The sequence below is a fragment of the Daucus carota genome, chromosome 6, assembly GCF_001625215.2.
Source record: "Daucus carota subsp. sativus chromosome 6, DH1 v3.0, whole genome shotgun sequence".
Taxonomy (NCBI): domain Eukaryota; kingdom Viridiplantae; phylum Streptophyta; class Magnoliopsida; order Apiales; family Apiaceae; genus Daucus; species Daucus carota.
In genome coordinates this window covers 22,144,634-22,394,042 of record NC_030386.2, presented here as the reverse complement: position 1 = coordinate 22,394,042, position 249,409 = coordinate 22,144,634, and the positions used below count along the sequence as shown (strand labels likewise).

The 249,409-nt window shown below is 33.3% G+C and overlaps 27 protein-coding genes, 3 long non-coding RNA genes, 1 other non-coding gene and 1 pseudogene across 42 annotated transcripts; 21 read left to right on the top strand and 11 right to left on the bottom strand.

The window, feature by feature from the left end:
• Positions 1-12,319: 12,319 nt before the first annotated feature.
• Positions 12,320-16,715, top strand: LOC108224684 (uncharacterized). Its single transcript, XM_017399370.2, has 4 exons — positions 12,320-12,763; positions 14,017-14,240; positions 15,889-15,996; positions 16,336-16,715. Exons 1-4 carry the CDS (start codon positions 12,574-12,576, stop codon positions 16,453-16,455), a joined length of 642 nt encoding a protein of 213 aa, XP_017254859.1. The 5' UTR covers positions 12,320-12,573; the 3' UTR covers positions 16,456-16,715.
• A 925-nt stretch (positions 16,716-17,640) lies between these two features.
• Positions 17,641-25,457, top strand: LOC108227425 (uncharacterized; annotated as a pseudogene).
• Positions 25,458-30,377: 4,920 nt separating this feature from the next.
• On the top strand, positions 30,378-33,497 carry LOC108227517 (tubulin alpha-2 chain). 2 transcript variants are annotated; one of them, XM_017402704.2, is made up of 5 exons: positions 30,387-30,680; positions 31,803-32,037; positions 32,128-32,498; positions 32,614-33,074; positions 33,157-33,454. In XM_017402704.2, exons 1-5 carry the CDS (start codon positions 30,588-30,590, stop codon positions 33,347-33,349), a joined length of 1,353 nt encoding a protein of 450 aa, XP_017258193.1. In that variant the 5' UTR covers positions 30,387-30,587; the 3' UTR covers positions 33,350-33,454. The 2 variants fall into 2 exon arrangements, with proteins under 2 accessions (XP_017258192.1, XP_017258193.1); XM_017402703.2 differs by having other exon boundaries at positions 30,378-30,680; positions 32,614-33,497.
• A 1,092-nt stretch (positions 33,498-34,589) lies between these two features.
• Positions 34,590-38,281, bottom strand: LOC108225180 (protein SHORT HYPOCOTYL IN WHITE LIGHT 1). Its single transcript, XM_017400002.2, has 4 exons — positions 38,056-38,281; positions 37,608-37,829; positions 36,069-36,134; positions 34,590-35,126 (listed from the first exon to the last, which is right to left on the bottom strand). The coding sequence occupies exons 1-4, from the start codon at positions 38,239-38,241 to the stop codon at positions 34,980-34,982; spliced, it is 621 nt and encodes a 206-aa protein (XP_017255491.1). The 5' UTR covers positions 38,242-38,281; the 3' UTR covers positions 34,590-34,979.
• Positions 38,282-42,881: 4,600 nt separating this feature from the next.
• LOC108224571 (F-box protein SKIP22) lies at positions 42,882-44,736 on the bottom strand. The gene has a single exon (XM_017399235.2). The coding sequence runs from the start codon at positions 44,578-44,580 to the stop codon at positions 43,012-43,014; it is 1,569 nt and encodes a 522-aa protein (XP_017254724.1). The 5' UTR covers positions 44,581-44,736; the 3' UTR covers positions 42,882-43,011.
• A 722-nt stretch (positions 44,737-45,458) lies between these two features.
• LOC108224232 (probable zinc metallopeptidase EGY3, chloroplastic) lies at positions 45,459-49,280 on the top strand. Of its 2 annotated transcripts, none has more exons than XR_001807361.2 (6): positions 45,459-46,083; positions 46,749-46,946; positions 47,279-47,503; positions 47,953-48,191; positions 48,496-48,588; positions 48,754-48,941. XR_001807361.2 is itself a non-coding variant. In XM_017398745.2 (6 exons), the coding sequence occupies exons 1-6, from the start codon at positions 45,565-45,567 to the stop codon at positions 49,107-49,109; spliced, it is 1,692 nt and encodes a 563-aa protein (XP_017254234.1). In that variant the 5' UTR covers positions 45,459-45,564; the 3' UTR covers positions 49,110-49,280. The 2 variants fall into 2 exon arrangements, 1 of the variants encoding a protein (XP_017254234.1); XM_017398745.2 differs by having other exon boundaries at positions 48,434-48,588; positions 48,754-49,280.
• A 3,866-nt stretch (positions 49,281-53,146) lies between these two features.
• LOC108226080 (probable protein phosphatase 2C 75) lies at positions 53,147-55,322 on the bottom strand. The gene is made up of 4 exons (XM_017401033.2): positions 54,954-55,322; positions 54,445-54,798; positions 54,135-54,249; positions 53,147-53,505 (listed from the first exon to the last, which is right to left on the bottom strand). The coding sequence occupies exons 1-4, from the start codon at positions 55,320-55,322 to the stop codon at positions 53,147-53,149; spliced, it is 1,197 nt and encodes a 398-aa protein (XP_017256522.2).
• Positions 55,323-57,768: 2,446 nt separating this feature from the next.
• On the top strand, positions 57,769-58,925 carry LOC108226079 (probable zinc metallopeptidase EGY3, chloroplastic). The gene is made up of 3 exons (XM_064079813.1): positions 57,769-58,000; positions 58,236-58,390; positions 58,556-58,925. The coding sequence occupies exons 1-3, from the start codon at positions 57,852-57,854 to the stop codon at positions 58,909-58,911; spliced, it is 660 nt and encodes a 219-aa protein (XP_063935883.1). The 5' UTR covers positions 57,769-57,851; the 3' UTR covers positions 58,912-58,925.
• An 8,176-nt stretch (positions 58,926-67,101) lies between these two features.
• Positions 67,102-69,185, bottom strand: LOC108226078 (probable protein phosphatase 2C 75). The gene is made up of 4 exons (XM_017401032.2): positions 69,051-69,185; positions 68,295-68,651; positions 67,983-68,097; positions 67,102-67,460 (listed from the first exon to the last, which is right to left on the bottom strand). The coding sequence occupies exons 1-4, from the start codon at positions 69,183-69,185 to the stop codon at positions 67,102-67,104; spliced, it is 966 nt and encodes a 321-aa protein (XP_017256521.2).
• An 8,828-nt stretch (positions 69,186-78,013) lies between these two features.
• Positions 78,014-81,502, top strand: LOC135147008 (uncharacterized). The gene is made up of 3 exons (XR_010284281.1): positions 78,014-78,333; positions 80,119-80,313; positions 81,187-81,502. It is a non-coding gene; the product is annotated as an uncharacterized LOC135147008 (long non-coding RNA).
• A 1,015-nt stretch (positions 81,503-82,517) lies between these two features.
• Positions 82,518-84,710, bottom strand: LOC108226077 (probable protein phosphatase 2C 75). The gene is made up of 4 exons (XM_017401030.2): positions 84,342-84,710; positions 83,823-84,176; positions 83,512-83,626; positions 82,518-82,876 (listed from the first exon to the last, which is right to left on the bottom strand). Exons 1-4 carry the CDS (start codon positions 84,708-84,710, stop codon positions 82,518-82,520), a joined length of 1,197 nt encoding a protein of 398 aa, XP_017256519.2.
• A 2,247-nt stretch (positions 84,711-86,957) lies between these two features.
• Positions 86,958-90,779, bottom strand: LOC108225464 (uncharacterized). 4 transcript variants are annotated; one of them, XR_001807606.2, is made up of 5 exons: positions 90,650-90,779; positions 89,336-89,428; positions 89,149-89,235; positions 88,358-88,438; positions 86,958-87,227 (listed from the first exon to the last, which is right to left on the bottom strand). It is a non-coding gene; the product is annotated as an uncharacterized LOC108225464 (long non-coding RNA). The 4 variants fall into 4 exon arrangements; XR_010284240.1 differs by lacking the exon at positions 89,149-89,235; XR_010284242.1 differs by lacking the exon at positions 89,149-89,235 and having other exon boundaries at positions 90,646-90,765.
• Positions 90,780-95,448: 4,669 nt separating this feature from the next.
• On the bottom strand, positions 95,449-98,121 carry LOC108226076 (probable protein phosphatase 2C 75). The gene is made up of 4 exons (XM_064080137.1): positions 97,753-98,121; positions 97,228-97,589; positions 96,507-96,565; positions 95,449-95,807 (listed from the first exon to the last, which is right to left on the bottom strand). The coding sequence occupies exons 1-4, from the start codon at positions 98,119-98,121 to the stop codon at positions 95,449-95,451; spliced, it is 1,149 nt and encodes a 382-aa protein (XP_063936207.1).
• A 5,541-nt stretch (positions 98,122-103,662) lies between these two features.
• On the top strand, positions 103,663-104,171 carry LOC108226854 (uncharacterized). The gene has a single exon (XM_017401845.2). It carries the CDS (start codon positions 103,759-103,761, stop codon positions 103,960-103,962), a length of 204 nt encoding a protein of 67 aa, XP_017257334.1. The 5' UTR covers positions 103,663-103,758; the 3' UTR covers positions 103,963-104,171.
• A 3,566-nt stretch (positions 104,172-107,737) lies between these two features.
• LOC108226075 (uncharacterized) lies at positions 107,738-108,217 on the top strand. The gene has a single exon (XM_017401028.1). It carries the CDS (start codon positions 107,738-107,740, stop codon positions 108,215-108,217), a length of 480 nt encoding a protein of 159 aa, XP_017256517.1.
• A 4,161-nt stretch (positions 108,218-112,378) lies between these two features.
• Positions 112,379-122,629, top strand: LOC108192872 (serine carboxypeptidase-like 2). Its single transcript, XM_017359380.2, has 14 exons — positions 112,379-112,704; positions 112,780-112,925; positions 113,976-114,052; positions 114,189-114,308; positions 114,504-114,606; positions 114,689-114,726; positions 114,818-114,919; positions 116,071-116,157; positions 116,277-116,432; positions 121,559-121,630; positions 121,717-121,862; positions 121,999-122,112; positions 122,204-122,258; positions 122,358-122,629. The coding sequence occupies exons 1-14, from the start codon at positions 112,562-112,564 to the stop codon at positions 122,448-122,450; spliced, it is 1,452 nt and encodes a 483-aa protein (XP_017214869.1). The 5' UTR covers positions 112,379-112,561; the 3' UTR covers positions 122,451-122,629.
• A 1,839-nt stretch (positions 122,630-124,468) lies between these two features.
• LOC108224697 (serine carboxypeptidase-like 17) lies at positions 124,469-128,247 on the top strand. The gene is made up of 14 exons (XM_017399389.2): positions 124,469-124,781; positions 124,883-125,028; positions 125,159-125,235; positions 125,370-125,489; positions 126,209-126,311; positions 126,417-126,454; positions 126,540-126,641; positions 126,760-126,846; positions 127,004-127,153; positions 127,249-127,320; positions 127,420-127,562; positions 127,662-127,775; positions 127,864-127,918; positions 128,011-128,247. Exons 1-14 carry the CDS (start codon positions 124,636-124,638, stop codon positions 128,092-128,094), a joined length of 1,437 nt encoding a protein of 478 aa, XP_017254878.1. The 5' UTR covers positions 124,469-124,635; the 3' UTR covers positions 128,095-128,247.
• A 2,871-nt stretch (positions 128,248-131,118) lies between these two features.
• On the top strand, positions 131,119-135,746 carry LOC108224699 (serine carboxypeptidase-like 2). Its single transcript, XM_017399392.2, has 14 exons — positions 131,119-131,508; positions 131,585-131,730; positions 131,840-131,916; positions 132,044-132,163; positions 132,276-132,378; positions 132,461-132,498; positions 132,576-132,677; positions 134,067-134,153; positions 134,281-134,373; positions 134,567-134,638; positions 134,716-134,861; positions 134,995-135,108; positions 135,200-135,254; positions 135,416-135,746. The coding sequence occupies exons 1-14, from the start codon at positions 131,366-131,368 to the stop codon at positions 135,515-135,517; spliced, it is 1,398 nt and encodes a 465-aa protein (XP_017254881.1). The 5' UTR covers positions 131,119-131,365; the 3' UTR covers positions 135,518-135,746.
• Positions 135,747-136,879: 1,133 nt separating this feature from the next.
• On the top strand, positions 136,880-143,439 carry LOC108224698 (serine carboxypeptidase-like 17). The gene is made up of 14 exons (XM_017399390.2): positions 136,880-137,087; positions 137,195-137,340; positions 137,652-137,719; positions 137,839-137,958; positions 140,436-140,538; positions 140,639-140,676; positions 140,763-140,864; positions 140,969-141,055; positions 141,180-141,329; positions 142,231-142,302; positions 142,548-142,690; positions 142,792-142,905; positions 142,989-143,043; positions 143,141-143,439. Exons 1-14 carry the CDS (start codon positions 136,957-136,959, stop codon positions 143,222-143,224), a joined length of 1,413 nt encoding a protein of 470 aa, XP_017254879.1. The 5' UTR covers positions 136,880-136,956; the 3' UTR covers positions 143,225-143,439.
• A 4,547-nt stretch (positions 143,440-147,986) lies between these two features.
• LOC108226385 (serine carboxypeptidase-like 17) lies at positions 147,987-154,007 on the top strand. Of its 4 annotated transcripts, XM_064078859.1 has the most exons (15): positions 147,988-148,195; positions 148,299-148,444; positions 148,699-148,775; positions 148,913-149,032; positions 149,168-149,270; positions 149,366-149,403; positions 149,706-149,807; positions 149,901-149,987; positions 150,297-150,458; positions 150,583-150,654; positions 150,733-150,878; positions 150,952-151,065; positions 151,183-151,237; positions 151,364-151,422; positions 153,986-154,007. In XM_064078859.1, the coding sequence occupies exons 1-15, from the start codon at positions 148,059-148,061 to the stop codon at positions 153,990-153,992; spliced, it is 1,425 nt and encodes a 474-aa protein (XP_063934929.1). In that variant the 5' UTR covers positions 147,988-148,058; the 3' UTR covers positions 153,993-154,007. The 4 variants fall into 4 exon arrangements, 3 of the variants coding, with proteins under 3 accessions (XP_063934930.1, XP_063934929.1, XP_063934928.1); XM_064078858.1 differs by lacking the exon at positions 153,986-154,007 and having other exon boundaries at positions 151,364-151,545; XM_064078860.1 differs by lacking the exons at positions 148,913-149,032; positions 153,986-154,007 and having other exon boundaries at positions 147,987-148,195; positions 151,364-151,545.
• Positions 153,845-161,439, top strand: LOC108226768 (serine carboxypeptidase-like 17). The gene is made up of 14 exons (XM_017401761.2): positions 153,845-154,044; positions 154,124-154,269; positions 156,286-156,362; positions 157,159-157,278; positions 157,428-157,530; positions 157,639-157,676; positions 158,448-158,549; positions 158,636-158,722; positions 160,031-160,192; positions 160,319-160,390; positions 160,466-160,611; positions 160,686-160,799; positions 160,921-160,975; positions 161,106-161,439. The coding sequence occupies exons 1-14, from the start codon at positions 153,908-153,910 to the stop codon at positions 161,187-161,189; spliced, it is 1,443 nt and encodes a 480-aa protein (XP_017257250.1). The 5' UTR covers positions 153,845-153,907; the 3' UTR covers positions 161,190-161,439.
• Positions 161,440-170,955: 9,516 nt separating this feature from the next.
• On the top strand, positions 170,956-172,483 carry LOC108224947 (protein CYSTEINE-RICH TRANSMEMBRANE MODULE 13). The gene is made up of 3 exons (XM_017399716.2): positions 170,956-171,160; positions 171,254-171,428; positions 172,266-172,483. The coding sequence occupies exons 1-3, from the start codon at positions 171,109-171,111 to the stop codon at positions 172,309-172,311; spliced, it is 273 nt and encodes a 90-aa protein (XP_017255205.1). The 5' UTR covers positions 170,956-171,108; the 3' UTR covers positions 172,312-172,483.
• A 6,931-nt stretch (positions 172,484-179,414) lies between these two features.
• On the top strand, positions 179,415-185,485 carry LOC108192903 (telomere repeat-binding factor 1). 3 transcript variants are annotated; one of them, XM_017359436.2, is made up of 8 exons: positions 179,435-179,552; positions 180,083-180,198; positions 181,475-181,657; positions 181,764-181,984; positions 183,396-183,480; positions 183,670-183,753; positions 184,732-185,082; positions 185,163-185,485. In XM_017359436.2, the coding sequence occupies exons 3-8, from the start codon at positions 181,508-181,510 to the stop codon at positions 185,184-185,186; spliced, it is 915 nt and encodes a 304-aa protein (XP_017214925.1). In that variant the 5' UTR covers positions 179,435-179,552; positions 180,083-180,198; positions 181,475-181,507; the 3' UTR covers positions 185,187-185,485. The 3 variants fall into 3 exon arrangements, with proteins under 3 accessions (XP_017214924.1, XP_017214926.1, XP_017214925.1); XM_017359435.2 differs by lacking the exon at positions 180,083-180,198 and having other exon boundaries at positions 179,415-179,552; XM_017359437.2 differs by lacking the exon at positions 180,083-180,198 and having other exon boundaries at positions 179,415-179,552; positions 185,172-185,396.
• A 13,933-nt stretch (positions 185,486-199,418) lies between these two features.
• Positions 199,419-201,459, top strand: LOC108226072 (WAT1-related protein At5g40240). The gene is made up of 7 exons (XM_064080238.1): positions 199,419-199,666; positions 199,773-199,835; positions 199,932-200,048; positions 200,171-200,402; positions 200,550-200,708; positions 200,791-200,939; positions 201,036-201,459. The coding sequence occupies exons 1-7, from the start codon at positions 199,470-199,472 to the stop codon at positions 201,169-201,171; spliced, it is 1,053 nt and encodes a 350-aa protein (XP_063936308.1). The 5' UTR covers positions 199,419-199,469; the 3' UTR covers positions 201,172-201,459.
• LOC108226761 (LIM domain-containing protein WLIM1) lies at positions 201,235-202,600 on the bottom strand. Its single transcript, XM_017401756.2, has 5 exons — positions 202,428-202,600; positions 202,054-202,150; positions 201,921-201,964; positions 201,753-201,830; positions 201,235-201,670 (listed from the first exon to the last, which is right to left on the bottom strand). Exons 1-5 carry the CDS (start codon positions 202,563-202,565, stop codon positions 201,479-201,481), a joined length of 549 nt encoding a protein of 182 aa, XP_017257245.1. The 5' UTR covers positions 202,566-202,600; the 3' UTR covers positions 201,235-201,478.
• A 1,238-nt stretch (positions 202,601-203,838) lies between these two features.
• Positions 203,839-203,910, top strand: TRNAP-CGG (transfer RNA proline (anticodon CGG)). The gene has a single exon. It is a non-coding gene; the product is annotated as a tRNA-Pro (tRNA).
• On the top strand, positions 203,888-213,399 carry LOC108224801 (DNA polymerase kappa). 2 transcript variants are annotated; one of them, XM_017399528.2, is made up of 14 exons: positions 203,888-204,190; positions 204,430-204,602; positions 205,538-205,711; positions 205,928-206,051; positions 206,146-206,246; positions 206,350-206,436; positions 207,168-207,263; positions 207,451-207,571; positions 208,129-208,257; positions 210,293-210,384; positions 210,524-210,635; positions 210,803-211,128; positions 211,876-212,204; positions 213,049-213,399. In XM_017399528.2, exons 1-14 carry the CDS (start codon positions 204,103-204,105, stop codon positions 213,161-213,163), a joined length of 2,067 nt encoding a protein of 688 aa, XP_017255017.1. In that variant the 5' UTR covers positions 203,888-204,102; the 3' UTR covers positions 213,164-213,399. The 2 variants fall into 2 exon arrangements, with proteins under 2 accessions (XP_017255017.1, XP_063936517.1); XM_064080447.1 differs by having other exon boundaries at positions 203,971-204,190; positions 211,936-212,204; positions 213,049-213,305.
• Positions 213,400-215,106: 1,707 nt separating this feature from the next.
• On the bottom strand, positions 215,107-216,056 carry LOC108226494 (uncharacterized). Its single transcript, XR_001807671.2, has 2 exons — positions 215,617-216,056; positions 215,107-215,518 (listed from the first exon to the last, which is right to left on the bottom strand). It is a non-coding gene; the product is annotated as an uncharacterized LOC108226494 (long non-coding RNA).
• A 4,840-nt stretch (positions 216,057-220,896) lies between these two features.
• On the top strand, positions 220,897-226,655 carry LOC108228189 (vacuolar-sorting receptor 3). The gene is made up of 12 exons (XM_017403711.2): positions 220,897-221,414; positions 222,371-223,063; positions 223,148-223,236; positions 223,343-223,412; positions 223,477-223,560; positions 223,649-223,725; positions 223,796-223,877; positions 224,673-224,755; positions 224,839-224,905; positions 225,374-225,502; positions 225,591-225,700; positions 226,125-226,655. The coding sequence occupies exons 1-12, from the start codon at positions 221,108-221,110 to the stop codon at positions 226,221-226,223; spliced, it is 1,890 nt and encodes a 629-aa protein (XP_017259200.2). The 5' UTR covers positions 220,897-221,107; the 3' UTR covers positions 226,224-226,655.
• A 107-nt stretch (positions 226,656-226,762) lies between these two features.
• On the bottom strand, positions 226,763-228,422 carry LOC108226071 (transcription factor bHLH84). Its single transcript, XM_017401026.2, has 5 exons — positions 227,912-228,422; positions 227,563-227,829; positions 227,403-227,468; positions 227,251-227,316; positions 226,763-227,154 (listed from the first exon to the last, which is right to left on the bottom strand). Exons 1-5 carry the CDS (start codon positions 228,365-228,367, stop codon positions 227,059-227,061), a joined length of 951 nt encoding a protein of 316 aa, XP_017256515.1. The 5' UTR covers positions 228,368-228,422; the 3' UTR covers positions 226,763-227,058.
• An 8,147-nt stretch (positions 228,423-236,569) lies between these two features.
• LOC108226070 (aspartic proteinase CDR1) lies at positions 236,570-237,826 on the top strand. Its single transcript, XM_017401025.2, has one exon. The coding sequence runs from the start codon at positions 236,570-236,572 to the stop codon at positions 237,824-237,826; it is 1,257 nt and encodes a 418-aa protein (XP_017256514.1).
• A 4,261-nt stretch (positions 237,827-242,087) lies between these two features.
• Positions 242,088-248,066, bottom strand: LOC108192808 (ATP-dependent Clp protease proteolytic subunit-related protein 1, chloroplastic). Its single transcript, XM_017359302.2, has 9 exons — positions 247,786-248,066; positions 246,067-246,182; positions 245,451-245,663; positions 245,247-245,351; positions 245,040-245,102; positions 244,643-244,754; positions 242,800-242,861; positions 242,528-242,710; positions 242,088-242,442 (listed from the first exon to the last, which is right to left on the bottom strand). Exons 1-9 carry the CDS (start codon positions 248,018-248,020, stop codon positions 242,356-242,358), a joined length of 1,176 nt encoding a protein of 391 aa, XP_017214791.1. The 5' UTR covers positions 248,021-248,066; the 3' UTR covers positions 242,088-242,355.
• Between the last annotated feature and the right edge of the window lie 1,343 nt (positions 248,067-249,409).

Genomic DNA, 249,409 nt, shown 5'->3' with positions numbered 1-249,409 from the left:
ACATATGCACTTAAACTTTGTACTTATGTGTACACAAGGTTCCCTGTTTGATTTTCATACCCTCCCTTGAGAAATTCATGTAGCGTATATAGAGTTGAGAATCTTTGGTAAAGCCAGGAGAGTAGCTATGTCCTAACTCCTATGTGGCTGCGAGGGTTACCTTTTGCATACCATGAGATTTCAAAAAATGGCCTAGATTGTTATAGGTGCCAGATTACCAAGGGAACTCCACAACTTCATATCCCAGCCCGAACTATTACAGTATTATTACTGGGTTAATGTTTAGAGTACTGACAAAGTAGTTGTGGATAGTTACTTGTTTAAGAACTTAAGCTCCTCCAAACAGTGGATCACAAGTCTTGGACATCTGGCATGTAATGTTGTACACTGGAGTTTAATCAGTAACGTGGAGTTTATTTATCAATTCACTTTATCTTTTGTATTTATGGAAACATCATTATATATAAATATAAAGAGAAAAACTCATGGATGGACTTGGAGTTGAGAACATTTAGTTTTCAGTGGACAAAAGATGTTAGTAGAAGGTGAGAACTTGTTTGTGAACTAAAGGTGTAAAATTCTTGTAAAAAAAGAGTTTTAGCAATCTTAGAAGGCTATATATGAATACACAACTTAAGGGTTGATACAATCTCCTTGGAGAATCTGGTATTATTGCGTCCCTAGTAACAGCCACATCGAATGGTTCCGAATGGAGTTTAGCTGTCCTGGCTAAGTCATCAGACAACATATGTGAAAACAGAGGGGGACCATGTAACAAGGACTCAAGGAAATGCTCGTGCTGCTTATCTCCGACTTGTTCCAATTCACTTAACTACCATTCCTCACCAACCACTCCAGTTCAAATTCTTCTCTTACTTGGAGAGAACAAACCCCATAAATTGTACATGTAAGATAACATTTGCAACAAACTAATTTTTTTTTTTTTTTTTTGGAGTTTGGCAAAAATTTACACCCAGTTCCATAAACATGCTAGAGTTTCAGATAAGAAGATGCTAGATATCCCAAAAATTGTTCCCAAATTCTAGTTGACAATGTTTGATCGATTTTGTTCATATTAATAATAATGTGACTTCTTGTATGTACATAAATCATCAAATTAAAATTAAACATTTATTTATCATGTCATTTAAGAAAAAGATTTGGAGCATTACTCTTTCTTGTATGAATGTTAGTTTTATCGTTTTACAATTGTAAGTTTTATCCTGTTGTCATATAGATATTGTTCTTTGTAACAAGTCATTGTCATATTTATGGAAGGAAATGGGTGGCTTTTAGATGCATGAGGAGTTTGTTTTTTGGTTACCGACTCGCCATATATGAAGTGTACACATGTAAACTGCCAAGAGCCTCAATATTATTACTCGTACTTTTCACCTGCCTGTTAAAATTATACATTACTACTAAACATAGGGCTAAGCACGATTCGGTTTGGACGGTTTTGGAGGTCCAAACCGAGAAATTTTTCGGTTTTAAAAATTTATAAATCGTACTCAAACCGAATCTTATAAAATCCAATCCAAACCGAACTAATATTTAACGGATTAGTTCGGTTTGATTTTGGTTTAATACCAAAATATTAAAAAAAATTGTACATTTTTATGAAATTATAATGATTCTAGGTGCCTTTTTTTGTTGCTTAACAAAATAATTAATAAAAGATAAAGGTGAAACTTGTATAACTCTTCTCGATATAAATAAGTTTAGGTGCTACCTTTATACATTGTTATTTAAATAAATAATTCATTTTATTTTAAACCTAAACAAAATGTTTTATTTAAAAGAGAAAAAAAAAAGAAAAAAGGTTGATCATTAATGAATAGTAAATAAAATAAGGATAGAGAAAAATGGGAAAAATAATTTGAGACACGCATACTTGAAAGAGTGATAGAATATATATTTATATATATTCTATATGATTTTATTCCTATATTATATTATATTTTGCACTGATTTGGATATTTATTAATAGATTTTTATTGTTTTATTGTAGGAAATAAAGAATTCCAAGTTGAGAAGGATTTGGAGATAAATTAGCTATTTTGGAGCTAATTTCTATTAAAATTCGGATTAATTGGGTTCTGCCCGATTTCTGGCCCATAACTTGAGTTCTGGATGTCGGATTTGGACGATCTTACAGCCCACGCGAAGCTCTTGGAATTTCCTTTTATTTAGAAGTGGTCCAGTAAGCAAAGTCCAACTGAAAAAGCCCGAAAACTGGACAGAACAGAATCCTACGAATTTTGAGACTAAATCCTACTTGGTTTTGGAATTTTATTTGTATATTAGTTTTAAATATTAAAAGACTTTATATTATTAGAGATAGGATTAGTTTTTATCATTGGAGACTTTTAGAATAGAGTTAGGGTTAGGTAGTGAGGCTTATGGAAGAACTATGACTTTTCTTGGTGTGACAACAATGGAGGTTACAAGTTTTCTTCTCTAGTTTTCTTCTTTATTCTTGTTAGTTTAATTATGTCTCTTTATCATACTAGTTGCTTTAGTTGTTTTATCAGTATTGAGTAGTGTATTCTAGGGCTTAAGGGGAAGCCATGTTTGCACTATGATATTGGCATGATTTTACAATGATTTGATTTGTTGTGGTAATTTTGATTGATATGTTTTAATATTGATTTGTGTAATCGGCCGATATCATGAATTGATTCTATGCGAATAGGAGTATGATCGAGAGATATACTACTAGAGGCACACATACGATTAGCATATTTGAATTTGAGTGCGAGAGCATCATTGGATTTATGAAAGCGTTAATACTCGAGAGAGATTAACATTGCTTTAATTACCCGATTAATTGAATTACTAAAAGTGATTATACGTGTAATCATGTTTCGAGAGTGTTGATGCTTGAGAGAGATTAACATACTCTTGTTATTTGATCACTTTAATTGCTTCAGCTTAGAGCCAGTCATTGTGTAAGCATGGTGGACCTGATTGCCCTGGATTTTAAATATATTATTTACTGTCTTTTTAGTTAGTGTTAATTTAGTATATTAGTTACTTAAATATTTTTACTCATCGTTTGCTCTTGAAACAATTGACCGTAACTGAATAAAATTGATAGCATCTGTCTCCTTGAGGATACGACCCGCATTTGCCAGTCTGCACTACAACAGACACCGTGCGCTTGCGGTTAGTTATAAAATAACACATCAAGTTTTTGGCGCCGCTGCCGGGGAGACGGCTAGCTTCTATTGATTTTGTTTGGTTATTTAGATTGTTTCCTTCACCTCTTTGGGACTTAGTTCCAAGTGAGGTAGATTTTACTGTGTTTTCTTGGCTTGTGTTTTTCTTTCAGGTTTACAATGGAGGGAGCTGATAACTTTGCACGTCTATCTTCCCTGATCGAGGCATATACTCGTGGAAATGCCTCACTGAATGCTACAGAGCCTACTATGCGTCCGATGAGTATTAATGAGATGTCACAAGTTGCCCCGAAAACTTACAACTTTTGTCAAGTTTGTGGTGTTCAGGGTCATTATGCTTATGAATGCTCGTACAATGTCTTCAATTCTCAGAATGCTCAATTGGGACCGATGAATGATTATCGTGAAGAATATGAGTACAACCAGTATTCTAATTCTTGTGATCAAGAATGGATGGGTCAACCAAGTTTCTCTTACACGGACAATGATTTTCAGAATTTTTCATATAATGATCAACCTCAGTTTCAACAACAATATTATGAAGAGCAGTATGAGCCACTGCAACAATATCAATATTCTCTACCGGAAGAGCCACAATTTTCTCTAACTGATGTGGCTATGGAAGCTGAAAAAACTAACGAGATGTTGAAAGAAGTGATGCAGGAGATCAATGAGCTAAAAACTCAAAATCTAATGATGGAGGTTCAAATTGCACAGTTGGCTAGTTCTTCCACTACATGGCAAACCGAATCCCCCTCACCCTCTCCATCTATTCAACCAGAGATGGACATAAATAATGTCATACTTGCAAGTGATGAAGAGTGTGATAATTTATCGATCTGTGTTGATGATGTGCCTACTAATAAAGAGGAGGATCGTGCCATTTCTGATGGAATTGATGATGTTGTTGTTGTAGACCACGTGCTTGATGATGGGGTTAGCGAGGAAAGCAATGTAAAATTGGTTCTTGTGTCTATTCCAACATATGTGCCCGAAATACTATTGCCTACTCGGATGGATGACATGATTAAAGTGGATCAATGGTTTGATAATGATAAATTTGCTTTTACTCCAATCTCTACTCTTGTACATGAGAATACATGTTTCAAGGTTGAAGAGATGTCAAGAATTATTCTAGGAAATCTTTCTCAAAATTTGGTGGGTGATCTATTCCAAAAGGCTATTGTACTTCAATTCTCGGAAGATGGGGAAAGTGATACTGATCCCTTACTCATTGATGTGAGAAGCCAAGAAATTCAACTAGCTCCTGAGAAAGTGAGGAGTTTCGAAAAGCTGCCACTTGAGCCTCCACCTCCTGTGAATATTCAGGGAGTTTATTTTTCTGGCTGTGAATTTTATCGTTGTTTTGTCACAAATTTCTCCAAAATTTTGAAGTCTCTTGCTCAATTATTATTTTTCAATGTGACACTTAAATTTAATAATGCTTGTTTGGAGAATTTTTGCAGGATCAAAACAACTAATAATATTCACGATATTATTAGTGGTGGCGAGGTTTTGTTCGAGAAGGTGGATACTCCACGTTTATTTCTACATGGTTTGAAAAGGTCAAGCTAATGACTTAAAAAGAGCGCTTCTTGGGAGGCAACCCAATGTCTCCGTAAGTTTATATAATATATAATATATTATTGTAATTTTTTTTAGGAATTTAGAATTTTTATTTGTTTTTTTTCCCACTCCCACGAGATGCCTTGATGATTTTTTGTGAAGTGTTTCAGGTAATTTGTAGCCGAGAGAATAATTTATTTAAGACACTCAGTGTTTTATTTAAATTTTGAAAGAATTGTATTTGGAAAAAAGGAAAAAAAAAACAGGACGCATATTTTTGAGAAGCTGGTGGAGATACTACACCGGCGACCTCAATTTTGTGGTTGGCGGTTTGCACGTTCTGTTTTCCTCCCCGGCACGAGCGCGCAAGACAGACTACCAAGCATTCACTTTTTATCACACGGGCGTTCCGAACTTCTGCTCCCCGTGCAAATGCTACTGCTTTGTTTTTCTCGTGCAGATAAGCCCAATGAAGTAGTCCAGTGGAGGAGACCAGCCTACAGCCCAAGTTGAGTGCACAGATGCTGTTTTAAAAAGAAATGAAGCTGCTGGGAGTTGAACACAAGACCTGTAGTACATCCAGATTTTATGAGCCCACATCACACCACTACTTCAACGGCTACACTTGTTAAAGACGTGCATCGAGTTCAACAACAATCTAACGGCATTCTAGGGGAGTATTCCTTTTAACCATTATTATATAATTATATTATTATATTTATATATCTCTTTTATATTTCTTCATTGAGGACAATGAACCACTTTAGTGTGGGGATGGTTTCTCAATGATTTAAAAAAAAAAATTATATATTATAAAATTCAAAAAAATTGAAAAATTAGAAAATAAAAAATTTGTATATTGCCATGTTTTAAATTAGGAAATTCATGTTAGTTGCATTTAAATTAGAGCATGTAGTTATTAATTTTGTATGCATTTTTTTAGTAGTTTTTTTTATTTCTTTTATTTCATTTAGCTTGCATATTTCATGAAAGTAAATAATACCAAGTTAATTTCTCGTGATGATTTTATTTGCATAATTTCTTGGCTAGTAGTCTTGATCATATGATGTCTTGCATGCTTAAAAATTGTTTGTGCGGAAATTTTAATTACACTTATGCTCCAGAGACGAGACTTAGGCTAGCTTAATTCTTGAGTCTTAGCTATGAGTCGGGCGTAGAATTTTGACTATTCCCTTTTGAGTTTAGAGTATGTAAATCTTAAGTTTAGGGGAGCTTTAGGATGTATATGCCTTTCTTAAAAAAAGAAAAAAATAAATAAATATTGCAAATAAAGTATCGAGTACTCCTTTGAGATCAACGGGTGGTAAATTTTGAAAAGGACGATCCATGTACTTGTGCTGGTATTAAGTACAATTGTACTAGAAATAAATTTCTTGGTGACTTTTCACAACCCTTGGTTACTGGAGAATTACTTGACTTAAAAAAAAAAAATTAGAAAAAAGATGAGATAGCGAAGTCTTATGGTGGTCGTAACTCACTTACCCTGAGAAGCGTCCCGACCTTAGACCGAGCATGAAAAAAAAAGAAAAGAAAAAAATATATATATAGAAAAAAGTAAGAAAGGCATAGAAGTTCTTTTGCGACCCTGAGCTGTAGTTGACTCTAATGTAACGAAGCGTTTAAGCATTATTCTGATAAACGACTCATGGTTAAGACTCTGTTGAAGTTTGTTGGTCTCTGTTTTGTTTCACTAGAGAGCATGTTGAGCACACACGATGCACTCTGCACTTGCAGTGGAAGAGTTGTATGACTAACATGTGAGATAGATGAATGCCTTGAATGTTGCTTATTCTGAAAATTATCTATTGACGAGGTTGATGCTTTCATGATTTGTTTTTAGGCATATTCATTTAGTTTGCATTCATATTAGTTGCATATTAAAGACTTGGTAGAAAATAATGAATTTTGTGGGTAGATTCACTATAAACCCTCACGAGACAAAACTCGTCCTACTAGGGCTGCCTAGGGGTTTAACGGCTTGTTGCATACGCTCAATGCAATCGTATCATCTACGAAAAAGGTGTTAGTTAGTTAGGACTTGGATTTCATTTCGCTTATTTGCCCGAGGACGTGCAAAAGCTTAGTGTGGGGATGTTTGATAGAATATATATTTATATATATTCTATATGATTTTATTCCTATATTATATTATATTTTGCACTGATTTGGATATTTATTAATAGATTTTTATTGTTTTATTGTAGGAAATAAAGAATTCCAAGTTGAGAAGGATTTGGAGATAAATTAGCTATTTTGGAGCTAATTTCTATTAAAATTCGGATTAATTGGGTTCTGCCCGATTTCTGGCCCATAACTTGAGTTCTGGATGTCGGATTTGGACGATCTTACAGCCCACGCGAAGCTCTTGGAATTTCCTTTTATTTAGAAGTGGTCCAGTAAGCAAAGTCCAACTGAAAAAGCCCGAAAACTGGACAGAACAGAATCCTACGAATTTTGAGACTAAATCCTACTTGGTTTTGGAATTTTATTTGTATATTAGTTTTAAATATTAAAAGACTTTATATTATTAGAGATAGGATTAGTTTTTATCATTGGAGACTTTTAGAATAGAGTTAGGGTTAGGTAGTGAGGCTTATGGAAGAACTATGACTTTTCTTGGTGTGACAACAATGGAGGTTACAAGTTTTCTTCTCTAGTTTTCTTCTTTATTCTTGTTAGTTTAATTATGTCTCTTTATCATACTAGTTGCTTTAGTTGTTTTATCAGTATTGAGTAGTGTATTCTAGGGCTTAAGGGGAAGCCATGTTTGCACTATGATATTGGCATGATTTTACAATGATTTGATTTGTTGTGGTAATTTTGATTGATATGTTTTAATATTGATTTGTGTAATCGGCCGATATCATGAATTGATTCTATGCGAATAGGAGTATGATCGAGAGATATACTACTAGAGGCACACATACGATTAGCATATTTGAATTTGAGTGCGAGAGCATCATTGGATTTATGAAAGCGTTAATACTCGAGAGAGATTAACATTGCTTTAATTACCCGATTAATTGAATTACTAAAAGTGATTATACGTGTAATCATGTTTCGAGAGTGTTGATGCTTGAGAGAGATTAACATACTCTTGTTATTTGATCACTTTAATTGCTTCAGCTTAGAGCCAGTCATTGTGTAAGCATGGTGGACCTGATTGCCCTGGATTTTAAATATATTATTTACTGTCTTTTTAGTTAGTGTTAATTTAGTATATTAGTTACTTAAATATTTTTACTCATCGTTTGCTCTTGAAACAATTGACCGTAACTGAATAAAATTGATAGCATCTGTCTCCTTGAGGATACGACCCGCATTTGCCAGTCTGCACTACAACAGACACCGTGCGCTTGCGGTTAGTTATAAAATAACACATCAAAGAGAAAAAAAGAGGGTGATCAAAGTAGATTATGAGTTGCTAAATAGGTCTCTGTACAAAGACAGTTTGTAAAAAAACACGAATCAAACTTTATCAGTGAAAATACAGAGTAAAAATTAATTAGAAATTAGTTAATTGATTAATTAAATAATAAATGATTTAATCAATTTAGCAAGTTACGACAGTAATCACCGACATCTAAAACAATGACCATAAACATCAGATTAAAATATTATTGAAGTTAAGCCAAAAAAGTAAACCTCCTGGTTCCATATAATAATACCCCACAACTCTTCTTCTATACTGTAGTGGCTGTATATCGTATATGTAGAAGAATAACCTAGCTTGGAACCCTATCCAATTACTTTTATCATTTCTATAATCAAATTTTTTTTAATTCTAGTCATAACAATTTTATACTCATTAATTTTTAAAAAAATTCTTCCTATATTTAATATCTTTATTTATTATTTATTATCCGTTTGCATTCTCTCCAGACATAACATATTAATGTGTATTAGGTTAAAGTTTTGACGGATGTTGACCCTGACTACCTATATACTTATATATGCATCATTAATGTCTTAAATATCAGTATCTAGAAAACTAGCTCCCAAATATCATTTAGTAGCGTTATATCATGTAGCGTTTCGGTTATTTTATCAAAACACTGCATCGTAAAGTGTTCTGTTACTACATAGTGTAGCGTCTAATTAGGTTAACCCTAATTAGACACTGATGTAACGTCTAATTAGACGCTACACGATCTAGTGTTTTCAACCTAAAATTGGAAGCACTATATTATTAGAGTCTCTGACTATATTTACTTCAAAAATATGAGAGATTTGGGGCCAATTTTCAGTTTTGACAGAGAGTCTTTAAAAGTTAAAACTAACACATCAAAGCAGCCCACTGTTTATATTATTATTCGACAAATCTTTTTATAAGTAGTTATAGTTCTGCTTTCCAAACCTGATTTTTAATTCCAAGCTTCTGATCACTTGGTCAACTATATATTTATATAATTCAATATATTACCATGTATTGTGCTGATATTTTTATATAGGTACATGTACATGAATCGACTACACTCTTGGTCCCTTTTTTATTTTCCAATTTGCATGTCACATTATTTGGTATCTTTCCGGATAGCTACATATTAGAATTATTAGATTACATTAATATTGTTCATATTTATAATCTTTTATGTAATATATTATGGGGACATGGTCGTTTTGCACTCCACGACCAGTGGCGGCCGATCCGGGATCTAAAAGGAGATCGCCTTGATCAGGAGCAACAAAGGAGCATAGGCATAGAACAGTAGCACAATTTGTTTTAATTCAACAATTGGAAGCAGACTCGCAGTAGGTATAAGTGTATCACTGTGAATTTTTTGTTTAATGAGTGGGCTAGGGCGCTAGGCTACTAATATAAAAAAATGGGCTGAAATTGTTGGGTGAGCTCACTTTCAAAACCTAAAAATTTTATACTAAAATATGAAGTTGCTATGGGTTAGGGGTGGGCTTAAGCCCCTGAGCCCCGTGGTGTATCCTCCACTGTCTACAACATGAACGTTTTCGGATAGTAGCAACTCAGGAAGCAATGTTAACACTTCACTCTGTGATCAAGATTTATATATGAATTTCCTTCCTTGGTTACTCGTGTGATGAACTGATAATATTAGTATGTTCTGGAAAGTTGTGATGTTTTTCTTTCTTCTTCTGAAAAGCAGCATGCATTAAAAAACGAAGCTTCAGAGTACAGACATGATACCTCCATCTTTGACTGAAGCTTGATAGTAATAAAAAACAGGCCAACTACTCTCTGCAACTAGGAATGAGCAAAAATCAAACCGAAAACTGGAATCGAACAAAAACCGAAAAACCGTACAAAACAGCACCGAATAAAAATCGTACCATTACTTTGGTTGGTTGTGATTTTCAAAAATTTAAAAACCGAATACAAATCGAACCGACCCGCAATAATATTTATATTTATTTAATTATTTATTTTATATGTTTAAATATAATAAATAAATTATATGTATTATATACTCCCAGTCCCTGTGACTTCATTTGGTATAAATTTAAATATGTGATTTTATACACAACCTGCCCCCAGTCCCCTGTGACTTCATTTGGTATAACTCTGTGCCTCTGTCACTATTCTTAGGCAAAGGCGGCAAAATGATTATAATGATCTGGTGTGCATTTTAAATTGTCATTCATGCATGTAAATATGTAATAGAAAGCTAGAAATATTTACTTGTTCTAGTTATCTAGAAATAATTGTTTTCTTGTATATTGTTGTTTTCCCTCAAATAATCTAATATATCGATTATTAATTTATGGCCCTGTTTGGAGATTAGCTGTTAGCGGATTGAATTATATGTTTTGACTAGCGGATTGAAATAGATGTTTTGACTAGCGGATTGAATTAGCTGTTTCTCTGTTTGGTTAATAGCTGATTAATTAGCTTTTTCTGACACAAATCAAAACCTCTAACCCAAAAAGCTCCTCAAAATAGCTTTTTGGGTCCAAACCTCTATTTCAATCCGCTAACTACCAAACAGGCAAACACTTATATCAGCGGATTCCAGTGGTCAAACCTCTAAACCACCCCAAATCTCTAATTTTGCCCCAAACCTTTAAGGCTATATATCTTATTTCTTAATGCCAAAGATGAGAAGGAACTTGCTATGTGTGTCAAAGATTTGGATGCTCCCAGCTTTTATCCTTCAATGATATCTTATTTGCTATATGATTTCTCCTTTCATGTCTTGAAATCATGATTTTTAATATTTCAGACTTTTCATGGTTTGAAAACCGAACTGCACCATATGAAATCGGAACCGTTCATTTATAAACTGAACCGCACCAATAATGTTTGGTTTGGTTTCGGTTTTTAATTTTAAAAACCGCATATATATGGTTTCAGTTGCGGTTTAGATGCAAACCGTACTATGCACATCCTATCTGCAACCTTTTCAATAGATCCGTACTATTTATCAGTTGTTGATCCATTGCCAGTTCCCTCTTGTGCAATTTCATCCTTTTCAGCCTTTTTGGCCGACTATTTTTTTACATTCATTGCTCTATCACAAGCATAAAAATATTAGCGGAAGTTATACTTCCTCGGTGCCAGCCATTTGTTCACCAATAATATGAGCACATAAGTTAAGAAATATTTATAAAATAAAAAATTGAAAGAAAAATGGGTGAAGTGATATGACACTTCGATTTTTAATATATAAAAGGGAAATAGTAAAGTAAAGATATACTCCCTCTGTCTCGTTAAACTTTTCCTGTTTCAAATGTTGGGACTGTTCATAACATGAGACAAATTATTAATTTACGTCTAATCTATAAGACTAAATATACTCCCTCCGTTTCAAAATGTATGACGCTTTGACTTTTTGCACGTAGTTTAAAGTCCTTTGACCATGTACTTATATTTATTATTTTTAAAATTTTATTTTTTTAAATAAAAGTATATAGTCAAAATTTTAAAATATAAATTTTTTTAAAAAGAAATGATGATTCTAGATGCTTGGTCAAAACACTTTGAAATGTGTGTAAAAAGTCAAAGCGTCATATATTTTGAAACGGAGGGAGTAGTCATTAGTGATCTTGTTGGATTCGTATTTACGAGTACTTTAATACAGTGAAATTTTTATATTTAATACTAATACGAAATTAAAGATATTAACGATTAAAAATGTGCGTTGGCAAACGTGTCCGGTCAAAACAGGAAAAGTATTTAGAGACGGAGGGAGTAGTAAAAAGGAAAGAAAACAAATGGTGGGACCACCTATTATTAGAATTTTAAACTTTGAAATCGGGTCTTTAGTTGGGAATAAGCAGAAATATAGCCGGAAAAGGCTGAAATATTCTTTGAAAAATTAACAATGTTAATCCAAATTTACGAAGAAAAATTCAGAACTTCAATATTATAAACGATATACTGATTGAAAATTAGCGTTTCAAGAACATACAAAATGCGAATATACAAAATATAATGTACTCTCGTTATAAAAAAACTGCACAGTAACGGATTTAACTCGAGGCAAACAATATGGACCACCTCCACCTCTTAATTTTGTTGACAGAACCCCTGACAAACTTGAGTCCTATAAAAATCCTTTCCAAAGTAGTTCTAACTCCTACGCCACAAAATATAGAAAATCTAGAAAACAAAATCTAGCGCGCACAATAGAAAACATCGATCCTAAAATCTCTAAACTGCGCCTCGTTTTGCTACGACACTTAAAACTCCACTTGCTTTCTCTCTCCAAACTCCTGGTTCTCAGACTTGCACGCTTTGTGTTCTGTAATGAAACAATTCCAACTACTACTCCTGTTCTCTTTCTTTGTTTCTTTCTGACTTTCCCAATTCGTCTCTTATATTTCTAATAATATGGGCTCGACCCATTTGTTAAAAACCGGGTTATCTCCTCTTTGTGCCTCTCAATCGACCAAAACTAGCCTTTTCTGCTCTAAATTTACAAGTTTCAGAGGTTTTAAAAGCAGCCCATGTTTTAAATATGTTGTTCATAGAAGATTTAGTGTTTGTTCTAAGCTTCAAGAAGGGGACAGGCAAAGCAATGGTATGTTTGTGCTGTGTGTGTATTGTTTGTATTCTATTTCTTTTAGTTTGTGGAAGTGTTTCATTAATTGATTTGGTATGGAAATGTTTTTATTTTTGAGTGTGTTTATGAGTGAATTTGTGCTGATTTGAAGTAGTTTTGTGTATGAGATAGTGGTTTAGATTATATTATTAATATTGGATATTAAGAAAATAAAGATTAATGGTTAAAGGGCGAAGTAGGGTGAAGAAAGTTTATTGATTATTGATTTGGAGGGTTTGAATTTTGGAAGAGCTGAGGATCGACGGGGAGGTGGTGATGTGATGGATGTTTTAATCTGTAATGTAAAGGAAGCATTAGGTGAATTGTGAGAGTAAATAACATTTGATGGTTCTGACTTCTGAGAGTGGAAGACTGATAATTGTGGCGAAATATGAGAAGTTGAGAATTGAGTGAACTAGGTGATGAAGGATTGCTTGATAAATCAAAGGAGAATACTGGCAAGTGATGGAAGGCAATGATACAACAAGATTTTTTTTGACTGTTTGGTCATTGTCAGTGGAGACAAAGGAGTGTTTATTGTGCATTTAGATAGTTGGGCAAGGAAAGGAGGTGTCCACAATCGACTTTGGCGGCTGTCTATATCAATCTCAGTAGCAAGTGATGGACACATAACACTAGTCGTAGTCACTGAAAGTTATCAAAGCATTGGTCATATCTAATTTTTGGTGACAATTTTAAAATTTTCTTGTTGAAAAACATTAGACAAATTTGAATTGCACGAGGGGGGGGTTGGGGGGGGGGGGGGGATACAGCTGTAGAATGAGGGTATAAGTTTGACATGTAGGTTTGGGGTATAAGATGGATCATAACCTTGTCTGATATTAAGTAAAGTGAAGTTCCCACCTTTTTACCTTGACATGGGATTTGTTTTGTACAAGACTATTATGACAAACCAGATTACTACTACTACTCAGTACATGAACTATGTGGATATCTGATCGCTTATCATCTACAGCTGGATATAGTAGTTTAATCCTTTGCAGAAACTAATTGTCAAGAAACATAACAATGGAATTCAGTCTGGTCAGTTACATTAACTCATTGCAATTTGAAGTCTAACAGGCTTGTAATGTTACAACATCACGTAGTTTAGATATTGTGGATATTAAGTCCCCAGTTATACCCCTGTTTCCCATTTAAGTGGTACAATCTTTGTCATGTTTTTTGTGGATACACCGAAATTGTTTCTTCATGTCATTAGTATTTTCCAGGTGAAGAACCTACAGAGTCTTTGTTCATGAAAGAATTAAAAAGACGTGGTATGACCCCCACTTCCCTGCTCGAAGAAAGCAACAGGAGCTATGTTGATGATGAGATTAGATTTAAGGATGAAGATGGTGGATTTTCAAACAGAAATGCAGTGTCGACTGATATGGAGAAGAGTTTGCTAAATCAAAGGGAACGTTCCATTGCCTTGAATAGTGAAGGTCTTGAGGTTAGCTGATTTGAGTTCTTTTACTATTTACTTGTTTAGTTTTTCCTCTTCTATTCAATTAGATTCTTGTCTAAGAATTCCAATTTGTCGCAGGTTATTCTATACATATTTTTTGCTGCACCATATATTCTTGTTTTATATCTCTTTTCACTCATTAGTATTCCCAAAATAATTCACCTTTGCCCACTGTGTAGCAAGAGTTACAAAACTTGCAAGCGAATAGGGAGATTGAACCATATATATAGCATATATTTAAATCTGCAACAGATATACTAGATGAATAATGCGAATCTTCACAACTTTTATGTCTTTTTATTACTTTATTCTGATGTGACATAACATGTTAATTATACATAGATGCCCCGTATGACTTCACGCTTTCCTAGATGAGGCTAGTATTCCCCTAGTACTATTATCTGTGATAATATTGTAGGCATTACCTACTGTGCAGTTAGAAGTGCTTCTAAAGAAGGCATATAAACTAATTTTTTAGATGAATGTTTAATACTTTGTGAATTCTGTTTTGTATTTCTTGCAGCTATTTTTTCAGATGTAATCACAAAAAAAAATAACTGTAGAAACTTGTTCTTATGCTGAAATTTAAAGTGTAACATAAAACGTAAGATGGAATGAGCTTGTAAATTCTAATAAATGGAAAAAGAGTGAAATAAACAAATGTGAGTTTTATCTGAAAATTGAAATTTAACCAAGTCAGAGGATGCAGTAATCTAGATGGCCTGATTAATTTTCATATGACAGCTTTTCCCTTCTTTCAGAAAATGGTAACCATTTACTTTAAAAGAAAAAGTTTAATCTTATAGGAAAGAAGGATGACTTTATGATTGAATCCTTTTGTACTATCTTGAATCTTGATGATGAAACACTGATATGAAACTAAGATTGTCAATGTTTAGAATTTTTTTTTTCTTTTGAATAATGTTTAGAATTTTTAGATATATAATATATTGAAATGGTTAAATTTTGGTGTTGATTTATCGGTGTAAGGTCCTTCTGCCACCTAGTAAAAGTAATACGGCGTGCCTGCAAAAATCATACATCATATAACATATAACTATAGGACAAGAAATACAAATGATACTGTTCAAATTAGGATGATATGTCAAGGGGATTTTGAAATCGAATGATAAATTTGTGTAAATAATGGAAAACTGAATATTTGCTAAGAAATTAGCAAAAATGGGCTGTGGCTGTACTGTAGTTATTCTTTTATATAGCATTTGATACTTGTGATTTACCTCTGTCATGACAAACTATAAATTACATGGAGAATAGTATATATTCATGACATGGTTCACCGAGTTAAGTTCCATATTTTTGGAAAATATAGAAGTCTTCCGCTAACTATATTATGCATGATAGCTGACTTGTCTTGATTGTAAAGGCAAGACGAGTCAAAGGCTGATTTAAAATATGTGCATTGTCAACTGAGATCATGTTACAGTATTGCATATGATTCTGACCATTTTTTAGTTCATAAAGTCTGCAGTTTTCATCTTCTGTATATCTTAATATGTAAATAAATGAACAGTTAACCTACTGTATTCTAGTTTATCTTTTATCCTCTTCCCTTCATGTTTTTAGTATGTCATTGGTGCCAGAAAATTAGCCTAATGTCCTTTGATTTCAGGGATTATTTCCACGTGCGAAACTCTTGCTATCCCTTGGAGGAACATTTTTCTTGGCTTTTTGGCCATTGATCATCTTAACTGTTGCATCCTTCACTGCTGTATATCTTGTAAGTTCTCCTGGTCTTCAATACTTTGGCCAGAGATCCTCTGATATTGCAAGTGTGTTGCTTATTCGAAATATAAAAGAAAAAGTAATAATATGAAATCTCTACTGGTGACATTTTGTATGACATGTTTGAAGTGTGTCTTGTTCACGGGTCCCTTCTGCTATAAGCAGCATCATGCGAATGTGCTCAATATCGTGATATTATAAAACCACAGAGCAAACATGGCAAATACTATACAATTACTTTTTACTTGACTGATAGTGCAAGTGTGTTGCTTATTCGAAATATAAAAGAAAACATCACAAACATCTTATTCATCATCTTCATTTTTCTCTTCAGTATTTTGGATCTAGCTTTGTCCATGATGGCAAGGATCATGCGGCACTACCTCAATACATAGATCCGTATGCTCTTTTGGAGGAAGACAGGATATCTCAAACAGCACCGCGTCTAAAGTGAAGGACGTGCACACCAACTTCTCCGTACTTAAGTTATATAGGTTGCCGTTGCTCGTTTGCCTTCACCTGGATTCTTTCCCCGTAAAAATGTTAGTGACAGGTTCAATGTCTATAGCACTTTTCCCCCAGTTATGCCAGTCCTATTGGAGTGTGCTATATATAATCCTTTACAACGTGTAATGTGTACTTGTTTAATAGTAGCAAAATTATGAAATTAATATAATTTAACCAATGTTTCATTATATTTAGTTTCTTTTGGAACTTTTGTGGTTATCAGAATGTTGCTTATCTTGGTAAAAAAATAGCTAAGTATTTAATCCGGAATTAATTTTACTTGATACTATCTTTTACTGAAATTCATAGAACATTTTCTAAAAAGTTAAATAAACATATATTAAATCTTGGTACAAGTATCTTGTAGGATTCAACAAAACATGAATAGTTAAAAAGTTAAATTAAATAAAATATTTTTCGGAAAAACTTTTTCGCACTAACGAGCTTTGACATCTATACTATAATATAATAAGTCAACATGAGTATAATTTGTAGTTCAAGATTTTAGTTATACTAACCTTTAACCCGTGCGAAGCACGGGTGGGTATATAGTTCGTAATTTAACATTATTTTATTGGTATTTTAGTATTAATGGATTGAATTTTAATTAAATTATATTATTCATCTGACTAGATTACCGAATCTTTCAAAGGTATTACACGATCGGCTATGTTTGGAAAAGATTAGAATTTTCTGATTTTTTTTATTTTTAAATTTATGTGTACTAAATTCGGATTAAATGTATTAAAATCCTAATATATATATATATATATATATATATATATATATATATATATATTAGGGGTTGTCCAATTTTAAGTAATCGGGAGAAAATATAGTCAGTTGAATAATATAATTTAATTAAAATTCAATCCATTAATATTAAGATACTAATAAAATGATGTTAAAATTCAAATTATAAATAAGAAATTACGAACTATATACCCGCCCGTGTTTCGCACGGGTTAAAAGGCTAGTCCAATCTTAACCATAGAAATGAGCCTATCTCAAGTTTTCATTTTAAAGTACTGTTTCTGTTTTTTTTTTTTTTCGGTTTTTATTTTATTTTAATCTATCTACTATATCTATTATACGAGAACAGGTTAGTTTACTGAGCAAATTAATTCCCGCTTCGGTCGTTCCAACCCTCCTTCCAAACCTGCTCATTAAACCCCATGTATTACCCATCTACATACAAACAGACATCTCCCTTCAGTTGAAATCCACGGTCATCATTTCCGGCAAGTGATGGCCCGAACGAAGCACCCTGCCAAACGTACCTCCGGTCACCGCTCCCGAGGTCTCTCTCCCTCACACGCACTTATTTTATTAATTTAATTTGTACTGTTTTTCAATTGCTCTTTACAAGCCCTAAATTATCTTCCTCCTTTTTTGTTACAGGTCCCCCTCTCTCGGTCTCTCTCTCTCTCTCTCTCTCTCCCTCTCTCGGAAATTCGAGTTATATAAAATTTTGAATGCTGACGAGTTTTTTATACGGGGAACTCCGAGACGAAGAAGTACTGCTACCCCGAGTGAGTTTATCTTTATAATCTTCGTATTGTTCGAGTCAGGGATTCAGTTATTGTTAGTCAAATGAAACTGTTTTCGTTGATATAGGAGAGGCAGATGCACAGGAACAACAACAGCGAAAGCCCCATAGATTTAGGCCTGGTACTGTGGCTCTTCGTGAGATACGTAAGTTTCAGAAGACTTGGAACCTTCTAATTCCTGCTGCTCCGTTTATCCGCACTGTAAGTTATCTCTTGTTTAAATTTCTGTTTAATTTTGTATTTGGTTTGATTCGGATATAATTGCCCTTAGTAATGGATGGAAATTTGAATTATATCGATTGTGGAAGTGTGAACTGATAGTAATTAAAGTTTAAATGCTGTGAACCAGAATGGCATGGGATATTGTGGTATGATTTAATTGAAGTTGTACCTTATCGGGTTCTTATTTGTTTTGTACACTCAAGATCTCTAGCTACTTTATATAGTCAGATGCCCTGATTTATTTTCATTACTAACAATGTTAATGTAGGTATTATTTTTTAAAAATTTACCCCCCAAATCTGGTTCTCTTTTCTTGTATGATAGAAGTTATTTGGCAGAGTGTGTTATTATGTGAATATCAAACAACCTGAGCAACAGAATACTGATTTAAAATGAACTACGGATTATAAATCTATTTGAATTTGTCTGTAGTATCATGAGTGACTAGAATATATTGTGCAGAATTTTAGCCATTTTAGTAACCCCATTTTGTAGTCAGACGTGCCTGTCCAGAGACATCCCCAAACTTGGGTATTTAGAAGTTTCGAATAATTTACAAATTGGAAAGTCTTTTTTGCCTATACCCTTTAAATCTATTTATTTTTTTGATATCCAATGCAGCTGTATACTTTTTACAGGTTAGTAAAGCACATAGTTGGACATGTATGGATTTATACATTTTTGCAACTCCATATCGTGTGACATGGGACTACTACTTTATAGCTCGCGAACATACGCTTGAGTTTTCAGAGTGGGAAGGGAAAGCTGAGTATGAATATGTGAGTACAAATGTACAATAGCTTTACATCTTTAGGCTTACATGAGATGTTCAATCAGTTAAGAGCCTCACTTCTTTCTTCATTTTTCCTGTGAACAGGTTAAAAGAAAGGGAGTATCAATTTTCCTCATGCAAGCAGGGATGCTCGGAACACTTCAGGCGCTGTGGGAAGTGTACCCCCTTTTCACAAATACTCAATGGGATGAGAATTCTAATATTGCATTTCTTGAGAAGCATATGGAGGCTTCCTTTAAAGACCGTCCTCAACCGTGGTATACAAATATTAGTGTTGACGATGTACACTCTGGAGACTTCCTGGCCATATCAAAAATCCGAGGCAGGTGGGGCGCATTTGAGACTCTATAGAAGTGGGTATCAGGAGCTTATGCGGGTCACACTGCAGTCTGTTTAAAGGATCCTGAAGGCAAGCTATGGGTTGGGGAATCAGGACATGAAGATGAGAATGTATGTTTTAATAATTTTTCTGAACAATTTCACTTAAATGGTATTGTTAATATATAGTATCTGTCTTCATATGTGTGCTGCAGGATATGGAAATTGACACACTCCTAACCTATGTTGATGAAAATTATTTCACTTGCTGATATAAAATGTCTTATTTTTTGTTGAAGGTCTAATTTATTTATTTGTTTTTAAAAAAAATGACATGTGCCAGCTATTACACAATACAAATTTCTACTTCACTTTTAGATTTCCTTGGGAACATGACAGAATAGTGTGCATGACATTTTTTTAAAAAAAAATTGATCATGTCTTCATCGTTGAGTATAATTAGTGTTAATGCAAGCTTTTTATATTTTCTAGGGGGAGGATATTATCGTGATATTACCATGGGATGAATGGTGGGAATTTGAGCTGACTAAAGATGATTCCAATCCGCACATAGCATTACTTCCTTTGCATCCTGGTCTTCGTGCCAGGTTCAATGAGACTGCTGCATGGGAGTATGCTAGAAGCCTGACTGGTCAGCCATATGGTTATCATAATCTAATATTTAGCTGGATTGACACAATTGATCAAAACTATCCTCCTCCCTTGGACGCTCATTTGGTATTGCATCCTAAACATTATACCTTTACTAAAAAATTGCAAGCTGTGCATCCAATACTTTCTGGTGATTAATTCTTTACATTAGAAACAAGATTTTACAAGTTATAGAGCTTGTGGTGCTTAATAGAGTATAAAAAAATAAATAAATACTTATCCATATTGATTTAAGGAGAATGTTAGTATATTTTAAGTGATGTTGTAGATGTCAACATACTTACTAATAATAGGATAGATGTTTGTTACATGTCTTTTTGGTGGTTATTAATCATTATCTGCGTTTTGATACAGATTGCTTCTGTTATGACTGTGTGGAATCAGTTACAGCCCGAATATGCTGCTAACATGTGGAATGAAGCATTAAACAAGAGACTTGGTACAAAGGTAGTTAAAACCTTTGTTTGGCTCGCTTTTTATGCAATTGGGCTCTCTCTATCGATGAAAGTAGTTGATATCGTTAACTCTCTCACGAACTAATGATTGCTGCACTTTCATTTCATAAAATGTGTGATTTATATCACAGCTGTCAAAGAAGTTGACCTCAGATTTATCCCTCGACCTACTTGTAGCACACACGGAGCTTCTTTTTCTCAAAGCATAGTAATATTTTTTGGTGGTAGTTGTATTGTTGCCCACTACTACAAAATATTATATATGGATTCCTTGTAAAGTGGTTGGATTTCTGGAAGAACTGCATTCCTTGCTGCCGGCAGACCTTCCAAATTGGCTGTGAGAAGGAAGCCAAGAAAGCTTAGCGGAAAACCTTTGGGCAAGCCAAAGAAGGTAATTTCCTTAAAAAAATATATGGTTAATTTCAGGTTTGATAAATTGCATCTTACTTGCTTTCTTATCAGTCTTAATTATCTTCAAGATGTTGGATTTCAGTAAATGTTTTATGTTATACTAAATATCAAAACTCTATTGATATTATATTGTTGTCTTGCATGCCTACCTTTTAATTACTCCCTCTGTCCCATTTAATTGTATACGTTTCTTTTCAACTGCTCGACACGCATTTCAATGCTCTTATAAAACATAGTTCCGTAACTTATTTTTGAGATTTTCTTTTTCTGAATAAAAATATAACATTCAAACTTTAATTCAGAAAAAGAAATTTTTAAAAATAAATTACACAACTACATTTTACAGGAGCATTAAAGTCCGTGCCGCGTCCCCGTCCCCCAATGTATACTACTCAGGGGGACGGAGGGAGTATATTTTTACTGTAAGTTTTATGCATACAACTTCGGTGTCCAGTTTCCTACAAAACTTCCATCTCTCTTTTAGGGTTAGATTTCAAAACTGCGATTGTAAATTTTTGGATTCCTTTTTGAGGGCAGGAAATTTGAGTTTAAAATGTTAGCTCGTGATTACTTATGCACTACAGTGTTATTACTTTTTTGGCGCAAATGTTGCATCCACGACAAGTGTGCGGTAATTGCACGCAAACCAATTCAAATCTTAATCTAACCACTGAACACTATGGTTCCATTTTGTTTATATACAGTCAAAGCTACTTCATACCAACATTTAAAAACTTATACAAGATCTTGTTTTTCTCCCTGCCCTTTTATTTATCTTAAATTGACATTTGACATGGTTTTTTCCTCTTATTTTCCTGTTTTAGTTTAATGCACTTAAAACTTCCAAATATATATTTCACTTTGCACTTAGGTTTTTTGTGTGTGCTTCGTCATCAATTTCATTACTCGATTCTTTATTTTATCGGGTTTTATATCATAGTGCCCACCGTTCTTGCCAAAAACTATCAAATGACTACCCAATCTCCATGGAGACTCATTTTAGCCACTAGAATCACTATATATATATATATCACTGTGTTAACTCTTGAAAAATAATTAACAGAAAACTTAATGGAATCATGATCAGTAGATGATGTGTAGCCATATGGGTCACAAAAAGATCTAAAACTGAAGGTTACAAAGAAGTATAAAAAGATGGTAGCGAACACATCATATGTTTGTTAACTTTTTCATTAGTATTTTTTCAAGATTTAACAAGTGATATATATAGTGATTACAGTGGTTTAAATGAGTCCCCGTGGAGATCGCGTAGTCACTTGATAGTTTTTGATGAGAATGGTGGGCGCTTTGATATATCACCCTTATTTTATCTGCTAAAGTTCAGCTATAGCCTATAGCGCTATTCCTTCCAATATAATAATAACCAACTTTGTTTCTCACACATGAATTGAAAACTCATAATGTCTTTATTACTTGATAAATTTGAAATTATGTGAAGTTTGTGCATTTGGAACTTCATGATTATGTGATCCATTTGCATGCATCTGAAACTTCCAATAGGAAAGAAGTCGTCCCCTTTTGTAATTAAATAATCCCTTAAAGAACCGGATCAAATAGTGCAGGAGATTGTATGATCCTGAAAACTGAAATTTAGAGATAGTCAAAATAGCTAAAGATAAATATTAAGGAAAGCAGCAAGATTTTGTGGTAGTAGAACTTTAGAAGTCTATTATTAATTTATTATATTTGCTAGATGGTTGATACATTCCCTTTTGATGTTATGCATTAGGTGAATCTTACACACATACACACATTAGTTTTTATAAATTAGCATGGTTTATATTATTTCAAATTTTCAATAAATCATGTTATCCAACCTGTGTGAACATATTACTTTCATGGACATGGTTGTCAAGTAGTGCTCTTTAAAGAAACATTTGCTGATATTATTTACAAAGCATGTCTGGGGCTGATTCATTGACCCAGTGCAGTTTACGGACAGACTTTTCACCTTGCAGGTACATTTTTTATGTTTATTTCATGAATTACTGGAGTTCCACTAGAAGGATTTGCTACCTGAAATTACTTGATCCTTGCAGGTTCGGGCACGATTCAGGCCCCTGAAGCTATACCAGATAGAACGCCTGTTACACGCAAACAAGATCAAGGTGAGGCATTTTTAGCTACTTGTGCATACATTATATCTGATTTTCAGAAATTTTTAGTTTCGTTTTATTTGATTTTTATAGTGAATATGTTCTTTTAAGTTTTATATTTGTGAAATGGTTAAGACTCGGAGTAGAGGATTCACCTTAATTTTTATAAAATAACAGCCTGTTCATTGAAACCCATGTTGCTTTCCTGATGCCCTTGAGTACATAAATGGCAGTGATGTCTTATTTCAGGACAGACTTCTCCTAAGACGTTGCGGAGAATGTGGTACTGATGTCTGATGTCTTATTTCAGGACAGACTTTTCACCTTGCAGGTACATTTTTCATTCTTAGTTATAATTCACAAGATTGATACCAGGACACCTGAGCAATTAACGATTTTTTAGTGGAGACACGCATATGACATGATAATAGAAAAGAGGCGAAAAAGACTTGAAGTGTTTTTTTACCATTACAATTAGAGAGAAATAGAAAGCTATTGGTGACTACAATTATCTCATTAAATTTATTTTTCTTGCGTTGCTTATATGAAAAGTAGATTAATTTTTTTGTTTTATAGTCTGGCCTTTTAAAATATTTTACAAACTAATGCCGTGTTACTTATTGACAAAGGTTTTTACTACAATATGTATCATATATCAACAAATAACTCTTAGCTTTATAACTCTAAGAACAAGAGGAGCTATTTAGAAAGGAAAAGAAAAGAACAAGAAGAGTCACTCTAGCTAAAATAAGTTTATGTCTTCGCAGTTATGTCATTTTTCTAACCTCCAACCTTTTTCTTTACTTTTTTTCCTTATATATTTAAAAAGAAGAAGAAGAAGGGATAAGAGCCAAAGTTGGCTAAAATATTATACCTGAAGAAGTTGTTCGAGCAAAAACTGCTTGAATGTATTGTTTTGGTAGATTTCCCGAAGATTCTATCAAATTTCGTTTTATTAAGCCATCAGCCGAACCACAAGATATGACTTCGGTGACTACTAAATTAAAGTCAATAGCTGATCTCACTCTCTATTGCTTGCTGAACCAAGCCGGATATAATCGGACTTGCCATTACTGAAAGAATACACAATTACACATGGAAAATCCCATGTTCACTTGCAACTTGAAGGTCAGTTTTTTGCTCAAATTACTACCCCAACTTATCATCACCACTAAGACCAGTACAGATGAGCTTTGGACTGACATATTACTTGATCCTATGTGCATATTAAAAAGTGGAGGTGCTTTAGACTTGATCAATATAAGAAACATGTATAAAACTAATTAATACTAAATTAAAACAAGATAACATGGTAGTAGTATTTGTTTTTTTCCAGTATATGAGAGCATAATGTAGGATCTTAATTTTATAAACATAATACAATCGACTATGCAAAAAAAGAGAGGGAGCATAAATAGGAATCAGCTTATGTAAATGATATCTTTTAGCTCCCTATTTATTTATTATTTCAAAAATTCATTGTTATTTGAAAATAATCTAAATATGATTACTAAATTATTACCAATTAATCATTGTAAAGGAGAGTTAATCTTTTTGCACACATTTTTATGTTCTTAGACTATATAATTAAAATTAATATTATTAATTGATTTTTCGTTAATTAGAATTTAGATTAAATATGTTATTTGTAAAATAAAAATTCGAAATTTAGTTATTCAGCCAAAACATTTAATAATGTATGCATAAAAGTCAAAAAGCCGTACAAAATAAAAGATGAAACAAATAAAGTATTTGGCTATTTGCTAATTAGAAGCTTTATGACCATAAAAATCAATTAAGGTAATTTGTTTATAAGTAAGAAGATATTATATTGTTTAATTGTTTTAAGCTAAAAGGGGATTATCTTATTTAATTGGTTTTTGTTAAGGAGTAGGAGTTGATGGAGGAACCAGTTCATATGTGCAAATCTATTATTGCATAACATTTGGGTATCGTATCCATATGATTTTGTTTCCCTTTTTATGGCCATAGGATTTTACTTGGTTTATATTGAAGCGTAGAAGTTAAAATGTTTATAAATTTGTGAAATTTGTGTATATAAACGTTATTTGCGGGGAAATATAGGTGTATGAGTTATTGAATTAATATTCTATTAAGTACATATGCTAACAAGTCACAATTGTCTATTTCTCAAGCAGGTAAATGGAGCAAACTTTTAGGAAAAGAGGCCGACCAAGAGTTACAGAGGATGTAATATTATTATAGTTGAGGGATGGAAATATATAATTTGAACCCGGTATATATTGTCATGTATGCATGTTGTCCCTCCATTCTTCAGTGTTTTGACTTCTGAGGTATAATGTCGTATCATTGAAGATGAGAAACAATTTTGTATTTCAGAATTCAATCACTTAACTTAATTGTATCTCAGTTAATATCTGTTAATTCAATCAAGAATGGCTTGTGTCAACATCGAAGAATATGAGACTCATACTAGGCCCGTGCCTTGCACGGGCACCAATGCTAGTTATATATATAATGCTGCAACAAGAAGATTGGTCGAGCCATTTTAATCCATGTCATCGCCACATCAGCTTGGTGTAAGATATTTTAATCCAATCATATAGCCACGTCAGTCATAGACATTACGCATAGAATCTTTTGATCTCCCGGTTTCCAAAACCTCTGCCTCTTCAATTTCCTGTTATATCCCGACTCCTGCTACATGTTTCCTCTTATCTCATCACTCCTGCCAAGTGATGAATAAATTCTTGCTGGCCGCATTTTATTTGTTCTGGTTTTAGCGAATAATCGACATGTTCTTTGACAATCAGCAAAAAAGCGTGCCTTCAATGTGTTCGCATAAATGATTGAGTGCCTTCTATGTATCGGATGTCTTGCGGAGCTAATAAAATCAATCACACTGGTGAGTTTAGAGTTATGGCTGGCATTTTAATTCTATTTTCTTTTAGATTATGTTCATGTTGGAAATGATCGGATGTTTGAATGGTTGCGGACTTGCAGCGGACAAGTAGAGGTGGTTCTCTACATATGGGTATTACTAAGTAGAGGTTTCATTTCAACAGATTAACAATGATTTTATCGCTACTCAATTCTAGCAAGCATTCAGAACCAAAATTATCCCTAATTTGGAAATAGCATTTTTTTGGTGGATGTTTATCATCATTCAAATTCATTGATTAGTCTTTCAGGAATAACAAACATGTCACAAAAAGGTTTATGGATTCGAGCAATCTAGGTATGGTGGCATTACATCCTCTCTCACATGAATTTACATCTCAGCAGACAACACACTCTTATTGGTAAATCTCCAATGATTAAGACATTCTTAAACTTGGTTTCATGACATAGGATCACACAATATTTTTCAAAAAGTTTTAACCGAGCGTATGTGGTCAGTAATGATATCTCCCCCTAATTACTGTGTTTTTATGTCCAGACAAAGCTCGAGCCTTTCCACCTTTAATCACTTGTGAGTGGTTTGATATCAGATGGTGTTCTTGCATAAGACATCCAGGAAGTATCATCATTTCGACATCCGCGAGGTTTCTATTTTTCTACTTCTTCAGAGTTCTTTGAAATTTGTTTTCCTATTTTGTGTAGGAAGCCTGACAGAAAGTGCCTTTTAAATCTTTTTAATATCCTTTCCCCTTTCTCAACTAAAATTAAGGAATCTATTTCGGTGCCAAAATTTTGGATTAGGTTGTTTTTATGGTTAATTAGACAAACTTTAACTATAATTTATATCTTGGTGTTTTAGAATATTAAACCTTAGAGTAGAATACATATACTTTCTAATAATATGAATTTTATAATATTTTTCGATCCTACAATATATATGCAAAGTTTGGTCAAAATTTGGTCAATTTGACCATAAAAAATTAAACAAGCTGAAAAATTTGGGACATGGGGAGTATATTTAATAATTTCAATAAAAAGGTACATGTCATTTCTTATTTTATACAGGATGAGTAGAGGTTGCAAAGCCGAAGCTAATCACATAATTAGCGTATCTAATTTAGTTTTTCAGTCGATGAAACTTATCCTCATAATTTAGTTATATCAGATAAATAACACACCATTCAACACTTTTGCAGGGCTGTGCTGGGAAGTGTGAGTGATAACTGTGCTCATCGTGCTCATTGCATGGTGACAATCGTCAAGAAGCCTAAAACCAAGTACTAAGGTTCCTTGATCGAGGGCTATGATTCTTTAACCATACCCACTTCTATTGTGTACTCTCCTCATTTTAAGCCCCCAAAATTAGAGCCTATTTCAGGTGATTCTTAATGTGTATATAATGCTGCAACATGGGGGTTTGTTGAGCCATTTTATTCCATTTCACAATGCCATGTCAGAGCCTTGTCCGCAATTTAATCCACCTCAGCAACAGCCGCTTCAGGCTTCCTACCCTTTATTGCAACCGATTATAACTTGTTTTGATGCCCGACTGTCCCTATCCTCCGCACAGCTCTCAGTTCTGTTTTATAGTTCTCATATGAGTACTTGATGTCGCAGATAAGTCATATGAGGTATGGATGCTACAAATTCTGTTCATCCCTTGAAAGGTCCACCACGAAATACAAGCTGCAGTAGGATCTATGTCTCCAGCTTGGAGGGTCAGGATTTTAGAGCAAGTAAATGTGTAGTGGCAGGACTTTTATGATGGAAAGTTGAAGGCTAATGATTTCACTTTAGATTACTTTTTCTATGCTTTATAATATGGTTTCTTTTTATAAATGTGTCAGAAGTCTGTAGTTACTACATATTCAACATGAAGGTTCTATGCAGGCTTTCAACTATCATTAGTCCTCTATCTCTACATATTTCTGTATAGTTTAGATGACCACAGTGACAATCATTTGTATATACATGAAAAATTGTAAATTTTAAACTGCATTAATTTTTTGTTCATATACTGTTATAGGAAATAATCATATAAAAGACGTGCTTGTTAAACATATGGGAATCTCTGACAAGGATATAGTTACACTGTCTGCCCACTGGTAGATGCTGCTACGTACTATCTTTCTTTCTTCTCACTGTAATTCTTCTTTTGCAATTTATAAATGCAGAATGCTTAATATCTTTTCCTACCTTATTTCCAGGGAAGGGCTCACAAGGAGCGCTCTAGGTTTGAGGGACCCTAGACCATCAATCCTCTTTAAATTTGCTAGAGATCAGCGTGGCAAGTATAGCGTAGGTAAGGAGGCTGAAATTTTTTATAACTCCACTATCTTTTGGGATGAGTTTGTCTGGGGAGGTGCGTGGATGTATTATGCTACAGGAAATAATTCTTACCTCTCCCTTTCTACTAATATTAAAATGACCACACATGCTGGTGCTTTTTGGGGAGGCCAAGATTATGGTGTACTTAGTTGGGATAACAAGCTTGCGGGAGCTTAGGTAAGTTTTGTTAGTCTCGATATTTTGGTTTGAGATTTCCTCTTGCTGCATAATTGACAAGTTCATTGTGTGTACTACTACATTGTTGATGTTCTGCTATTTGGAGTAGTGATTGATATTTAATGTTAGGTTCCTAAGCTCAACGGCTAATCTTATTAGATTTTCTTACCCTATACAGGCATTTAAATCTTAAAAGAAGAATTAAAATCTACTAATCATTTTTTGATTTCTGAGCACTGTTACTACTAATAAAATGCATCACATTTCTCTACATTCTTTCTTAAGCTTGTTAGTTTGCTTATATATATTAAAGCTGTACACAGTGCATTTAAGTTGAAGGACTTATGATCCTCAGTACAGTGTTATGAACTACTTGTTTTGTATCATACACTGATCATTATAACATGAGGTTGTGTGTCATTCAGGTTCCAGCAGATTTATGTGACTACTTACTTAGAAATTTAGTTTTGTAGATGCTACGTACATTAGAATTCCTGAGGAGATAATTAGATGATATGTATAAAATGGATAGAATTATCTCTTCACATTAAAGTTGTTATAGTGCAGAACAGGTAAAGTGTCGAAACTTATCTGCATAACTTCTCAGATATGCCGTTTTGCACATTTAAGATGATTCTTTCGCAAATACCATTTTAAAGAAACTACTGATCTGATGCCTCAGCCTCTTCAATATCTTGTCAATGCTGCATTTTTGGCTACATTATTTAGTGACTATATGGATGCTGCGGATACACCTGGATGGTCCTGGGGACCAAATCTCTACTCAATGATATTCTCCGTTCATTTGCTCAGACCCAGGTATGTTAGACTTTCTGTGATTCTATCCAACTTTAGTTATAGAGCAATGCTTCTTTGCTTTTAGTATGATGGATCTCACCGTAGTTTATTAACTTTTCAGGACAATGTCATTGCTTAGTGATGCCAGTTGTTTATCTGTCTGCTCAAAATGTGGTGCAACAAAAAGCCACAGAAACTCCTACCAAGAGGTTGATCAATTGATTTTCACAATAATGATGCTAAAAGTAATTTAATGGATCTGCAGACTCTTCGCGTCGAGAAAATGACACATTCAAAAAGCGCTCTGACTACGTACAGGTACCAGCCTTCCAGTTAGTGCTGGCTACCTTGGTGATGATATGGTGGAAGAACCAAAAAAAACCTTGACGGAATGTTATTATGATTTTGTGTTTGATTCTCAATAATTTCTATGTAATTTATGATATTTATTCAAGAATTTCAATAACACTTTTCCTTTAGAGAGAGTAATAGTTGATCTAATCTATGTCTCTAGCAAAATATCGGTGGTCTTCTTTTCCTTATGATGTTGGAATGTCCAAAAACGTATGATATTGGATTCATCTTAAATATTATCGTTTCTTTCTATATATTTCTTTTTGAAAGTGAACGTGTAGGATATAATGTTCTCTCCTATCTCTGCAGACACAGAAAGCATTCCTCAATTTATTTTTATGTGTTTCTATAGAAGCTTGTGATAGGTTACAGCTAAGGCTGTCCTTGCCATGCATCTAAGAATACAAAAGTTACAAAAAAATCAATATATATTTTTGAACTTGGTACAACACAACATATAAGAATACAAAAATTGCAAAAACGTCTATATTCTTGAACTTGGTAAATTAGAGTATGCCCGTGCCTCGCACGGGCTATAAAGCTAGTTATTAAAAAAGTGTGAACAAAGTGCTACTAATAATTAATGTATGGGTCCGTTAGGTACATGCTTAAAAATGAAGACAAAACACTCAAATCTCAATTATCATAACGTGACATGTTAGCGCAAAAAGCAAAATCCAAACACGGCCTTGTGACAGCTAAGCGGCAACAAATAAAAAAATCAAAATTTAAACTCATCTAACTAACCAGGGTTAAAAACCAACCAAGCTAAATACCCACGACAGCTTATTAACCTAACCATGGTTAGAAATATATGTCCCATTTTTGTTATAAATAGTAGAGCCACGGCAGAGGCTTGATCTCATTCTCAACAGCTAATTCCGAAAGGCGTCTTAATAAACGCTTATTAGGGTTTCACCTTTGATTTCGTTGTTTCTCGATTCTCGTTTCATTTCCATTAGATTTGTATTTATATAGATTGTGATTTAATTGTATCGAAGATGAGAGAGTGCATCTCCATTCACATCGGTCAGGCTGGTATTCAGGTCGGAAATGCTTGCTGGGAACTCTATTGCCTTGAACACGGCATTCAGGTACTCTCTCTCTCTCTCTCGCTCTCTCTCTTCCCCTCCCTCTCTCTCTCTCCCTCTCTCGCGCTCTCCCCCCCTCTCCCTGATTCTCCCTCTCCCTCTCTCGCGCGCGCTCTCTCTCTCTCTCTCTCTCTCTCTCTGTCTCCCTCTCTCTCCCTCTCTCTCTGTCTCCCTCTCCCTCTCTCCCTCTGTCTCCCTCTCTCCCTCTGTCTCCCTCTCCCCCCTCTCTCCCTCTCCCCTCTCTCTCCCTCTCTCTCTCTCTCTCTCTCTCTGATTATATGTATTTTGTAGTTTGTTAATATCTGAAGATACTGAACGTAAATGATTATATCGTTTTGTTTTATTTTTGTATTAGTGTGTAATTTATACATATTTGTTGTCGCATTAGTTTGAATTTTGTTGTCAGTGATTAGATCTGAACAATTTAGTGTGAAATGATTAGATCTCTTGCACTTCATTTGAGATAGTTGTTGATGGTATTGCTTTCTTGTTATCTTTTGATCATATGTATGTGCACAGTATGTATTATGTAATCAGATTTGTGATTTTAGTATCTTCAACACTGTTATTGTATAAATGTCGATATGGTTAGATATGTGTCCTTTGATGTATGTACTATGCTCGTTTAGATGTGTATTGATATGGAACAAATATATTGTTTTAAATTTTTGTTTTAATTACATTTAGATTTAGATTTCTGTTTTGGTGGTTTATTGTATTTTAATTGTTAATCAGGGAAGATTTTAAATTTAATATTATTAAGGTTGTTTGTTTTTGGTCAAGTTTATCATTGTAACAGAAACAGAGCTTAATGTGACCTCGATGGCTCGATGCACTTGAAAACTGCTTGTTTGTTTTATATGTGAGATCTGATTTTTTTCACAAATGTTAATTTCATTATAGTGTTTAATATTGTGCAACAATCATGAAATGTTTGGAAAATTTTGTGTGTCTTGTAATTTTCTCTGAAACAGGTACATTTGTGATGCATTTCTCGTTGTTAATTTGTGGACTCGGTACCAAACGAGGAAACAGTACTAAAATGGAAACATATTTTTGTAGTTTCTCATACCTTAGTCAGATTTGCAAATCTTTATCTAAGCTTCTCTATCTATGTTTGTGCAGCCTGATGGCCAGATGCCAAGTGACAAGACTGTTGGCGGAGGTGATGATGCTTTCAACACCTTTTTCAGCGAAACTGGTGCAGGGAAGCATGTCCCGAGGGCTATTTTTGTGGATCTTGAACCCACAGTGATTGATGAAGTTAGGACTGGAACTTATCGCCAGCTCTTTCACCCAGAGCAATTGATCAGTGGCAAGGAGGATGCTGCAAACAACTTTGCCCGTGGTCACTACACAAGTAAGTACTTTTTTTTTGGGTACTGATGTAAGCTCCTTGTCTGTGCTATTTGTGTGTTTTGTCACTTAATCTCTTTGTTTCCTGTTTCAGTTGGAAAAGAAATTGTTGATCTCTGCCTGGATCGTATCAGAAAGCTTGCTGATAACTGCACTGGACTCCAGGGCTTCCTTGTTTTTAATGCTGTCGGTGGGGGCACTGGGTCAGGTCTTGGTTCCTTGCTTCTAGAGCGTCTGTCTGTTGACTATGGAAAGAAGTCTAAACTCGGGTTTACTGTGTACCCTTCACCACAGGTCTCAACTTCAGTTGTTGAGCCCTACAACAGTGTCCTCTCGACACACTCCCTTCTTGAGCACACAGATGTTGCTATACTTCTTGACAATGAAGCAATATATGACATCTGCAGGCGCTCACTTGACATTGAGCGCCCAACCTACACCAATCTTAACAGGCTTGTTTCTCAGGTAACATGTTTGCCGTCTTGCTGCTATTATGTGAAACTCTGCAGTGTATTTGTATCTTCAGTTTAAAAAGGGTGGAAAATTGGTTTAGTTGACTTCTTATCTTATATTGTTTTAGGTGATTTCCTCCCTGACTGCATCTCTGAGGTTTGATGGTGCCTTGAATGTGGATGTCACAGAATTTCAGACCAACTTGGTCCCCTATCCCAGGATTCACTTTATGCTTTCCTCCTATGCTCCTGTCATCTCAGCTGAGAAAGCATACCACGAGCAGCTTTCTGTGGCAGAAATCACGAACAGTGCATTTGAGCCTTCTTCTATGATGGCAAAGTGTGATCCCAGGCATGGAAAGTATATGGCTTGCTGCCTGATGTACCGTGGTGATGTTGTTCCCAAGGATGTGAATGCAGCTGTTGCTACTATTAAGACCAAGCGTACTATTCAGTTTGTTGACTGGTGCCCTACTGGTTTCAAGTGTGGTATCAACTACCAGCCACCCACTGTTGTTCCTGGTGGAGACCTTGCTAAGGTTCAAAGGGCTGTTTGCATGATCTCCAATTCAACCAGTGTCGCAGAGGTGTTCTCCCGAATTGATACCAAGTTTGATCTGATGTACTCAAAGCGTGCTTTTGTGCATTGGTACGTTGGTGAAGGAATGGAGGAAGGTGAGTTCTCGGAAGCTCGCGAGGATCTCGCTGCACTTGAGAAAGATTATGAAGAGGTTGGTGCTGAGGGTGGTGAGGATGAAGGTGATGAGGGAGAGGACTACTGAAGGAAACATGGACCATCATGATGTGACCTTTGTTTTGTTTGTTTCTTATGATGTTTTCAGATGTCCAGTCGCAGTACTGTGACTCACTTGCACTGTTCTATTCTATCCTTGCATTTAAACAACTGTTTTCGGTATTGATGTTGCTGTGTTTTTAAAACATGAAAGTCTTTTCTTGTTTGGGATGCAATTCTCTTTGTTTTGGAATGATAAATGAAATGTTCTTTGCTGCACAGCTGGGTTTCATTTCTCTGGTTCTTAAAGATAGACATTAGAGATTTAGAAATGTAACTGGATGTGCAAGCTAAACATACAATGTTAATTGAACTAACCTTTATTGATTGACTATATAATTTCTAAATTATTTTTCTGTTTATCTTAATTATAATAAGGAAGTATAATATCATGAATTTATATTCCAAATTATTATTCTATTTATCTTAATTATAATAAGGAATTATAATTTCATGAATTCATATTTCAAATTACCCCCTCTGTCCCTTTCATTTCTTAGCATTTCTTTTTCACTGCTCGATACGCATTTTAATGCGTCTATAAAACATAGTTCTATAACCTTTTTCTAAATTTTTTTTTTCTGAATAAAAATTTTAAACATCAAACTTTAATTCAGAAAAATAAAAATGTTAAAAAAAGTTACAAAATTATACTTTATAGGAGCATTAAAGTCCGTGCCACCCCCGTCCCCCAATGTTAAGAATTGAGAGGGACGGAGGGAGTATTATTTTAAATCATTTCTACGAGATTATAACGCCATATAAGAGAAGGTAATATAATCTTATGAAAATGTATCAAAAAAGTGATTGCAATATAATTCGATGGATTATAATCTCTTAAATTAAAGAAACTAATATAATCATTTCAGGATTATAATTCTTTTAGATAAATATGGCGAAGAATTAGAGATGAAGGATGTACCTATCACAATTCAATATCACAATGCAAGTAAATGTATTGTTAATATAACATTGTGTTTGGTTAGGTAAATGCATCTGGAAAGAATGGAATGAAATTTAGAAAGAATGGAATGAAATTCAGATTATATCATGGACAAATATTCATAAATTTCATTCCCTCAATTTCATTTCTTGAGATCAACACCCCAAGTTTGAAAAAAAAAATGCTCCATTCCCGTCTATATTCAATTTCTTCATAAATCTCATCATAAGATGCACTCACTCATTTTTTTCCAAAACTTCCTTCTGCCTCTATTATTTTCATTTATTTTTTGTCATTCCTTTCCCTTCTCCTCACCCAACCAAACACAGCGCAACAATACAAACACAACACAATAGTATACAAAGTAATGACATCTGAAAGGAGCTTCCATGAAGCTTTATTACATACTGTATTAAGGTATCCAAGAACATGCTGCAACATTATAAAAAGAAACAAAAATGTACAAGTGTAGAGCATTGTTGCTGGCCTAGGAGTCAGGTAAGATCATACAGCTTCCTGTCTTCTCGTCAATCTTAATAATTTTAGTATGCACCACCCAAACCTAACTCGGTGGAAACTAATAATCAGCTATATGTATAATTGTCAACGACTTGAAATGGACGATATAAATGACATTCATGAACAGAATGGCTTCGAGACCTCTTCTCAATAGGTTACTAATCATCACCGTCACAAGAGAAACCAGAATACGTTTCTCACAATCATGAAACGCTTCATCTTCCGACTTTTTTGTTTAATCAATTAACAGGTTGTGTATTAGTCCAGACATCATCAAATTCATCTGTCCTTTGTCCACGAGTATCTTGTAAATATGATATCCCAGTCCATAGGCAACGAACTAGTAAGATGCTAACAAATACTACAGTACCAAGAGTGCAGATAACCTGGAGACCAAAAAACAGAATGAAGTGTAGGAAAAAACATATTCAAAATAATCAATCCAGAACCAATAATGTCACAACTCACAACACAAATATTCTAACTTTACATATAGGCCAACGACTGGATCATTATATATCCATGATGCAACTATGTGTCCTCTCTCATAGCTGCAGTCACCAAAAAATATCTGCACTTAATACTTGTACCTTTTAAATTTCCACTTCTATAATTTCCAAGTAATGTTTCGGAAAACACTTTAAAAGCTTGATCGAATTTTAATAGTAGATCCCTCAGTTTCACAAAATTTAATTATTTGTACTAAAACCTTGGTAGAATTAACATCAGAAATAAAACATAAATAGGATATCAATCCGCAAAGCCATCTAACCATTTACCCTCTTAAAAAATTTTAACAGGGCTTTTCACAATCCATTATAAACTTTTTAAATAAATTTCCATGTAAATTTTCTGAGTTGGAAACAAATCATACTACATGTTACATGTGAACTTACACCAGAGAAGTAGCTTACAGACTTATACCAGAAGCAAACTTGCTCAGACTCGAGTGTGGAGTGTCAAACATGACACCAATTCCAAGGGTCTGACTCAGTATTGCAAAGATACCAAGTACCAACATGGGAACCTGTCCTTATTATGGGACAAACACCATACCGTGTAAAAAAGAGTGATACTGGATAAAACTATTGAAGAATAAATTAAACACAATTTTGTAGCAAATGACAATGGTTCTTCTAAAATAGCTTAACTTAGTATATTGGATTTCTATTATCAATAGACGCCGGGCATCAATACTAATTCATCATCGTCTTCTCCTTTTATTTATATAACACATTTTTTAAAACACCAATAGCATGCGTTTGGAAAATTTTATTTTTATGTCTAATAATAAACCATGACAATTTTGGAAAAATGAATAAGAGTACCTCAAGAAAGGCTTTCAGAATCCACAAAAATGCCAGGATTATGATGCCATTGACGGAAAATCCCACCTACGAGCAAAAACCACAAATTAAAAGCCAATTTAAAAGCAGAGTACAATTGCAAATGTTTCATAATAAAAGGTAGAATTATAAATTTACAAATCGAGGTATTGTACTCAATAAGAGTCTTGGTATACAATGACTTCACTTGATACATCTTGAATTTCTCATATTCGTCCTATAATCGTTGACGTTGTATCGCATTTCTTCAGTTCTTTTTTTTTTTTTTTAATTTTATAATTTGACAAAACAATTCTTCAAATCTATTATTTAATATATATACATTTCTTATCAGTTACAAGTTATAACTAAAATTTACTAAAATATTGACATATAATTACACAAATTAAGCTAAAATTCTTGACAAGGGCTCCACAGGTCTTGGACATGAACATTTAGAAGCCATAAATGTATATCACCTACATACTTCAGGTTATATACAACTATTCAATCTGACAATTCTAGGAAGCACGGACACTGCAAAAAGCCTGCCGTATGCATGTTGGACACGACTGATACAGTGACACGACACCGACACGGTTGAGTACGTATCCGATATGCCATGTGGCGTGTCGGAACGCAAATGCAACCGACATGCAACCAAAACCTCTGCCCAACTTTAAAAAAGGCCCAGTAATGTTTATAACCTAATACCAGTCGTCTTTTATATGTATACAGATCCTATATGTAAATGTTTAGCCATCTCCCTCCGTTTTTCATCTCTCAATCTGATACATATACACAAACACATATTTATACATACATTCTATATATCTATTTGCAGATCACTTGATTATATAAATATACGAGTGGGACAATGAGTTCAAGTGCGAAGTTGTTTAATATTCAATACATATAAATTATATATTTTATGTTACTATATTTTTTGCCGTGTCCTGTATCCAGGACTCTTTGTTAATTGGCGAATCCCCGTATCTCATGTCCCGTGTCGCCGTACCCAAGTCGGTGCTTCCTAGTCTGACATGAACTAAATAACATATGGATTGGTGATAGTAAATTAACATTATAAACCCTAAAAGAACTCTATTGATCCAGCAGTCACAAGTTCGATTTATCGGATCCCTTAAATTCACAAAATTAAATTTGGACAATTAGACTGATTATTGGCCCAAAGACTGGGTCCTGGTGAACCAATCTGTTTAAAATTCAAAAATTAGATACTGAATGAGGAACTTATCAACACGTAACATACATATAGTCAATCAAGCTGTGTGATTGACTTTGACATCCCATTCAGATATCAAATTAAAATCTCGAAATACTCTAATGCCTTCAAATTTAGCCAAGTCTCTTATTTTTTTTTCTGTACATACACATGACAATTGGTAATGAGAACATTATTGGCCATAGCTAAAGCACGTTCAAGCAATTACTAGAACGATTCTGTAAGAGTATAATTCTTCAAATTTGAGTACACATCAAAGAGAATAAAACCCATGAGTTGTTAACGAAGATACATACCAATTTAGTTGAAATGTTAACCGGCAAAACGGATCGAATAGCTTTCCGGGCTTTCCGAGAAATCTTCTTAAACACATTCTGAACAAACATAATCAAAAGATCCAAACTTCTATCTTCATCTTCTTCCTCCTCCCCCTCCTCATCCTCTTCATCATCATCATCTCCATAAAAATCCAAATTTTGCTTCCAATCACGGGGATCACCCGCATAATTATCACCTTTCTGAACAAAACACCCATAACCCAAATCATATCAAACAACTCCCAAGTCAAATAAATCCATCCCAGCAATACACACACACACACACACACACACACACACACACACATCACACACACACACACATACATACATGATTCACAACCCAAATCATATCACACACTTGCTAAGTCAAAAAAGTCCTCACAGTTAAAACACACACATAGATACATAAAGGAAAGAAAAGAACCTGGGGATGATTGCTGGTGGGGCGCCTTGAAGCCTGAAGAGGTAACAAAGAAAGGGTTCGATTAAGATTAAAGAAATGGGGATTACAACTATGGGAGAGCTTTAGTAGACGAGGTGATGATGAAGAAGAAGATAAAAACTGAGTAGCAGTAGTAGGTGTTAGAGATAGATTCACTGAGGATCCCATTTTTTCTCGCTGATTTCACAACGGATTGTTGGATACAGGTTTATGTAATCCATCTATTTATACTTTTTTTAGGCACGTATTTTCAATGAATGTTTTAGAGATAGATTTGTGAATAAAATTTGAATATATATAATAAAGCTCGGTTTTATTCGTGTACTTTTATTTATTGTGAATATGAATTTCATTTATTTAACAAATAAATTCGGGCAAAGTATGCTCTATTTTCTCTGGAGTTTAGTCTGCTTAGAGCATCTCCAACCATCTAAAACCCTTGGCTAAAAGATGAGTTGGCATACTTAAAATAAAAAAATTTAACCAACAGCTTCAAAAACTCAACTCCAACCATGCTCAGCTGTTGTCTATAAATTTAGCCAGCCTCCTATGAATGGCTAAATTTGTCGAACTCTGTAAGTAAATCTGTAGGAAGATTGTACATCATTTATTACCATATTGAACTGATATATTCTATTTTAACAATTTAAAATATTAATAACATACTATTTTTAAATTATAGCCAACCAATATAGCCAGTAACATTGAAGCAAAATGTCTTACAGGTTCAGCAAATTTTACATAATGTCTTAGAGCATCTCCAACGGTGTTGGCTATAATCGTTGGCTAAATTGGACCTGTAACACATTATGTAAAATTTGCTGAACCTGTAATACATTTTGCTTCAATGGTATTGGCTATATTGGTTGGCTATAATTTAAAAATAGTATGTTATTAATATTTTAAAATTTTAAAATAGAATATATCAGTTTAATATGGTAATAAATGATGTGCAATCTTCTTACAGATTTCTTACAGACCTGTAGAGGTTCGACAAATTTAGCCATCCATAAGAGGTTGGCTAAAATTATAGACAACAGGTTCACGTGGTTGGAGTACTATTTTTTCAGAACGTTGGCTATATTTTTTTAATTTTGGAATGCCAACTCATTTTTTAGCCAAGGACTTTGTATGGTTGGAGATGCTCTTACAGGTCCAATTTAGCCAACGATTATAGCCAACGCCGTTGGAGATGCTCTTAGAGCACAATATCTTAGTTAATTTCAATATAAAATATTGGATCCTGATAACTTCAAACATCAACACTTATTCACATATCTAATAACATTTTTTATATTTAATTTTTTAACATTCCTTATATTTGAAATGTAGAGTAAAGTTATATGGAGTACACAAAATATTGGAGTATTGGAGTACAAAGTTGGATAAAATGTAATCTATTCATCTAAATTTCAATTTTTTTTGTTCAATAATATTCGTAAACATTTAATAACATGCACATTATGTTCTACAACATAAATATTGTAATCGAAAGGTAGAATAATGACTTTTATAAATTACAGGACTCTATGTTCTGCAATATAACTAATAAGCAGAACAATAATGTTAATACTTGTTAAAGTTGAAAGATATTAACGATTGATAGACAATTATGTGCAAGACAACTTATAAATGATAGATTGGATATAAATTTGCATAATCAAATATATTATTTATGATTAAACTAAAAAATTAAGACTTGTACTCCAATACTCCAATGTTTTTGTGTACTCCATAGAACTTAACTCTGAAATGTATCATATTTTATCATTAAAATATATAATTATTTGAAAAGAGAGAGTTTTTACTGGGAAGAAGATGGATCTTGGTGTGGGAGTGGATTTTTTTGTTACTGTAATTTAAGAGGTGTATTCAATTGAGATTTTAAATGATTTTTTCATCCATGAAATTTGAGGATAATTAACTCGAATTTTAAAACATATAACAAAATATTGAGATATTCATTTGTCTAAAAACTCCTTACCAACATACAAGAGCTTGGGATGACGGGAGGGTAAAATATGCACTTAATCAATTATCACTCAACTCATTCTTGAGAACTAGTTATCTCAAATCCTCTCCCTGAATAATAACTATATCACATATCGGAATATAATTTCTCAAACATATAAGAGAAAACAGAAAAGGCAACACTATTTTCAATACGGGCACACACAGCAGGATTTTCTGGTACAACGAATGCCAAGTTCCAAGTACAAATTACTAGTAATTTTTTCAATACCATAAAGTGTCTTGGTATAATGGATAAGCAGAACCCTTTTCTTCCTAGATGTCAAGATTTATGGTGACCTTACATGAACAAAGATCGAATCGAGTGGTGAATCTCGTCAACAAACTCTTCAATCCCTTGGAGTTATACCAGGTGATCTTCTCTTTTCTCTATCAATTAATTTTTGTTCTGACCCGATTAAACAGGTATTACAGGGGTTGATGGAAATCTCAATTTCGTTTCATTGTTCAGACTTCTTTTGGCTCTCCCGTCCTTAAACAAATATTACAGTTATATGCAATTTGTTATGTTAGTTTCTTGATCAATTTCGATGTTATGTACCTGAATTATATTCATGGGGCCCTTGATATGGTTTGATGTACCCTTTGTGGTTTTGTACCTCTATGGCTATTGATGAATACCAAATTATATGTTGGTGAATATCAAATTATATTTTTCTTCTCCAAAACCTAGTCCACGATGGTTCACGACGGTCAGCGGTGGTGGTAACTCGACGGTGGTAACTCATGATATCTTTGTATAATATTTAGGCTTGATTTACGTTTTAGCTTTATTAATTTCAATTATTCTTTAATGCATGTTGTTTTCAAGATTGACCGAAAAATATTTTTGACTTATATTGTGCATGATTTATGCTTCAGTTTTATAAAAATTGATTGTTATTTGATGTATTGGGTAACAAATCGTGGTTTTAATGCTGATTTATCTCAATTTATTCCTCCTTTCTTTTTGTTATCCATTTTTAGTTAGTATTTTATATGATTTATCAGGATACATTTGTTTGCCAAAATTTTGTCTTATATTCAAATAGATATGGTTAGATATGTTTCCAGTTTTCAATTATACTTTCTTATTAAAATTTTAATATTTTTTGATTTTATCTGTTGAGATTTAAATTCAATTATGTATTATTTTATTAGGTATCTAACCCAAGAGATCTCACTATCTCCTTGGTGTAGATTTTTAAAGATTTATTTTAAATTACTTTTATTTTACTTTCCTTATTCTTTAATATTTATATTATATTTTAATTATGAGTTTGTTGACTCTTTTTCTCTTTTGCTTTAGATAGTTTTATTTTCTGTATGAACTTGTTATTTTCTTTTTTGTATTGTATTTTTTCAGGGTACGCAAGTGGAAAAATATTGATAGCGGGACCTCTTATGGGTGTTTTATTAAAGAACACATCTATTTTTAGTCTGTTTTATAATCGATGTAATTTTTGTAGGGTACTCTTTTTCCCCTTTGAGTTTTTTCCCACAGGGTTTTACTCTTGAGGGGTTTTAACGAGGCCTTTTTTTGTGGGTTATCTCTTCTGACTTGAAAGGCTATGTTATCTAAACGTCCGGAGTATTTACATACTTTCGGTTAGATGATATACCTTCTTGAACGAAGGAAACTCTGTCCATCCGGATTTGTAACTTTCGATTTGGTTTAATACAAACCGTTTTTATGACAAAAAAAAAAAAAAAAACTCCTTACCAACATAAGTGTTGTAAAGCCAGTAAGCCTAAAATTTCAAAGAAAAAGGTGTACAATTGAAAACAGTTGCTGGCTTCTACTTCCGGTTTCAAAAAATCTGTTAGAAAGTAGAAACACTTATTTTTATCTTTTTTACTTAAACAACTCGACATAAGCATAAGAACATCGTGCCCACGGGTGTTGCCTACAAACTCATTACAAGCATTTAGACTCTGTGCAAACACCCACTAATCTCCCATGAAAAATGTGCAAACATACAAGGACAGTTTACACCCTTGAGAATACTGGTGGGAGGTGATCGTAAAGAATAAAGATGAAAAATGAAGTATTTTTTTTTTTTTTGACAAACAAAGGATTTTATTAATACGAATCGCAAACCCAGCCGGGACAAACCCCCGAACTGTCAACTACAATCTGATTGTGAAACAAAAAACGAACTAAACAAATAGTCGTTTTGTTTTCAGATCGCTTAACAAATAGAATATTCATATTCTTTGATCTAAAAAGTGTTACAACAATATTTCGAGCAATCCAACCTACATCAGTTATGAAACTAGTAGTCTCGCAATTGACCTTCACGTAAGCATCATCTGTAGCCCAATGTTCAGAACTATCAGTCAAATCAACTGATCCTGGAGCACCAAACGTCCCCAAAACATGAACAATTATTTGTTGTGAAAGGTGAGCTCTTGCGGTATCCACCATCTTAAGCAGCAATATTGCATACATACCAATGCAAAAAAAAAAAAAAGTGAAAAATACCAACATAATTTGTATACTGGATATAGAATAACAAATTTCTCCTTTGGACAACTAAGTTCACACTCTACAGCCTTTAAGTACATCAATTTAGAACAGGCAGGCAAAGTTAAACACCCTTCTTCTTCTCATAATGGAGTATAAGAGAAGGAATTTAGTCTGCCAGATACCGTCTGCAGGTCCTTGGACATAATACCTTAACTATTCATCAGTTTAAAACAATGGAATAAGTGGATATATAATTTGCCTGAGACTAATATTTTATTGTAAGATAAATGCACAACATAACTATATACTAGTATCTAAAACACATAGGTAGCACAAAACTGCAAACAGAACAGTTTTAATATATTAAAGAGAAAAAATAAACAGTTTTAATACAACTTAGGTAGTATTGAACTATTAACATATTCCTGAAACATAATTCAGTCGAGTTGCCAGGCTAGTCAACCAAGTTCTCCCATATTACAGTGGGGCAACAAATTCCTAAACCTAGGATTTCCTCGCTCAGGTAGAAGCAGGGGCCTAAAGATACTGGCAGGTAACATGTCATGATCTCCACCAAGAATGCCAGGGATTCGACCCGGAAACGAACCTGGAAATTGTCCCGGAAATGAACCAGGAAACTGTCCTGGAAACGGACCAGGGATCACACCTGGGAAGGGATGACGATCCCTCCTCATTAAAGAAGTACTAGCAGCTATTCTCCTCCTTTTTCGCTTCTCGGAAGCCTTGGCAAACTTCTCTTTCCAAAGGGCCTCTCCCTCAGATGGTTCGGCATCTCCATATTGTTCCACAAACTTCTGCTTCCACAAATCATCACTTGAGCTTAAGTACCTTAACTCAGAACATGTACATCCAACCTTTGCTACATCCACACCAGGGAGACATGCCAATATCTGAAGCTTAAGATCAGTTGGAAGTCGGCTGAAGCATGGTGGAAGTTCCAAACCAGCCTTCTCACACAAATCAATCAATAGGGGCAACGCAAGTTTATCCTTCACAGTTCTCCAAAATGCAAAAACTTCACGAGCAGGGTCAGTAAAGAGAACTCCACCGTTCACATTAGTTTCACTCACAGACCCACAATTCGCCCATATAAGATTCAAGAACGGCACTAACTGATCTTCATTGATGCACACACAATGCGTCCCAGAACCCATAGAAAGTGATCCATAAACCTTAAAGAATTTTCCCAAGCTCTGAAACTTCAATACAACTGTCTTAACTCCATCAACTTTAAAACCATCACGAGTCACAATCTCAGGCAAAGTGTACCTCATAGACATCACAAACGCAGAAGACGGCCACTTCTCAGGAAATTTAAAACCCTTAATCACCAAATTGGTAACATGATCATAACAAACAAATCCAGACTCCAATAAAACTGCATGAACTGCAATCACCAATAACTTATGATGATCACCACCATCATTTCCTAATTCCTCTGTAAACACTTTCCTCAAAAAACCCGGAACAGACAATGACTTCCCAACATCAAAATAAAGCCCCTCATCATCAATTTCCATAAACTCCGCATTTTCCCCCATCCGGGTATCCCCCGAATCCAAATCTCCCTCATTCTTATCATCTAATTTTCCTAGGGTTTCTGAATCAACAAGCTTTTCATCACCATCCAAATTAACACAATTCCCTTCATGGGTATTCAAATTAACACTTTCATCTTTCATATTATCAACCCTATCAGACTCTACAACCGAAAAATTAACGGAATCTTGAATATTTTCACTACTGGGTCGGGTCGGGTCAGAAGAAAAACTTGAATTAACAGAAAAAAAGAGGAGATCACCTGATATAACTCCAAGGGATTGAAGGGTTTGTTGGGAAGATTCCCCAAGAAGCTCTTCTTTACGATTTAAAGAGAGATGTATTGCATCAGAAGATGAATTGATCTGCAAACAAAGGGCTTGTTTAAGATCTAAAAGAGAAGAAGAATTGGGGATTTCAAGTTTAAGGGTTTGATTTGTTTCAATTGATCTGAGCCTCAGCTTCATTGTGAATCAAATTAGATATTTTAAGGGCTAGGGTTTGGATTCTGAGGATGAAGATATATTTGTGTCGATGCCCAAATGTGTGTACGTTAATTTGGAGTACGCGAAAAGAAACAGAGAATACTTGGTGCCACTGGACAATGCGTCATGAAATTCTTTTTTATACAGTATTAATGAGAGAGCTTAGACTGAATTTCACAGTTTTTATCTGTTTAAATATTTTAGTTGCTCGATTTTTTTATATAATTTTAGGTATTTTAATTATATATTTAAAAAGATTATATTCAAATTATTTTATCAATGAAAATATGATATTAAATATTTTTATTCATAAGAAAAGTTAAAATAGTATTTTTAAACATATGATTAAAACTCTAAGTATTTTTTAAACCAAAAATATCTAAAATTTATATTCATATAATAAGTTAATGTTTTTATTTGTTTTTCACTTAATACTGCTCAATGTTCTCCATATTCAACTGATTAAGATTGCTTGTACTGAATCGATCACAAATAGCTGAATCAATCACCCGAAAATCCGTAAAACTTTTCCGATTCATATATACTCAAGTTACAACGCCCCCACAGCCCACGTGTTTCTTGATATTACTGTGAAGTGGTGTGATGTCTGTTAAAATAACACATCTTATAAAAGATTTATATTTTTGATTAATTTGTTGCAGTAATAAGTTTATCACAAATTTTGTTTTAAACAAGACCAGAGATATTATTTAAACAAGACCAGGAACGATCCCATTCATTTGCGATCAAATGAATTTGAATACGGACCAGAAAAATCTTATCCCATGCATGTCAACTTCAAGCTCAGAATCCATATATCCTTATGTTACCTCTGTTGCTATGATTGTCTTTATTTTGTTAATACATACTTGCCACTTCTCCAACTCTCTAGACCCTTCTCCATTTCCCCTTAATTTCACTTAAAAGCTTGTCATTGTTCTCCAATCATGCTCACACTCTCCTTCAATGGCTACTCTTTTCACCAGTTCATGCACTTGTTCTACACCAACCCAAAAGAACCACTTTTCTTATTCATTTTCCAAGAAGACCCACTCATCTACATTTCCCTCCAAAGCCCAAGTTAAAAGATTCAATTTTGCGGTGAAATATGAAAGAACAGAGGACTCTGATTCTCCTATTTCCTCATCATCTTCTGCTGTGATTTCGAAAGACGAAGAAAACAAAGATGCTCATGAGAAAGATTTGTCTGGGGATGGAGAGAGTGAAGTGGAGGTTGAGGAACAACAAGAAATGGATTGGAAAACGGACGAGGAGTTCAAGAAATTTATGGGGAATCCTTCGATTGAGGCAGCTATAAAGTTGGAGAAGAAAAGGGCTGATAGGAAGCTTAAAGAACTTGATAGAGAAAATGCTGATAATCCTGTTGTGGGGTTATTGAAGAAACTGGCTATTGACAGTTTGTCTAGGCAGAAAGAGAGGCTGGAGAAAGCTGAGGAGGCTTTTAAGGCTCTTGATCTTAATAAGGTTAGTCTGTGGTTTACTGCTTTCTAGCTAGTCCAAAATTTATTTATAAAGTTCTGCCTAATTCAGATTTTGCTTTGTTATCACTCTGGTGTCAAGTTTTCATTTAGGCAGCTTTATTGTTGAGAACCGGTCCATCCAAAATCTTAGGATGTCAGGCCCAAATGGATCTTATATTATATTTCAACACTCCCTCTCGCTCGAAATCCTATTTTTTGGGTTGAAGAAAGCTCTGATACCATATTGAGAACCGGTCCATCTAAAATCTTAAGGTGTTAGAGGAAGGCCAAATGGATCTTATGCTATATTTCAACATCTATTATGTGAAAAAATGGTTATAATTATACAATAGCAACACTTAAGTTCTATGTCTGACTATAATATCGTAATAAATCTGTTAATTAGAATAGAGGTTTAAAGGAACAAATTGATGAACATATAGAGATTGCAAGTAGATGATAGATTGTGCACTGCATAGAAAGAGTTAGCCAACTTGGGCAGGAGACTTGGCTGAGATATATAGCACATTGGTTTTCATTTGCATGCAGATTGCAGATGCTCTTGATTATTTTGGAATATGTTGAAATTCTAGTGTCTTGTATTTTTTCTCCTGAAATGAAGTGTACAATAGACACATCTTTAAATCTGTATGGTGTTTTAAATGGCAGTTAAAGGACTGTTTTGGATTCAATACATTTTTCGCTAGGGATGTGAGGAGATTTGGGGATGGAGGAATTTTTATCGGAAATCTAAGGAAACCTGTTGAAGAAGTTATTCCAGTATTGGAGCAAAAGCTATCTGAAGCTGCTGGGAGGGAGGTTGTAATCTGGCTTATGGAGGAAAAAACTGATGACATTACCAAACAGGTATATCCAAAAAATGATATGGTCGACTTTAGGATTACAATAGGTTTTGGTTGCATACATAGAACACAAATAACTAGACTCAGAAATTTAGATCTCATTTATGTTACAGAAGATCACATTACTATACAAAGATGATAACTGATAAAAGTTGAAAATTTGTTAAAGGCTTGATTAATAGTCCATTTTAGGGTCTCTGTTAATATCCTATTAGCAAAATAACTTCAAACACAATTGCAGTGAAAAGCAATTGTCGACTTAGTTTTAGATTTCCCCTGTAGCAAGTAGCAACTAAAGTTTTAAGTATTCTTACTACCTACCTATATGTCTTTAAGGTTTGCATGGTACAACCAAAAGCGGAAATTGACCTCCAGTTTGAGTCGACCAGGCTGAGCACTCCTTGGGGCTATATAAGTTCTGTACTTTTAGGTGTCACAACGTTTGGAACAATAGCCTTGATGAGTGGCTTCTTTCTTAAACCTGATGCTACATTCAACGACTACCTAGCTGATGTTGTTCCTCTCTTCGGTGGCTTCCTAACAATTCTGGGAGTTTCAGAGGTAAAATATCTGCTACTATGCTCTGTCCTGTAAGCTTTGGCAAACATGAGTAAATTAACTTCAGAGATGCCATAAGGTATAAAAGGGTGAGGGCAAACTTATTTATTAATGAATTTTCTAGTAAAGAACCATCGAGTCAAAGTCGACATTGTTAAACTATAAAGTTCATATACAAGCTTTTTGCTTAAATTTAGCTTTTTTAAACCCTGTAAATTCATATATCTCAGACAATTTGATGATAATATCAACAAGTTTTTTGTCGCATCTTTTATCTTCAAATGCAGTGACGAGTTTGTAACTTTCTCTCTCAAGAATGTAAAAAAGTATATTTGGCATTGGGAGTGAATGAAAACCAAACATTTCCCGTTAGCAGTATAATACTTTAGGTATCAAATCTTTTTCTGTGAAGATAAATTCTTGATTGCCTGGTGTGTATATATCTATTGCAGATAGCCACAAGGATAACCGCAGCACGTTGTGGTGTTAAATTGAGCCCGTCCTTTTTAGTGCCCTCCAATTGGACTGGATGCTTGGGAGTGATGAATAATTACGAGTCTTTGCTGCCAAACAAGAAGGCTCTTTTTGATATTCCTGTCGCAAGAACAGCCAGTGCATATCTAACATCCCTATTACTTGCAGTTGCCGCTTTTGTGGCTGATGGCAGCTTTAATGGAGGCGATAACGCATTGTAAGTACTTAGCTACCTCTTCATAGATGGTTCCTTCCTATAATAACTGACTCTAATAGTACAAAATGTGATTTATATGCATCTTCCATGTCATGGAGCTCTAATAGATCTTTTAAAACACATGCCCATTATGTTGATATTGGCATGCATCCATATTCCATGGTTTCCTAATCCATTTACTCTGCCTTTTATGGTTCAAAAGAGAAGAACATCTATAAAAGCTGATACTCATTCTTCTGCAGGTATATAAGGCCTCAATTTTTCTTCAATAACCCTTTGCTTTCGTTCATCCAATTCGTAATAGGCCCATACACCGATGACCTAGGGAACGTATTACCATATGCAGTTGAAGGTGTGGGAGTCCCTGTTGATCCACTTGCTTTTGCTGGACTCTTAGGTCAGTGCTTTAGAAATGTCAAACTGGTTCAGATTAAATCTCTGTATAGAACATAGATTTCAGTCCTTTGCAGCTGGAACTTTAGAGAACTGAATACAAAATTTAGATGCAACTCTGTTTTTAAAATTAAAAGGCTCTCATTGTAATTACATCTCATTGGTGAAGGAATGGTGGTAACATCATTGAACTTGTTGCCATGTGGAAGACTCGAAGGTGGGCGCATTGCTCAATCCATGTTCGGAAGAAGCACAGCCAGTGTCTTATCTTTCACGACTTCATTACTCCTTGGCATCGGTGGTCTAAGCGGGAGTGTCCTCTGTTTGGCATGGGGACTGTTTGCAACATTCTTCAGAGGCGGAGAAGAAATCCCGGCAAAGGATGAGATCACTCCGTTGGGAGATGATCGATATGCTTGGGGGCTCGTACTCTTTCTCATATGTTTTCTTACTCTCTTTCCAAACGGGGGAGGGACATTTTCTAGCTCATTCCTTAGTGCTCCTTATTTCAGGGATGGTTTGTGAACAGGAGTATAGAACTGTTTGTTGTTGGTGTGTGGCTATTAGTGTATTACTAGTACTTAGTAGTAAGATATGTGGTATAAAAACATCTCCAATTAGCTTGAAAAATCTTAGCAAACAATCTACATGACATACCAAAAAAATCTGAAGCAAGGTAAGAATCCAGTTCTTGAATTTTTGCACCCTCGTTGGCTCTAATCCACCTTGAAAATCCAATTATAAAAATCTTTTCTCAATTTTCTTTATGATTATGAACGTAGGTGACTCTAATTAGCTACTGCTAGCATCTTTATAACCTAATTTTACTCATATTACTCATATATTTTATGGATGATAATCTAATGCTTTTGCTCTCTTTTCTAATTATATTTATTTTTTAAAGAAATATAATTTTAGATTCTTTATTTGAACCAATATAATAATTATATCAAAGCGCCAAAAAAATATGTTAGTAATAGTTCTAAAATTAGTTCACCATAATAAAAATACTACCGAAAATTAATAGAAAAATATTATAACAATAATAGGCACTCGATCTTTGTAGAATCGTGATCATTTTTTTGAGTAATTATATAAATACACACATACATATATATATACATACATGTATGTATGTATATATTTGTGTATATATATATATGTGTGTGTATAATAGAATCACCTATTACATAGGTAAAATCTTTCTGCTCATAATTTATTAGAAAAATATTTTACTTTATGTCATTGAATCGTTAATAAAAATAATTACGAGACTGATATATATGCGATCGCAGAATTCTACGTCATATTTTCCAAAATATTAAAGGCTCTAGATAATTATACCACATTTTAGCGCAACGTACAAGACCTTAACTAGAATGGAAATAAACTAATAATCTATTAAAATTGTTGAAAGATAATATAATATTATTAAATCCATAACCTAATATGAAAACCTTGAACTTAACATAGTAGATATTAAAAAAAAGACTAAATCCCCACAACATAAATGCAAATTATATATGGGAAGCTAGGGTCAAACATGAAGCACTACTAATTGATGCGGTATTCATCACAATTTAATGGGATTTGAAGTGATTGGATTTTGATATATAACATGATTCGATATACAAAAAACTAATAATGAAAGATTTTTAGATGAAATGATCACTAAAAATTTCTAAACATCTTATTAAATCCTAAAAAGGTATCCAAAAGCCAAGGCTAAGCTGTGTAGATTAGTACACTAGAACTGTTTAATCTGGGTGAAAAGAACATTATGCAAATTATTTTAATTTTTCATTATTCAAAGGCCAAGGCTAAGTTTAGATTGCAACTTCAATCCAAAAAACATAATGCAAATTATTTTACTTTTTAAAAAAACTTCAGAAAGGTCTGTTTGAGTAAGGTACAAAATGAAAGAGAACGTTTCTATACCGCTGCTTCAAATAAAAGGTCACTTTAAATGTAATAACACAAGGCAATATAATTCAATTAAGTTCCTCGTCCAACATGTACTGGGCCACTCTCTTGTGATTCTCATTTAGCGCCTTTACTCCACAACCATAAAGAATATCAAGACTGATTGTTCATGAGATCAACAACAATAACGCTTATATTATCTTCACTTCCTCGTATACCAGCCAAAAGGGAAAGTATTGCGGCTGCTGTTGCAATTGGTGATGGATACATCAAGGACAGAGATGGTGTCTTTGGATTCAGGCCACTAGAGTTGATACATTGTACTCACAGGATGATGCATGTTAGAGCATTTCGGGAGTTCAGGGTTCAATTAATTGCAGGATGCCCAGGGGGCTCACAGGAATGCTTGAGGTAATGCAACAAGTATATGATGTCTGTTTAACAAGATTTTCTCTTTTTTAAGGAATTCAAGAGAGACATTTATGCATTTATCAGCATCACCAGCTTCCACATTGATGACCATCTCATTTGAACTGCAATGAATTCCATTTATCTTTTTGATCGTTGTGAAGGATTGACATAGTGGATGGTTCTGTTTAGTTTCTTAATATAGCGAAAATAGTTGTTACCCATAGGAACTACCAAACCATTCAACAATTGAGAGAATTCACAATCTTGATAAGCTCTTTCGAAAGCGGAGTTAGATTTGACTTTGTTGTTGTTGTAGATGCCGAGTTTGTCGGTGATTGAGAAGAAGATGGCATAGGCTGTTTCTTATCCCCTTAGTCTTGCAATAAGGCATGGCCGCATGGGCATGGGGGGATGAAAAGACACTTGATGAGCTCTGACATGGTCCAAAGTGTCAAGAGTTGGAATGTGTAAGGCATGCGTAATTAGTTTGAATGCAAGAATAGTTTTCATCTGAAAAGAGTGTTGGTAGTCAACTAGGTCTTTAAAATTGATAAAGTAAGGAGAAACTCTATAAAAATAGAGTGTTTTTATTATAATCTAAGAGAAAGGCTTATATAACCAACATCAAAACAATGAAAAACCAGACTAATATTACAAAGAAACTTATAAAATAATGCAACTAACCAATAATATTATATCTGGTAATATCCCCCAAAAATTATGATGCTGAATCGAGAGTTTTTAAAATAGAAAACGGAGCAATAAAATTCACAAAAGATCCACAATATGAAGACAATAAGAAGAATCCATATCATGCAATACTCTATCAACACAATATTAATATCTAAATTAATCTTCAATCTAAGAACACCCCACCAAAATCCAAATTAACAAAAATTAAAACTAAACCGGAATCCAAATCCAACTATAAACAATGTCAAAATCTAATATGAAAACCAAACCAAACAATATCTCCAATTCCACAAACTGAGTCAAAATCTAATACCTACTCAAAATCATATAATATATATACTCAACCAAGAAATCAAAACCAAATTCAAATTTCAATCAAAACTAAACTAGAATAGTAGAATTCATATCAACAAATTATATCCAATTCAAAAATCATCAAACCTTATTCAATGTAATATAAAATCAAAATATAACTAGAATGCAAATCGATATTCTAATTATAACCAAGAAACCAATTGACAATTTTAAACCAAGAAATGTACGTGAAAAAAGAGAAGAAATGGTATAAAGACACAATCCCATAAACTCAACTACTCAAAAGAACAAGAAAGAATATAGATGTACCTAGGGCTATCCCATCACAGCGCCCGAGAAAGAAAGATAGAAATATAGATGTGCCTACGACTACTCCTTTTTAGTGCATGACAAAAAAGAAATACTATAAATGTACCTATGGCCACTCCCATTATAACGCACGAAAAGTAAAAAACAATCTCACAAAGTGCCGACGTGCCTAGAGCATTAGACAAAAAGGACAATCCCTCGAAGGAAAAAAATAATAAATATGAGAAGGGCAACAAAAATCATTGAGAAAAAGTATATCTAAGAAAAAATTTAAAACAAACTCTATACGATGAGAGAATTTATCTTGTCCGATCCAAGAGTGGAAAAATCGTAACCCAATATAATCTTATTAAATCCATAACCTAATACGAAAATCGTTGACGTAACATAGTAGATATTAAAAATAATACTAAATCTCCACAAGATAAATGCAAATTATATACAGGAAGCTAAGGACAGACATGAATTACTGATTGATTCCGTCTTCAACACAATATAATGGGATTTGGAGTGATTCGATGTTGAAATATAATATGATTCAATATATGAAGAACAAACAACTGAAGATTTTTAGATGAAATGATCACTTAAAACTTCTAAACATCCCAATAAATTCTAAACAGGTATCAAAAAAGGTTAAACTCTAGATTAGTACTGAGAATCATTCAATATGTAAAAAGAACATGAGCTTACATTAAAATTTCAATTCACAAAACATAATGAAAATTATTTTATTTAAAAAAAACTTGAGTATAAGGACTTTTTAAGTAACAAGGTACAAAATTAAAGAGAATGTTTCAATTCGGCTCCTTCAAATAAAGATCATTTTAAATGTAATAACAGAAGGCAATATAACTCTGTTAAGCTCCTCAGTCAGTATGTATCACCTTTACTCCACAACCATAAAGATCTCAAGACCTATTGTTCATGAGATCAACAACAATAACGCTTATATTATCTTCACTTCCTCGTATACCAGCCATACGGGAAAGTATTGCGGCTGCTGTTGCACTTGGTGATGGATACATCAAGGACATAGATGGTACTAAAGTGTCAAAATGATGAGGCTCACCATTTGCATCGTCGGCATTAGCATAGTAAGGTGGATGGGAGTGGCGGAAACAACCCCTGGCCACATGACAAGCTGTGTGGGTTGAAACCACATCCCAGAACCCAGCACTAGCAATGATTAAGAACTCATCTTTAGAATCCCTCGTTCTCAAGGTAACGTCCGGGTCCGGAATGAGATACTTTTTTAGATGCCTATTTCCTGTCATAAGACAATAAGATGTTTTCTCACCCATTGAGTCAAAGTAGGGTTACTTTGGACTTATAAATTTCTATATTTCATAATATGATCCAACGAGTCATTTACATGGTGAAAAAGTAGAGTTTTGTTAATAAATAATATAAATATCATGTATAGTGAAAACATACATTTGTAAAAATTACTGTTGAAAAAATTTACTCATGTCTTATAGGTAATATAATTAAGCTTTCAGCATGTCAATAAATCAAAGTTTTATATCGACTATTCTAATATTTGCAATTATTTAAAATACTAACATAGACAAAGTTTGGTATCTGATCTTCTATAGCCAATTAAAAATTTTATTTGTTTTAGTGAGACCCAAAGTACAAAAGAATGAAGAGCTAACATAATTAGATCCACATATTTGACAATCCGTCTTTACTCATTCTGTCCAACTTTAACTCATGTTTAACATTTTAATCAAGTAAAAAATAATGTTTAAACTCAACAACCAATTTCCATTCTTATCACATATTAAAGTTTAAATTCTAAACTTTAATTTGATATGAAATTTATAAAATATAAATATGTGAGATGATTTTTAACACCTAAAAATAAAAATGAGAGTGGTGGAATATATAATTTACCAATTGCGCGAGTGGTGGTTAGCAAATGATCATCGATTCTGACTCTCCCATCAGTAGATCTACTTATTGGTCCTCCAAGTTCTTCAATCCTTGCCCATTCGTCCGGACGGTCAGGCTGCCACCACAAGGGCATAACATATCACGTATATATGTATATATGTATGTGTATATATAATTATAATTTGGAACTCCTAATATTTTATGTTAGTAATTTATTTTGAATAATACATGTAGAATTCAGCAAAAACAAAAGGAAAAACCAAACTGATATATGTATATATTGACATAGTCATAGGGTTCTTAACAATACCTTATGAGGATGGGTGAGTGGAACAGTATTTCCATTGTTAGCCAGAACAACACCCGAGTCTCCGCAATTAGCTACTATAATCTGATTATCTGACAGAAGCACCACTGCAGCTGTTGATCCGACAAACTCAGAATATTGTGACTGTGTTTGTGTGGAATGGTTTCCACAGTTAACCCCAAGTTCCCCACAAGGGCAAGTCCTAAGTACCAACCCATCCATATTTCTAAAGCTCCTCGTCATTAGTATGTCCCACCAGTCTACGGACGCAGTTGCTATTCCCTGTATTTCAGATGTTCGTGTCAGAAGTACTTCTAGCACCATTTGATGCATTTGAGCCTGACAAAAACCTGAAACCTGTGTACCAAAATGTATAAGCTAATTAGACATGTACAGGAAAAAATTCTAATTTCTTAAAGCTTTTCTTTTGAAGGCAAAATTCCTATTTCATGATATGTGTGTGTATTGAATATTTAAATAACTAATCTGAGATATCAATATAATGTTCTTACAAGACTTCCCCCATGTCCGTCAAAAACACCGTAAAAATGCAGATGATATGGTGCAGAAGGTATTAGTGACCCTAATATCTGGGGAATAATAGAGATGGCATCTTCCATATGTTGGCTCTTTCCAATAAGACACACACTTCCACAAAAAGGTTCCCTTGGGATTGGAGGTGACAACAATTGTGATGGAATTGTTTCTTGGGGTGATTGAGGCAGACTAAGAGGGGAAGTAGTAGAACCAGAATGATGGGCATCTGGCACCTCTACCGGAAATAGAGGCAGCAAACGTGGTTCAGATGAGGCTCTATCTTTATCTGGCGGACATTGACAGAAAGCGTTAGAATGGGGTGGAAAATCACAGTTCTCAGACATGATTTAGATGAGAATGAAGAAAAGACTCAAATTATGTATTGTCATGGGCATAACTCTTTATTTATATTCAAAAGAGCGGTATAAACCAGCTGGAACATATACAACATAGTAAATTTTTATTCCTTTTTGGTATATTTTCATCATTACTTTTTCTTGTCAGTATCTTTGGATAATGTAGGGTCCCTACAGGTCATTGGAATTTCTCATGCAACTTATTTACAATGGTATATCTCATTAAAATTTTTTGTACAAAATAAAGTTATGCACTCACTTTTTATAACTAATTAGTTCACTTTTGTTCTTATTACTACGTATATCATTTTTTCTTAAATCTAATAAATCTCCATTTAGTTGAAAAAATGAAATTTATCCATTTCCAAAAATTTATAAATTATATTGGTTAAATTGAAAAATATTTACTATTAATAGAAAATATTGTATATAACCAAAGAGTGTACAAGTGACTACTCAATTTTATTTATATATCAAAAAAAAAATTAAATATAATTTTATATTTAAATATTTTCATTTTTTATTAACTAAATCAATATAAAATAAAATTTAAATGAAAAAACACATGAACAAAACGAACATTATATAAATAACTAAAAGGAATGAAACTGTGTATGCAATTAAACTCGTAAAGTGAACAACTAATTGAACTATTTTATTAGATAATTTACATTTATCATCAATTAAATTGAAATCCAATATATAGTTCAAGAAAAAATGGAAGATAATTAATAATAAAAAAACATTGAACCTTTCTTTATAAAAAAAGACATTGAACCGATTAGTTACAAAAAGTGAGTGGGTGAATTTTATACCACATATTCGACTGAGATATATCATTTAAATAAGTTGTATCTGAAATTCGAATGAGATATATCATCTAAATAAGTTGTAACATAAATTCGAATAAGATATACCATTTGGATAAGTGACATCTTTTACAATCAAGTTAAAATCAACAAGAGTAAAAAAAATGTTGAAAAGATATTTTTTAATAAAACACATGAAATTGCAAGTTTAGCTAAATAAAAAGTATGCAATCAAGATAAGAACAAATTAGATTACGGAAAATATGTTTACAAAAGTAATACAAATTTAAGATATAAAATATTAAGAAGATTTTCATCAATACTTCATTATCTAAATAATACTAAAATTTTAGGATATTGTATGCTTGTGTGCCAGCTGATTTTATATATCACTACTAGAAAAGCAGTTAAAGGATTGTTTTGGATTCAATACATTTTTCGCTAGGGATGTGAGGAGATTTGGTGATGGAGGGATTTTTATCGGAAATCTAAGGAAACCTGTTGAAGAAGTTATTCCAGTGCTGGAGCAAAAGCTATCTGAAGCTGCTGGGAGGGAGGTTGTAATCTGGCTTATGGAGGAAAAAACTGATGACGTTACCAAACAGGTATATCCAGAAAATGATAATGTCATCTTTAGGATTGCAATAGGTTTTGGTTGCATACTGTACATAGAACATAAATAACTAGACTCAGAAATTTGGATCTCATTTATGTTACACAAGATCACATTACTATACAAGATGATATAACTGATAAAAGTTGAAATTTGTTAAAGACTTAATTAATAGTCCATTTTAAGGTCTATGTTAATATCCTATTAGCAAAATAACTCCAAACACAATTGCAGTGAAAAGCAATTGTCGACTTAGTTTTAGATTTCCCCTGTAGCAACTAAAGTTTGAAGTATTCTGACTACCTACCTATATGTCTTTAAGGTTTGCATGGTACAACCAAAAGCGGAAATTGATCTCCAGTTTGAGTCGACCAGGCTGAGCACTCCTTGGGGCTATATAAGTTCTGTACTTTTATGTGTCACAACGTTTGGAACAATAGCCTTGATGAGTGGCTTCTTTCTTAAACCTGATGCTACGTTTAACGACGACCTAGCTTATGTTGTTCCTCTCTTTGGTGGCTTCCTAACAATTCTGGGAGTTTCAGAGGTAAAATATTCTGCTACTATGCTCTGTCCTGTATGCTTTGGCAAACATGTGAAAATTAACTTCAGAGATGCCTTAAGGGATAAAAGGGTGAGGGCAAACTTATTTATTAATGAATTTTCTAGTAAAGAACCATTGAGTCAAAGTTGACATTGTTAAATTATAAAGTTTATTTACAAGCTTTTTGCTTAAATTTAGCTTTTTTAAATGCTGTAAATTCATATATCTCAGACAATTTGATGATATACATCATACCCGAGGATGCACTGATAATATCAACAAGTTTTTTGTCGCATCTTTTATCTCCAAATGCAGTGACGAGTTTGCAAGTTTCTCTCTGAAGAATGTGAATCAGTATATTTGGCATTGGGAGTGAATGAAAACCAAACATTTCTCATTAGCAGTATAATACTTTAGGTATCAATTCTTTTTCTGTGAAGAGAAACTCTTGATTACCTGGTGTATCCACAAGGATAACCGCAGCACGTTGTGGTGTGAATTTGAGCCCGTCCTTTTTAGTGCCCTCCAATTGGACTGGATGCTTGGGAGTGATGAATAATTATGAGCCTTTGCTGCCAAACAAGAAGGCGCTTTTTGATATTCCTGTCGCAAGAACAGCCAGTGCATATCTAACATCCCTATTTCTTGCAGTTGCAGCTTTTGTGGCTGATGGCAGCTTTAATGGATGCGATAACGCATTGTAAGTACTTAGCTACCTCTTCATAGATGGTTCCTTCCTATAATAACTGACTCTAATAGTACAAAATGTGATTTATATGCATCTTCCAAGTCATGGAGCTCTAATAGATCTTTTAAAACACATGCCCATTATGTAAATATTGGCATGCATCCATGGTTTCCTAATCTCTTTACTTTGCCTTTTAAGGTTCAAAAGAGAAGAACATCTATAAAAGCTGATACTCATTCTTCTGCAGGTATATAAGGCCTCAATTTTTCTTCAATAACCCTTTGCTTTCGTTCATCCAATTCGTAATAGGCCCATACACCGATGACCTAGGGAACGTATTACCATATGCAGTTGAAGGTGTGGGTGTCCCTGTTGATCCACTTGCTTTTGCTGGACTCTTAGGTCAGTGCTTTAGAAATGTCAAATTGGTTTACATTAAATCTCTGTATAGAACATAGATTTCAGTCCTTTGCAGCTGGAACTTTAGAGAACTGAATACAAAGGTTAGATGTAACTCTGTTTTTAAAATGAAAAGCCTCTTATTGTGATTACATTTCATTGGTGAAGGAATGGTGGTAACATCATTGAACTTGTTGCCATGTGGAAGACTTGAAGGTGGGCGCATTGCTCAATCCATGTTTGGAAGAAGCACAGCCAGTGTCTTATCTTTCACTACTTCATTACTCCTTGGCATCGGTGGTCTAAGCGGGAGTGTTCTCTGTTTGGCATGGGGACTGTTTGCAACATTCTTCAGAGGCGGAGAAGAAATACCGGCAAAGGATGAGATCACTCCGTTAGGAGATGATCGATATGCTTGGGGGCTCGTACTCTTTCTCATATGTTTTCTTACTCTCTTCCCAAACGGGGGAGGGACATTTTCTAGCTCATTCCTTAGTGCTCCTTATTTCAGGGATGGTTTGTGAACAGGAGTACAGAACTGTTTATCTTATTAGCTACTGCTAGCATTTTATGGCAACTCACCAAGACTCTAACTAGAATGGAAATAAAAGAGAGTCTATTAAAATTATTGAAAGATAATATAATCTTACTAATCCATAACCTAATACGAAAATGGTTAACTTAGATATTAAAAATAAGACCAAACCCCCACAAAATAATTGCAAATTAAATATAGGAAGTTAGGGCCAAACATGAAGTACTTTAGGTCACATAAAGATTAGTGTCGAGAATGGTTCATGATCATGATTTTTGGAAGTGATGTTTTTTTTGGAGAAACCAGATTCCAGCAATCTTAATCATAGCAACTTTAGGTTATATAGCAACTTCAATTCAGAAAACATAATGCTTATTTTATTTAATAAAACTCCGGCCAAAGGTCTTTTTAAATAACAAAGTACAAAATGAAAGAAAACGTTCTACGCCGCTGCTTCAAATAAAAGCCACTTTTAAATGTAATAACATTTTGCAATATAACTCAATATGTTATAACACAATGCAATATAACTCAATTAAGCTCCTCACTCCATCATGTACTGGGCCACTCTCTTGTTATTCTCATTTAGCCAGTATCACCTTTACTCCAACCATAAAGAATATGATCGAGACCAATTTTTCATAAGATCAACAACAATAAAGCTTATATTAAAGTGTTGCGGCTGCCGTTGCAGTGTCAAAATGATGAGACTCACCATATGGATCGTTTGCATTAGCGTAGAAAGGTGGATGGGAGTGTCGGAAACAACCTCGGCCACATGACAAGCCATGTAGAGAAAAAATGGGGGTAAGCAAAGAAAGATAACGGAGAGGAAACGGCTACTGGAAAGGAAAGGGGAAAGGCAACTTATTTTTTTGGGCGGCTAAATTCGACCGACTCTGGTCGAAATTAGCTTTCGACCAGACACGGTCGAAATTATTATTTTCGACCGACTCTGGTCGAAATAAGCTTTCGACCAGAAACGGTCGAAATTATTATTTTCGACTACATACGGTCGAAAATATACCTGCGACTAAATCTGGTCGAAATTACTTGGTCGACCGGGAACGGTCGAAATTATATTTTCGACCAGAAAAAGTCGAATGTTTATTTTCGATCAGAAACCCCTTAAAATATTCAAAAAACAAAGTGCGGGAAAATTCCCGCCACATGGATATTTTCGACCGGCTATTATTTTCGACCAAGTCCATGGGCGGGAAAAAGTTGGAGGGTTATTTTCGACAAATTAATTTCGACCGGCCTTAATTTCGACTGGTTTCGGTCGAATATATTAATTTCGACCGTTAACAGTCGAAATTAAGATCCGGTTGAAAATAACCGGTCGAAATTAGCCGCTTTTCTTGTAGTGCCAGAAGTCCAGAACCTAGCACTAGCAATGATCAAGAACTCATCTTTAGAATCTCTTGTTCTCAAGATAACGTCCGGTCTCGAATGAGATACCATTTTAGATGCCGATTTGCTCTATACAATAAGATGTTTTTTCATCCATTGAGTCACAAAGTAGGGTTGCTTTGGACCTTACAAGTTTTTGTATTTACTACTGTAGTATATATGATTAGACTCTAGAGTCATTTATATGGTGGAAAGTAGGGTTTTGTTAATAGATAATATGAATATGTTGAAAACAAACATTTGTATATATGAGTAAAATTTTATAGATACCACTTTTATTGGAGACCGTGGAGACCACTTATGTTCTGCAAGTGAAATATTGCATAAAAACATTGCAAAACGTATAGTTTTGCACATCATGTTGTATAAAATCATTATTTCACTTTAAAATCTTAAATATCATATAAGTTTCGCATGTAGAACATTACAAAATGTTATATTCTACGAAATATATTTAGTCTGCAGGACATTGTTCAACTTGCAGAACATACATTATATACTTATGAAACATAGATGATCTTTAATAATTTTAATGAATACATGATATTTGTTGAACATACTTCACAAAATAATGTATTTTATAGTATTTTGATTGCTGAACATAAGTGGTCTCCACAGTCTCCAATAAAAGTGGTCTCCATAGAACTTTACTATATATATATATATATATATATATATATATATATATTCAAGTCTAGAAAGTATGATTTAATGTCAAAAAAATTTAAGAGTTAACATAATTAGATATTGAGCTTATTGCACTTTGTAACCCCACACTTTGGCTGATTAGCAAATCAGACCCCACACTTTGAAACGTGACAGTTTGTAAACCTAAGTTTCATTTAGCTTTCGGTTTGTAACCCTGGCCCCACACATCCGTTAAAAACAGCCGTTAACTTTAACTGTTTGAGAGGTAACAGTGTGTATATTAGTTTCTAACAGCTACTTTACTCCACGTGACCCCTCAAAATTTATGTATCATATTTGGAAATTAAATTTGAACACACACAACAATATAAAACAATTTAAAATAATTTTTAAAATACGTATTAAGATTTAGAATCTGAAAATTTATTTATTTTTACATAAACGATGTAACTTATTTTAAAATTTTAAAATAAATACATATTTTAAAAATTATTTGTAATTTAATATTATATTGTTGTGTGTGTTCAGAAATAATATTAAAATATAATACATAAATTTTGAGAGGTCACAGGGGTAAAGTAGTTGTTATAAACTAATATACACACTGTTTCCTTTCAAATAGTTAAAGTTAACGATTGTTTTTAACGGATGTGTGGGCCAGGGTTACAAACCGAAAGGTAAATGAAACTTAGAGTTACAAACTGTTACGTTTCAAAGTGTGGGGTTACAAAGTGCAATAAGCTCTTAGATATTCACCATATTAAGGATTTGATAATCCCTCTCCCCTGCTTTTGTCTCATTTTAAATTTTTAACCAATTAAAAAAAATAATGGTTAATCTCAACAACACACTACGCCATATATGACCTATCGCAATGGTATAAACGCGAGTGTTGCCAGATTATGTTGCATTAGAGGCACTAATTGATATCTACCGCAACGATAACCATTCATGTCCGTTTGATGTTGCAAATTTCGATTCTTATCACAAATTAAAGTTTAGATTCTAAACTTTAATAATTTGATATAAAATCTCCTTAGATCTAGTTTTTTTTTTGAAAGAATCATTAGATCTAATTATTCGTCCTCCAAGTGCTTCCTTATAACCCATTGGTGGGGACAGTCAGGCGGTCAGCACAAGAACATAACATATCTCTCACACACATATAGATATGAAATTTGTCACTCCCATTATTTTATTTTAGGTAATTCATTTTGAATAATACACATAGAATATTTTAATAAAAACAAAACAAAAGAACCAGATTTAAACCAAACTGATATATGTATATATTGACATGGAGTCATGGTTTCTTAACAGTACCTTATGAGGATGGGTGATTGGAATAAAATTTCCATTGTTAGCCGGAACAACACCCGAGTCTCCGCAATTAGTTACTATAATCTGATAATGTGACAGAAGCACCACTGCATCTGTGGATCCTACGAACCCAGAATATTGTGACTGTGTTTGTGTGGAATGGTTTCCACAGTTAACCCCAAGTTCCCCACAAGGGTTAAGTACCAAACCATCCATATTTCTAAAGCTCCTCGTCATTAGTATGTCCCACCAGCCTGCGGACTCAGGTGTTAGTCCCCTGTCTTTCAGATGTTGGTGTCATAAGTACTTCTAGCACCATTTGATGCAATTGAGCCTGACACAAAGCTGAAACCTGTACCAAAATGTATAAGCTAATTAGACAAGTACAGTGAAAAAATTATATTTTCTTAAAGCTTTTCTTTTAATTGAAGGCAAAATTTCTATTTCAGCCCAGATATTATATATGTGTGTGTGTGTAGAATATTAAAATAACTAATATGAGATATCAATATAATGTTCTTCCAAGACTTCCCCAATGTCGGTCAAAAACACCATAAAAATGCAGAAAATATGGTGCACAAGCGGTGTTAGTGACCTAAATAGGTGGGGAAAAATAGAGATGGCATCTTCCATATGTTGGCTCTTTCCAATCACACACACACACTTCCACAAAAAGGTTCCCTTGGGATTGGAGGTAACAACATATTGTGATGGAATTGTTTCTTCGGGTGATTGAGACAGACTAGGACGGGAGGGAGAACCAGAATGATGGGCAGCTGGCACCTCTACCTGAAATAGAGGCAGCAAACGTTGTTCAGATGAGGATTTATCTGGGGGACGTTGAGAGAAAGTGTTAGAACGGGGTAAAGAGTCATAGTTCTGAGACATGATTTAGATGAGAATCAAGAAAAAACTGAAAATATCTATTGTCTTCTGCCTAACTCTATTTATATTCAAAAGAGCAGTATAATTAAACCAGCCGGAATATATACAATATAGTAAATATAGGTTGGTATTGGTGTATACCTCATTAAAATTTGTTTGTAGTGAGCAGGTGATATTTTACAATTATATAAGAAAAACAACTATATTTCACAATCATATAAGAAAAACAACATTATTTTCAAAAAATGATTGTGTTAAATAGACTTGGCCAATTAATGTATAAAATATATAAAATATTGTGTGATAGAAATGAAAACCAATGCTTATACTTCCATTGTACTTGTTCGTCAAGACAACAGTTGTTAAAGGGTGGAAGCTTGGCAGAGCTAAGATTTATGCGACCATTCTATATATAGCTAATAAATCATTGTATGAAAAGGTATTAACAATGTTATAGATAAAGGACAATAGTGAGACACTTCTAGCTATAATAACCAAATAATAATTGTGGTAAGACAATCATAACAATTATTATTATGAGCATATTGTGTTTATCAATTTCCAACAACATAACTAAAAAACAAAACACTTAATATTAGAAGAGGAATAATGGTTTTTAAATAGGTCGTTCTTGGTACAGGTCCTGAACCATAGCCTGATGATCCATATAACAGATGACGACGCCCAATAGTTAAGGGAAAATGAGAGAATCACACTGTGGGAAAAAAAATACTGTCTTAAACTATTTTTCTTGTAATGATTTTCTTTCTTTAAAGAAAGAAATTGTGCTTGTGAATATTGTTTAATACTGTCTTAAACTATTTTTCTTGTAATGACTTTCTTTCTTTAAAGAAAGAATTGTGCTTGTGAATATTGTTTGATTCATGTAATACGTTTGATAGTCAACAAAAGATAAGGTATGTAGTAAAAAAACACTTGTTTGAAAACTCTTTTTTCTTGTAGTGTCTTTCTTACATGAAATTCACATTTTATGTCTAACAAAGGTTTATTTCTGTGTTTTGTAAAATCATCAATAACAACTAGATGTTGCACAAATACTCTATATAGCAATTAATGATTATATCAGTTTCATTGTTTTCATGACTGACTGATCAATGATATATTCAATGATATATATATCCATGGCTCTCAATGATTCTTTTTCAATATTAGGACTCTGTTATTTTATTTGTTTTTTTTTTCCAGCTAAGTTCTAAATAAAAATAAAACAATTGTATATCATCGTCAATTTTAAAATTAAAAGTGAGTTTTCTTTATTTTCCAAGGACATGATTTTTAATATGTGTAATTTCATGATTAACTAAGTCAGAATAGAATATAATATAAGTTATAGTAATTAGTAAATAATGCTTTTTTATTAATAATAAAATAAAAAACGAATTACATATATATTTTGTGACGCTCTGAGACCTAGAGGATACCCCTCACACAGGTAAAGCCCGAGAAGGGGACCTCTTATACGCAGGTGCATGGTGTCTTTGGATTCAGGCCACTAGAGTTGATACATTGTACTCACAGGATGATGCATGTTAGAGCATTTCGGGAGTTCAGGGTTCAATTAATTGCAGGATGCCCAGGGGGCTCACAGGAATGCTTGAGGTAATGCAACAAGAGACTTCATCATAGTTCCTACACACTATTATGATTTTGCTGTATATGATGTCGGTTTAACAAGAATTTCTCTTTTTTAAGAAATTCAAGATCACTGTCTCATTTGAACAGCAATCAATTCCATTTATCTTTTTGATCATTGTGAAGGATTTGACATAACGGATGGTTCTATTTAGTTTCTTAATATAGCCAAAATAGTTGTTACTCATAGAAACTACCAAACCTTTTAACAATTGAGAGAATTCACAGTCTTGATAAGTTCTTTCAACAGCTATATATCTTCACCAGATTTCATTCTGTTAGTTGAGTTGCATCTTCAACTTATTTGGGAGTTAGATTTGACTTTGTTGTTGTTGTAGATGCCGAGATTGTCGGTGATTGAGAAGAAGATGCATGGCATAGGCTGTTTCTTATCCCCTTAGTCTTGCAATAAGGCATGGGCATGGTGGGATAAAAAGACACTTGAGCTCTGACATGGTCCAAAGTGTCAAGAGTTGGAATGTGTAAGGCATGCGTAATTGTCAAGAGTTTGAATGCAAGAATAGTTTTCATCTGAAAAGAGTGTTGGTAGTCAACTAGGTCTTTAAAATTGATAAATATGGAGAAACACTATAAAATAGAGTGTTTTTATTATATCCAAGAGAGAGGCTTATAAAGCCAACATCTAAAACATTAAAAAACCAAACTACTATTACAAAGAAACTTATAAAATAACACAAATATCCAATAACATTATATATAGTAACATCCTCTAAAAATCATGATAGTGAATCGAGAGTTTTTAAAACAAAAAAAGTAGTAACAAAATTCATCAAAGATCCACAATAAGAAGAATAATCCATATCATGCAATAGCCAACCGAAACAATATTGATATCCAAATTTATCTTCAACCCAAGAACACCCAAACAAAATCCAAATCAACAAAAATCAAAACTAAATCGGAATCTAAATCCAACTATAAACAATGTCAAAATCTAATATGAAAACAAAACCAAACAATATCTCCAATTTCACAAACTGCTTCGAAATCTAATATCAACTCAAAACATATAATATCTCCCACAACCAAAAAACCAAAACCAAATTCAACTTTTAATCTAAACTAAGCTTGAATAGAATTCAGATCAACAAATTATATCCAATTCGAAAATCATCGGACCGTATTCAAGTGTAATAGCAAATCAAAACCAAAATAGAATGCAAATCAATATCCTAATTATTACCAAGAAACCAATTTATGACGCTTTTAAACCAAGAAATGTGAAAAAAGAGAAGAAAGGTTAAAGACACAATCCCATAAACTAAACTAGTCAAAAGAACAAGAAAAAAATTATAAATGTAGCTAGGGCTACTCACATCACAATGCCCGAGAAAGAAAGAGAGAAAAAAGGAAAATCGATGTGCCTACGACTACTACTCCTATTTAGAGCATGACAAAAATGAAATAATACAAATGTACCTATGACTTTACTCCTATCATAATAACGCACTACTAGTAAAAAACAATCTCACAAAATGCCGACTTGCCTACAACACTAGACAAGGAAGGCAATCCTTCGAAGGAAAAAAAACAATTAACTATGAGGAGGGCAACAAAAATCATCAAGAAAAAGAAGATGAAAGAAAAAATTTAAAACAAACTCTAAACAATGAGAGAATTTATCTTGACTGATCTAAGAGGGAAAAAATCCATAAACTAATATAATCTTATTAAATCCATAACCTAATACGAAAACCGTTGACTTAACATAGTAGATATTAAAAATAATACTAAATCTCCACAAGATAAATGCAAATTATATATAAGAAGCTAGGGTCAGGCATGATGTACTAATTGATTCCGACTTCAACACAATATAATGGGATTTGGAGTGATTTCATGTTGAAATATAATATGATTCAATATACAAAGAACTAACCATTGAAGATTTTTAGATGAAATGTTCAGATGAAACTTCTAAACATCTCAACAAGTTCTAAAGAGGTATGAAGAAAGGCTCTAGATTAGTACTGAGAATCATGCAATATGAGTAAAAAGAACATTAGCTTACATTAAAATTTCAATTCACAAAACATAATGCAAATTATTTTAGTCAAAAAAAACTTGAGTAGAAGGTCTTTTTAAGTAACCAGGTACAAAATGAAAGAGAATATTTCTGTTGATCTGCTCCTTCAAATAAAGGTCATTTCAAATGTAATAACACAAGGCAATATAACTTAGTTAAGCTCCTCAGTCACTATATATATATATCACCTTTACTCCACAACCATAAAGAATATCAAGACCGATTGTTCATGAGATCAATAACAATAACGCTTATATTATCTTCACTTCCTCGTATACCAGCTATACGGGAAAGTATTGCGGTTGCTGTTGCACTTGGTGATGGATACATCAAGGACAGAGATGGTACTAGAGTGTCAAAATGATGAGGCTCACCATTTGCATCGTCGGCATTAGCATAGTAAGGTGGATGGGAGTGGCGGAAACAACCCCGAGCCACATGACAAGCCGTGTCGGTTGAAACAACATCCCAGAACCCAGCACTAGCAATGATTAAGAACTCATCTTTAGAATCCCTCGTTCTCAAGGTAACGTCCGGGTCCGGAATGAGATACTCTTTTAGATGCCTATTTCCTGTCATAAGACAATAAGATGTTTTGTTAATAAATAATATAAATATCATGTATAGTGAAAACATACATTTGTAAAAATTACAGTCGAAAAAATTTTCTCATGTCTTATAGGTAATATAATTAAGCTTTCAGCATGTCAATAAATAAAAGTTTTATATCGACTATTCTAATATTTGCAATTATTTAAAATACTAACATAGACAAAGTTTGGTATCTGATCTTCTTTAGCCAATTAAAAATTTTATTTGTTTTAGTGAGACCCAAAGTACAAAGGGAGCTAACATAATTAGATCCACATATTTGACAATCCGTCTTTCCTCATTCTGTCCAATTTTAACCCATGTTTAGCATTTTAATCAAGTAAAAAATAATGTTTGAACTCAACAACCAATTTCCATTCTGATTACAAATTAAAGTTTAGATTCTAAACTTTAATTTGATATGAAATTTATAAAATATAAATACGTGAGATGATTTTTAACATTTAAAAATATAAATGAGAGTGATGGAATATATAATTTACCAATTGCGCGAGTGGTGGTTAGCAAATGATCATCGATCTTGACTCTCCCATCAGTAGATCTACTTATTGGTCCTCCAAGTTCTTCAATCCTTGCCCATTCGTCCGGACGGTCAGGCTGCCACCAGAAGGGCATAACATATCACGCATATATGTATATATGTATGTGTATATATATTTATAATTTGTAACTCCTAATATTTTATGTTAGTAATTTATTTTGAATACTACATGTAGAATTCAGCAAAAACAAAAGGAAAAACCAAACTGATATATGTATATATTGACATGGAGTCATAGGGTTCTTAACAATACCTTATGAGGATGGGTGAGTGGAACAGTATTTCCATTGTTAGCCAGAACAACACCCGAGTCTCCGCAATTAGCTACTATAATCTGATTATCTGACAGAAGCACCACTGCAGCTGTCGATCCGACAAACTCAGAATATTGTGACGACTGTGTTTGTGTGGAATGGTTTCCACAGTTAACCCCAAGTTCCCCACAAGGGCAAGTCCTAAGTACCAACCCATCCATATTTCTAAAGCTCCTCGTCATTAGTATGTCCCACCAGTCTACGGACGCAGGTGCTATTCCCTGTATTTCAGATGTTCGTGTCAGAAGTACTTCTAGCACCATTTGATGCATTTGAGCCTGACAAAAACCTGAAACCTGTGTACCAAAATGTATAAGCTAATTAGACAAGTACAGGAAAAAATTCTAATTTCTTAAAGCTTTTCTTTTGAAGGCAAAAATCCTATTTCATGATATGTGTGTGTGTGTGTGTATTGAATATTTAAATAACTAATCTGAGATATCAATATAATGTTCTTACAAGACCTCCCCCATGTCCGTCAAAAACACCGTAAAAATGCAGATGATATGGTGCAGAAGGTCTTAGTGACCCTAATATCTGGGGAATAATAGAGATGGCATCTTCCATATGTTGGCTCTTTCCAATCAGACACACACTTCCACAAAAAGGTTCCCTTGGGATTGGAGGTAACAACAATTGTGATGGAATTGTTTCTTCTGGTGATTGAGGCAGACTAAGAGGGGAATTAGTAGAACCAGATCATGATGGGCATCTGGCACCTCTACCGGAAATAGAGGCAGCAAACGTGGTTCAGACGAGGCTCTATCTTTATCTGGCAGACATTGAGAGTAAGTGTTAGAATGGGGTGGAGAATCACAGTTCTCAGACATGATTTAGATGAGAATTAAGAAAAGACTGAAAATATGTATTGTCACTCATTCATGTAACTCTTTATTTATATTCAAAATAGCGGTATAAACCAGCTGGAACACATACAGTATAGTAAATTTTTATTCCATTGGTATATTTTCATTATTACTTTTCTTTGCTAGTATCTTTAGATAATGTAGGAGCCGGTGGGGGTGAATATCTCATTAGAATTTATGATACAACTTATTTAATGGTATTAAATGCTATATTTCACTGGAATTTCTCATGCATAACTAATCAGTTGAGTTTTGTTTTTTTACCAAATGTATTTAATTTTTTTTCAAATCTTTTTAATCTCCCGTTAGTTGAAAAATGTAAATCATCCATCTAAAAAAAATTGTATTCTTTATTAGTTAAATTGAAAAATATTTTTATTAATGGAAAATGCATATAACTGAATAGTGTACAAGTGACTGCTCAATTTTATTTATATATCTAACAAATTAAATATATGTTTATATATATATATATATATATATATATATATATATATATATTGTTAATTAAATCAAAATAAAATTAAATTTAAAGGAGAAAACATTCATGAACAAAAAGAACATTATATAAATAACTAAGAGGGATGAAAATGTATATGCAATTGAACTCGTAATGTGAACAATTAATAGAAATATTTTATTACATAATTGACATTTATTATCAACTAAATGGAAATCCAATAGTTTAAGAAAAATAGAAGATAATTAATAATAGAAAGAATAGTCAATCAAATAATTACGAAAAGTGAGTGGGCGAATTTTATACCAGAAATTCGAATGAGATATACCATTTAAATAAATTATTTCTGAAATCCGAAAGAGATATATCACTCTAATAAGTTGCACTACAAGAAAAACGGTTATCAGCGACCGCGGTTGGTCGCTGAATGGCTACTGGTTTCCGTAGCTGATACAGCTACAAGTATTTGCTACGCAATTCTGTCGCTAAGTTTGAGACTTTTTGCTACCAGTATTGGCTACGGCTTGCTACGCAATTCTGTCGCTAAGTTTGAGACTTTTTGCTACCAGTATTGGCTACGGCTAGCGGTAGCTAATGTTAATTTTTTTTTTTCAATTCTTTTTGTTTTTCCAGATTTACCATATATTTTCAGTTTGTACCTGCTTTTCAACAACACTAAACAACTTTGTCCCAACAACTTCACGATGATCTATATTTAAAATGATGGCATTGAACACAACAATAGAAGAAATCCCAACATCAAAGTTTACATCATCCTTAAAAATTCAGCAACAAAAGCATATGTTCCAATTATGACCAAGCAGTACAATACTAAGACCTAAATACTCAAAGATCCTCCAATATCAGCATCCTAATCTTCATGATCACCCTGTCAATATTAGATCAATTGAAGAAGTGAGATGGCATTATAAACAACATAATAAGAAAAACAAATTTCAGCAGTTAATAACGAAATTGAAGTTAACTAGTAAATAGATAATTTACCTGACACTAAGATCCTCCAATATCAGCATCCTCATCATAATCATTAGCAACCTGATCATCATGATCACTCTGTCATTATCAAATCAATTAAAGAAGTGAAATCTCAGAACATGAAAAAACAAGCTTCAAAAATTAATAAAAAAATTGCAGTTAACTACTAAATAAATTATATACCTGCCGACCATCACTTGCTGCGATGCTGCTGCCTCAGCCACAGCACGAGCTAACTCATCAGGATCCATAAGCCCAAGATGTCCTCCTAATACACGAAGAAGCTCTCGATCCTGACATTCGAATTAGATATATCATTTAAATAAGTGATATCTTTTACCAATCAAATTAAAACCAACCAAAGTATGACAAATATTGTAAAGATATTTACTAATAAAACACATAAAATTAAAAGTTTAGCTAAATAAAAGGTATGCAATCAAGATAAGAACAAATTAAAATCATAAAAAATATGTTTACGAAAGTAATACAAATTTAAGATATAGAATATTAAGAAGATTTTTATCAATACTACATTATCTAAATAATACTAAAGTTTTAGGATATTGTATGCTTGTATGCCCGCGGATGTTATACTGCTCCCTTAAATATAATAAAGAGTTAGGCCACTGACAATGCATAGTCTTTTCTTGATCCTCAACCTGATCATGTCTTAGAACCATGATTCTTCATCCTGTTCTAACACTTTCTCTTGATGTCCCCATCATTTTGGTTCTATTTCCAATCTTAGCCTCTCAAATCATCCCAAGAAACAATTCCATCACAATTGCATTTGTTGCCTCAAAATATGCACCACCTACATCTCATATGCCTCTAATCCCAAGGGAACCTTTTTGTGGAAGTGTTTGTATTTAGAAAGAGCAAACATATGAAAGTTATTGAAAGCACTAAAAAGTAACTCGACAAAACCGATGACCATGTAAAACTGACCAACACAAAAAGCTTGACGGGATAAATTTAACCGACACATAACGTTCGGTTTTAGGAATAATGACTTCATTTTGCTTAGTTGGCAAGACTTTAACAGAATTAAACCGACCGATTACGATTGGTCGGTTTTAATGGTGACGTGTCGCGTTAAAAACCTACCGATCAGGCGATCGGTTATGTGCTTGAATATTTTTAATTAAATTTTTAAGGAATATGTTAGAGAAAACAGTGACGTATTGGGTCTAACGTAAAACAGACCGGTTGTGGTCAGTTTAACTAATTATTTTTTATTGTTAAATATATTTACTTATTCAAAAATGAAATATATATGCGTTAAATATGGGGCGTGACTGTGTTTTATGTTAAATGACATAACCGATGCCAATATGTTTTTTAAAACTTACAATATGCACCCCTAGTTGGCACATCAATTTTCTAAAATTTACACTTTCCACCCAATACCTTATGAGGATCCGTTGGAATAGTTTTTTCATTGTAAGCCAGAACAACACCCGAGTCTCTGTAGTTAGCTACTATGATATGATAATTTGACAGAAGCACCACCGCAGCTGTGGATCCTACAAACTCAGAATATTGTGACTGTGTTTCTGTGGAATATGGTTTCCACAGTTAACCCCAAGTTCCCCACAAGGGCAAGTCAGTAAGTAATTAAGTACCAACCCATCCATATTTCTGAAGCTCCTCGTCATTATTATGTCCCACCAGCCTATGTTCCGTTCGTGTCATAAGTACTTCCAGCACCATTTGATGCAATTGAGCCTGAAAAAAAAGCTGAAGCCTGTATGAAAATGTATAAGCTATTTAGACAAGTACAGTAAAAAAATTATATTTTCTTAAAGCTTTTCTTTTGAAGGCAAAATTTGTATTTCATGATATATGTGTGTGCGTATATATTGAATATTTAAATAACTAATCTGAGATATCAATATAACTTACAATACTCCCCCCATGTCGGTCAAAAACACGGTAAAAATGCAGAAAATATGGCGCAGAAGGTCTTAGTGCCCTAAATAGGTGGGGAACAATAGAGGTGGCATCTTCCATATGTTGGCTCTATCCAATCACATACACACTTCCACAAAAAGGTTTTCTTGCAATTTGAAGGAGATGAGTTGTGTAGGTGGTCGATTATTCTGAGGCAACAAACACAATTGTGATGGAATTGTTTCCTGGGGTGATTGAGAGAGGCTAGGACCAGAAGTAGAACCAGAATGATGGGCAGCTGGCACCTCTACGAGAAATAGAGGCTCAAAACATGGTTCAGAGATGAGGCTTTATCTGGGGGACGTTGAGAGAAAGTGTTAGAACGGGGTGGAGAATCACAGTTAATTTTGAGACATAATTTAGATGAGAATCAAGAAAAGACTGAAAATATGTATTGTCATCGGCCTAACTCTTTATTTATATTCAAAAGAGCAGTATAAACCAGATGGAACATATACAATATAGTTAATTTTTATTCCTGATGCAACTTATTTAAATTGTATATCTCATTCAAATTTCTGATGCAACTTATTTAAATGGTATGTCTAATTCAAATAGGTTTGGTTCGTACAAGCTCTATATAAAAAGTACTGGTATGAGTATAATAATAAACTTCCACCAAATATTATATCTCCTCCCCTTTCGTACTAAGAAAACCAACAATTTACGAGAAAGTTGTTCATCTCATGAACAATTGCCCTTGAAATTTTTCACAAAGCTGAGGAGTAAAGGTGATTGTCTAAATGAGAATAATAAAAGAGTGGCACTGTAATATATATGTATATATGTTCACTACAAGAAAACAGGTCAAAACCGACCGCATAAAACCGACCGTCGCATATAAAACCGACCGACGGTCGCGTGGTCGGTTTTATCTCGCCGAAATCACAAAATGACGACGATCTGGGTGACGTGGCAACAAATAAAACTGACCGCGGGTCACGGTCGGTTATATGTATGACCTGGCACCGTTATTACCGACCGTTCTGTTTGGTCGGTTTTGTTGTCCGCGGAAAAATAATTAAAAATCAATTTAAATAAAAATATCTGTGCGTCAGCCCCTTAAAACGACGTCGTTTTTTTGTTTGGTACTAAAACCGACTGATTGGTCGGTCGGTTTTAACCTGCAGCTTTTATATCAATTTTAGCTAGTAGTGAGCTCCCATTCACTTGAAATAAAAAACAAAGGAGAAGAAAGGAGCTAAAGTGGGGAAGAATTATTACTTGCAAACATTTCAAGTAAGTGATTTTCATTTCTTTGCATTAAATGTGTGTGTGGTGGGTGTGTTAAAGTGTTTGTTATATTAAATGTGTGTGTATGTAATTACATTGAATGCTTGTATTGAATGTATGAAATTCATGTGAAATTATTTGTTAAATGTGTATGAAATTCATGTGAAATTACATGTGTGTATTGAATGTATGTGTGTATTGAATGTATGTGTTATTAAATGTATGTGTGTGTTAAATGTATGTGTGTGTTAAATGTGTGTGTTAAATGTGTGTTAAATGTGTGTGTAGATGACAAACTTGGATCGAAGTTGGATTAGTAATCAAGTGCAAAGTGATAAAATTTCGTTAACTCCGGAATATAGGAATGGTGTAGAAACTTTTTTAAAACTTGCAAGTGAAAATGGAATGGGAGAAGATGGTACAATGAAGTGTCCTTGTAAACGTTGTAGGAATTTGAATTGGTTAAGTATCGACGATGTTAGATTCCATTTACTTGCTAAGGGGATGCTTGAGGGTTATACCGTTTGGACATCACATGGTGAAGAAAGAGGAAGAAAACGTAGTCGAACATCGCATAATCGTTATTGTGTTCGGGAACCTACGAGGGTAGAACAACCGGTAGATTTGAATGCGATGCTACATGATTTTGCCGGTGAAAATTCCGAATTTTATAACAACGTGGATACGGGAACTAGGAATGTAGAAGAAGTTCCAAATGATAGTGCAAGAAAATTGTATGAGGTGATTGTTGAAAATGGAGCACCTATTTATCCCGTTAATACGAAGTATACAAGATTAAGCTTTACCACAAAATTGTTGGAATTCAAGAATATCTCACATCGTAGTAATAAGGCTTTTGATATAACCGATTTTTACCATAATGTTGCCAGAAAACCGACCGCATTCAAATATAACCAACCGTATTCATTACATAAAATCCAGAAAACCGACCGTCTTCATTAGGAGTCGGTCAGTTATGAGGCGGTCGGTTATGCAAATCAGGGTGGCGTTCTGCCACAAACCCGACCGAGTCATAACCGACCGCACATAACCGACCGTGGGAGAAGGGTTGACCGCGGTCGGTTTTATGTCAAAGTCAACACAGAAAAAAGGGACATAACCGACCACTGCAGTCGGTCGGTTTACGGTTCGCTTTTGACGTGGTGTGACACCTGTTGCCACGTGGTGACAGGTGGCATCAAGTGGGGCCATTTTTATGGGAATAAAACAGCACATAACCGACCACCTTGTCGGTCGGTTTTAAGTGTTAAACACGACCAATTCACGTAACCGACCAGGGTTTAACCGACCACCCATATCGGTCGGTTTTAGGCTTATAACCGACCGATTGTATTCATAACCGACCGATTCAGGCGGTCGGTTATGTCCTGTTTTCCCGTAGTGGTTGGAGCTTAATTGAGTTATTTTACCGTTTAATTACTACATTTAAAGTGACCTTCTTATAGCATCCGTATAAACTTTGTCCTTCATTCTGTATCTTGTTAGTAAAATTAGACCTAGGACGGAAGAGCTTTTTCAAGAAAATAATAATTAAATTTTTTTACTTCTATTGTTGTTTTTACTTGATTGAATGATTATCATGAGTACTGATCTTCAGCTTATATTTTGCCTATTGGTAACTTAAAATTGGCAGAGATGTTTAGGAGTTTTAAGTGATCATTTCTCATAAATCTTAAAGGTTTAGTTGATAGGTTAAAACTTGATCCTATTATATTTCAACATGTAATTGTTAGAAACCTCCATATTTTCTGCGGTATGTATAATTTTTAATTATTACGTGGGGATTTAGTCCCATTTTTTAATTTCACATACTAAGTTAAGTAAATAGTTTTCCCCCAAGATCTTAAACAATTAGGTTTTGGGCTTAATTAGATCATAATATATTTCAATAATTTTAACGGATTGTAGTTGATTTAGATTTTAGTTATTTATGTTTGGTAATATCAGCAACAACAAGATGCTACACAAATACTCTTACAATAATGTAGGTACATCCATATGCTCTCATATGAGGCCAGACCCATAGGGTAGACCACTACAGATGCTACATTGAACTCAGAGGATGATGTTAAAGCATTTCAGGATATAGGGTTCAATTGCAGGATGTGACGCAATGGGCTCACAAGGAGTTTGTAGGGGCCTCACAAGAAAATGCATGATCCTCACAGGAGCATTTCCAGGGTTCCCTTTTCTGGCTCCATGAATGCTTCAGGTGATGCAACAAGAGACCTTTCCATGAGAAAACTGAAGACACTTCATAATAGTTTCTTGACACTATCATGATTTTGCTATCTATTATGTCTGTTTAGCAAGATTTTCTCTTTTTAAAGGAATTCAGACATGTATGCATTTATCAGCATCACCAGCTTCCACATTGATGACCATCTCATTTGATCTGAAGTCAATTCCATTTATCTTTTTGATGATTGTGAAGGATTTGACATAATGGATGGTTCTGTTTAGTTTCTTAATATAGCCAAAATAGTTGTTACTCATAGAAACTACCAAACCTTTCAACATTTGGGAGAATTCACAGTCTTGATAAGCTCTTTCAACAGCTATCTTCACCAGATTTCATTCTGCTAGTTGAGTTGCATCAAGTTATTTGGGAGTTAGATTTGACTTTGTTGTTGTTGCAGTAGATGTCGAGTTTGTGATTGAGTAGAAGATGGCATCGGCTATTTCTCATCCCCCTTAGTCTTGCAATAATTGGGCATGGACATGGTGGGCTGAGAAGACACTTGAGCTCTGACATGGGCCAAAGTGTCAAGAGCTCGTATTAATATCCAAATTAATCTTCAATCCAAGAACGCCCAAGCAAAATCCAAATCAAAACTAAATCGGAATCTAAATCCAACTATAAACAATGTCAAAATCTAATATGAAAACCAAACCAAACAATATCTCCAATTCCACAAATTAACTGAGTCAAAATCTAATACCAACTCAAAATCATATAATATCTACCCCAACCAAGAAATCAAAACCAAATTCAAATTCCAATCAAAACTAAACTAGAATAGTAGAATTGAGATCAACAAATTATATCCAATTCAAAAATTATCAAACCGTATTCAATGTAATATAAAATCAAAACATAACTAGAATGCAAATCGATATCCTAATTATAACCAAGAAACCAATTGATAATTTTAAACCAAGAAATGTGAAAAAAGAGAAGAAATGGTATAAAGACACAATCCATAAACTGAACTAGTCAAAAGAAGAAGAAAGAATATAGATGTACCTAGGGCTACTCCCATCACAGCGTTCGAGAAAGAAAGAGGGAAATATAGGAATATAGATGTGTAATGACCCGGACTTTTTAAAATTTATTTAATATTATGAAAGTGATTTTCTTCAAAGAAGGGAATAAGATTTAATATTTATTCCAATTTAATGAGTTTTCAAAGTTTTATGTTTAAACCCCGGGTTATTGTGTTATTAATAAATAATTGTATTTTCAAAACTGATTTTCATATATTGTTTTGAAAATTCTAGATGATAATTATGTGAATATATGTGGTATGTGAGTAAGTGTTACTTGTGGTATTGCTCGTTTAATTATTTATGGTGATTTATGATTATTATGTGATTATTATATAATTTTGTGAATTTTGCATTATTTAGTTTATTGAGCTGAATGCTCGTATGTGTTCGTATTCACGAGATTTCAATTTCTAAATGCTCAGGAGAAAATATAGTTTATTTGGATATTGTCATATCGATTTGTGGGTTGATATATGATTTTATAATTGATTCATGGATTAAATTGCGTATATTTGTAATTAATTATTAATTATTTGACTTCCGTAAAACCGTCCACTCGTAACGAGGTAGCAAATTTTCTTCCCAAAAGTTTCAACAAAGCTCACCTTTAGCCTAATTTGAATATTCCGGACACTTTTCGTGTTTTGACTTTTTCAATCCGGAGTACGGTTTTTCCCGGAGTCGGTCCGGCGGAGTTTTTCGGGTATTTGAATTGTTGATAATTATCTAGTTTGCCTCGAAATACGTGAAAGCTAGATATTTTGATTATTATATTCATCCTTATCTTGTAATAATTGCAATGGGACCCGCATACTCATGACTGATTAAAAAGCCCCGTTTTGATGATTATCTCGAAAACTAGTACCGATTGGACCCCGCTTTATTAATATAAAGCTATTAAATACGTATTTTCATGTCATAAACGATCCAAAGGGGTACCAATTATTTGTAAATATAAATAGACCTTTCTAGAGCTTATTTTCACCCGTAAAATCATTTCACCAGTTTCTTTCCACGAATACCGAGAGAAACCGAGCGGTGTTCTTCGTGTTCTTCATAATCAAACGAAGATTTGAAGGTGTTATTGGAGTCAGAATCAAGCGTGCAAATAGTCAAATCGAAGATATCGAAGAGTAGAACTCAAATCAACCATCAAAAACAACATGAGATTCACAGGTAGGGAGTAATTGAGGTTTTTAATTTCGAATTATTATGATTTAAATAGTGGATTTTTGCAAACGTGTTTGTTTGATTGTTTGGATGATTCCATGTTGTAGAACGTGTTTTTCTCGTCGTTTTGGTATATTATATGTTGAATTTCGAGTTCGGAAACATATAGAAAAGTGGTTTTGATTATTTGGATGTGTTCTTGAATGTTCTTGAAGCTTTTCAATTGAAATTTGGGGGTTTCCTTTCTGTTGATTCTGGGTGTGCATGGCTTATACCATTAGAAAGAGTGTGAAGAGAGGAATCCGGTGGTGGTGTTGGTTTGAGTGGGGGACGCCGAAGTCGGCTTCGCCGGAAGCTTCAAGAAAGCCGCCGCCGGCGGAGTTTTTGCTCCATTTTCCGGCCAATTCCTACGGCCTCTGATGATTATGAGTATGTGTATACGATGCTAGGAGTGTGTGTGAGTGATCTGGAGCTTTGGGTGGAGTTCTGGGCACTGAAAATTAATTCCGGCATAAATCCGGCGAGTTTGTCGGTGGCCGGCGTAAAATTACAGTTAGGTACCTCAGCTTTTGAGAATGATGAAGCTGAGGTACTGTGGTTTCAAAGTTTGCATTTCAGCCCCTGAAACTTCTGAAAGTTACACTTTGAACCCTGGCCGAAAACTTTCAAAAGTTTACAAAATAAACCTTTTGATTTAATTTTCTAAAATTGTTTTATTTAATTATTTTAAATTCCAAAAATAGTTTTTAATTATTTCTTTATTCAAAAATAAATTTAAATTAGTTTATTAATTAATTTTAATTAGTAATTAATTATTTTAATTGGTCAATTAATTTAAATATTAATTGATTAATTATTTTAATTAATTATTAATTGATTTTAATTGGTTAATTAATTGGATTTAATTATCCTTTTGATTTAAAAATTCCGAAAAATAATTTCGAGCTTTAAAATATTTTTCCAAATTATATTCAAGGCTCGATAATTGGTTGTGAATGATTTCAAGTCCAATTTCAAGTATTTGGGACTTGATTATTTATCCGAAAAGTGATTCTTTTATCGATTTTAATTCCGAAAAATGTTTAAAAATTCTGGAAAATTCCCGAAAAATCATTTTGAACTCAAGATTTGATTTGACCTCTATTGGGGTGGGAAACCTTAGGTGTAATGTGTTGTCTGCTATTGGTTGGATGTCTTATGTGCCGATAGAGGAGTTAGAAAACGGTTTTAAACATATCTTTTGATCCGTAAGTCGGAATCAAGTGAAACGAAAAAGGGATTAAAGCTTATAAAGTCTATTTTAATATGACATAATAATATGATTGAGTCAAGAAGGTGAATAATTGTTGTTAAATGTGCACAATGTGATTATATGTTATTTGATTGCTATTAATTGATGATTACGTGATATACATGTTTATTCATGATAGTATACACGTGTGATAAAAGATTTGGATAACATAGTGTCGTGAGTTGATTGATATTGGATAAGAATATATGGATTATAGTAATTGGATTTTGTTGGTTGATTGTTGATTGAGATAGGATAACAGGTGGATAGTCTAATAAATAGACGAGACGATGTCGGATTTTCGATAGGATTCATATGATAATTGATTTGTGATATGTTATGTGGAATATGACTTGACTATATATTAGAGTCAAAGCATGATTATGTGTTAAGTGATATGTGATAGGTTTAAAGGGGTATATAAGTGGGTATCTATATACGTGATAGGTATATGCGATATATTGATTAGTGATTATAGTATTATGTTTATTCTCGTAAAGGATTTGGACGTGACGAGTACGCTTGAAGACATCAGAAAGTCAGAATGGTATTGCAAAGCGAATAAAGAATGAATCGAGTAAGCGAGGTAGTGTGGCGAATAGAGTATAGCCAGAGATGGTCTGGAGACTGTGATATGCCTAGATTGTGAAAGTGGAAAGATGAGATTGAGATGTGAGACTGGAGTCAGATTTAAGGCAAGTATCCTAAACCTTTCTCTTGGATATATTGCAAATATTCTGATCCATTCCTTTGGTATATGTTTCAAGTATTCATACTTTTCTTTTCACTGTTCGAAAGTGTGAGTATTCTGACCCATTCTTTCTAATCTTCAAGTTTCTAAAGAATTTCCGTTTTACAAATTAATTCGAAGTTCAGATTGTCATTGAAGCATGTGTTGCTCAGTGATAGTTAGAGCTTTGAATGAATTGGGATCTTCTTGATTATTCAACCCGCCATTGTCATGCTGGTTTAGCAGGCTAAATTCAGTTGCTTAGCCGATAATGGAGGTTATTGAATAGTTAGGGATTTCCTGAACTATGATTTATGAAAGGATGGACTGTGACTTATGAAAAGTTTATTATCAAAGTTTGATTTGAAATTATTCAGTTGTTGATGATGATTATGATTATGTTCTGTTAATTTACATTGGTTTCATGAACTGAATTATAGAATTGGATTATTGTTTTTATATAAACATGTGGACCAGATGAGTGGTCAGACCAAATGAGTGGTCATGATAGGCCAATGAGTGCCTTGGATCCAGTGATAGAGCATGGCGGGGCCTGCTCGGGGTTAGGTATGACTGATCAGCATCCTAACCTTGGTTTTTAATTAAAATGTGATAGTCCAATTCAATAATTCTCTTGTGAAGGATTGAATTCCTCAGGTTTCTATTGCTGCAAGGTATTGTGATTCTTTTATACAATACCTGAATTTGTGAACTCAGGTTGAATCTTTTTATATCTTGAACTCGAGAATTTCTGCTATATCACTTCAGAACTTTCATTGTTATTATTACTTGCTGAGCATTGTTGCTCACTCTTGCTATTCTCTTTTAACCATTTCAGAAAGGATTAAAGATGAATGGCTAGTCTATGATTGCGAGTAAAGTTAAGGCTAGGCGAGGAGTCAGAGGTGTTAAGGATCCAGTGGTCGAGAAGTGACCAGGAAGATTGATAAGGTTGATGCTAGCTCGAGTTGTGCTATTGAGATTCAGATGTAAGTCATAGCTGGAATAGTTGACAGTGATTCTTCTTATCGAAGATGATCTGATTTGGTAAGAGATGTTGTGTAATAATAGTGGTTGATTCTAATTTCAATACTGTAACCTGGAAGCGATCCTGTTGTTTTAGGGGGTTCAAATGTTCTCTTTCAAATCTTTTATCATGACTTTCAAGTTTAAATTTCAAGTTTTAAATCCTTCGACTTTTATAATAATAAAAAAAATACAGGATTTCAAAAGTGTTTAAAAATGGGTTTTATGTGGTGACGTCAGAATCCAGACCCCCGGATTCTCGGACTGTCACAAGATGTGCCTATGACTAATCATTTTTAGTGCACGACAAAACATAAATAATATAAATGTACCTACGGCTACTCCCATCATAACGCACAAAAAGTAATAAACAATCTCACAAAGTGCCGACGTGCCTATATAGAGCACTAGACAAGAAGGACAATCCCCCGAAGGAAAAAAAATTAATAAATATGAGAAGGGCAACAAAAATCATCGAGAAAAAGTAGATCAATTTTATTTTTTTTTTAAACGAACTCTATACTATGAGAGAATTTATCTTGACCGATCCAAGAGGGAAACAATCGATAACCCAATATAATCTTATTAAATCCATAGCCTAATACGAAAATCATTGACGTAACATAGTAGATATTAAAAATAATACTAAATCTCCACGAGATAAATGCAAATTATATACAGGAAGCTAGGGCCAAACATGAAGTACTAATTGATTCCGTCTTCAACACAATATAATGGGATTTGGAATGATTCGATGTTGAAATATAATATGATTCAATCTACGAAGAACTAACAATTGAAGATTTTTAGATGAAATGATCACTTAAAACTTCTAAACATCCCAATAAATTCTAAACAAGTATCAAAAAGGCTAAGCTGTAGAACTGAGAATCATTCAATATGTAAAAAGAACATTAGCTTACATTGAAATTTCATTTCACAAAACATAATGCAAATTATTTTATTTAAAAAAAAACTTGAGTAGAAGGTCTTTATAAGTAACAAAGTACAAAATTAAAGAGAATATTTCCATCCGGCTCCTTCAAATAAAGATCATTTTAAATGTAATAACACAAGGCAATATAAATCAGTCAAGCTCCTCAGTCACTATATATCACCTTTACTCCACAACCATAAAGAATATCAAGACCTATTGTTCATGAGATCAACAACAATCACGCTTATATTATCTTCACTTCCTCGTATACCAGCCATACGGGAAAGTATTGCGGCTGCTGTTGCACTTGGTGATGGATACATTAAGGACAGAGATGGTACTAAAGTGTCAAAATGATGAGGCTCACCATTTGCATCGTCGGCATTAGCATAGTAAGGTGGATGGGAGTGGCGGAAACAACCCCGGGCCACATGACAAGCTGTGTCAGTTGAAACCACATCCCAGAACACAGCACTAGCAATGATTAAGAACTCATCTTTAGAATCCCTCGTTCTCAAGGTAACTTCCGGGTCCGGAATGAGATACTTTTTTAGATGCCTATTTCCTGTCATAAGACAATAAGACGTCTTTTCACCCATTGAGTCAAAGTAGGGTTACTTTGGACTTATAAATTTCTATATTTCCTAATATGATCATACTCTAGAGTCATTTACATGGTGAAAAAGTAGAGTTTTGTTAATAAATAATATAAATATCATGTATAGTGAAAACATACATTTGCAAAAATTGTTGTCAAAAAAGTTTGCTCATGTCTTATAGGTAATATAATTAAGCTTCAACATGTCAACAAATTAAAGTTTAATATCGACTATTCTAATATTTGCAATTATTTAAAATACTAACATAGACAAAGTTTGGCGTCTGATCTTCTTAGCTAATTAAAAAATTTATTTGTTTTAGTGAGCTAGACCCAAAGTACAAAAGAATCAAGAGCTAACATAATTAGATCCACATATTTGACAATCCCTCTTTCCTCATTCTATCCCATTTTTACTCATGTTTAACATTTTAATCAAGTAAAAAATAATGTTTAAACTCAACAACCAATTTTCATTCTTATCACAGATTAAAGTTTAGATTCTAAACTTTAATTTGATATGAAATTTATAAAATATAAATATGTGTGATGATTTTTAACACCTAAAAATAAAAATGAGAGTGATGGAATATATAATTTACCAATTGCGCGAGTGGTGGTTAGCAAATGATCATTGATTCTGACTCTCCCATCAGTAGATCTACTTATTGGTCCTCCAAGTTCTTCAATCCTTGCCCATTCGTCCGGACAGTCAGGCTGCCACCACAAGGGCATAACATATCACGCATATATGTATATATGTATGTGTATATATATTTATAATTTGGAACTCCTAATATTTTATGTTAGTAATTTATTTTGAATAATACATGTAGAATTCAGCAAAAACAAAAGGAAAAACCAAACTGATATATGTATATATTGACATGGAGTCATAGGTTCTGAACAATACCTTATGAGGATGGGTGAGTGGAACAGTATTTCCATTGTTAGCTAGAACAACACCCGAGTCTCCGCAATTAGCTACTATAATCTGATTATCTGACAGAAGCACCACTGCAGCTGTCGATCCGACAAACTCAGAATATTGTGACTGTGTTTGTGTGGAATGGTTTCCACAGTTAACCCCAAGTTCCCCACAAGGGCAAGTCCTAAGTACCAACCCATCCATATTTCTAAAGCTCCTCGTCATTAGTATGTCCCACCAGTCTACGGACGCAGTTGCTATTCCCTGTATTTCAGATGTTCGTGTCAGAAGTACTTCTAGCACCATTTGATGCATTTGAGCCTGACAAAAACCTGAAACCTGTGTACCAAAATGTATAAGCAAATTAGACAAGTACAGGAAAAAATTCTAATTTCTTAAAGCTTTTCTTTTGAAGGCAAAAATCCTATTTCATGATATGTGTGTGTGTGTGTGTGTATTGAATATTTAAATAACTAATCTGAGATATCAATACAATGTTCTTACAAGACTTCCCCCATGTCCGTCAAAAACACCGTAAAAATGCAGATGATATGGTGCAGAAGGTCTTAGTGACCCTAATATCTGGGGAATAATAGAGATGGCATCTTCCATATGTTGGCTCTTTCCAATCAGACACACACTTCCACAAAAAGGTTCCCTTGGGATTGGAGGGGACAACAATTGTGATGGAATTGTTTCTTGGGGTGATTGAGGCAGACTAAGAGGGTAATTAGTAGAACCAGAATGATGGGCATCTGGCACCTCTACCGGAAATAGAGGCAGCAAACGTGGTTCAGACGAGGCTCTATCTTTATCTGGCGGACATTGAGAGAAAGGGTTAGAATGGGGTGGAGAATCATAGTTCTCAGACATGATTTAGATGAGAATGAAGAAAAGACTCAAATTATGTATTGTCATTGGCATAACTCTTTATTTATATTCAAAAGAGCGGTATAAACCAGCTGGCACATATACAATATAGTAAATTTTTATTCCTCTGGTGTATTTTCATCATTACTTTTCCTTGTCAGTATCTTTAGATAATGTAAGCCGTAAGGGTCCCTCTGGGTGAATATCTCATTAGAATTTATGATGCAACGTATTCAATGGTATTAAATGGTACATCTCATTGGAATTTCTCATGCAACTTATATAAATGATATTCTCATTAAAATTTCTCGTACAAAATAATGTACAAATTATGATTGGTCGGTTTTAATGATGACGTGGGCAATTAAAAAGCTTCCGATCAGGCAATTGGTTATGTGCTTGAATATTTTTAATAAAAATTTTAAGAATATGTTAGAGAAAAAGATGGTGTATTGGGTCTAATAGTAAAATCTACTAGGGTTGTGGTCAGTTTAACTATTTATTTTTCATTGTTATATATATTTACTTATTTAAAAATGGGAAATATATATGTTATATACAGATGGGGAACAACGCTGTTTTATCAAGCCCGCTTGTAGAAGATTTTTGTAAACAGCCCGCTTGTAGAAGATTTTTGTACCAGTTAAAACCAATACCGATCGTATGTGGACATAACCGACCAATTTCTGCGGTTAGTTTTGTCCTATTTTTTATAATGAAGAAATGTTGTTTTATCTAAACCTTAAAAACTGTCATATATGGACAGTTACACCAGGTTGTGATAAATCATATTAGAATTATAGAAATAAATTGTAGAGTGCATATCAAATATACATTCATCTTTCATCTCCATGTAATATATTATGAATGTATTACAATATCATTGTTCTGTTTATGAACAATTAAATTATATATATTTATAAATTAATAATAAATATGTAAAAGTTAGTTGTTCGTATGTAGAATCATAGTATAAAATTGAATATTTATATTCAGAACAATATTATAAAGTACAACGCTTATTGTTTATGATTTAGAATATTTTTATGTGGTATTACATCAAATTAATATGTACAAAAATTGATTGTTTATATATCTAACAATTATGAATACAATATTTAAAAATTTGGTGAATCGAAGAATTTGGTGTGGTATAATAATCGATTGTTTATATGTATAATAATTGAGTATAAATATATAATATCTTGAAAATGATGTTGGATCATACATGAGTCACTATTGTTTTCATGTTTCCTCTTATAACATATTTTTCGGGGAGCATGACCCCCCATATACATGTGTGTATATATTCTTATAATTACAAACCTTCTCAAAATAAATTTAAAAATTAAAATAAAATAAAATATTTCTTTATATTGTGATGAAAAATATCAAATCGATTGTTGTGAGATAACACTACAAGAAAAGCGGGCATTTCCGACCGCCAAAATCGGTCGGAAATAAGCAAAATCGGTCGGTTTTGAGGTCATTTCCGACCACCGACCGACCGACCACGTCGGTCCCTTTAAACCGAGTCGGAAATGAAGTATCGGTCCGAAATGAGTTATAAAACCGACCGATTCTGTCGGTCGGAAATGTGTTGCCATGTCCATATACACGTGGATTGTATCAGATAAATCTGGCCCACCGTTGAAGTGTCATACACGTGGATTGTCTCAAAACCGACCAATGACGGTCGGAAATGTGTTGGTCGGTAAAGAAGTTCAGGGCTCAGCTGTGGGGCCCAGTTGTAAAAATGACCATATTGTGGTCGGAAATGATTCGGTCGGAAATGCTTTTTCCGGGTCCATTGGATGAGCTTCTGGGCTAAAACTGACCACCCAGTGGTCGGAAATGAGTTGGCCGGAAATGGCTTTCAGGGTCCACTGGGGGAGCTTCTGGGCTAAAACCGACCACCCAAATTGCATACATCTGGTCGGAAATGAGTTGGTCAGAAATTAGTTGGTCGTTTTTCTGGGTTTTAGGATATGAATTTGGTCGGAAATGTATACATCTGGTCGGTTTTCTGGGTTTTTTTTACCATTCTTGGTCGGAAATGAGCAAATTTGGTCGGTTTTCTGGAGATAAAATTTCAAAAAAATGCAGTATTTACATTGTAAACTATATCATATCCCTATTATTTTACCAAACCAACAATGCACATACAATATCCAATTTCAAAACCAAAATCAAGAATCATATCCATCAAAATTCCATACGACATAATTTAAAAGCCAACAAGCATTCATGTAATTAAACAAGAACAATTATAAAATTCAGTACGACATAAATGTTACAGCTGAATAATCGGCCAAAAGCCAACAAAAGTCATATATGTTATAGCTGAACAATCAAAAGCCAAAAGCAATGTTTTAACAAAATCAGCATCCCTACCAATAATGCATCTAACTAGGTAGCTTCATTTCAATCTTCCTCATCGCCATCACCATCATCATCCCCATCAATGTCATTCTCCAAACTCTCACCATCGGTGACATCCTTAGTTGCCTCCGCAATTGCCTGCAATAATTAAAAAATTTATATGCCATCACCATATATGTCGTTCTATATGCACACTAAATTAGAAAATTTAGTATTATAATACGTATATAAACATGAAACATATACATACACTGCACGCGCGCGCGCGCGCGCACACACACAGATATATATATATATATATAAACACACACAAAAAAGTTTCATTTTCATTGCCATTTATATCCACAAACCATCAATAACTTATAAATTGCAAATTACAATCTTAATTCAGTTCAAAACAAATTTGACAAGGAGAAAAGAGTGAAAGATTTGTCTCAAGTACAAATCTGCTCCATGTTTTGTTTAATTGACCTAAAGCCAACGCTATCAAAATACCAACTACCAAGGAGAAAAGAGTGAAAGAATTGATACCACCACACTCACAATTAACCTCCATAAGTGGAAAAAAAATAAGAGAAGAAGAGTAACTATTGTCAAAGTTTATAAGCTGCAAGAAAAAGTTGGGCTCCACAAGCCAAACAGTCAGCACTAAGAAAGATGTTAGACTCTAGGGTTCATAAATAGAAATTACAAGTTCTATGTTAAGATGCTTGAAAATCTACCGAGGATTGGGGAGATAAGACAACTTTTTATCTCTAAAAAAATAAATCTATCTCTAAAAAAATATTTTCTTAGAACATCTGATCTCGATATTTCTAAATAATTCAAGTGCCAATATCTGTAACGAGGAAAAAAGAAGACATGGCTCTACTTTTGTTTAGCCGTCGGCCAGTTGCCGTTTTTGGATAGTCTTCTAAACAGGCATGAAGTAAAATTTAAGAGCATAAGTAATTTGACCCCACTTGTATTTTTAATCTGTGTTATACATGTTGTATAAAATTTTAAACTTTCAGACTCAAATATAAATGAGCTAAAGCCACTCAACCAAATTACTTATGACCAAGTTGCTTCTATTAGTAAAGCCTATAATTCTAAGTTCAAACGCTCCTAAACAGTGACTGTGCAACACACATTGAAAATAGGGTCTGTCATATTTAAAAAAATTGACTATCAAATTATCATATTAAGTTCCACGCCTTTGTTATTAGGAATCAGACGGTAGCTACACAGACAAACATAGCAAAAAAAAAAAAAAGAAGACTAATAACCTGTCCATATTCAAATAAGCTTAGTGCTTTTGTACTTGCTTCATCGTATTCATCTTGAGTCATCAGCCCCCTTTTCACTATCTGAAATAAAGCTCATCAGTTCTTTGCAGCAAAGTAAAAAAGAAAAAAGTTAAAATTAATAAACATGTGTTGATCTGCATATCCCAAATCATAATAGAATTTGCATTCATATTAGCCTTCTGACTTGTATGAAATGTCGGCAAGTTGGTGGTGTATTCTTTTACATAAGTACGTCCCAAAAAACACAACATATTAAGATCTAAAGAAGACCAAAGATATCACCATAAAAAAACTCGCATTTGGAACTCTAAATGCATTTAAAATTCCAAATATGTAGCCCTGCACGAGAGCAAATAATTTGGCATCTGAAGAGTTTTTACTGGTGTTGTAGAAAGCACAAGTGGTCCTAAGGGACTGGTCCTTCTAGCACTTTAGCAATTAAGTGGATACCTCTTTGAGCACTAAATTACCTGCTTCATATAAACTGAAGCTCTTAATGGTCCACCTCACCGCCATTTAGTATATTGATTTTTGCATATCAGGTACGAACACATGCATACAACACGCATAAAAAAATTATATAACTTCTTGAACAAAAATTTGCTTTTTTCTTTTGTTTTCTTACCTAAAATTCTAATACCAAGTGCAATATGTATATCTTATTATTAGCAGAGACATAATTAAAGAGTGAAGAATATATAATTAACATTAACTAGTAGAAACTAAAAAGATACAGAAATAAAATATCACAAAGTGTTACAAAATAAGACCTCATCTGGAGTTACGGGCACATCATGACTTGCAGCCTTAGTTGTCAAAGTAAGTATGTTTGCTGGTAATTTGGCTTTTTACCAAGTCTGTTATACATATTAATGTATACCATTAAACTTTAAAACAATAGTTCTGGATCCTATTATAAGTTAATAAGCAAAACTAGACACCGAGTATGAAGCATACCATCTGGTAGTATATTTCCACAGTAATTCCTCACGCCGTTTTTGTATACCGTCCATAAGGATGTATCAGTACTTCCAGTCACATAACCTCTTACTACACATTATCAGCAATTAAGTGACTAATGTAAGAACTAATAACTGTTGACAACATAATTGAAACATACAAGAACTCACACTTTAGTGAAATTACATTCAAAAAAAAAATAGATGGTAACACATTGATAATCAAATGCATATGACAAATACTTATGTGACTGCTTCAGGTATAGTAACAAGATCAATGATATAAACTTATCAGCGTAAATAGATAACTAATGAGTATCTCATGTCATTATGGATTCACTACAGTGAGCAAGTTGCTCAATCGAATTCATCATAGCTTTCCATTATACAGAAACTTTGCCAGCTAATCTCACAAACATGTAGAAATACGCTTATCTAATTTTATTTCGGCAACATGGAATCTTGTGTTTATAAAAATTATATTTTGCTAGTAATAGGGATTCTCTTTCAGCAAACGAAGAAGCAATGGAGAAGGTACCTAAATTCAAAAGCAGGAGAGTAGAGGCAACCTTTTCCAGTTCAATGAGAACACTACTTCAACTTTACTGTATACTCTCAATGGTGTGGGAAGCTTTTCTATTGCTGTTTTTTATAAATGCAGCACTCGAGAAGTTTTCAAAGGGATGAAATACAAGAGGCTGAAGGTCATAAGCTAGTGGTTCTATAATGGATGGATAAGGCTTTCGAAAGTTATGAAGGAGATGAGGAGCTGCCTATCATCACTGACATGGGCACATGGCTATTGTAAAATTGGTACTAGACAACGCGCAACCATTCTTGATCATTTAACGGAATCACAAACTTAATAACACCAGACTTATGCAGGGGTGCTTGCACAATAAACCAAAGTTAATAAAATCCAAACTACAGAGCATAAGAAAATCAAAACCTTAACTGATACACCCAGAAAATCAATGCATAGGCATTTTACAAACACAAACACAAACTAATTTGCTATACTTTACACAAACAAAAACACAAACACAAACTAATTTACACAAAATCTCATAAAACAGATCAAACTAAGATAACTACAATAGAGCCGGATTAAAGGACATATAAACATATATAAACCAGATTAAAGCAACTTTGAACAAATTTGAGCCATCAAAAATCAAAACCCTAACTGATGATATAGAGAGAGATACGAAACCCTAAAATGAGCATAGTACAGAGAGAGGGGGGGGAGAGAGAGAGGGAGGGAGACGGAGATAGAGAGACGGAGAATTGAGAGAGGGAGAGAAGCACCTACAGAGAGAGAGATTCGAGAGAGCAGCGTTGAGAGAGAGAGAGAGAGATTCGAGAGAGCAGCGTTTCGAGAGAGCGCGTGTTTTAACTTTTGCCAAAATTGAACCCGGGAAAGTATAAAAGGCGTGGAAAAATTGAACCCGGGAAAGTATAAAGGCACGGGAAAAAAAACACAGACTCGAACCCGCGACCTCAGACTTGTGCGTAGAGTGTTCAACCACCAGACCAGCTACAACATTGTTATAAAATTGAAGGAACTTAAATATAAACCTACATCTATTTTACAAAATTAAATAACTAGAAAATCAATTTTTTATTATAATATTCCTTCAACTAATGTTCAAAATTATTGATTTTAAGGACCAATATAATTTGAGTAATTATATTCATATCTGTACGGTTGAATTATTTAAATAAGTTATTTATTTTTTAAAAAAAAACCCTCCGTCAATATTTAAGTACTATAACCTAATATTTTCGCTATAATATGTCAAAAAATAAAATCATATTGACTTGATTTTTGGTATATAACTACGATGAGTACTTAATTTACGATCCGTACAGTTGGATCGCCTAAAAAATAAATTTATTTTTTTGTAAAAAAAATAACCCTACATCCATATTTAAGAATAACATAACATTTTCGCTATAATATCTCAACAGATTATATTCTATTGCCTTGATTTTCGGTATATAACTACGATAAGTACTTAATTTACGATCCGTACGGTTGGATCGTCTAAAAAACAAATTTATTTTTTTGTAAAAAAATAACTCTACGTCTATATTTAAGTATAACATAATATTTTCATTATAATATCTCAGCGGATAAAATCCTATTGATTTGATTTTTGGCATACAACTACTATGACTACTTAATTTACGATCCGTACGGTTGGATCGCCTAAAAAACAAATTGATATGTCGAAAGTATACACCCTAGGATAACTTCTGATAAAATCCAAACCCTGAACTCCGACATTCACTGCAATGCATGATTCGTAACACAATAGTGTCTTTATAATTTTTTTTATATTTTTCTTCTTTTGCTATCATGATTAGTACCTTAAATTAGAGCATATCACAAAGATTTTACATTTTTCTGCTGTTTGAATTATTAATTTGAAATTAGTTAGTCAGTATTTATATTTTGTTATGGAAATAAAAAAAAAATTTAAAAATCAAATATTAAGTGATGAATAATTTTTTATTAATTTATTAACTAACTAAAAGCTAGTTTCAATTTTTTTAATTTTTAATGTTTAAGTTTACTTAGCTGAATAATTTTTTTTGTTTTTCTCACAAGTCAAAACCGACCGCCAGAGTCGTATATCGGTCGGAAATGACAGAACGAAATGGTCGGTTTTCTGCACTTGAGAATCTGGTCGGAAATGAGTTAAATTTGGTCGGTTTTCTGTGTTAAAATTATGAGTTTGGTCGGAAATGTGTTGCATGTGGTCGGTTTTCTGTGTTAAAATTATGAGTTTGGTCGGAAATATATTGAATCTGGTCGTTTTTCTGGATGTACAATGTTTTTACTTTTTTTTAAATAGTTTACTTAATCGAATAAAATTTATTGTTTTTCTAAGAAGTCAAAACCGACCGCCCGGGTTTTAATTCGGTCGGAAACGAAGCAGGCCATTTCCGACCGCCAAAATCGGTCGGAAATAAGCTGGGCTCCACCTCGTCCCCACTCAGCCAATCACAAGTCGACAACAAGTTAAAAGCTGACCAATTATTTTAAACCAGTCAAGGTGGTCGGAAATGACCACAGGCGGTCGGAAATGTATCGGTCGGTTTTATCGACGTGGCGTCCATGTCAGCTGAAGAACGTTGGTGAGCGGGACCCACGCCCATTATAACCGACCGATTTGGTGCGGTCGGTAATGGCGGTCGTAAATGACGCCATTTTTTACGACCGATCGCGTTTGGTCGGTAAGTCGGTCGGAAATGCCCGCTTTTTTTCCGACCACTTTGGTCGGTCGGAAATTTTGGTCGGAAATGCCCGCTTTTCTAGTAGTGTAAAGAAAAATACAATAAAGTCATATTTCTAAAAAAGCTCACCGAAAATTAAAAATTAAATAAACCAATTATAGAGACTATGTAAGAGAGGGTGTAATATTATAATTGTGTGGTGACCTTTAGATTCTACATTTACTCCACAACCATAAAGAATATCAAGACCGATTGTTCATGAGATCAACAACAATAACGCTTATATATATTATCTTCACTTCCTCGTATACCAGCCAAAAGGAAAAGTATTGCGGCTGCTGTTGCAATTGGTGATGGATACATCAAGGACAGAGATGGTACTAAAGTGTCGAAATGATGAGGCTCGCCATTTGGATCGTTGGCATTAGCGTAGTAAGGTGGATGGGAGTGGCGGAAACAACCCCGAGCCACATGACAAGCTGTGTCGGTTGAAACAGCATCCCAGAACCCAGCACTAGCAATGATTAAGAACACGTCTTTAGAGTCCCTCACACGCAGGTGCATGGTGTCTTTGGATTCAGGCCACTAGAGTTGATACATTGTACTCACAGGATGATGCATGTTAGAGCATTTCGGGAGTTCAGGGTTCAATTAATTGCAGGATGCCCAGGGGGCTCACAGGAATGCTGGAGGTAATGCAACAAGAGACTTCATCATAGTTTCTAGACACTATTATGATTTTGCTGTATATGATGTCTGTTTAACAAGATTTTCTCCTTTTTAAGGAATTCACTAATTCAGACATGTATGCATTTATCAGCATCACCAGCTTCCACATTGATGACCATCTCATTTGAACTGCAGTCAATTCCATATATCTTTTTGATGATTGTGAAGGATTTGACATAATGGATGGTTCTGTTTAGTTTCTTAATATAGCCAAAATATTTGTTACCCATAGGAACTACCAAACCATTCAACAATTGAGAGAATTCACAGTCTTGATAAGCTCTTTCGACAGCGGAGTTAGATTTGACTTTGTTGTTGTTGTAGATGCCGAGTTTGTCGGTGATTGAGAAGAAGATGGTAGGCTGTTTCTTATCCCCTTAGTCTTGCAATAAGGCATGGCCGCATGGGCATGGGGGGATGAAAAGACACTTGATGAGCTCTGACATGGTCCAAAGTGTCAAGAGTTGGAATGTGTAAGGCATGCGTAATTAGTTTGAATGCAAGAATAGTTTTCATCTGAAAAGAGTGTTGGTAGTCAACTAGGTCTTTAAAATTGATAAAGTATGGAGAAACTCTATAAAAATAGAATGTTTTTATTATAATCTAAGAGAGAGGCTTATATAACCAACATCAAAACAATGAAAGACGAGACTAATATTACAAAGAAACTTATAAAATAATGCAACTATCCAATAATATTATATCTGGTAATATCCACCAAAAATTATGATGCTGAATCGAGAGCTTTTAAAACAGAAAGCTGAGCAATAAAATTCACAAAAGATCCACAATATGAAGACAATAAGAAGAATCCATATCATGCAATAGTCTATCAACAAAATATCAATATCTAAATTAATCTTCAATCTAAGAACACCCAAGAAAAATCCAAATTAACAAAAAACAAAACTAAATCGGAATCGAAATCCAACTATAAACAATGTCAAAATCTAATATGAAAACCAAGCCAAACAATATCTCCAATTCCACAAACTGAGCCAAAATCTAATACCAACTCAAAATCATATAATATATACCCAACCAAGAAATCAAAACCAAATTCAGATTTCAATCAAAACTAAACGAGAATAGTAGAATTCATATCAACAAATTAATTATATCCAATTCAAAAATCATCAAACCGTATTCAATGTAATATAAAATCAAAACATAACTAGAATGCAAATCGATATCCTAATAATAACCAAGAAACCAATTGATAATTTTAAACCAAGAAATGTGAAAAAAGAGAAAAAAGGGTATAAAAACAAAATCCCATAAACTGAACTAGTCAAAAGAACAATAAAGAATATAGATGTACCTAGGGCTACTCCCATCACAGCTCACGAGAAAGAAAGAGAGAAATAAAGGAATATAGATGTGCCTACGACTACTTTTTTTAGTGCATAACAAAAAAGAAATAATATAATGTACCTATGGCCACTCCCATCATAACGCACTAGAAGTAAAAAACAATCTCACAAAGTGCCGACGTGCCTAGAGCTAGCATTAGACAAGATGGACAATCCCTCGAAGGAGAAAAATAATAAATATGAGAAGGGCAACAAAAATCATCGAGAAAAAGTAGATCAAAGAAAAAAATTAAAACAAACTCTATACGATGAGAGAATTCATCTTGACCGATCCAAGAGGGAAAAAATTGATAACCCAATATAATCTTATTAAATCCATAATCTAATACGAAAATCGTTGACGTAACATATATATTAGATATTAAAAATAATACTAAATCTCCACAAGATAAATGCAAATTATATACAGGAAGTTAGGGCCGGACATGAAGTACTAATTGATTCCGTCTTCAACACAATATAATATGATTCAATATACGAAGAACTAACAATAGAAGATTTTTAGATGAAATGATCACTAAAAACTTCTAAACATCCCAATAAATTCTAAACATGTATCAAAAAGGCTAAGCTGTATATTAGTACCGAGAATCATTCAATATGTAAAAAGAACATTAGCTTACATTGAAATTTCAATTCACAAAATATAATGCAAATTATTATATTTGGAAAAAGATCATTTTAAATGTAATAACACACGGCAATATAGCTCAATTAAGTTCCTCAGTCAGTATGTATCACCTTTACTCCACAACCATAAAGAATATTAAGACCTATTGTTCATGAGATCAACAACAATAACGCTTATATTATCTTCACTTCCTCGTATACCAGCCATACGGGAAAGTATTGCGGCTGCTGTTGCACTTGGTGATGGATACATCAAGGACATAGATGGTACTAGAGTGTCAAAATGATGAGGCTCACCGTTTGCATCGTCGGCATTAGCATAGTAAGGTGGATGGGAGTGGCGGAAACAACCCCGGGCCACATGACAAGCTGCGTCGGTTGAAACCACATCCCAGAACCCAGCACTAGCAATGATTAAGAACTCATCTTTAGAATCCCTCGTTCTCAAGGTAACATCCGGGTCCGGAATGAGATACTTTTTTAGATACCTATTTCCTGTCATAAGACAATAAGATGTTTTTTCACCCATTGAGTCAAAGTAGGGTTACTTTGGACTTATAACTTTCTATATTTCCTAATATGATCCAACTCTAGAGTCATTTACATGGTGAAAAAGTAGAGTTTTGTAAATAAACAATATAAATATCATGTATGTTGAAAACATACATTTGTAAAAATTATTGTCAAAAAAATTTCCTCATGTCTTATGGGTAATATAATTAAGCTTTCAGCCTTTCAATAATATATATTATCATCTATATTTGTCAATTAAAACAACATTTTACCAGTATTACATATTCAAATTATAATATATAATAAACTAAAGTTTTATATCGACTATTCTAATATTTGCAATTATTTAAAATACTAACATAGACAAAGTTTGGTATCTGATCTTCTTAGCCAATTAAAAATTTTATTTGTTTTAGTGAGACCCAAAATACAAAAGAATCAAGAGCTTACATGATCCACATATTTGACAATCCCTCTTTCCTCATTCTGTCCCATTTTTACTCATATTTAACATTTTAATCAAGTAAAAACTAATGTTTAAACTCAACAACCAATTTCCATTCTTATCACAAATTAAAGTTTAGATTCTAAACTTTAATTTGATATGAAAATTTTAATATATAATTATGTGAGATTATTTTTAACACCTAAAGATAAAAATGGGAGTGATGGAATATATACCAATTGCGCGAGTAGTGGTTAGCAAATGATCCTCGATTCTGACTCTCCCATCAGTAGATCTACACCACAAGGGCATAACATATCACGCATATACGTATATAGGGATAGGATCAAATAAAAACTTTTTTAAGTTACAAACTTACAAACTTTTTTTTTGAATTTTTTTTATTCTTCTATCGTGTTAATCCTTAGTTATAGAAAGTATTCATGTTGAAAATTCTTGAAAAAACATCACAATTTTTAAAAATAACGCATAAATAAATCGTGCATTCAACACATTTGTAACTGGGGTTCAACATCGGGTGTAGAACACTAATTATCATTGTGTTGAATATATCTATAAAGATGCTTAAATTATACATCTAGGGTTTGGGTAGGTCTAGAAAGATAAATATTAGTTATATAATACGTTTAATTTAGTTCTTACATTGAAAAATTAGTTTATTTATTTCTCCAACACAATTTTAATCGATGTTCAACAAAATATCTTAAAAAATGTTGAACTCAAGTTATATATGTGTTGAACAAAAAAAGTTTGTAAGTTTGTAACAGAACCCTCCCCTATGTATATATGTGTATATATTTATAATTTGGAACTCCTAATATTTTATGTTAGTAATTTATTTTGAATAATACATGTAGAATTTAGCAAAAACAAAAGGAGAAACCAAACTGATATATGTATATATATATATTAACATGGAGTCAACGGGTTCTTAACAGTACCTTATGAGGATGGGTGAGTGGAATAGTATTTCCATTGTTAGCCAGAACAACACCCGAGTCTCCGCAATTAGCGACTATAATCTGACAATTTGACAGAAGCACCACTGCAGCTGTGGATCCTACAAACTCAGAATATAATTGTGATTGTGTTTGTGTGGAATGGTTTCCACAGTTAACCCCAAGTTCCCCACAAGGGCAAGTCCTAAGTACCAACCCATCCATATTTCTAAAGCACCTCGTCATTAGTACGTCCCACCAGTCTACGGATGCAGGTGCTATTCCCTGTATTTCAGATGTTCGTGTCAGAAGTACTTCTAGCACCATTTGATGCATTTGAGCCTGACAAAAACCTGAAACCTGTGTACCAAAATGTATAAGCTAATTAGACAAGTACAGGAAAAAATTCTAATTTCTTAAAGCTTTTCTTTTGAAGGTAAAATTCCTATTTCATGATAAGTGTGTGTGTGTGTGTATTGAATATTTAAATAACTAATCTGAGATATCAATACAATGTTCTTACAAGACTTCCCCCATGTCCGTCAAAAACACCGTAAAAATGCAGATGATATGGTGCAGAAGGTCTTAGTGACCCTAATATCTGGGGAATAATAGAGATGGCATCTTCCATATGTTGGCTCTTTCCAATCAGACACACACTTCCACAAAAAGGTTCCCTTGGAATTGGAGGTGACAACAATTGTGATGGAATTGTTTCTTCGGGTGATTGAGGCAGACTAAGAGGGGAATTAGTAGAACCAGAATGATGGGCATCTGGCACCTCTACCGGAAATAGAGGCAGCAAACGTGGTTCAGACGAGGCTCTATCTTTATCTGGCGGACATTGAAAGAAAGTGTTGGAATGGGGTGGAGAATCACAGTTCTCAGACATGATTTAGATGAGAATGAAGAAAAGACTCAAATTATGTATTGTCATCGGCACAACTCTTTATTTATATTCAAAATAGCGGTATAAACCAGCTGGCACATATACAATATAGTAAATTTTTATTCCTCTGGTGTATTTTCATCATTACTTTTCCTTGTCAGTATCTTTAGATAATGTAAGGGTCCCTCTGGGTGAATATCTCATTAGAATTTATGATGCAACGTATTCAATGGTATTAAATGGTACATCTCATTGGAATTTCTCATGCAACTTATATAAATGATATTCTCATTAAAATTTCTCGTACAAAATAAAAGTTAGCCACTCACTTTTTGTACTTAATTAGTTCACTTTTGTTTTTATTACCAAATGTATTTCATTTTTTCTTAAATCTAATTAATCTCCATTTAGTTGAAAAAAAATGGAAATTATCCATTTACAAAAATTTCTATTTTTTATTAGTTAAATTGAAAAATATTTACTATTAATGGGAAATGTATATAACTAAAGAGTGTACAAGTGACTACTAAATTTTATTTATATATCTAACAAATTAAATGTATGTTTATATTTTAATATTTACGGTTTTTATTAACTAAATCAAATTTAAATGAGAAGACATTCATGAACAAAAAGAACATTATATAAATAAATATAAGGGATGAAACTGTATATGCAATTAAACTCGTAAAGTGAACAATTAATTGAACTATTTTATTAAATAATTTATATTTATAATCAATTAAATGGAAATCCAATAGTTTAACAGAAAATGGAAGATAATTGATAATAAAAAAAACATTGAACCTTTCTTCGAAAAAAAAAACATTGAACCGATTAGTTATAAAAAGTGAGTGGGTGAATTTTTTAGCAACTATTCGAATGAGATGTACCATTTAAATAAGTTGTACCTGAAATTCGAATGAGATATATCATCTAAATAAGTTGCATAATAAATTCGAATAAGATATACCATTTAGATAAGTGACTTCTTTTACAACCAATTAAGTTAAAATCAACAAGAGTAAAAAAAAATATTAAAAAGATATTTACTAATAAAACAAATAAAATTACAAGTTTAGCTAAATAAAAGTATGCAATCAAGATAGGAACAAATTAAATTATGGAAAATATGTTTACAAAAGTAATACAAATTTAAAATATAAATTATTAAAAGGATTCTCATCAATACTACATTATCTAAATAATACTAAATTTTTAGGAAATCAATTATAGACACTAATACAATTAGATCAGCTTTTCATAGACAAACTTGGAATTTGCGATCCAAGGTAAGATCGGTTCAGGATCATGGGATCCTTTTCTATCAGATCGGAAGGCCTGTAGCACAAAATGTACTTTATTGTATACTTGCGTGCCAGCTGATTTTATATGCCCACAATAGCCATTTCTTGATCCTCAACCTAATCATATCTAAGAACCGTGATTCTTCACCGTGTTCTAACACTTTCGCTCGATGTCTCAAAGATAAAGGCTCATATGAACCGTGTTTACTGCCTTGCCTCTATGTTGTGTAGAGGTGCAAGCACCCCATCATTTTGGTTCTATTTCCACCACAATTGCATATGAAAGTTGTTGGAAGCACTAAAAAAATAGCAGGACAAAAATAACTGTCTAAAATTGACCGACACAAAAAATTTGACAGGATAAATTCAACCGCACATACTGTCTAAAATTGGGTATAACAACGTCATTTGCTTAATTGGCAAGATTTTGACCGAATTAAACTGACCAATTATGATTGGTCGGTTTTAATAATGACGTGGGCAATTAAAAAGCTTCCGATCAGGCAATTGGTTATGTGCTTGAATATTTTTAATTAAAATTTTAAGAACATGTTAGAGAAAAAGATGGTGTATTGGGTCTAATAGTAAAATCTACTAGGCTTGTGGTCAGTGACGTTGGTCGGTTTCAGGCCTTAAACACAACCAATGGCTCTAAACCGACCATGCCTTTTTGGTCGGTTTTAGCTTTAAAACCGATCGTATGTGAACATAAACGACCAATTTCTGCCATTAGTTTTGTCCTATTTTTCATAGTGAAGAAATGTTCTTTCATCTAAACCTTAAAAACTATCATATATGGACAGTTACACCAGGTTGTGATAAATTATATTAGAATTATAAAAATAAATTGTAGAGTGCATATCTAATATACATTCATCTTTCATCTCCATGTAATATATTATGAATGTATTACAATATCATTGTTCTGTTTATGAACAATTGAATTTTATATATTTATAAATTAATAATAAACATGTAAAAGTTAGTTGTTCGTATGTAGAATCATAGTATAAAATTGAATATTTATATTCAGAATAATATTAAAAAGTACAACGCTTATTGTTTATGATTTAGAATATTTTTATGTGGTATTACATCAAATTAATATGTACAGAAATTCATTGTTTATATATCTAATAACTAAGAATACAATATTTAAAAATTTGGTGAATCGAAGAATTTGGTGTGGTATAAAAATCAGTTGTTTATATGTATAATAATTGAGTATAAATATATAATATCTTGAGAATGATGTTGGATCATACATGAGTTACTATTGTTTTCATGTTTCCTCTTATAACATGTTTTTCGGGGAGCATGACCCCCCATATACATGTGTGTGTATATATCCTTATAATTACAAACCTTTTCAAAATAAATTTAAAAATCAAAATAAAATATTTCTTTATATTGTGATGAAAAATATCAAATCGATCGTTGTGAGATAAAGAAAAATACAATAAAGTTATATTTCTAAAAAAGCTCACCGATAAATCAGAAAATTAAAAATTAAATAAACGAATTATACGAGACTATGTACGAGAGGGTGTATAATATTATAATTGTGTGGTGACCTTTAGATTGATATAAGATTTTAAATTGATTTTTAACTTCTATTTTAATTTCAATTTTTGTTTGAGCACCGACTTATATGCATGTGATGTATTCTTTGTATCATATATTAATGAAAATGAAATCTAATAAAAGAACCTTCTTTCAATTTCAATTAGACGTTAAATTAAGTACTACTCTTTTCATCCCGTTTAATTATTTGCATTGGGAACGGGGGCTCGGCTCGTATTATAATGCTCTTATAAAATATAGTTTGGTAAATTATTTTGATTTTTTTGAATAAAAAGTTACCGTCTAAACTTTTATTAAAAAAAGAAAATTTAAAAAAATAATGTTCTGAAACTATGTTTTATATGCTTTAAAATACGTGTCGAGTAAGGTAAATGAGAGGGAGAAAGGCAGTTCTCGATAAATAGTATAAAAATTACTATAAAAGTATTTGGATTAAAGAGAATAGGATAAATATATATATATATATATATATATATATATATATATATATAAATTATTAAGACATTTTTTTTTAAGAAAAAAAATTATTAAGACTTAATTTATTTGAAAGTGAACTAGTATTATGTGTTGGCTAAAATATAATATCTCTGTCTTATTAGGTTGTTTAGTTACCTTCATGAAAATTTGACGGTTAAATTTTTATTATAAAAAATTTAAAAAATATCGTTATGAAATTAAATATTATAGAAGTCTTAAAATACAATGAACGTAAACAATCACATGACGGATTATACTTAGGATAATTTAAAATAATAATTAGGGAAGATTTATTGAACATGTAAGGCTGATGTGTTCGAGTTCGCTACGATAATTGGTTGTATTTAAAAATTTAATAAATTATAAATATACTAATTTGTAATAAAAAAAAAATCTGTTATTTTGAGACAGTAATATATCATGTGAGTACGCTGATTGAGCAAATATCGACAAACATAGTCGGTATAGGATTCACAAAACGTTCACCTAAGAGGCATTTTGATGATGCCGAGCATTTTTTTAATTTTAATCATCACATAATCAAATAAATTAACAATTTATTGTTATAAAATAGTTTCATTCTTCGAACGATCAAATGATTTAGCAATTTATTGTTATAAAATGGTTGAGTTTAATGTATTTTTAGTGCTTTTAGTAATTATAAATTTTTTTGGTAATATTGAAAATTTTATTCTATATTTGTTACACAAAAGTAAAAATAATAGGATCCAAAATACCCATGCCAACAAAATATATCAAGATACTCACGTCTTCTTTTACGTGTCCAATTTAAATTTTAATCAGTCTTGAAAATAATTTAATTAAAATTTACATGTATCATATAATTAAAAAAATAATAAAAATTATATCACTAGAAAAAGAATGATGAATAGATAATTAATTCTTAAAATTTAGTTAAAAGTTGATTAGTTTAACTATTTGAAAACCGAAATGAAGAGGTAAAAGAGGACTTAGAGAATAATAATTTTGAAAAAAATTATTCTAAATATAGATTTATAATATAATACTCCCTCCGTCTCTATTTATCTGTCCACTTAAAAATTTGTCCCTATTTATCTGTCCATCTATACTTTCAAAACTAATTTAATGATAGTTTTTCAAATATATCTCCATAATTTCAATTTTCAAGGCTTGACTTATTTAAAAACTAATTTAATGATAGTTTTTCAAATATATCTCTATAATTTCAATTTTCAAGGCTTGACTTATTTAAAACTTGGTTGAATTCATGTTTTCAAGGCATAAAGTAGGAGTATTCCACCATTTTCAAGATATTAATTAGAAGTATTTAATGAAAAAGTTTATACAATCAATTATTCCTTGATATGTGTTTTTTTTCCACAGATAAAAAGGGACGGAGGCAGTACGTCATTGGATTATCACCATAGTATTGTTATCTCGGTTTTAATGAAATATTAGAATATGACATTCTTAGTGACAATGGATGTGTTCCATTTAGAGTGAAGTATTACAGTCTAGAAATATCTAAAATGTGTGAGTTTTTTGGTATTGTATTTCAAAAAAAGGTATTTTGGACATATTAATTTCGGGTATTTTTTGAATTTTATTAAATATAAATAAATGGGTGTGTTATTATATTAAATATTTTAAAATTATTTAATATCATATTTAAATTATTTATTAAAATAATAAAACTTAAGTTAATAAAGGTATATTCAGTATTGAATAAAATTACAAAAAAAATCTATGAAAATAAAAGATTATAATTATTGTCAGCCACGTGAGCATTGAATACCGAGTTCTATCGGGATTTTCCCAAATTATCTAAACTATGAATGATAATAGTCGGTTTTCATCAAAATTAAAAATGAATGAAAATTTGTCTCATTACATTATCCTGAAATTAAAATAAAAAACATAATCCATTTATTCGTTCCGAGATTTTATGAGATCGTACGTGATCCTCACTAAATAGTACTTTAACAATATAAATATTATTAGAAAATCAAAAAATCATTTAAATTCAAATTTATGTCAATCAGAATTGTTCAACGATATGAAAATGATTGAGACTAGAAAACAGATTGCTCTCCATAGAAAACGGTAACAAACAAGGCCCATATTTTAAATTAGCCCACGACTCTCTCTTAGTCATAAATATAGGGCGCCACCCGTTGGGCACGTAACTCCCTAAAAGAAAAAACAAACAGCATTTTGCGCTCTCTCTCTCTCGTCTCTCTCATCACTTCTAATTGCTCAGAGACATCGAGATTTCAAAAGAACTTTTCATATGGCGAATCAGTTGGAGAGTCTGGTGGAGTCGATAAAATCGAAGGTACGTTCGCTAAAGAAAAAGAAAGCGAAGAAGCCGTATTTGAAGATGGAAAAGAGCTCGAGTGTTAAAGTCGAGATCAGAAGCATAAAGGCTCGAAAACTCATCGAGAAAAATCTCAAAGCTGCGGATAATGTCATAGCTAAACGAGGCTTATTCTAGATTAAGATATGTAGTGTAAGTTTCGTGTTTTAGCATTTCGAATGTGAATATAATTTTTTTTTTATTTTGTGCTGCCTATATATGTGTATCGGGATCCGGTGACGGAGAAGGTTCGTTCCGGGATCGTAAGCTGAAAATGTTATTAGTGCGTGTGTTTGACTCTTTTTTATAATGATTCTTATAATCTGTGCTGCATAGATTTTTCTTTACCTTTTTTGTTGAAAAATGTGTGTTGATAACGTTACGTTTATGTTTGACAAACGGTATGAACCAAATGAAAAAAGCGTCCAGGTTAGAGAGGTTTCAGTATAAAAATAGTTGGAATCGTTCGAAACTGGTGAACCAGTATTATTTGCAAATAAATTTAAATAAATGAATTACTTTGGTAAAGTAATGTCTTAATTGCTTTGGTAATGTAATCTTTGGCATTTACTTTTCCTTTTCTGTTAGGATACTGCATGTGGTTACGATATGGAAAATTAATTGGGCCGTGATGGGGGACGTCTCTTGCGTCTGTAACTCTCAACTGCATAATTAAAATTTGTTAATGGGTCCGTATTAGTTGTAGTATTCAAAGGGGAGAAAACACAAATCAAATGTAAAATGTGGGCGACAGGAGAAAAAGAATCAGTACAAGTTTTATTGATGTCACATGTAAAGAATGCCTCCTCTAGATGTAATAGCCCACCAGCTATACTAACTGCTCCAATTAAATTTGTGTCCATGCCAACAAATTAAAGTCAACAATTTTGGTAGTCTAATTTATTTATTACATTTATTCATAAACTCAATGACTCCATTTAGTGCAATACAATATCCATTTAGTGCAATACAATATTGTCAAAATTTGTTTTATTGTAAGCAATTGATTCACTTTTTTATTATTGTATTGTAAAAACTGGGGCCAGGTCTAGTGAAGTTGAGTGCATAGTAGTATTATTTTGTTTTGCTGATATAATGTACCATGTATGATGCATGCACTCAACTTCACTAAAAATCCAATTTTTTAACTTTAAAAACAGGACTTCCGCTAATTATTGTTGTCAAATAAAATTTTAAAGCATCTCTTTTTTTTTTGCTAAGTAAAAACATCTCCTATTTACAATAATGTTAATAATATTTGTATGTGTGTATATATTTTTGAAATATATGTAGAGGGAGGGATTGGTCGATGCTATAAAAAGGGAAATCCAATTGGTGAAAGTACCCATTAACGATTAATTGAAAAATTGACAATTAGTTTGAATGAATAATAAAAATTAATTTGATACTCTTGTACAACTATAAACATATATAGACTTATTCACTACAAACTCTTATACAAGAATCGAAAGATTGACTGATTATATTTTTCCTTACATCCCCCAGAAAAGCATGAAAGTTCCTTTTTAGATTTTTTCGTAAAAGTTGCCATCACATTTTTCAATATATATATCACATATTTAGGCTGTAAAACAACCTTTTAAAGAGATGACTTTTGATTAACAACAAATTTAGATCCCTCTTTTTCTAAACTTTTCATTTAGCCATTCTCTTTGACAATTATCTTGTTAACCATGAAAATGGAAGTATGAGATATCTCTTCATGATCATGTTGGTATCAATACTCTCGAGTCTCGACATAGCCAAAAATTCAGTTAGTGTTTTGTCCATCTTATTCATTATTGTAATTCATCAAAGAACAATATTAATTACTAAAAAATTAATATATAAAAAAATCTTTTAAAATCAACTACCCTCGATCAATTATGGGACCGTTTGGGTGAGCTTAAAATAAGTGCTTCTTACTTTAAGTAAAAAAAGTGAAGTGGAAGTTAGAAGTTAGTTAAGACTTATAAGTGATTAAAGTGTTTGGGAAAAAAGTAAAAGTCATGACACAAAAGCTAGGAATCCTAACTTTTTATAAGTGATTCTTGACTTTTTACACAAACGGTACGAATAAGTGCTTCTAGTTTATAACTCAAGAATTCATTATTGTAATTCATCAAAGAACAATATTAATTACTAAAAAATTAATATATAAAAAAATCTTTTAAAATCAACTACCCTCGATCAATTATGGGACCGTTTGGGTGAGCTTAAAATAAGTGCTTCTTACTTTAAGTAAAAAAAGTGAAGTGGAAGTTAGAAGTTAGTTAAGACTTATAAGTGATTAAAGTGTTTGGGAAAAAAGTAGAAGTCATGACACAAAAGCTAGGAATCCTAACTTTTTATAAGTGATTCTTGACTTTTTACACAAACGGTACGAATAAGTGCTTCTAGTTTATAACTCAAGAAGCGGGGCTTAAAACCTCCTCCCAAACACCCACTATATATACTCACGTAACAATCTTTTTTTAAGAGGCACCGCTGGGTACACTGCTTAACAGTTTTCATCAAAACTAAACCTACCATTTTTACCATCAGTTTAAGCTGTTAACATGATCAACCGACTAAACCGACTAGCCTAAAACCGACCACAAACATCAGTCAGTTTACACGTAATTAAAACCGACCATTTCTTGTCTTAACCAAACAGTTATATATTACGGTAAATTTTGCCTTTTTTTCCTCGTGATTATAATATCAAAATCAATTTGAAATTCTGAAGCAACTAGAATACCCCAAAAGTAGAAATACTTATATACAGGGTCATCTTTAGAATATCTAGACCAACGAGATCATGTTCTTACTGGTTGCAAATGGACAAGGCCTTACTCTGCTTCCCAACGAGCCACTCCTTGAAACATCCTTTAAACTTGTTCGAGCATTTTATATACATCAGTTCTGTCATATAAAACACGGCAAACTATACTGCTTACAGGGAGTTCGATCTATATAGAAAGCCGTCTTTCATGCCCAGTTTTGATGCCCCTTGCACAGGAGTATATATATGTTCGAACAATTTTCACAATCGGAGTTGTTATAAATAAGTTACATGAACTTATCTTGTTAGTAACGTCCATGAAGGATAAATAAATGATTAAATTACTGAATTATCAAGTGAACAACTGAAGCACTTGCACCTTTCTATTTTATTTGTGGGTACTGTCATAGCGGTAGATTCAAGGGTATCAATAGTGCCTTCACTGAAGTGTAGGTTTTTTGTTCTTTTCTATTGTTTAGTGACGATCGGTTTTGACCAACTCTCTTGTACTGCATGTAACCATATCTCCCTATCGTCTGTCAGATATCAGTGAAGCCTATTATAAACCATATGGCCGTATTTAATCATGCATACATATATAAACTGACGTTGATCAAATGAACTTAGGCTGAATGTCAAGCGCAACATACGAGACTGGGGTGCTTGGCTGGGCTTAAAAGTCCGGCTTCTGAGTTTATAAATTAAAAACACTTTTTTCGTATTGTTTATATAAAAAATCACGAAATATTTATAAGAACTTCAGAATACTAACTTTTGTTTCATGACGATCTACAGTTCTACTTCTTTCCTTTCAATCATTTATAAGTTTTAACTTCATCCTGTCTTCTAATTCACTTTTTTATCTATATTTTAAGCAAGAAACGTTTATTTTAAACTCACTCAAACGGTCTCACTATTGTAAATCAATATATAATATTGTAGGTTGTTTTCTTGCTCTAGATTAATATGGTCCGAATGTTGCGAGAAACTCACATATTCAACGTTTTCTCTAAATTGCCGTCCCATGCAACATTTAGTACCACAGTAAAGACAAACCAAGGTTAATACAATATAAATATGGGAGCTTTCATGTATGTGCATCCTTGTGAATAATACTTCTCTTCCACTAGTTTGCCACAATTCTTTAGGATGAAGAATGCAAAGACAAAGAAGCAACCCAAAATCATCTATTACCTCTCGGCACCTCTGAGATTACTTAGCAGTTGCAGAGATTTCTACACAAACACGCTCTGCGATTGTGGAAGGATAGGCCACGTAGGCCAGATGGCCAGCTACGTGGCAATACCTCATCAACTCTCACACTCCTCATTCTCGAGATCATCTAGTTTTAAGGAGAGCAAAGACATTGAGGATTTGAGGGAGCTTATTAGAGTGATGACTTTGAAGAACACCGAGAAGCATAGAACAAATGCAAATGATGGGAGAAAGGTGAAGGCCATTGTGGATAATAGTTCGAGTGGGAGGAGTTATAGTGGTGGGGTTGGCCAGATAGGGAGGATAGATGAAGATGCGCCTTGTGAGTTCGTCCAAGTTGTTGATGTTAACAAGAGTTCTTATCCGAGGTGTAGAAGCTATGCTCGGACCACGACTAGAAGAGTTTTACTTTAGTAAGATTTACACTTGTTTCTGGGATTGTATAATTTTTGTTATATTATCTAAAAGAAAGTATTGACAATTTGGTCAACACTGTGCTAGCTATACATGCAGAAGACTCACTTTGGTAGGGTGATTTTGAGGGGTTTTGATAACCCTGAAGGGGGTTGTCCTGTTTGGTGGACGATGCTATTTATCTGGTTTAATTTGATTACTTTTAACTTTTAAGTATCTGAATGAATCAATGTCGTTCCGGCTATATTCTATCCTACTGCTTCACATTTTACATCACATACTCTGTATGAATATTATCGACTATTTATTTGTGTTATAGCTTAAAATTCTTCTTTGATGTTTGTCGTTTGCCCTATTATGTTCAGATTAATGAAAGAGTTTTCTTTTTTGAGAAAAAAACATTGACTATTTCTTTATATATTATATCTTAAACATATAATTGTATAATTAGTGCATGTATAAATAAATTATAAATAATTTAAATAATTAATATTTCAGAATATTATGATCATATATCAGAATCATTCAGAAAAATGATTATCAAGTAATTATTTGATTCTTTCATGATTGAGAAATTTGAACTATTCAGATATAAATATTTAAATTTAACAAATGAATCTTATACGCTGTGGTCTTGAAGTGACTAAAAGTATACATACAGTTGTACTATAAAAATTTCTTTAAGTCCGAAAATTTTAATGGAGTTGGCAGCAATGCTATTGTGTTGCGTAATCCACTAAATTTCAACTTGAGAGTGTCTTCCAGGGATGAAGCTGAGTAGCTGAGTATGAGAGAGAGAAGAATATCCATAAATAATACACATCAAAACAGATTCGTTGGTTCCTTTTTACACTGAGGAGGTTGACAAATCGGAGTGATAAATTTTATCTTGTGATTATTCATAATGCTTATTTGAGGAAAGTTGAAAAAGAAACGGAGTTTGACACTGTACGTGCGGAGTGTCATCGAATTTTTTTGCTTACACTTCAGATATCTTTGTAAAAATTAAGGACAATCCTGAGTAGAGGAATAAGGGTCATTTGGATATGCTACTTGATGGGATCGACGAAGGACCCGATGGGATCGACGAAGGACCCAGTTGATCCATATAATTAAGGGTTCTCAACTTTTCCTCCATCTGGGCACGTCCAAGATGGAGACCTTGCAGCCTTTTAAAATATGCACGCCCAACATTAATCAACCCATTTTTGATACAATTGACCATTCATGATCATATCTGCGGTCCCAATACAAATACGGCTTATACACAATTTCGTCCATAATGAATTTTGGATATAATAGATTGGATACCAAACTTTTCTCAATCTACTTGGATTTTATTTAGTAATATATTTGATTAGCTCAGTAGATATTCATGAATTTATAATTACTTTTTCTTTCCCATCAGTTAAACGTGTCTTTAAAATATACTAAAATTTATATAAATATTAAAATGTGAAAATAAAGCACACGTATATCACACCTCTTGTACTTCTCCGTCCCTCTCATTTGTTTACATTGGGAGACGGAGGCTCGGCACGCATTCTAATTCTCTCGTAAAACGTATTCGATAAATTGTTTTGAATTTTTTTTTAGATAAAAATTTGATATTTAAATTTTTATGCAATTTTTTTTTAAAAAAAGATAATTTATATAACTATGTTTTATATGCGTCTTAAAATACGTGTCGAGCAGTGTGAAAAAACTGTAAAGAAAAGAAATGAGAAGGACAGAGGGAGTACCTTTTTTAGACTAATATAGGTGGTGTTTGGCTACGGCTTTTGAGCTCGGCTTCTCGATTTTATAAGTCAGAAACATTGGGTAAAGAGTCGAGAAATACTTATAAAAGATTGAAAATCTTGATATCAACTATAAATCTCTAACTTGCTTCTAACTTTTATTCTACTTCTTTACTTTAAGTAAAAAAGCACTAATTTTAAACTAATTGATCTCAAAACACTAATATAATCAAACATAAACAATTATTATATCAAATTTTCTATGGTGTGCCCATGGGCATACAATACTCGCTAAATTTCATGGAAATACTAACTTTTGATTGGTGGATTGGTAATAAATGTTAATGGCCCCTTTGCATTCACACCGATTCCACCAATCAAAATAGCCCTTTTTCATGTGAGTTTGTGATTATTTGGCCTGTTTGTATACCAGAAGCAGAAGCTGCTTCTGGCTTCTGCTTTTCTTGACCCGTTTGTGTAAAGAAGCAGAAGCACTTTTAAAAAGCTGAGAATCTTAGCTTCTCTCTCACAGCTTCTGCTTCTTTTCCAAACACTTTATTCACTTATTTACTTCTCATTTCTACTCCACTTCTCTAATTTAAGCAAGAAGTCACTTATTTTAAGTTTGCCCAAACGGCCTCATTCTATGCCCACACATCAGAAAGACCGTTATTATATTTTACTGTTTAACATAGTGTGGCAGTATTCCACCTGCAAGTCTTCCACCCTTCCACCTAACCCGAAGTGTGACATCTAATCAGCTACTGAGCACCTTAATATTTGTAATCATAATAAGAACTCTGTTTTGTTTTCTGTGCAACGTGATCATGCGAATAATTTAATATGTACTCTCAATTGTTTATATATGCCCATTCTAATTCTCTTATAAAATATCATTTGATAAAGAGTTAATTGTAATGGGCACCCCTTTGGTTTCGACTTATTCCACATTACACCTAATAGTTTTGGAAAATACACTTTGCATCCCTAGACTTTTAACCCGTAGACACTTTGCACCCTTTCCGTTAAATTCTGTCGTTACCGTTACTTTTTCAGGGGCATTTTGGGAAATTTAATTATATTTAATTAAAATCAGATCTTTATTTAAATTTTTTGATCATCTAAACGATATTTTTCGGAAAAACTTAAAGAACGAAAGTTGTAGAGAATAAAAGGATCTTTTTAGAACTATAAGGTTCAAAATTTTCGTAATTCTTTTTATAATTATTTTTAAAAAATTCAAAAATTAGCAATCTCGTAAAAATGAACAATCATTTTTAAATAATTATTTAAATTTTGAACCTTATTGTTCTAAAAAGATCTTTTTATTCTCTACAACTTTCGTTCTTTAAGTTTTTCCGAAAAATATCGTTTAGATGGTCAGAAAATTTAAATAAAAGTCTGATTTTAATTAAATATAATTAAATTTACCAAAATGCCCCTACAAAAGTTAACGGTAACGACAGAAATTAACGGAAAGGGTGCAAAGTGTCTACGGGTTAAAAGTCTGGGGCTGTAAAGTGTATTTTCCAAAACTATTAGGTGCAATGTGCAATAAGTCGAAACCAAAGGGGTGCCAATTGCAATTAACTCTTTGATAAATTATTTTGATTTTTTTTTATTATGAATAAAAATTTAATGTTTAAATATTGATACAATTTTTTTTTTTGAAAATAAGTTATGAAACTATATATTATATGTACTTTAAAGTACCTATCGATACACCGCTGGAACTACACCAGAGCCGTTCAACAATTTATCCTATTTTAGGGTCATTCTTTTTAGAAGTTAGAATGTCTCAAGTAAAACTATAATTTTTCCTTATAAAATAAATAATTGTAGTACAAGTTTGCATGTAATAACTATGCTTACACAAATTATTTGTTTTTATTTCAATCTAAAATTTATTTAGGTATCTAAATGAGGTTTTTTTCAAATTAAAAACCATACTTCTATTTTCCTAGTAACAAAAACTTTTTTTTTGAAATATTAGGTTCTAATATAAATTTATTTTGTATCTTATTCAATTCAGCAAGGATAACTCTAGTTTCTTAAAGTGATGAAAGTTTCATCAGTAAATTTCATATGTGAATTATACATACGGACGGGACATACGGTCACATGGAGAACAACCGTGCACTAATTTTACCTTCATCTAACAGTCAAAGTTCAGAGTTTATTTTTTCTCGCAAATACAAACACCTAACAAAGCCACTCTTGACGGACAGTGAATAATTTGGTCGTTCAATGTATTCACATAAAATCTTCATATATTATTCCCTTTGTCTCAAAATATATGCTCATTTCAATTTCTACTTTCTAAAATAATGAACCAATATTTAATAAATATATAGTCAATTAATAATATATATGACTTCTTGAAAATTCAAAGAATCAAGTAATTCGAAATTTTGTCAAAAAAAAAAAAATACTTCGAAATGGATATGTATAAATACTTTTGTTGAAGCATTAATGGGCAGAGTTCTGCAGTAGAGCGCAGTGCGAGCTTTCATTGAATTCAGCAGACAGCAGATACTAGGATACAACCTAATATCGTACAATAGATTTATCCTTCTACTCTTTTTGTCAGTCAGAAAAAACCAACATGACAAATCATACGAAATTCATCTCAAGTGTTTTGCTTCTCTTTCTTGTTATATCATATACACCAAACCCTACTTCTTCCCAGACGATTGTCAAGGCTTTGCCAGGATTTCCCGGGGAACTTCCCTTCAAACTTGAAACGGGGTATGTATGTAATTTTCTTTGTGGATCTATGGAGAAGTATGTATGTAATAAACCTTGTGTTTTTGGGTGTTGAAGATATGTTGAAGTGGGAGAGAGAGAAGATGTGGTGTTATTTTATTATTTTGTGGAATCTGAACGGAATCCGGCGACGGACCCTCTCTTGATCTGGATCGCCGGCGGGCCAGGTTGTTCTACTCTGCGTTCCTTCTTCTTTCAGATCGGTAAGTTCATTTTTCTAGTCTTTCACTTGCTATGGATATAGCCAACTCACTAGCATGTCAGATAAAAGAGTAATCAATCTCGCATCAATCTGCGTTCAATGCACTCAGCATTCACAACTAGGAGTATTTTAATATTTATTTGACCATTTGCATTAGAGTGCATACAAAATGCACCGGAGTATTTTAATGTTTATTAAATATTTATGTAGAATTTTAGTTAAATGGTTTTATAGAGTTGAAAATGCTCTTTGTAAATTTATAGTGATATAATAATTTTTTTTTTGAAAATTATTTCATTTGTCCCATTTAGTAGTATGCATTCAGAAAACTCACATGCATTTTAAGATTTTTACAAAATATGATTATATAAATCATTTTGAAATAAATTTTTTTCTCTGAATATATATCAAATTAAAAGGACCCTATATGGGTGATGCAGCGAGTACTAGTTTTCTCTCGATATCTCCGTCAATGACTCAGCTAGGTGCTAAATGTTTACGCAAGGTTCACTTATCCAAAGCAATAATACTCCGTTGTTTACATCCTTTTTTAGTAAACATATACAAGGAGACTGATGTTTGGAAAATGCCTACTACTATTCTATTCTGTGCGCTAGCTAGGTTGGAAATCTCAGACGCAATCGCACGCAGATACTCTTTCCATTTTGTTTCAGATGTCGTCTGAATTCTTCGGACACACTATTGTAGGTGTTTTGACACATAATAAAATATATATTATTTTAAAAAAAAAATTTCTAAATTATAATATTTATTTATTTTATGTTCAAAAGAAAATTTTAAATAAATAGTCAAAAAAGGTGTGTAAGAACGTCAAAGGATAAGCATAAAAATATTCCTTGTGAATATATCACTGGACTATATTAATCACTTCACAACTCTACTTGATCAAGCTTTTACACTGATATTGGAGTAGATAAGTTTTTGCGACTCACCCCTATAAAAATACCACTGTATTTGATTATCGTTACACGATGCACATGTCAAGAAAATATCTAACGGCCCCTTGTGTTATCATTTTTCGGTTTTGAAGGTCCGTTTACAATAGAATATTCAGACACCAGCAAAGAAATACCGGATTTGCATTTGAATCCATACTCTTGGACAAAGGTACCCAGATTTACTTATTAGTTTACTTCTGTACGTAACTACACTTGCCAACTTCGAGATTTAAAGAAAGAAGAGTCATTGACACGTTATATTCTTTTACTTGTGTACCTAACTATACTTTGCATCTGTTTGTTAGTTGGCTAATGTCATTTTCCTGGATGCGCCTACATCTGGATTTTCCTATGCAAAATCTCCAGAGACTTACACAAATAGTGATACTTTATCGGCAAAATACACTTATCAGTTTCTTCGCAAGGTAAAGATATCCGTTAAGTCGGGATCATTTTGCTAAAACTTGTATAATTACTAAAACACTATCAGCCTTTTCTGACAGAATTTTTAGCCTTCTTCCGTCGGAAGAGGCAAGAGTCTGCTGTCAAAAAAAGCCGATTTTTTTTGTAATTTTTGGAAAATCAATCTGCATTTGCTAAAATTGTTATCTCTGTTGCAGTGGCTCGAGAAACATCCCAAGTTTATCAGCAATCCTTTGTACGTCACTGGTATATCCTACTCAGGAATAACTATTCCGCTTATTGTTCAAGAGACATTTAACGGTATGGCTGCTCAAACTCTATACTCAACTGCTTTATTTATATTATTGTATAAATATCTTAATAATACACTAAATTGTTTTAGGTAATGAAGCTGGAAATGAGCCGAGAATTAATATTACAGTATGTAATTTGTGTGGCCCCCCTGATCACCGTCTATTCTTTATCAGCTTGTTTGTTTCTTTTATTCTAAATATAGTTGATATTCGCTCAGGGCTATATTATTGGAAACCCACTAACAGATAGGAACATCGACTTCAACACCCGAATTCCATATGCTCACCAGGTGGCGCTTCTATCAGATGAACTATATGAGGTACAGGTTAATATGCATTAACAAATATTTTCTGTAACATTCATTCGTTCTGCTAGAAGTAAAGTGATAAATTAGAATAACGGTTATTAAATGTATTGCACTAAAACAATTTAATGTCAATATGTTGAGGGTTGCAATTGTCTACATACGTGTTGCCCATAAAAAATTTGAATATTACATCAAGAAGTGTCGCTGTTGTGAAAAACAATGCTGTAGTAAGAGTATTTAAGTTGTCTACTGCAACACATTGAGTGATTTTGTTTCCAACTTGTTGCCTTTGACCCTAAGGTAAGGACTCATATACCAACACTTTCGTATTGACAAAAGTAATGCTTTAGCTAATGTTTTGACTTAGAAAAGCACTTTTTAAGTATATTCAGCATTGTGATAATTCTTTTCATTCATTGTGTGACTAGTATATCTTTCCTCACACTATTGTTCTTCCACTTCCCCTTCATGCATATTTTGTTTTATGAGAAAACACAAAACAGTTTTACATATCTTCTCCCACCCCTCACTCGAAAGCCGAACTCCTCGAGTCTCTCGTGAGTTTTACTTCGGTACTTGTAGACTGAATATTCCAACAAGTACCAAAGTACTACCTCCATCCCAAATTAGATGAGCTAGTTGACTTTGCGCACGTAACTTAAGGTGCATTGACCGTATAATTCTGAAATTTATTTTTTTAATATTTCTTTTGTAAATGAAAATTTCATATTTAAATTTTTATTTGGAAAAATAAAATTTCAAAAATAATTAATGTAGTTATGCGGTCAATGGACTTTAAAGTGCGTGTCCGAAGTCAACGAGTTTATCTAATTTGGGATGGAGGGTGTACATAACTAATCTCCTGTTTTGGGTCAATTATATTTGTACATGCAAAGTAAACAACTGATCTCCTGTTTGGGTCAATTATATTTGTACATGCATGTCTGTGTATATATGATATGGTTACTTTGGAAAGTGTGGTATTTAATTTGAATATGAGACCAAAGTTTAAGGATGCCTCGTTACTATTTCCCAACGTCATTATGAAGAGGGTAATGATTTTGTTTAACAATATTCATTTACTCGGACTCTTCTATGATAGTATAATGGGAGAGATAATCATATAGAAGGAATCTATAAGATTGTTTCTTTTTAATTTTCAGTCAACTAAAGCGCATTGCAATGGTGAGTACGTGAACGTTCATGCAAACAACAAATTATGTCAGAGTGATCTCCAAAAAGTTGATGAGGTTACAAGCTTTAATTTAATTCTTATTTTAAGCTAACTTTCTTGATTATAATTATTACTAATTTCAACAATTCAGAACATTTATTACTATGTACATATTTATATACACTTTACATGCAGTGCCTGGAGGACGTGTATATATATCAGATATTGGAACCAATTTGCACTCCAGAGACCAGCACCAGGAGTTTGCTGCAAAATATTGGTAGCTCAACTAAGAAGTATGAAGTCCCCCTCTCCCAGTCAGCCCAATTGAAGGGCCAACAATGGTGTCGGGTAACTTTTATCATGAAATTCATATCTTCTAAACTTCAAGACATGATTTAATTAGAATCTGCGTATTTGACATATTAATTATAAATGAGGTGACAGGATATAGTAGAGAATGTGGAAGAAAACCAAACTAATTAAAATACTTAAGTTTATCCTGGGACCTGGATTATCTACTAAAATACTGACTATTTATAATGTAGTACACGAGGAACTAAAAATTAAGTGAAGGGAGTAAGAATTAAGCTTCTTTATAAGTTCTCTAGAAATAAAGTGAAAAGGTAAAAAGTGAGCTGATTTCTGAATTCTCTTATATTATTGCAGTACTAAGCGTGTAAAGTGAGATAAGTGAGAGGGAGTGAATTGTAATTTGGTAAGGTGGTTAAAAGTTTGTTACAAAGTCATGGCTCAGCTAATGGCTATAAAAAGGCTGCAAGTCTGTACATTGAGATCAGAACAAATATTTCAGTAAATGAATACAATGCTCTAGCTATCTTCTATCTGTTATGCACATATCTTTTTCATTATGGTATCAGAGCCTCTCAGATGAGAGTGATAGTTAGGGTTTCTATCTTAATTCGATTTCTGTAGTTCGATTTCTGTAGCTGAGGTCTGTTCATGGCGTCGTCTTCGACCTCGAGGAACACTTATACTGAGATGCAAAATCCGCTGTATCTACATCCATCTGATGGACCTTTATCTGTAAGCGTTGAGAAGTTAACTGGATCGAGTGATTATCGCACCTGGAAGCGATCATTTGAGATTCAATTAGCTTCAAAACGAAAGCTCGGATTTGTAACTGGAGAGTTGATTCGCAATGGAACTGATGCAATTGAGAATGCACAATGGGAAACGTGCAACAATCTGGTAATTTCCTGGCTTCATAACTCGGTTTCGGATTCCATACGCAAATCGATACTGTTTTTTAATACGGCTCGAGAAATTTGGCTGATTTTGGAGAAGCGATTTGCTGTAACTAATGGATCTCGAAAATATAAACTGTCTAAGGATCTATTTGCTATACATCAAGAGAAATTGAGTGTTGTTGAGTTTTATACGAATTTGAGCAGTATTTGGGATGAACTTGAGGCTATGAACATGCTTCCTGTATTAGTCAATCCAACACCAGAGATGACTAGACTATTAGCTATGTTACATACTCAAAAAGAAGAAGCAAAACTGTTTTACTTCCTTAATGGACTCAATGACACATATAGTGCTTTAAGAAGTCAATTGTTGATGACTACACCTTTGCCAACAGTAGAAGTAGCTTGTTCTGTTATACAGCAAGAGGAAAATCAAAGAGAAGTACTGAAACTGTCTGGTGATGATGAAATTTCTGCTATGTACAGTAAAGGTGTGAACACTAATGTTGGAAAGGATGTTACCTGCACTAATTGTCACAAGAAAGGACACTCTGTGGACAAGTGTTGGTTCAAAATAGGTTTTCCTGACTGGTATAATAAGAATGGTAAGAAACCAGGTGCAAAGCCTATGACAGGTGGAGGTAAACGTCAAGTGCCAAAATATAGCAACAATGCTGCTCAGAATACTGACATAAAAGGCTCAGACTCAAGTGTGCATCTCACAGCATCACAACTGACACAGTTGTTAAAACTTCTACCTCAGTCAAATAAGGAAAAGGAAATTGATGATGAATTTGATTCATTTTCTGGTATGGTCACCTGTCATTCTGCACAGAGTAAGACTTTCCAATGGATCATGGATTCTGGTGCGTCAGATCACATGACTGCATCTTTGGAACATCTTACAAATGTGACTCCAGTTGACTCAAATTCTACAATTAATCTGCCAACTGGTGCTGCAACAATTATTACACATGTTGGAGATTTGGTCCTTTCTAATGGTTTGAAACTTAACAAAGTTTTGTATGTGCCACAGTTTCAACATAATTTGCTTTCAATTCATAAGCTGGCTGCTGAAAATAACTGTAATGTGAAGTTCCAACAAGATCACTGTGAAATCATAGACAATACTACAGGACTGGCAAGAGCTACAGGAAATCTGGTTAATGGCTTATACTATCTATCAGACAGGAATGTTGCTTCACAACAATGTTCAGCTTATGCAGCAGAGAAAAATCAAAAGATATGGAGTTTGTGGCATCATAGATTAGGACATGTGTCCAAAGGCATTCTGTCCAGAATTGCAGAGGTCAAGGATGTTGCAACTGCAGATAACCAGATATGTGTAACTTGTCCTCTGGCAAAATTTTCAAAACTTTCTTATGAAAAGAGTTCAAGTTATGCAAATGCAATATTTGATTTGGTTCATTTTGATACTTGGGGACCTTACAGGACACCTACTAGAGATAAGTATAAATACTTTCTGACAATTGTAGATGATCACTCTAGAATGGTGTGGGTGTACCTCATGCAGTGCAAATCTGATTTTCTAGCAAAGTTCAAGGCATTTTATGAATATGTACACACTCATTTTAAAAAAAGAGTGAAGGTGTTGAGGTCTGATAATGCTCCTGAGTTCAGTGATAGTAAGTGCAAGGACTTTTATACATCTAAGGGCATAATCCACCAAACTTCATGTGTGAATAGACCTCAACAAAATGCAAGAGTAGAAAGGAAGCACAGAAATATTCTGGAGATTGCCAGAGCCTTGAGAATTCAAGGGAATTTGGATTTGAAATTTTGGGGGGACTGCATCATGACTGCTGTCTATATTTTGAATAGAATTCCAACTCAAGTATTGGATTACAAAGTGCCATATGAAGTGCTTTTTGAAGAACCAGTGGATTATGATGAATTTAAAGTGTTTGGATGTCTAGCATTTGCTGCACCTGGAAGTTCAAATACTGATAAGTTTGCTAACAAGGCTTTTCCTTGTGTTTTTCTTGGATATCCCCCACACCAAAAGGGTTACAGATTATTAAATCTAGTAACAAATGAGGTCTTTGTATCCAGAGATGTAAAATTTCATGAGAATGTATTTCCATTTCATAAGGAGTCTGTTGAATCCTACATGACTCCAGTTCCTGCCATTATGCCTCATACTGCATCATCATATGTTACAGATGACATACTGGATCATTCTGCATATATATCAGATGATCAACTTGAGGTTCCTCATGAGTCTGCAACTGGTCCATCTCACTCTGAGTCCTCTGAGCAAAATGCTGAGGCCATTGTGCTAAGAAGGTCTGGCAGACAAGTAAAGAAACCTGTGTGGTTAAATTCTTATTCCACTGCAATGGCTCAAGCTGAGTGTTATGAGACTGCCACAAATGTACCTGTGAGCAATCAATTCAATTGCTTTCAGGCATCCCTCAGTATGACTGCAGATCCAGTCTACTTTGCTGAAGCAGTTCAACATGATCATTGGGTAAATGCAATGAACTTGGAATTGGATGCCTTGGAGAAAAATCAGACTTGGGATATAGTTCCCTTGCCTGAAGGACACAAATCTATTGGTTCTAAATGGTTGTACAAGACAAAGTACAATCCAGATGGCACTATAGAAAGACATAAGTCCAGACTTGTGATCTTAGGTTGCAAGCAGACTTATGGAATTGACTATGAGCAGACATTTGCTCCTGTAGCAAAAATGTCAACTGTGAGAGCATTGCTAGCTGTTACTGCAATGTATGATTGGGTGGCAGTGCAAATGGATGTCACTAATGCATTTTTGCATGGTGACTTGGAAGAAACAGTGTACATGAAATTGCCACAAGGATATAGTGGTTTAGGGAGTAGAATTGTAAAAGGAATGACTGTTCAGAAGAATCTCTCTAAGATTGAATTTGTCTGCAGACTTAAGAAAAGTCTGTATGGTTTAAGACAGGCTCCAAGGCAGTGGAACAAGAAGCTTACTGATACATTACTGGAAATTGGATTTACTCAATCTAAGAGTGATTACAGCTTATTTTCAAAGAATTCAGGAGAAGTGTTAACACTGGTATTAGTATATGTGGATGATCTTTTGATTGCTGGTAATAACTGTGCTGCAATCAATGATCTCAAACATATGCTATCTCAAGTTTTTCATATGAAGGATTTAGGAGCTGTGAGGTATTTTCTTGGCATTGAAATTGACAGATCTGCCTCAGGATTCTTCTTATCTCAAAAGAAGTATGTGACAGATTTGCTGAAAGCTCATGATGTGATAAATGTTACTCCTCTTAAAGTCCCTCTGGATGCTCATCTCAAACTAAGTCCTACTGCAGGCCAAGCTCTGACTAATCCACATCCATATCAGCAACTTCTAGGCAAACTCATATATTTGACTGTTACCAGACCAGATATCAATTATGCAGTGCATACTTTGGCACAGTTCATGCACTCTCCTACTGATGTTCATATGCAGGCTGCAAAGAGGTTGCTGAGATATTTGTCTGGTACCAAGAATCAAGGTTTATTGCTGGCTTCTTCATCTGCTGCAGAATTAACTGCTTTTTCTGACTCAGACTGGGCTAGCTGTCCTTTTACCAGGAGGTCAACTACTGGATTTTGTTTACTTCTTGGTCATTCACTCATCTCTTGGAAAAGTAAGAAGCAAAATGTGGTTGCCAGGTCTTCTGCTGAGGCAGAATACAGAGCAATGGCTCATACAGCTTGTGAATTAACCTGGATGACAGCATTACTCAAGGATATGGGATTGACTCTTCCACCAGCTGTGCTCAAATGTGATAATGTGGCAGCCATTTCAATAGCTGCTAATCCAGTTCAGCATGAAAGGACTAAACATATTGAGCTGGATTGCCATTATGTTAGAGACAAAGTAAAATCTGGAGAAATTGTCACACAGTATGTGCCTTCAACTTCTCAGCTTGCTGATCTTCTTACCAAGCCTATCTCTGTTAGGCAACATCATTTTCTGCTATCCAAGCTTGGTGCTTCTGGTTATCCATCTGCACAGCTTGAGGGGGAGTATTGCAGTACTAAGCGTGTAAAGTGAGATAAGTGAGAGGGAGTGAATTGTAATTTGGTAAGGTGGTTAAAAGTTTGTTACAAAGTCATGGCTCAGCTAATGGCTATAAAAAGGCTGCAAGTCTGTACATTGAGATCAGAACAAATATTTCAGTAAATGAATACAATGCTCTAGCTATCTTCTATCTGTTATGCACATATCTTTTTCATTATATATCCTTTTGTGTTTAGGAAAATACATATCTGTACACTGACGTTTGGGCGAATGTTCCATCAGTACGAAAAGCACTGAATATCCGGGAGGTATGCCATTTATGGATGAGTTAGCGAGTACTCTTGTTTGCCAGAATCTTAATTCTAAATGATTACTAATATCTTATAAACAACAGGGAACTATTGGAGAGTGGGTTAGATGCAATGCTGATCACTATATTATTGGTAAAAATGATACTGTTAACTATGCTTACGATGTCTCTAGTACTCTTGCTAATCATCGAAACTTCACAAAAAAAAATTGCCGAGCACTTATAATAAGGTAAACTTTCTCGCAGTAATATTTGTTTTTTTCTTATCATTACTGGTAACATCAGGTTTCTTTGTTAATTATTATGACATACTATTATTTACCAAGAGCATGTGGGCTAATACTCTTGTAATGTTTCATAAAACAGTGGGGATCACGACATGGCCTTTTCACACTTAGGAACTAAGAAGTGGATACACAGTCTAAATTTAGATGTTGATAGTACCTGGGCACCATGGTTTGTCAAGCAACAAGTAGCGGGGTATGTTTTTCAATAAAAATGGGTTAAAAAAGATTCTCGATTCTAACTTTCTCGATCCTAAGTTTGAATTTATGTTCTTAATCTCTTACAGATACACCGAGTCATTTTCACATGATAACTTTACCTTAACATTTGCGACTGTTAAGGTACAAAATTACGTATTCCATATCATTCCTGAAAAATAGTCATATCTGTTTAATGATTTCCTCACAAATTCAAACATTTTCTGTGCCTGACTTTGACAGGGTGGAGGTCATGCAGCTCAAGAGTTCAAGCCTGAAGAATGTCTAGCTATGGTCAATAGGTGGTTTGATCATAAACCCCTTTATAGTGTCTAATATTAAGGCACCTTCTTGGGCACAATTGAGCATGGGGCTTAGAGTGCGTTATTGCTTTAATATATTTGCGAGCACTATGTCTGTAAATCTAGTTTGCAAATATATACTCCGGCCAAATTTCTTCATAGCAGAAAGGTCGTGGCCATAAAATTTTCCATTAGGCTTTTGATTTCTATTCCCATTGATACTCAAATGAACAATGATATTAAATTTATCAAATGAAAAACCTTAAAAATGAAATGATTTGCTAAAACAAGTAGCTTGTATATACATATTTAAAATGAAATTACACCTATTTAACATGTTAGTCTAGCTAAATTAAACGATTTTCAAGTGAACCAATTTATTGAATGTTTTCTTGTTTTAAGATTCTCTCGTAGATATGTATGATAAATGTTACTCTCTTCATCCTTTTTTAGTTGGGTAGTTTTGACTCTCAATAATACCAAATTTTGAAATATATATATATATATATATATATGAACAAAGTTCCATGTAGTCCACATATTTACTGTAAATGGCATAAATGTGTTATTTTCCAACTATAGATGGCATAAAAACATTGTAAAATGTGTTATTTTACAAATCATGTTCTATAAACATCATTATTTTGTTAAAAATTTTGACAATCCTAAACATCCTATAAGTTAAATAGTGAAAAACACATTATTCTGCAAAACATGTTAAGTTTGCAGAACATATTTACATATTACAGAAAATTTGTGTTCTACTTGTCGAACATAAATGATTTTCAATATTTTTTCATGAAATAGTGATATTTATAGAATGTATTTCACAAAATAACAAGTTTTATACATTTTGCAATGTTTTTATGCCATTTTATAGTTGCTGAACATACGTGGTCTATGGTACTACAGTAAATATGTGGACTACATGGAACTTAACTCATATATATATATATATATATATATATATATATATATATATATATATATATTATAATTGAAAATCAAAAAATATATCATTATAAAATATATATAATTTCTTTTAAAGTATAATTATCAATTTTTCAAAAATATAAAATATTATCCTTAATCTTTGATAAAAAAATGATAATTTTACTATTGAAAATAAAAATGAACAACTAAAAAGGGACGGAAAATTACTTATTTGACATATTTGATACATGCCCTCCCTTATTGTGTTATGAATTTTGTTCCCAAAATCTTGTCATCTTTTATGAGACAGACAATGATCGATTTTCTTAAAAGTTGTGTTGTATGAATTCTAAGGGAGACAACAATTTTCCACTTTAAATCATTGTAAAATAAGTATTAAACAAAAAACACTGTGCAGAACACACAACATTTGCCTGATAAGCATATTCATACAACACTATATTGTGCTATTATCTGAAAATGTTTTTTTTCCTTTGTCTGATGGTGTGTTTCTGATAGTGGAAAGAACGGATGTCAGCTCTTTTTTTTCCTATGTTTGGACCCAATATTTTGCAGCTTCAATTCCCAAAATTATGTATCTCATAGTTATTATTTCTTTAATATCTCAATTCCCACTTCTCCGCGGAGTTCAAGCATAGCAGATTGAGATTGCGTTTTTCTTGGAGCGCAGAGAAACGATGTCACGGAAAAGCTAACTTTATTTAATTGTATTTTGCTTGCTACTTGTGAATTTATGCTCTGCTTGGTTACTTAACCGGAGCTTGAATTAAGTAAACAAAATATGTAAGTGCAGTATTTTTGTCAGGATTAATAGTGCAATGGACACACAGTTCTCCGCTTCTGCAGATCAATTTTAGAAGATTCGATATAGGATTTACATTTTTGCCTGTATGATCCCGAATCATATTTTCAAAAATTCATTTTGAAAAGTCATAATTGCTCAGGAAAACTACGAAATCATGTTTGTTTCCAAGATTTGAAAATTATTTAAACATCACCTTACAGCCCACTCTAAACAGAAAGTCCAGCTTACACTAATATAAAATAGTTTTATTACACCTAATAATATAGGAGTATAATTCAGTTTCCCACCAAACACTTAAGGGGAGACTGGTAAGTGAGTTCCTTAATCACCTTCTCTTCTGTTTAATGATCAAAGTCAAAGTGTATATGAGTTCCGTTCCCCAAAGGATTACGTATCTTATATATAGATATCCCAGATTCTGGTTTTACAGTAATAGAAGTCCACTTCTAGGCATTTGGCCATGACAAAACATACCATGAAAACACTCTCTTTTATTTTGGTCCTCTACGTTCTACAGATAAATCTTTTCCAACTTTCGTTTTCGCAGTCATTCATCACTTCTCTTCCAGGGTTTTCTGGCAAATTGCCATTTAAACTCGAGACGGGGTATGTAGAATTCTATATATATGGTCTATGGAGACAGCATAATTGTGGAAACACCGTGATAATATTTAACAAAAACTAATCTGGTATGCACTGTTTGACAGATACGTGGGAGTCGGGGAGCAAGATGAACAGCAGTTGTTTTACTACTTTGTGGAGTCGGAGCGCAATCCGGTCGATGATCCCATCTTGATATGGATTACAGGTGGACCTGGCTGTTCTGCAATCCGATCCTTCTTTAATCAACTTGGTAAAAACCTACTCCTTTGTTCTTATGTGTGTTAATCAGTTTCATCATGCATCCATAAATATTCTAATAAGTAACTTGTTTTAGGTAAATACTGTTGCTTAAGTAATTTCTACGTCTATGTTTGATGTAGGACCTTTGAGATTTGACTACGAGAATACGCATGGGAAAATACCACAACTGTTGGATAATCCATATTCATGGACCAAGGTACAGGATAGTAAACACTAGAGATTCAAAGAACATTATTTTGTGGTCATGGCCTGGAAATTTATACCAATTAAAAGGTGAAGTAGTTTAAAATTTACATATCCAGACTTGCATGACAAGCACATGGTTTGCAGGTGGCCAGCGTCATATTTGTCGATGCATCTGGTTCCGGTTTTTCTTATGCAAAAACTAAGGATGGTTACAAAACCAGCGACACCATAACCTCTCAATCCATCTATGCCTTTCTTAAAAAGGTAACTATACTGTGTCTGCTCTAGTAATCTGATCCAAAGTTGGGACATACTTCGTAACTTCGATAACATTATGCTCTATGAAAACAATTTTTTTATTGTTGACTTCGTCGAAGACTATATATCTGGAAACAAAACATCATAAATTATATTATCATGAGTACATGTTCTGCTTGAACAGTTAATTAACTCTTTTCACTAGATGCTCAAATAATTATTTTGACCGGTGAATTGAACTAATTATTTTAGATAAAATTGTTTGGTAAATAAGTATTTGATTAGATTTTTATACTAGACACATGTCAATTTTTTCATTGAAATAGATAATTCTTTCAAAATTAAATTTTTGAGTTCAAATGGTCAATTACGAAATACTAATATTATGTGATTCACATGGTCAAATCTCTAATGTGTCCCAAAACATCAACTTCTACCCATGGTAATGATCTATCAGATATTCATATGCATATAACTGTTTTTCTATGGTCTGTCCGTGAACACACAATAAGCGCTAACTTCTATAAGTTTGGTACATTTTAATTGGTTATCTAATCACCCTTGCATTTACACCAATTCAATCAATAAAAATTCACCAGACTAATCAAATTTAGTGTTTATTGTGTGCTCTTGGTACTCATTAGAAAGACCCAACATATAAATATTCTGTAATGTGATATACTTATATGATGAGGATGAATGATATTTAATTTTTGCTGATGCAGTGGCTTACCGATCATCCTAAATTTCTGAACAACCCACTATATGTTTCCGGACTTTCATACTCTGGCATAACCGTTCCTATCATCGTCCACGACATAATTAAGGGTAAACAATAGTAATATGTTTACCACAACAGCTTGATGACTAAATTATGTAGTATTTATTTCAGTTCTTACAATAGATTGAATATTCCTTTTCAATTCTTTGCAGGCAACGAAGCTGGAAATGTTCCCCAGTTAAATATTAAAGTGAGAAAACACCTACATCACCCAGAAGTTCATTGTTAATTCATACAATTTGTCCTCGTCAATAATGCCTAAATATTGGTTGCAGGGATACATGATCGGTAATCCTCTCACGGATAGGTTTATTGACTTCAATTCAAGAATCCAGTATGCTCATAACTTTGCACTTCTATCTGATGAACTCTATGAGGTAAGTTCTAAAATAAGCCTAAACCCGTGTTTGGCACGAGTATTAAAGCCTTAAAATGTGATTAATTACTCAACCTATAAACAATAAACATATCTGCATATATGATGAGTATTTGCAGTCGACAAAGGCACATTGCCACGGTGATTACATAAACGTGAATCCCGCCAACGGATTATGTACAGGGGCTCTGGCGGAAGTAAATGAGGTAATAAATAAATACTTATTTTACAATTCCAAATCGCGATCCACAACCAGCAGTCCAACTTGCTCTTAAAATATAAAACATGTTCAACCAATATTAAACTTATCATTCTGATTTGTATATTTTGATCACCCAACTTGGTTCATGGCTCTACTTGCAGTGTCTCAAGGACTTAAACGAACATCAAATATTGGAGCCGAATTGTGACGACACAGCCGTGCTTCAACAATGGGATAGAAGCACTTTCAAGACAAATCCTGCAACTGGTCGCGTTTTGGCTCAACTACAAGATTCCGATACATGGTGTCGGGTAATATGCTTCTCGAACACAAACACATATTCGATGTATTATAGTATCTTTCGGGTAATACAATGAACACACTAACATACCAGTTTCTACTGAAGGTCGATAACTATGAGCTAGCAATTGCTTGGGCGACAGACGCAGCTGTGCAGAAAGCTCTTCACGTGCGACAGGTATACAAAAACAATTGTAAATAAAAAAAAAAATATTTAGCACATAAATATGTTTACAAATCACATGTAGCTGTTTACTAACTTATCTGAGAAAAGCAGGGAACAACGAAATGGTCGAAATGCAACGATGATCATTATTATCTCGGTCGAAATGACACAGAAACTTACAAGTATAACGTTCCCAGTAGTGTTGTATATCACCGCAACCTGACCAAAAAGAATTGTCGAGCTCTTATATACAGGTATTTCCTTCAATTGTATAAAAAAGAAAACTATTATTAGCATAAATCATTCGATCTACTAGAATACAGTACATTATATTTTTTTTCTTCTGAAAATAGCGGTGACCACGACATGGTTTTTCCATACATTGGAACAAGGCAATGGATCCACACTCTGAGATTAAAAGTCGAGAGAACCTGGAAGCCGTGGTTTGTTAAAGGTCAAGTAGCAGGGTATGTCTCGTTTATATAATAAATATGTATAACTACCACCATAAAAATATAATGATTTTGATTTTAATTTTGATTTTTACATATGCAGTTACACAGAATCATTTTCACATGATGACTACTCTTTGACATTCGCAACAGTGAAGGTACTTGTGTTTAAAATCTACAGCCTGAAGATATTTTTGCACTGCATTTGAAATTCGATCTGACTTATTCCGCTTATGTTTCTGAAATACAGGGCGCAGGTCACGCAGCTCCTGAATTCAAGCCGGAAGAATGTTTGGCTATGGTAGATAGGTGGTTTGCTGATACTCAACTGTGATTCAGTTAATTAAATTCAATAAGCTGATTCTTGCAGAACGCAGGGATACATGGAATTACCATGTCGTTCAGTTATAGTTCAGTTATGGAATTAGCCTATTGCTGTAGCTTCTCTTGCTGCATTGAATTGAACTTCATTTATAAATTTAGTTCAGCCTGAGTAACATTTCATTTTATCTGTATTATATGTATGATCGGTTGCAAATGTGGCTCAAAGACAAAATAAAGAAAGCAAAGATATGATGCCGGAAGCACAGGAAGAATAAGCGTTAATCCTAAATATACTCTTACACCAGAAATCCTTAAAATCTTGAATTCACATGCAACTTTTGAATCCATAAAAGGTTTCTTTAATCCACAATCCACAAGAAAAGGAAATGAGAAAACTCTTTTGGTTTTGAATTCAATCATAAATCCTAAAGCAAAATAAAAAGAAATCTTAATTAAAATCAAATATTTAAAGATACAGGTGTGATCATCCAGGTTCGAGCATGCAGCTCATGCATCATATGAGGTTTTGTTGTTTTGACATGATCATCTGTCTCTCATGCGACAATGATGATACCTTCATTATAATGTTGCCCTTTAACGGTCTTTGAGTCTTCTATTTGTACTAAAAACTCTCCTACATAAAAAATGCTCAAATAAGTTATACTAAGAGTCGTCTGGCTAATATTAAAGTGGGGGACTTGATTGCACTTGTTTAATTAACCAAATAAACCCAAATAAGATAACGTGGCCTGTAACAAAGTATATTCATATATGTTGCGGAAGGAATTGAGGGATTGAGGTGGGAAGGGGCTTATAGATTTTGGACTGTCCGAAGAAGTGGGATCGAAGGAATTAGACGTCGGGACCAATTTACATGTCGAGACAAATTTAGGGTTCCTGTACTCTTAGATTTGGAGACAATTTTAGAGTAAATATGTATATATACTGAGTTTTTAGTTTTATGTTTTTTGTTTAGTATACATGTTCAAATATTATATTTTTTGTTAGATATATAATATTAATTTTATGCTTTTAATGTGTTGAATGATTTAATTTTTATGTGTTTGTTGAATAGTTTTAGTTTTATATTTTTGTTGAAGGATTTTTGTTTTTAATGTTTATTTTTAATATTTTAAAGTTATTATTTGTTTAAGGGTGGGAATAATGTAATTTGTTTTAAGACATACCTCACACATCTGGTTGCATAAATAACTGAGATGCAAAGGACTTAAACCCATCGGTTTAAACGAAAAATTCATAGTGTTGGTATTTAATATTATAATTATTTTGGTGTATAACAATCTCATTGCTCGGATCTTGTGGTTATAAATAATTCATAAATAAAAAAATTGAAAAAACTGTTAATAATTCTAATCGATAAATATTAAAATTAACAATGATATTTTCTTTTTTACAATTATTATGCTATTTAAATTCCGTGACAGCTAAGAAATAAAATATGTTTGCTCGATTATCCTCCGCATATTAGGTGTCTCGATGCATTATTATATATTACTAAATAAAATAATATATTTATGTACATGAAATTTTGCTTTGGTTACGTATAATATTTGAACTGATGCACTTTTTATATCAAAACATCGTATTCTGAGTGATTAATTTCGACAGTTTTTCTACATATGAAAGTTCTTTTTTTTGTTTAAATACAGACGGACCAGAAGTCCAATTCGAAAATTTGTGATCGTACGATCAGAATATGGATCATGTCTCAAAAAATCCAATTATAATTCTATCAAAATCTTTTAAAATTCAACAGATGAGAATATGGATCATGTCTAATCCGATCTATTGGCAGTCCTGGTAGAAGCACTCATGACGTATAGTGAATTTTTATTATTACATTTTTAATAACTCATAAATTATTTATAAATCAAAATTAACCAAACAATATTTCAAACTCTCACCTTATGACAAACAATTAATATCTTTTATGTTTGGCTCTAAAACATAAACAATTATTAATCTCTTAGGTGTGTTCACTTGAATGAAATGGAATGAGTGGAGAATGAAATTAAAACTTATATAAAAGTTATACTAGTAAAGAAGAAATTATTAAATATGAACATATTTAAATTTTTTGTGATAAAGATTGAATGGACACGTGATATAGAATTGGAATGAGTATTCCTTCCAAAACATGTGGATTAAAATTCTAGTTAAAATTTTAGCCATGAATTGAAGAAATAATATTTATTAAAATATTCTCAAACCAAAACCATGTTAGAGTACAAAATTCATTTCATTCTCCTTCCATTCCATCCTAGTTAATAGGGATGGGCACGAGGGCACTTCGGGGTCGGGGAGTGCTATCCCCGCCCCCTTATTCCCGAATTCAATATATATCCATCTCCGATCCGGCACTCAACGTCGAACAGGGATTCTTTTCCTCCCCGATCCCCGCCCTGAACGGGGAACGAGGATTCCCGTGAGGAGTCGTGGAATTTTATAATTGACCAATAAAAATAAAGATTATTTTTTCATTTTAATAATATAATAAAAGTTATCTATTTTTTAATATTTTATTTAGTATAATATATATATACATATATAATATTTTTATTTTTATATATAAATACAATCGAGGTCGGGGATGGGGGCGGGCAGACGCGAATCCCCGTCCCGCCCGATCCCGAATTTTTTATAAAAAAATTTCCGTTCCCCGCCCCGCTCTTGAAAAATTCCCCGAATGGCCCCATCCGAACGGGGCGGGGATCGGATCGGGATTGAGCGGGGCAGGATGAATGCCCATCCCTACCGGTTAACACAACTTTAATGTTTAACGAGCAGCAGAGCAGTTGTCATTGCACTGCAGTCTGCAAGTCGTCCACCCTTCCACCTGACCCGCTGTGGCACATCTCTAGTTATTCTGAGCAGCTTATTTGAATACCTTATCCTGAGCACACCTTATTTGAATACCTTATTTTTAAGTCAGTTATCTAAAAAAAGGAATTTTTTTAGTTGAGCACTACACTTCTATTTTCATTGTTATAATTCAGCAAGGATAACTCTACTTCCTTAAATTGATGACAGTTTCATCATCAAATTTCAAATGTGAATTACAGATACGGTCACATGAGGAATAACCGTGCACTAATTTTACCTTCATCTAACAGTCAAAGTTCAAAGTCTATTAATGGGCAGGGTTCTGGTTAAGCGCGCGCAGTGCGAGGTTTCATTGAATTCAGCAGATACTAGGGTGCAACCTAATATCGTACAATAAATTTGTACTTGCACTCTTTTCGTCCGTCAGAAAATCCAACATGACAAATCATACGAAATTCATCTCAAGTGTTTTGCTTCTTTTTGTTGTCGTATCATATATACCAAACCCTACATCTTCCCAGACGATTGTCAAGGCTTTGCCAGGATTTCCCGGGGAACTTCCCTTCAAACTTGAAACGGGGTATGTATGTAATTTTGTTTTGTGTATCAATGCATAAGTATGTATGTAATGGATTTTGTGTTTTTGCGTGTTGAAGATATGTTGAAGTAGGAGAGAAAGAAGATGTGGTGTTATTTTATTATTTTGTGGAATCTGAACGGAATCCGAAGACGGACCCTCTCTTGATTTGGATTGCCGGCGGGCCAGGTTGTTCTGCTCTGCGTTCCTTCTTCTTTCAAATCGGTAAGTACATTTTTTGTATAGAGCTACTACCACTGTATTTCATTATCGTTACACGGTGCACAAGAGAATATCTAACGGCCCCTTGTCTAATCATTTCTCGGTTTTGAAGGTCCGTTTACAATAGAATATTCAGATAGCAGCAAAGAAATACCAGATTTGCACTTGAATCCATACTCTTGGACGAAGGTACCCAGATTTACTTATCTGTTTACTACTTCTCTACGCAACTACACTTGCCATTGTTGCCTACTACGGATTTAAAAAGAAAGAGAAGTCATTGACACGTTAATTTGCATGTGGATCTTTTTTTTAGTTGGCTAATGTGATCTTCCTGGATGCGCCTACCTCTGGATTTTCCTATGCAAAATCTCCGGAGACTTATACAAATAGTGATACTTTATCGGCAAAATACACTTATCAGTTTCTTCTCAAGGTAAAGGATATCGGTTTAAGTTGACATCGTCTCTTGCTGTCAAAAAAGCTGATTTTCTTATAATTTAGGATAAATCAATCTGCATTTGCTAAATTTGTTATCGCTGTTGCAGTGGCTGGAGAATCATCCCAAGTTTATCAGCAATCCTTTCTACGTCACTGGTTTATCCTACTCAGGAATAACTATTCCACTTATCGTTCAAGAGACATTTGACGGTGTGGCTGCTCAAACTCTATACCCAAATGCTTTAATTATTTTATTGTATAAATATCTTATTAAAGCAGTAAATTGTTTTAGGTAACGAAGCTGGAAATGAGCCGAGAATTAATATTGCAGTATGTAATTTGTCTATTCTTTATCAGCTTGTTTGGTGTTTTTTTTTTTTTTCTGAATCGAGTTGATATCCGCTCAGGGCTATATTATTGGAAACCCGCTAACAGATAGGCACCTCGACTTCAACGCCCGGATTCCTTATGCTCACAAGGTGGCGCTTCTATCATATGAAATTTATGAGGTAAAGGTTAGCAAATATTGAAACAACACCATTTAACATTTTTTTAGCATTGTGATGATTCTCTATATTGATTGTGAGACTGATATATTTTCTGTTCTCTGTCATCTAGCTTTACTAAAACTTTTCTTTCTTCTTCCCCTTCATGCATGTATTTTGCATTATGAGAAAACACAATACAGTAGTATTACATTCTCCCCCTTTGTTCTTTCCTTTTATGGATTTTTGTCTATAACTTCATGAGATGATTGTCACCCAATCGTATACATTTCTGTTTAGAGTATTGTATACATTTCTGTTTAGAGTATTGTGTTAATCGCAAAAACGAGTTACTCAGAGGCTACTCTCTCCGTTTCAAATTAGATATCCATTTTAAAAAAATCACATATTTTAAGAAAAATAAATGTTCACAAATTAATTGCATTAAATGACCAAAATATATATGTGGAATGAGATTGATCTATGAATAAAAGATATGTGAAGTAGAATTAAGTACTTTAAAAATATGATTTTGCATTGCAAGTTGAAGTGGAAAACTAATTTGAAACAAATTTTTCCTTAAAAGTGGACATTTAAATCGAAACGGAGGCAGTATATACTCGCTCTGTTTAACCTATATAGTATATCTTCTCAGTTTTGAAATATGATCGTCTGACTTTTTGACACACACTTCTAATTTCCTTGACTGTATAGTTAAAATTATTATTATCAAAATTTTCTTTTCTTAAATAAAAATATATGATTAATTTTATAATTCATAAATTGTTATATTTTAAAAATAACAATTTTAACTAATCAGTCAAACAACTTAAAAATTTGTGTCGAAAAACCAAACGACCTGTATATTTTCAAACGGAGATTATTAAGCACTCGGGGTCACATGCACCGAACATCAGATTTGTCTCAAAATAGAAAATTCCTTGATTTCAGTTTTGTCTTAGTTTATTGTGTAGGTCAAAAATTGGCAACACCTACCGAAGTACATAATTAATATGGTTACTTTGGAAAATGTGGTATTTAACTTGATTTTAAGACCAAAGGTAAAGGATACCTGGTTATATTACTCCCTCCCTGTATAAAATAGATGAGCTAGTCGATCTTGAGCATGTAATTTAAGGTGTATTGAATGTTTCGAAATTTATTTTTTTTAATTTTCCTTTTGTAAATAATAATTTAATATCTTAATTTTTATTTGTAAAAATAAAATTTTAAAAATAAATAATATAGCTATTTGGTCAATGAAACTTAAAGTCTAATTTGGAATGGAGAGAGTATTTCTCAACGTTGTGGATCGAATAATATTCATTTACTCGGACTCGATCTTCTGTGATACTACTGTATAGGAGATATAATCATTGAAACAGAATCTAAAAAATTTATTTGTTTTTTCAGTCAACAAAAGCGAATTGCAATGGTGAATACGTGAATGTTCATGCAGACAACAAATTATGTCAAAGTGATCTCCAAAACGTCGATGAGGTTACAAACCTGAATTTAGTTCTTATATTAAGCTAATTTTCTTGATTATAATTATTACTAGCTAGTTTCAGAGATTCAGACAATTTATTATTACCATTTACATATTTGTATACAATTTCATATGCAGTGCCTAGAGGACGTGTATATGTTTCACATATTGGAACCCATTTGCACTCCAGAGACCAGCACCAGGAGATTGAAGGGCCAACAATGGTGTCGGGTATCTTTCATTATGAAATTTATATCTTTTAAACTTTAATGACATGAAACAATGGCTTTTAATATACTCACAAGGAAATAAAGATTAAGTGAAGGGAGTAAGAATCAAGCTGCTTTATAAATTCTCTTAAAATTAAGTGAAAAGGTAAGAAGTAAGTTGATTTCTAAATTCTCTTATATCCTTTTGTGTTTAGGATAATACTTACTTGTATACTGACGTTTGGGCAAATGTTCCATCGGTACGAAAAGCACTGAATATCCGGGAGGTATGGCATATATGTATGAGTTAGCGACTCTTGTTTCGCAGAATCTTAATTCTAAACTAATTTCTCATAAACAACAGGGAACTATTGGAGAGTGGGTTAGATGCAATGCTGATCACTATTTTCTTGGTAAAAATGATACTGTTAACTATGCATACGATGTCTCTAGTACTCTTGGTAATTATCGAAACTTTACCAGAAAAAAATGTCGAGCTCTTATAATAAGGTAAACTTTGTCCCAATGATTGTTTTTCTTATCATATATACTGGTAGCATTTGGATTTTTGTTAGTTTTTGTGATAAACTATTATTTACCAAGAGCGTGTTTGGGCTAATACTTGTAATGTTTCATAAAACAGTGGGGATCACGACATGATCTTTCCGCACTTAGGCACTAAGCAGTGGATACACAATCTGAATTTAGATGTTGATAGTACCTGGGCCCCATGGTTTGTCAAGCAACAAGTAGCAGGGTATGTTTTTCAATAAAAATGGGTTTAAAAAGATTCTCGATTTTAACTTTCTCGATCCTAAGTTTGCATATATGTTCTTAATCTTTTACAGATACACTGAGTCGTTTTCACATGATAACTTTTCATTAACATTTGCGACTGTTAAGGTACGAAAATATGTATTTAATTAATTAATGAAGTTTTGTACATATAATTCCTGAAAATAGTTTATCTGTTTGATCGAAATACCACCTGCGCGCAAAGTATTGCTAATCTAAATAATGATTTCCTCACAAATTCAAACATTTTCTGTGCCTGACTTTGACAGGGTGCAGGTCATGCAGCTCAAGAGTTTAAGCCTGAAGAATGTCTGGCTATGGTCAATAGGTGGTTTGATCATAAACGACCCCTTTATAGTGTCAACAATTAAGACATCTTCTTGGGCACAATTGAGCATGGGGCTTAGGGTTCCTTAATGCTTTAATATATTTATTAGACATCTTTAATACATGCCCCTCCTAATTATCAACATGTCATTATAAATATTTTTGAATTTTGTTCGCAAAACCCTTTTCCAATCATTCCTTTCTTCGGGGTCATTTGTCACCCCTTTAACGCGACATGATGAAATGGTTCAGCTATTCAGATTGTTTGTGTTAGTCTTGTAGATCCCGAACTAAAATAAATCTGCTGGACGGAAGTAACCTGCATTCCCCTCGATGACTTGATTGTGAAAAAGCAGCTATCACTCATCCAAACTGAGTGACCTCTTATATTAATTAGTTTGACTTATTAATGACATGTGAATTTAAAATGTTATAATATAAAAAACTGATTTATGGATAATTTAGGATTTATGGGTAATTTTTATTAAAAAAAAGGTTTGAAAAGATTAAATCACTAAAAAAAATAACTCAATCTAACTTCTGGTTTCAAGTAGTTTCTGACTTATTTTGAATGTTAAGCCCGTTTCTAATTTATTAGACAAATAAATATTTGAAAATATATAGTTTAAAGTCCTGATTTAAAACCACACAAATAGACTTTAATATATTGTTTGGTTGAATTGGATACTTGCATATTTGATTGTTAGCCTCATCATATTCTGACTTATGCAAGTCCAAGAGATGTCTGTATGATGTCGAGGATTATAACTTAGGGTATTGAGTATAAAAACTTAATCCAATAATATTCTAGTGATTTCTTATATCACTAGGATAACATTTTCGACCTAATTTTTAAGGCGCCATTTTCATTGACATTTTCTATATTTTATAATAAACTATTACACATTCTCTCTTTCTCTTTTTATTTTATATTGTCCTTTAGTGATGAAAGAAATTTTTTAATAATACACATTGTTAAAATCGAAATTAGTTAAATATATTCAAATTCACTAGGATATCATTGTTTATATTATATTTAAGATTTGAGCTAGAACATCGTTCGACTTGCTCTTATGAATATGATAACAGAAATGCTACTACACATAACAGTCGTGGTATGATACCCAATCAATTATTCGAAAATTCGTTTTGAAAAATCATAATTGCTCAATAAAAATTATGAAATCATGTTTCTTTTCCAAAATTTGAAAATTATTTAAACATCACCTTACACTAATCTGAATCAGTTTTATTCTTACACCCAATAATATAGGAGTATAGTTTAGTTTCCCACCAAACACTTACGGGGAGACTGGTAAGTGAGTTCCTAACCTTCTCTCCTGTTAATTTAATGATCAAAGTCAAAAGTGTGTGCGAGTTCCGCTTCCCAAGGAGTAAGTATCCTGTATATAGATATCGCAGATTCTGGTTTCACATTAAAAGATTTCCACTTTAAGGCATTTTAGCCATAACAAAACATACCATGAAAACACTCTCTTTTGTTTTGGTTCTCTACGTTCTCCACATAAATCTTTTCCAACTTTCGTTTTCACAGTCATTCATCACTTCTCTTCCAGGGTATTCTGGCAAATTGCCATTTAAGCTCGAAACGGGGTATGTAGAATTCTATATATATGGTCTATGTAGACAGCATAATTGTGGAAACGCCATGATAATATTTAACAGAAAGTCAGAAACTAATGTCGTGCACTGTTTGACAGATACGTGGGAGTCGGGGAGCAAGATGATCTGCAGTTGTTTTACTACTTTGTGGAGTCGGAGCGCAATCCGGTCGATGATCCTATCTTGATATGGATTACAGGTGGACCTGGCTGTGCTGCTCTCCGACCCTTCTTTAATCAACTTGGTAAAAACCTAGCTACTACTTTTTTCTTATGTATGTTAATCTAATACTACAACTAATCTTCGTAAGTGATTTGTTAAGACATCACATATATGTTATGAATAAAAATATAACATAATTATTTGTATTCAGATTTTCTTTATTAAAAAACTATGTCGTTTTAAATACATGGTACTGCTAAAATTAGGTCTAATCGGAAAAATGTGAAACAACTTGTAATTATACTATTAGATCTGTTACCGGACCTTGTCTATAAAATATATTTATATGAAGAGCTAACTGCTAAGTGATTTCTACGTCTGTGTTTAACGTAGGACCCTTGAGATTTGACTACGAGAGTACATTACCACGACTGTTGGATAATCCATATTCATGGACGAAGGTACAGGATAGTAAAGTATTAGAGATTCAAAGAACATTGTATTTTGTGCTGATGAACCGGAATTAAAGGAGTTTTAAATTTACATATCCAGACTTGCATAACACGCACATGGTTTGCAGGTGGCCAGCGTCATATTTGTGGATGCATCTGGTTCTGGCTTTTCTTATGCAAAAACTAAGGATGGCTACAAAACCAGCGACACCATAACTTCTCAATCCATCTATGGCTTCCTTAAAAAGGTGACTATTTTTTATCTGCTCCATTAATTTGATATAAAATTTGGATATAATTCTTGTTCTTAAAAAAATGAATGAATTTAAATCTCACAGTGATAGTTACTTACAAAAAATTTAGGTCATGAATTTGAGAAATATGCACAAAATCTGGTGTTTCAATAAGTACATATCAAATCAGCGCTTACATCTTTGACAGAAAAAAATTGATGGACTTCAACCATAACTATATGTCATATTAATTATTTTATTATAAAAGATTATTTATAGAGTGAATACAATATTGTTATGGGGAATGAGAAATAATGTAAATGAAAGAATATTATTATTTAAATTATTTTTTATTTTTAAACTAATGATTTCAAAATTCGATGTGTTAATAAAAAAAATAAAAAAAATTATAGATATGAAAATAGTGACAAAGACATCAAATTTGATGTCAAAAAATATATCTAAATAATGTAAGAGAGATCGTTTGGAAACCTGCATTTCATTTCAAATGATGGATTTAAAATGAATGGATTTGAGTTGTCATTTCAAATTCTCAAGTTTATACAAATACTTGAATGTTCTGGATTTTAAATGAAATCCGAATTCATAATATTTCCAAACAGATCATTTGATCAAATCTAAGATTTCAAGTGAAATCTAAGTTCCCAAAGATACCATTATTGATGAAATATAAATTTGAAATATTATATATAACTTGTGATGTAATGGTGAATTTTGGGAAATCCTATATTGTTAATCAAAAATCAATTAGATAATAGAAGAAAAGGTTTATGAGACCTACTAAAAAGAATTAAGTTATAAATTTTACTTGGTTAAACTAAAATTAAAAAAAACAAGTGATTTGTATTAAAGTCTTAAAATTTTAATTTTTGATATGCCAACAATCAATACATAACATATTAATTAAGTTAAATATAATGTGTCAAACTACAATTAAATTGATTAATGATTTACAAATTAAATTTAAAAAATATAATTAATTCGGAACCGAATAATCCAATGTAATATGGTTAAAGTTAATATTCAATTAAATGAATCTAGAACCATAATAGTCTTTTCATAATTCATAATATCAAATATCTGATATGATCTTTAACAGTGAATCTGATATGTTGCATTGTTCAACCCTAACAAATACGACTATCACATCAAAAATGTGACTTTGCACAAAACTAAAAAAGTAACTACACAACTAATGGAGCTCAATATTTCATGCATTTACGAACTCTATGAGGCCTAACTCGTATCTATTCCCTTTTTACTATTTTACATACCTACCTGAAAATCATTTGTTTGAGATTTGGCGTATAACAATTACATGAAAAATCATGCAAAGTCTTAATTATCAAGTTCAGAAAACTAATTATAAAAAATTGAAATTTTATAACAAGTCGATTTGTATTATATAAGATCAAAGTAATGTTCATCCTCTGATATTTTAAATTAACAATAAAAAATTTGAAACATTGAAGTATTATTAGGTGGTATAAAAATTAAAAGAGTAACCACATCAAAATGTTAAAAAATTTCTCTCTAGTACATTTATAAAGTTAACAGTACTTCAATTGATAGCTTTTAGAAAAAAAGGGTATATGTTTTTTTTTTCAAAAAGCATATATTTCAACTTCTATTTATGCCCGCAAGGGTTGGTTCAGCTGGTTAAAAGAGGGGACATATATCCTCTTGGTCACGAATTCGACTCCCGAAAAGAGAAAAACTTGTGATTATAGCCCTATTGCGTGAGCTCATGGGTTTAAAAAAGATCGTATTAGTAATCATGCTCCATCATGTGGATCAGAGCCCTATTGCGTGAGCTCATGGGTTTAAAAAAAATCGTATTAGTAATCATGCTCCATCATGTATCACTTAAATATGACGCCAAATCTATACCCTCGAAGATATACACAAGAAAGTTGCGTGTGGAATTTGAAGATAGATATCCTTAGTGCTATTAAATCGTAATTTAATAATCATGTTGTATTAGATAAAATACTTTATTATATAATTTTCAATTATAAATTACCGAACCTTTCAATGAGGTATAATATATCTAAAATTCAAAACTTTCGGTACTCATTTAGATTGTAATTTTGACTCAGGTAAATAATATAATAATGACATCTGTATCCTAACGAATTTGAATATCAAAAAAATAATTTTTTGATCCATAATTCTTTTTGAAAGTTAAAATTTATTATTGTTAAGACTTTTATGTTGCAATTATTATATTTTCACACTCATTTATGTCGTTAAAAAATATAAAATAATATTTATATTCTAAACAATATGATCGCACACAAATATTATTTAAACCAAAATATAAACTATAAACCCGCGCCTCCCACCAGTTTTTATATATAAGTAAATATATGCTAGATTTTCAATAATATAATAATCGCAGTATAAATTTTTCTTACGGAGATATATACTTACATGATCAGATGAATGAAATTTAATTTTTGCTGATGCAGTGGCTTACTGATCATCCTAAATTTCTGAACAACCCACTGTATGTTTCGGGACTTTCATATTCTGGCATAACCGTTCCTATTATGGTCCGCGATATAATTAAGGGTAAATAATTATATTTACTGCTACAACTTGATGACTAAATTGTGGATTTATTTGATCAGTTCTTACAATAGATTGAATATTCCTTTTTAATTCTTTGCAGGCAACCAAGCTGGAAATGTTCCCCAGATAAACATTAAAGTGAGAAAACACCTACATCACCCAGAAGTTCATTGTTAATGCACTACAATTTGTCCTTGTCAATAATGCTTAAGTATTGGTTGCAGGGATACATGATTGGTAATCCTCTGACGGAGAGGTTTATTGACTTCAATTCAAGAATGCAGTTTGCTCATAACTTTGCACTTCTCTCTGATGAACTCTATGAGGTAACTCAGGAAAAAAAAACATTTATTTATTAGAGCCTCGAGCTGTGATTAATTAACCAACGTATAACATTAAACATATCTGTATATATGATGAGTATTTGCAGTCGACAAAGGCACACTGCAACGGTGATTACATAAACGTGAATCCCGCCAACGGATTATGTACAAGGGCTCTAGCCGAAGTAGATGAGGTAATAAATAGTACTTATCTTACAATTTGAAATCTCCATCCACAACCAGCAGTCCAACTTGGGCTTAAAATATAAAACATGTTCAACAAATATTAAACGCCTTCGTTCGTGGCTCTCCCTGCAGTGTCTCAAGGGCTTGAACGAGCATCAGATATTGCAGCCGAATTGTGACAACACAGCGGTGCTTCAACAATGGGATAGAAGCACTTTCAAGACAAATCCTGCAACTGGTCGCGTTTTGGCTCAACTACAAGATTCTGATACATGGTGTCAGGTAATATGCTTCTCGAACACAGACACATATTGATGTATTATAGTATCTTGAGTAAATTTCAAGCTGGTGGCTGGAATTTTCTGAATATTTCAAAAAAAATGACCAAAATTTAAAAATAACAAATCTGTGGCCAAAGTTTACTTCCGCGTGTTAAAATAATGGCGTCCGTCAAATGGACACTAACGGAGCCAGGGGTAAATTAGGATTTTAGTTAAAAAAAACAGCAGTCACGAACAATACACTGGCATTAGTCCTCAGTCCTCACCTTCTGAAACCATCAAATGGAGAAATTAAGTGATCAAGACACAAAATTTCCGTACTCTAGAACCGGTTTGTTCAGTTACAACCAATTACAAACCACCGAGTCACCTCCTTCATGGAATGGCGAGTTCGGCTTTGGCGGCATCACCGATCGCCGATTCGCTTTCTCTCACCAAACTTCTTTTCTTCACTCTCCATCAATCGATTCGCCTCGCACTCCTGTATATGTTATCCCCAACAATTTCCCTAGAAAATCTTTGATTTCTCGAACCGTTTCGAGTATCGATATACCTCCTGTTGTTTACTTGCAAGATGGAATTGATAGTATTTGGACTGAGGGTAAGTTTCTGTGAATTTGGTAGATAAAGTTTCGATTTTCAGGTTTTTGTTGTTAATTTTACGGGCTGGGACTTGGGTAATCAGCATATGAATAGGTTTTTGTGTTGATTAAATTTAACGGCGCTTGACAGGCGCGGCCATTTTAAAAAGCGGAGGTAAACTCCGGCGACAAATTTGTTTTAAAATTTTGACCAACTTTTTGCAAAATTCGGAAAACTCCAGCCACTTCTCTGAATTTTACTCTAGTATCTTTCGGGTTCAGAATACAATGAACAGACTAATGTACAAGTTTCTGCTAAAGGTCGATAATTCTGAGCTAGCTACTGCTTGGGCGACAGACGCAGCTGTGCAGAAAGCTCTTCACGTGCGACAGGTATATTGAACAATTATAAATACAGTAGATAGCGTCATGGAGTTGGTGATTACGTCCAAAAATTGAGTAGCGTGGTCAGAAAAATAAATTAGTTCAGAGTTAAAAAATTAAAAATTATAGCCGTTCTCATAAAATATGTTTACAAAGCGCGCACGTGTAGCTGCTTACTAACTTATCTAGAAAAGCAGGCATAAAATATGTTTACAAAGCAATGTAGCTGTTTACTAACTTATCTAGAAAAGCAGGGTACAACAAAATGGTCGGCATGCAACGATGATCATTATTATCTCGGCCGAAATGACACAGATACTTACAAGTATAATGTTCCCAGCAGTGTTGTTTATCATCGCAACCTGACTAAAGAGAATTGTCGAGCTCTTATATACAGGTCCTTCCTTCAATTATATCAAAAAGAAAACCATTATTAGCATAATTAGTCATTCCATCTAGTAGAATTCAGTAAATTATGTTTTTTTTTCCTAAAAATAGCGGTGACCACGACATGGTTTTCCCGTATATTGGAACAAGGCAATGGATCCACACTCTGGGATTAAAAGTTGAGAGAACCTGGAAGCCGTGGTTTGTTAAAAGTCAAGTAGCAGGGTATGTCTAGTTCATATATTAAATATGTATAACTACCACCATAAAATTAGTTGTTATCTTAATTTTTATTTTTACATATGCAGTTACACTGAATCATTTTCACATGATGACTATTCATTGACATTCGCAACAGTGAAGGTACTCGTGTTTAAAATCTACAGCTTGAAGATATTTTTGCACTGCATTTGAAATTCGGTCTGAGTTATTGTCTTCCGCATATGTTTCTGAAATACAGGGCGCAGGTCACGCAGCTCCTGAATTTAATCCGGAAGAATGTTTGGCTATGATAGACAGGTGGCTTGCTGATACTCAACTCTGATTCAGTTAATTAAATTTAATTAGCTTATTCTTCCAGAACGTAGGGATGCATGGAATTTGCCGTGTCGTTGAGTTATAGAATTAGCCTATTGCTGTAACTTCTCTTGCTGCGTTAATGAACTGAATTTTTACACACACTAATTTTCACTTTTGGAATTTTGCAATTTAATTTTTAAATTTTACCTTCAGCTCGAGTAACATTTCATCTTATGTGTATTATATTTATATGTCTTATTGGTTGAAAATGTGGCAAGACAAAATAAGAAATTAACATGATATATATGTGAGTATATGAAAATTAAGTGTTAATACAAAAGGGACTCCTACACCGTAAATTCTTAAAATCTTCAATCCACAAAGCAACTCTCTTGAATTCAATGGGGGGTTTTCTTTAATCCCCAAGAAAAGATAATGACAAAAATCTTTAGATTTTGTTGCTTATATAGGGGTATAAATTTTACAACAAAATAAAAGAAATCCTATTTAAAATCATATACTAAAAAATACCCCATTCATCATATCTAGTAATCAATCTTTCGCTAGGGTGGTGTTTTGTTGTTTTGGCATGATCATATGTTCCTCAGCAACATGCTCCGTGTTTTATTGTTTTGGCATGATCATGTGTGCCTCATCGACATGCTCATGCGTTGTTGTCAAAATGTCAATCATATTGTTACATTAATGTTGCTCTAACGATCCACTGAGCATCTATTTATGTTAAAACTTATCTTGCATCAGAAAAGCTCAAGTAAGTTTTAATTAGGACCCATAAAGGGCTCAACCAAAAAAGAAAACAAGCTCACCAAGAACTAAGAAGCTTCAACGACTCGTGAAAGTTCTCAACTCACAAAAAACACAAGTTCATGACAGAGCAACCAGAGGTTCTCACACTTTTCTGATATAATTTCTCGATCTAACCTCGGATGAGTTATATTTTCTATTTCAAAATGTGTCAACTTTGTTATGAATTCTATATAATTGTAACATTTGTTCGCTGTGAAGTCCATGTCTAGCTCTGCACGTCCACAACATGATTTGACGAACATTTTCAAGGCTATTGAATACTACTTCCAACGACGAAAGTTTATCTTTGTGTCTAGATGTCTTTCAAGCTTGAATCTTTAAACGACCACACATTCACTATCATATCGTGGGAAGCAATCGAATGTACCCATCCTCATGCTCAAATTTGACTTAGGATAAAGATTTGAAAAAACTATTGGCATGTAGAAAGAGTCCTTTTTCTTAAATCCTATATCCGACAAGTACTATCTTCGTAGCAAAGTGATAGGCATTAGGAGAAAAACTAATATCATATATTCCTTCGTTCCTTTTTTTAGTGTTGTCACATTTGCAAAAAATATATATATTAAAAAAATTAAATGTTATAAATTGTTTTCATGCATACCCTAATTGTCTTGTTTTGACTTTCAACGGTCAAATTGATCAATTTTGGACCAAGCACATAGAACAAATTAATTTGTTATTATTTAAAAAAAATAAAAATTACATTTTATGATATATTGTATGTACTTTATAATGATATAATTTTTTTTTACTTTTTAAATTATACTATATGTTTAAATTTCAGTCAAAATTTGATTAATTTAACCATTCAAAAGTCAAATTGGACAATTAAAATAGGAAGTAGGGAGGAAGTGTATATACTAGTGCTAAAGTTAAATATTGAAACTAACAATCTAAGGGATAAATATGAAAAAATATGCATAAGACAATTATTTAGAGACAACTTTCGTTTGTAAATATGACAAATAAAAAGAGACGGGAGGAATATCATCTCGCATCTCCTTTGAAGGCACTCCTTCGTGATGAGGTCCCACACAAGCAAGTGAATCAAGTTCACAAGATGTGGCCAGAGATCCATCTTGTTCCGTCCCGATACAGGTTCATTAAGTTAGAAGGGGCTGAATAATTAATCTCAATTTAAAAAAATCCAACTTGTTTAAAACATTTATTCCTTTTTAAAATTATCTTATCAAGAAAATAAGCTGTTAATAGGCGTGAAAGTAAGTGAACAAGAGAAAACATACCGCATGAGATATTTTATCCAAGTTCGTAATAGTGCTTTTCTCCTCTCCATACTCGAGATTTTACTATTAAAAAAAATGTGTTTCTTATTGCATGCGAAGAAATTCATGACAAACTTAATGCAGGTGTTTGGGGCGGGCTTAAAAGCTCCGCTTCTAAAGTTTCGTTTGTGTAAAAAGTTGATAATCACTTATAAAAAGTTGGGATTCCTAGTTTTTATTTCATGACTTTTACTTTTTTTCCAAACACTTTAATCATTTATAAGCCTTAACTAATTTTTAATTTCTACTTCACTTATTTTGTTTTAAGCAAGAAACACTAATTTTAAACTCACCCAAACGACCCCAATAATATAAGTCTTGGTAGGAAACTTCTTATAAAAGAAAAAAAAACCTAAAAGATTTGTCTTAAAACGTAACTTCACGTTATTTTTTTATACTTGTTATAAAATCTTTGGTGTCTAAAGTATCATATCTTAGGTCTTCTTCTTCCTTGATTCTGGAAAATCTTATATATTTTTATAATAACTAGCACAATACGTACAAAAGTTACACCTAGATAACCACAAATTATACAATAACAATATAGCAACAATGCAACAATGCAACAATAGCTATTATATTGGTTAAAACAAAAATTATATCATGCACAATAAATATAAGATTGCTTTTGTTACTATCGAGCGAGTCACGAAATTAGGACAAGCTATAATATTAGTGGTGCGTATAAGACGTACTTAAGAGTGCTTAGTTATTTCCCACTCCAAACAAATGAGATGGAGAAGTAAATATATTTTATGATATATAATCTTTCATATTTTTTTTAGCTATATCGTGTGTCTGAGTACTATAGGGACAGTATATATTTAAGGGAATTTATCAAATATACTACTTTTTAGGATCTTATTTGCAAAAATACCGTCTTCCTAAATTAATTGCATATCTACTAAACTAAGTTTCTAAATTGCAAAAATACTACCCCTCCCCTGCAACTAAATGCAACCTCATATGCAACTGAATGCCTGATTTCAAGTTCCACTTTTCAAATGTCATTTTCGACCTCATCCTTGGAATCCATATATATATATATATATATATATATATATATATATATATATATATATATATATCGATTCTGAAAATCTGGTCGAAAATGACATTTGGAGACTGGAACTTTAAATCAGGCATTTAGTTGCATTCAGTTGCATTTGGTTGCATTCAGTTGATTCTATTTTGATCTAATGGCCCCGCCAGGGGCACCCATACATCATTTGTAATTTACAGTTTTCAGTTGCATTTAGTTGCATATGAGATTGCATATTCAGTTGAACCTAAATCCACCACAATATCACCCCACCCTAATAAAATTCAGTTGCTTATGAGGTTGCATTCAGTTGTTTCTATTTTGATCTAATGGCCCCGCCAGGGGCACCCATACATCAATTGTAACTTACAGTTTTCAGTTGCATATGAGATTGCATTCAACCATATGCAACTGAATGCAACCTCATATGCAACTGCAACTCCTGATTTCAAGTTCAGGAACTTGAAATCAGGCATTCAGTTGCATCTGGTTGCATTCAGTTGCAGAAGGGAGGGGTAGTATTTTTGCAATTTAGAAACTTAGTGTAGTAAAATTGCAAATAGCTATTCTTGAGAAAAGTAAATTTACAAAAATTTACTTTTTCCTATATATTTATGAAAAAACCCCTACATTTAAACTATACTAATAAAACATTTGTTGTTATATATCTCACAATTTGGTCATAGTGATGTTTAAAACCGTTGTCCTGTTAAAAAAATGATGGCAGAAAAAAGTACATTTAGAAATTAGATAGATATTTTAATTATAATTTATTTGATATGCATATTCTGAGTCATAATACATAAAAATCATATTTGAGGTTTCGGAATTTGTGACATCTTCTCACTAAAGCTAATAAATAGCATTTTTCAAAAATATGAGCCGCTTTCTCTAAAATTATAACTTTTAAGTTCAAATTATTATTCAGAAATTATTTATTTTTTTACCAAACTATTCATCTTGGGAAAAGAAATTTACAAGAACTCCTTAATTCATTTTTTGTGTTCAATATTTCAAATATCTGTTGATAAGCTGGTTAATTAACCAAATACGCAAAAGTCTTCGAAAGAATAAATAAATATGCAAAAGTCAATACTTCTTATTGCAAATGTATATAATATTATTACGTGTGATTGCCAATTTCATATGTTAGGTTGTTATAATATAATAAGAAACTGCAATTTGCCACTGCACCAAACATATTAGGTAAGGCTCTTCTACTCTCCTTAAGCTACTGCGCATGTGCTCTATTGTATTCTCAAACATATGAAAAAACATATACTTGAAAAGAATTACAGTATATCTTATAAATATTTAAAACATATATTTGGAAAGAATTATATCTTATAAATATTTTTTGATTCGATGATAGTCACTTTAAATGATTTATAGAAGTAGGAGCTGAATTAATTAATATTCGAAACTTATTAAATTTGTTATAAATATATATTAATATGTACTAAATTTTATAGAAAATGACATGATAATTGAGGTGTCATGTTTTATTTATGTGAAAACAGGAGCTCATTTTAATCAAAACTTTCTATATACTATTTTGTGAAGATTTTATATTTAATTTTGTATTATGAATTATTTTTCAAAAATAATTAAGATTAAAGTACTGGGTATATATGTAGTTCCCCACAATTGCTGAGAGGAATACCATCTCATTTTTTGTCTCCAGTACAAACCGATAAATAGCCATGACAAAACAAACAACGGCAGTGTTTTTGATTCTCAATATTCTGCAAATAAACCTCTTACACCTTTGTTTCTCACAGACAGTAATCAAGACTCTTCCAGGGTTTCCGGGCCAATTGCCATTCAAACTTGAAACCGGGTTGGTCACAACGAACATATATTTACAGACACAGCTCAGACACTGTCTGATCAGCTGCAACTGGTTCTTGTAACTAATTGTTTCATCTTGTATGGTTTGACAGGTACGTGGGACTGGGAGATGGAGAAGATTTGCAGATGTTTTACTACTTCGTGGAGTCGGAGCGCAATCCAAGAGATGATCCCCTCATGATATGGATCACCGGAGGTCCTGGTTGTTCTTCTCCTCGAACCTTCTTCTATTATATAGGTAAAAGCTAAAAAAACCGTGTAACTTAATTTGTGATTTTACACAACTATATATTGTACTATCATATACTTTACTTTTACATTTGATGAACAAACAGACAGTATAAAACCATAGATATATGCATTCGACATAATGCCAAATTATCATATATAGAATTTGTATTATATATAGATGTCTATCCTTCTAATGTATTTTATTAAAATGGCTGGTTTAGATAATATGCATATTATTCTGGTGATTCTGTGGGAATGTAGGGCCGTTAAAATTTAATTATGCAAATTCGGGGAGAAGAATTCCACAACTGGAGGTTAATCCATACTCATGGTCCAAGGTACACCAAAATTTATCTGTTTTAATTGAAGTATTTATAAACTATATATATTCAGCTTTCTAAATTAATTTTGGAAACGAAAAAGACTGTACAATTTTTGTATTTAATTTCGTAAGTACCATGCATCTTGTTTGAAGGTGGCCAATGTCATATTTGTTGATCCACCGGGTTCGGGTTTTACCTATACCAAAAGTAAAGATAATTACAAAAACAGTGACACCTTGATGGCAGCATCTATCTATGAGTTCCTAATGAAGGTGTGAATTACTGAAAAGTGATTGTTTACAATGTTCTCTAATAAACTATAATTCACAGAAGATATCTTTTCTTGATAGTTGATGGAAAATAAAATTTGAAATAATGAATTCCAGTTCTACTGATTGTTGATGCAGTGGCTTGAGAATCATCCTGAATTCCTAAAGAATCCGCTCTATATTTCTGGTGTTTCATATTCTGGCATATCGGTTCCGGTTATGGTTCAGAATATAATTGATGGTAGATATATGAATGTGAATTTCAGTATATAGGAATTTCATTCTATATACTCCAACGATTACAGTGATTATTCTTTTTTGTTATAATTTTTGCAGGCAATGAAGCTGGAAATGATCCCAACTTGAATATAAAAGTAAGTAAAACTGCTTAAAATAATGTTCAGCAGCCGATGAATATATCTTAATTGTGATGGAATTGACTTTTTAAAAATAGAATGCTACGGCACAAGAAAATCTCAGAAAAAGCACCATTCCTAACATCAAAATTTTATGATCAAACTCTGACCAAAAAAAATTGTAGTTTTCATAGTCTAGTCAATTTTATAGGGTCTGATTTTAAATAGGGTATAAACATAAACTTGTGTACTGGTTGAATTCATTAATTAGCTTTTATCATGAAATGTTGGAAGTTGTTGCTATATTTTTGTTGATTCAGGGATACATGATCGGTAACCCTCTAACAGATAGAAATATCGACTTCAATGCGAGGATTCCGTATGCCAATCAGTTCGCACTTCTATCTGATGAACTATTTGAGGTATGTGTTGCACGCAATAGCTAAATTTTGAAACTTGAACAAATAATTTCAGTTATGATCATTGACCTTGAAATATATTACGGATATTTGCAGACAGCAAAAGCACGCTGCAATGGCGAATACATAGAAGTGAATCCAGCATATCAGTTGTGTCAAAAGGCTCTGGCAGAAGTTAATAAGGTAAGCATTTTATTTCACCGAGCGAGCAGCAACTTATTTAGATATAGATATAAACCGTATAATTCCTCTGCCAAAATAAATAACTTGGTGGAATATGACTAGTTATAAAATGCATGAGCTATAATTGTCGAGAAAAATGAAGATAGTTTCAATTTCTGTGATGCAGTTCAGAAAAATCAAAACTCCGACATTTATGTTATTAAATTTCTTAAATTTTATATAGTTTTGAGGTTAGTGCTAGATCTAAGCATCTCTGGTAATGCTACAACTGAACATTACAAATGAAAAAACCTGTGAATTGTTATACAGTGCCTCATGTACCTATACGACCAACAAATACTGGAGCCAATTTGTGTTCCGGACATTACATCCAAGAGTATCCTGCAACTATGGGATGGGCACTCTTCTAAGAGGAATCCTGAAAATGCACTCCCTTCTTTGTCCCAGTTACCACCGGATTCATGGTGTCGAGTAATACATACCGACATACACAGTCTTCCTCTATTTTTTTTCTTCTTCACTATACCTATAAGTGTGCATATGATTCTGGTCCCTAACAACCTCATAACTGTTTGTTTTGTTGACGTGTTTCAAGGAAGATAATTATCAATATGCTATTGCTTGGACCACGGATGAAAGAGTTCAGAAAGCTCTTCATATACGCGAGGTACTTGTAGGTTACAGAGTTTCCATATGTTTATGCTCACTTTTTCAGAGACTAATTACTAGGACGAGTAATTAGCAGGGCACAATAGATGAATGGGTGATGTGCAACACGGATCATTATGATATCAATCGAAAAGATACAGACACCTACTCATACGATATTGCTAGCAGCATAGCTTATCATCGTAACCTGACCAAAAAAAATTGTCGAGCTCTTATATACAGGTAAATCTTTAATTTGTTTCTAGTGCAAAATAAAATCACATACATAAGCAGGGTTTTCTTATCCAAAATCCAGTGGTGACCATGACTTGGTTTTCCCCTACATCGGAACAAGAAAATGGATCCACACTCTTGGTTTATCAGTTGATAGAACGTGGAAGCCGTGGTTTGTAAATAAACAAGTAGCAGGGTATGTTTCGTTTGATTAAAAAGTTTAATAAAATCTCTTTCTTATTCCAAAATTATTAACAATTATTAATCAAGGTCATCTTACATTTAAATCGACACTTTGTTCTCCTTTGTACAGGTACAACGAAATATTTTCACACGACGACTACTCATTGACATTTGCAACTGTGAAGGTAACCGATATTAGGAAACATAATCAACAATATGATTTAAACCAACTTTTAGATGACACTACAAGTACATTGGATATATCATGTGTCAACCTTGTTGGTTTGTTCTTAAATTTTGTTGTTTTGTAGGGTGCAGGCCACACTGCTCCAGCATTCAAGCCAGAAGAATGCTTGGCTATGGTCGATAGGTGGTTGTCTCATGCTCTTTTATGAATTAAACTATACCTTGATTCAACCACATGAGCTGAGATCAGTAAGATAAGATCCAGTCACAATTCAAGCTATTATATGCTTATTCAGTCGATTTATTACATGTATAGCGTTTCCGTAAAGTAGGTTGATAATGAAGACCGGTAAAAAAATTATCACGGTGTATGGTAAAAATTTTCCCATACACCTGGTAAATTCGAAATGGTAACACTTGGCCATTAAACATGTGGTATGCACAAGAGCCAGTTTCAAATCCACCATCTATCAGAATCAAAACCAATAAACGCAAGTCCAATGAAAGGATATTTAGGAATCCTAATTATTAAAACACCTAATGTGGTGTTCTGCAAATTCTAATTATTTAACTTGAACACGAGTACATTGACTAACCAAACCAAACCTACTCAGTATATCCCGCTTAGAGCAGGGTCTGAGGACGGTAAGATATACGCAGCCTTGCCCCTACCCTTAAAGTAGAGAGGCTGTTTCCGTAAAGACCCCCGGCTTAGTGCACGATAAATAAAATAGTGTGTGATATAATATTAATATAATACCTTAGCCCATGGCCTTCTTCACACGGGACTTACCTAAACAATTCTCGTTTAGCGATGATGGGTGACAATGATCTGAAACAGAGATTTCAAACTGGATAAGAATTGCCATTATTTGCCCACTTTCTTGAATTAACTTGATTCCTTCTTGTGAAATCCATCCAGTTCTGCTTCATCTACGCTGCCAAAGCAACAACAGTCAATACACTAACCGCCACCAATCCACTGAAGCCTCGTTCTTGCCTTCTCCCACCCTCATGTAATACTATTGCAGACTATGGTGACACGAATTCAGAATATCCCACCACAAGAATACGGGTACCGCACACAAAGGAAAGGAACACGGAGGGAGTGAGCGGCAATATCTTGAGATCGCCGGCATTCTCTTGAAGATCTGATCCTTGCGCTGGGATCTCTGTCTTCGTCATCGTAAACACATTCTTTCCCTTGTATTTAAGACCGATTAACACTAATTTGTAATATCCTGAATCAAAGTAGAAGTTGATATGAATAATTAAAAGAGATGATAAGATCACATGGTCGGAGAAATGGTCTTTCCTTCCCTTGTAACCGCCGCAGAGCATGTATGTTAATGTACTCGTCCTTGTGTACACGAGTACATTGACTATTTACCCCGATATGAGCTCGCGGTGATCCGACTCTTGTTTTAAAGGATCTGATGACTTGGTGCCACATTGGGGCCTGGGGGGACACGTGCCCCCACAGGTTTCCCTTTGTGAGCCCCACATATTAGTAATACTCGTATGTTTTGTCATTATAAATTATTAAATCTCTCCATGAAATCATCTCAGCTTCAGTCTATTTCAGTTCTAGCAGTAGTTTCAGCATGGTCATGCTTCTCTAGGATTTGTATATCTAAATCAGTTGTGGTAGCAGGTTGGTTTTTAGATAAGATGTTTAGCCAGGTCTGTTTGTTCCCGTTTGTAGTAGTTGTTGTTCTAATTTGTAAAACTAATTAAGTAACATATTTTGAGAATAATCGAAAAATTAAAAGTGCCCCCTTTGAATATTTTGTCTGGCTCCGCCACTGCTGATGAGTAATGATATAGAGTAGTTATTAAAAGAAAAGTGATTTATTTTGACCGGGATTTTTGACCGTCTCTATTTTCGTTAAAAATAGTCGATATATAAAACCGACTGAGAATGTGTGGTCGAATTTAAAATTGACGACCTGAATGTATCAAAATATATACTATTGGAATAAGCAGATGAAAGTAATATTTCCTCCGTTCCTTTTTATTAGGTGTTTTGACTGTGTGCATGTAATTTAAGGTGTACAAAAAACATACCTCTACGTATTATTTTTCAAATTTTCTTTTTCTGAATGAAAGTCATCTATATTTTTATTCAAAAAAAGAAAATTTGAAAAATAATGAATAGAAATACATTTTTTTTGCACTTCAAAATACGTGCAAAAAGTCAAAGCGACTAATAAAAAGAAACGGAGGGAGTATTTTTTTTCCCACGAAAAAATTCCCTCCAAAATATTCGTGGTCATGTCCCCTCCGGCGGTTTGGTCAAAAATAATGCTAGTTAAATTTAAATTTAGGTGGTTTTTTGCCTCCAATTTTTTCGATCTGAAACCAACATTTTTTCCGTACACAAATAATGCTAGTTAAATATATATATGTTGCATTTAACTAACTTTTCTTAATACGGTTAATTTTTTATCAGAAGATGTTACTAAAATGGGACCGGGAGTAGTATTAATCAAAAATCAGCAGTGTATTAAATGTGTAACTATAAATTTGTCTAAAAACAGATATTGAAATTAAAGTGCCCTGCAGGCTGCACCTCTGAATGTCGCCTCTGGCTATATGTATTCCTCTTGGTTGCCAAAAGAAATACCATCTCACATTTTTTCTAGAGTACAAGCTTATAATACATAGCCATGACAAAACATAAAACGACACTGTTTTTAATCCTCAATATTCTGCAGATAAACCTGTTACACCTTTGTTTCTCACAGACAGTGATCAAGACTCTTCCAGGCTTTTCGGGTCAATTGCCATTCAAGCTTGAAACTGGGTTAGTCCCCATGAACATATTTGCCGAAAGTAAATGCTTTTTTATGCATGCTCCATATATCTTGTATATGGTTAAACAGGTACGTGGGACTGGGAGATGGAGAAGATTTGCAGATGTTTTACTACTTCGTGGAGTCGGAGCGCAATCCAAGAGATGATCCCCTCATGATATGGATCACCGGAGGTCCTGGTTGTGCGTCTCCTCGAACTTTCTTTTATTATACAGGTAAAGTATCTCTCTCGTTCGAACTCGCGCTGGCTACTACTACACTATAAAGATTATAGTTGCCTCGTCTGCTTTTAGGTTTCAGAAAATGGTTTCCGAGCAATAATTTACTTAGACGGGGTGATTTTACACTCTATATATTAGGGGTGAACAAAACCAACCCAAACCGCAAAACTCGACCCAAACCAACCCTTTTTTCACCCGATTAAACCGAACCGTTCGAAACCGATTATTAAATGGGTTGATTTTCAAAAAACCCGAATAAATTGGGTTGGGTCAGGGTTTAACACATTTTAACCTTTAACCAACCCAACCCAACCCGTTTATATAAAAACAATTAAATAAACATATTATTCACAGATCCAATATTTCCAAGTGCTTAATTAATCTTTGTTGGATCATAATGCTTGCTGTTATTCCATTTAAGTGTGTATAATAGATCATAATGACCTGACAAATATGCTAGTACTAGTTCCTTACATTAAGCTTTGAATATGGAATAGAATGTGGAATAGATTCTGTCATAGCATAGGTTCTGCTCAGCTTCATTTGATTAGATAGAAGTTGAGTCTGTATATGAATATCTAGATGTCTTGCATATTTTCTTACCGCATAGTTTTCTGTTTTTTTTAAATGCTCACTCAACAGACTGTTGAATGACTGATCAACTTGTAAATTAATTTACAATTCACCAGATGCTAAAACTAAAACTGCCCTTATATAACTTTTAAGCAGACATTATATTTAGTTTGTTTTTTTTTTCGTGTGAAACCCGACACAAACCGAACCAACCCAACCCAGATTTTAATTAGCAAGGTTGGGTTATGTATATTTTTTTTTGGTGAATGGGTTGATTTTTTATAAACCGAACTAATTGGGTTGGGTCATTTTATTGTCTCTAACCCGACCGACCCAACCCGTGTTCACCCCTACTATATATTGTACAATAACTCTAAATTTTATTTTACATGGATGTAAAATAATGTCAATTTATGCATGTACAGTTGACATAATGTCAATTTATCGTATATCGTATTAGCGTATAGAGAATTTGTACTATAATACGTCTCCATCTTTGCGGACCATTTCCCGTCCAACAATTAAAGTCAAATTTTTTTGCAACCATTAACTTCACCTAATTAAAAATAGGAAGTTTTTAAAAAAACAAATTCCAATTCCCTTCCACGCACAGTCCTGCCCATTATTTAATACGCCTGGCCTATCTATTTTATGTATCTATTATTTAATAGTATCATGAATTAAGTAATATCCTTTTTATCATGATAATATAAATTAAATGGTACTTAATTAATTTAAATATAAAGTAGATACTTAATAAAAACTCATAATTAAACTAAACTACAGAACATGCATTGCAACAATAGGAAAGCATGAAACATAAGTACAAAAAGAGTAGTGTTAATGACATGGCAATTAATGAGATGAGTTTTAATTGGGATTGTTGATGTAAATATAAGAATTTATTTTAATTAAAACAAAATTTCGTACACAATTATGTATGCCAAACATTTTTCAAATAAAAATGAACTTTACAATTTTCAGATATTAGTTTTGGTTAATCGAAAAGAAGAAATAAACAGCTCGACATGATTTGATAGAATATGGCTAGAAAACTAATACAATAATTTTAACTTTTCAAGGAAGAAAAGGCATGAACGTGGAAAGAGATCATCCGCACCGGCGGTTGGTATCAGAGAGCATCCTGCTTAAATATATGAAAATGACTTTTAATATACGGATGTAGTTTCAAATTTTCTTTCACATCTAATCATAAATTTTACACGTTTTCAAAGTTTGAATTACTTTTTTATTCATTTCTCTTTGTTTCCGCTCAATCAATTATAACTTGATGAAGCTTTCTAAATACAGCATCAACTATGATACCATTGTTCTATTTCGACCCATATATTTAAAGAACAAGATATACTAATATAGTACGTCATTAGTTTTGTCTTTATGTATTCTTCTAAATTTGTTTTTTCAAATTTAATGTAGGGCCCTTGAAATTTGATTATGCAAACTCAGACGGAAAGATTCCGCAAGTGGTGGTTAATCCATATTCGTGGACCAAGGTATATCATAATTTATCAGTTTTAGTTGGAGCAAGTCCACGGTGTCTTAGTAGAAGTCTTAAATATATAATAAAATATAATGTCATAGTGATTTAGGACACCATACACATACATCTATACCAACAATATGTCTTATCTGCATGCCTTAATACTAAAATAATAATATATTTGAATACAACTATATATAAGTCAAGCATAAAAGATGTGAAAAGGGAGAGAAAGTGAATATTTTATGGATTAAAATAGTTTAGGACAAATGTGGTAGTGCCTTATAAATAAGGCACATGTAGTGTGTTCTAGTGTTTTAAGGCACCACTAGGACACCGTTGGATTACATCTTTATCTCAAATGCCTTAAATTTTAACTTAGGACATTATTACAGGGCATTGTTGGACTTGCTCTTACATCTTTATCTCAAATGCCTTAAATTTTAACTTAGGACATTATCACAGGGCATTGTTGGACTTGCTTTTAAAGTAGGCCGAATTGTATATACCGGGGACGGGGACGGGGACGCAACACGTGCTCCTAAATATAGTTTTATACTTTTTTTTCCCGATCAAAAGAAAAAAAGTAAGATATTTTTTTGAATAAAAAATTAATAGAAAAGAAAATTTTGAAAATAAATTATAAAATTATGTTTTATAGGAGTATTAAAATATGTGTCGAGCAGTAAAAGAAAATGGGATAAAGGAGTGTTAAACTGTACTCAGCTTTCTAAAACTGTTTTGGTCACAAAAATTTACAGTACAATTTGCATGATTAATTTCATAAGTAACATGCGTTTTGTTTGAAGGTGTCGAATCTTATATTTGTTGATCCACCTGGTTCTGGTTTTACGTATACGAAAAGTAAGGAGAGCTACAGAAACAGTGACACCTTGATGGCAGCATCTATCTATGAGTTTCTTATGAAGGTGTGAATTACTGAAAAGTGATAATGTATATTTTGAAGTACACTGTAATATCTGTTGCCAAATTAATTTGACAGAAGATATCTTTTTTAATAGTTGATGGAAAATTAAGTTGAAATACTGAATTCGAGTTCTACTTCTTGTTGATGCAGTGGCTAAAGACTCATCCTAAATTCCTAAAAAATCCGCTTTATGTTTCTGGTGTTTCATATTCTGGCATAACGGTTCCGATTATGGTTCAGAATATAATTAATGGTAGATAAGTACATGTGAATAAATATCACTAGTATATACACAGGAATCTCGTTATATATATAGATTCCAACGACTACAATTATTATTTATTTGTTATATTCTTTGCAGGCAATGAAGCGGGAAATGATCCGAAGTTAAATATAAAAGTAAGTGAGAAACGGCCTAATAAGAAGTTCAGTAGTTGATAAATATTTCTTATTTATGATAAATTGACCGTATTAAATTAGAATTTTCTCATATGTGAAAAATAATATGTGAAAAAGAAATGCTTATCGTTTATATGTGAAAAATTATTTATAAAAGAAATGTAACTTTTAACTTATGTGTCGGGATAAATTTTTGATATTTACTTATCGTATCTAAAAATTATTAATAAAATAATAAAATATTTTAAATTATCTTTTAAAGTGGTCGCATATTTGTAAAATCAAATTTAAAAAATAAAATAATTCACTAAAAAAATTTAGAATTTTTCGCTTCTCAAACTCTGGCTTACAAATCAAAATTGATTTATAAGTTATTTGCACTTACAATATGGATAAGGTGTTTATAATTTATAAGTTCAGAATTTGAGAATAAAAATGGGTCCACGTTTGGTGTTCAGACACAATATCAACCACTATTCTACTAGAAAATCTCTGGAAAAAAAACCGATTGACTCTCGCTAAAAGGAAATCGAGGAAAGCAAAGCATCATAATATTAATACGATCATTCATTTCCTTTCTCTTCTTTTCGCTTTTTGAATTTTATTAAGTTTCTTGAGTCGAATCAAACGTGCCCTTATAGTCTTCATATTATAAGAATTCTTCTAGGAGCATACAATTCTAAATAGCGTATAAGTATAACTCTGTGTACGGGTCAAATTTATTATATACTCTTTCTTTGAAATGTCGTCACCTTATTTGTGTCCATTCAGGGATACATGATCGGTAACCCTTTGACAGATAGAAATATCGACTTCAATGCGAGAATTCCGTATGCTAATCATTTCGCACTTTTATCTAATGAACTATTTAAGGTATGCTTTGCAGAATAGTTAAATTTTAAAACTTGAACAAGTGATTTCAGTTATGATCATTGACCTTGTATTACGAATATTTGCAGACAACAAAAGCACTCTGCAATGACGAATACATAGAGGTTAATCCAGCAAATCATTTGTGTCTTAAGGCTCTGGCAGAGGTTAACGAAGTAAGCATTTTATTTCATCGAGCGAGCATCAATCTATTTAGGTAATTTTTGGTGGTGGTGTTGCAGACAACAACAACTTTTTGTTGAAAAAACAAATGAAGAATTGTTTAATAAATTTTAGACAGCATTTCTCAACACCATCTTTTAGCTTCAAAACTGTTTTTTGGAAAAGCATTTTCTTATGCTTTAACAAAAAGTTATTTTTGAGTTTTTGCCGAAAATATTAATAGATTTTATTATCAAACTTTATCAAAAATAATTTTTTTTATATTATAACTCAAGATAGGTAAATACTAAAAAAAATGACCAAACAGCTACTCCTTCTGTCCCCGTAGGTAGTTTACCTTGCGGGACGAGAGTTTGGCACCCATTATAATGCTTTTTGAAAACATAGTTTCGTAACTTATATTAATTTTTTTCTTTTGAATAAAAATTTGGTGTTTGAATTTTTATACACAAAAAGAAAATCTCAAAAACAAGTTACAGAATTATGTTTTATAAGAGTCTTAAAATGCGTGTCGAGCAGTGAAAAAAACTGTAAAGAAATGATTGGGACAGTGGGAGTATATGATTTCTATAAGAAGAGAGAGAGAGAAGTTCTATGAAGACCACGTTTTCATCGGAGACCTTGGAGACCACTTATATTTTGCAATTAAAACACTACAAAATTAATTGTTTTGCGAAGTACATTCTATAAATATCACTATTTTATTGAAAATGTTGAAAATTATTTATGCTAAACAAGCAGAACATGTATGTTCTGCAAGATCAACAAATGTTCTGCACACTAAACATGGTTTTGTAAAATAATATGTTTTTTAATATTTTGTTTTCCAAATGTATAAAATTTGCAAAATTGTCAATAAAATAATGATCTTTGTAGAACATGATTCGAAAAATAATACATTTTGCAATGTTTTTATGAAGTATTTTAGTTGCAGCACACAAATAATGGTATCCAAGTCTCTAATGAAAATGTTGTCTCCATAGAACTTATCTTTATATATATATATATAGACACATACATAATTCCTCCTCATAGTTATGCATTGTTATGAAATGCATGTCGAATGGGGAAATAGGCAACAAAACCAAAGGTGAGAGAATTATTCAAAAGAAAATTGTTAAGAAAAATGAGATGCTAGTTCCAACTTTTGTAATGTGGTTCAGAAGAATCAAAAGTCTTTCATTTATACTATTGAATTTCTTACATTTGATAGTTTTAAGAGATTGATTCAGGATCCAAGCATATATGGTAATCCTACAACTGAACATTACAAATGAAAAAACTTGTGAATTGCTATACAGTGCCTCATGTACCTATACGACCAAGAAATACTGGAGCCAATTTGTGTTATGGACATGACAGCCAAGAGTATCCTGCAACTATGGAATGGAAACTCATCTAAGAGGAATCCTGCAACTGGACTCCCTTCTTTGTCCCAGCCTCAGCCGGATTCATGGTGTCGAGTAATACATACCGACACACAAAATCTTTCTCTATTTTTTCTTCTCTCTTTACTATACCTGTAAATGTGCAGATAATTTTGGTCCCTAGCAATCTAATAACTGTTTGTTTTGTCGATGTGTTTCAAGGAAGATAATTATAAATATGCTATTGCTTGGACCTCCGATGAAAGTGTTCAGAAAGCTCTTCATATACGTGAGGTACCTGTAGGTTGTACGCGATGAAAGTGTTTATGCTGGCTTTTTCAGGGACTTACAAGAACGAGTAATTAGCAGGGCACAATAGATGAATGGGTGATGTGCAACACGGATCATTATGATATCAATAAAGAGGATACGGATACTTACTCATATAATATTGCTAGCAGCATAGTTTATCATCGTAACCTGACCAAAAAAAATTGTCGAGCTCTTATATACAGGTAAATCTTTAATTTGTTTCAAGTACAAAATAAAAAGGCATACATAACGGGAGGTTTTCTTGTCCAAAATGCAGCGGTGACCACGACTTGGTCTTCCCATACATCGGAACAATAAAATGGATCCACACTCTTGGTTTATCAGTTGATAGAACATGGAAGCCGTGGTTTGTTAATAAACAAGTAGCAGGGTATGCTTCGTTTGATTAAAATTTTTTTAAAAAATCTCTTTATTATTCCAAAACTATTAACTACTAGTATTAATCAAGTTCATCTTACATTTTAATTGACAATTTGTTCTCCTTTATGCAGGTACAGCGAAATATTTTCACACGACAACTACTCATTGACATTCGCAACCGTGAAGGTAACTGATATTAAGATATATCATCAACAAAGTGGTTCGAACAACTTTTAGATGACACACACGTATATTAGATATATATATATCATGTGTCAACCTTGTTGATTTGTTCATAAATGGTATTGTTTTGTAGGGTGCAGGGCACACTGCTCCTGCATTCAAGCCAGAAGAATGCTTGGCTATGGTCGATAGGTGGTTGTCTCATGCTCTTTTATGAATTAAACTATACCTTAATTCAACCACATAAGCTGAGATCAGTAAGCTAAGATTCAGTCACAAGTGAAGCTATTATATGCTTATTCTGTCTATTAATTACATATGTATTGTTTGGGTAAAATAAGGTGATCATGACGATCGGGAAGAACATTGGTGTTCTCATCAAAATTTCAAAATTTATAATTATCACCGTGTATGTATGGTAAAAATTCCCCTTACTCCTTATAAATTTGAAATGGTTACACTTGGCCATTAAACATGTGGTATGCACAAGAGCCAGTTTCAAATCAACTCTCTATCATCATTGGAACCACTAAACTCAAATCCCAGGAAAAAGTTCTACAAATCCTGATTATTTAGTGGGTATTTCGTGGAGTGAGAACTAAAAAACTGCTTTTACTTATGTCTATGTTTAAATTTTTTTTTTTTTTTTTTGAAGGCAGATTTTTTTTTTTATTTACGGGTATTAAATTCTACTTATGTTGTGTTTGGATTATTAAGTTCGATCAACTCTTTTCATTAATTTTTGAGATAGAAGTTAGAAGGGAAAAAGTCATAGTTTTTTTTATCTCATAGTTAAATTCTCTTACTTATAATTAAAATTATTCGAACACTTTAATAACCTACAAATACACATTTTCTTATTACTTATAATTTAGATTTTCAATTTAAATAACAAGTAATTTTTTTAGACCGACACAAACGACCCTTTACCTGAACACAACTACATTGATTATTAACTTTAACACAACTCCATTGATTATTTACCTGAATATAAACTCAACTCGTAGTGATTCGAAATATTAATTATAGAATATACTAACTTATATAACCCGTGTCATCCATAGGTAATTTATAACATTTATAATTTTATCGTCTATATTTTAAATTTAATTGAAATGCAAACCGATCATATTGACTGAATTTTTAAATATTTTGACTTAATTGATAACAAAAAGGTTTATTAAAACACGTTAAATATTAAGGAGACCCGTAGAATAATACTGACCGGCTGATAAAACTCGACTGACCAATAAAATTATTAATATTTCAGTATTGATATAATAATAATAATAATAATAATAATAATAATAATAATAATAAAATATATATAGTACTATATTATAGTATAAATAGATAGTATTGATCTATGATATTACTTTTATAATGATAACATGTACTAATTAAAAATAACATTAATGTATCTAGTTGAAACATATCATCAGTTATATATTAATAATTATATATAATGATAGGGAAAATAGATTTTTTTGTCACCGAACTTATTATGCTTTTAGAAACTTGCCACTCAACTAAATTTTTTTCTTTTTAGTCACTGATATTAGGTTTGGATTTGTTTTTAGTCACTAACTTAGGTTCGGATATGATTATTAGTATTGTGATAATTTTTTGTAGCATCATTAATACATAGTGATAGTATATAATTTTTTGATGATATGATGTATGTTTATATTTTTGTATATAGCAATAATAACATAAAATGAGGTGATATAATATTAAAATCAGGAAAAATCGTAATTAGAATTCTAGAAACTCATCAAATCATCAGTATGGAATCAATAACTTCAAATAATTTATGCTCTCCATGATAAAATAAAATCTAATTGAGTGATACGATGCATCATCTTTCACTATTAAAGTTTCAATCACCTAGTTCAGCCTAAGACCACTCTTAAATTTATCCTCATAATTTTTAATAACTTTATCTTATTATAATTTTCAAGATAAAGATAAATAAATAGAAAGGAAAACTTAATCTTCGATGATTTATGAGATTTTCTTTTTGCGTATAAAAATTCAAACACTAAATTTTTATTCGGAAGAAAAAATAAAATAATTTATGAGAGTACACTTTTAGAAACCGTAAAATGCGTGTTTAACTCTTATCACCGAAGATAAACGATCTTGGATACATAAAAGTACTATATATAAAGATAAACATATATCAAATCATCAAAATATTACAGGTTATCACTAAATTTTAATAATACTACAAAGAATTAATATAATGGTAATAATCAAATCCGAACCTAAATTTAGTGGCAAAAAAATTTCCGAACCTAACATCAGTGACTAAAAGGAAAAAAAAAATTAGTTGAGTGGCAAGTTTTTAAAAACATAATAAGTTCGGTGACAAAAAAATCTATTTTCTCATAATGATATTATCATGTTTTTATGTATGTTGTATGTGTTATTTTTTTAAAAAATCGATTTTTAGTTAGGAATCTCAATAAAATAATGGGGAGTTTTAGTTAAAAAGATAGTTGTTATGTTGTCAAGTGTTATTTTTAGAAAATTAAGATTTTTTAGTTAGAAAATATAAAAAAGATAATAGTTTTGGATTAAGAAAAGTAACCATAAACATGTGTTGATAGAGGAATTTGGTAATCAACAAAGATGAGGTTCATGGTCGGAATCAAGATCTGTGACGGTGGTTTTTGTCGCCGGAGTGCGGTGGTTGTGTGTTTTAGGGGGTGGCTGAGATTAGGGTTTTGAGTTGGCGTGCTCTCAACTCATGATCCCCTAATGTGCCTACGTACCCCTATATTTATAGGGGATCAAGCCATACGTAGTTCTATTGAACCAAGACTCCTAGTTTGATCAGGACTAGGCTTCTTGGGGATAAGACCAACCTTGGGCCGGTGACTTATCACTTAGAGTTCTACTCCAGTTAGAAGTAAGCCTTGAGCCAACTACCTTAGACTCCTAGTCCAAGTACATCACGGATACGGCATCATCTCCACTACGAGAGATGACACTAACCACTACTTTTCGTAGCATGGAGGAGATATCGGATAGAGCCGTGACAACTTCCTTGAGGTGTAGGGACGCGTCCTTACCCCCTAGCGAAGGTTCTCACTAAGAGGTAAGACCATTGAGGAGCCAAATTACACGATCGTCTCAGTCCCCCAATGAGGGCTAACTCACCAGAATACAGGACCCAGACATATGATCGGCCTTCATGTCACCCCTGAGGGCCTTCTACAACCATGATCACCCCAAGCCCCCGCACGAGGACAACTCGGCAGATAGCAGGATTGGGGATTATAGATCACGCCCGGTCGTAACCCGAGAACTACCAGATGAGCCTGATAACTTCCAGATGAGCCTGGCACTAGTCTTCATATCCCTCGGAAGGGTAGGTCTTCGTATCCCTCGGAAGGGTCGTCATTGAGACTCACTCTCTCCCTCACATATATTATTCAACTGTGGACGCGACCCCTGAGGGCGCGCCCTGACCTTCAACTGCAACAATTGCCCGTCGTAAACATGCTAACATGCTACGCCTTGGGGGCCGCGCCCTCCGGGAATTCTCCGCAAAGGGCGCGCCCTCCGTCTTGGTGTAGTAGCCAAAATCGACTATAACAACATGCAACAAAAGGCAAAAACATCTGGTGCTACACTTATCAGGTCCGTACTTCTACCTATAATCACACCTATCAACATATTCTTCCTTTGTGGGGTTTTTTCAAGACCAATATCTTTCTCTTTTGTTCCCGCCTAGCCAAAGATAAGCTTTTTCCCCCTATGTGCCAGTCAATTAATAATTTTTTTTTAAAACATATTTTTTTTATTTATTACGTGTGTATCAAATTCGCCTTATTAATTTTACTCCCTCCGTCCCTTTTTACATGTCCCTTTTGAAAAAAAAAATTGTCCCAAATTACTTGTCCACTTCTCTTTTCAAAGCAATTTTTTGTATGTTTTTTCAAAATGTAACAATTTCCAATGTTTGACTAGCATATATATACACACAACTCTATATAATTCATTACATTTATTAGGGATATGTATGAAAACAAGATATCCACCTAACATTTTCTTAAGATGCGTTATTTTTTCAAAAGGGACAAGTAAAAGGGGACGGAGGGAGTAATATTTTGAATAATATTATTTTGTTTAATATGTTTCTTAAGAAAATATATTAGATTGAATTAATTTTGTAATGGTGTGATTTATATACTTTTAGAATTAAAATTGTTTGGTAATATTTGATTTGAATTTAAAAAACAAATCACAAAACATGTAAAAAGTAGAATTTGTTTTGGATTGGGAAAAGAAATTAAAAATAGGCAAACAGATATCATTTGACTTATATTTTTTTTTCTAATCTAACGATTTATTTATCTTGTATATGATTCAACAAATGATAAGTTTTTGATAGTAATAAGACTATATAACCAAATTATCTTCTTTACGCTTATTATATACTCCCTCTGGTCCATTATATAAGTCGTTTGACTTTTTACACGTATCTTTAGGAGGTTTGACCACATATCTAACATTGATATTTTTAAAATTTTCTTTTTTGAATAAAAATAATTTTATTATATTTTTATTTAGAAAAAAATTACAAAAATATTATTTTTTGCTATATAGCAGTGTTGGAAAAAGCGGGTTTCAGACTTAATCAGTGAAGTTACGGAACAAGGATTAATGGGAGATTAATTGAATTGATCAGGTATTAATCAGAAATTTAATCAGTTCGGAGAGTTGCAAAACAGGGGTTAATTTGTGATTAATCATGATTTATTATTGATTAATATGTGATTAATCATTGATTGATCTTGATCAATCATTGATTTTAGAACAGAACTATATAAGCAAAGCATCTAAAATTACGTGTAAATAGTCAAACGTCTTATAAATAGAATCAGAGTATAAGTATGGGTTAATTATCAAGTTGGTCAGTGAAGTGGGCTTAATGTATCAAGTTGGTCACTGAACTGAAAACGGTATCAAAATGGTCACTGAAGTCACCATAAATATCATACAAGTACCTTGAAATATAAGTTCAAGCAGTAAAAATATTATTTATAAAGTATTACACATTATTATTAAATGTTAGCATAACCAAGTAAAAGGTTATGATTTCTGGTATTTATGATCATATATATATTTAGATTTTATCAAAATTATATTTTATTTATTTTAATTAAAACAAAGAAAATAATTATATAACAAAAAATAAATAATAAATAAATTTGATAAAATCTTAATATGTTATCATAAATAATAGAAGTCATAATATTTTACTTGGTTATTGTAACATTCGATAATAATACGTAAAACTCTATAAATAATATTTTTACTGCTTGAACTCATATTTTAAGGTACTTGTTTGATATTTATGGTGACTTCAGTTACCATTTTGATACCATTTTCACTTCAGTGACCAACTTGATACATTGAGCCCACTTCAGTGATCAACTAGATAATTAACCCAAATATATAATAGTATAAATATGACCAGACCATCGGGTTCTGACTTTCTGTGTATTTTTTTAAAGAAAAATAAATTTCCATTGATACTAGCTACTAGGTATCGAAAATACAATATTCCGTCACAAAGGTTCGTTCATCCACAAAAAATATACTCCCTCCGTCTCTCTGAATAGTTTACGTACACTGTTTGCAAGTATTTTGAGAATCTTATAAAATATAGTTTCATAACTTTTTTTTAAAATTTTCTTTTCTTGTATAAACGTTTAAACATCAAACTTTTATTCTGAGAATTTATTTTTTTAGAAATATATTATGAAACTATATTTTAAATGAGCGTGAAAAAACGTGCCAAAACGTAACGTAAAGAAATGAGGGGACATGGGAGTATCATCTAACCGAGGAGTTCATTAACCGAGGAGTTCATGTGGATTTCTTGATATCAATATGTTCGTATGAATTAGAGTGAATAATATAGTGAATTATAGTGAACCATACTAGGTGTATTTGATTGAGATTTTAATGGATTGTTTTTACTTATGGATTTTAATGAATTGTATGGGATTTTGATTTTGTGCGGATTCTTGATAAAATGTCATAGAGTTAATAGGAATTAGACACAATACTTCAAAATTCCATTGATTTTGGTAGGGTTTCAAAAAACTTAAAATACACTGAAGAATGCCACAAAATCCATCATATTATTAAATGAAAAATAATCCATCAGCATTTAAATACCATCAGATTTTAATGGATTTTAAAGAATCCCACTTGAATACCATCGGATTTTAAAGCATAATTTAAAATTCTAATTGAATACCACCAGATTTTATAGCATAATTTGAAATCCCAATTGAATACCTCAAAATTTTAATGGATTTCAAATAATCCCAATCAAATACCGAAGTTCATATTGATTAGTCACAAACAATAAGTTTGTTAATCTCCTATTAAGAATGAAATGGGCCTATTTTTCTATTCAGATTATTCCAATGTTTTATTTTATGACTTATTTTTTTTTTGTCGAACAAAAAAACTTTTTGAGTTTCCGGTAGAAAGAGATTTACCTAATGACAACGCTTTTAAGGCTGCCCCAAGATCCCTTACCTTTCCAAATATTTTTACGAATACGCTTTTTTGATATAGAAGTACGTTTTTTTGGAACTGCCATTTTAAAATTGAGAGGTTACTCATTGTTATAGTTGGATGTGAAAGACATCGGCTCCCTTACATTTCTAACCAGTTTGAACGTAAAGTTTTCAAAACTAAGCAGCCTACGTTCAACTTTTCAAAACTAACCAGTCTAATTCAATTCAACAGGGGCGACCCAAACTAAATTTTGGCCAAAGCATGGATCGCCCCAGCCATGGACGACCCCTGTATGTATTTTTTTCAGCATGAGTCGCCCGTGTCTAGGGCGACCTCAGTGCTGGTTCTGGTTTTACAAAAAGGAGGCCCATGAAATGGTAAAGCATGCATGCCAGTTACGTTTTTGATTTTTTTTTTATGTAATCTTTGAATTTACTTGAGAATAACCACATATTTGTAAAATAATAACAATAATATTATAATAATATTATTTATAAATATTATAATGATAATATTTGTAAATTCCAATTATAATAATATTATCTTACGAATATTTTTTTTTACAAAAATATTTTCTTTTTATTTCCGATTTTGTTTATTATGTTAACCATATTTGTAAATATAATCCGAATAGTTAATATTTTTAAATATTAAATAATAATTTTTGTAAAAAAAGAATTCGAATAATATTTTTAGACTAATATTTGTAAAATAATATTGTTATAATCAGAATTTATAAATATTATTGTTATAATCTGAATTTTCAAATATTATTGTTATAATCGGATTTTACAAATATTTGAATTCTTTTTTATTTTACAAATATTATTGTTTAATATTTACAAATATTAAATATTTGAATTATATTTACAAATAGGGTAAACATAATAAACAAAATCGAAAAAAAGAGGAAAATATTTTCAAAAAAGAAAATATTTGTAAAATAATATTGTTAATTATAATCAGAATTTACAAATATTATTGTTATAATCTGTATTTTCAAATATTATTGTTATAATCGGAATTTACAAATATTTGAATTCTTTTTTTTTACAAATATTATTGTTTAATATTTACAAATATTAAATATTTGAATTATATTTACAAATAGGGTAAACATAATAAACAAAATCGAAAAAAAGAGGAAAATATTTTCAAAAAAGAAAATATTTGTAAAATAAAATTGTTATAATCAGAATTTACAAATATTATTGTTGTAATCTGTATTTTCAAATATTATTGTTATAATCAGAATTTACAAATATAACAATAATATTTTTACTAATATTATTGTTTAATATTTACAAATATTAACTATTCGAATTATATTTACAAATAGGGTAAACATAATAAACGAAATCGAAAAAAAAAATAAACATTTGTAAAAAAAGAAAATATTTGTAAAATAATATTTTAATAATCAAAATTTGCAAATATTATTGTTATAATCAGAATTTACAAATATTTGAATTCAATATTTTTACAAATATTATTGTTTAATATTTACAAATATTAAATATTCGAATTATATTTACAAACAAAATCGAAAAAAAAGAGGAAAATATTTGTAAAAAAAAAAAATTTTGTAAAATAATATTGTTATAATTAGAATTTACAAATATTATTGTTATAATCAGAATTTTCAAATATTATTGTAATAATCGGAATTTACAAATATTCGAATTCTTTTTTTACAAATATTATTATTTAATATTTAAAAAATGTTAACTATTCGAATTATATTTCCAAATACGGTTAACATAATAAACGAAATCAAAAAAAAAAGATAATATTTTTTAAAAAAAATATTCGTAAAACGATATTGTTATATCGGAATTTACAAATATTATGGTTATAATCGGAATTTGCAAATGTTATTATTATATTATTTATAAATGCTATAATATTATTAGTATTATTTTATAAATATGTGGGTATTCTTAAATTCATTCAAATATTACAAGAAAAATACTCTCTCCATCCCATTTTAAGTGTCCACTTTGCAATTTTCACACATATTAACAAATACTCCCTCCGTCCCTTTTTATCTGTCCATTTTGGAAAAAAAAACACATACCAAGGAATAATTGATTGTATAAATTTTTTATTAAATACCTCTAATTAATATCTTGAAAATGGTGGAATACCTCTCCTTTATGTCTTGAAAACATGAATTCAACCAAGTTTTAAATAAGTCAAGCCTTGAAAATTGAAATTATGGAGATATATTTGAAAAACTATCATTAAATTAGTTTTGAAAGTATAAATGGACAGATAAATAGGGACAAACTTTTACTTCCAAAGTGGATAGATAAATAGGGACGGAGGGAGTAATTAATGTAATGTTTTTATCATCATCTTTCCACAAATAATCAGCTTAGTTTTTCATACATATTAATTACGTATCTCATTAATTATTGTGTATTGGACCTTCTCTCACTTCAAATTACACTATACATTCATAATGCTTCTAAATATATTTATGAGGGGTTGTTGGTTGTATTTAATACTATATTGGAAATAGTATAAATTTTACATGGGTTAAAGAGTATGACACATATTTTGGGAAATTTTTTTTTTGGCAAAGTGGACACTTAAAATGGGATGGAGGGAGTAATAAAAAACATAACAGCTTGAACTTGTACATTGCATGTGCTTCCTCCTTTGTAAAACCAGCACTGAGGTCGCCTTATACACGGGCATGGGGCGACCCATGCTGAAAAAAATACACACAGGGGTCGCCTATGGCTGTGGCGACCCATGCTTTGGCCAAACTTTAGTTTGGGTCGCCCCACTTGAATTGAATTAGACTGGTTAGTTTTGAAAAGTTGAACGTAGCTTGGTTAGTTTTGAAAACTTTACGTTCAAACTGGTTAGAAATGTAAGGGAGCCGAAAGACATCTATTGGTAAAACGAATCTATTCATTATCGAGTTATTCGGATTTTATGAATGCAAAAAATACTTTGGAATCTCAATATAATACACCCCTCATATAATATATGTTATTTACTTATTTATGAAAAAATCCCCTGAAAAAACACAAGTTGCTTGTTTTCGTTCATTGCCCCAGATTTCAATTCCCAAAAAGAAGAGTCCTTCGGATGAAGTAAAATAACAGTACGCGGACTCAACGCGCCTAAGTAATGAAAACATGACTACTGCTCTTTCCAGTGCATTGTGACAACCGCCACCTCCTCAACGCACATTCCCCGATAATATATTCAAACACAAAATAATCCCGTATCTATCTTTTTCATTACGGTTTTTCTATGGTGTGCCCATGGGCACATGCTAAGCGCGGAAAAATTTGTATTTGGATCATTTTGATTGGCTCCTATCTCATGATAATGGTGGACCCCCTGCAAATACACCAACCACACCAATCAAAATCTCCCAAATACAAAAATTTCCGCGCTTAGCATGTGCCCATGGGCACACACTAGCCAAACCATTTTCATTAAACCACTCCACTATCTATAAATACGCACGCCCTCTTTCATCTATTCTTCTCATTACTCGTATCCTCTCAACTTTTACATCTACTCTCCTAAACACAAATAATAATTTCCGTGAAGAAAAAATTACAATGAGTTATTACAATCAGAATCAACCCCCAGTTGGTAACCCTCCTCCTCAAGGTGAGTCGATTATTTTAAATTTCCACCGTTTTAAATTTTTCAAGATTTTGTTATTCGAGATTTGATAACGATTTGGTTGGTGGGTTGGAACAGGCTATCCTCCGCAGGATTATGCAAAGGATGCGTATCCGCCGCCAGGGTATCCTCCGCAAGGGTACCCTCCACAGCAGCCTGCTTATGGCTATCCTCCCCAGGGTGGCTATCCTCCGCAGTATCAGCAGCCGCCGCCTCAGCAACAAAAACAAAGCAGTGGAATGCTGGAAGGCTGGTATGTGTAGATATGTTTGTTAGTGTGTGTTTTGTTGGGTTTAGAATGAATGCATGGGCTTTGTTTATGTTTGATTTTTAGATCTAGGATGATCTGGGGCTTTGGAGTTTGATGTGTTGTGTTTAGTACTTTAGTTGGGTCATGTTTTTGACCGGTTCGACCCGGCAGATGGGTTTGGGTTTTGTTTGACAGATTAATTTTGGTTGAATTGAATTTCCACATCTACCCTTCAGGGGTGGTTTGGTCATTGTAATGTGTAAATATAAATTCGTTTAAAATAATGCAACTTTTTATCATCTATACTATACTATAAAAAGCCAACATGGGTATAATTTGTAGTCGTACAAAATTTTGGTTTGGTACTCTCCTCTAAAACTAAAAGTCTACAGCATGTAGATATCTATTAAACAGTTTCATATACTAAAAACACTCTTTATGAATATTAATATTAATATCAATAAACTGTCACATATTAATATCAGAAAAATATTTATAGATAGATAATAAATTATGAAAGCTAAATTTCCGTTAGAAGATATAATCAGTTGGTTAATATAATTTAACTAAAATTCAATTCATTAATACTAAAATACAAATAAAATAGTGTTAAGATTTAAATTATAATTAATAAATTACGAATTATATACCCGCCCGTGCTTTGCACGGGTTAAAGGCTAGTGTAATTAAAAAAACAAATCGGTATAAAATTAAACCAGACATACTATAATCGAAAATGGGATGGGAGTTGAGTGTAAAATTGAAGATGGTTTAATTTTGTTGAATTAACCATTTTTTGTGAAATAAATAACTAAATGGTTTATGTATTTGTGTGTGCAGTTTGGCTGCTCTCTGCTGTTGTTGCTTGTTGGACGCATGCTTCTGAGTTCTGATGGGTAAATTGGGAAGGGGTTTTTGTTAATGGCCTTCATATTGCACCGTATCTGGATTTATGAATAATAAAATATCTGACTTTGGTTTTCATGTGAACTAATTTAGATTTGTAAATCTCCTCAGTGATTTGTGTTTTTCAATTAATTACATGGATTTTACCTTTATATGATTCTGAGCTTCTTTTCCTGTTTATGAGTATATTGTTTACTTGGCGTAAACTAATATGGGTGCAAGTTGAAGTACTTGGGCAATTTTGTAAGATACTAAGATTCACTTACCATGGGATGGGACGGGATTCGAACCCTTGAACTCTTGCAATGTGAACGTCCGAGAGTGGGGATGGGGGGTGCTCTGTAATTTACATTGTTTTTGCAAGGATTTAGCCATTGTTTTTGCAAATGTGTTCAAAGTTGTACAAGTCCATGCGATACTCTGGTGTCTTGGTTTGAGTTATAAAGTCTGTTAGTGGAAGCTTAGTAATTTTAATTCGAATTTTCTATGGTGTGCCCAAGGGCACACAATAGTCACTAACATCCATAACAATAGTAGTACTAGCTTTTGATTGGTGGATGGATAATAAATGTAATGGCCCCCCTGCATTCCCATCATTTCCACCAATCAAAACAAGGCATTTGCATGAAAGTTGGTGCTTATTGTGTGCCCTTGGGCACACATTAGAAAGACCGATTTTAATTTGCATACTGTGAAGTCCTTGGCGCTGGCTGAAATATAATTGAAGTACAATGAGAGCAAGGGATAAAAACATTTTTTACAAATAAAGGGGGCAAGGCCAGTGACATTGTTATAATTTTAATCTCTCAGCAAATTATTGCTCAACACTATTTATTGTCCACAGTAGTTTTTTTGCTTTAAGCCTTTGTCACCTTCCTTTTAAAAGTTTGTGGGACGTTATTGTACTATTGTTGTGGAGACTGCGTATAGAGAGCTTATGTTTTTCATTGTTATGAAAATGAAGCCCTTTAGCTACCATATTGAATTACTGATCTTAAATGAAAGTAAGTGGGACAATATTAGACACGACCCGAAATTTGACTCAGTCTACTGAGACAAAATCTGAAAGTCACTCGAAAATCTCCCGATTGACCCGAAATTGGAATTTTATTTCTAAAACTTCAAGTTTCAGCTTTATTCAATTTAAAGTGATTTTAGCTTGATCAGAATTGACCCGATTGCTGAAACGAACATGACTTGTTATCCGAAAGCTACCCGTAAGCGAAAGTATGAGATCTATGTCGTGGCTGCTATGAAGAAATATAGTTGCAGCTCCAGTAGAATGCCAGGATCTCCGGCATCATCACTAGAACGAACATGACTTGTTATCTGAAATTGCTACCCCTAAATGGAAGTATGAGATCTATGTCGTGGCTGCTATGAAAAAATATAGTTGCAGCTCCAGCAGAATGCCAGGATCCCCGGCATCTAGTTCATCAGTAGATATATATTTTGCAGAACTACATCAAGTAAAAACCCAAACAAGCACAGAGTTTCTTGACCTCTTTGTCAAACCTGTTGTCACATTCGAACAATAAATGAATTTGGTTTTTTGCTTTTGCTGTGATAATATCTGCGGCAGAATACACACAGACAGGGTCAAACGTCAAACATACAGTCATCGTCCATCAATCTTGGTCCAGCGTCCCTCGTCTTATAAGTCTGATGCCGAAGTCTGATGCATGGAAGATGGAATGGGGACATCAATAAAGACTTGTCTCTCGTATATGGACTGCACCAGAAACTAGAAACTGTCGGTCACAAGAGCATATCCGATAGCCTCTTAGTTGGAGCTCTTAACTCAAAATATAAAGAAAAGAAGTGAAAATGCAATTCTAATAGATTTTTAGTGGCTCCTCGAATCATTAAGAGTCTTTCTTTCTTCTTATTTTTAAGAGACACAACTATCTCTTAACTTACATTTTATATTAGAGTAAGTTCTCCACTTTCTTTCTCTCTTTTCCTAGTTGTCCTTTTATAACTTCAATGTACTTTTAATTCTAAAATAATCGATAAAATGAAAGTTTAAAGATTATTGTTGGAGATGAACCTACATTATTTTATTAAGAACTATTTTTTTTATAGTATTTATAAAAAGGGAGTTAGGTCAATAGATTTTATATTGAATCTTACATTATTTAGCATAGGAATGGGCATTCACCCCACCCCGTTGGGCTCGATCCGAACCCCGTCCCATTCAGTTGGGGATTGGGGAAATTTTTCGGGGCGGGACGGGGAACGGGCAAAATTTTATAAAAAAATTCGAGGATCGGGACGGGATTGAGAATTCCCCCGATCCCTGATCGTGTGTGTGTATATTATATAATAATTTTATATATATTATACTAAACATATCATTAAAACTAGATACCTTTTATAATATTATAATTATATTGTAATATAATATATTTTAAAATTGTCTTTTATTTATACTAGCCTTCGCACGGGTGGATATGTAGTTCTTAATTTATTATTTATAATTTAAATTTGAACGTTTTTTTATTAGTATTTTAATATTAATAGATTAAATTTAATTAAATTATATTATTCAACTGACTATATTTTCTCTCGATTACTTGAAAATTGACAAACCCTAACAAATATATATATATATCCTATATATATATATAATACATTTAATTCAAATTTAGTACATGTAGATTTAAAAATTAAAAAAATCAGAAAATTCATATCTTTTCTAAACATAGACGATCTTGTAATACATTTGAAACATTCAGTAATCTAATCAATCGAATTTCAACATAATTCTGTAATCTTGATTTTTTTGACAACAGAAACTTTTAAGATTAGAATTAGAAAGAGTTATGTAATGTGTGGTGTTTATATTGATATAGAACACGTTAAAGTTAAACAGAGTTATATAAAATTTTTTGTTAAAAAAAATATTCAAAATTATTATTTATAATTTTATTTATAACATCATTATACTTTTTTAATGAAATATTATATGATAAGGTATTGTTTGGAGTGTTTTTAGTATTTGAAACTGTTTAACAATGTAAAACTAATAGACTCCACATTTGTAGACTTGTAGTACCAAAAGGAGAGTACCAAACCAAAAAATATAACTAAAACATAGGACTACAAATTATACCCATGTTGGCTTATTATAGTATAGTATAGATTATAAATCACTTTTAATATGATTTGATGTTGAAAATATGAGATAATATCATTTTATTAGTATATTAGGAGTTAGTAGTTTGTTGTTTTTTCAAAAAGTATATTATATATTACAAAGTTATTATTTTTTCATTAAAACATAAAACACCCCGAATCCCCGCGGGGATCCCGTTCCCCGTTCGGAGCGGGGATCGGGGAGGGAAAAAAAATCCTTGTTCGGGGCGGGGTTGGGCATGTTATTGAATTCGGGGATCGGAGGTAGATATAGCACTCCCTGACCCCGAAGTGCCCCCGGGCCCATCCCTAAATTAGCACTTTGCACCCGATAATTTTAGTCGTTTTTGTAATTGGTCTCGAACTCTGAGCTATAGCAAAGTACATCACATAACTTATGAATTTCAATCATGATTGCACCAGGTAGACAAACTTCCGTCAAAAATTAGCGGTCACTGTTAAAGGAGAAAGTTTTAATTTTGTAATTAGCACTTTGCACTCATCAACTTTTGTCCTTTTTTTGATTCGGTCTCACTATTTTATATGTCGGCAGAATGCATCCCCCAACATAAATTATCAAACATTTTGTATGTCGGCAGAATGCATCCCCCAACTCGTATAATTTATAAATCATCAAACATTTTTCCCTCTGATTGACACCTCTTTCATCAATAAACTCAATCATTTCTCCCATTGTCTCGATTCTGTCCACCACAACACTGAAAATCCACGACGGTGTTGAAATATTACTAAACCAAACACCTCCCTCTTCATCCTTTCTTTCTGGGTCACAACTCACACTTGTCATCCACGCTGGAATTAAGTTTTATTGACTAATTAGGGTGGAGAGTCTCGGAGCATATTTGATGATTCTACCGACGGTTTATTAATAAAAAGACAATATTTTAAATGTTTGCTGAGGGTTAAGGATAAATTAACTGAAAAGTGTAATGCTGATACATATATATAATACAGTGTTATTACTAAATAATGCTACATTAGACACGAGTATTTAATTTTAGAAAAAGAAGAGAAAATGTTATTATTGTTTAATTACTAATATACTCAATATATTTAACTTTATCCGTTAAATTGAATAATTATCCAGTTCTACCTATGTCATTTAACATTAAATGTTATTATTTGACGGAAATTCGTTAAAAGGTTCTAAAATGATTAAAATTTTTATGTTAGGAGAATGTATTCTGCCGACATATAAAAATATGAGATCGAATCAAAAAAAGGACAAAAGTTGATGGGTGTAAAGTGCCAATTACAAAATTAAAATTTTCTGTCTTTAACGTGTTGGTCATACCACTAATGAAAGTTAGTCTAACGGGTGTAATGTGATTGAAATTTATAAGATATGAGATATACTTTGTCATAATTCAAATTTCATGATCAAATCGCAAAAACCACCAAAATTAACGGATACAAAGTGCTAATTACTCTAAATTTTATGTCATAACATATTATGAATATGAAAAAATAGTTCAAGAACAAACTCTACCTCTCAAAGTTTCGAACACTAGTTATCTCGTAGAAAGTGGATCCATCAGGGATTGGAAAAAAAAGTTGTTTTCCAATTTCATTTCAATATCAAATCTTATTAAAAATTAATTTTTTCTATTATATTTTAAAAGTATATATATATCATAAAAAAATTAAATAATCACGTGACAACATTTTTTACTATTACCGGTATTTTGTTTGATAGAATAACTGTTTTGAACAACATTTCCAAATATATCATCATAATTTTATTTATAATTCATTTTATTCGAAGATGTTATCGTGAAATCATTTCTATCACTATCGTTATTTTATTATATGTTTTTTCATGTATCTTAAAATTTTATTTTTCATGATCAAAGTTGTTATGATGATCCTAGTTCCTTTCAGTTTCATTTTCAGTGTTTTCTTCTCCTATTGTTGTTCAAGATACAGATTTTTTTGCCTATCTTTATTATATTGGATCAAGCTCGATGTTATGTTCTATAAAATATAGTGTCATAATTTTTTTTAAATATTTTTTTTATTAGAATAAAATGGTTGACTTTTAAAAAAATATATTATGAAACTATATTTTAAATGTGTGTCAAAAAGTAACATAAAGTAAAAAAATAAGGGGACAGAAGGAGTATGACAATAAAAATATAAATAAAATATTATTTATATGTGATGGTTGAGTGTTCGTGTCCAACCAATCCAAATGGCAATTTGGTTATAGGTCTGATGGTTGTTTACTTCCCAAATTCTGTACAGAGAGGGTGCTCACCCTTCAACACTTAATTTAGATACAAAATGTAGATATAGAACACATACAAAATACATATAAATTAATATATAAACAATTGATACTAGCTAGTAATATTAAACATATGATTTTGTTTAAAAGATATAGTAATATAAAAAAATGATAATATAAAAAATGAAATTAATATAAAAGTCAAGAAACACAAAAATATATTATGATATAATTTTTTTCTTAAATAATAAATAAAATAAAATAAAATATTAACAGATAAAAAAATAATCATATTCACTATATGTAATAAATCTTGTTATTTATGATATCTTAATCTTAAAATATTTATATTTTTAATATTTTAAAAAGATGTATTGTATGGAAAAGTTAGATGATATAGAACAAATATATTATATATAAATTTTTGAATAACAGATATATTATATTTAATGGAATAGGTTACACAACAAATGATCATGCACATCTAAGGATACAGGAGTTTCGAAAGTAGGTAACTGGATTCTGGAGTGTGTATTAAAGCCCACAGACTTTCAATAGGAATACACGTGTTTTAGTGTTGAGTCGGTGTCTTATATCTAGTCTAAGCCAGCAGCTAAGTTAGTTACTTAATTTTACAGTTTCCCCAAAGGCTCATAATTAACCCTAATACATATAAGATTAAAATTATATAAGATTAAAATTAAATATAAATCAGACAAGAAATGGGTTAGGTGTCTTGGTAGACCTGGATAAGTATTGAAATAAGCGGTGACTTTTAATAAAGTTGTAATAGACCTAGTGAGATTCGATAGATCTAGATAAGTAGTAGTATTAGAATAAGCGGGATGATAGGGCTGACTTTTAATAAAATTGCAATAGACTTGTAATAGACCTGGTGAGATTCGATAGACCTAGATAAATATTGGAATAAGCGGGATGATAGGGCTGACGTTTAATTGCAATAGACCTAGTCATAAAAGTAACAGAAGATTCTTTATTAAATTTAGGTTAATTGTGCAGGCAAATTATAATAAATATTCTTAAATTATAATTTTAAATAATAATAATATATTATTTGAAAATATAATTTTAAAGTTCGGACATATATAATCAGTATTTTATATAATTCTAGTCAAATATTTCAATCCATATTTGGGATATTTTAATTAAGTTATTATAAAAATAAAATATATTGTAAAGTTAATTTTTTATTTATTATAAAATACAACTGACATATGTTATTTACAGTATTTTACAACGAACAAAAATATGTAGTACATGGCAACAACGAATATTAGAAGCAAAAGTTATCAGGGTCACCTTGAACCGATAACATTAAAGCTACTCCTTTGTCCATGTTATACAACTTTTCTGTATTAGTTGGGCTGTGTTTTAAGTCTTTTATAATTTTTTGTTATATTATTTATTTTCAAATAATAAATTTTATTCGAAAACTTAAATTTTAAAATAATTTATACAACCATTTTTTATAAAAAAATTTAAATGTGTGTAGAGGTTTATATCCCCAAAGTGAATTTATAGTGACATAATAAGTTTTATAATATATGCATACACATTTAATAAATCTGAAAAAGTAAATAAATTTCATATGAATATTCTAGTCCTTTAAGGAAAAACATGAAAATCCCCCGGCAAGCAAAAAAAAAAAAGTAAAAATGAATAAACCTTTTGCTCTACCCAGAGTCCACGTGGCAGAAAAAGAATAGATCCACCGGTTACCTCTACATAATAATCGATACACAAATTAGGGCGTATATATTCACAAAAGGGGTTCTGCAAATTGCATCTGCAAGCTCAAATCGATCAATCTCCTGGTAATTATCTTCCCTTTCTACCTTATTGTCTCTATCCTTTTGTAATCGAAGCTGTTAATTTCCATTTACTTTCCAAATTTTGTAAAAAAACTGTGTTGATCTTGAATCTAGGGTTTCGATTTGGTGTAATATCATGAGTATATGTCAATTACGGCTTAATTATATGATCTTTTGATGTTAATTAGTTTATGATAGTTTGTATATGTGTTTTGGATGATGTATGTGTGTTGTACATGTAGATTGATGAATTGGTGTTAACTCGGGGAGGCTTTATTATCAAAGCTTTCCTTATGAGCAAAACTAAAACCCTAAGGACACCTATTCGGTGAAGACCCTGATTTTAACAGCATAGATGATAGTTCTCTGTAATTAAACATGGACATGAAAACCGGGGGACGGAAAGTAAATAAATCGCTGAGTATGTATTATTATGAGGACCGTTTGTGTCTTATTATACGGGCATAGTGCATTTGACATGGATTGATTATGCAGGTGCGAGATTTTCTTATAATTTCTGTTGCTTTTGACAGAAATATAAAATATTCATCAGAGGCAGCGGATAGGTATAAATTTGCATTTGTGAGGGAGACAGTTTAATGCAATATTCGACATTATGTTAAAAGAAACAAGGAAGATTTAATAGTAGGTCAGTTTTGTTACTAGTACTAGTTACAGTATGTTTGATGTGTAGGCAGTACATATGCATCGTTACAGCTAAATGTAGCTTAGGTTTTTTGAGCAATTACTATAAAATATTGTTAGTATAGCTCATAATACTCTAGAGAATGTTGCATGTCAGCGCCTCAGCGGAAGAACACACTACTTTTTTATTTATACCAGCCTAAGTGTTACTCTTCTAAAAATTTCGGGCCTTTAAAAGATTGACATAAATGATGTATTTTTAACTATCATGGAAATATCTTAAACCCACCAGTATCGGCATCTCTCCATTTCAATTATTTGTAATAGAAGCAAGGAATGTCTGGTGTCTTTGGGGAGAAATTTGGTATCTGGGTCAGGAAGTTTGGGGTATAAATCTTGAAGACTATATATTTGTCAAGCTCTTCTATTCTTGTACATTGACTGTTCTCTTTTTACTGCTCTCCACAAAGTAAGGCACCACATAGGCATTGTTTCTGGTTTGAACTGAGATTTTCATTTGCTAGGTTTATCACTGATAGATCCATATTTCCAAATTCAAGGTTACATCTGTTTTTTGTTAATGGTTAGAAAAGATAGCTTTCTACATGTTCTTTTAAATTCTTGTTAGTTTCCTAGTCACAAGTTATAGCAACTTTTTGTTTATCCAATGGCAAAGAAGAACTGTACCTGTTTCAGTTATAGATAGTCTTGTAAAGGGGATTAAGTGTTTGAGTCATTGAAGCATACTGATAAGGTCGTAGTGACATGTATGTCCTAAAAACAGTTCCAGTCTGGTGAGCTTGGTATATATTTTTTTAACAACGGGATTAACTGGTTCCGGAGAAGGTTAAGAGAAGCACAGTTGGCTTTAAGTTTAGATACTTTCTGTTTCATTATTTTTAAAACTTAAATAATTATGATAGTGAGACTTGGTTAACCTTTCTGGTTCTTGACATTTAGTTGGAAATTCTAGTGAAATAGAGTTCTGAAAGCTTCAATTGCTATGTGTTGAATCTCCTTAGGCTCTATATTGCACTGGACGTGCATCTTGATGCTTGCCACATCATAAACTGAAGGAAAGTAGATATTTTTTTAAATTGTTGAAACAGTAATGTAAACCTCTTTAACTATTTAATGTAATATACATCACCATACATGTTTCCCCTGAAAATAATGTCACTGGAGAAATTTTGAGCTAAACTACTTCTTTGTAGTTTATCTTACTCTTTCTTAAAGGTTAGTAGTGGGTAAAGATTTCTTTTGTTGATCCTATTTTCTAGGTAGTTCTGTCAGGCACTTGTGAGTTGTTACCAATGGGTGCCCCCAAGCAGAAATGGACCTCAGAAGAAGAAGCTGCTCTCAAGGCTGGTGTCAAAAAGCATGGTGCAGGTAAGTGGCGTACGATCCTTAAAGATCCAGAGTTCAGCGGTGTGTTGTATCTGCGCTCAAATGTGGACCTCAAGGTATAGAATTAACATCAATATGATATGCAGTTACAACTAGAAAATTTGAACCTAATCATTTTAAACTTACTTGCACAAAATGATGTTCTTTTGTACGTATTATTAGGACAAGTGGAGGAACATGAGTGTCATAGCAAATGGATGGGGTTCTCGAGAGAAGGCTAGGCTGGCACTTAAAAGAATGCACCAGAGTTCTAAAGATGATGATAATTCCATGGCTCTTGCTAATTTAGATCAGAGCGATGAAGAACTTCTCGATGAGCAGCCTCTTGCAGTTTCTATGGGTTCCCCCCCACAGATTGGTAGTTCAAAGAGATCTATAATAAGGTTAGACGGTTATACCTTTGGATATCATTATCATAATCATTATCTGATCTGAATATTTATCATAGTGCACTACAAGCCATGGAATGATTCTGTAAGCTTAACAGAAATGCTAACATAGTTGATCAGTAATATGGTTTGGTGGTAGAATGATTAATTTCTGAAACCTTCCAATCTTCCCCTTTGAATCCTCACCAGATAATACGTGCAAAGCAATACCATCGGGAGAGAGTAATATGTACAGTTTAAGTCTGTACCTGAAATTATGATTTAATGCAAACTTTTCAGGAACTATGAATCAGTAACAAGATAATTTACTGTCAGGGGAGTCGTGTACAGTTTGGATCAAAAGAAGGCTTCCTAGTACAAGCTAGGTTACAGTCTGTTATTATTCTATTAGAATATGGTATATCTCAGTACAAGGTTTCAAACACTGTACTGATTAGATGATCATAAAAAACAATATGGTTATAAATAAAAATAGTTATGAAGGTTATGTACTCGGAAAAGAATTGCATTATAGCTAGTATTAAACAGTTGTTTCTGTTTTTGTATCAAATTTACCTATTTAATGACCTCTGTGCCTATCTAGTTAGATGCAGCAGCCATATTAAATTAAAAGAGGGATTCATATCCAAAATAAGTCACCTTAGGGACCCAAGTGCTACGAATTTTGGAGCAATCACATGCCCATTGACTGGCTGGTTTATGTTTTTTCCTCAGGACCTTGCCATTGTGGGAGAGTACTCCCTTACCAGCCTTCATACTCCCTTCTCTTTGACTATAACAATTGGACTGACTAAAAAGTAGAATTGAGGTTCTTATATATATCAAGGTGTTCCTAATGTTTCAATATAGAATCAGGTGTTATCCTGAATGTAATAGAAGCTCAGATTGGTTCTCTATGACCATTGTGGGGGATAATACCTATTGGTCTGTTTTCCCCGACTCTTCATTGAGGTCATTAGAGTCCAGTTGCTGGAGGTGGGATACTCATTCGGATTTAATAGTAGATGCAAGTATTATGACTAGAGTCCATGATAAGGTTAAATATAACTGCCCAACATGTCCTTGTGATCTAACAGTGTGTTATCGATCTTTTTCTAATGATATCTTAAAGGTGGTCTGACTAGTTTCATAAAGTGGAGACCATAAGTATATATAAAGAGAAGTCAACTAGTCTAGTACTCTTGAGGTTCTCTGTCCCTGTTGGACTTGGACAAATCTCTTACTACAAAGGATGACACTTCTTCTTTATGGCTGTTACTGGTAGTTTAGTGCTACAACCTACCAACCCACACTCCTTTTCTGTTCTAATTGCGTATTCTCGCGGATTATATGTTTTAAGTTAAATTGATATAGGGTAAAGGTAATATGGTTTTAATGCGAGATGATGCATGCTCACTGTTTACAGATTGGACAATCTTATTATGGAAGCCATAACCAACTTGAAGGAACCTGCTGGTTCTAATAAGACTACTATCGGTACATACATAGAGGTAATTCTACCGCATATATTTTCTTTTGCTGGTATCACGTATGCTAGTCAAATTGGTGGCCTGTGAAGTCCTAATTGTCCAGAGGCATAAACCTACTATATGGAAATCACCATGTGTTCATATACCTCTGCCAATAGGTGCTTCTTTGTTGTTTTTTCCTGTTTTAACTAAAATATGTATATCTTGCAGGAACAATACTGGGCGCCTCCAAACTTCAAAAGACTCCTTTCAGCCAAATTGAAGTTTTTGACTAATACTGGTAGGCTGATAAAGGTAATTCTGATGGAATCTTTTTGCAGTGTGAATGTTAGGTCAGTGGTGCCGAACTATGATTCTGACTTGCAGCTTCTTAAGTTGAATAGATTTAGCAAATAGCAAATATTTCACACCACATATATTCAGGGCTCATGATTTATTGCTATTAGTACTATTTCGAGCTACTGTGACTGAAGGTATCAAAAAGCTTATCTCTATATATAATTAATATCTGCGACAAAGATTGTGATTTCATAAAGAGTATCAGTCATCCTCCTAAAATTCTAATTTTTATCTGGAAATTATTGTAGAGAAAGCTAGTGATTGAACCTGACTCGAAATATTTTGTTGTTCTTTAGTTGTTTAACAAATATTTAGGACAAAAGAATAAGGAGGATAAATAATGGAATTGTATTTTAGAATGATTTAGGAAAAGAATATAGGTGTGGAAGAGATTGTGGGTTGTCTCTTTAATTTCTTTTTGGGGAAGAGCTATATTATTTATGGGTGAGTCAAGTGTGATGATTGTTAATGAACAAGAAATTCAGTGAATTTATCAGATTTTACACAGATGATTACTTACTACTTGTTGAATATGTAGTATTAGAGGTGGTCTCCTTTTTTTTTTTTTTTTTTTCCATAGCAGCAAGTATGCAATGCAGCATTCATAGTACAGTTGATTATACTTTCGATGCAATTGGAATGTAAGCAGACACTTGTATCTTATTAAATAATGTAAGATCTCTGAAAAATTTATTTGTTACTCTCAAGACAGAAGAGAATGATTCTGCTTCTAGAAATGCATTAGTTGAGGGTCCTCTATTAGTTCATCCGAAATATAATACAAAAAATGTATCTGTTATTCTCCAACATGCTAAAAGTAAAGTAGTTCCAATATCTAGGCTCGGTTAAGTTTCTTCATTTTGCTGTAAAAAGTTTAAACACCCTTTTTCTCTTGTTTTTCTGGTCTGTAAACTGTTATGTTTTTTATTGCAGATGAAAAGGAAGTACCGAATCGCACCCACTTCAGTTTCTTCTGACAAAAGGAAGCAGCCTTCCATGTTACTCCTAGAGGGAAAACAGAGGTCCTATAAAGCTGATAGGGATGAGGTTTACACACCCACAAAGCCTGAGATTGATGCAGAGTTAGCCAAGATGAGGAGCATGACCCCAGAGCAGGCTGCAGCTGTTGCTGCTAGAGCAGTTGCTGAGGCAGAAATTGCTATGGCAGAGGCTGAAGAAGCAGCAAGGGAGGCGGAGGCAGCAGAAGCAGATGCAGAAGCTGCCCAAGCTTTTGCTGAAGCAGCGATGAAGACACTGAAAGGAAGAAGCAGTAACCCCCGAGTTGTAAGATCTTACATTACCCCTTTTAAATTCCTTTTAAGTTGTATTAGGTTTGATCTGTTAATCTTAATTAGAAATTACAGAATTTGCAGATGATTCGTGCTTGATGAAAATAACAATGGAGCAACCTGGATCTCAGTTCAAACTTCTTAGCTCTTGCTGGACCACAACCTTGAATAGGTTTTTGACACAGTTCATGAAAACATCTTTGTCTGTAGTTGTAAATAATGTTTAAGGCCTGTTGTCAAATCCAGATGTTGAAGTAAATTATGCAGACATCTAGTTCCGGTTATCATGAGAGTACTTTGAATGTTTCATGATTTTCTAAATTACTATTACTAGACATGGGTGCTGGTGAGCGGATTTTCACCTTCTGCCAAAATTATGGGAATTATGCTCTACACAACCTTGTTTGTTACTCCTTCCATCCAAAAATTAAAAATAAAAAAAATAGATGTACTTGACTTTCACTTCATGTGGTAAGGTGCATTGATTATATAGTTCTGTAGATTACTTTTTAAATTAATTTAATTTGTTATGCAATTAAAAATGGGGGCAGATAAACAAAGATTTGTTGTCGCTGACTGATAGGACAGGAATCAATAGGGCTGTCCGTTTAAAGAAGTTAACGAACTTCTTTGATACTACTACTACTACTGAACTGTTTTGAGTATCTCAAGCCGAAATTCATTAGTACTAGTATTTACCGCTTTCATGTCTTTATGGTTACTGCTTTGAGTATTTCTAGCCAAAATTCTTTGTTCACCGCTTTCATGTCTTTATGGTTACGTTCACATTCATGTCCAAATGTAGTATAATGTACTTGATACTCGATCTATTTCATTTATGCCCTACTCCCGAATATTTTTAGGCGAGAAAACAAGTGAAAGCAAATGTACTTTCACTTTCATCTCACTTAAGAAGTGAAAGTATGCTATATCTCCTTTAAAAAAAATTCGGGAGCACAAACATGAGTGAAAGTTACAAAACTTTTTTTTTTTTCACTTGTTTTCCTATTTAATTATAACTCGGGAGCCGGATGTTAAGATGGTAGTTTTATTTAAAAAATAGTTATTTAGTTTGTTCATCTTTTCTTTCTATGTGTAATTTTTTTTCTTTCAATGTGTAATTTATAGATAATTTTTTTTGGTCAGGTGCTCTTAGTGAGAGTTGATTGTGATACAACACTTATGTTTAAATTGATACTTTTAGAAAATTGGTATCTCAAATTATATACTCCCTCCGTCCCTATTTATCTGTCCACTTTGGAAGTAAGAATTTGTCCCTATTTATTTGTCCATTTATACTTTCAAAACTAATTTAATGATAGTTTTTCAAATATATCTCCATAATTTCAATATTCAAGGCTTGACTTATTTAAAACTAGGTTGAATTCATGTTTTCAAGACATAAAGTAGGGGTATTCCACCATTTTCAAGATATTAATTAGAGGTATTTAATGAAAAAGTTTATACAATCAATTATTCCTTGGTATGTGTTTTTTTTACAAAATGGACAGATAAAAAAGGACGGAGGGAGTAACACATAAATTATGAGTATATAACATTTTTTATTTGTGAAATAAGTAAAGTGTATTGAGAGGAAAGTACACATTTACATAACTTTCATTAAATAAGTTACTTTTTTTGAAAAATTATTGGGGCTGTTTCACTAAACCTATATTTCAGAAATAAGGACTTATTTTTGTTAAAAGTACCTTGTTAGCATTTATATCTAAAAAAATTATAAAAACCTGCATTTTTAAAAAAATAAAATAAATCATTGATAAGCTCTTATGTTGCCAAGCAGGCCAAATATCAGCATTATTACTGCTTAGAATTAAACAATCGAAAATGAATAAATAATTATAAATATTTTCAATACTAACTTTCTAAAACTATCTATTGTTATACAGCACTTTCAAATTTTAACATATGATCTGGCATGTTTGTTTGCTGGAAGCAGAAGCTGCTTCTTTTCTTGATCCGTTTATGTAAAAAAGTAGAAACATTTTTAAGAAGCTGAGAATCCTATCTCTCACTGTTTCTGCTTCTTTCCCAAACATTTTATTCACTTATTTACCATTTCTCTAGTTTAAGCACGAAGGCATTTTTTTAAACTTACCCAAATGACTACGATATATCATGGTCAATTCTCGTAAACATCATTATTTTTATAAGTCCAGAAGACAAAAATGTGCTTGAAAAGAATAACAGTGATAACGAAAATTGACGTTGATAAACAAGATCCTTGGAAGCTAGAAGTGTGTGGTATTAGAAAAAATGATAATTTAGGGAGTTAGTATCTCAAGTGATTATATAAGTAGCAAGAAAATGTGAGTACGTGATATATACGTAATTCAAAATTTTGTAGTATGTGTTTAACATGAGTCTAACATTTTTATTTATAAAAATAAATAACGTATTCTAAGCAAAAAAAATATATGTTTATAATCTTTTAAAATATAAATAATTTATTTTCGAAAAATAATATTGGCAAGAAGAATTGAGTGTTTATTATTACTTCTTAGTATTAAACCATTGAAAATGAATAAATAATTGTAAAAGTTTTGTCACGTGCTAGTTGCTACTCTATTTAAATACCATATGGTTGATGATTTGATCAAGTTGCAGTGTTTGGTGGTGTTTCTTAATTAAGTATTTTAGTAGTTACTACTATTGATAATTGAAATCCCTTTTATTGGGTTTTCTGATGTTGACTTAAAACAACATATTTAATTGAGATTACATAAATTTCAAGAGAAAAAAGGAGATTCATATGGTTTTATAAAAATTTCGTGTAAACTTTTCAGTCTCATGCATAAATAAATTTTCTAATAAATCTTTCAAATACTTGGTAATTTTAGTAAAGATTATAAAAATTGCAATAAAATTGTGTTTGAAAATATATATTTGATTTAAAATTTAAGATTTAAAATGACAAGAGATATCCTGACTCTTGCATTGCGGGATAATACCAACCATCTCGTGAAACATATAGTCCATAGGCCGCTCTGAATAAGCCCAACTGCAACAATTGAGGTAATCCACAATTCCCCCCTAAACCCCAAAGAGATTATGATAAAGTCGATGATGTGGGACCGGGTGTTATAGCAAGTGTGTCCCATTAGTGATGGGGTTAATTATCAAATTGGTCACTGAAGTGGACTTAATGTATCAAATTGGTCACTGAACTCAAAACGGTATCAAGATAGTCACTGAAGTGGCCATAAATATCAAACAGGTACCTTGAAATATAAGTTCAAATAGTAAAAATATTATTTATAAAGTTTTACACATTATTTTTGAATGTTACCACAACCAACTAAAAGGTTATGACTTCTAGTATTTATAATAATATATTTAGATTTTATCAAGTTTATTTATTATTTATATTTTATTATATAGTTATTTTCTTTGTTTTAATTAAAAATAAATAATAAATAAACTTGATAAAATCTAAATATATTATCATAAATATTAGAAGTCATAACCTTTTACTTGGTTTTGGTAACATTCAAAAATAATGTGTAAAACTTTATAAATAATATTTTTACTACTTGAACTTATATTTCAAGGTACCTGTTTGATATTTATGGCCACTTCAGTGACCATCTTGATACCGTTTTGAGTTCAGTGACCAATTTGTGATGTGCTAGAAATAATATATTTAAATCGCAAGCGCACGATCACCGTTTTAATATTTAAGATTCGTCCACAGAGATTAAAATTATTTTTCGCAATCCTTTAATTAAAATCTAGGCGAATTAGAACAAATTTTGAAAGGGGTTTTTTTTAGATTAAATCTAATTTTCTGAATTAAATAATCTAATTAATTAACACTAAGTGAGTTTAACATTTTAATTAAGCTAATTAAAGGAAACTAAGTCTTCGAAAAGATAAGATTAAACCGAAGTGCACCTTGTTAACCATTCCTATTTTAAAACTTTATCTAAACTCGATTAAAAGTTAACCAAAACAAATACTCTACAGTGAATTATATGCCATGACTCGGTGAAACTCAACAATTACACAACGGTAAAGTCAGACATAACACAGCAGACACAGGTGCCGCTACTCGGCTGCACTCGCGAACTCGAGTACAACTCGACACTGAACTGGACTCAAAAACTCGACACAAACTCGGTTGCAACTCACTAAAAGCAAATCAAACAACTCGAACTCAACAAAACAACCTCAGACCAACAGCTTGGTGTATCGACTCGGACAAAACCCAAAAGAAACTCTACAAAACCCAGCAACAACAGAGACTAGACATTGCTATGAATCGAAGCAAAAGAAGGAAAAAGAAACAATAAACTCGCCAGTAAACGATTCAAGAACTGGAAAAAGGAAAACACAGAAACGGACGCAAGGACAACGAACTCGGAACTGACTCAGCCAATTACAGACTATAACTCGAACTCTAACACATGACTCGAAATGACTCAGAAAACCACTCGGTTGTGACTAAACTAGAACAAAAGCAGGACAAAACACAAAGCAGACGACTCGGCTACTGACTTAGACCAGAACACGACGACAACTCGATTAACCCATGACTCAGCTGGACTCGGTGAAGCACAGACTCGCTAGAACAGGGCAACAAAGACTCAGTAGCGACTCGGAATCATAAACAAGCACAAACCCATAACTCGGCAAGGAACCAACATTCAACCATCAATCAAAAGCAGAGAACGAAGCACAACAATCACGAAAACAGAGCAAAAAGAACTACAAGAAACAGGGGAAAGGGGTGATGCGAGAAAAACAGAGGAGTTAGTACTGGGTTTGCTTTAAAAGAAACAAAACAAAAATATCATAAAAACGGCCGAATAAATGAACACAAAAGGGCTGCTGATTAATAAAATAAAACTACCGAATTAACTTACTATATAACTTTTAGAAATCTGAAAATTTAAAACCCTAACACAAATTAAATTTTGTGCTAGAATTTAACTTCTTACTAAAATGAAATCTACAATAAGAGATCTACATTAATCACAAGCTCAATGACTTCTTTTTTTCCCAAAAAGCAATTAAGCATATGGTGGTACTAAGAAGCAACATTTCACTTGGAGCAAGAAAATTAAGACAATACAAGATTAAGCTAAAAGAAAATTTGCACTAAAATAAAAAGTGTTTACAAATATGGTATGAAATTGAGAGAACAAAAGAAGATCTAGCACTATACTACCTACCAACTAGGAAAAGACTAGGTTAAAAAGAAGGTGATTACAAGTAAAGGGGGTGGGGGTATTTATAGCTAGAAATGTAGGGTTTAGGGGTAGGGTGGCTAAATCTAATCCATCCATGTGTGATGTGTGTTGGGTAAATCATAGCCATCCATGTGCCCCCTTGCTTGCCAACTCTATTTTCTTCTTTTCTTTTCTTTTTCTCCCTTTTTCTTGCATTTTCTCTTCTTTCTTTATTTATCTACAATTTCCTGAAATAAAATAAATAAACGATTAATACTACGAAAATAAACAAAAAATAGGCACTTAAATATGCAAAAATATGGACTAATCAATCTTTTGCTCGTCCTCGAGTAAAAATCAAAAGAAAAGAAAATAAACTAAGAAAACTAGATGCGATTCCTAGGCTCCTTTTCGTAGGCGTGACGGGTGATTTTAGGTTCACCAACCCGTTAAACTCGTAGACGATCTCTACAAGAGGAGTTTTGTCTCCTAAGGGTTTACAGAAGATATACCCATAAAATCTTCGAGACATTCTAGCAAGTGTCTACTCGACTCTACTCTAATTTCGTTGGTGTTAACAAAAAGCGTTTTTAAGGAAAATACGACTTAAAGACTCATCTACTAATAATCAAGATACAGTTGTCTCTAATCTACTTGAATAGACTCAAAAATTTACTAGAAATCCAAGGAGTGTAATGAATTCTAAGGCCTTTGATGGATCCTAATTGTCTAAGAACATTTTCTCTTTTTCAACCAATTTTGAACTGACCCATTCTCTATCGAAACAAATATCTAGCCAAACTTCACAAACTCTTATTCTTTTTTTTTCTTTTTTTTTTTTGCTTTTTTTTTTTTTTTTTTTGCATTGACTTATTTTGTCCGTTTTCTTAGGCAAACAATGTTACCCATGTAGCGAGCTTTGGGTCAGTGACTCCCAAACCAAACGGTCTTAGGGCACTAGGTTTTAAAATCCCCCTACGGACTTAATTGCTCGAGTAACAAAGGCCACAAAACGAGACTAGCCAATCTACTTTTGCCCATTTATCTAGAGATTTTATCTATAAAGAACAATGGGTATTGAAGTAGTTATTCCTTTTCTTTTTCTATCTTTTTTTTTTATCTATTTTTTTTTTCTTTTTCTCTTTTTTTTTTATTCGCAAAGGTTCGATTCGACATTGTTTCAACATGTTGGTTCTCTCTCAGGTATCGAATAATATCACTAGACAATCTCTCCATCAAAGGTCTCGTGCAAAAGTGTGTGCCATCTTGGAATTTAAAGTACAAATCGGTCGATACAAGTTTCAAAAAGACAACCTTACTCAACTACGTTCAAATTATCTAAAAGACACTACATATATATACTTTTCGAAAACATGCTAAACACCAACTACTCCTAAAGTTTGAGTGAGGGAAAGACAACTTAGCTAAAAGTATCTCTATTTTTGGAATTTTCTAATTTTTTCATTTTTTAGGGATTTTTCATTTTTTAAGAATTACACTAAAGCCCTCCCCATACCTAAATCATGCATTGTCCTCAATGTATGCAAAAGAGAGAATTGAAATGAGAGAGTAAAGAGGAAAAATACCTGAATAGGAGATGAAGGGGATTTTTATTAACGAACGAAACACTTAAACAACCCACACACGCACACATTTCCTTCCCCATACCTGAACTTCACGGGGGAAGGTTCGAAAACTGAAGCGAATTAGCCAATTCCGGAAGGAAAAATGGGAGGAAGCTTCGAGAAAGAGTCAAAATGTGTATGAAAATTTTTAGGTACAAAGATTTTCTCTAGCATGTGACCATCGTTTACCCCTATAGGACAAGTATCACTAATGTTCCCCCTAAACCAACTTAATGCTTCTTTATTATCAAGCAAATTAGAGACTATGAAATGTTGGTCATGGTACGAATCATTAGGAATGATGTAGGAAACGTTGTCATCTTTTCCTAAGGCACTATGCGAATGATTGAACAGTGAGTCAAATGTAGGTGATTCACCTACGTGACTCTCTAAAGCGGGCCTAGGGCAAACACTAACAATCTCGGGTGGAGTTTCCCATTTTGAACAAATGTCGTTCAATTCTCCTAACAACTCCTCCGAGGTCAACTCTTTCAAAGACTCGTGATACTCCCTATGATTCTCGTGGTTGACTTTGAACTCCTCGTTGAGAAGCGACTCAATCTCACTATCCTCAAAACTAGACCATGTGACAAACTTGTTGACCACATTAACCCCTATAGGTTGCTCATAAAGCTCATTGGGTTCTTTTCCTACATTGAAAATGTTTAAGTCAATGGTCATGTTTCCGAATGTGAGCTTCATTGAACCATTCCTACAATTGATTAAGGCATTGGATGTAGCAAGAAAAGGTCGTCCTAAAATGATAGGAATTTGGTTCTTAGGATTCGAGACGGGTTGAGTCTCGAGAACAACAAAGTCAACGGGAAAGATAAAATCACCAATTTTTATCAACACATCCTCAATAATCCCCTTAGGCATTTTAATCGAACGATCGGCAAGTTGAAGGGTCATATTGGTGGTCTTGAGATCTCCTAAACCTAGGGCTTGATAGACCGAGAAGGGAAGAAGATTCACACTCGCTCCTAAATCAAGTAAAGCCTTGTCTACAAATTTATCGCCTATGACACAAGAAATTGTAGGACAACCGGGGTCCTTATATTTCACGGGAATTTGATTTGAAAGAATCGAGCTAACTTGTGAGGTCAAAAAGGCTTTCTTTGGAACATGAGTGGTTCTCTTATGGGTACACAAATCTTTTAGACACTTGGCATAAGAAGGAACTTGTTGAATGGCATCTAAAAGAGGAATGTTTATCTTGACTTGTTTGAAAACCTCTAGAATTTGTTCCATTTGGGCCGATTGTTTAGGAGGAATGAGTCTTTGTGGGTAAGGAACCCTTGGCTTGTAAACTTCTTCGTTGGGCTTTTGAGAAATGGGCCCGGGACTAGGTTCACTCATAGACTCACGGATTCTAGAACATTCGGGCTTATCATGATTAGTGCTAGACAAAGAAGGATTTTGTTTAGGAATCGACTCCTCATTTTCATTCACGTTCTCACCAACTTTGTTATCCACTTGGTTTCCCGACCTTAGAGAGATAATCGCATTAACATTCTCGGGAGGTCTTTGATTGAGAGGAAACTTAGGATTGACCTCGGGTTGACTTGGTAACTTGTTCTTCTCTCGTTCACACAACGTGCTAGCTAATTGATTCAATTGGGCCTCTAACTTAGAAACGGCTTGCACATTAGAATGCAAAATTTGCCTATCTTGGGTTAGGGTTGTCATGAAGGTTTGTTGTGATTGAGTCAAATTAGTTTGCGATTTAACTAAGGCTTCCAAACTTTTTTCTAAGGAATTGAGTCGTTTATCCGAATCATTGAAACCGGGAGGATTCAAAGGTGTTTGAATTGGGTTAGGAAATGAATTCGGACTTTGGGTTGAGCAAGTGTTTGGGTTGGGCCTTTGAAAATTTGTTTGAGGAGTTTGAAAAGGAGTTGGACCTTGATTTTGAAAAATTTGACCTTGGGTCCATGAGAAATTTGGGTGATTTCTCCACCCGGGATTATAAGTGGGTGCAAATGCATCATTCCTTGAATTTTGGAACATCGCATTTACTTGTTCAAGTTCGTGCGAAGGTTGGGTTCCGGGATTTTGAAAATTGTAATTAGGGAACATGGACATTTGTGGGGGAGATTTACTGGTTTCTAAAGCTTCGAGTCTCCTAGTTAGGGTAGCTAATTTGGCATCGGTTGCCACATTGTTTCCTATCGAGTGCAAACCCCTAGAGCTAGACGACTGAATTGACTTTTTGGGCTCCCTAGTTGACTCCCACATCATAGTCTTTTCCGCTAAATCCTCAAAAAATTCCCACCCTTTGTCCTCATCTTTTTCCATGAATTTACCTTGGCACATAGACTCTAATAACGCGGTGGTTTGACTATCTAAGGCCTCGTAAACTATCTTGCAAAGTCTCCATTTTTCTATTCCGTGGTGGGGGCATTGTGAAAGAAGATTTTTGAAGCGGTCAAAGAAAATCCAAAACGACTCGTTTTCCTTTTGATGAAATTGATTTATTTCATTTGTAATTCGAGTAGTCTTATGATTTGGAAAATACTTTTTAAGAAACACCACAACGAACCCCTCCCACGTGGAAATAGAATTAACGGGAAGACTATATAACCATTTTTTCGCATTCTCCTTAAGCGCAAAATTAATGAGCCTAAGTCTAATCGAATCTTCCGTTAATTGGTGGAGCTTTTGGAGGGAACAAACTTCCTCAAACTCTTGGATAAAAAGATAAGGATCTTCACCCTCACTCCCGGTAAATTTAGGTAACATGCTAATATGATGAGCTTTGATTTCAAAATTGTTCCCATTTACGGGAGGAAGGGTGATGCACGAAGGTTGACTTGAACGAGACGGGTAACAACGGTCTTTAAGAGACACGGCCATGTTTGATATTGAATTGCTAGCTTCTATGGGTTCGGAGTCCGAAGAAGACGAAGAAGAAGGAATCTCGACTATCGGTCTTACTAATCTAGATGATTCGTTCCTAACCCAAGTAGTTCGCATAAACGATAAACATGTAGCAAATAAGTGCGAAAAAGTAAAACACACAAAATAAAGGGTGTAAAAGAGGAAGAAAAACTTAAGTCTAGGGTTCCCTAATAAAATGAACTCGACCTTGCTCCTAACTTTAAGGACCACCAAAAACTCGATAAATCCGAAATTATTCGGACCGGTCTGGCCAGTTTGGAGCAGGCATTGCCAAGAGGCCAATCTCCGCGCTTAGACACCAAACCTTAATCGGCCAGGTAAGCTTTCGCTTGCCTTAGACACCGAAAAGTCGGAATAATTAAAGATTACCTCGTCTTTTAGGTACCTTCCTAATTGAGCGCGAAATCCTAGGGGCTAACGTCTAATTCAATTTTATTAATAGGCTAGGTAATGCAAATGAAGAAATTAGGTCGTTGTGGGCCAAGGAAAGAGTGATGAAATCCCTTCCCTTATCTTATGAGTGGGTTTTGCCCTTAAGATTTATTTAAAATGATGCACCACACAACGAGATAATTAAAGCGATAAACAACTATGGATGCTCTAAACTACGTGTTTTAATCTAGAGAAAAGAAAGAAATTAACGCACCTTAGGGTCCTCCAGCGATCACCACAATTAAAGGTACGAAAATTAAAAAAAACAAAAATTAAAATCTAAATGATGTGCCCTAAGTGTAAAAATGCATGATGCAACACATATTTAATTCTAACTACTGTTTTTGGATTTTAAATTTTTTTTTAATTTTTTGTGATTTTCAATTTTTTTGATTTGTTTGTGATTTTCTAAATAAAAATGAAAAATAAGAGTGGAGAGATACGGGATACCAAAGCAAGCTTCCAAATCCGAGCAAAATTTGTTCACTTTACTCCATTAATCCCGAATATTCCTCCTCGAAATAAAGAACAAAAAAATAGTGAGAAACAAACTAATCCGAAAGATTAAAAATAAAGGAGCGAAAAATTAATTTTAATCCCCGGCAGCGGCGCCAAAAACTTGATGTGCTAGAAATAATATATTTAAATCGCAAGCGCACGATCACCGTTTTAATATTTAAGATTCGTCCACAGAGATTAAAATTATTTTTCGCAATCCTTTAATTAAAATCTAGGCGAATTAGAACAAATTTTGAAAGGGGTTTTTTTTAGATTAAATCTAATTTTCTGAATTAAATAATCTAATTAATTAACACTAAGTGAGTTTAACATTTTAATTAAGCTAATTAAAGGAAACTAAGTCTTCGAAAAGATAAGATTAAACCGAAGTGCACCTTGTTAACCATTCCTATTTTAAAACTTTATCTAAACTCGATTAAAAGTTAACCAAAACAAATACTCTACAGTGAATTATATGCCATGACTCGGTGAAACTCAACAATTACACAACGGTAAAGTCAGACATAACACAGCAGACACAGGTGCCGCTACTCGGCTGCACTCGCGAACTCGAGTACAACTCGACACTGAACTGGACTCAAAAACTCGACACAAACTCGGTTGCAACTCACTAAAAGCAAATCAAACAACTCGAACTCAACAAAACAACCTCAGACCAACAGCTTGGTGTATCGACTCGGACAAAACCCAAAAGAAACTCTACAAAACCCAGCAACAACAGAGACTAGACATTGCTATGAATCGAAGCAAAAGAAGGAAAAAGAAACAATAAACTCGCCAGTAAACGATTCAAGAACTGGAAAAAGGAAAACACAGAAACGGACGCAAGGACAACGAACTCGGAACTGACTCAGCCAATTACAGACTATAACTCGAACTCTAACACATGACTCGAAATGACTCAGAAAACCACTCGGTTGTGACTAAACTAGAACAAAAGCAGGACAAAACACAAAGCAGACGACTCGGCTACTGACTTAGACCAGAACACGACGACAACTCGATTAACCCATGACTCAGCTGGACTCGGTGAAGCACAGACTCGCTAGAACAGGGCAACAAAGACTCAGTAGCGACTCGGAATCATAAACAAGCACAAACCCATAACTCGGCAAGGAACCAACATTCAACCATCAATCAAAAGCAGAGAACGAAGCACAACAATCACGAAAACAGAGCAAAAAGAACTACAAGAAACAGGGGAAAGGGGTGATGCGAGAAAAACAGAGGAGTTAGTACTGGGTTTGCTTTAAAAGAAACAAAACAAAAATATCATAAAAACGGCCGAATAAATGAACACAAAAGGGCTGCTGATTAATAAAATAAAACTACCGAATTAACTTACTATATAACTTTTAGAAATCTGAAAATTTAAAACCCTAACACAAATTAAATTTTGTGCTAGAATTTAACTTCTTACTAAAATGAAATCTACAATAAGAGATCTACATTAATCACAAGCTCAATGACTTCTTTTTTTCCCAAAAAGCAATTAAGCATATGGTGGTACTAAGAAGCAACATTTCACTTGGAGCAAGAAAATTAAGACAATACAAGATTAAGCTAAAAGAAAATTTGCACTAAAATAAAAAGTGTTTACAAATATGGTATGAAATTGAGAGAACAAAAGAAGATCTAGCACTATACTACCTACCAACTAGGAAAAGACTAGGTTAAAAAGAAGGTGATTACAAGTAAAGGGGGTGGGGGTATTTATAGCTAGAAATGTAGGGTTTAGGGGTAGGGTGGCTAAATCTAATCCATCCATGTGTGATGTGTGTTGGGTAAATCATAGCCATCCATGTGCCCCCTTGCTTGCCAACTCTATTTTCTTCTTTTCTTTTCTTTTTCTCCCTTTTTCTTGCATTTTCTCTTCTTTCTTTATTTATCTACAACTAGTTGAGAATCCGCGCGTTGCGGCGGCCTATAAAAATTATATTAATGATCCAATATTAATATTTGTAGAATAAAATAATTTTATGTCTATCTATAAAAAGTATATTAATGTTTCAAGTTAATATTTGTAGGATAAAATAAATTTATATTATAAAAATCTTGATGTGATACAAATACTAATATATAAAATTGTAAAATTGGATTATAATTCATGGTGAAAAAATAAAAATAAATTTATACACGTAATTATCAATTTAAAGCATGACGAATCTTAATTTTATTTGTTTTTTTTTTTGGAAAAGTAATCATGTTCTTACATTGTCACCTTCTTCCAATTTTTTTAGATTGATTGTGCACAAAAACATTTAACTTAAATATAACTACCCTCTTAAAAGTTGCTTGAACGGAGCAAACAGATAATGCATGAATAATTTTTTCAATATGTATACAAAGTAAATAATATAAAAATAACAACAACAAACATGTCCGATGAACAAAACAAATATTATAAAAGAATAACCAACAAACATACATCATTAATAGTTAATTTATTGACATCAACCATCAATATCATGTGAACTATATATTCTTTTCCTATGTTTGAATTTGTCGACTCCAATATAACGGTCTATAACTACATTTCCTTGCAACAATCTTTACTGTAACAGGCTAACAGCCTTCACTTATCGTTGCAGAAGAACGACACCTCCGAGTTAGAAATCGAGCAAGAGAAAGGTATTTCTAATTTTTGATATTTTTCATCCAAAAATTTCAGAAAATTAAAAAATAGAACGGAGCGATGTGAGAGGCGCCACCTACACGCCCCTCGCTTCTCCTTTAAAAATCGAGTAAGAGAACTATCATGTAGGTTTGTGGTATTGAGAGAGGAGGTTGTGTTTAGATGATCCAAAATCCTATGATCTTTACGTGTATTTATAGGTGGAGAGAAACTTGTTTGCTACTCTTTCCCATAATTAAATAATATGAACAAAATCAGATTAAAATTTTCAAGCTACTATATTCCATAAATAATCTGTCTTTCCCATAATTGAATAATCTGAAACAAAATCAGATTAAAACTTTCAAGCTACTATATTCCATAAATAATCTGAAACAAAATCAGATTCTGAAACTTGCTTTTAATATACCCGAAACTAAAAAAGGTAGTTCTAATTTTTGATATTTTTCATCCAAAAATTCCAGAAAATTAGAAAAATAAAATGGAGCGATGTGAGAAGCGCCACCTACACGCCCATCGCTTCTCCTTTATATAAGTATATTGATTTCCCATAATTAAATAATATGAACAAAATCAGATTAAAATTTTCAAGCTACTATATTCCATAAATAATCTGTCTTTCCCATAATTGAATAATCTGAAACAAAATCAGATTAAAACTTTCAAGCTACTATATTCCATAAATAATCTGAAACAAAATCAGATTCTGAAACTTGCTTTTAATATACCCGAAACTAAAAAAGGTAGTTCTAATTTTTGATATTTTTTATCCAAAAATTCCAGAAAATTAGAAAAATAAAATGGAGCGATGTGAGAAGCGCCACCTACACGCCCCTCGCTTCTCCTTTATATTGATATATTGATTTCCTGAAATAAAATAAATAAACGATTAATACTACGAAAATAAACAAAAAATAGGCACTTAAATATGCAAAAATATGGACTAATCAATTTGATACATTAAACCCACTTCAGTGACTAACTTGATAATTAACCCGTGATGACACCGAGTTCCTAGTCATTACTCGGCTATAAACTCCTGTCTCTCGGCAAATTCAGGCACATACAATAACAATCAGAGATGACAGAGGTGCAGTCATTGATCACAAATGCATTACCCTTTGCTCTTATGATCACGGCAGAGTGCATGGAAGTCACTTTTTTAAGTCTTGGCAAGGCAGCTATGAACAATGGGATCAGCTCCTTCGTTTTTGTTACTTATTACAACACCTTGGCTACTTTCATCTTCCTTCCCTTTTTTCTTCTCCATGTTTGCAGGTTCTCGAGCCTAATTACATTTTTTTTTAATTATCATGAGCTTGTGTTTTTTGATAATATGATGATGAATCTGCTGACCACAAGTCTTTTCTATCTTTATTTGCAGAGGTAATCAGCTGCCGCTTACTTTTTCTCTACTATGTAGATTTTTTCTACTTGGCCTAATCGGGTAAGATTGGCTGTGATCATCAACTATCATTGTTTGCTCGCTTGAAATTTATAATTTGCATACTTTGTGAAACTGATGAGAAGAATTCTGCAACAGAATTTGTCTGCTACAGATATGTGGTTATGTAGGTCTTGACTACGCCTCTGCGACTCTAGGAGTTGCCATGGGCAACTTGATTCCCGCGATTACATTCTTGCTTGCAATTTTCTTAAGGTAGGATCTGTTGTGAGAATAGCCTGGTCTTTTGCTAATCAACATGTAACACTGAGCAGTTTTCATGATATTTAGTTCAATTGGTTTTGAGTTTTAACTGCTATGAGCCTATGACATTTTAGGATGGAGAAGCTTGATCTAAGAAAATTAAGTAGCATATCAAAAGTTTTAGGCACAGCAATTGCAATATCTGGAGCATTTCTGATCATTTTTTACAAAGGCCAAGCAATATATACGATTGCATCTTCTCTGGATTCAGCTCAACAACTCCTCTCAGAGCATTCGAATTGGGTAGTTGGCGGTGGTTTTATTACCATCACTTGCTTTTCTTCAGCAATTTGGAACATTTTACAGGTATAAAAATATAGACACCAAAGTCTTCTTTCAATCTTTAATCCACATTTGTTTTCAAATATCTCAACTGTTTCAATCATGCATTTAAGATTCATATCTACTATTCGAGCCACAATTTTCTGTTAATGTATTGACTCTTTCACTCAGGCGGCGACCATTAAGGTATACTGTGATGCGACGACTATAAATTTTTTCTTTTGCTTCTTTGGATCCATCCAATGTATAGCAGTTTCTTTATACATGGAAAGGGATACAGGTTCTTGGGTGCTTAACCCTGGTGTCGAGACAATTGCTGTGGTTTTTGCAGTAAGGAGATTATTAACCAGAGAAAATCTGATTTTAGGCTCTTTTTTTTGTCTTATTGGCTGATCCAGTCTGTTCATTGTAGGCTGTGAACTGTGTAACCCGTGCCAGTATCATTACATGGTGCCTGCAGCGGAAGGGTCCAGTTTATGTATCAATGTTCAAGCCAGTATCAACCGCCATTGCGATGGTCACTGGAATCATCTTCCTTGGTGATACTCTTTATAGTGGCAGGTATTTTCATCAAAACCCACAAATGCAATCTAGTTGAATTTGATTGCCTAAAAAATTGTGTCTGGAATCATAATTAATCTTTGTATTGTGGATTAGTGTTATTGGAGCAGCAACGATTGTTGCGGGCTTCTATGCACTGATTTGGGGCCAAAACCAAGAGAAGAAAACAGTCCTGGTGGACTTTGCTTGTGAAGCAGAATCATCAACTCAGACTGCTCCACTTCTGCAATAATAAGTTGTATTGACAGAGTATAAAGATTTTAATTTAATCAACTATTTTGATAGTTTGGCTTGCAGCATTTTACAATTTAGTACTAGATGCATAAATTAAGAAACAAAATGACAATGGAAATGTATATAGGTAGGTAGACTACAACCAAATGAAAACATGTAGTTTGCAGTGACATAATACAAAGAGAGAAAGTAAGAAAAATGGAAAACCAGCATGTAACATCGACGCCATATTACTAAAAGAATAGTAGAAGACAGGGAAGTTTGCTGGAGTTGGATCGGATCAACTGGAAAAAATTAGGTTGGAGTTAAGAAGAAGGTGGCTGCTCATCGCCTGCCTCGAGCTGGCTCAAGTTGCCTTTCTCCTTGATGAGTTGGTTGTGGTGGTATTTGCAGTAAGGTTTCCCATCATGCGACATATAATTGGTAAGGCTTATAGTGCAACCTCCATGTATACATTTGAAGCATCCGCGGTGGTATGCCAGTTTGTTGACCGAAACCTGCATACAAATTCAACATTTTTACATGTTGTATATGCTGTACAATGTTTTTATTCAAGGGGAATTTGAGTGTGCTTCTTACCTTCTCCATCGGATACACGATCTTGCCACACACAACACATTTCTCTGATGTGACAGGGAAATTACTCGCGACTTTGTTCTGTGAAAGTAAATGAATGACATTGATACTTAAAACATGTTCTGGAACTTGTGAAAAAGATGAAATATAATGTGATTAGCTTATTCTTACATCAGGGTCAATGACTTTCTCTGGTTTCGCGACTTTTGATGTGCCTGTAATATTAATTCAGATACAATTCGGTGAAGATTATGGGTCATTATCAGCTAAAAAATTAATCTGAGACCAATTAATTGGTTTTTACCTTCGAAACTCTTTTCCAGGCTTCCAGTTTGCTTTAATAGCTGATCAAAATGAGGCTTGCAGTACAGAGCACCATCAATTGAGCTGAAGTTGGCAATCTGCAAGATAACAAAGAAATGCCACAAGTATTTTATTTACAACCTTTTCATTTTAGGCCTCAAGAGATGACAATGCTTCTTGTATATTTTACGAAACATATACATGTAGGTCCCAGGTAAGCGACTTGCGTCTAGGGCCTCAAAATTTAAGGACACAATAGTTTTGGAATCATTTATATTATGTCAATGTATGAGGTATGCGGAGTGTACACAGATTAGAGTCCCGAAACTAATTTTGACTACGGCCTGCAAGTCTAGTGTAAGAAAAGATGAGGACCTTGAGGGTGTTATTGCAGTAAGTGCAGCGGAAGCAAGCTCTATGATAAACCTGCTTGTTGTCAGGAGCTACACGATCAACGGGATACACAGTTTTGTTACAGGCCATGCACTGTTGTGTTCCTCCTACGAATGCCATGTTTATTACTATATGGATTATGATTATTATGTTATGCAGAAGAATCAAGGAAGGAAGATATGAAAATTCTTTAGTACTTGTTCGTTTGTTTCATTATAATCTCCCTCTTATGGTCATACTTAATTTTCTCTACATCTTTTTCTCTTACCATTCGTTCATTTTACTCTTGATCAATTAGCCTCAGCCGCTTAATTATATAGGCATTTTTAAAACACGTGAGATGAGTTATGAGAGTCATGTTTTTATTCTTCCCGAACTTCAAGCAATTCCACTGCTCCAATTCGATGGTCTCCAACTAGGCAACTATCCCAGAGGAGAACACCAAAACTATTTTACAATTTTTCACTAATATCCTTTTTACCATTTTAATGACCAAAATGATAAAAACTATTTTTGCCAGTAACAATCTAGCACACATAAATTATCTTCTTAAAATAGTGTTGAAACATTGTTACGTGTATCAAATCTTGTCTCGAATGATGTGACAAACAAATAATTAATTTTAATCGGATGATGATTTATATGTATATATGTAATTATTAATGTGAGTGGTCTTGATGATTCATGAGTATACACTAGGGGTGTAATCGAGCCGAGCCGAGCAGATTTTAATCGGATGATGGTTTATACGTATATATGTATTTATCAATGTGAGTGGACTTGATGATTCATGAGTATACATTAGGGGTGTAATCGAGCCGAGCCGAGTCGAACACTGCCAGACTCGGCTCGAGCTCGACTGAAAAGTTCGGGCTCGAGTTCGAGTTCGACCGAGCCTTTAATTTTAAGTTCTAAGCTCAGCTCGTAAACATTTCGATAGCTTCGAGTTCGGCTCGAAAGCTCGAACCGAGTCACTAAATATTGACAAAAACTCGAAATATGACCGATTTGGCTTGTGTTCGATTCGATTAAATTATAAATAAAAATATTAAATAGATTTTTAAAAATATATTTATAATAAAAAACACAAAATAGTAGAGACTCGATAAGGCTCGCGAACCTTACGAGCCGAGTAATTTGAAGCTCGAGCTCGGCTCGATTATTATTGAATCAAATTCGAATATTTTACGAGCCGAGGTCGAGTAGCTCACGAACAATATGGTTTGTTTACGCTCCTGTACATGAATTTATTAATATGAGTGAATTAGTGAATTAATCAAACGCTAACTGAAATATGAGAAAAAGTTTATTTAAAGATCGATATTCGACAGCCAATAACTAGATAGGAGTATGTTTTATTTATTTAAACAAATAATAGTAAAACAAACCAACCGGGCATTTGGTCTAGTGGTATGATTCTCGCTTCGGGTGCGAGAGGTCCTGAGTTCGATTCTCGGAATGCCCCTTTTTTCCCCAATTTTTTTACACCCTACCGACCCGAAATTCATCCACGAGGCATGAGCGTCCCCAACACTCTTCTAGTAGTCTTCTTCCTCTTCATCACCATAATTTTACTAAACCCCAACAAGTATAAAAACACATTAATTTGGTTTTAATCCTCACTTTCACGCAACAAAAATCATAGTAGGATTTGAAAATGGCAGCGAAAAATAGTGATGAAACAGCACCATCTTCATCTCGGCCATGGCAGACTTATCATACTGTCTTTACCAATGCCAAAGCAGGTATCCTTTTCCTCTTCTTTTGTTCTTCTAATCACTACTTTAATGGGGTTTCTAAATTTTTTAAATCACTTGCAAAAACATAGTTTCAAAGTGATTAGGTTTTAATTGAATTTAATATAAATTAGCACACAGTTAATTACTTTTCTGTTTGTATCTGATTAATTACGTTTTGAATTGTGGTTTATTTTAGTTTGATGAGAAATTAAGGGGTTTAATGTTGACTGTTTCTGTGTGTGTAGGGATGGAAGGAGTAGACAAGGAAAAAGTGCAGAGAATAGTGTACGAGATGAGCAAAGGTTCTAAGTACTATGAGAACGAGGCGAGAAAAGAGGCTGATATGAAGGTTAAGATTGAAAATATGCGTTCGCAGTATGCAAAGCTCACAGCTTCGGATATTTCCCATTACCAGAAGGTATATGTGTAGCTTAAGCGTTATATACATTTTCATATCAGTATTACCTTTTAATTGATGTTGTTAAAATATTAAGGTTGAAGTAGTAAATAATGTTATGCATTCACATTGTCCATAGACAAGACCAATAAGGATTCTCGTTTGATAATTTGTCCACAGATAAGACAGTTAATATTCTTGTTTTGAAAATTTAGGCTGGGTGGGTTTTGTGTGGTACAAATCTTCTGTGACTGGTATTTTTTATTGTATTCATGAATCTTTTGCTAATTTGCTGTACAGGCTGCGGGCTTTATCTTCCCAGAAAACTTGTTGGTCACCTTGTGCAAATTATTAGTTGAATTATAATTTTTTCATACGACATGACTGGGTTAGAGGTCTACTGGTTTCTAATTATTACATGAATATTGATCCAACATAGTTTGTCAAAACTATATGTTAAGCTGTTTGCTTGAATCCAAAACAAAGAAGTTTTGGTCAATTTTAGATAGCTCTTTTCTTAATGGTAATCTGAGCCTGTATACTGAATTTTTATAATAAATATACATGGTAAAGTGCCCTCATTGATGCTTCTAGACGTGGATGAGATATTGAGGTAAATTATTATAAAGATTTACGGAAACCGCTGTGTACATGTTACAGAATCGTCGCAACAAGTTTTTTCCTCAACCTACCTGGTCCCCTTGACAGATATAATAAGTGGAATTGTTATCCACCGATTAGTACGATAACTTTCATAAAGTAGATGTGTTGCCTGAGGACCTCACTTTCTGGCAAACATGATATGATCATAATAATTCAGCTCCAATGGTCTCAGAGTATTGCCCAATAGGGTATATTTAAAACTGCTGATTTTAAGTAATATGCTCATATTTGATTTTAGGGTGTTTCTTTTGGGAGACGCTTTAGTTTTCCTAAAAGGTATGTTCTTGGTATAGGTTGCTGATAAAAGAATTTTAGAACTAGAAACTACTCGGGATCTCTCAAGGATCTGGCTGCATGTAGATATGGATGCATTCTATGCAGCAGTTGAAACATTAAGTGATCAATCATTAAAAGGCAAGCCAATGGCTGTTGGCGGCATGTCCATGATTTCCACTGCTAATTATGAGGTTTGGATTGCTTTCTTTAAGTTTTTAATGGTATTGACCAGACTATTCTGAGCTTTGGATTGCTTTCTATAAGTTTTAATGGTGTTGACTGAATATTCAGAGCTGTTTTGGGTTTAATTTGTTTAGTTTGGTTAGAGATGTGTTATTTGCTCAAAATTCCTATTCGGCTTCTTTTTGTTTCTTTACATTGTCATAAACATGATTTTTTTTTTGTAGGCTAGGAAATTTGGGGTTCGTGCTGCAATGCCTGGTTTCATTGCGCGCAAATTATGCCCAGAGTTGATATTTGTGCCTGTTGATTTTAAAAAATATACACATTACAGTGATTTAACTAGAAAAGGTCAGTTGCTTCTTCAATGTCATGTATGCATCTTTAACTGGTTAACATTTTCAGATGGAATTCATTTAAATAGTGAAGTGATTTTGGTGATCAGTGTTCCAGAGGTATGACCAGAATTTCATGGCTGCCAGTCTGGATGAAGCCTACTTAGACATCACAGACGTCTGCAGCAAGAGGGCCATAACTGGTGCAGAAGTAAGTTTGAACACATGTTGAACTAATAACTCCTTGCTCATACTAGCATTGCTTGAGAAAGAATTGTAAAATATTCTAAGAACCTTATATTTATGTTATGAAGGTTGCTGAAGAACTCAGGGAACTAGTATATGTGGAGACTGGTCTTACATGTAGTGCTGGAGTTGCTCCGAATCGCTTACTCGCTAAGGTGCATACTATGCTAACTTGACAGCAATGCCATCAATCACTTGCTCACCAATTTCCCGTGAACTGTAAAGAGGGCAAATGATGCCTGTTTTGTCCTTAAACATTAGTTAGAGCTGTTTGGCCTTTTCCATATATAGTATACGCTTTTTATCAGCATATGCGGGCTGATAATATCTCAATTTCTCCATGTTCCGAAATCCGAAGTAACTTTTGAATTTTAATGCGGTACATCTGCAAATTCGTAACAAGTTTGTTATGAAGTTAGTTGTTTTTGAGTTATATGAGTTCCAACCTTATATATCTCCTCGAATGTCAAAGAATGATTGTAATTAGTATTGTGGTCTAACTAGATGCATCATTTTGTTAATGCAAGGGGAGATGGACAGAGGGAATTGTGAGGATTCAACTCTAGACCTAATTAGTAATGGGAGTTAGTTGTCTAACACTATGCTACTCCTTGATCCTATACTATTGTGCATCCGTGATTATTAAAAATATTGCAAATATAGTGGAACAAACCCTAGTGGCATTCCTTTATGGAGCAGAGGATAATCTTTATGAAAAATAATGGGCTTATGTAGAGCAGACCATCCATCTTAACATGTACGTTGGAAGTACATTACATCCTCGTGAATATCCATTTTTATTGAAAGAGCGATCAGTTTTATTTCCCTTATATGTTATTGTTTCTGTTTTGCTAAACTATGTCATCCAAAACCTTGCTTCTATCAGGTCTGTTCAGATATTAACAAGCCAAATGGTCAGTTTATATTACCCAATGAGCGGATTGCTGTCGTGACATTCATATCATCACTTCCCATAAGAAAGGTATGTCTTGTTATCAGTGACTTTATTTATTTACTAAAATTCTCTTTCTTATTCAAAAATTAATGTTTGAAGATCCATGCTGGTTTATTCTTTTATAATTTTGTAATTGTTGTACCTTTATAGTTTGTTCTGTTGTTTATAGTTTGTTCTGTTGTAATTTGACAAATGCATTCGGTGTACCTTTCAGATTGGAGGTATAGGCAAGGTTACTGAAAATGTATTAAAAGAAGTTTTTGGAATTTCAACTTGTGAGGAGATGCTGCAAAAGAGTGGCCCTCTCTGTGCATTATTTTCCCATTCCTCAGCTGGTACATTTGCTTTTTGGTGTTTTATGCTCTCAGTTTGAGAATGTTCCCCTTCAGGCTTAGTGTTATTTATTTATTTTTTTCTTTTCTTTTTGGGGAGGAAAGTTAATGGATTAACGTGTATTATTCAATAGTAAGATATAGCCGGCAGCACAATGCAAGTGTGTTCTATGCATCTCATCTCGTAGTTGATGAATAGAGCCTACTGTATGCAAAGCTTTATGTTACCCAACTCTTTACACACACCACTTTTCTTAGCTTGTAGTTCTACCCGTAATCCAACTTCCAGTTATGCATAATTTAGCATTATTAACCAGTTAGACCTTCTATGTGAAGAAAACATACATGCCAAGTTGTTATATTTGCTTTTCATTCTTTTCCTTTGAACAATCTGTTTCTGGCTCAAAGTGCGCTGAAGCTGTTAGAAATTGACTGCAGCTGATAGGACGTTTTATTTAGTTACCTCTTGTACCTTGCTTTTCGACCACATTAGTTTTGTCATGTAAATGCTTATATATGTGTATAGTTATTTAGAGATATTTTCTTTCCTTTTGTTACAGCTTTCTTCCTTTCCGTGGGACTGGGACTTGGTGGAACTGACACCCCTCAAGCTAAGTTCAGAAAAAGTATAAGCAACGAGAGAACTTTTTCAGCCACTAAAGACGAGGCCTTGCTTTATAAAAAAATTGGTAAATTGCAATCTTGCCTTTGTTTTTGTACTTTACCCTCATGCCATTAGACAGAATTGACGGATGTACACAAAAAATAAAAACGTCAAAACTGTGTTATTTCATGTGTTAGTTATGAAAGAACGATAGTGGAAGTGCTTGACACCCCAAACTGCAGGTACACAGTGCAGTTTTCTTTTGAACTAATGGAAACTGCTGCGGATCAATCATCAAGTTTGCATAAAACCGCAACCGAAACCGCAAGTCTTCGGTTTTTAAAATTGAAAACCGAAACCGAAACCGAACCGTCGGATCGGTTTCAGTTTCAAAAACCTCGGATCGGTTCCACTCTGTTCGGTTTCGGTTTTAAAACCGCAAGAAACAAAGTTATAATAGAGTAGTAAAATAAGGACCTGGTATTGCAGAGTTCGGTGATATCTGTATTATTCTAAACTAGATTCTTAGTTATCACAGTTCATCATAGCCAAAGTTTTACGAGCACCTGCTGCAGATGGTGCCCATGACATGTTAAAGACTTAAAGGAAGTAACTTACTTCCTCTTTTGAAGCTCTAAGAGGAAGAGAAAGATGCTAATAACAATAATCTTCTACTGTATTGCAGCAAACAGACTAGTATAAATAGCTATAATCAGTTTTAATTTTGTTATGTTGAATATTAGTTTCAAGCTTTAATTTGGCTATAACCTCCTGTTACATTGCTTGATTTACTGTCAAACTCATTAGAAAAAACAAAACAACATAAACTAATATAACAAAGTCCAATTCCAATAACTAATATACATTTAAGTTTTTATTTTTAATATTTAAATTTTATATAAATTATAAAAATTATATATATTATAACTATTTTAAAAATCGGATCGGTTCGGTTTTCCTCGGATCGGTTCCTAGCTATAACCGGAACCGAATAATCGGTTTCGGGTTCGGTTTTTAAATTTTCGGTTTCGGTTCGGTTCGGTTCGGTTTTATACGGTTCGGTTGTTAGCGGTTTTCAGCGGTTTCGGTTTCGGATTCGGATTTATTCGGTTTTTTGCTCACCCCTAATTATTGAAGTCCTCATAGCAACAAAATTTTACAGCAACAATTTAAGCCTAATGTGCAATTTTTGCTCAGTTAATTTGCATCTGGTTTTGGAACCGAAACCGAAACCGAACCGATAACAACCGAACCAAGGTTTTTGAAACCGAAACCGAACCGTTGGTGCGGTTGCGGTTTCGGTTTTTGATTTCTAAAGATGAAGGTATATGGTTCCGGTTCCGGTTTTATCTAAAATCCGAACTGAATCGAACTATGCTCTACCTTATAAATAGGTAGTAGACCAATTAAGAAACTTTTTTGAGTAAAATTGGTGACTTTTAAAACATGGTCATTCCTTGACAACAAAATCATTACAACATCTGCCATTGTGAAATATATATAATGGAGCCTTGTACATGTTCTAGGTTCTGCTGTTATTACCTTTGACTAATTTAGCGCCGTTGATAATATTAGCTTGCATGACAAGTATTAATACTTGTGCATTTTGGGAAACATATTACAGTGCCGACTCAGAATCCAAATATTGGGGATAGGGGGATATGTAAACCTGATAAAGTATCGTAGCAATTATCAATGAAGCTCGAATAAATATGATTTTGTGAACTTCGCAAATTAGGTGCCTTGTGGTCATATCATACTGGTCTCTCAGTTAGTCGAAGTCTATACATTTTTTGTCAAAGGATCCAACTGTCTCGTCTTCGGCTGTACGACATGGCCCAAAACCAAGGTGTCAGGGTAGCATAGCTTATGAGTAATGGCTGCACTCAACTTAACTAATTATATGCAAAAACAAATAAAATTCTGTGAGCCTGTTTATTTAGGAATTTCTTTAGGCATTGCTTACGCTCTCCCCTCCATGCCCACCCCCAATCTGTATCTGTTGAAGATGTATTCATACTTAATATACCTGTAGAACTGAAATCATGCTGTACTTTACGTTTGTTATTTCTGTTGTATCCGGGTTTCTCTCAAATTTAGCTATGACATTGCTGTTGCAGTTGAGCTAGCTGAGATGCTTTCTGCCGACATGAAGAAAGAAGGTCTAAGTGGGCGTACTTTGACACTTAAACTAAAAACAGCATCTTTTGAGGTACAAGCTGTTCCATATCAGTAGCCTTTTATCCTCTTTAAATGCACCTCTCTGGATGATGCAATCACCATTATTCATGAAGACAATGTTGTTCTGGCAGTATGAGTAACTAGATAGTGTATTACTTTGCAATTTGCAGGTTAGGACTAGAGCTGTGACTTTGCAAAATTATATATACTCAAGCGAGGATATCTTGAAGCATGCTTCAAAGCTGCTAAAGGCTGAACTCCCTATATCTATCAGACTAATGGGTCAGTACTCTATCTTTCCCTGTGACATCATGGTGTAAAAGTTATGGTGCATATTTGATCTGCTATATTTCGCATTGTTCTTTAATTGGAGAGGATAATCTTCGGAAGAAATGGGTTGCAAACAAATTAACAAAAGAATGTAAAAGAAGTATCTTTTCTGCTTCCAGGTTTGCGCATGTCGCACTTCAGAGAAGACCACGATGGTTTCCTTGGTGATCCCACACAGAAAACTCTATCCAGCTTTTTTGGTCCAGGAGATGCTAAAAAAGTAAAAGCAGATGACAATGTTACCATAGGCAACGATGTTGATGCTAGTTGTTTAGCAGCCAACAAAGAGACTGGTCTTGCTTTAGATAACCATGAGCTTTGTTGTGATCTGAGGGATCACTCTGATACAAACCAAGTACTGGATCATAGTAGTCACACTTCAAGTAAATATTGCATGGAAATGGAGGAGAGTGACAAACTTCCAAGTAATGCAAGCGAAGTTAAGGTAAACAAAATGCAGATCATACCCAGAATTGACCATGGATATTTTTAAATTTAAGAGCATAAGTGAAGTGGAGATGATTCTACTTATCTCTATTCCAAGTTATTAGGATTCATTATTTTATATTGTATTTAAGGAATGGTTTAGGATATTGTTGGACTTGCTCTTATGAACCTGACGGCATATAGCAGATGTAGTTAGAGAAATTTCTAAATTGCATGCACCACGTAGACCTCTAGCAGATCATAATACACCACAATTATGCGGTGCAGTGTGGGCAGGTTATAAAAAACCTGAAAATCTTTTAGCAAGACGATAAATTGTTGCAAGTTAGTAAAATTTTCGCAAACGTATATAATTTAACGACAATAAATATGTAACGAAACAGTGGTGTGTTGTGATGCTGTTTATACCACATCATTAAAATTTTAAATGGTAAACATGCACATCGACACCATGTTTGGGGAGAACTCAATCTGCAACCACACTGCAGAGATATATAGTGCAGTGTGGACAGTTTGTGGTGTGTTGGGTGTTTGATATACACCTCTACTTGTACATTCTGAACTTGAGAAATAGGTTCATCTATAATTAAGTTTATCTATCTTTTCCCAGAATCATGATTGTACTTTTCACTTGCTTTTCTCCAACATAATCAGATACCTGTAATGATTGTCTCTCTTAACTTCAAAGAGTTCAGATCAATTTCTTACATTAGCTTTATATACTGGCCTGTTTATTTTTTCCCAGCTTAACTCCCTGAATACATCAAGGCATCAACCGAGTTCTTACAAGTCAGATGATGCCCAGGAGATAAAAACTCTATCTAGACTGGTGGGTGAAAGCAGCATAGGTCAGCGGCTTCAACAGGATCAATTCTCCAATAATGCAGGGTCTTCATCAAATTATAATAAAGAATTTTCTTTGTGGGTGGATGATTACAAGTGTTCACTATGTGGAGCCGAAATACCTCCCAATTTTATTGAGGAAAGACAAGATCATTCTGATTTCCATTTTGCTGAGAGGCTGCAAGAGGAAGAATCAAACAATTACAATGGGAATCTTACACTGAAGCAGAGGTAAATGTTTCTTGCATTCCATAAGTATAAAGATCATATGTATGAGTATGACTATGTAAGGATGTCTAATTTGATCTAAGAAAAATGAGGAGGAAATCACGCTCTGTAGGATTTGAACCTACGACATTGGGTTTTGGAGTGGACAACCAAGACAATACACTGTTTTTTCCATTGAGGATAAGTAATGTCAAATATTTAACCCTGGACAACCAAGACTGTACACTGTTTTTTTCATTGAGGATAAGTAATGTCAAATAATTAACCCTTAAATGGTTACTTACCGTTGCAACAATGTTTTGTACCCTGTTTCTTTGAACAGAATAAAATAAAAGACCTAGGCATGACTGACCTAATATTCTGTTTGACTCATTAAGTGTCCTCGATCACTAGTCTGAAACTTTATGTAATGCTGGAATAGGTTAGTCATGGTACTTTTGAAGCCTTTGGTTATTCAGATAGATGCTGAAATTGTTCTGTATATAATTGTCTCAGGCAATATTTCTTAGCTATTTTACAGTCAGCTTCTAGAATGGTTTGAAAGATTTTGGATGTACTGGTTGTTTTACATATATACCTTGCTCATGCCAAGGTGAAGACAATAAGTTTATACTACTAGATGCAAGTTTAACCTCTGAAACATAGTCAAACCACATGTTTGGATATTTCGCAGTTAATCCTCAACAATTTGAACTTTTGTCCTTTCAGAAATTTGCATTCTTATGACTTGATCACAAATAAAATTAAAATGGTCATAATTGACTTTAGTGGTGCACTAATGACCCTGTTAGTCTACCTGCATTGTAAACTAATTGGAGTGGGTGTAAATAATTTTGTGCTATTTTAGGATTGTCGAGAAGGAACGTATTAGAAGCCATGGTAGAGGCAAGAAGAAGCAAAAGATAGCACCCACACCTGGTAAACATCTTCCAATAGATGTTTTTTTCAGTAAGAGAACTTAATTTCTCCTGCAAAGGTATATTAGTCTGTTTAAATTTGTATATGGTCGGTTAATTTAATTCTTCCCAATGATCTTATATCCCCCTTTCTCAACACCAAACATCTGCGTTCAATATCAGCGTATAAACTCCGTGTACCTGATCCCCTTGTACATTTGTAAACTTGTTGTATGCATTTATAACAATGTTAAAAGTTATATGTTAATAAAAACTTGTGTATATAATCCGTCATTATCATTACATTGTGTGACCCTCGTATTTAAATCATTGCTTTTCTATTTCTTTGTGCTTGGAACTGTGTTTAGTGCGTCTGATGTGATACTTAGTTTTTTAATCAACTGAAGAGGATCAGTAAGTTGTGTGCACAAGTTGGTAAAACTTTGGTATGGAGGGCAAAAGTATCATGATTCACGTGTGTGCTATTTGCCCAATTCACTTTTGTTCTATGGATGCTCTTAAGTTGTGATTAAGCGAGTAGCCAATTTTTGCAAGCTATGTTTGAGCGATTTAGCGCGATATTACAAAATTGGCTAAAAATCGTGCTTAACTCGCGATTACTCGCAAAAACTCGCAAACCTATAAAAAGACTAAAATACCGTTAAGTTGAAAAAAACTTTACTTCTCTCGACCCTTCTCTTCATCTCTCTTCATGTCAACAGTTTTTCTTTGATTCCATGGTCTTAAATATTTAGCATATATATGCTAAATTTTAAATAATATTTTCAACGTTTGTTAGGTGTATGATTAAATTTCCCTTAAAAATTACTCTCTTAAAAAGAAGCTGATCACTTGGGCCATTGGGCCATAGTTAGAGATGACTCGAAAATGTTCACATTGGATGGAAATATGGCAATCAGGTGGAGAAAGACAAATCAAAAGTTCAATGTTTGTTTGCATGTTTGTTTTGCAAACATACTAAATGTTATTACTTGATAGTATGATATTTTTATGTGATATTTCCACTATGATTAGACTATTATTTATGTTTGAAACTAATATTAGAAGTAACATTCTCAAAATTATATAATTATATAGATATTTTTTTTTTGACAAAAAATCGCGTGAGTAATCGCGCTTCTCGAGCTGCCATTCAAAATTGGAGCTTGTGATTTTTTTTATTTTGCATGTTTCACAACACTGTAAGTGAGTACAAGGGCTTTTTAGTGTAATTGTAGGGGACATTTATGTAATTAAAAAGTTTTAATTCAAATAATTACAATATTGCCATTAATTTGTACTACCTATTTAGTTAAGTTACTTAAGTACGTATTTAGGAGTATTATTCCCTTTTTTAATATTTATCACTAAAATGTTAAACGGATGAAACTAAAGACCTATTTCGGAGTCATACTGAGATTAATAAAAAATATAAAATAAAATTTGATGTATGTAAACAAGACCCCTACAAATTTCTCTATCGAACAAAGTTTATCTTGCATCTGAAAACTTCTGTTCTCATATTTCATTATGCTAATTGCTAGCTAGCGCTACAGAACTTGGCCTATTGACACAGAAAACTGACCTCTAGCTTAGTTCAACTTCTGCAGCAACTAGCAAATATAATAATCTTTCCAGTTCTTCTATTAAGCTTAAACAGTACTCCCTCCGTCTCTGCAGGTTGTTTACGTTCATTGTTTGCACGTATTTTGAGCCTTCTATAAATTATAGTTTCATAACATTTTTTTAATGTGAATAATGATACTGAGTCGTTAGTTCAGAATTTTTTTCGTTAGCCTCTTTTTATAGTTATCGACTCAATTACCAAATATTTTTTGCAAAAAATATCTGTTATACACGAGTTTTAAAGAATGTTAATGACTATTTGTTTCAAAACATTACAATTTTAGGCAAAGTTGATAGATGTATGCCATATATCATTTGTTTCTAAAGACCTGTAGCATTAAGATAGATAATCCACTTCACTGTGAATACAGAAACTGCAAAACTTTTGGTCAAGAAATACCCTAAAATTTCTCATATTGCTTAAACATTTGGTAAAACATAAAAGAAATCGTCTTCTACAAAACACGAGATAAGAAAATTAATACAGAGGCTTATGAAGATAATAATGCTACTTCATCTCATATGGCGAAGAACATAAAGACTGCATTGTGTAAGAACAGTGGCTTGTTGTCACTCATTGTTTCCACCTGGATTGCAAATCTGGTTGCATATATCATGGCCACAATATAAGCAGCTACAACAACGGCTGATAATGATCTGCCCTTCAGCCATTGTTGTGTTTCTTTGAGTAGCTCGTCGTGTTTTCCAGGTACTACCCGTCTTGGCATATTGTCAGCTTCAGTCGAGGCTTCTTTATGCCATTGTTGCAAAACTAGGGAGGCTCCAAAAGTATTCCTGCAATTTGGCAAAATTGTAAGTACCATCAACAACCTGAAATACCAATTTCAATACATAGAGTGCCAAGACATATGCAAGAATTCAAATCTACTTACAGTCAATCATCGGCCATCGTTGTAGCTGCTCTTATTGTGCGACGATAACATTTGCATCCAGATTTACAATGCCAGGTGGAAACAATGACGATGGCAAACCACTGTTCTTCGACGATACAATCTTTTTAATCTCGCGATATCAGATGCACTAGCATTATTCTCTTCATTAACCTATCTATCAATATTCTTATCTGTACTTCATTCGTGTTATGCAGAAGAGGATTTTTTTTATATACTCTAAGAAATCTAAATTTTCTAGCGCAACAGGATAGTGGAGCGGATTATACGATCACGCATAATCCGCTCCACTATCTCTTCTGCATAGCAGAGAGAAGTGTTTGTTCCCCAGCTATGATTAGAGAGCTGTATAAGATGCAGGCGTTTATATGTACAATTTTTTGTGGGAAGAAGTTGCCTTGTAGTTTCCTGTGGCCTGCTATTGCTGTAAAAGCCACTCCATCTTCCAATATTTTACTTCTACTTTGTCATTGGATGCTCTCAAGAGTCAAGACCACGTTACATCTTTCAAGCATCATTTTCCATTATTAAACAAAAGCCAACTTCATTATTGAATTTTTCTTTATAGTTGTTTCATTGAAAATAGAAAGTAATAAGCACTATCCACTGAATACATATTTATCCATGGCCGTCTGGGAGAATTTTGGGGCCCTGTGCTATAATATGAATTAGGTCTCAAATAATAATAAAAAAATATGTATATTATAAAAATAAATAAATAATAAAAATATTATTTTTTTATAAAATTAAAACATGTCACTTAAAATAAGATAAATAATGTTATTAAATAATAGTAATTTTAATATTTTAAACAAAATTAATATGAATTTATATGAGATATATCTATATGTCATTGAAAAGAATGAAATTTATAGTACATATGAAAAAATATCATATGTAAAAAACATTATGAAAACATTTAATAAAAGAGAAATTATTATATAAAAAGTAAAGATACAACATAAAAGATTTAAAATGCAAATAGACATAATAAACTAATCTATTAGATTATGTAATTATTTATCTATAAATAAACAGAATTAAAATAAATATATAATTTTTAATTTTCAATTTCATTTTCGAAATTTAATTTTATTAAATAAAACATTGATTTCTAAATTTTGAGGCCCCTGTAGTTTTGGGGCCCTGTACCGTCGCGCACCTTGCACGCCTCAAAAACCGGCCCTGTATTTATCCCTGCTTTGTGGTTCTCAGTTTGAATCTAAATCATATAATGGGAAACTGAACTGAAACTAATTGATTGATCTATCGTTTACTAAAGATTTTTCTGATATATCAGAAGCTTTTAATCAAATTAGAGTGTAATTGATAAATTAGTAAAAACAAATATTTTTTTTCTAAATGCGAAGATAAATGTTACGTTGGGGGCGAAGGGCGGCAGACGGAGACATGCAACAGAGTGTAAATACTCCATTAATTTGGCATCTGATTCCAACAAGAAGAAAAGTAATGGTAAATATGGCAGACAGCAAGCATCTTTCTTGAAACAGCCATTCGAAATGGTACCACTGCAACAAGCACCTACCCTTGATAATTGGAGTACCTCATTTTATACTGCCACAATCAAACACTAACGAACCAAGTTTTAAACACTAACGAACCAAGTGACAAAAACTAAGATATAGAATAGTCTGTTCTGATGCCAACTGATACTTTATGAAAGTATAGGAAAAATAAGTGTTAATCCCAGAACTCCTGCACAAGAAATCCTTAAAAAAAACCTTGAATTTACTAGAGGTTTTCTGGAATTATAAAAAAGATAAATTCTTGAATTACAAAAAAAAGATAAAAAGAAAAGTTTTTAGAGTTTTAATTTATTTAAAAGTTATCATATATTCATATGTGACATTGTAACGGTGTTTATACAGGGATATAAAACTCTAAAACAAAAGAAAAGCAAATCTTAACTAAAATTATGCAGCTTCAAGCATTCGCATGCATCATATCTAATCTTCAATCTTTCGCTACTACGATGTTTTCCTGTTTTAACATGTTCATGTGGTCCTCATCAGCATGCTCATATAGTTACTCGAAATTTTTTATTAATATTCATTACGGACTCGATAATCACCTAAAACTCAGCTTCAATCATTTTGGTTACTGATCTGTAACATGGCAGATAGATTAATGCATGCCTGGATAGCCTGGTGACTGATGTAATTTCAAACCAAGAATCTCAACAACTTTTTTGGTCATTTTATGCATATTGATATTCTGACTTTAGTTCTGTTACCTACCCCATGACTAGATTGGAGGTATGGTTCACATCTACTTCCAAGTTCCAACTATTAGCCTGTCAACATTGAAATCTATCATGTCTCCAAGTCTAAACATTTTTGTAAGCTAATCCATTGCAAGGATTAGAAATGCCCTTGCGGATCACTACAGTTATAGTACAACTGCTAACAATAAACTGGAAGATTCGCTTCCGTAATCAGGAAGAACTCATCTGTGGGCTAAATTGCCTCTCAAAGTGTTCAGTAAGGACATAAAAATTCTGATTATTGTTTTGTAGAGAGTTTGCAAGAGGAAGAATCAGACAATCGCAATGGAACTCATACACTAATGCCTAGGTACTACAACTTCATAACATTAATTGTGTTTGGTTGGGGAGAATGGAATGGAATGGAATGTAATGAGTAAAAATACTTGAAACTAATAGAGATAGGAAGAAAGTTTTGAAATTTTTTTGAGAGAGTGCAAAATTGTTATGATGAGATTTGAGAAGAAATTGAGGATAGGAGAGAATGGAGCATTCCATCTCAAATTGGAGGTGTGATATCTAACACATGATGTAAGGAATGGAATGAAGGAAGAAATGAAATTTCTTAACAATTGTCAATAATATAGTTCATTTCTCATTCCATTCCTTCTGGAATCATTCACCCCAACCAAACACAACATAAGTACATTTTTGTAATAGTCACTGAATTATCGCGATTCTGAATTATGGATATTTTCACTTTTAAGCAGAACTGATGCCAAAATATCTGTATTTCAACTGGGGACCTCCCCTGCATGCCTGATACTCCCGTTCAACTCTTGAAATCTCCCTCAGCGACTTATTGTGAGGTTTAACATCGTCGAACTTGGTTTAAACTTGGAAGGCTAAATATTTTGAGTAATTGTTTGTTTCACAAATATAGTTTGCCTTGTGTCACTGACATTAAGGTAGACTGCATATTGACCACTCGAAATTGCGAAATCAAAGTAACATATAAGGTGCTCTTACGAATTTAAATGACATGATAGCAGCTCTGTGCCTAATAAACAAGATGGTTTTGAGCATAATTCCGTGGCATACTCAGTTATTTGCAAACAAGCCGAGTTTGAGCAGAGCCAATCTAGGATGTGTCCGTGTGGTCAGTGGCGGATACAGGATTTAGTATATGGTGTGTCACACATTTTATCGAACACCTTGCAGCCTCTACTTTTTTCAAAAAAAAAATTGTGATTTTTAAAAATTTAAAACTATGAGTATAATAGAAGAGAATTTTGGAGATAAATCATATCAAGAACCTGAAGTTTTAGAGTGAAAAATTAAATTGATGGAGAAGCTAGAACATTTGACTGAGAGACAGTGTTACGATTTAAGTACAAGATGTATACATAAGTACACATATAAATGTAAAAAAAAAAAATTAAAAATAATGGTAGGTCACTTGCCCCATATAAATGTAAAAAAAAAAAATTAAAAATAATGGTAGGTCACTTGCCCTACTTTTAACAATGGTACATCCGCCACCGGTGTGGTCATGGACTCATGGTTCTATTGTGCTCACAGAGTGCCGAACTAGGTATGTGCGATGTAGCATTTATAATCCTACGCAGCAATCTAATTTTCCCGTGATTTTGTTTGATGTGTGTATCAGATTCAGACCCATTTATGAATTTTCCACCAATAAAAAGATGTGTCATGTGCACACTGCAAACTTCATAACTTAATTCCAGGAAGTGTCTGTGTCACCAGTCAGGTAAGTAGTTGAAATTTGCAGCCATACTAATACGAGTATCTGTTTTTGATGACTCGACCAGCCACAGGGAGGAAGGAAATGCTCAGGCGAGAGATGTCTGAGATAAATATCAATATTTTTTTTTGTTTATTTTTCTCTCCTTGATACTCCCTCTATCCCTCTCATTTCTTTACCGTTACTGTACTATTTTGGGATGTCCTTCTCATTTCTATACGTTACTATAAATAGTAAGTTTTTCTCATCATTACACCCACTATCTCATATTTAACAATAAAAACTACTATTACACCCACTACTTTCTTCCACTATCTCAAATCTATTATTAAATATTGATAGGTCCCACCACTTTACCCACTTTTCATCCAACTTTACTCATTTTTCATACATTGTCTTGGTCTCCGTGTCCCCCTCCAATGTAAACAATTGAGGGGGACGGAGGGAGTATTATTTATTGAGGAACGGGGATTAGTGCTTATGCGGAACATAAATATAGGAATTTAAAAAATGAGAATATGTATGAATGATTTCAGTAAATATTAGAATATTAAAAATGATATTTAATATACGGATGTGTATTTCACCAGTCCCACATGTTACTGCTCCGATCTGTGTACAGGACAGAAAACAAAAAATATCAGAGATCAGACGGGCATGTCTCCAATCCAAATTCCATGTTCACCGCTTACCCGTTCCCTGCTCCCCAATTATAATAAAAATATAAAATTTGATATATATATATGTGTGTATCAATAAAATATTATTGAATAAAGTTTAAATGTGCTATTGTAATCTATAGTAATAAAAAATTTATAAATTATAATATCAGTTAGTTGTAAAAGTTAAATTTATATATTTACTATACAATAATCAATTAGTACTTAAACTCAATAAAACTAAAATTTACTTATTGTAAATTAATTGAAATGAATTATGCTGGAAAATATATTATATAACTTATAATTTTTTCGAAGAAATGAAAATTTTCCCGAATTCTTGCGAGGATCCGGGATCCCTATTCCTCATTTGGAGCGGAGATCAGGAATGAAAAAACTTGAATAAGAAATCGGAACGAGTTCGAGAATAAATATTGGCTCGGAATTTAGGACGAGATAGCACTCCACCATCCCGAAATGACCCGATTTTCATCCCTAATTCTATAAATATAGTAGAATTCCACGTGTTTTTTAGTTATTCATGGATTGAAGCTAAACAGTGCTGTGGACCAGTAACACAATATACATGACCGATCTTTCAACAAAACGGAAAGCAACAAACAACATGAGTTAACTTAAGACGCACATGAAACATGAATTGAGATAAGTCAAGAACATCGTCAAAACATAGAATTTTATATCGTCCACATTACAGGACTTACAATAGTACACACAATCAATCAAGTTCATCATATCCCAGCATTATAATACTGATCAATTTCCATAACTAAGAAGTTTTTTCTACTAATTCCCCAGTTGTTGAAAATGGGGTGTGCAAAATCAAGATTTTTACTATTTCTAGGGTTTATGCTGCTCACTCAGAACCAATTGGTGATCGGAAGATTTGTGGTTGAGAAAAACAGCTTCAGGGTGACTTCACCGGAGAGTTTAAAAGGGAGCCATGACAGTGCCATTGGCAATTTTGGTATTCCTCAGTATGGTGGAAGAATGGCTGGGACTGTTGTGTATCCTAAACAGAACAGAAAAGGCTGCAACAGTTTTGATGATTTTGGGATTTCTTTCAAGTCTAGACCTGGAGCTCTGCCCACTTTTGTTTTGGTTGATCGTGGAGGTACTTGCGTTATTCTTCGATTCTTGATTGATTTTACTTGATTTGCTATGTTACAAGTATATGATGTAATTAGGCCTTGTTTAGTTATTTTAAGGTTTTGGAAGAGTTGATAAGTAAATTTGATATGGTAGTGCTAGCGCATAGCACAATGAATTCCCGGGGTTCCATTTTATTTTAATCTTGATAATAAAATTTCGAGTGTGGGGGATTGTTAAACATGTATGAGCCAGTTAAGCTCGTTCAGGTTTTGGGAGAGTTGGTATAACATGCAACTTAATTTGAAAGTTGATTGGTTGATTTTTGAGGGTGTCAATTTTTGGTTGGCTATCTTGTTATTAATTTATCAATTTTATTTTATGGATGGACTAATGATCTTTTATCATATTTTTTTGTATGAATTGAATTGATTGATCTTCCATGCTACCTACGTTGTTATAGTTAACAGATTCCTTATATGTAATTGATACTTGAGACAGTACCTACCTGCCTACAATGGTTAGTTTTTTTTAGTTAGCAACTCTTAGCTGTCATCTGTTTATGACTAAGGTTTACTTTTTTACTTGAGCATTTGAAGTTCCTCAAGTAATCTTTTTTTGTGGCGCATTTTAGTCACTCCGTGTATGTTTTTACCACTAGCTTAATTATGGATGTATTATGTATGAGGACTGTTATATTGTATTAGTATCATCATTTGAGAGTTGTCTTAATTTTTATTTCAAGTTATTCAGGCTCTTTGTTTCACCTCGGGTACCCAGACATCCAGGCTTGAGTATAGACAAGTCTAACTTCATTTTGAGTCGAGAACATGTAAAATTATCAAAATAATTCTTGACTACAACATGTTATGTATAAATGTTAGACGTTTCCATCCGAGTCTTGAAAACTTAGTATGTGTTGTGAGCAAGCGGGATTCGTGGGGGATGGTAATAAATTGGTTCTACATTCTCTGTACGCAGATTGCTTTTTTGCTTTGAAAGTGTGGAATGTTCAGAATGCTGGTGCTTCTGCTGTTCTTGTAGCAGATAACGTTGAGGAGCCATTAATAACCATGGACACGCCTGAAGAGGATGTTCAATCTGCTAAATATATCCAGAACATAACTATACCTTCTGCCTTGCTTCACAAAACTTTCAGTGAGAAACTGAAGCAAGCACTTAGTAATGGAGAAATGTTGAATGTGAATCTTGATTGGAGAGAATCTGTACCTCATCCAGATGAACGTGTGGAGTACGAATTATGGACAAATAGCAATGATGAATGTGGCCTGAAATGTGATATATTGATGGACTTTGTAAAAGATTTTAAGGGTGCAGCACAGATTCTTGAGAAGGGTGGTTTTACTCAATTCACTCCTCATTATATAACTTGGTATTGTCCTACGGCATTCACTATAAGCAAACAATGCAAGTCTCAATGCATTAACCATGGTAGATATTGCGCTCCTGATCCGGAACAGGATTTCAGTTCAGGTTATGACGGAAAAGATGTGGTTATCGAAAACTTGAGACAACTGTGTGTGTTTAAAGTGGCAAACGAGACCCAAAAGCCATGGGTCTGGTGGGATTATGTCACCGATTTCCAAATCAGATGCCCTATGAAAGAGAAAAAGTATAACAAGGAATGTGCTGACAAAGTTATCAGATCTCTAGGTAGTTAATTGTTGGATTATCTCTTTCTAATCAGAATACCACACTGCATGTTTGTCACAGTAACAATTTTTTTGTTCTGTATAGGACTTGACTCAGAAAATATTGAGAAGTGTATGGGAGACCCAAATGCTGATTCTGACAATCCTGTTCTAAAAGAAGAGCAAGATGCTCAAGTATATGTCTCCGACTGAATTTTTTTTTTTTTAAGCACTACTGCGGTCAATGGTCTTTCCTTTTCAGTGTTCCTGTTTTATTAATGTGAATTGCCTATGTATGTAGATTGGTAAAGGGTCACGAGGGGATGTTACCATATTGCCAACCCTTGTCGTCAATAATCGTCAGTATAGAGGTAGGTTTGGTGAATTTGTATTGGAAATTAAGAGAACTGTAATTCCTGACAATTCTACTTCCAGGAAAGCTAGCAAAAGGTGCTGTCTTGAAGGCAATATGTTCTGGTTTTGAAGAAACTACTGAACCAGCTGTGTGTTTAAGTGGGGGTAGGCCTATATTTGGGTTTCACAACTATACTTCATAGTTAAACTTTTGAAGGATGAAAAACATGCTCATTCGTGCTTCTCTTTTCAGATGTAGAGACAAACGAGTGCTTGAATAACAATGGTGGATGCTGGCAAGATAAATCCGCCAACATCAGTGCCTGCAAGGTGCCTATCAGGCTATGCGGCATTCTTTTTTAGTTAAAAATGTTACTAATAGTTGCATATATGATCTCAGGATACATATCGTGGGAGAGTCTGTGAATGCCCCTTCACTGATGGTGTGCAGTTCAAAGGAGATGGTTACACGTTCTGTGCTGGTAAAAAATCATACGTTCATCTTTTCTTATTTGAAATAAGCTACCTTATTCACAAAGCATCAATTGCTAGAATGTAGTTACTGGATAGTAGCAATATATGTATATACTTGTTAAGCATGATGCATCTTTATTTATTCCAAAATTGACCTATTTACTTTGATATACAATCCATACAGATACTGTTTCTTACTTTTGTTTATTTACATTAATATCAGCATATAGTTGGGCTTAGCAGTGTATATGGTGTTTTACTGCTTATATTTGGGACTTTAATTGAAATTTGATCTTAGCATACATTAATATATGGTCACTTGTGCACATGTGGAGGTTTTAACAATAATGATGTGTCAAGTCTGAGTTTCAAGTGTCTGACATGATACTCAAGGGGAATCAGAGATCCAGGTAGCATAGCCGTTGCTTGGATTTATAAATACTTATGGGACTTCGGAATGAGATAGTATGACTATACATCATTATATTTTCACCTGTGGATTTAAGGTTTTGGATATTGTTGCATAAAATTTCAAAAACTAATGTTAGCAAGTGTCCTTTGTGCGCATAAGAAAGATTTCTGAAGCTGGATCCAGTCCACCATTGTTTAGAATAGTCTTAAGCATGTATACTTTCTGTTATATATATAGGCACTTAGCGAACTTATTCCTTTAAATCTACCCTTATACTTTTCCTATTTTCTGATCTCACAAGTTGTAATAAAAAGAAATTTGTATCTGCATAGTTTCATCTTTTTCTAGTAATGAACTAGACTTTAATTAAAAGTTTTTTTGCTTTATTTAGCAAGTGGACCAGGCCGCTGCAAGGTGAATAATGGAGGCTGTTGGCATGAAACCCGTGATGGGCACACATTTTCTGCTTGTCTGGTTAGTGCATATATATGTGGCCTTTGATGTTTAGTTACCCACAGGAACTGGTAGCCATAACATTCTTCTTATGACGAACACAGGATGATGGGGACACCAAGTGTGTGTGTCCTCCTGGATTTAAAGGTGATGGTGTGAAAAGTTGTGAAGGTTAGAGACTCACTTTGTGCAGCTTTTTTATCGACTACTTAGATATTATAAACCAGAGTAAATATACTAGTTGTAGAAAATGGATATTAGATTTGCTACACACAAACATACCACTCACTACCAATGAAACATATCATCTCTCCATGGACAAATGTGAGATGCTTATGAGAGTGAATTTCGGATATACTTAGGAAAATTAAAGGAGCCTCGAACACTGCATATAAATATTTTACTACTCTTGTTGTTTTGTTAAATATTATATATGATCTAATAAAGCTCCCCTCCCAACACCTTTAGATCTTAGGAGAGCTAATAACCTGACATGGTATGTGACCTCAGTAAGGATGAATATTATCCTACTATATGAGCTCCTAGTGATCCACTCTTAAGCCATTCACTTCACTCCTTAAAGTTTTAACCTTTTGGGAGAGCTTTAGCATACTAATATTTATTGTTAAATCTACACAGATATTGATGAATGCGATGAGAAAAAAGTGTGCCAATGCCCCGAATGCAGCTGTAAGGATACATGGGGAGGCTACGAATGCACATGTTCTGAAGACCTTCTGTACATCAGAGAGCATGATACCTGCATAAGTGAGTTAATGAGCCTACCTTATCCTGTTATTGTGTTAATAAACCTGAGGATACGGTTACCTAGTTTGTTTGGGTGATTCTTCTGCAGGTAAAACGACGGCCCAAGTAAAATCTGCATGGGCAGCTATTTGGTTCATTTTGATTGGTCTGGCAATCGCTGGCGGTGGGGCATATATGGTGTACAAATATAGATTGAGGGTATGTTTAGTGCATGGTATTTTTTTTGTTAATGTTAACTCAGCGTTTTCATTATTTGTAAATATTAATTACAGAGTTTTAGATACTCACATATATGACTTCACTAAGGCTTTAATCCTCGACTTCTTTTAACCAAAAAAAAAAAGGGGAATCCACTAGACTAAAATGCTAATGATGATTTTGTAGTGTAGATCAGACAAGCTTCTGCTGTTCATTTCCTTTTTTCAAACTAATAGATAATATCCCAAGTGCAAGGGCCAACTCTCATTTCCAATCTTTACCTTGTAATCGTTTTCGAAAAATAGCTTATAACTTGTATTAACATTTAATGATGGGACTACCACACATGTTATGTTTATCTAGTAATCTGAGAAATCCTATCATATCTATTCTCACAATTATTTTCTGGACTTTAAATATTTAGTCGTACATGGACTCGGAGATCAGAGCTATCATGTCACAATACATGCCTCTAGACAGCCAAAGTGAAGTTCCAGATCATCAAAGTGAGGATCGGGCATGATTGAAGTATAAGGGTTCAGACCATATTTATTCTCAAAGCTTTAGGTTAAGCAAAAAATCAGAACGTACCGATAAGCATTGAGATTATAGTCTATTGATGTAGCATATCCTGGACAAGAGCGAAGACAAAGCCAGAAAACGGTTCATATATATATTCTGAATATAAATGGTGAACTGAATATTGAGGGGCACTGACAATGCAATCGGCCAAGCTTATGATACTATGTACTGCAGTTTCATCTGTCGTAAATTTGTTGTACTGTATTACTACACTTTGTGCTGCATCATTAGACCACAAGTGTTTAGTTACATATGAGCTATTTTTCGCATTCCTGTAATGCTAGGATAGGCTAACTTTTTGACTTGCTCTGTCAAGCAATGTTTGTATCAGTATATAGTTTGATAATAAATCTTTAATCATTTCCTTTGTCGATTTCTGCTGCGTCTTTACAAATTCACTACTACAAATAATCTGAACTTTATTATTTGTTGCTTGTTTGTGATTGACATGCCTGTGGGCGCTTACCTAATGTGGTATCGTAACATAAAGTAGAAACCTTTGTTCATATAGCTGAAAAGCTGATAATACAAATGTTTGGAACACAAATAATTAGCTTGTACAAGATCTGTTGGGCAGTATTCAGCCGCCAATCAATAAGGCAAATGAAATGTTGAATCTGTTATTAGCGACAGAGTGATGGCAGCAGGAGTCCTCGGAGATGCATCTAGTTTAAAGAAAACTCTTCCCTTGTCAAAGAATGGTTTATAGGCTATGTAATACTACATCTGTGAAACTGTGATTTAGCACAATCAAGTTTGTTCCAAGATTGAGATTGTCATCTTCCTGGCATGGTGACGTTCATGTCTAAGCCAAGGTCCATCCCGTTGTAAGCAATAGGAGCATACATCCATAGATCGTTAGAGCTTAAAAGCTGCAAATAAATGCGCATACAGAAACATGAGACGTGATCTTAACATATACACATCAGAGAGTAACTGAATTGCATGTAGTTTAATCTCTTTCTTACCTTAATTTGGAGTTGCAAGAACTTAACATACTGCACAGCCTCTTCGAGCATTGTGCTAATGTCAACCTGTCATGTGAAACACAGAACTAAATCTAAGGTTTAAACTCTAATGAACTTTGTTTTAGTATTCTCAGTTAACAGCTAGTTCCTACCTTCGTTCCATTGGGCACAAGGTTCTGTAACGTCCTTAGTCGTTCATTTATTCTTTCTCTTCGTTTCTGCAACAGAAGTGTACAAAGGATCAGTTAATCAATTGCAGAAATCATGCAGCATTGATGGAGGCACATATGTGTGACAATATATTCTACTTACCCTTGCATAGATACTTTGCGGATCATTAGCTATGCCTCCTTTGGTTCGTGTTTTTTTGCCATTTGTGCCATCTAGTGCATCCTCTGAATTACTTGAAGCCAGCGACAGTCCTCCAATTACAGCATTAGGTTCATTCTCACCGTCTGAGCTGTAGCTGCTCAAGCTTTGTCTAGCAGCCTCACCCTTTATATCTTTGTCCTTAATTTTGTTACTCAAGTCAAGCTTCTGGTTCTTCCTCGGCTTCACAGATCTTTTGTTCTTCTGAACCTACATTATTATAACATCAATGAGAAGAAGGTAATTACTAATTACAAATCAAATAATGCAACTAAATTTCAACCAGACTTACTGTATCTCCCGTGTTGCAACATCTTTTCTTAGACTTCTGCACCGGATGCTTAAACTCAATTTCTTTGCGTGGCTCTGGTGGAGCTTCCTCCATAATGCAACTATCCTTGATCATGTCTCGGCTCAAAAAGCCGTTACTCTCCAGAACATCACCAGCTTCCTTGATGCAGTAATCCGATGACATGGAATCAGTATTTGCCACCAGCATTTGATTCCAATCACCGGCTGTACAATAGCTATCATAATTACTACAGATACTAGCATTAATCGAATCTATATCAACTGCATTGGCACCCTTTAAGTCATGGTCAGGCCAAATAAGGCCTGAGCCTGCATGAAAATCACCAGAAACAGAAGAGTCATTGAACAATTGTGCCATGAACTGAGACTCTTCATTAGAGTACATAGCATTAAAAGAACTCCATTCATTTTCGAAAATGGCTCCTCCAGACTCCATTTAAATCAAAAAAAAAAAATACAAATAAGATTGAACTTTAGATGAATAAAGAGAGTTCTTTTCAAGTCTCAAGCTTACTGATTATAATGTTAACAGAACATGACACATATTTATAGAAGAATGTTGCATTGGTTAAAATATATCAAGGGTCCTAACTGTGTACAGATATAATATGGGACCTGCAGTACAACTCAGAGGAATTGAGCTGAAGAAAATCTCAAAGATTGTGAACATAAACAATGCAATAATTTTATCAGAAACTAAACGATAAGCTTATAAATTTTAATAAGTGAGAATAAGATCAAAAAAGGTCGGCTTTATAATAATGATTGGAACTGAAGGATCTGAGTACTGACAAAATGAAAGAACGTACCAAACAGGACAATATATATACCGAAATAAATCTATGTTCTCTCTGATCTCGACCTAACATATATTCCATAAACCTTTAACCTTAAAAGTGGTATTTTGTATATATTTATTTCCGGTGTTTTAAAAGCCGGCGACTAATCACGATTACTTGGACGATTTTAGTCTCCATTAAGTGTTAATCGAATTTAAATTATTTTTTGATAAAATCGATCAAAATTTAGTCAAAAATTTGTATAATAGGTCAAAAAATGGTCAATTATAAAATTTTAAAATATAATAGAAAATTTAATATTTAATTTTGATATAAATGAGATATAAAAATGTAGTTACTCCTTCTAAGCGGAGTTATTGTCCGTTTTCGACCACCATACTCGTACCACCTCAATCAACCCCTGCCTCACTTTCTTAGAAATTGGTTTCACATTCAACGCTCGTCTGAGAACATCATTAGGTATGTAATCTACCATTATGCGGCCACAAATTCAATATAACACAAGCATTTTACGATCTTTCACCTACTCTATTCAACGTTTCTTATTGGCAAACACTCGGAATCGCATAATAATATAGGTCTGACTATTACTCTATAAAATTTATCCTTTAACTTCGAAGGTACCATTTTATCACACAACACTCTTGTGAGTTGTGACAGCCCTCTAATTAAGTCTTTCAGTCTTAATACAATACTTAACATTCTTAATAATATCTCCGTTATTCTATATTAGAGATCTCAGGTATTTTAAACTATCAGTTTGTGAAACTTTATCATATGCAATATTGACTACTATATCGATCTCATTACACCCCCATTGAAATTAACATGAAGATACAGTCTTTGAATTATTTAAACAAAAACCTTTGTTTCTAACCTATATGTTCTAATTCTACATTAGCCGCCTTCCTAAACTCCGTCATTAACACAATATCATCAACAAAAAAACATGCAATATGAAATTGATCTTGAATTTTATGAGTAATCATATTCGAAATAACGATATAGAGTAACAAACTTAATATCGACTATTGATGCTCTCCTACTTCGATTGAAATATATTAAATATCGACAACCGGTGTCCGAAGAGTCGAAGACATGTCCCTACTTAATCCTACACTCAGGAACTCGTTTCCATAATTTCATTGGTTAAGTAGTTTCCATCACCAAGACTGTTTGCAATTATGTACTTTGCCGAATGTAACCCTCAAAGTTCTCCTCGTCACAATTCTAATTAAATTAAATGAGTCATGTTATCTCAAATTTACTCTGCATCAAATTCATCATCTTCCTGCCCTTTCAATAAATATAGAAGTATGTATAATTTTAAAATTATTAAATTAATTCTGATTAATAATTAATTTATTATTATGATTAATCTCTGAGTATCCGAATTATTCTTGGACAATCCTACCCCGATTAAAAATCTGATTTCAGTTTTTTGTCTGATTTCGGCTTTCTAGGCTGATTTTGTTAGTAACAACTTCAGTGTGTATATATAGAATAATTAACCATATTCTCTTCGTTTCATTTTAGTTATTTATTTTTAGCCTTTTCCGATTGAATTAATGAAGTGTCTTTCTCTGATTCTGCTATTTCGAGTGGAATGCCTGTATATTCTATTTTACTTCTACTTGATATATATTGCAACTCTCAGCACCATATACTCTTAAAAAATCAATTAAAAGTTCGTTTATTATAAATCCTAAGAGCATCTCCAACGACGTTGGTTATAATCGTTGGCTAAATTGGATCTGTAAGACATTATGTAAAATTTGCTGAACCTGTAAGACATTTTGCTTCAATGGTACTGGCTATATTGATTGGCTATAATTTAAAAATAGTATGTTATTAATATTTTAAATTGTTAAAATAGAATATATCAGTTCAATATGGTAATAAATGATGTACAATCTTCCTACAGATTTTCTTACAGACCTATAGAGGTTCGACAAATTTAGCCATCCATAGGAGGTTGGCTAAATTTATAGACAACAGGTGAGCATGGTTGGAGTTGAGTTTTTGGAGCTGTTTGCTAAATTTTTTTATTTTAGGTATGCCAACTCACCTTTTAGCCAAAGGCTTTAGATGGTTGGAGATGCTCTAACCCCGGATTGTTCATATTTCTGGTTTTATATATCACTTTATCTCTATGACTCTATTATTGTCGAATAATCACATTCACCATTCTTTATACGAACGCGCGTAAATGAGCAACGGAAGTGACAAGTTGACAACCAAGGAGGATGAGTTCAGGGGGCATATTGTAATATCATGGGCACAGTGACTAATTAAGCGCATGCATGTATACATATGAAACAATAGTATATAAATAAATATAAGTACGTGTCACGTATTATAAGTTGACAATTTTACCACATTCATCAAATCTTGTTTTTGAAAGATATGATTCTGGGTTTTAAAGTGATACAATCTTTACTTATCATCTTACGATCTAATAACAAAAATTTCCCATGCTATCTAAAATCATGCATGATGCCTTTCATCCAACCAATGTACAGCTGCTGCTTGGTAATTACTCTATAAGACAAGAAGTCCATGCATGAGCATGAGGCATATAGTAATATATAAATGTTCGATATTTCAACACGTCAGGGAAGAATATTAGTGAAGGTCACGTTCATGCTACCAAACACTTAAACATAAGAGAATTTTGCATTATAAACTTTTAGGGTTTACTCGAGTTCTTCCTAATTATATGACTGGAACGCCATATCCGTTGCTGTGATTCAACTATTCAAAAATTTAGGTCACCTCTAAATTTCTATAATTGAGTTTTGATCAGGATTGTTATTTACATGTCACATAATACAGATGTTAATATTAAACAAACTAATATTTAATTATTATTAACTATTTATGTTATATTTATTAAATTAATCAATTGAAATATAAATTAAATAAACATAAAATTATATACCTAACTAGCAACAAAGAAATTCATTTCATCAATTAATTTACAATATATCATTGACACGTGCTAATTTTCTGAACTAGTGTATTCTTACACCAAATGCTTAATCAATTCATATCTAAATATAATACGAGTCTCTTTATTTTTTTTTATGTAATGCTAGAAAATTAGAAAACCCAAATTAATTATCCAAATTCTATTTTAAAAAGTAAATATAATTAATTATTACTTACATACGTCAAACATAATTATTTAAAGTTGGTGTATATTTATATTCATTTACCACCTTTCATATATTTGAACTTATATTCATATTTATTTAGGATTCGTGTGCATATTGTGTATCATCATTCAATGTACCTCGTGTGTATCACTATGTCGTGTATTTTTCTTGTCATATCTTCTTGTTGCACTAAATAATTTTCTTGTCGTTATAGTGAAATATATATATTACAATATACTTTAATTTTAGACCATCTCTTATCAACAAAAGATTAATTTTAAATTTTGTAAGGTTTTGTGTTGTATCATATATGATGCCATTAAATTAACTCTTTTTTATGATCAGTTTTTATCTTATTTTGCTCTAATAAATACGCTTCTGAGTATATAAAGGAAGTTCCATTACACATACGTGTAACATTTTTATAATTTTATAAAACATCAAAGATGGGAGATAGAATAAACCAAGTGACAGGGAGAAAAAAAATAACATGTGCGAATCAACTAGCTCTTACATTCCGGCGATGTTCCCGGGGGCACAATATATCCCACACCATTATTATGTCTGAAACTTGGCAAGAAGCTTCTTCGCCTTCATTTCTTTCTCAGCCGGCCAGCTCTTTTCTCCGCGCCGGCCATTGCACGATACCAAACATTTTAGAATAAGCTTTAGCATATACACCATCTGTATCTTTTTTTATTTTTAGCCACACTCTTTTTCTCTTGATACTGATATGTATGTTCACTTTCTTCTTTTTTTTCAATTTCTTGCATGCAGCTAAATGCATTTTCACTTCAATTTCGAATTTGGACTAGTATCATTTTTTTCTTGCATATTGTTACATGCTATGCTAGTATTTTACATCTCAAGTTTGATTATCTTGTGAGTGACAATACACTGAAGATATGTACATTCATTGTAGTTTCTGGTTTTTCTTTTTGAGGTTTTCTTCTGCAGTGTACTTACCTGATCCTTCTATTGGTAAAAATTACGATTAAAATTAATTTGCAACAATAAACATAAAACCTAACTCCATTAAAACTTATAGTTGTTAATATCCAAGTAAAATTGACTTCGGGAAGCTAAAATATAGAGGCCGTTTGGGTAAATTTAGAATAAGTGTTTCTTGTTTAGAGTAAAGAAGTGAAATAGAAGTTAAAAAACAAGTTAAAACTTATAAATGAATAAACTGTTTGGAAAAGAAGCAAGTCATGAAACAAAAGTTATTGGGGCCGTTTGGGTAAACTTAAAAAAAGTGCTTCTTGTTTAAAATAAAGAAATGAACTAGAAATGAAAAAGAAATTAAGATTTATAGGTGATTAAACTGTTTGGGAAAGAAGTAGAATTCCTCAAACAAAAACTATTTGTTCTCAGATTTTTATAAGTGTTTCTAGCTTTTTACAAAAACATATCAATAAAAGTAGGAGTCGGTTTCTTGTCGGAAAAAGCTAGAAGTTGTCTAAACCAAACAGACACATTATTCTCAACTTTCCATAAATACTTATTGATTTTTTACACACAATACGGATAAATGTTTCGAACTTATAAACCTAGAAATCGGGTTTTAAACCGGGCCAAACTTCCCCGTAATAGCCTGCCAAGAGAAATAATCGATATCTCTCTTACAGCAACGACAAAAAATGTGCAGAGTTCCGATTGCACTCTCAAATAACTTGCTCTTTATGATAAAAACTGGGAAGGCCAGGGGGGTATTTACCGATCGAGTATCATCATTAACAACAAAACACCTAAAAACTTCCAAAATTACTTCATCATCTACAGAAAAATACTATCTTATAAAAATATAGAGTTTAATATTGGTAAGGATTCCCGAATATGATTTAAAAAATTAAACGCTTTTGCAATTAATACTATAATACTGTGAATAAGGCATACGCCATACACCATTAGTCAAAACAGAATGTTTTGCAGCCAGACGAAAATTTTATCATCAGAAAGCTTGCTCGTGGTTCGTGTGTGTCAATAATTAATACAGAATGTCTGAGGCCCAACTAAAATAACTATCTTAGTCTATTAAATTCTGCTGATGATTATGCATATAGAAAATACCACTGACATAAATTTATAAGGTTTAGGTACGCATATCAGCGCATGCACATATTATAAATTGTTTTAATATTCGGCTGTACTATATAATTAGTTTGTCTTTCTAATTTGACTGGTTTCCATTAGTATAATTACGGTTCTAAAACATTAAGCTAATTAGTACTTTTATCCAGAAATATATATATTGTATTTCTTTTTTTTGAAAAAAATATATATTGTATTTCTATTAATTAAGTAGAAGTTTGTGATCATAAAATATTGATATCTAGCTAGCATATGTAATATTTTTTCTTTTGATTTTGAATTTTGTTACAGAGGTGTCTAGTACTTTATTCACCGTGTCATATATAATTTATTACAGATTTAGCCCTGATGTCTTCTCTTCTGTTTGATGTTACACACAGTTTGGTACGAAGATTACTATATTACTCTTGGAAAAACATCAGTACTATGTTATAAGATGATAATATAGTGCTAGGTGTACAAAAAATTTGTATATAATAACATGATAATTGATTTAATATATTTTAGTTGGAATTAATGATATGAATACATTGGGTTCATTCCAACTAAAACTCACCACATATCTACAAAATATTTTACAATTCGGTATATCAAGCATTTTCCTTGTTCCAATATATGAACTCGGCAAGGCGTGCAGACCACTAGGGGCGTCAAGCCCGCACATGCAGCTTCCTTTCATCTGCTCATTTTTGCCTTTTGAGGGAGAATGTTGTTGGTCGTCAAAATGCTGCCTCTCCCTGTTAATGGATTTTATACACTTGTTTTATGTCTTATTCAATTTTATATTTCATAATATTTTTAAAATAGTTAATTTTTATAATACAAGAATCTCATATCCACTATATTTTTATTAATCTATTAATTAAATATTAATATGTCCCACTAATTTAATCATTTTTCATTCTCCTTCCGATTACTTTTATTACATTATACTTCTTATATCCCATGTAAATGTTTACGTTCACTGTTTGCACGCATTATGAGTTTTCTATAAAGTATAGTTTCATAATATATTTTTGAATAAAGGTTTAAATGTCAAACTTTTATCCGAAAAAAAATTAAAAAAATATTATGTAACTATCTTTTATAAGAGTCTCAAAGTACGTGCTAGAAAGTAAGAACAATTGTGGGATTGAAGGAGTACACTTTTCTTGTCTCCCGGTCGAATCCATACCTATACATCTTAGTAACGGAGAGAGGATTACACAAATATCATATAAATTATTTAATCTCAAATTTAATATATAATTATTGTGAAAAAATAATAATTATATGTAACAAAGTAGTTAAATCAAAAATGTAATTTTTTATATAAATAAATAACATAAAATTAACTCCCTCTGTCCCAACCATTTCTTTACACTTTCCTTTTGCGATGTCCCATCCAATTCTTTACTTTTCAAAACTTACCAAAAATAGTCAATGCGTCCCGCCACTTCTCCACTTTTTTCTCTTTTCACACTACTTTTACTCCACTATCTTCTTTTTATACATTAAAAATCAATGGGTCCCATCATTTCACCCACTTTTCTTTCTCTTTTCCACTTACTTTATACATATTTCTTAACCTCCGTGCCCGATAATAAATGGGAGGGACGGAGGGAGTATATACTTACTTAGCAACAAATACATTTATTTCATTGTTAAAATCATCGACACAACCTAATAATCCAAATAATTAGCATATTCTTTTCACAAATATTCAATTAATACATCTCTATAATACCTTTATTTTTTGTGTCAATTTAGAAATTCTTAGAATTAAATATTTCATCAAGTGGAATCGTCTCTATTTTTGCATCTGGCATTTTAATTTAAGTCACTTTTTTTAAATTTGGCCAAACGGCCTCTTAATCTAGTATATTCTTTCTAAACTTCTCCAACTATTGAAAACCCTTAGCTAAAATGTGAGTTGTCATATCAAAAATAAAAAATTTAGCCAACCTCTCAAAAATTTCATATTTCAACCATGCCAGCTGTTATCTATAATTTTAGCCAACCTCTTGGAGATGGCTAAATTTGTCGAACCTCTACAGGTCTCTAGGAAATCCGTAGGAAAGATTGTACATCATTTATTACCAAATTGAACTGATATATTTCATTTTAACAAGCTAAAATATTAATAACATACTATTTTTAAATTATAGCCAATAACATTAAAGCAAAATGTCTTAGAAGTTGAGCAAATTTTACATAATCTTTTACAGGTCCAATTTAGCAAACGCGGCTGGAGATTCTCTAAACGTAATTAAATTCATCTTGCATCAATATAGAATTTAATACTATTTCAACACGTGCTAATAATAATAAATTATTATTGCCTACCTAGTAAAATTATGACAAATACTAGGTATAGGTGGCAGGTACATACTTCAATTGAGACCTGAAAAAGATTTGAAGGTAAACTTCAGCGGCATACTTGAGGGTAATGCAGCAATGATCCCGACCTCATACTAGCAGACCAGTAGTAAGACTGATTGAAAACCCATATATATGGAGGGAGAGGGAGTTGTTTATTCCATATAAATCAATCCTTTCATAACCTTAGCATCAAACTAAACACTCAATAGTAGCCTCTCAACCATATTCATGGCCATGCACACTCTTTTCTGTGCTTTGTTTATCATGGTTCTGAACGTTGCACTAAGCCAAGGGCTCACCGTGGAGCTCATCCACCGAAACTCACCGCAATCTCCTCTATACAACGCCTCCGCCACTCCTGAGGACTTGTCCACTGACGCGGCAAGTCGCTCACTTGCTCGTTACCGAAACTACTACACCCAAAGGAAAATCAAGTCCACTGTTATTCCAGACGGTGGGAATTACCTAATGAAGCTTGCCATCGGAACTCCACCGGTTCAACAATATGCTATCCTCGACACCGGCAGTGACCTTATATGGATACAGTGCCAGCCTTGTGACAACTGTTACCAACAAGATTCTCCGTTGTTTGATCCGTCTCAATCGTCCACTTTCTCCTACAACGTTGGATGTAATTCTAATGCTTGTAATGCGCTTCCTAGAAGCGGATGCGGCCTGATAAATAACCAGTGTCTGTACGATTATCAATACGAAGACCAGTCGTATACAGACGGGGAGTTAGCCACGGAAACCTTCACTTTCGATGATGGCCAGTCCGGTACGGAGTTTCCCCGGACTGTTTTTGGTTGCGGTCACATGAACGCGGGCACTTTCTCTCGTGCCTCTGGACTGGTCGGTCTCAGCCAAGGCCATTTGTCCCTCAATTCTCAACTATCATTCACAAAATTTTCCTACTGTTTAGTCCCCGTCATTTCGGGACTAAACAGCAAACTAAAATTCGGGGAGGATGTTGTTGTATCGTCAGCTGCTAACGCTGTTTCCACCCCTCTCCAGAGTCAAAACGATGGTTTTTATCATCTCAACCTCGAGGCCGTTACCATCGGAGGCAATACGATACAAAGCCCGATGTCTGGAGGGGGAGATATAATCATTGATTCCGGAACTACACTCAATTACTTGGACCCGGTTTTGTATGATAATTTGGAAGCCGCAGTACGTGATATGCTCGGCCTAAACTCCGTGCAACATCCAGACGGAGTTTACAATTTATGTTACGAAACAGAATCACTAACCGCAGTCCCTGAAATACAAATGACGTTTCATTTTACAGGAGCTGATGTGGTCTTGAATTCGATTAATATATTTGGAGATGGAGGTTACGGTTTAAGTTGCTTGTCAATGTTACCTTCCGACGGATATGGTCTTAACATATATGGCAACCGAGCTCAGATTAACTTCCAAGTTGAGTATGACATCGGAAGTAAACAAATTTCGTTTGCACCTGCAGATTGTACCCGGTTCTAAATTCCGGCATTAACAGCATCCTTATATATATGTATGATGTATATATCGAATCAATAAACATGCATATTATATCACTCTTTATTTTACTTTTGGTTCATCTAAGGGACCTCAATAGTTCCTACTATTTCAATTTTCAAGTATCCATCTTTAAAGTTGAAGCACGCGGGAACGAAGAAAAAGGCATATTGGTTGAATTATAGCTGTTGCATGCCCTAGAATAATACTCAGTAGTCACTAGTCAGTACTAGGGGTGTACACGGTTCGGGTTGGGCGGGTTAAAAAAAATTTAACGTTCCAACCCAATTAAATCGGGTTTTCAAATTCTCAACCCAAACCATAAAAATTAAATTCATAACCCAAACCAATTTGTATTATTTTGGTTCGGATTGGTTCGGATCGGTTTGATCGGGTTATGAAATATAAAATAATTTCTTTTCCATAATCTAGCTAGCAAAATCAAATTTCGACACATCAAAAGATAAAACCTTAACTGAATGTACTACAACAAGCAGGTGAAATACCCGGTGTATACAAAATGAATTAAGCACTATAACATCTTAAAAAACCTGCACTATAACATCTTAAAAAACCTGCACTACTAACCAAAATAATTAAAACTCGATACCAAGTCAAGCTCGATACCAGAAACTTCAGAATTACAGCAATAAATTTAAAAATTAAGTTGAACAGAAACAATTAGCAAAACACAACAAATCAACAATTAGCAAAACACAACAAATCAACAATTAGTTAAATGGACTAGGCTAACATATTATGGGTTATTAGGGTGGGGTGAATGATTTTTATATGTAATTTAATATTTTTTAATCGGGTTGGGTTGGATCGGTTAAAAAAAAATCGAAACCCGTATCCAACCCAATTAAATCGGGTTACTCATTTTTTAATCCAATTATCAATCGGGTCAAAAAAATTCGGATTGGTTCGGACGAAATATGGTCGGTTTGGATTGGTTCGGTCGGTTTCGTCGATCCGTGTACACCCCTAGTCAGTACACATAACAATAACATGGTCACTAGACTAGCCATGCGCGGCCTTAGGTTAATGAAAAGAGTTTGTGGTGTTTGGCTGCGGCTTTTATGCCCGTACTTATAAGTTAGAATTATTTATTTATATCGTTTGCCTAAAAATTTAAGAGTATTTATACAAAGTTAAAAATATTAACTTTTATTTCATGACTTCTATTTGTTCCACAAACATTTTAATCAGTTATAAGTATTAACTTTCGTCTAAATTCTGCTTCACCCTTTTAATTTATGTAGAAAATATTTATTTTAAACTCGGCCGAAGATCCTCTTTGACAGAGGTTGTATGAATTTCTGGAGTTCATATTAAAAACGCTTAAGCATTTATATTTATTTGTTTATATTTATTTCATTTGAAACAGTTTTTTATAAAAATTGTTTCTGTTACCACTAATGATAAAAATATTTTTGTATTTTGTCATATGGAAGTAAGAAAATCTAGTTAAATAATATGTTTATATTATATATATAAAATAATTATAAAATAATTTACAATAATATTGTATATGAATTTTTTAATATTACTTGTTGCTCGATTAGAAGCAAGATTAGTATCTATTTTATTCTTTTACATATTCATAAGTTTTGTGACAATATATTCGATGCACATGTTTTTGGTTAATTATAGAAATAGTTATTAATAAAATCAGATATATTAATATTTTGATATTATTGTGCAAGTTTTATTTTATAAATATATATAGTTAATTAATACAATCGATTTTAACATTTAAAAAAAGGTCTCAGTGTAACTTGTGTACTATAGCGAACAAATTTAGATCAGTAATAATGAACCGTTAAGGATGTAATTATGTAACCATGGGTATTTGAACGATTTTAAAGGAAATTATAGATTACAAAAAAAAAAAAAAATTACTATGTGACTTTGGGCGAATTGAATCTACAAATAAATATTTTCAATAAACCAAAACTAAACAAAAAAATTGTGGTCAGGCATATTTGGCAGTCAGATTCGGGACCACATTTTTGTTATGGGACCAGGTCCCTGGCAGCCGTATGACAGGGCTGGTTGGATGCATATCCAGCGGCTAGGATTATATTAAAATTTTAATATGTCCAGCGCTAAAAGCGCTGGACGGGGATTCCCATGTCCAGCGAATCTCTGTCCAGCGCTAAAAAAGCGCTGGACATATTAAAATTTTAATATGATCCTGGTCGTTGGATATGCATCCAACGGTCCAGAAACTGATTGTTATATAACTCGTCCACAGCATCCGGCTGCTGTGGACCATTACCCTTTTGTTATATCCCATGTAATATAATATGGCAGAGTTTTAACATAAGACTGTCCCTTTCTGTCACCGATTCACGTTATCTCCACATTTTTCTGAATTTATGAACCTCAAATGTCAATTCACATAAAACAAAATAAATCAACAAATGAAGAACACGTTGTTAATCAATATAAGCTGCTGGCAAGTAGTATGCATAATACTTCTGTTGTTCAGAAAACTGATATGTTGTCCCGTAACACAAACATGTTAATCAATATAAGCTGTGGCCAGCAGTATGCAGGATATTTCTGTTGTTCAGAAAACTGATATGTTGTCCCGTAACATAAACATTAAGACTGTGTTCACTTGGATGGAATGGAATTAGAGGAGAATAGAATGAAAAAATTATATGAAAGTTTTAAAGAGAAAGAAAAAAGTGTGAGATAATAAGTCAAAAATAAGTCTGGCGTAAAACCAGAAGTTAGTTTGAGATATTTTTTTCAGTAAATTAATTTTTTTGAAAATTTTTTTGGAAAAAAAAATTACTCATAAAGCATAAATTACCTATAAATCATTTTATTATTATTATTATATTTTTAATAACTCATAAGTCATTAATAAGTCAAAATTACCCAAACAGATATTTTAAACTCTCAGTTTTTCACATGAGTTACGTTAAGTCATAAGTTATAAGCATAGCCAAACGGGCTCCAAGATACAAGATAATATACTGAGTAATAGAAATTCAAAGAACACAGAGTCCCAGTCATCACCCTTAGAGCAACTCCAGCAGCTTCCCTATTTGGAGTCTTAAACCAAAATATAAGGAATATAGGAAAATAATCCACTCCAACAGTATCTTAGTGATTCCCTAAATCACTAAGATCCACTAGCCATGCCTTATCTTTAGGTAACCTCTCTCCTCTCCTAAATCTTATTTTATAATAAATTTTGAATACAAACATGTTCTCTCTCTTCACCTATTGCAATAATGGTAACTTTTAATAATAAAATAGTATATAAGGAATGAATATAAGGAATATCGTTGGAGGTGAGAATAGCTATTATTATCTTAAGCCACTAGGATCCAATATTTTATATTATATTTAAGGAATGGGCTAAGATGCTGCTGGAGATGCTCACGAAGCAAAATTCACTAATTTTTGCATATATATCGGGAAAGAATTTAAATCAAGCATGCAAGTTCTTATCTAGTCAGAAACAAATAAATTAGTCACCCTAAAAGTCACCTAAGGACAGATATGAAGAAAGGTCTCCAAGCAATTAGCCCCTGACAACTGACAAGAGCCTAATTGTGATTCTGTTTCATCAGGAACACCCAGGCTTTGGTCGCAATAAACTCATATTAGAAATGATCTCAGAGGTATATTTTCTGGCCTACAATGCTTTCAGGATTATGAGTGCTACATAGTCCTAAATATATTTTCAAACTCCTAAATCTTTCATAAAAAAGCCTGTCAAGATGCTCTTTAACAATGTCAATTCAACCATTTCGGTGCCTGCAACTATTGAGTCATCAACACACTAAAAATAAATTCACATTTTTCTTTAAACACAAAAAGAGAATTGTCTGAATCGATTATACTCATCCTTAATCCTACAATGATGTTGACAATATTGCAGGCCAACATCAAGAAGATTGACTAGACCATATCTCGACTTTTACAACCGGTAAACCTACTTAACATTTGTACTTTTGAAGCTCAGAGGAATCTTCATGTAAACCTCCTTACTTGAGTCACTGGGAAGAACTGCATTATGCACATCTATTTGATTGACTTCCCAATTTTTAATAGCTCTAAGGCGATTTTTATATTACGCAGTTGATGTGATGTACATATTTTGAATGTAACATTATTGAATATTTGTGATTCAAATAATAAATTCATGTTAACTGGTAAATATTTGTAAAGGCCACATATGGCCACATAGAAAAACATCAACATATAATGAGAAGTTGCATAAAATCCAAGAAGCCACATATAACTTGATGACAGATTATACAGCAAAAGGACGGTTAGGATCATCAGTAGATTTACAAAGTGAATTGTTGTAGAAGTCCATATTTTACCACATGTAATGAATTAGCAATACATGTCTACACTTAGAGAACCTTTGCTCATGTCACAACGTAGTACCTGTTTGTGCCCACTGATAAGCCACTGGAACCCAAAAACTTGACCGCCTATAACACTTCGACATCAAGGATTGGCCCACAACTGCATATTAATTACCTAAATCCAGAAGGAGCAGCCTGAGGGTTGCCTGCTGTTCTACCCCTCATAGCCTTCGATTGTGCCAGTATGCTATCATAATCCTGTGAACGACAAATAGTATTACAATCATGTGGTAAGACAGTGTAGGTAGCAGATAAAAAGAGAAAAGAATTTCAGGTAACCCACCCGTTTTTCAAAGGCATTATCCCTAGAATCAATTATCTTGTCTGCAACACCATAATCAATTGCCTCCTGAGCTTGCATATATTTGGGTCGCTGGATATCTTTCTCGATTTCTTCCTTTGGCTTCCCAATTCCTTTTGATAGGAGCTCAAGATAATACTCTGTGTTTGCATCTAGTTCTTTCGCCTGATGCAATGTTACAACTTACAAGTCACATGGTTTGTACATAAGATATTGCGTGTGTGTGTGTACACAGAGTGGAGAGGGGAAAGAACCTTAATCCACATATCTATGACTGCACCGCTTGAGCGGTTGACTTTGGGAAGATATAATTTTGCTGCAATGTAGATATATAGAGGGTTATCAAACTACGTGTAAAGATAGCAACATGGCTAGTTATATTCGACTACGACAAATCGACAATATATAGTCCACCCTACTAGGATGTAACAAATGCAATCAGCCTTACGCAAGACAATTATATTTTATACTTCTGAGGAAAATGGACAAGTGAGAACTATTTTCAATTTGTAAGCAGGCCTTGGTATCTTCCAGGGAGAGAGACAATTAAGAGTAAATCACAGATAAAAATTATAATTACATAATATGCTTGAAATGCATTAGAGTCTTGAGCTGTAAGTAAATTCCATGAAAGACCCCCCCCCCCCCCCCAAAAAAACAACCACCACCACCAAAACCCAAAAATAAATAATAATGAAAAATACACACACATATGCAGCTATATACATCCTTTCATAGATAAAAGAAAGATACAAATTATATCCTTAAAGTACTTCTGCATCCATACAGCCAAAAATAGTCAATAATACATCCCAATAAATCCATTTTTGTAAAAAACATAATACTCCCTTTGTTTTTTATTATTTAGACACTTTGACTTCTGGCACACATCTTTACATGCTTTGATCATATAGTTAAATTTTTTATTTTTGTGAATAAAAATATGTAATCAAAATTTTAAATCACAAAAAATGTAATTAAAAATAATAATTTTTACTATGCAGTCAAAGGACCTAAAGTTGTAAGGCAAAAGTCAAAGCGTTATATTAATAAATAGCGGAAGAAATATATAAATGAGTTAACAAATTACTCGTTAATACGTCAATCAGCAATTTACACCTTTTCCTCTGCTACCCTAACTCTTCAATTTTGGACTTATACCCCTGTCCGCCGGACATGACATGGGTATGGGTATTGGGTACAGGATCTGAGTCAGATCATTCATAGCGACACCGGACACTTCAACTTGTAACAACCAAAATTCAAAATGATACAAAAGACCTTACAACAACTTGTTTGTAAAGAGCAAGGTCCGTTAATGACTTTTATTATGTTATTTTTTGACTTTATGACACGGATATGACACATATAAGGTGTTTAAGTTTAATTGGTAAAAGACACTAGTCAGTAGTCACACACTTTTTAATATGTAAAATGGATTAAGAACATATACATTTTCACTTATGTTAAGCTTATATACCGAGTCCCCGGACCCATGCCCAGTTTCGGACTCACATCCAAGAATTTTAATTTTCAAGAAAGTAAGAATCCAACACTTGGATCTGCACCTGTTTTGGACAACCTTAACCGAGTTTGGGTAACTTAGATCTTTCCTAGTGGAGAGCGTGATTCGTGAACATGTACTCTTTTGTTTGTGTAGCGATATGGTTGCCGAGTAGAAGAAAGTAAGCTGATAAGGAACTAGATTAAGTAATATTGGCTGGATGGGTGCTGAGTGAAACAGGGTAGCGTGATAATGAACAGATTAATTAATGTCTGTATCATGCCATAACTCACAGTCTTCAAAGATTTGTGGCTCAACCCATGAGGACCCTGGCTCTTCTTTATACTCGCAGAATTAGATTATAATAAGATAATAAGAATATGTTCTCTCACAGGTGATGACTACCGTATATCTATCTTCATGATAACTTGGAAACCGAGTAACAATTAGAACCTTCATACATTAAGTTTTTGTCTTTTATGTGTGTTTTATTTGATTAATGAATCCCAGAGAACGTAGAGATACATCTCATATGAGTATAAAAAGATATGCAATATGATTCATGCCAACAATTCACAAAAATTTGAACTTACTGGAGGAATTTGGCTGCATGGCACGATAACCCTTGGTTCCGAGCGATAAAAGCATGGCTGCTTGACCAAAAGCCATGCCACAATTCACAGTATAAACATCGGATTTGCAATACTTGAAGTTCAAAGGCCCCCACAGAAGGTAAAGGAACAAGATTAATTAGACTTGCAGGTAATGAAAAGGCTTAATAATTGGATAAAGTAATCAGAAAGACAGTTGAACAACTTCTATATCTCAATTCTAAGATAGAAGGATATCTCAAGATCTACTGTGAATGCATTTTCAAGTACAGGAAGACAGCTCACTAAAATCTGAAAATTAATATTGCTTTTATATGTATATAAGTTCGTAATACTGCTAAATGTGTGTGTGCGCATGAGTGTGTCAGAGAGAGCTTACAGCCATTGTGTCTGCAATCGCGTATGCCTCTGTTTCAGATCCGACTGTTTCCATCTTCTCATTCTGATAAATTATTTTATTTAGATGACAGTTCATATAAGTAAAACTATCATACACAGAAAACTGTTTCAGGCAATTTTCAACGGCAACAGTACTGGTACATGAGACAAAAGGAAAAGATTAGTGCAACAAACTAAAGAGATTTACCTGTGTCCCTGATGAATTAATGTAAAGATATATAGGCTTTGATGGATTATCATAATCCAACCACATAAACTGAGCAACAAGAAGCTCTGTAACTGCTGGTACAATCTACAGCACAGATAGAAATGCATGAAAAATTAGATCACCAGAGAGCAGGGTACATATTTCACTACTAACAGAAGATAGAGAATGCAGGAGTTGTCTTACAGGCATGCCTAGGTAGCAGATTCGAGCATCTAATAGAAGAGATGGCAGATCCGGAGGAGCGGATCTAGGCCTCCCATTTCCTCTGCCTCCTCCTCCGCGGTACATGCTCACACTCATACCATACTTAGAAGGTCCCCTTCCAGTTCCATCAATACCTGATAAACTCCACATACCCCCGTGATTTATATAGTTTTGGGAAGAGGATATGCTTTCCTGTTGAAGTGTCAAGAGAATAAGGAAAAATGCGAAAGAAAGAGACGACCTTTGTATATGTGCCAGTGCCACTATCAAACAGTTTGATAGTTTCGTGGACAGCTACAAGAGATAGGTGCAGAAAAGTTGTGTGATGCCTAAGGTTGGAGTCAACGACAGATTTAGATATAATAGTCTAATTTGACGTTCTAAATTTACATATCAATCAGAAATGTAAGCCCCATTACAATCTCAAACTCTTCTCAATTTTATATGTACGTGAAGGATTCATAGCCATGGTTAATGGTTAAGACAAATGTATTCATAAACTGGCTTGAATCAGCTCCAGTTTTTAGTAATAAGAAAATGTAATCTACCAGATTTTTGACATTAATAAACTGAGAAAGATGTATAGCAAGAAGACCTCTGTAACTTTTTCCGACTGCCTACGGACAGGATTATCTTCAGTCATGAACATGTCCATCTGTGAAGGACTGAGGCCATATAGATGTTTTGGGGCATTGTTGTAATTGTCCATCACTACAAAAGATACAATTATCAAAGTTGTAATTATGAACTCACATTCAATACAGTAAAGTGGGAATAACTGCTGACAATTGCATCGCAGTCAATGGTTTATACAAGCATATTAGGTATAAGCTCTGCAAGAAAAAAGTTAATGAATTGATCTAAGTTTGATTATAATTTCGGATTTTTCATATATACACAAATGACAAAACTGACGTAAATTGCAATATAGAAGCTTCAGCCCAAAACCCCCTTTATTAGCTAGATATAGTAAAAACATATAAGTTCAGTAAAATGCATTCAGCAGCCAGCTTCTCATGTAATTGTGGACAATATAGAAGTAGTTACTGGTCTATCAAGAGTCCATGTGAAATCTGACCGACTTACTGCAAACCCAGTGCTAAAGCAAAAAGGTTTAGTAGTTTAGCACATCAACCCACTTAATTAAAGATTAGGAAAAAATTGTATAATTAATTCTGGAAAATCCATCCTTATAAGGCAACCATTGTTTGGACTAATTGCATCATTCTTAAAAGTCTAAACAATCATAATAAGGGTAAGCTATACCAGTAAAATGCAAAATCAAAATTATTGAGTTGGTCTGTGTTTGATCATTTCTTAGATTGATACACAAAACTGACTTAAATTATACTGTAGTATAGAAGCTTTAACCTAGAACTACCTTTACCATCCAGCAACAATACAAGCTTTTAAGATCAAGAAAATGCAGTTAACAGCTATGTTTTCATGTAATTGTGGACAATATAAACCTAGCTACTGGTCTACCAAGACTGACTGTAGAATCTTACTTAATTATTGCATATAAAAACTAAAACAAAAGATCTGGCACGCTAATCAACAAAATGAAAGAAGATTAAAAGATTGTATAACCAAGTCCGAACAATTTATCCCAAAGGGAACTGTTCTTCATAATTGCTCAAGCAATATGAACCGCTACTAGACTAAAATTGTCTTGAAAAAAACCATAACCCGGCTGTCGGTTTGCACTAATCCAATCAAGCCTATCATGTCGCTCTAAAACAACCATTCTGTCCACTAAATGCTAATATTCCAGCCGCTTTATCGTGTACTTCAGAAAACTGGAATTTTCAGCCGCTTAATGACACTTGTACTCATGATAGTTCATAGTAGTTCCATTCACTCACATATACAAACACCAATAAGCAATGAACAGAAACTCAAAAAAGCACAATATCAGCTAGATAAAGAAGCCCCGAAAAACCCATACTAACCCCACATAATTATCACATTTAGCAACAAAAATATCCCCAACCTAGAACCAAAATAGCATAAATTTTGACAAGAAATGGAGCAGAGAATCACAAAAAGAAAAACCCCCAAATACATATATTAGTTACTGACAATAAGCATATATTGCAACAACATACAAAACCCATAAAACCCCACATATATATATTTCATTTTAATACAAGAACTAACCAGCATACAAACAAAACAACATAAATCTGACCCAAAATTGAATCATATATTGCAACAAAAAAATCCCCAAAACACAAAAATAACTAAAAATACACACACAACAGATACATACAGACATAAACATAGTAAAAGCAGAGTTGAGGTGGTGACTAACATCCATCTTTAAGATTCTCTTGTCTGAATTGCTTAGGAATGTGGTCAAAAGAGTTAGCAGAAGCTGAAACAGGCCTAAAACAACACTTATGAAGAATCTTTTTTGATGAGGAAACACCAAATATGAGCTTTGTATTGTGTACAAAAGATGAGCTTTGAAGATATGCTCCACTGCCCATCTCGATTGGAGATGATGAGAGAGGAGAGAGAGGAGAGAGAAGCAGAGACTTGGCCATTTTCTCACTCTACGATTTCTAGACAAGGAGAAGAAGATGAAGGGGAATTATTTGGGGCTTCGTTGCAGTCCACATGTTATTATGGGCTTCAAATTGAATTGGACTGGACTTGTGGAATGATTTTTGGATCTTACCCAAACAATGATAGATTGGACTGATGTCCAAGTTTGATGTGATCAGTTGGGGGAAAGAAATATATAGCATGGCTTGTTTTATTTACAAGGGAGAATTAATATCAGGTTAGTTAGGATTTTTTCTTAGAAAAGTGATAATAGTACTCCCTCCGTCCCCTTTGATATGTCCATTTTGACTTTTGATCAGTAAAATTGGTATATTTTAACTGAAATTTACATGCATTATATAAAAAAAATTATAAAAATTATATCATTAGAAAGTATATTTTGTCTATTTTAATATGCAACTTTCGGATTTTAAAAATAATGAGTAGATTATTGGTAATGTTTACTTAAAAATTGGTCAATTTGACTACTCGAAAAGCAAAATTGACATGTAAAAAGGAAGGGAGGAGTATATGTCTGGCGGGCAGGGGAGAAATGTTTTAACAAGTACATCCTTTTTCTTTTGAATGTTTTTGCTCAGCCCAGGCTTCTGTCGTCCAGGCACACGCTGTTAAGCACCTCTCTCCCCGTTTTCTTTACATTTTTATAGCCCAAGCTTCTGTCGTCCAGGCACACGCGGTTAAGCACTTCCCTCCCCTGTTTTCCATACATTTTTACAAAGCAAAAGAACCCCAATCAAGGAAAAAAAAATTTCATATTCAAGTTTATCCTATGAGTTTAAAATCTAAAAATAATTGCCCCCATAAGTTCGAAATCCTAGATAACGTCTCTGCCGGCGAGCTCTATTTCAAATGAAATTACATGAATATGAAATCAAACGAATAAAAATCATGATAATGAGAAGATTTACGAGGTTCAGGATGGATCTCTCGTCATTTCTCTCGATCATTAGAGTTGCAATGGGATCTACGAGTATTGAAATGGATACGGGGTTCTCAAGGTGTCAAAAGGCTACTTTAGATTTGTTGGGAGTCTTAATGAAATTCGGAAGATTAAGATGGAAATTTTGAAAGTTGGATTGAGTGTGGTCGGGATAGACCCATTAACAGATGATGTTATATTATACTGTTATGATTTTATATCACGAGTGTGCCTTATATGATGGTTGTTTAACCTGTTTATGATAATTTGATGATATTTATTAATGATAGATTTCGTATCGTAATTAATAATAATCAGTGATTGATGAGTCGTGGACTTATTATGCTAAACGTGTGAAACAATTAATCCTATTTTTACTTAGATTTAATCGAATATCATCTTTTAGTATATTTTTCCGTTGATGTTTTTTTGAACCTTTATCGAATAA

Excerpts from the sequence above, each read along its gene's own strand:
- LOC108226077 (XM_017401030.2), bottom strand. The coding sequence starts at position 84,710 with ATGTCTGAGAACTATGATTCTCCACCCCATTCTAACCCTTTCTCTCAA. Across the intron at positions 84,177-84,341 it reads ACGGACATGGGGGAAGTCTT|GTTTCAGGTTTTTGTCAGGC; the intron begins GTAAGAACATTG and ends TTTGGTACACAG. Across the intron at positions 82,877-83,511 it reads AACCACCACTCGCGCAATTG|GAAATAGGCATCTAAAAAAG; the intron begins GTAAATTATATA and ends GTCTTATGACAG.
- LOC108224801 (XM_017399528.2), top strand. The coding sequence starts at position 204,103 with ATGGCAGCGAAAAATAGTGATGAAACAGCACCATCTTCATCTCGGCCA. Across the intron at positions 205,712-205,927 it reads TTTCCACTGCTAATTATGAG|GCTAGGAAATTTGGGGTTCG; the intron begins GTTTGGATTGCT and ends TTTTTTTTGTAG. Across the intron at positions 206,052-206,145 it reads CAGTGATTTAACTAGAAAAG|TGTTCCAGAGGTATGACCAG; the intron begins GTCAGTTGCTTC and ends TTTGGTGATCAG.
- LOC108226385 (XM_064078858.1), top strand. The coding sequence starts at position 148,059 with ATGACAAAACAAACAACGGCAGTGTTTTTGATTCTCAATATTCTGCAA. Across the intron at positions 149,988-150,296 it reads CTCTGGCAGAAGTTAATAAG|TGCCTCATGTACCTATACGA; the intron begins GTAAGCATTTTA and ends ATTGTTATACAG. Across the intron at positions 151,066-151,182 it reads GTAAATAAACAAGTAGCAGG|GTACAACGAAATATTTTCAC; the intron begins GTATGTTTCGTT and ends TCCTTTGTACAG.
- LOC108192808 (XM_017359302.2), bottom strand. The coding sequence starts at position 248,020 with ATGGCCAAGTCTCTGCTTCTCTCTCCTCTCTCTCCTCTCTCATCATCT. Across the intron at positions 246,183-247,785 it reads AGAGAATCTTAAAGATGGAT|TGATGGACAATTACAACAAT; the intron begins GTTAGTCACCAC and ends TATCTTTTGTAG. Across the intron at positions 245,352-245,450 it reads TCTGCTACCTAGGCATGCCT|ATTGTACCAGCAGTTACAGA; the intron begins GTAAGACAACTC and ends TCTGTGCTGTAG.
- LOC108226079 (XM_064079813.1), top strand. The coding sequence starts at position 57,852 with ATGAATAATTATGAGCCTTTGCTGCCAAACAAGAAGGCGCTTTTTGAT. Across the intron at positions 58,001-58,235 it reads AATGGATGCGATAACGCATT|GTATATAAGGCCTCAATTTT; the intron begins GTAAGTACTTAG and ends ATTCTTCTGCAG. Across the intron at positions 58,391-58,555 it reads TGCTTTTGCTGGACTCTTAG|GAATGGTGGTAACATCATTG; the intron begins GTCAGTGCTTTA and ends TCATTGGTGAAG.
- LOC108224684 (XM_017399370.2), top strand. The coding sequence starts at position 12,574 with ATGGGCTCGACCCATTTGTTAAAAACCGGGTTATCTCCTCTTTGTGCC. Across the intron at positions 12,764-14,016 it reads AGGGGACAGGCAAAGCAATG|GTGAAGAACCTACAGAGTCT; the intron begins GTATGTTTGTGC and ends AGTATTTTCCAG. Across the intron at positions 15,997-16,335 it reads CCTTCACTGCTGTATATCTT|TATTTTGGATCTAGCTTTGT; the intron begins GTAAGTTCTCCT and ends TTTTCTCTTCAG.
- LOC108192903 (XM_017359435.2), top strand. The coding sequence starts at position 181,508 with ATGGGTGCCCCCAAGCAGAAATGGACCTCAGAAGAAGAAGCTGCTCTC. Across the intron at positions 181,985-183,395 it reads TCAAAGAGATCTATAATAAG|ATTGGACAATCTTATTATGG; the intron begins GTTAGACGGTTA and ends CACTGTTTACAG. Across the intron at positions 183,481-183,669 it reads CTATCGGTACATACATAGAG|GAACAATACTGGGCGCCTCC; the intron begins GTAATTCTACCG and ends TATATCTTGCAG.
- LOC108226761 (XM_017401756.2), bottom strand. The coding sequence starts at position 202,565 with ATGGCATTCGTAGGAGGAACACAACAGTGCATGGCCTGTAACAAAACT. Across the intron at positions 201,965-202,053 it reads CCTGGAAAAGAGTTTCGAAG|GCACATCAAAAGTCGCGAAA; the intron begins GTAAAAACCAAT and ends TTAATATTACAG. Across the intron at positions 201,831-201,920 it reads AGAAAGTCATTGACCCTGAT|AACAAAGTCGCGAGTAATTT; the intron begins GTAAGAATAAGC and ends TTACTTTCACAG.
- LOC108224698 (XM_017399390.2), top strand. The coding sequence starts at position 136,957 with ATGAAAACACTCTCTTTTGTTTTGGTTCTCTACGTTCTCCACATAAAT. Across the intron at positions 141,056-141,179 it reads CTCTAGCCGAAGTAGATGAG|TGTCTCAAGGGCTTGAACGA; the intron begins GTAATAAATAGT and ends CTCTCCCTGCAG. Across the intron at positions 143,044-143,140 it reads TGACATTCGCAACAGTGAAG|GGCGCAGGTCACGCAGCTCC; the intron begins GTACTCGTGTTT and ends TCTGAAATACAG.
- LOC108226070 (XM_017401025.2), top strand. The coding sequence starts at position 236,570 with ATGGCCATGCACACTCTTTTCTGTGCTTTGTTTATCATGGTTCTGAAC.
- LOC108226071 (XM_017401026.2), bottom strand. The coding sequence starts at position 228,367 with ATGGAGTCTGGAGGAGCCATTTTCGAAAATGAATGGAGTTCTTTTAAT. Across the intron at positions 227,830-227,911 it reads GTTGCAACACGGGAGATACA|GTTCAGAAGAACAAAAGATC; the intron begins GTAAGTCTGGTT and ends ATAATAATGTAG. Across the intron at positions 227,469-227,562 it reads CGCAAAGTATCTATGCAAGG|AAACGAAGAGAAAGAATAAA; the intron begins GTAAGTAGAATA and ends CTTCTGTTGCAG.
- LOC108192872 (XM_017359380.2), top strand. The coding sequence starts at position 112,562 with ATGACAAATCATACGAAATTCATCTCAAGTGTTTTGCTTCTCTTTCTT. Across the intron at positions 112,705-112,779 it reads CCCTTCAAACTTGAAACGGG|ATATGTTGAAGTGGGAGAGA; the intron begins GTATGTATGTAA and ends TGGGTGTTGAAG. Across the intron at positions 121,631-121,716 it reads AAGCACTGAATATCCGGGAG|GGAACTATTGGAGAGTGGGT; the intron begins GTATGCCATTTA and ends TATAAACAACAG.
- LOC108226076 (XM_064080137.1), bottom strand. The coding sequence starts at position 98,121 with ATGTCTGAGAACTGTGATTCTCCACCCCATTCCAACACTTTCTTTCAA. Across the intron at positions 97,590-97,752 it reads ACGGACATGGGGGAAGTCTT|GTTTCAGGTTTTTGTCAGGC; the intron begins GTAAGAACATTG and ends TTTGGTACACAG. Across the intron at positions 95,808-96,506 it reads AACCACTACTCGCGCAATTG|GAAATAGGTATCTAAAAAAG; the intron begins GTATATATTCCA and ends GTCTTATGACAG.
- LOC108224232 (XM_017398745.2), top strand. The coding sequence starts at position 45,565 with ATGGCTACTCTTTTCACCAGTTCATGCACTTGTTCTACACCAACCCAA. Across the intron at positions 46,947-47,278 it reads CTGATGACATTACCAAACAG|GTTTGCATGGTACAACCAAA; the intron begins GTATATCCAAAA and ends TATGTCTTTAAG. Across the intron at positions 48,192-48,433 it reads AATGGAGGCGATAACGCATT|GTATATAAGGCCTCAATTTT; the intron begins GTAAGTACTTAG and ends ATTCTTCTGCAG.
- LOC108224697 (XM_017399389.2), top strand. The coding sequence starts at position 124,636 with ATGACAAAACATACCATGAAAACACTCTCTTTTATTTTGGTCCTCTAC. Across the intron at positions 124,782-124,882 it reads CCATTTAAACTCGAGACGGG|ATACGTGGGAGTCGGGGAGC; the intron begins GTATGTAGAATT and ends ACTGTTTGACAG. Across the intron at positions 127,154-127,248 it reads ATTCCGATACATGGTGTCGG|GTCGATAACTATGAGCTAGC; the intron begins GTAATATGCTTC and ends TTTCTACTGAAG.
- LOC108224571 (XM_017399235.2), bottom strand. The coding sequence starts at position 44,580 with ATGAAGCTGAGGCTCAGATCAATTGAAACAAATCAAACCCTTAAACTT.
- LOC108225180 (XM_017400002.2), bottom strand. The coding sequence starts at position 38,241 with ATGGGATCCTCAGTGAATCTATCTCTAACACCTACTACTGCTACTCAG. Across the intron at positions 36,135-37,607 it reads TTAACATTTCAACTAAATTG|GTGGGATTTTCCGTCAATGG; the intron begins GTATGTATCTTC and ends TTTTGCTCGTAG. Across the intron at positions 35,127-36,068 it reads TTCTGAAAGCCTTTCTTGAG|GTTATCTGCACTCTTGGTAC; the intron begins GTACTCTTATTC and ends TTTGGTCTCCAG.
- LOC108224947 (XM_017399716.2), top strand. The coding sequence starts at position 171,109 with ATGAGTTATTACAATCAGAATCAACCCCCAGTTGGTAACCCTCCTCCT. Across the intron at positions 171,161-171,253 it reads TGGTAACCCTCCTCCTCAAG|GCTATCCTCCGCAGGATTAT; the intron begins GTGAGTCGATTA and ends GGGTTGGAACAG. Across the intron at positions 171,429-172,265 it reads AGTGGAATGCTGGAAGGCTG|TTTGGCTGCTCTCTGCTGTT; the intron begins GTATGTGTAGAT and ends TTGTGTGTGCAG.
- LOC108224699 (XM_017399392.2), top strand. The coding sequence starts at position 131,366 with ATGACAAATCATACGAAATTCATCTCAAGTGTTTTGCTTCTTTTTGTT. Across the intron at positions 132,678-134,066 it reads TATCATATGAAATTTATGAG|TCAACAAAAGCGAATTGCAA; the intron begins GTAAAGGTTAGC and ends TTGTTTTTTCAG. Across the intron at positions 134,639-134,715 it reads AAGCACTGAATATCCGGGAG|GGAACTATTGGAGAGTGGGT; the intron begins GTATGGCATATA and ends CATAAACAACAG.
- LOC108228189 (XM_017403711.2), top strand. The coding sequence starts at position 221,108 with ATGGGGTGTGCAAAATCAAGATTTTTACTATTTCTAGGGTTTATGCTG. Across the intron at positions 224,756-224,838 it reads ACACATTTTCTGCTTGTCTG|GATGATGGGGACACCAAGTG; the intron begins GTTAGTGCATAT and ends TGACGAACACAG. Across the intron at positions 224,906-225,373 it reads TGGTGTGAAAAGTTGTGAAG|ATATTGATGAATGCGATGAG; the intron begins GTTAGAGACTCA and ends AAATCTACACAG.
- LOC108226854 (XM_017401845.2), top strand. The coding sequence starts at position 103,759 with ATGGCGAATCAGTTGGAGAGTCTGGTGGAGTCGATAAAATCGAAGGTA.
- LOC108226075 (XM_017401028.1), top strand. The coding sequence starts at position 107,738 with ATGAAGAATGCAAAGACAAAGAAGCAACCCAAAATCATCTATTACCTC.
- LOC108226080 (XM_017401033.2), bottom strand. The coding sequence starts at position 55,322 with ATGTCTGAGAACTGTGATTTTCCACCCCATTCTAACGCTTTCTGTCAA. Across the intron at positions 54,799-54,953 it reads ACGGACATGGGGGAAGTCTT|GTTTCAGGTTTTTGTCAGGC; the intron begins GTAAGAACATTA and ends TTTGGTACACAG. Across the intron at positions 54,250-54,444 it reads CACTCACCCATCCTCATAAG|CCTGACCGTCCGGACGAATG; the intron begins GTATTGTTAAGA and ends TTGTGGTGGCAG.
- LOC108226072 (XM_064080238.1), top strand. The coding sequence starts at position 199,470 with ATGACAGAGGTGCAGTCATTGATCACAAATGCATTACCCTTTGCTCTT. Across the intron at positions 200,709-200,790 it reads CAATTGCTGTGGTTTTTGCA|GCTGTGAACTGTGTAACCCG; the intron begins GTAAGGAGATTA and ends TGTTCATTGTAG. Across the intron at positions 200,940-201,035 it reads GATACTCTTTATAGTGGCAG|TGTTATTGGAGCAGCAACGA; the intron begins GTATTTTCATCA and ends ATTGTGGATTAG.
- LOC108226768 (XM_017401761.2), top strand. The coding sequence starts at position 153,908 with ATGACAAAACATAAAACGACACTGTTTTTAATCCTCAATATTCTGCAG. Across the intron at positions 156,363-157,158 it reads ATCCATATTCGTGGACCAAG|GTGTCGAATCTTATATTTGT; the intron begins GTATATCATAAT and ends TTTTGTTTGAAG. Across the intron at positions 157,531-157,638 it reads GGTTCAGAATATAATTAATG|GCAATGAAGCGGGAAATGAT; the intron begins GTAGATAAGTAC and ends TATTCTTTGCAG.
- LOC108226078 (XM_017401032.2), bottom strand. The coding sequence starts at position 69,185 with ATGTCTGAGAACTGTGATTCTCCACCCCATTCTAACACTTACTCTCAA. Across the intron at positions 68,098-68,294 it reads CACTCACCCATCCTCATAAG|CCTGACCGTCCGGACGAATG; the intron begins GTATTGTTAAGA and ends TTCTGGTGGCAG. Across the intron at positions 67,461-67,982 it reads AACCACCACTCGCGCAATTG|GAAATAGGCATCTAAAAGAG; the intron begins GTAAATTATATA and ends GTCTTATGACAG.
- LOC108227517 (XM_017402703.2), top strand. The coding sequence starts at position 30,588 with ATGAGAGAGTGCATCTCCATTCACATCGGTCAGGCTGGTATTCAGGTC. Across the intron at positions 32,038-32,127 it reads TGCCCGTGGTCACTACACAA|TTGGAAAAGAAATTGTTGAT; the intron begins GTAAGTACTTTT and ends TTCCTGTTTCAG. Across the intron at positions 32,499-32,613 it reads TTAACAGGCTTGTTTCTCAG|GTGATTTCCTCCCTGACTGC; the intron begins GTAACATGTTTG and ends ATATTGTTTTAG.